General features: G+C 45.9%; 10 protein-coding genes, 1 long non-coding RNA gene and 1 pseudogene across 19 annotated transcripts; 4 read left to right on the top strand and 8 right to left on the bottom strand.

Moving 5' to 3' along the window:
* Nucleotides 1-24,860: 24,860 nt before the first annotated feature.
* On the bottom strand, nucleotides 24,861-44,835 carry Faah (fatty acid amide hydrolase). Its single transcript, XM_085686454.2, has 15 exons — nucleotides 44,494-44,835; nucleotides 35,318-35,431; nucleotides 33,315-33,449; nucleotides 32,987-33,120; nucleotides 32,699-32,905; nucleotides 32,445-32,485; nucleotides 32,097-32,221; nucleotides 30,753-30,878; nucleotides 30,240-30,337; nucleotides 28,886-28,985; nucleotides 28,575-28,615; nucleotides 27,107-27,146; nucleotides 26,566-26,674; nucleotides 25,637-25,782; nucleotides 24,861-25,437 (listed from the first exon to the last, which is right to left on the bottom strand). Exons 1-15 carry the CDS (start codon nucleotides 44,686-44,688, stop codon nucleotides 25,309-25,311), a joined length of 1,740 nt encoding a protein of 579 aa, XP_085542580.2. The 5' UTR covers nucleotides 44,689-44,835; the 3' UTR covers nucleotides 24,861-25,308.
* Nucleotides 44,836-65,178: 20,343 nt separating this feature from the next.
* Nucleotides 65,179-89,485, bottom strand: Nsun4 (NOP2/Sun RNA methyltransferase 4). 2 transcript variants are annotated; one of them, XM_048443917.3, is made up of 6 exons: nucleotides 89,328-89,485; nucleotides 83,957-84,291; nucleotides 76,384-76,538; nucleotides 74,388-74,548; nucleotides 69,488-69,612; nucleotides 65,179-67,992 (listed from the first exon to the last, which is right to left on the bottom strand). In XM_048443917.3, the coding sequence occupies exons 1-6, from the start codon at nucleotides 89,418-89,420 to the stop codon at nucleotides 67,716-67,718; spliced, it is 1,146 nt and encodes a 381-aa protein (XP_048299874.3). In that variant the 5' UTR covers nucleotides 89,421-89,485; the 3' UTR covers nucleotides 65,179-67,715. The 2 variants fall into 2 exon arrangements, with proteins under 2 accessions (XP_048299874.3, XP_048299876.2); XM_048443919.3 differs by lacking the exon at nucleotides 89,328-89,485 and adding an exon at nucleotides 86,181-86,315.
* Nucleotides 86,493-89,078, bottom strand: LOC146895154 (sperm head and tail associated protein-like). The gene has a single exon (XM_085686455.2). It carries the CDS (start codon nucleotides 88,992-88,994, stop codon nucleotides 86,493-86,495), a length of 2,502 nt encoding a protein of 833 aa, XP_085542581.2. The 5' UTR covers nucleotides 88,995-89,078.
* A 12,663-nt stretch (nucleotides 89,486-102,148) lies between the features above and the next one.
* Nucleotides 102,149-111,882, bottom strand: Uqcrh (ubiquinol-cytochrome c reductase hinge protein). Its single transcript, XM_048443927.2, has 4 exons — nucleotides 111,722-111,882; nucleotides 105,398-105,421; nucleotides 104,342-104,503; nucleotides 102,149-102,357 (listed from the first exon to the last, which is right to left on the bottom strand). The coding sequence occupies exons 1-4, from the start codon at nucleotides 111,773-111,775 to the stop codon at nucleotides 102,325-102,327; spliced, it is 273 nt and encodes a 90-aa protein (XP_048299884.1). The 5' UTR covers nucleotides 111,776-111,882; the 3' UTR covers nucleotides 102,149-102,324.
* Nucleotides 111,883-112,203: 321 nt separating this feature from the next.
* Lrrc41 (leucine rich repeat containing 41) lies at nucleotides 112,204-136,847 on the top strand. 2 transcript variants are annotated; one of them, XM_048443920.2, is made up of 10 exons: nucleotides 112,204-112,417; nucleotides 116,998-117,084; nucleotides 118,449-118,519; nucleotides 128,572-129,706; nucleotides 133,064-133,324; nucleotides 134,529-134,693; nucleotides 134,785-134,883; nucleotides 135,601-135,723; nucleotides 135,957-136,032; nucleotides 136,126-136,847. In XM_048443920.2, the coding sequence occupies exons 1-10, from the start codon at nucleotides 112,219-112,221 to the stop codon at nucleotides 136,343-136,345; spliced, it is 2,436 nt and encodes an 811-aa protein (XP_048299877.1). In that variant the 5' UTR covers nucleotides 112,204-112,218; the 3' UTR covers nucleotides 136,346-136,847. The 2 variants fall into 2 exon arrangements, with proteins under 2 accessions (XP_048299877.1, XP_085542582.1); XM_085686456.2 differs by lacking the exon at nucleotides 112,204-112,417 and adding an exon at nucleotides 113,052-113,106.
* On the bottom strand, nucleotides 136,828-162,310 carry Rad54l (RAD54 like). 5 transcript variants are annotated; one of them, XM_087904710.1, is made up of 19 exons: nucleotides 162,082-162,310; nucleotides 161,664-162,006; nucleotides 161,496-161,582; nucleotides 158,639-158,749; nucleotides 148,405-148,465; nucleotides 147,384-147,519; nucleotides 146,913-146,982; nucleotides 146,548-146,836; nucleotides 146,215-146,339; nucleotides 143,792-143,942; nucleotides 142,669-142,795; nucleotides 140,874-140,948; nucleotides 140,602-140,732; nucleotides 139,977-140,087; nucleotides 139,688-139,811; nucleotides 139,253-139,331; nucleotides 138,841-139,020; nucleotides 137,266-137,429; nucleotides 136,828-137,173 (listed from the first exon to the last, which is right to left on the bottom strand). In XM_087904710.1, exons 2-19 carry the CDS (start codon nucleotides 161,664-161,666, stop codon nucleotides 136,963-136,965), a joined length of 2,235 nt encoding a protein of 744 aa, XP_087760836.1. In that variant the 5' UTR covers nucleotides 161,667-162,006; nucleotides 162,082-162,310; the 3' UTR covers nucleotides 136,828-136,962. The 5 variants fall into 5 exon arrangements, with proteins under 5 accessions (XP_087760836.1, XP_048299879.2, XP_087760837.1 ...); XM_048443922.3 differs by having other exon boundaries at nucleotides 161,664-161,917; XM_087904711.1 differs by having other exon boundaries at nucleotides 162,103-162,310.
* Nucleotides 162,311-172,680: 10,370 nt separating this feature from the next.
* On the bottom strand, nucleotides 172,681-185,229 carry Lurap1 (leucine rich adaptor protein 1). Its single transcript, XM_048443928.3, has 2 exons — nucleotides 184,856-185,229; nucleotides 172,681-177,574 (listed from the first exon to the last, which is right to left on the bottom strand). Exons 1-2 carry the CDS (start codon nucleotides 185,051-185,053, stop codon nucleotides 177,059-177,061), a joined length of 714 nt encoding a protein of 237 aa, XP_048299885.3. The 5' UTR covers nucleotides 185,054-185,229; the 3' UTR covers nucleotides 172,681-177,058.
* A 5,835-nt stretch (nucleotides 185,230-191,064) lies between these two features.
* Nucleotides 191,065-201,935, top strand: Pomgnt1 (protein O-linked mannose N-acetylglucosaminyltransferase 1 (beta 1,2-)). Of its 3 annotated transcripts, none has more exons than XM_085686457.2 (22): nucleotides 191,065-191,168; nucleotides 191,620-191,789; nucleotides 192,362-192,476; nucleotides 192,603-192,721; nucleotides 193,260-193,325; nucleotides 193,413-193,526; nucleotides 194,140-194,257; nucleotides 194,444-194,542; nucleotides 194,699-194,826; nucleotides 195,326-195,396; nucleotides 195,625-195,700; nucleotides 195,862-195,945; nucleotides 196,029-196,070; nucleotides 196,265-196,323; nucleotides 196,594-196,666; nucleotides 196,744-196,872; nucleotides 196,953-197,078; nucleotides 199,912-199,976; nucleotides 200,155-200,199; nucleotides 200,521-200,656; nucleotides 201,074-201,183; nucleotides 201,270-201,935. In XM_085686457.2, the coding sequence occupies exons 2-22, from the start codon at nucleotides 191,670-191,672 to the stop codon at nucleotides 201,355-201,357; spliced, it is 1,983 nt and encodes a 660-aa protein (XP_085542583.2). In that variant the 5' UTR covers nucleotides 191,065-191,168; nucleotides 191,620-191,669; the 3' UTR covers nucleotides 201,358-201,935. The 3 variants fall into 3 exon arrangements, with proteins under 3 accessions (XP_085542583.2, XP_085542584.2, XP_048299888.3); XM_085686458.2 differs by having other exon boundaries at nucleotides 191,085-191,182; XM_048443931.3 differs by lacking the exons at nucleotides 191,065-191,168; nucleotides 191,620-191,789 and adding an exon at nucleotides 191,983-192,172.
* Nucleotides 201,936-205,057: 3,122 nt separating this feature from the next.
* Tspan1 (tetraspanin 1) lies at nucleotides 205,058-210,544 on the bottom strand. The gene is made up of 8 exons (XM_087904709.1): nucleotides 210,401-210,544; nucleotides 209,913-209,977; nucleotides 206,890-207,096; nucleotides 206,625-206,699; nucleotides 206,411-206,509; nucleotides 206,174-206,329; nucleotides 205,818-205,901; nucleotides 205,058-205,556 (listed from the first exon to the last, which is right to left on the bottom strand). Exons 2-8 carry the CDS (start codon nucleotides 209,967-209,969, stop codon nucleotides 205,509-205,511), a joined length of 726 nt encoding a protein of 241 aa, XP_087760835.1. The 5' UTR covers nucleotides 209,970-209,977; nucleotides 210,401-210,544; the 3' UTR covers nucleotides 205,058-205,508.
* A 2,380-nt stretch (nucleotides 210,545-212,924) lies between these two features.
* On the bottom strand, nucleotides 212,925-219,543 carry LOC146895155 (uncharacterized). The gene is made up of 3 exons (XR_015737522.1): nucleotides 219,402-219,543; nucleotides 214,028-214,114; nucleotides 212,925-213,088 (listed from the first exon to the last, which is right to left on the bottom strand). It is a non-coding gene; the product is annotated as an uncharacterized LOC146895155 (long non-coding RNA).
* Nucleotides 215,141-215,971, top strand: LOC146895156 (large ribosomal subunit protein mL42-like; annotated as a pseudogene).
* P3r3urf (PIK3R3 upstream open reading frame) lies at nucleotides 216,929-217,983 on the top strand. The gene is made up of 2 exons (XM_048443935.2): nucleotides 216,929-217,197; nucleotides 217,855-217,983. The coding sequence occupies exons 1-2, from the start codon at nucleotides 216,963-216,965 to the stop codon at nucleotides 217,896-217,898; spliced, it is 279 nt and encodes a 92-aa protein (XP_048299892.1). The 5' UTR covers nucleotides 216,929-216,962; the 3' UTR covers nucleotides 217,899-217,983.
* Nucleotides 219,544-229,094: the final 9,551 nt, after the last annotated feature.

Here is a 229,094-nt window from a genome sequence, read left to right as displayed (position 1 = left end):
CCAGCAACTAATAGGCAAGCGGCCGCAGGAACCCCAGCATTGGCGCTTGCAGACACCCCCTCTGGCTGCCTGGTAATGGCATGGCAGGGCTGCAAACTCGTCAGCCTGGACGTCTGGCCCACGCAATAGCAGGAACAGGACTCCAGGGGCCACCGCGGGGAGACTGGAACTGCCCTGCTTTCCTGTGACACCACTCCCACTCCACCCCCCACCATGGGGGATCTGGACTCAGCTGACTAAAAAGACTTAGTGAGCTGTAGGTGTGTGGACCAAGGCCGGGAGGCTCTGGCGTCAGGCTGACTTCAAAACTTGATGCCGTCACGCTCCAATTCCAGCCTCTCTTGGAATAACGTCATCTGCAAATGGACTTAGAAATGTCCAGTCACTGTAAGAAGAGCAATAACCCAAGGCTGGGTGCTTGGCACCTTGAAAGCGTCAGTGAGTGGCAACTATTCTTGCTCCTGGGCAGGGTTGCCCCTGTTTAGGAAGGATGAGAACTACATAGCATTCTGCACGCATGCTCTATAAGAAACCTAAGACTCAGAAGCTAGAGGCCTGGCTACAGTCACACCCTGGAAAAGAAAGGCTATTTGTTGCCAAGCCTAGGACTCCTCCTGCCCCAGCATAAGTCTGTGGGAAGGTTCTGAGGGCTCCCTATCCAAGCTTGCTGAGGACTTCTAGGATTTTAGAGACCGTGAAGCGCTTAGGGCAAAGTCACTGGCGGTGATGGCCGCCCTTATGCTTGAGGCCCCAGGTCTCCTGACACCTGTCCCCCTCATCCCTGCTCCCTCTCCACAGAAAGGGCTGGCCTGTCCTCACCCCAGCAGGACACGAGCCCGAAGCCTTTCATCTGAAAGCACAGACCCGTTTGGGGTCTATGCATTCCGCTATCCTGGTCACAGGCCAAAGTCCCCTCTGGCGACTTCATTCCTTTCTTCCTGCCCGCGGCAGGCAAGTTTTCCTGAGCTCCCTTGGCAAACAGAATATTGGGCAAGATAGATAAGGCCCTGCCCCGATGGTGCCCATTGCCTGCTAGAGAAGTCAGGTGGAGATTAAGGAACAGGGTGGGGTGTGTGCTACAGCTGGGGAGGTACAGGAGAATGAATAGCAGGCAGGCAGAAAAGCATTTCCGGAGGAGGGTACCTGGAGTGAGTGAGGAGGTCAAGGAACGCCCTGAGCACAGTAGGCTTGGTTTGGCTATTTCTGGGCCACTGCAGATGGGCAGAACAGACACCACCTCCACTTCAGACTCCACCAACGCAGGGTCCCTGTTCCTTTCCGGGGTCACTCCTCCCTGGACAGTGCTGCAGCCTGCTCCCCACTTAACTACAAGGATGGAATGGCCTCTCCCCTCACCCTATCCCGGCCTGATCATCAGAACTGCCTCCAAGACCCTAGTCTAGGGATCACCCTTCCCAGGACTGGGTCCTGAAACAGATAGTCCCCAGGACCCTCCTTCAAACCCATTGCTTTGGAGAAAGTAGGGATCTGGGCTACTTTTCTCCTTTCCCCACCCTTATTCCTTACTCCTTATGGTTCCTCTGTCCATCTCTCTCTCCCTGTATAGTAGCTCTCTCCCCACTCCTGTCTCTGGACTTCTCTCCCGTCCTGCTCCCCCTCAGTTTCGGGCTCGGTGTCTTCAAACCCCCCTCCCAACCCAGGCTTCCTCCCTAGCCGGGCGGGGGAAATCGCTCCGTAAATAGGCGGATGGCCCGGGGCGCTCCGGGCGCAGACACTCGTTTTTAGAGCCGGTAATTGACTCCTTTCAGTTGATAATTCATGGCTTGCATATGCGCTTTAATGCGGGCGCCCGGGGAGGCGCGGCAGGCGGGGCGGCTCTGCGCCGGGCGAGCTGCAGCGCCGCGGGAGCGAGGCGGCCGGCCTGGCTGCGTCCTCACCACCCGACCCTCGGGTCCAGGTTCCCCGGAGGTGCGGACGCCCGCTCTGCCTGCCTGTCTGAGGAGCAGGCACTGGGTAACCGGAAAAGGTTGTAGGGGTGAGGCGGGACTGCACCGGTGGAATGCAAGGACAGAGCACACGGGCACCTTTTCCTCACGCAGTCAAAAGGGAAACTGAGGCTGGAACTGGAGCAATAGTTGTTAGCAGCATTCCACCGAACAGACAGAAAACCTGAACCTAACGTACTTCTCAAAGGGTGTGGGTAGGAGGCCCTGGACCCAGCGGCTGTAGACATCCCTTCACCCCAGGAACTTTTCTTGTTTCCGAATTAAAGTCTTCTCCGGTAATGGCCCGTCCTGTTGCTCTCTCACAGACTGTCACCGAGGGGTGAGCTCTTCCCCGAGAATCTGAAATCAGACACCTAGACAGGAGGCCTCCCACCGCACAGACTCTGAGCTGGGGGTGCCCAAGTTCCTCCCACCTGCCCCTCACCTTTTATGGTTTTGCAGCCTCCTGATTCCGTGGCACATGTGATCTTTAATGCCCTCTTAAAGATGTTTGAAGGAGCTGGGCTACCTGCCCAGTGTCACAGAGCAGAGTTAAACCTGTGCTTAGATCAAGCCCTCAATGAGTGCCGGAGTAGGAGTGGGAAGGGAGTAGATGTTCCAGAGGGTCCCTGTGCACCCCACACTGACTTCGGGGAAGGCCCTCACAGAGGATCTGGGGAAAACTGAAGAACCTGCCCATAGTCACACAGATCAGGGGTGATTTCAGATAAAAGCGGAGCTGCTATACAGTGGGTCAGAGATTAAAGTCAGGGATGAAGCTGGACTGGGAATAAGCCACAAGAGGCATTAGCTCAAAAGAGAAAGCCAATCCTGAAGATAGGTCGGTTCCCAGGACAGGACATCCTGTTTACTACGTCTCTCAAGCTGTATTTCCCGCTCACTTTCCTGTAACTAATTTCACCCCCAAAGAGAATTCTACTCCCTCTGTCTTAAAATCCAAGAATGTCAAACCGCCTAATTACTCCTGCGTCCCTCTCACCGTTCTTCCAAAGACCAATTCCCCCATCTGTACAACGGAGCTGGAGGATCAGAGGGGGAAGTTCGATTTCCAGTAGTTCTGCTAGCAGAAGGCTCCGGCTCGGCTGTGTGAAGCTCAATGCTGCCCTCTGCTGTCCACACTCTGTAACCAGCCTTGGAAGGCAGAGGCTGTAGACACTTGTCTGGAGAATCCCTCAGTCTTCTTACTAAACCTGTCTGAGTAAAAACCGCAAGACTATTTCTGTGCCAGGCTTTTTCTTTAAAGTCACCAAGCAGCTCCCAAATAATGACACAGAGGCTTATTATTAGTTTTGAGTGCTAGGCCTAGCTTAGGCACGTTTCTGGCTAGCTCTTTTAACTTAAATTAACCTTTTCTCTTTAGCTGCCTTTTGCCTTACTTCTGTATGTCTCACTTTCACTGCTTCTCTGTATCTGTCTGTCTGGCATCTGTCTGGCTTCTTGCCCCGGATGTGTCCCTCATTCTCTCCTCCTCGTTCTTCTCTTGTTCTTCTTCCTCTTCTCGTTCCTCTGGAGCCTAGATTTTTCCTCCTATTTAGTCTCTCTGCCTGCCACCTGTCCCCGTCCTGCCTAGACAGTGACCATTCAGCTCTTTATTAGACCAATCAGGTGCCTGCCTTAGGTAGGCAAGGTGAAGCGGATGCAACATATCTTTTCATAATTAATCATATATCTTGACATCATTAAACAAATGCAGCATAAACAAAAGTGACACATCTTTACACAGTTAAAGTATTATTCTGCAGCATAAACAAATGTAATCCATTTAAAATAATATATTTCTTCATCAGAGAGCTTGGACTCAAGTAGAGCTGAAGAGATGGGAATGTCTTAATGAGGTTAGCAATATCTCTGTCCAGCCTGCACCTGGACATCCTAAATGGTTCCCTTAGAACTGGTGTGATGCCTGGGGTCTTCATCTCTGCCAAAAGTCTTATTTGTTTGTTTGCATGACTGCTTTTGCCTGCATGTATGTATGTGCACCATATAAGTGCCTGGTGACATCAAAGGTCAGAAAGAAGGTACTAGATCCCCTGGGACTAGGGTTGCTATAGCCCTACTCAGGACAAAGACCACAAGGCCAACTGGCAAAAAAAAAAAAAAAAAAAAAAAAATGTACTGAGCCCCTCATCCTGTTGTCCATTTTGAACCAAGGTGGGGAGTCCATGAACAAAAGACCACACACAAAAAAAGCAACCTGGTGAAGTTGAGGGGAAAGGAGACAAGAGCCACTGTGGTATTCGTGAGAAGAAAGGGCATGGGACAGACCGAGTGGGAATGTAGGACTGTTTCCAGGAGAGGGGCTGCTACACAAATGCTCTGCCACTGAGTTCCATCCCTAGCCCTCATCCCCGCTCTTGACCAAGGTCTCCACCTCCTTCACGATCCAGAGACATAGCTCGTTTCCCTCAGCAAGGCGATGTAATGCACCACAAGTCTCACAGATGTTCATGACCTTCAGAGAGAAGATTCTCGAACACAGATCCTGCCTCCATGCTCACAGTCCCCTGGTTAGGTTGTCATTATTCCTGTGCTAATTGGTCTCTCTCTGTACCAGTTCCTAGCCTAAGTTTGACCTTTGTCTAAATGTCTTGTCCCCAGCAAGGTGGGATGTCCAAACTCTAGAATCCTAGTTTTCTCAGATCTCAGTGATTCATCTATAGTTTCCAGGGTTATCATGTAAAACGTAGTCCCTGTACAAATACTGACCATAATAACGACATATAAACATGAGAATCCCCCGGACAGCAAGGGAAACCCAGCCAACGGCAAATTCTTGGTCCAGATCCCGAGTCCTTTCCACAGAGAAAGGATTGTCTTGATACCAAACATAGATCCAGGAACATAAGGGCTGCGTCTCTCTGCCATGAAATTCGTACATTCATGTAGGAATTCAAACATGTTCTGTTGCTTTATAGATCAATAGTCCCTGGAGCCAGGTCATCTAGCTTCAGACCCTGGCTCCTCCACGTAAGCTGGATGTCTCACTTTGGTTCGGTCTCTGGATGGAGGCATGCTGTCTGTGCCTCAGTTTCCTCACTTGCAAAACCTCATAGGATGGCTATGGGATTTAATGAAGACACACACACACACACACAGAGAGAGAGAGAGAGACAGAGAGACAGAGAGACAGAGAGACAGAGAGACAGAGAGAGAGAGAGAGAGAGAGAGAGAGATCACATTTGAGCAGCCCCTTAGGAAAGAGAAGACTCAGCACACATCAGTGTCACTGTTGCTGTTGTCTCTGAATTCAAGTCTGCAGTTTTATGGTTGTAAAATAGTTATTGTTACTGTTATTAACCTGTGCTAAAATCAATTTCCAGAAAAAAGTAACTTCTGACCCAGAAACGTACCCATTCTTCCTCCCCACCTCTCTTTCTCTTTCTCTGGGTTATTTTAGACCCCGCACCTGAACCAGCTGGTGCTGTTTCCTCTTGCGAACAGCTCTGAATCAGTCCTAGAACTCATCGATCGTTTCCCACACAAGGACCCTGCTACTGCCTCAACCTTTTCCGTTTAACTTTCAGTACAACCCTTCAAGGTATATATTTTGAATCTCATTTTCCTGGTGAAGAAACTGAGATCCATAGATGTGTCCACAGATAGCAATGTCTGGTTCAGGTTCCCGGCAAACCCCTGACCAGCGACATTCACCTGGATCCACCCTCCTGCCTCTGTGATCTACTTTCCCTCCAAGTTCTGTTGTTTTCTCTCAGTTTTTAGTTAACTAATTGTGTGTGTGTGTGTGTTTGCATCCACAACATGTGTAGGAGTCAGAGGACAACTTACTTCTTTCAACCATGTGGGTGCCGGGGATCACACTTGAGCCATCAGGACTGGCACAAGCCTCTTTGCCAGTTTAGCCATCTTCTCAGACCTGGTTTTGTGGTTTCCTCCTGACAAGGGCAGGGCTGAGGCACAAATCAAATGGTATGTCTTCAGGGATGGAGTAAAGCTTTACCAGAAGAGATAAAGAGGAAGTAGTGGGAATGATCTCACACACACCACATACACACGCACGCACACACACACACACACACACACACACCACACACACCACACACGCACACACGCGCACACACACGCATATATGCACACACACACACACCACACACGCACACACGCGCACACACATGCATATATGCACACACACACACACACCCTGCCCCCTCCCACAGGCTCTAGCCAGGATTGAAGCAACCTTGGAGAGGTGTGGAGAAAACTGACCTCCTGGGAACTTTTGACAGTATCGTCCCAGTAACAGCCCTTGTAGAAGGGCAATTGCTCCTCACCTTTATCTATGGGAAAGTTTGGGATGTCCTGCAGGCTCAGGTAGGAGAAACTTTCTGCTCAAAGACACAGGAATACTCAGGAAATCAGAACAGAGAAGACTCAGGGACTGTGAGTGCCCCCTGCCGGTACTTTTCGGAATACAGGCCTTCCAGGTTTGGAACAGATGGCCCCAGATGTTTAGACCTGCCTAACCTCGGCTTTCTTTTGGTCTTCCAGGCGGGGTGGAGTTCAAATAAAGAATCGGGGGTGGGGTGGGGTGGCAGACAGGTGAAGTGAAGTTACACCTAAGGGTAGCAGAGGGTTTAGCCAGCGTCCTCCTGTGTACTGGAATCCAGGTGTGTGGGAGGGGGCAGGGGAGCTGCTGTGCAATCCTGCCTCAAAAAAATTTCCCTACATCAGTCCATCCCATGAAGGGAGAACCAGGGATGGACAGGCTGGAGACCATGGAGAGAGCTCCAGGATGTGTTCTTAAGGTCAGGGGATAAGTCCAGCCTGGGGTTAGAGTCGGGTTTCATCCTGCAAAGAGCAATATCTTTGACATCAGCATCATTGGATGTGGGGGCTCATGAATGCCCCAGGCACCGGCCTATCCAGACCTGTGCTTCAAGTTGTCTATGCAAAAGACAGCTTTTTGTTTTGTTTTGTTTTGTTTTGCTACAGGGCTTTTTTATGCAGCCTTGGCTGTACTGGAACTCACTGTGTAGACTGGGCTAACCTCGAATTCACAGAGATCCGACTGCCTCTGCCTCCCATGTGCTGGGATCAAAGGTGTGTGCCACCCCGTCAGAGGCCTGGCCTTGAGGTTTACCCTGCCCCCCTTTCCTGGTCTCTCTGCTGCCAGTGGTCATCTCAGAAGAGCAGTAGGTGGCAACTGACTTTGGGAGATCAGCCCACCAGAATGCAAGACATTGGTGGGTGACTCTCAGATAGGCAAGATCCTCAGCTCCAGAATGTCACTTTCTACTGCTGTGTCTTTGCATGTCTGCCTCTGCCATTTTTCTCTGCTATCTGGCATGGTGTGAATGAGTGTGGGGGAATCTCCACTGTCTTTATTGTAGTGTGATTATCTCATGGAAATATCCAGTTCTACCGGGCACTTTTACCTGTAGATTATCATGAAGATATTTCCTCTTAAGCCATACTGGGCTAACTGAAGCAAGGATTCTATACAATAATAGTGTTAGCTTAGATAGAATTTTGATGATTGAGGGTTTTTAATAAGTATAGTAAGGGATTGTGATAGAGGTTAGTTTAGTGGTAAAATTGATATAGGTAAAGGCAGGATATTGTGTTGCCCCTGCCCTTGATAAAGCAGGGGCGGCTGCAGAGGACAGAAAGCAAGAATAAGGAAGTGTCACGCAGCTGGGACTTAGGAGTTTCTCTTGAGGAGCCATATAGACTGCTGCTTAGGTGAATGATTAGGACAAACAATTGAGTCCCAGAAGCTAGCCTAACTCAAGTTCTCTTGATCTTAATGTGAGATGTGTGCATGGGTTTCAGTGTGCATCATCGTCAGAACAAAGCTTTAAATAATGACTTAATGTTCTTGTTAATGGCTTTGAGGTAGAAAATCTTGGGAAACAATTTAAAGTTTAGAAAGGCACAGAGTTGAGTGAGAGACTTGTTGAGGTCTAGAAACAAGAACAGAGACAGCCCGGTTATTATCAGCTGACGTGCCTTTCTTGCATGTCATGATTAATTCCTTGTACCATGTCTGCCCTCAGATTCCTGATAAGAGAAACTGTTGATGAGTGGGTGTGCACACAGGATTAAAATAGAGCCAACTGCTCTTCAGAAATAGAAGTTTAGATTTGTGATTCTTTTAAGATTTTTTTATAAGTTTGCCTTTTGAGATAAATAATGAAGCAATTGATCCTTTCTTTGTAACCATAAACTGCAGCCTGCCAGTAAAAGAACTGGCTGAGTCAAATACCTTGCCTGCTTATACTCTGTTCATCTATAACACGTTGCTTGGACATGAATGTATGTAAGTTCTTGAAGATAATTTTTCACCTGTAATATGTAAAACACTCAATCATGTTAGGGATATGGAAAACATGTTGTTTTTACTTGTTGTTGTTTTTCTTGGTTTTTCGAGACAAGGTTTCTCAGTAGCTATCGAGCCTGTCCTGGAACTTGCTCTGTACACCAGGCTGACCTCGAACTCACAGAGATCCTCCTGCCTCTGTCTCCCAAGTGCTGGGATTAAAGACATGCACCACCACCGCCCATTTTGTACTTATATTCATTGTAATCATTCACTTAAAAAAATAGAATGTAACCACAATGTGATTTTTAAATTGCTTGAAATATTCTGCTGGGGTCTATAAGCCATGAGGGAAAAAAATAAAGACATGGTGGAAGGAAAACACCAGGAAGGATGGAGACGGAAGACATCAGGAAGTAGTTAGAAGGAAGACATCAAGAGTTATACATCTGGATAGAGGTAAGAAATGAACAGAGAAGATGATAGAGAGACACTAAAGGTGTGTGTGTGTGTGTGTGTGTGTGTGTGTGTGTGTGTGTGTTCCCTTTTCTCTCCAGTCCTAGAGAGTTAAGTTTACGCCCTCAGATAGAAAAGTCAAACTAGTGATTAGCTTGACTCTGTGGATCCCCCATCCCTGAGCTGCTGAAGACTACTGCTCCAGGTAGCACGGCGCTGCTTTTGGACAGCTAATCAACACGAACAGACCGCCCTCTCCTCCTGCTGGGCCTTCCCACATGACATAGTGTGTTCCTTTGACTGTAAGCCAAGAGAACCCTTCTTTCCTGAAGTTGCTTTGGTCAAGTATTTGTCCTGAGGAGAAAAGTCACTAGCATATGATGGAAATACATATTCCATATATTCTAAAGATTTATCTTACATTTTTTTATCATGGAGCCAATAATCCAGTCAAAGTTAGTCAAGTTACTTTCAAATAGTGAACTTTGTTATATTTTCCTTTTTTATTTTTTTTTAAATAAATACTCCTCAGAGCAGGTAAGGCTTCCCTTTGGGAGTCAACAGAATCTGGCATTCCAAGTTGAGGCAGGACCAAACCCCTCTCCTCTGCATCAAGGCTGAGTAAGGTATCCTACCATAGGGATCAGGCTCCAAAGAGCCAGTTCATGTACCCTGGATAAACCTGGTCCCACTGACAGCCCCTGTCCCCCGAACAGATCAAGCCACATAACTGTTACACTCAGAAGGCCTAGTTTGGTCCCATGCAGGTTCCCCAGCTGTCAGTCCAGAGTCCGTGAGGCTCCCATTAGCTTGGGTCAGCTGTCTCTCTGGTTTTCCCCATCATGATCTTGACCCCTTCCCTTGCTCATGTGGTCCCTCCTCCCTCTCTTCAGCTGAAGTCCAGGAACTTGGCCCAGGGCTTGGCTGTGAATGACTTTTGCTATTTAGAAATTATAATTTCAAGTTAGGTGTGGTGGGGCATACTTTTAAGTCAAGTACTTGGCAGGTAGAGGCAGAAGGATCTCTATGAATGTTGACACCTACCTGGTCTACATAGCAAGGTCTAAGATAGCCAGTGCTACACAGAAAACCCTATGGGGCGGGAGAATATCTGTAGCACGAATTCTAATTGGTCTTAATAAATAAAAACCCAGAGTCAGATATTAGGGGGTAAAAGTTGAGAGATCAGAAAAACAGTACAGCCAGCCACTAGAGAGACCTTTTACCTCTGATTACTCCTCAGGTTGAAGGAGTAATCCTGTCTCTACGAATGCTCAGACTGCATGCTTTGACTGTATGCTCAGACTGCAAGCTCAGATTACAAGTTCAGACTGCATCCTCCTGTAAAGATTTGTCACTCATATTGGTTTAATAAAATGCTGATTGGCCAATAGCTAGACAGGAAGTATAGGCAGGGCAACTAGACTAAGAGAATTTTGGGAAGAGGAAAGTCAGAGATGTAATCAACACCCAGACATAGAGAAAGCAAGATGAGAATGCCTCACTGAGAAAAAGTACCAAGCCACATAGCTAAACAAAGACAAGAATTATGGGTTAATTTAAGTTGTAAGAGCTAGTTAATAACAAGCCTGAGCTAATAGGACAAACAGTTTACAATTAATATAAGCCTCTGTGTGTTTTCCTAGGACTGGACTACAGACAGAAACTTTCGTTTACAAACTGCAGCCAAGGACCATGTCTGGGTCCATGGCCCTAAAGTAGCCAGGGTCTGTGTTGATGTCCATGGCTTCAGTAACTGCTGAAGGCTGTGTGGATGCCCAGGGTCTGGTCAGCCACCTGAGTCCATGTTGGTATCTGAGAGCCATGCTGCTGCTGGGGCCATGCTGATCTGAGTGACCTGTGCGCTGCTACTTGGGGCCATGGTGATGTCTAGGCCTGAGTTACTACCTAGGGCCATGTCTAGGTCTATGACCCTATAGTAGCCAGGGTCTAAGTTGATATCTATGGCTCCTGTTACCACCAAGGGCTATGAAGATGCCTGGGGTCTAGTGAGCCACCTGAGACCATGTTGGTGTTCATGGCCTTGCTTCCACCAGGGCCATACTAATCTGGATGGTCTGCACTGCCCCTGGGGCCATGGTAACATCTGAGCCAAGCTGTTGCCAAGGGCCATGTCTGGGTCTGTGATCCTGCTGCAACTGAGGTCTGTGTTGATTATCCATGGCCTGTGTTACATGTGTCCAATGGGGCCATTGGAACCATGCATATTGAGGGCTGTGCTGAGACAGCCTCACCCTTCCCTGGTCCTGGGATAGCCTAGGCCTGTCCCTCCCTAAACACTGAGATGGCAAGGACATAGAAGAGTTGGCTTTGCCCCTTGCCTAAGGGGGTGGGGTTCCAGCAGTCCAGATTGACCAACCCAGGCCTTGGGCTGGCCCACCCTAACATCTACCCAATCTATGACCTGCTGGAGCTCATGAAGGAACTGATCCTATGACTCAGGGTAATGGCAGGTTATCTGCAAGAAGTTTTGGTGAGTGTCCAGTGATGATGGTGTGCCAGAGGCCAAAGACTGTGAACCAGACCAATGATTCATTGCAATGAACATGTGTGGGTCTTGCTGATTGAACAAGAGGGTATAGTGCATGAGACACCGCAGCTTCCGGTATCACCAAGACAAATAAAGAGGTAGGTGTTGGAGAGGCAGGAAAGATGGAGGGAGTGAAGTGGTTTTTTGTTTGTTTTGTTTTGTCTTGTTCTTAATTAATTGGGGGGGGGGTTGTAGAGTAAAATGACCATCTAAATAAACACACCCTGACCTTGCAACCAGAACAATTCACTGGCCCTGAAACCAGAGCCAAAATGTTAAAAGGGGCCATTGAAAGAAACACACCCTGGCCCTAAAAACAAATCCAAAGAAACACACTTTGGCTCTGAAACTAGAGTCAAAGAAACACCGTCTATCCCTGATCAACCAATCCCTGAGCACAAAATCAGCCAATCCCTGAATATGAGGTCAACCAATCCCTAAATATGAAATCCAGCTAATCTCTGAGCTTGTTCATGCTCAGGGATCAAAATCCAGCCAATTCCCACCTGAAAATCTTTGCCCTGGAAAAACTCTGCCCCTAAAAGTTCAGAGTACCTGTTCAGTTAGATGCTGCCCTTTTCTGCCCTGGCAGAGGCAGCCACTCTCCTGATTCCTCTCTCCCAATAAATCTCTTGAGTGAGGTTTGGGTGAGGACTTTCTTTCACGGGAGGGGAGTAAGGCAGAGAAGTAACAACTTTCTCCAGAGCAGAGAGGAACCGCATCTCTGCAGGGGTGTGGGAGCCCATATGTGACTCGGTTTCCATCTGGAATCAATTCTGACTTAAAGAAGTCATTTGGGTTCAAGTTTGCCTACTCTGCCTGCATCCTTTGCATCCTCGAGGGCTGTGAGAAAGTTCTGATCAAGCCCATGGGAAAGAACGTTTTGCACATAAGAACACATCATCTGTTAAGAACAGGCTAGTGGATGCCAGCCGAAGGCACATCAGATAGAAAAAAGAAGCTGCTTGCTGCTAGCAGAATTCACAGGAGCGATATGAACCTGCTTCTGCTTTCTCCCACGAACAGCGCAGGGAGGCAGTTAGCTGACTGTACTGCTCTTTGGTCTGCCTTCTACCATTGATCTGTATAAAAGCAAGTTCTGAAATAAACTCTGGGCTGTCTGCATGTTTTGACAGGACCAAACAGAATCTCCTGAATCTACCCTGTGTTTTCTGTCTCATTTTCTTTCATTTGACATTTCCTTATTTCATCTTAAAGTTCCCCCAATCCAGGAACCCTGGATGACTTTGCTGGGGGGGGGGGGGGACTTAGGGGAGGACTCCCTCAGCAGAGCAGAGCTGTAACATTACAGATATTGCCTGGTTTCTCATGGCCAGGATCCCTTTTCCTCCAGAGCTGTAACTATATTTAGCTTTTTTGTTTGTTTTGGTTTGTTTTGTTTTATTCTTTAAGGGTCTGTCACCCAGCTCCCAAATAAATACATGGAGACTTATTCTTACTTATGAATGCCCGGCCATAGCTTGGCTTGTTTCTAGCCAGCTTTTCTAACTTAAATTGTCCAGTTTCTTTTTAACTACATTTTGCCTCTGGGCCTTTTACCTTTCCTGTTTCTATATGTCTTTCTTTCCTTCTTACTCCATGGCTGACTGTGTGGTTAGGTGGCTGGCCCCTGGCATCCTCCTCTCTTTTTCTCAGTCCTAGCTTTTCTCTCAAGCCTAGATTTCTTCTCCTATTTATTCTCTCTGCCTGGCAGCCCTGACTATCCCTCTCCTTCCTTGCTATTGGACATTCAGCTCTTTATTAGACCAATCAGGTGTTTTAGACAGGCAAAGTAACACAGCTTTACAGAGTTAAACAAGTGCAACACAAAAGAGTGAACACATCTTTGCATCACTAAACAAATATTCCACAGCATAAACAAATGTAACACATCTTAAACTAATATTCTACAACATGTAACACAGGTATTTCCTGGCTTCCAATGGCAAGGATACCATCCCTCCAGAGCTGTAACACTTACAGGGAGAGATGCTGCAGGTGTGAGGGGCAGATATGGAGAGTTGGGAGGTGAGTGGGATTGGGTACATGATGTGAAATTCTTCAAAGAATCAATAAAGAATGAAGTTATAAAGTTCTTATTACACTTATTTATTTCTGTGGGTGGGAATACACATGCCACCAACACTTGTGGAAGCCTTGTTAGAATCAGTTGTCTCTACCATGTCAGGATCAAACCCAGTTTGTTTGGCTTAATAGTAAGTTCTTTACCTACTTAGCAATAATAGAGGTTAAAATAAAGCCACATAAAGATGGAAAATGCACAGAGAATCTTCATACTGTATGCTATTATGCTCTCTTTAAATTGTTTGATTGTTGAGGAAGGAGCAACAACTGCTAAAAGACTTTTGTTTATAAATGCTGCTGAACTAACCCAAGATAGAAATTTTGAAAATACCTTGGCTTCAAAACTGAAGTCAAAAGGTATGTTACTTTGGAGAAGAGATTTTGCTTTTGTTTCCACAGAAAACGAGAGTCTCTGGATTTATTCAGAGTTAAGAATAATCACCTTTGACCAAGGGAGGCCACCTGAAAAATCTCTGATAGGAACAGATGGCCCAGATGACAGAGGTCTACATCCAGAACTGATCCAAGACTGCTGCCTGAGATGATCGAGACTCACAGGATACTCCAGTCATGACTTGATTATAACTCTAAATTTTCTTTAGGTCCCCTTAAGACTATCAGCGCCCCCAACCAGCAGGAAGTAGCCTGAAATACTACGCCCACATTCCCAACAAATGGATTATGGGTATTTTCCTTTGTTTAAAAAAAAAAAGAGAGGGAAATGGTGCGGGAGAATTATCTGTATTCTGTCAATCATATTTTAATAAAACGCTGATTGGCCAGGCAGGCAGTATAGGCAGGAAAGCCAGACAGGAAGTAGAGGTGGAGCAAAGAGACTGGGAGTATTCTGGAAGCAGAAGCTCTCTCTCAGCCATTCCTGTACAGACCACCGAAGAGGCAGCATGTAACTTGCCCAGCAGAGAAAGGTACAGAGCCATTATGGCTAACATAGATGAGAATAATGGGTTAATATAAGTTATAAGAGTTAACAAGAAGCCTGACCTAATGAGCCAATTAGTTTATAACCTTATGGAGTCTTGTGTGTGATTTCTCTTTGGGGCATGCCGGCTGAGGGGTACCGGGCGGGACAGATACCCCAACAAGCCAGCCCCCATGTTACAAGCAATCTTGTCAGCAATCATGTAGATTTTCATAACAAAGGTAGAATGTAGACAAGAACTTTGCCAGAATGTAAAATAATTTCTAGTCCAAGCCTCAGTAAAATGCTGTTTCCTTCTGAAGCCACATATTATTCTCCACATTTCTACCAGAAATACGGCCTTCAACATTCCAACCAGGAATGTCCCACAGGACTCTCCTCTCCACTTATAGCATCCTCAGGGCTTGCCTAGCCTATAGCCCCAGATTCTTCTACATCCTGCAAACCAATCCCAAAAGCTTAGAACCAAATGGTCGCACCAACAACCCTACTTCACAGCACCAACTTCCTTTATGGATTTTCTTTCCCTGTGATAAAATATACCTGAAAGAAACATAAAGACTTTTGAAAGATGATAGAAGGATTTATTTGGATCGTGGTTTCTGAGGGTCTGGTACATCATGGCAAGAAGACATGGTATCAGGGGCAGCTCGGGGCAGCTGCAGTGGAGTGGCTGGTTACACTGCACCAGAAGTCAGACAGCAGAGTGAAAATTCAGGCCAGGACCAGGGATGGGTTAAACCATACAGCTGCTCTCCATTCACCCAACTCCAGCAGCAAATCCCTACCTCATGAAAGTTCTACAACCTCCCCAAACAGGCACCTCTAGCTGGGAACCAAGTTGTTCAAATAGAGGAGCCTATGGGAGGCTTTTCAAACCCAAACCAGCACACTTGGTGCACCCCCTACAGTGGTTCCCCCTCTCACATTTCCTACCTCTCCTTCCCTTGCTCTCGTCTGCAATGTCCGTCTCTGGTTCTGCTAACCTCCTCCCTGACTGCGCCAATGGCTAAACTACTTTTGAGTCATTTGGCTCTTCCTAGACCCCACCACCACTCCACCTAGCCTAGGCCCTCTTCTAGGACTCCACCCTCTCCTCCTTGGGCAATTCTCCTGCTTCAGTTCCTCCAGGGTGCTGGGATTACAGGTGGACATTGCCACCTATTCTCTGGCTTCTCGGGGCTTCAGCTGTAGGCCCCTCATTCTTGGGTTTGGAGCTTTAAGTGTCTATTCTGTCTTGGGCACTTAAGAAGGAGCTTCTCTTTGCCTACTCACAGGGGTTGATTCTCCTGTCCAAGGAGGGTCACAAAGATGTAGAAGCCCAGGGCATTTGTGCCTTAACTGCTACCCTCTACAGTTCTTGGGGAAGCCTTTTTTTGGTGAAGCCCTTGCTAGATGCCAGTCACTGCAATGGGCTCTTCTCCACCCTGGCCATCTATCTCTGGGAATTTTTCCTTTAAAAGGCTCTCTGTTCACCTGCTCATTGCTCTACTTGCCAATCCTCTGCTTAGAGATCCACAACCTATGTTTTCCAAGAATCTCATCAGACCCAGATAAGGATCCCTGTGAGCCATCCCTATAAGCCAGGCTACCATTCCACTAGAATATACCTCCAGAGTTGTGCCAATGGCTAAAATATGGCTCCTCATAGTTCATTGGGTAAAGAGCTAAACCCAGAATGGTTTACATATTCTAGAAACCCTCTAGGCACAGCCCTTGAATCCTTAAGGGACTGTCAAGGGCTAGTCTGTACCCATCCCCACCATGCTCCCCAGGCTATGAGGCCCTAGCAAGCTCTAGTTCACAGCTTCACCACCAACACCAACACCATTGCCCCTCATGCTTACTAGTTCCTGTTCCCACAGAAGTACCAAGGTCAAGTACCCACTGTTGTGGGACGTTTGATCACATTGTGTGATGATATGTGTCTGTTTTACGTTACCTGCCTAAGGCACATTCTGATTGGTTTAATAAAGAGTTGAGCAGCCAATAGCTAGGCAGGATAAGATAGGTGGGACTGCCAGGGAAAGAGAGGAACTGGGGGGAGGGTGCGGGAATCTGAGAGGCAGAGATTTGCCAGATGTGTAGGAAGTCAGATGTACGGTACTGAGGAGAGGCAATGGCCACCTGGCAGAACATAAATTAATATAAACAGGTTAATTTAAGTTTTACAAGCTGGTTGGGAACAAGCACAAGCTAAGGCCAAGCTTTCATAATTAATACAAAGTCTCTGGGTCATTGCTTGGGAGCTGGCAGTCCAAAGTAAGGCCCGTTTTATATATATATATAAATATATATGTATATATATTTATATATATATATGGTGTGTGTGTGTGTGTGTGTGTGTGTGTGTGTGTGCGTGTGTGTGTGTTGGTCTGGATCCCTTGTACAAGGCTCCCCTAGAGTCCTTGTATGGTAGCCTCTGAGGCCACGGGCTCTAAGGGAGCAATGGTAAGGTAGAAGGAGTCTCATGGGGCTACTACAGGAGCCTGGTGAAACTGCGCGTCAGCTAAGCAGGGCAGACGTTCCAGTAAAAGGGAGGCCAACAAAGCTTTGTCGACAAGATTCCTGAATAAAGCTGTGAGGCTCATTCCAGATCTAGGTATGGGGGCATATGCCTATGATCTTAGCACTTGGGATGGGGAGGAGGATTTGGAGTTCAGAGTTGTCTTTACCTACTTAGTGAGATCAAGTACAGCCTGGGCTACATGAGATTCTCTCAAAACAAAACAAAATAACCACAATGAAATCCCTCACCACTTATACCCACTGGTCATGGACATTGGCTTTCTGTTTAAAATGAGAATTATCACTCTGCAGGAATTGGGTACACTGTTAACATCTGTAAATTTATGTAAATACTGTAACGAGGGGCTCCAGGGGTTAAGAGAACTTGTTGCTCTTACAGAGGACCCAGTTTGATTCCCAGCACCATCATGGTGGTTCATAACTGTCCAGTTCCAGGAGAGCTGATGCCCTCTTGTGACCTCTGCAGGCACCAGGCACACATGTGGTGCATAGATATACACGCAAGCAAAACACTCATACACATAAAATAAAATTCAGAATGCTGTAACGAACACCTCACCCCAATCTAGAGATGAGCAAATCAAAGTACAGAGGAATTCTTGAAACTGTTAGTGTCTAAATCAGGATTCTGGTGCAGGGAGACAGAGTTATAGAGGCCACATTGCCACTTTATACAATGCTGTTTCTTATCACTTGCTACCAAAGCTGTTTAGACTTAGCTGGCAACAGAGATGTCTGATTGTACAAGTGCTAAGTGCACAGAAAGGGCTAGAAACCTGTGAGTATAATAGCTACTGGCCCGGCGAAAGCAAAGACGATTCATGCCCAGGGAAAAGATCACTGATGTCAAGGAGAAAGATTCAAGCCAGACATGACGGTGTGTCGCTGAGGTCCCAGTAAGGGACTTGAGAAGGCAAAAGAATTGTTTGAACCAAGACAAAAGGGTTTGAGGCCAGCCTGGTGGAGAGAGCAGGTTTCCCACTGCTGGCCTAGGAAGAACTCTAGTTCTTCATCTGGCCACCCAAGTCTCCCTTAATCTGGTCTCATCTGCATCTCCGCTTCTCCAGTGCACACTCAACACACCCGCCAATGCCAAACTCACCCTGGCCTTTGGGCACAATGCCCCTTCTCCCTGGAATGTTCTCATTTCTTTCTTTTTTAAAAATAATTTGTTTGTATTTTATGATTCTGGAACTCTCCTGTCTCTCCCTCTTCCACTTTGCCACAGGAGCATCGGGATTATATAATAAACTATCACATGCAGCTTTACATGGGTTCTGGGGATTCAAGCTCAGGTCTCTATACTTGCGTGGCCAGTGTTTCGCCCTCTTTCATCTTTATAATGAGAATGGGGTCCAGAACAAAGAAAGACCCGAGAGGTTTCCCACGTAGATGGATCAGAATCCTGTGAAAGTTTGTAACAGTGAGCTGGACTGAGTTTGTTTGAGGTTTTGACCTTCCTCCTCTCCTGGGACATAAAGTTGCATGCCTAAGATCTTAAGGGCATTCCTGATAGAGAGTGACAAGACTGGGAAGCCATCAGGGTAGGCCTGGATGGTTTTGTTGTGGCAAGAACAAGGTGCTGAGAGTCAAGAAGCTTGCAGCAGCCAGGCAGTGGTGGCGCATGTCTTTAATCCCAGCATTCAGGAAGCAGAGGCAGGCAGATTGCTGTGAGTTTGAGGCCAGCCTGGTCTACAAGAGCTAGTTCAGGACAGACTTCAAAACTACAGAGAAACCCTGTCTCGAAAAACTAAACAAACAAGCAAACAAACAAGAGGAAGAGGAAGAGGAAGAAGAAGAGGAGGAGGAGGAGGAGGAGGAGGAGGAGGAGGAGGAGGAGGAGGAGGAGGAGGAGGAGAAGAAGAAGAAGAAGAAGAAGAAGAAGAAGAAGAAGAAGAAGAAGAAGAAGAAGAAGAAGAAGAAGAAGAAGAAGCTTTCAGCCATAAGACTACGGATAGATGATCTCTCCCAAACCCCTCCCAGTGGGTGCCCAGCTGGTAGCTGCATACCCCAATGCCTACATGCACATCAACCAGGTGTCAAATCTCACATGGAATCAGCTGTTCTCAATTATCAGACATTTTACATGTTTGGCAAACATTCAGACCAACCTCAGTTATATATGTCAGCCATACATGTACAAACTTCAGACAATAACACAGAACATACTGTTGTGTTATGAGACTTTTCCTGGCTAGATACAACTCATACACATCTGCTCACCCCAAAAGAGAACACACAGAAAACTCGAGTAACAATTTCACTGGAGTCCAACTTTGTGAACCAAGGGGCTTTTATTGGGGTTACTACAGGAGTGTAGGTGAAGGGTCACTTAAAAAGTAGGGATGACTCAAAGGCAGCTGCGTCCCCGAGCAGCCCACTCCAATACGTGTGACGACCCACAAAAGCTTTACTGGTCTGAGAGGACTCTGGGCAGCACATGGCTCAGTTCCCTCTCCTGTAACTCTGGAGAGGGGCCTTCATGAATCTTCCAAGTCACAGCTTGTCCTGATGTGAATGTCGTTCACCTCCCAAGTTTCATGAGCCCCTTTTCTCCCTTCTGAAGGGAGCATTTCACTCGGAGGAAACTGCTATACAGTACATTGACAGGTGCTGGGTACACACACAAGCAGCATGCAGTCACACACACACACACACACACACACACACACACACACACACACACACACACACTCCCAACCACAGCCCAGAAACTCCAGCAGGAGACATGGGCGGCATTCACAGTCATGGTTCCTAGGCCACCACTGCCCACAGATGGGGCCTCGGCAGCCCAGGAATCCTCTCCATCATGCAGATTTGCCACAGCGACCCCATTAGCCCAGACTTCTTCCTCATCAGTCGGGGAGGGATTGCTGCTCTCTGGGGGTGGATTGATTTATCCAACTAATTAGTCTCAATTAATATTAATACACATTCTCAGCAACTGCGGCAGCTCAGGCAGAGAAGCTGCCCACTGGGACCATCAATCACCAAGCAGGGGACAGCAGAGGACACTCGAATCTTCAGCACACAGGACCCCACAACTCTGACACCATCCCCAACTCTACATCTCAGGCTTCCTTCCAGAGGGAGTGTGCTACCAAAATCGGGAACTCCAAATCGGGGAACCCAAAGTCCAGAGAGGGGCTGTCACATGCTCCAGGCCACACAGCAGACCCAAGGCTATGCCTCTATGCTTCTTTCCCTACGCTTCTCTCCACCCTCTGAGGGTCTGTGATACACCCAGTGCCCAAGTACTTCATCTGCCAATCCCAACCAGCCAGATGCAATGGCTGTCTGAAGGCTTCGGGGTTTCTAGCAGGTGCTCAGCAAACATTTTTGGAATGGAACGAGGTGGAAACAGTCAGATTTGTTGGCTAGGTTCTTGTCTCAGTGGAGATGGAAGACAGGATCGCCTAGAAGAGGGACAGATTCCTCAAGTCTATTCCACAACTCCCTAGGAGAGATGGCCCAAGAAAGTGAGGACTGAGGCAGGAAGCTAGGATCCTGGGGATAGGTCTCCCTATCTGCTGGGTCTCCCATGGGTGAGGATGGGAAGAGAGAAGCAGGGAAGGCTATCAGAGTTGGAAGCAGGACAGAGGGGGCTTGCGTTAGGAACCCTACTGTTCTTGATACTTCAATACAGTCTGTTCCAGGGAGAGGCATGGCCATCCATAAGCTGGTCAGTGAGGCCACTGGTCACTATGGCCAAGGGAATGGTGACCACTCTCAACACCAGAAGTCAGGAGAAGCAGCAGTCAAGTTTATGGATGACACCATTATGTCGGAGCCCTCAAGTCACCCCAAAACAGATGCCAAATCATCTTCAAGGCACCTCCAGAGCTCTGTGCTCCATTCTTCTGCCTTTTTATCTTAACCCTTTTCCACTTTAAGTGCCATCTGCTGATGCCCTCAGGTCCCTCTTCAAGACCATTTGACAGCCGCATCATACCCCAGGACGCCTGGGCCTGTTACTTCATCTTTCCTTGGGCTGAGAGCCCCGTGACCGTGCCAAACTTTATTTATTCACACTTACCAACAGAAATTGTTTTATTTATGTACTTATTAGCATGTACCCTCCCTAGAAAATGGCTTCCTTAGAAGTCAGGACCTTGTCAGCCTTTTGCAAAGTATCTGACACACAGTAGGCACTCAACAATAATTCAGTGATGGCGGGTGGAGTTCGCCATCCCTACCCTTGCCTGTCCTCATCCTGTCACATCAGCGGCATCTAAGTTGACTCCACCATTTCTCAAACACGCATTCCCTGGCTCCCATGACAGTGCACTTTTCAGCTTAGATGTCAATTCACACAGGAAGTACTCCCTGGAACACCTACTCACACACACGTCACAGGCCAGGTAGCTAGAGCTTTATGTCATCATACCCAGAACTGCTCTACTGGGGACACACTGTGTAGTTACACAGTTGCTGGTGGCATGAAAACACCATTCAAGCAGGGGCTGCTTCCGTTTGATTACCCTGTGGGAGGAACCAAATGTGTTTATGGTATGAACAGGAGTGCAGGGACTGAGGGTTGGGGGAAGTTCATACATGCAGCTCTCTAGACCAAAAGAAAGCTCTAGGTTGAACATGGACAAGGAAGTATTTGTCCTTGTGGTCATGAATCAAAGTGAAGAAAGTACGCAAGACAAAGGTGAAAGGTCAGGGACAAACTGGGAAATTCCCTATTATGAATGAGAGAAGTAACCAAGATTCCCTCGTAACAAGTGTGCCATTCCTCCAACTGACCATTCACTGAGCTCCAGGCACCATGGCGAGGGCTGAGCAAACAAGGATAAACCTTACAAAGCTCTCACCAAAAGTGGTCCCATTCACCTAAGGTATTCTACATCACCAGTCCAACCTATGTGTAGGAGACTTCAGAAACCTGGCCAAGACTGGCAAGCTAACAAAACACAGACTGGAGACAGATCTGGCTGAGATGCTCATGGCTTGACTACATGGCTATCTCTAGAGGGGTTCCCTGGCAGATATCCAGAGTGACATGCCCCTCCCTCCCTTGGTCTGGTGTTCAGATTTGTGGATGTTATGGGAATTGTGTTTAAGTTGTGGTCTGTTGTTTAATCGGATAGAGCATTTGGTTTGAGAAGTGGCCCCCGGAGAAGAGGTTGTGCAGCCCTTCTGGAGCCGGGAGGCAAACAGTGGCAGGTGTGTTGCGGCCATGGTGACTGTCTCATGTTGTTATATTTGTCCCCGAGTTTTATAACAGCAACAAAAATTGCATCATGTAGATGCACAGCAGAAGATGGTTTGCAGAGGGAAATGTCACAGATGACCCTAAAAGATGACCCATTTGTATGTAAAGATGTGTTGCTGTTTTACCTTGCCTGCCTAAGGCACCTGATTGGTCTAATAAAAAGCTGAACAGTCAATAATGAGGGAGAAGGTATAGGTGGGACTTCTGGGCAGGGAGAGTAAGGAGGAGGAAGAGGAATTTAGGGACAGGGGAAGAAGAAAAGAAACATCATGGAGACACTGGGAGGGTGAGTGGGGGAGGGTGAGTGGGGGAGGGTGTAGCCAGCCAGCCACAGAGGAAGCAGGAAAGTAGGACATACAGAATGAAAGAAAGGTTAAAAAGTCCAGAGGCAAAAACGTAGATGAACAGCAACAGTTTAAATGAAGTTACGAAAACCAGTAGGTCAAGCCTAAGCAAAGGCCAAGGAGTCATAATAAGTTTCTGTGTCTCTACTTGGGAGCTAGTTGGCATCCCAAAGAAAATTCCAGCTGCATCCATTAGGCCCAGCGGTGGTGCACACTTTCAATCTCAGCACTAGGGAGGCTGGGGCAGTGGCTCTGTGAGTCGAAAGTCAGCAGAATGAGATCCTGGACAGCCAGGACTACATAGAGAGATTCTGTTTCCAGGACAAACAATGTCCCCTTACTGGGACACATGGAAGGCCCTCTAGTTGTATCCTGAGCTCCATATCACAAACCTGCAGGATAGAGAATGGAGGTGGGAGGGGGTCAAAGGAAATGATCAAAGCTCCTGTAGACAGACAGCAACAGAGAAGCAAATATTTGGATGATGCTTCTGTCTTCAGAGATTGTGTCACGGAACACAGAGGCTGGTACCCAGAGCAGTTTAATGCTTGTAATTGTGGTCGCAAAACGAGGAAAGCACATGAGGTTTAGAGTGGGGCATGTGGGTCTCAGGTCTCCTCTGGACTTCCCGCTCGGCCCTGGATGAATCTGTAACCTTCTCTACACTTCAGTTTCTGCGTATGAGATACGGGCTCTCGCCTCCAGAGCCTAATAGATTATATTGTCAGATGTAACTTCTGCTTCGGGGAATATACGGAAACACAATCAGCCTTTTTCCCCAGTCTGGTAAAGCTGAGTGAGGGACAATCACCTCCCCCAAGATGGGAAGGTACTCTTTGGGTAGAGAGCAGAGGAGGAACATTCCAGGCACAGCAAAATCAGTGAGCCAAGGGCACGAAGGTGGAACACACAAAGTGTGCTCAGAACTGTCCACAGGCCAAGTCTCCAGGACATGACATTTGAGAAGTGGAAGAGGCTGAAGGAGCCAAGACTATCACCCACTTCTGGCTTGGGGGGACCCAGAGCAAGGTACATACACTATCTTTCTGCAGAATGAGGGCCAAGACGAATGATAAGGTGAAGAGGGGAATTAAATGGCATGAGTCTGAACGTCCAGAAGGAGGCAGCTCACAGGAGCTGCTCAGGTTCCATACACAGGATCAAGAGTCACCTGCTTACTCCACACAGTAAACATTCGGGGATCTGCATCCGCCTACCTGCCTGCCTCCCTGTCTATAACCTAAGTTCTGTGAGGCCGGGAGCCGGGACTCCAGCACCTGTTACTATAGCCTCAGCACAGCACGGTGTCTGCCCCGCAACACTGCTGACCTTCACCACTCCAACCATCACACACAAGCAGCGTGGTTGCTTCAGCAGGGAAGACAAAGGCCTGGGTTTCACATGGTGAACTCTGATAGCAACAAGTCGCAGCGACCAGGACACGAAGGAGTGCTTCCAGCAGAAGGGACTGATAACGTACAAGGTCCCAGATAAGTCACATCCTTCTCTTTGTCTAGGCTTTGACCCTCAATCTGCCCTCCTTCATGAACCTTTATAACCTCCAAAGACCCCTGCACCTCTGAGAAAGAACCCAAGTTCCTCACCTGGCCATCCAAGACTACCTTAATCTGGTTTCATCTGCATCTCTGCTTCTCCTGTACACACTCAACACACCCACCATTGCCAAACTCACCCTGGCCTTTGGGCATCCTACCCCTTCTCCCTGGGATGCTCTTATTTCTTTGTTTTTTTAAAAAATAATATATTTATTTGTATTTTATGTGTGTTGGTGTTTCGCCTGCATGTATGCCTGTGTAAGGGTGTCAGATCCCCTGGAGATGGTGTTATAAACAGTTGTGAGCTGGCACATGGGTTTTGGGAATTGAACCGGGGTCCTCTGGAAGAACAGCCAGTGCTCTTAACCACTGAGCCATCTCTCCAGTCTCCATGTTCTCATCTCTTAACTCAGCCTCTGAGAACTTTCTAGGCGCAGTACACCTCCTCCTCCTTCAGCAAGACTTCCTTCCAGGCCTTAGTCAGCAGTGGCAGCAACTCCGGCAGGCTGCCTTGTTTTATTCCTTCCAGGCAGGTGGCTCTTCTTCCCAACAATGCCAGCTCAGGGCCAGGTGTGCCCACCTGGCTCCCTGCAGCCCAACCCAGCTGCTTTCTCTGTTGCCCTGTTCTGTCTCTAATAGGAGAAATGGAGTCCCCACCGTTGAGGAGAGCTAGTATCCTTAGGGAAGACTACCCACCACAGATGTCCGCTCCACCAACAGGACAGACTGGGAAGAAAGATCCCGCACCCTCTGTGGCCCAGAGGAAGGACAGGTTTCCTGGGACAAAAAAGGGGACATGTGTGCTGGGCTTCAAAGTACCGAGGGGAGAGGTAAAAACGGCGGCACATCGGCAGAGATGGAGGGAGCGGAGGAAGACCTGGGGCAGTGTCAATCAAAGCTGGGCCGAATCCAAACAAAAAAGGAAGGGACAGAGTCAAGTGCCGAGAACATGCCTGTTTGCCCATCTTGTGGGTGATGACATCAGGGAGGTTTGGAAGCAGGAGAATGACAAGATCGCAGCTGGCTCTAGAGGTTCAGGCCAGACCTCTCACCAGGCTCTGGTTCCCAGAACCCTAACAGAAACACCCAGAAAATACATAATGCATTGCTTCTTCACTGTTGGTGACCCTTGGCTCAGGCCATTCCTGCTGGCTGCCACATGAAGTAGGGGATCAGGATGGAAAGAGGACCAGAGAAGGGAGCAAGGTCCAAATTTGATTTGGGGGGAGAGATTCCTGTGCTTCTGCAGGGGTCCAGGGGAGGGCAGGTGAATGCTTCTTCCCTGTGCCCGGCATTTCCTCACAGGTGGTAGTATCCTGAATAGCTAGGGCTACAAAGTTCGTAGGCCTCAGGTCCTCCAGAGCTGGGCAGGTCAAGGACCCTCAGGACGGCCGCTTTCCAGGGGTCATCAGCTGTTCTACCTCCCTCATGAAGCGCAGGCACATCTCTTCCTGCCAGGGCAGGGCCACACATTGCACGGCCACCGGCAGGCCTACACTCTTCTTCATGCCCTACAGGGGATACAGACATCAGAATAGGAGAAATGGGATCACGCCCCAGGTCCAGGAAACACGTACTCTGCAGGGAGGGCAAGTGGCAGGCATGGGGGCTTATTCTGAGGAAGGCTGGCCAAGCCTGCAAGTGCTAGGCCTCTGTCCTCTACAGCAGGGAGTCTGGGCAGCAGTGAGCTAGGGGCTGGGCAAGCTTTACCTTCTTCAGTGTAGTGTCCCAGATATCCCCAAAGTAGCCTCTGTAGTGTTCCATCTGGGCATCATCCTCAGCGGTCACAGTGGTGACAGGCACCACCCCCGCAGGGAAGTCTAGGCAGTTGTAGAGCATAGTGTAGCTGATAGCCCCTAGAACACAAGATGCTGGCTGTAGCAGTCCCTGCCACCTGTAGGGCCAAGTGTCCTCTCTGGGCCTAAGTGACCCATCCTCATCCTGCACATAAAATGGTACTATGATTCTACAGTTACACAAAACCCCCTCTCCCAGGCCTGAGGTCTGTGGCAAAGCACAGAAGCCAGCAAGACTCCCTGACACTTGCCCTGCGCCTTTTCCCATGCAGCCTCCTTGATTCCCTGACCTGGAACGCTGGTCCTATATTCTTGGTTTAAAAAACCCCTAGATTCAAACACCACCTCCTCAAACTGCAGGCTCTTCAAGGAGACCTCCTACACGAATAGTGTTCAGAACAGACAACTCGTCCACTCCCAGCATTCTCTCTCTCTCTCTCTCTCTCTCTCTCTCTCTCTCTCTCTCTCTCTCCCCCTCCCTCCCTCCCTCTCCCTCCCTCCCCCACCCTCTCTCTGGCTTTTCAAGACAGGGTTTCTCTGTAGCTTTGGAGCCTGTCCTGGAACTAGCTCTTATAGACCAGGCTGGCCTCGAACTCCCAGAGATCCACCTGCCTCTGCCTCCCGAGTGCTGGGATTAAAGGCGTGTGCTACCACTGCTCAGCCATCTTCCATCTTTTTAGCCACCAAGCTAGTGAGGTCCAAGTGAGGAGAAAGATGCTCTTCCATGGAAGGGGTGTTCCCCCAGAACTCTTCCTTTTCTACCCACAGCACCACAGCACACAGGGCTGACCTCAGAGGGGAGGGAGAAATGAGAGTATTGAGGGAAGGGCAGTAGGGCCTCACCTGTGGCTCTGCCTGGTGCATTCAAATCCAAAGCAGGGCCCAGCATTGGGGTCAGCAGCACATCCAAGTTCATAGCTTTCCACTGAGCAATCACAGAATTCCGGTACATCTGAAGGGATATGAACACGCTGAGGGAGGCACTCAGAGACATCCAAGGTACCCCAGGATGTCTGATGGACACTGGGATGGCTCTGGCCCTAACATCTGGATCTGAACTGAACCACCATGAGACCAGAAGAGCTACCCCTTGGTGGTATAAACAATACCACGGGCAAAATCCTTTCTGCCAAAGTATTTTGGCACTTACCAACATGGATAGTCTGAGAAGAACAAAGAGGGGCTCAGGACAGTGACCCTATGACCCAGACTCCTGGGCAGGCAATGGGCAAATGAACATCACAGAAGGGCCCAAGCCACAGTCTCTTGAGAGGAAGGAGTGGCAGGCCACCCCGGGGCCCCAGTGACAATAGCTGCTGGAGATGCCCGCTGGTAGATGCTCTGAGCAATTACACCCTCCTACTCCCCAGGACTCAGACCTTACCTCAATCTCATGCTGCAGTTCCCACAGCTTTTCAGCCGACCTGGACAGACAGAGTAAGGTCACCAGCCAACACAGTCACAGCCATCAGCATCAACATCATATCAGCATCAGCATCAGCATCACATCATATCAGCATCAGCATCAACATCATATCAGCATCAACATCATATCAGCATCAGCACCAACATCATATCAGCATCAACATCATATCAGCATCAACATATCAGCATCAGCATCACATCATATCAGCATCATATCAGCATCAGCATCATATCAGCATCAGCATCAACATCATATCAGCATCAACATCATATCAGCATCAGCACCAACATCACATCATATCAGCAGCAGCATCAACATCATATCAGCATCACATTATATTAGCAGCAGCATCAACATCATATCAGCATCAGCACCAACATCATATCAGATTCAGCACCAACATCATATCAGCATCAGCATCAACATCATATCAGCATCGGCATCAACATCATATCAGCATCAGCACCAACATCATATCAGCATCGGCATCAACATCATATCAGCATCGGCATCAACATCATATCAGCATCGGCATCAACATCATATCAGCATCGGCATCAACATCATATCAGCAGCAGCATCAACATCATATCAGCATCAGCATCATATCAGCATCAATATCATATCAGCATCAACATCATATATCAGCAGCAGCATCAACATCATATATCAGCAGCAGCATCAACATCATATCAGCAGCAGCATCAATATCATATCAGCATCAGCATCATATCAGCATCAGCATCAATATCATACGCCCTGCTCTCGCCCCTTCTAGATCTCACTCAACCCCAGGGGATCTCTGAGAGGGGAAATCAAGGCCCTGCTGTCTAGAAAGAAAAATCCAGGATCTCAAGGGCTACAGCTGGATGGTTTAATGACTTCACAGCCAAGCTAGCACTAGACCAGACCTGATTCCTCATGACCCTTGGCCTACAAGAGAGGGTAGGGCTGCCAAAGGTCCTCAATACCTAGAGGTGAGAGGAGTAAGTCCACGGATGTCATACTGGAAACGAGCTGGCTCATGTCCTGATTTTGAAGACCCAGCAACCAAGGAGCGGGCAGGACCAGGTCCAGGCCAGTTCAGTTCAGATTCCTAAAAGCCTTTCCCCTTTTCTCCTGGTACCCACAATCCCCAGACCACCCCAGCTCAGGCTAACTCCTTTCTGGTCTGTTTCCCTATACCTCCTTCTATCTAGCCTGTCCTGCTCTGTACACAGGCCCTTGTCCTCCAGGGGATCCAGGACCCTCCTAAGACAGGATCAGACCCCCCGCCCCGATGGTCCCAAGTTGAGCTCTCTGCCTGGACACCTCAACATTAGGACTTATTTCCCCCAGAGACTTTTCCATCAAAACCACCTGGATGCAGACAAGACCAACTGGGGAAACATAGGGACAGGCATCAGGGTAAAGGAAAAGTTCTCACCGAGGCTGCATGCTCTTGAGAAAGGTTGCCAGTCGAGGAAACTGTACCAGAACAGACACAGGGTCAGTGACTGGTCCCTATGCCATCTCTTCCATGTAGGCCCACCTCCCAGGTCCAGGTCACACCCCTTTTGATAAACAAGTTTGCTAAAGACTGAGGGATCGACCAGGGAAGAGAACAGTCAAGGGAGAGATGAGGAGGCCATGCCTGTCCACACCTAGAGGCCAGGGGAGGAAGGCAGAGCTAGAGACCACGAACGATCATAGGATAGGGGCCCAGAGGCTGCGTCCTTGTATGCCTGGAGCTCTCACCAGAGGCTTCAGCAGGAAGCTCAGCAGTGTTTTCAACCACTGGGGTATCTTCAGAATTAGGATCAGGTCCCCCAAGCAGGGATCCACAAAGTCGCTTTTGCTGGAAGACAAAAGGCCTAGGTGAGGTGCTCCGCTCTCCCCCTCCCCTCCCTGATGACTGCAGTCCTGTGGACTCAGTGGCCCTGCCCACCTCCTTCCTCACCCAGCTCCTGTGGTATCTAGTTGCTTACTTGGCCTCTCTCCAATGCACACTGTTTCTGTTGCTCACTGGGATACCCACCCCTAGTAGAGACCGGGAGGCAGTCCTAGGGTCAGCAAGGACTGAAGGAAATATCTCCCTAGGCATTTTCCGTTTAGCACCGATGCCAGCCTACATTTAGAAATGGTGCTACATGACAGGCTGCCCAGGAAGCTTGTTCCTCATCTGGTTCAAAAGCTTGGAGAAGCCTTCTAGGAACGTCTCGTTCTCAGGGCTGGATGGAGAGGTAGTACCTTCTACTGGTGCCTAGGCAATACTCAGCTGCTAGGAAATTGCTGGGGGGAAGGTGAGCTGGCATCGTAACATATGACAGGCTGAGCAGTTGACTTAGAAAAGCTGCAGAGTCCAAGCTGAGCTACAGTGAGACCAAGGAGCAGGTTTGTTTCCTGGGCCAGCTCAGTAATAATGTCTCCAGGAGGCACCTTCTCAGGCCTCTGCAAACAGCTGGGAGGAACCGCTCCTTGGCAAGCCTCTTAAGTGAGTCTGTTCCACACACCCAACTCAGAAAAAGGGAAATTGAGGGTTGAAAAGAAAGAATTGGCTCAGGAAAGGTTGGTGCCCATACTCAACCCCTTTCTTAACAAACGGCAGGGAAGTCCCCGCCCACCTCACCGGGAGCTTGGCTCAGAGGGGCTATGGCATCACCATCCAGCCTCCCATTATTTACACTGTTACCTTTCCATAGTCTCTAGTGAGTTATCTCCAGGCTCAACTTGCACAGCTGGAAGGACAGCAAGGTCCCTGCCCAGCCCAGGTCTTCCACCTGTGCAGCAAAGGCCTGTCCTGGGGATGGTCAACAGGGCCCAGCCGCTTGCCCTGGTCTACACGTCTTTAATTTATTGTATTATTTTATGCGCCTAAGTGTTTGCTTGCACGTGTATCTATACACTGTGTGTGTCTGGTGCCTGCAGAGGCCAGGAAAGGGCACCAGATGCCCTGGAACTGGAGTTACAGACAGTAGTGAGACGCCATGTGAGTGCAGGGAACTGAATCTGGATCATCTGGAAGAACGGCCCGTGCTCCTAACCACTGAGCCCAGACCCTCTGCACATTTTTCTGATTCCACCCTACATCCTGAAGCCCAACAGCACTCACAAGTTCTGGAGGAAAGTGTGGCCACCGTCACTGAACAGCCCACCTGCGGACAGGACCTCCAGAGCGTAGGGTATGTTGTTTGGCAAGAAGGGAACCAGCTGCAGGGATTGAAGGGTACATTACAGCCTTCGGTTCCCGTAACTCATATGCTGCCCCAGGGGCCATGTGGGTGATCTGTACCACATGGTCACAAAGTCAGCCTTACTGACCCATGACATCAGGAGAGGTCTGGAGCCACACATGAAGCTGTCTCAGTATAATCAACCAAAACCCACTGGCCACAGTCCCAGGTCCCTGGGACTCTTTAGGGAGCGGTACGTCATGGCTCAGACATGGCCCAGCACAGGCTAAGTCCTCCATCCACTACTCGCCCCGGTCCCCCCACCTCGGTCATCTCTGCACTGGTCTCAGAGAGCCAAAACTTTCATCCCAGAGGGCTAAGCAGGGAATGAAGGGGCCTGGGAGGTCCATGGGTATTAGGAAGACTCCCCTGAAGGGGAGGAGATGCCATACCGTGTGGCCCGCAGCCTCGAGACTCCGCTTGGTCTCCAGCACGGCCCTCCTCATGGCTGGGCTAGGCATGGTATAGTTGTCAGTTTCATAGTAGCCCACCCGCAGGGGTCTAGAGCTTGTGTAGATCTAGAAGCAAACATTAGAGACAGGGCTGAGTGAAGAGAATGGTCCACGCAAGATGCTTAGAGACAGAGGCCCTCTCAGTCAACCACAGTTATGACGTTACAAGCTGAATCCTTCTAACATGTTTTCCCCTTCAGTACCACCAAACCCCTTCACCTCTAACCCTTTCACAAAATGCCTTCATGGTGATTCAGAGAGAGCAGGAATGAGGGTTCCCAGAGTCCTAAGAGGGAACTAGGGCTACCCAAAGACTGAAGCCCATGCATCTTGTCTTCTGAGCTGAAGTTCTGTTAGCTGCCCTCGCTCCTGTGAGAACTAGTCCAGACCTCCAGACAGGGGCCTCCCACCTCTCCCCTCTCAGAAGGAGTTCAGGCACTGCCCTTCCCACCGTCCTAACTCCTAAAAGTACCGACAGCACTCTTCTGCCTGGGGACCCCAGCCTCTTCAAGGCAGCTTCACAGAGACAGTGGAGAGGCCAGCATGGGAGAAAGAAAGGCCGGACTGCTGGGAAGTGGAGCTTGCGTCCCATAGTAGACATGACACACTGCTTGCGTCTGCATGCCTCCACTGTGACTACCCCCCAAAAGCTCTGTACATAAATACAGACAACCTCCATGGTTCTCCTGCTTCCCTGCCTCTCCCCAGCTCACCAAGACTCTGGGTCCTCCTCCCCCGGGCCCCATCTCTAACCGTTACATCTAGCCCAACTCCAGATTGAAAGATCCACCTAGGCAGGCCCCATCCTTCCCATCCCTCTCAGGCACTAAGAAGCGGGCTCCCCAGCTTCAGGGAGTAAAGCTGTTCAGTCCCTTCCGACCAATGGCCTATATTGGCCATATTTGGGAAGACGACACTTCACGGCTCTCAGCTCATTCAGCCTACTTGCCACAGAGCAATTTTCACTGTTTACTGGGGATATGGGCAGGAATACTGTAAGAAACGTTGCTATTTCCTAAGAGCAAATCCAACCCAGGTTCAGTTTCTTTCTGAGGAGTCTCTGAACCCAACTAATGGTCCTCAGCCACACAGGCTAAAATCCCAGAGGTTCCAAACGCAGGCACGGGCACCACCTGGTGGTCAACTGTGGAGTATCACCTGCCTCAGGCCTACCCTTGCCACAGAAGAGGGTTTTCCAGTCAAACCTTCGTGCACCACCTGGGTTCTAGAGTTCACTTCTCTTGCCCATCTCCCACCTCCACCCTCCTGCCCGCCCCCACTCACCTCCTCTCTGAAGGGCAAGGGGGGAACGGTGGGGTCCAAGCGGAACAGGTCCTCACACAGTAGGGCTCTCAGGCATAATGCCAGGCTCTCCACATCCCGGGCCATGGGGCCAACAGAAAGTTGCACTGTAGGGAAGGGAAGGGAAGGGAAGGAAGAGGCGTCACTTGGCCCCTAATGAGCTCTGAGTCTGAGTAAGGACTGGCCTATGGCTCCAGAGTAAAGAGCAAGAAGGGGTAGTGGGAATTAGCCTGACAATCAGATATTGCCCACAGGCAAAACAGGGGTGAAGGCAGATCAAGATGAGCCCCCACCCTCCAGGGCACCAAGAGTGTCCCAGGCCCCACTCACCTGCTGTCTGTCCATAGACACAGCCCTTCAGGCCGCTCTTGCTGGTCAGAAACACAAAATGTTGGAAACAGGCAGCAGCCACTCTATCCTCACCCAAGCCCATGCCCCAGCTCTGAAGCCCCAGCACTGGCAGAGAAACCATGCACAGCCGGTGATATTTACCCCCTCCCGCGCCCTTACAAATACTGGCTACTAAATCACTCCTGGGCCATGCATGCATCAGGGAGTTGGAAAGGTCCCTGTGCCCACCCTACCTGAGGCGATTCCCGGTAGGCTTGAGGCCACAGATGCCACAGAAGGAAGAAGGGAAACGGATGCTGCCACCGATATCAGTGCCTAAGCCCAGAGGGGAGCCCCCAGATCCGATGAGAGCCCCCTCGCCCCCCGAGGAACCACCTGGGCTCTTGGAGGACTTCCATGGGTTCAGTGTCTGGCCAAAGAGCGGGTTACTGCAGTCAAAGCTGGAAGAAGCAGAAAAGAGTTAGCTCAGTCGACAACCGTCCTCCGCCTGCTCCCACCCCACCCAGCTCCTCAGGACCAACCTTAACATGGACTGGGGGACGTTGGTGTGCACGAAGGGCACAGCGCCCTGCAGCTTCAGCACCTGCACCACCACGCTGTCACATTCCGATGGCACCCCCTCATTCAAACTCAAGCCCAGCGTGGAGTCTTGGCCCTTCGGGGAGAGATGGGTATAAAGAAGACACCATGGTCGAGACAGGATCCTTCAGCAGCTCAGGGACGCTCCCACCATCAGCACACTGGCCAGCCCAAGCCTCCGAGGTCTCTGGACCTGAGGCATCCTTTAAGCCCCCAGAGCGGGATACAGAGCAGAGGAAGTATGGAAGGCTGACCCCAGGGAGGGCGTACCTTATAGCTGAAGCATTCCTTGAGGCTCACAGGGATGCCATAGAGCAGGCCCTGTCGTGGGGCCTGGGATAGCTGAGTCTCACAGTCAGTCAGATAGGAGGTCACGCAGTTGGTCCCCTTGTTCACTTCCCAGGCCTAGGGAAAGGGAAATGGACACAAAGCAGAGGGAAGGCAGTTCCTCTCTTTAACATTTCCCCCTTTCTACACTTCCTACAAGCGAAAGGGTAACCAGAAACACGGCTCAGAGGCAGCAGCACAGAGGATGACCTCCGGCCCAGAACCCATCCTGCTTCACCCAGGCTCTCTTAGAGAACAAGACTCGGGGCCAGGCCAGGCTAGGGAGCCGGATGCTGTCCTCAGAGGCACTCAGCAGAGGATGAGCTAGAAGACCAGTGGCCGCTGCTCCCACAATTCCAAGTTCTATCTCTGCCCAGGGAGACAGACAGGAGGCAGACAGGAGCAGGCCTCCACATCAGGTCATGCTGGGAGTCAGCCAAGCTAGACTAGACCCTGGCACTCCATCCTCTGCCCTGTGACAGGCTCACACTGAGCCAAGTCGAGCTTCCCTTTTCCCCTGGGACTCTTGAGTCCCACAGATGACTGACCTCAGTAAAGAAATAAGGGTTAGACCCAAAATAATGATAAATTGACAGTAGACATCTAGACCTTCAAATTACAGGCCTAGGGTCCCAGAGGTACAGAAGGGGACACAGAAGCTGAACCTAGTGACACACTCAAAACCACAGCAGACATCAGTCACCGGGCCACACAAGGCAGGAAGGGAGGAGCCTACGCGCAACTAAAATGTTCAGTTGTAAACTGGAAGTGCGAGGGTCTAAGAGGGCTTGGTAAGGCAGAGTGACCGCCTTGGCTGAGGCCTCTGTCAGTGACACTGGCCTACTTTCTCCCGCCCACTTGGATGCCGTCCCTTCAAACACTATCATCACACACCTCAGCCCTGACACTGATACTCACCTACTCAGGGTCACGCTCACAGACACAACACACTCAGAATGCATCACGATGTATAGTCTGTCTTCCTCTTTTTCTCTTACATATATTCCCTGAGCACTTCTTACGGGAAAGAGAATGCATGTGGCACTAAGGCTTTACCAGCAAATAAAACACTTTCTGTCAGGGCTGGAGAGGTGGCTTCGTGGAAGAGAACTTGCTCTTCTTCCAGAGGACTCTAGCTTAGGTTCCAGCACTCACGCCAGAAGGCTCACAGCCTGTAATTCACATTCCATGCCACCCGATGCCCTCTTTGGCCTCCAAGAGCATCTGTACACATGCACATACCCCCTCCTCACACACAAGAATACACATACTTTAAAGTTTTTAAAGAATTAAAGAACAATTCCTATCCACAGGGATTACCCATGGAGAGCCTGGGGAGGGGAAAGTCAAGCCCTGCCTGTGAGTAGACAGGGAGAGGGAGCACCCAGCAGGGCAAGGGCCTGGGAGGGCTTGCTGGGCAGCATGGAATCAATGACCTGGGAGGTGCAAACCGAGAGGGGAAATCCCAAGAAAAGGGAACGGGTGCAAAACGAGGCAGACCCTGAGCTCATTGTCTCCAGCCTCCCATGGCCTGTGCTGTTGGGAATGGAGGTCTGGACCCCAAGGCTGCTGCTGCTGCTGCTGCTGCTGCTGCTGCTGCTGCTATTGCTGCTGCTCACAAAGGGAAGGAGAGCAGTCAACAGCAAGGTGGCTAAGGGGGAGGGTGGAGAGAGACAGAAAGGAACAGAACAGACTTGGTAGCCAATGAGGTGGAGGCGGGAGAGAGGGAAATCTGGGCTGGAAGCCAGGTTTCAAGCTAAGACAACATGCTCAGTGTCCACACACACACACACACACACACACACACACACACACACACACGCTAGCTCCTTCCCTCCCTGGTAGCTCCTGGCACTGAGATTCTACCATGATCCAGAGCAGGACAACCCAGGCCAGGTTTTTCTCACAGCCTGTGCAAAGAAGGCAGGGGCTAGCCTAGGGCTTACCTTTCCCAGGTAGGTGAAGAGCACAGCCTCCGGAGACAGCTCCCCACTGCGTAACTTCTGTCCTAGTTGGGGCAGGGGCAAGGCCAGCAGTGCCTCTGAGTCCAAGTCAGGGTTCTGTGGGGAACATATTCCATCAGTCTTGCACAGGTGACCTTTGCCACTCAGTCCTCAGGAAACAAGCTGATACTGTCCCTTGCTAATATCCCTATAGAAGGTACCACCTGCAGCTCTGACACCAGAAACCAACCTAGGTGGGCTCTTGGTGTCCCAGACCAGTGCAAATGCAAGCTCCAGAAGTCTGCTGGATAGGAAATGATGAGGGACAGGTTATGGCGCCATTAAGACTAGCATCCCACACACCTGCCTATGCCTGCCATGCACAGCGCTGAGTGTTTTATTTGCTTGGTTCCTCACCCCCACTCACGAGGTTATTTATTTTTTATTTTATTTTCTTCTATTTCTGACAGTTTCTTACTATTATACAATGCATCGTGATCATATCCCATTACCTTCTCTTATTCACCCCCACACACACCTGTTGACCTTTCCAACTAGGCCTGTCCCCACTTTCTTCATGGTGTTTCTGTTTGTTGTTGTTGTGTGTGTCCAAATCATGTCCTCATTGTAACAGCCATGTCATACATATCCAGAAGATAATGTTCTATAGTGTCCCTCCCCATCCTTTGGGTATACTTTGTTTTGTCTGAGATAGGTTCTCACTATGTAGACCAGGATAGCCTCAAATTCAGAGATCTGCCTGCCCCTCTCAAGTGCTAGGATTAAAGATTTACTCCACCACACCTGGTTGTATTTGTTTTTTAAGAGGTCTCTGTTATTCTGACCAGGTTAGCCTTGAACTTTCAAGATCTTCCTCCCCTGGCTGCAGCCCCAAGGAGATGGGATCACAAGCTTTTGTTTGGTTTTGGCTTTTGACTTTCAAGACAGGGTTTCTCTATGTAGCCCTGGCTGTCTTAGAACTTGCTTTGTAGACCAGGCTGGCCTAGAATGCAGCGATCCACCTGCCTCTGCCTCTTGAGTGCTGAGATTAAAGGCGTGTGCCACCACCACCACTGGCTAGATTATAGGCTTTTCCACACCAAGCCTATGACCCTCCATGCCTTCATTAACTCTGACTACCATTTCCAATGTTCAGATTTAGAGACTAAAGCTAAGGGAAAAGAAGCGCTTTGTTTAGAATCACAAAGGTAAGGAGTGGGCCTGGAGAGATGGCTCACTGGTGAAGAGTATTTGCCTTTGTGGAGGACCTGGGATTGGCTTACTTGATGGCTCACAACCATCTGTAACTCTAGTTCTAGGAGATCTGATGCCCTCTTTTGACCTCTGTAGGTACCAGGTATGCATGTGGTGCACATACACACCTGTAAGCAAAAACACTCATAGACACAAAATGAAATAAGTCTGGAAGGAAGGAAGGAAGGGAGGGAGGGAGGGAGGGAGGGAGGGAGGGAGGGAGGGAGGAAGAAAGAGAGTGAGGGAGTGAGTGAGGGAGGGAGGGAAGGAGGAAGGAAGGAAGGAAGAAAGGCAGGAAGGCAGGAAGGCAGGAAGGAAGGAATACTCTACCAGCCCCTTCTCCCAGCACAGCCATCCACAGCACACAAGCCCTGGCAGGGAAGTGAAGTGAATCAACAAAAGTCACATTAAAATGCTACATTAGTGGCTGAAGACCACATCCAAAGGGGAATGACTGACACATTTACTTTCAGACAGGTATGAAGTGCCTGCTCTGAACCTGGCCCCACAAGCTCATGAGACGAGGATGAAGCAAGAACGAATAGGTAACTGTGTGGCTTAGCTCTCTGTCAAGCTGCCACAAGCTGAAGCCACCTAAGAAGAGGGGGCCTCAGCGGAGGAATTACCTCCATCGGATTAGCCTGTGGGCATGCCTGTGGGGCATTTTGTTAATTAATGATTGTAGGCAGTGCCACCCCTGGACCGTGGCCCTCAGAAAGCCAGCTGAGCAAGCCATGGAACGCAAACTATAACACCGTGTCCCCCATGGTCTCTGCTTCAGTTCTTGCCTGGAACTCCTGCCTTGGTTTCCCTCAATGACGGACTATCACCTGGAAGGCAGAATAAAACCTCCAACTTACTTTTGGTCGCACCGCTTATCACCGCAACAGAAAGCAAGCTATTACATCACCAGATATGAACTGTAGATAGTGAGGGACTGAAAGAATAAAACAGGGCGTGGTAGAGAGTGGCACCTGGGCCGAGCGGGAAAGAATGGCTCTCTGAGGGAGGAGGGCTCGAAGGCACACCCACCTGCCAGACCTCCAAGGCTTCAGGTCCCTGGGGTCAGCTCTGCCTGCAAACACCCTCCTGGGCCCTCCTCAGAATCAGACCAATTAGTGAACACTGAACCACCACCCACCCCACTGCTCAACACATCCTCTATTCCCGCTAAGGTCACCAGAGAATCGCTTGTTACCAGATCCAAATACTTTACTGCATCTTCCTTCATGCCTCACGAGGGTCTTCAGAGGTATCAGGCCACATGCCACTCTCTTCAGAGTCTCTTGGATAGAAACACCAGACCCAAGGGTCCCCCCCCCGCCCCAGCTACCATCATCTGCTGTTCCCAGTGCTATTCAGTCAGTCAGCCAGCAAACGGGTGCAAAGGACCACGTGAGAGGCCATGCATACGGAAATAAACAAGAACGCAAGGTTCCTGCATTCAAGAAATCAACATCTAGACAAGCAAACAAGACATTGATAGACAGCTTGTGGTAAGGCAAGATGGCAGAGATACAGTCTTGGTGGAAATGAGGATGCTGCTGTAGATAGATGGACAGTCTACCTGTTGAGGTGACCTTTTAGCCATGACCTGAAGGGTGATTCCTCCAGGTTCCTCTGGTAGTTGTCTTCAACCTTCTGGCTTACACTCTCTGAGCTCCCATGCCTCCTGATCCTCCACCAAGCTCCACCTAAGGCAACTGCACAGCTGAGCACGCAGTGAGTCCTGTCCTTCCTCCCGCGATCACTGTCTCCCCCACGTTTGATATGGCTCCACCTCAGTGTGCCCCAGGACCCTCAGACAGGCAAGTCCTTTCCAGCTTCATCCTTTCCTCCCCAGACTACTAAGCTCTTGCCCCTGTGACCCGTCCTTCCTGCTAGATCTATACAAGGGCAAAGTCCAACCTGGCCTTTCCTTTATTTTTTTTTAATATTTATTTATTTATTATGTATACAATATTCTGTCTATGCGTATGCCTGGAGGCCAGCAGAGGGCACCAGACCTCATTACAGATGTGGTTGCCGGGAATTGAACTCAGGTCCTCTGGAAGAGCAAGCAATACTCTTAACCACTGAGCCATCTCTCCAGCCCTGGCCTTTCCTTTAAAATGTCTCCCGAGCAGCATTTCAGAGTCAGCATGAGCTCCTGAAGGTGCTTCCAGCCACGATCTTATCAGACAACCTTTGGATCAACACTACCTCACACTTCCTGGTTCACCCACACACAGCTCCGCCCAACACCTGCCCTAACCTGGAAACCTTACATTCTTAATGCCAAGGAGCACTTCCCCAAATCTGTTAAATAATGTAACACTTACTTGAGGTTTCTATTCTTTTAATATAACAAGCTACAGAAGAAAAACACAGATTCATGATCTCTTCCCAATACATAACCCTAGTTGAATATATATATATGTATATATGTATATATGTATGTATGTATATATATTAAAACATCTTGAAAATATCTAGGAGGGTGAAGAGGTAACTCAGAGGTTAAGAACATATACTGCTCTTACAGAGGACCTGAGTTTGACTCCCAGCATCCATTGGCCTCTGTGGGTACTGCACTCATATGCATATACACACACATAATTAAAAATAGTGGTAGGAAGGTGGAGACAGGAAGATCCCTGAATCTCACTAGCCAGCTAATCTTGCTGAATTGGTGATCTCTAGGTTCAAGAAGAGACTCTGTCTCAAAAAATAATGTGGAGAGGAGAAAAAATATCTGACATCCGGCCTCCACACATAGGAACACACATGTATACCACACAGATACACCAATGTATATAAAAAAAATGAGCGTTCACCCACTCTTCCCAGACCCTGTTCTGAAAAGGGGAAGGAAAAGCCCGCACTACACTATCCATGGTCATTCTCTTCTTTCCCACAAAGCAGTGACGCTGTATGAAGCCCTGCTCTTGCCTCTTCCTTCCCACAATGAACACAAACTGCTTCATATTTTTTCCAAGCATGGAGGCTTATGCTTGTAATCCCAGCACTTGGGAGATGGAGGCAGGAGGACTGCCATGAATCTGAGTCCAGCCTGGTCTACATAGTGAGCTACAGGCCAGCCAGAACTATAAAACAATTCTGTCTCAAAGACACAAAACAAGGGGCCGGAGTGATGGCTCAGCAGTTAAGAGCCCTGACTGTCCTTCCAGAGGACCTGGATTTAATTCCTAGCACCCACATGCAGCTCACAGTTGTCTGTGACTCCAGTTCCAGGGGATCTGGCACCCTCACACAGACACACATGCATGCAAAACACCAATGCACATAGAAAGTAAATAAATCTTTTTTTAAAAAAAACTGTAAAATAAGGGCCTAAGAATATAGCTGTGTTGGTAAAATGTTTTTCTAATGTTCACAAAGTACTGAGTTTGATACCCAGCATAACATAAAAACAGGTATGGTGTGGTGGCACATGCCTTTAATCCCAACACTTAAGAGACAGAGGGATCTTTGAGTTTGAGGCAAACCTCAAACTCAAACAAAACCTTGAACAAAGCAAGTTCAAGGACGGGCGGGGCTACACAAAGAAACGCTCCCCCCTCCCAAAACAAAAGCAAAAACAAAAACAAAAAAACAAAAAACCCGGACATGGTGGAGGTCAGAAGATCAGAAGTTTAAGGTCATCTTTAATATATATAGCAAGTTCAAAGTCAGCCTGGAACACAAGACCCTGTAATACAGTATGTATTCACTGTTTTGTTTGAGGCAATTATTTCCGGCAGCTAGGCCACCATCTCCTCCCTCCTTGCTAAAGAAGCCTGCAAAAAATCCCTGCAAATGTCATCTAGAACAATCTTTATGGTGGTCTGAATAGGAATGGCTCCCATAGATTCATAGATTTGAATCCTTGGTTGCCAGGAAGTGGCACTTGTTAGGTGTGGCCTTGTTAGGACAGGTGTGGCTTTGTTGGAGGAAATAGGTCACTGCGGGTGGGCTTTGAGGTTTCAGGTGCTCAAGCCAGGCCCAGTGTCTTTCTCTTCCTGCTGCCTGCCGGCCCAGATATAGAACTCTCTGCTCCTTCTCTAGCACCACTGTATTCCTACGCGCCATGCTTCCCACCATGCTGACAATGAACTAAACCTCTGAACCTGCAAGCCAGGCCCAATTAAATGTTTCCTTTATAAGAGTTGCTGTGGCCATAGCGTCTCCTTACAGAAACAGAACATTGACTAAGACAACCCCCATTCTCACGCACATTTCAATTCTTCCCAATGTCTCCACTGTTGACAGTTGATGACACAGTTGCTAACAACTATGTTTAAGTCTTCAGCTAGCGTTAGGCAGTTGAGACATCCTCCTTCCCCCAAATCACTAAAGTCTGCACCCCAAAGCGGCCAGAGGGCCAGGAAATAATCTCAAGATAGCTATATGGCCACCCAGTGTAGAGACATTTTTCTTTTTCTTTTTTCTTTTTTTTTTCTTTTCAGTTTTTGGAGACAGGGTTTCTCTGTGTAGCCCTGGATGTCCTGAAACTTGCTCTGTAAATCACGCTGGCTTCGAACTCACAGAGATCCACCTGAAAGGCGTGCACCGCTACTGCCAAGTGAGACGTTTTTCAAGAGGGAGCTACTGTGCCTCCTGTAAGCACCACTCCTCTTCTGGCTGCTTCTTTCTCTCCTGAACCATCTATCGTCTTAATTTCCGACTCTTGGGCTGTCTCCTTTTCGCTCATAGATTTTTATCTCTGTTCTATTTCAAGCTCTCTCCTCTATTGGCTCACAAAGACGGCCAAGACATTCTCAATGGTCTAACTGTGCTTTCAATTTATCAGTGGAATCATTTCAAAGAAGAGTGCAAAGGAGGCTTGGAAAGGACGGGAGACACGATCACAATGGATCCGACTGAAGGGCGAGCATCTGTAGGACCAATGAGCTTTACCAAGAGCACGCATGAGACAGTACATCCAAACACACATGCAAAGACCCTAAGGCAGGAATCACGCCCTTTGAGAATGCATCCAGCCTCAACAGTCTACTGGGGCTGGTTCCTGTCTGCAGCATAGAAACAGTGCAGGAGAGGGGCTGGAGACATGGCTCAACAGCTGTCTTCTCTTCCAGAGAACCTGCATTCAGGTCCCAGTGCCCCACATGGTGTCTTACGACCATCTATAATTATATTTCCAGGGGGGTCTAATACCCTCTCTGGCCTCTGTAGGCACAAGACAAGCATATGGTGCACAAACATACATGTAGGCAAAACATTCATACACATAAAACTTTTATTTTTGAGACAAGGTTTCTCTTTGTAACAGTCCTGACTGTCCTGGAACTTGCTTTGTAGACCAGGGTGGCCTCAAATTCACAGAGATCCACCTGTCTCTGCTCCCCAACTGCTGGAGATTAAAGGTGTGCACTACCACTACCTGGCATAATTTCTTTTTTTAAAGTTTTTAAAAACTTACTCAGGGGCAGTTGAGAGAAATAGGGGAAACACTGATGCTGATAAGCTTCCATCAATCAACAGTAACCAGACATACACCTCTCCCTAGAGTTGCTCCAGAGTCTGGAAAAGTGAACCATTGTGTGAACCTCGGTGACTCAGAGGTGCTCATGCCCTCCTTGCCATCTTGTGTCTACCTTGGCACAAAGTTAACTTTGTGTAGTATCTACCAGAGGGGCTGAACTACTTTGGCCCTTCCAGTACACTTGGTCCTACCTTCCCAGGTGCCCCTTGCTACTCTACCTTCCCAGGTGCCCCTTACTATTCAAGGTCAGGCTGAGAAAACACTAGAAGGTGTCACCTCTCATTACTCAAGAAAGCCAGCGCCCAGTAGGAGGGTTCTGTGGGGTGAAGAAGGGAAAGGGTGGATCCCAGGGCTGGGCTGATTTTACAACAAGCTCCTACCTCCTAACCACTCCATGAGGTCAAGAAAATCTATTGTCATCAAGAACCCTTAGGTAAGTATGGCAGCCCACACCCGAAGCCCCCGATTTTCGAATGGCTGAAATGGGAGAGTCTCTTGAGCTGGTCTCTAACTCAACTAGGACAGCGAGACAGAAAGAGAGGTATGGGGGACACGGACGATGTTAGGAATATGAACGTCTTTTCTGTCTGCTAAAAAAGCACATGGGAACAAGAGTGTAGTGGTACGGCCTGTACTTGCCAGCACTTGGGAGGCTCAGGCAGGAGAATCAGGAGTTCAAAGCCAGTCTGGGAAGCATGAGACCCTGCCTAAAACACAAAGAAGACAGCAAGCAAACAAACACAGAGGCTCCAGCCCCTGAAACCCCAAGACCAGTTTTCCTTCCCGAAAAAGTTAAGTTTGGTGTTTGAGGCTAGGTGTTGGCTCCAGGAAGATATGCAAACCACATTTTGTATTTCAGAGCCAAAACTTCTGCCCTCAAACATTCTTTGGCAAAACAGATTCTTCAGTTCTTGAAGAAACTGAAGGACAATTACTTTATAAGAAATGAGGGAAATACAAGAAGACCCAGCCTTTTCCCAGCCCTCAACCCCCAGCGCTCCCAGGCAAATGGATTCCTTATGGCTAAGAGTACTCCTTCCTGTAGGCAGAACTGTGGGCAGATTCCTGTGCCTGCTCCCCAAGCTGTGCTGAAAGATGGCAGAACTCAGCTGGCTGAGCAGAAGGACATGGAGGAGCAGCCAAGGCTCCCCAGGCCTAGCCCAGGATCATCACCAGTATCCCTGAGGTCACGGGCAGAGAAAAAAGGGGGAGCTAGCAGAGAATCTGTGCTCAAGTAGAGGAGGTGGCCAGTGTGGGATCTGAACCTCCCAACCTGGAATGAGACAGTTCTAAACTCTGACTGATGGTAAGCTTTTCAGGCAGAACCAGAGACACTTTTATCTCAATAAATATATACAATATACCCCGGGCTTGGTGATGATGGGGAGTAAATTCAGACTATTACAGTCATCCAAAGTTTTGTCCACATTCAGGCCCACAGCTGGGTTTCCAAAACCCACTACCAGTCCACCACCCCCCCACCCCTCACCAATTCCTCTCCACTGCTGTGAGCTAGAGCTCCACAAAGCACTTCGTTGCTGTTCTGGCTCAAAAATCACTCGCTGCAACTGAGACCCGCAAAACGCAATTTTCACTGATACTGGTCCAGAAACACTTTCCTGACTCCTACTGTCCCCATCGCCTGGGAGCTCTCCAACCTGTCAATCCCACAAATACCCACAGCAACTCTTCGATCCTTCAGCACATAGGCACACCTAGAGTTCTACATCTGGGCTTCTAGCTGGGGCCAGTGTTTCATACAACAGGAGAACAAGGCACCCTCTTGCAGACACCTTCTCTAACCTTTCCCCAAACTCTTTTCTCACACCTCCAAACGGACACACTGAAATGTCCAAGGCAGGAGAAGCCGCTAGAAAGATGCTTGCAGAAAGGTTTGTGAGGTGATGAATATGAAAGACCGGGCGGGAGAAGCCGGGAAGGACTTAGATTCTAGAGTGGCTTCGCCACTAACTCCCTGTGCACCTAGGCGTCTATTTTTTTTAACTCCTCTCTTAAGAGCCTCATGCACAAATTAACAAACATGAACTTTAAGCTATCTGGGCCATCATCACTCCATGATTCCAAAGTCCTGAACACTAGTTTACCTACTCATTCTTAGGCTAGTGGTTTCTGTTTTTGTTTTTAGCGTGTTGATAGTCAGTAATCGAGATCCTCTGGCGCGGGGTAAAGCTCCTCTTTAAACCAGTACAGCGTCCAGACTCCATGACCTGTCCTGTCCCTTTCTTTTCCGCTTCTCCTCGCGCTGCACCTGGCGCAGAAAGTGTACGGAATGCGATAGCTGTTCTGTTCTGTTCCCGAGCTCGCTCACACCTGCGCTGCCCGCCAGTCGGCCTTCTGGCGTCCAGGCGGCTGCAAGTGCTGCCTCGTCCACGCCGTCCTCCCCACGCCCTCCCACCCCAGCCCCGGAGCCCGCCGTCACCTGCAGCCGGAAGCGCTGCACCGCCTTATCCATGGTCTCCAGGCCAGCTCGCTGTCTCCGCCGCGCCCTGGCCGCCGCTCCCCGGGCCGTCCGGCGCCCGGTCCATCGCAGGACCACTGCCGCCGACAACAAGCAGCAGGCTAGGGCAACCCCGGAGACTCCGGACAGCGCGGTCCAGACTTGGCGCAGCACCATGATCTCCCGTAGCCCGCTGCTACCGGAGAGGAATCAGCACGCGCAACCCAACAGCTCCGCTGCAAAACCCGGCCTGGATCACCCGCGATTCCGCCTGAGGGAGGGGCGGGATCAACCGCGGGCCCGCGGGGAGCGGGGAGCGCGCCGTTGCCGGGCAGCCAGAGCAAAGCTGGCAGCGCCAACGGTCAAGGTCAAGCCTGGCGGTACGCTGGGCTCGTTCCCCCGCGTCCTGGCGTTTTAAGGGAGGCGGAGCAGCTGAGCTCCGCGTGGGCGCCCTCGGAAGCACCAGGGCGGCCGGGTTTCCTGGACCAGGCCCCTGGCGGCGTCTCCGCCCTGCGCACCCCACAGTTCCAACTCCCTCCCAGAAAACGCGACCACGCCAGAGCCCCCAGAACAGGCCCGCCTAAGCAGACCCCGTGCTGCGGAGCTTAATAATAACCCCTAACGTCTCAGCATCTTTCCTGGAGAGCCAAGCGTCATGGGGTTGTGCCTAGCTGGTCGTCCATCTCTCCTGGGCTCAGGGCTAGCCCTCTGGGTGCGAGAAGTTCTGAGGCGCCCACCAGGTGGCCTCTCCTTCTCTAAGGCCCCAGACCTTGAGTCTTTTACCCTGGGAACCCTATCCCAGTCTCTTTGACCCTGGGCGTCCTCATCCACTTCACAAAGATGATTCTCATATGTTATCCTCTCCCAGACCAAGACCCTCTGAGATTTCACACCTAGGAAACAACAGTAACTTTATCTGAACCAGAGCCCTCTCTGGGGGCCTAGTGCCCATCACTGGGGACCATAAATTAGGGCCACACACATCTTAATTCTGGTTAGATTGCTTTCACAGAATTTTATGTGATTCATCCTGTGAGAAAGGCATTTCTATTTTCACTTTTCTAGTGAGGTAACTTGAGGACAAGAGGGGTTAAATAACTTTTTTGAGTCACACAGAGTGAAGATGCAGATGACAGTCTTATTCAAAGTGGTGCTTTACCCTTTAAGCAGTACTACCCCTGCTACCTCTGGAAGTGAGGCACTGGGGTAGGGTTATCTCAACACTCTGAATGGAAACTCTGAGTCCCTGGGTGTCTTTACCTCTGAATCTGATAGGGGTGGTAATTATGTGTACCTTAGAGGACTGTTAAGAATCTGTGAGGTTCTCATTAAAGTCCCCATCCCCCATCCCACTTTAAGCCTCCATCTTTTCTTTTTTAAACTCACTATGTAGACCAGGCTGGCCTCAAACTCAGAGATACACCTGTCTTTGCCTCACTTCTGTGTGCTGGGATTAAAGTTGTGAGCAACCACACCTGGCCTTTGTTTCTTATATGTGTGTATGTGTGTGTGTGTGTGTGTGTGTGTGTGTGTGTGTGTGTTCTGGAAGAACAGTCAGTGCTCTTAACCGCTGAGCCATCTAGCCTGTTTCTTTTCTTTTTAAGGAGAAACTAAATTATTACTCTTCTTATTTTTCAGAGTAATTTAGTTGAGTGTGGTGTTGCATGCCTGCAATTCCAACAAGAATGTGCACCGCAAGACTGGTCATTCCTGAGGCCTAGTGGCCAAGTTTGTTGTCCTGCTGCCTTAGGGACTCCATTTACAAAGCATTCTTTTGTGTGTGCTGTAATCATGGCCTTCCTAAGCAGTAAACTCCCTGGGGACATATTAAATTGGATTTACTTTTCAAAAGGATGGGGGTGGGGTAAGAGTAGATTTGGAACCTAAACCTCAAGCTCTGGGCTGATTAGGTCTCACGCAGAGGATCTGGTGTGTGGCCTGTGTGAGAGGACCCCCCCTCCCTTCCTGGTGCTCACACTTCACTCTCTCAGATCCCGTGAATCAGTCTTCTACCGACCCCTGCTACCAAATGATGGTCCGTTGCTGAGAGACTGGGAAATAACCAATAACAAACCTGATAAAGAGCCTTGGAAAGCAGGACAGGATGTGGTGGTGCAGCCCTGTAACCCCAGCACTCACAGCCTAGAGGGTTTCAAACTCAAGTTAAGCTTGAGATGTACAGCAGGATCCTGTCTTCAAACCCCCCAAACCAAACCAAACACACCCAATTAAGAGATCATGCTACATCAATCCAAAGAGACCTGGATTCTGAGCCTTGGGCTAGAAAGCCAGGAATTCAGCACACAGCACTCTGGAGTGAGACTGCCTAGTTATCCGGATCTCCTTGTGTGATTTTCTGAGCCTGTTTCCTTAATTGTAAAATGAAGATAGCAATACCTCTCAACACTCTAGGACTTGTGTAAGAAATTAGTGGCTGTAGCAGAGCCAGGACAGCCTAGCATCAGCCACTCATGCACGTTAGCCATCATTAGTATTGTTGCTATTAGAAAAATAGAGACCCACAGACAGGGATTTTCTGGTCTGAGAGGCTCAGGAACCAGACTGCCTGGATTCAAACCCTAATTCTACTGCTTACCATGACTCAAATCACATGAACCTCTTCGGCCTCTGTTTCCTTAACCTTGAAATGGGGATTAGTATGTGCTCACAGTTTTATATTACACTAGTTAGTTCAAGGAAGGAGATTGCAACAGCATTTTACCGGTGGTAGGGTCTGATAAATGCTATCTCTTTTCTCTCAGCAGCATTGTGATGCAATCCGAGCGTTCGGGAGAAGGCAGTGTGGAGGAGGATTGCTCCGTGCAAACTGGAGCGTGAAGCCTAGAAGAGCAAATTCATGTGAAGCCCACTGGGGAGAGGTTCCAGGGCTCTACCGTGTTATCAGGCAGGTAGCTGCAAGGTGGGAACCAGAACGGCATGTCCCTGCACCCCCTTCCTTCCAGGGAGAACTGAGCTTCACACAACACTGTAGATTCTGGTGGCTTCTCCGGAACAGGATCAGAGTCCTTCTCTAATTAGCTGGTGACCTTGAGTCAAGTCAGTGAGCCACAAGTGAGGAAATATAGCCTTCAACTGAGGAGACAGGTAATAGTTTCCTAAACTCCCTTGGAGGTAGGGAGAGGCCCGTCTGCCCCGTGACAGGAAAGTCCTCAAAAGGAGGTCAGAGGTGTGTTTCCCAAAGGGTTTTGAAATCTTGTTCTGGGAGTTGGGAGCGCTCTTAACTGCTCTTGTCTCCTTCATTTCTGTGAGCTTTTCCAGGGACTACAGAGGGAAAACAGAAAGAGAGAGAGAGAAACAGCAGGTCTTGCTGCAAGGAAGAGCTGGGGTTTGTTGATTATGTGTGTGTGTGAGTGTGTGTGTGTGTGTGTGTATGTGTATATGTCTATAAAGAGAGAGAATTAAATCATTTCCCTCTTTTCTTTTTCCCCTCCAAACTCTCCTATAGATCCCCCTTGCTCTCTTTCAAGCCCATGGCCTTTTTTCCCTTTAATTGTTACATACATACATACATACATACATATATATGTTACCTACATATATACACGCACACATACATAAATACTAAATACATAAATACAACTTCTCCATCTACCTAACATTATGCTTTATGTATGTATGCTTTATGTATGTTTTCAGGGCTAATCATTTGATATGCTGTCCTCTGGAGAAGACAAATTCCTTAGTTGCATATAGTCCTTTATCTAGAGTTGAGGCACTCTCCTTAGCAAGTCTACTGAGTCAACTTTGTGGCTGTGGTTTAATGTATGCTACTTCAAAAGTGATATTCTGAAACCTCATTAACAAGATATTAGAAGTTGGGCCTTTTCAGGGAAGTGCTGGGTCACGAGGACTCTGTTTTCATGCATACTTATATTTTAAAAGATATTTTAGGGCTGGAGAGATGGCTCAGCGGTTAAGAGCACTGACTGCTCTTCCAGAGGACCCGGGTTCAATTCCCAGCACCCACATGGCAGCTCACAACTGTCTGAAAATCCAGTTCCAGGACATCTGACACCTTCACACTAAGGTACATAAAATAAAGTTAAATAAACCATGAAAAATATTTTTTAAAAAAAGATATTTTAATGTTTTTTATTATCTGTGTGAGTAACTATCATGTGTGTGTGGGTACCGGTAGGGGCCAAAAGTGGTTGCAAGATCCTTTGGATCTGGAATCCCAGAAGGTTGCAAGCCACCGGGTATGGGTGGGTACTGGGAACCAAACTTGGTAAGCACTCTTAACTGCTGGGCCATCTGTCCAGCCCCATCTATACTAATAACCTTATATTAAAAAAAAGCCAAGATAAAAGAAGGAGCTAATAAACAAAGAGGTGTGAGGGCTATGGTGTAACTCTAGCAGAGGGCCTACCTGGCACACATAGGAAAGAAAGCTGCCATCTTTGCCCGTGCACTCTTCTTCCAAGCAGGAACAGCATCTGCCTCCTCCACCATCTGAGGAGGCAGCAACAAAATGCCACCTACAGAGCAAAGCAAATCCCTCCTGAAGGCCAAATCCAAGGATGCCTTGGCCCAGACTTCCCACATTCCAGAACTGTAAGAATATGCAATTTCTTCTTTGTTAACGACCCAGCCGTAGGCGTTTTGTTAGGGTAGCACAAATCCTAACACTGGAACTTCCAGTCCCGCATGTAAAGTAGGACACATGCAGAACCACTGTCATGTGGGTTCCTTGCAATTCACAAGACACTGTTGGGTCTTTGAACACGGTTGTCTGGGCCCTCCTACCACCCTTCTGAGTTTGGAGTTTGACTTCTGTGCTACAGCGACTGTGAAAATGACTCCAGTAAAGCTGGGAGTGGTGGCTGCAATCTCAGCACCTGGGAGGGGGAGGCAAGAGGCCAAAATCATCCTGAACTACACAGTGATGGGCTATCTTATATAGCCCAGGCTGGTCTTAAACTAGTGATCCCCCTGTCTATGCCTCCCAAGTGGTAAGAGTACCCTGGTACTGCCATAAGAACAAGCTCAATCTAGTCTGCCAGGGAGTGAGAGGGTTCAGCAGAGCCAGAGCCCAGTTATACCTGCTCAGGCTCTGACACAGACAAACCAGCCAAACAGAACCACAGACACATGGGTGAGTCTTACCAAGCCCAAATGAGCTAGCTAACCCACAGATGCAGATGATAAAAATGTTTGTTGCAAAACACTAGCTTAAGTGGACATAGCGATCCACACCTGTACTCACAGTGATGCTCACCAGGCAGAGAGTAGAGGACCACAAGATCAAGAACAGCTTGGGCTACATAGGAAGTTCAAGGCCAGGCTGAGCTACACAATGAGGAAGGAAAAGGGAGGGTGGGGAGGCAGACTACTCAGCCCACTGCTCAGATGAGTAATCGAGGAGCATAGATAACCAGTGACTTCAAACTTCCCCATGAGAAGGCCCAACGGTGAACCAAGCCTGCTTCTTCAAAACTCCGTCCTGTCTCTGTGTCTGCAACAGACACGGACAAGACTTCGCAACTGTTATTAAAAAGTTCCTAGCCGTGAGTGTGGGAAGCTAGCGGTCACACCTAAACTTAATCTGTTTTCCTCACCCTGTTTTTTATGCTGTGCTAACCATAACCTGAATCCTAACTGGGCCACCTTTGCCCATACAGCAAATGGCTTTGGTGTTTACTGTCGTTTTAAGAAAGGGTCTCACCCTGAACTAGAACTTGACTCAGCCTCAGCCTCCCAAGTGGTTGGTTGAATTATGGGCAAGCCATCATGCCCAACTTACATAAAATGTTACAGTTGGGCATCTAACCTTGAGGCCAAGCGGTGGCCTGAGTCTTTAATCCCAGCACGCAGGAGGCAGAATAGACTGACTTGGTCTACACCAACAGTTCCAGGACAGCCAGGACGACAGAGAGAGACCTTGTCTCAAAAAAGCAAACAAAAGTTATGTTTGTTCTTTCCCGTAACTGGACTGAAATTGTGAGGTCAGTCTTTTAGCCGTTTGATACTTGGCTTCCTCAACTGTAAAAGCGAACGATTTTGCCATTTTAAAATTAAAGTCCTTAGAACCAACCTTACCTGGCATGTGTAATTAAATAACACAAACTAGTGTGTGTGAAAATGAGCCACAGCAATGGACTATAGAAATAGTTTGATCTTGAAGCATCATGGTTTCCACTGTGTTCTGGACATACCAGTGTGCTGAGTCAGCTCGCATGCCTTTCCATCAGCCAAGATGGAGTGGGAGATAGCTTGTGGGTGGCAAACCAGATATGAAACCCAGATATGCAAAACAGCACATGCCTTAGTTCTTGAGAAGCCCTAATGGAATATTATTACACATTTATGTTGTATTCCATAGAGAACATATTCATGGTAGATTGTATGTAAATCAATGTTATATGAAGAACTCACCTGGGGAAATATTCTTTACAGATCAAGCCTGGCATGGTGGCTTGTACTTGTAATCCTAGCAGTCAGCTGAAACAGAGAAGAGGGAGAGAAGAAGGGACAGAGAGAAAGAATACATATACTTATGTGGTGGTTTGAATGAGAATGGTCCCCATAGACTCACATATTTGAATACTTGATTGCAGCTGGTGAAATTGTTTAGGAAGGGTTAGGGAGGTGTGGCCTTGCTGGAGGAGGTGTGGCCGTGCTGGAGGAGGTGTGGCCGTGCTGGAGGAGGTGTGGCCGTGCTGGAGGAGGTGTGGCCGTGCTGGAGGAGGTGTGGCCTTGCTGGAGGAGTTGTGTTACTGGGGATGAGTTTTGGGTTCAAAAGACTCTTGCCATTGCCAGTTAGCTCACTCTGCCTTGTGAATCAAGACATGTACTTCCAGCTGCTTCTCTAGCTGCTGTCAGTCATTTCTTTGTTCTGTTATCATAGACTCTAACCTTGTAAGCCAAATGAAAGTCTTAATACCTTGATCACAGTATTTTATCACAGCAATCAAAAAGGGACAACATATTGGTAAGGGAAATTTTTTTTAAAGATTTATTTATTTATTTATTTATTTTTATTATAGAGTGTTCTGCCTGCATGTATGCCTGCAGGCCAGTAGAGGCACCAGATCTTGTTACAGATGGTTGTGAGCCACCATGTGGTTGCTGGGAATTGAACTCAGGACCTCTGGAAGAGCAGCCAGTGCTCTTAATCGCTGGGCCATCTCTTCAGCCCTCAGTAAGAGAAATTTAAAAACTAAATTCTTTTGTTAAAAATATAAAAACTCAGCCAGGGGGCTGGAGAGATGGCTCAGTGGTTAAGAGCCTGCTATTCCAGAGGTCCTGAGTTCAATTCCCAGCAACCACCTGGTGGCTTACAACCATCTGTAATGAGGTCTGGTGCCCTCTTCTGACCTGTAGGCATATACACAGACAGAATATTGTATACATAATAAATTAATAATAATAATAATAATTTTAAAAACTCAGCCAGGTGGTGGTGGTACACGCCTTTAATCCCAGCACTCGGTAGACAGAGGCAGGCAGATCTCTGTGAGTTTGAGGCCAGCCTGGTCTACAGTAACTAGTTCCAGGACAGGCTCCAAAGCTACAGAAAAACCCTGTCTCGAAAAACAAAAACAAAATAATAATAATATAAAAACTCAAGCTCTAGCTGGACAATGGTGGTGGCTCACACCTTTAATCCCAGCACTTGGGACACAAAGGCAGATGGATCTCTGTGAGTTTGAGGCCAGCCTGGTCTACAAGAGCTAGTTCTAGAACAAGCTCCAAAGCTACAGAGAAACCCTGTCTCTAAAAACCAAAACAACAAAAACAAACAAACAAAGAAAAAACCCTCAAATGCTTACTTAGATGTTTTGGGGTTTGGGGTTTGTTTTGTTTTTAACATGTATTTGCTTACTTTGCGTGTGTCAGGGGTGTCCGCATTTGTATGTGGAGCTCAGAGCACAACTTGGTGGAGTCAGTTCTCTCCTTCCCAGGGACCAAACTCACATCAACAGGCTTGGCAGCAAACACCATTACCTAGTGATCCACATCACCAGGCCTCTTTGATACATTTTTAAGAAAAACAGACATTGGGGAAGATGAACTTCAGTAAAACCTTTTCTTTTGAAATTGGTGAGTGGGATTTCAATGGCAATCTTGGTTCCTAAGTATGGCCCCATGCACACATCTACTACTTGGATTCTTATATCTTTGTTAGTTTTCTCAAGCAGCTAAAACCATCACAAGTTCCAAGTACTGGGAGAAGAAAACTCCTTCAATTTAAGGTTTGACCTTGGATGTATAAATTGACGTATAAAAGAGTAAATTGAGTTTAAATTTAAAGAAGCATGTTCTTTCATTTTACTTTCAAGGTAAAATTTTTAAAAGGGAGAATGGTGGGGGGGACTGGAAAAATGGCCCAGTGGTTAAGGCTGCTCTTCCAGAGGCCCTAAGTTCAAGTCCCAGCACTCAAAAGGTAGCTCACAATCATCTATAATGCGATCCAATGCCCTCTTCTGTCATGCAGGCCATACATGCAAGTAGAGCAGTCACATTCATAAAAAAAAAAATAAATCAGGCTGGAGAGATGACTCAGAGGTTAAGAGCACTGGCTGCTCTTCCTGAGGTCCTGAGTTCAATTCCCAGCAACCACGTGGTGGCTCACAACCATCTGTAATGGGATCTGGTGCCCTCTTCTGTCCTGCAGACATACAGACAGAATATTGTATACATAATAAATAAAATATTTTAAATAAATAAATAAATAAATCTTTTAAAAAGAGGGAGAATGAAAGGAGAGGAGGGAGGGAGGGAGGGAAGGAAAGGGAGGGAGGGAAAGAGGTTAGTGGTCTTTAGACATTCAAAATGCTATCTAGGGATGCACTGTTTGTCTGATTACTGTAAATCTCTCCTATCCAAGCCTCTCAGGGAATCTGGCTGCTTTCCCACAGTTCCAGGACCGGCTGCCACCGAACTTCAGTGTGATGCAGTGTCCCAGGAGCTTTTCCTGCTCTCAGGAGGCTCCTTGCCTTGGTTTCGTCAGCGTGGGACCAGACCTCTCCTTTAGAAACAGGGTTTGGAGGAGCATCCCCAGTGACCGTGCTGCTATTACACCATTGGCTGGATCCTGTGCTGCTGGGCCTTCAGGACACTTACTGTCTCCATTAAAACAGCAAAATCTGTGGAATAGTCCTTTACAATGTGTGACCATATGTCACTGTGATTGGTTTAACAAAGAAGCTGACTGGCCAATAGCTGGTCAGGAAGAGATTGGGCACAAGAGTCGGACTAGGAGGATATTTGGAAAAAGAAGGGCGGGGTCTGAGGAGTTGAAAGCAGATGCAGAGAAAAGCAAGATGGGCACGTCACATTGAGAAAAGATACCAAGCCTCATGGCAAAGCATAAATAAGGAATATGGGTTAATATAAAATGTTAGAGTTAGCTAGTAGCAAGCCTGACATATTGACGGAGCATTTGTAATTAATATTAAGTCTCCGTGTCAGTTATTTGGAAACTGAATGAGACAGAAAGGGGGGAGGGCAGGGCAGAGGAAAGCTGTGAGAGTCCCTGCCTACCCGTATTCTTCTAGGTTCCCTTCTTCACCTGAATAGCCAGGCCATGTAGAAGAAAGGTCTCCTGGTGGCCACTCAGTCCAGGACGGAAGGCACAGCTTCTTGTACATTGCTAGCCGTGGTTTATCCTTCCAGCCCATACTGTCCCTCTCAGGTGCAGAGCTGAGTGCATAACACACCTCAGTTCCCAGGACACCAGTGATGGAACCGTCCAAGCCTTTCTTTGTTTCGTCTCTTTCCCTCTTCATGCATAAGCAACTCTTATTTGTTTAATACCTGTCTATTTTTTTTTTAATTTTCCTTTTAACCTCACCAAGTAACCCTGGCTGTCCCAGAACTCGCTATGTAAAGCAGGTTGGCCTCAATTCTTAGAGATCCACTTGCCTCTGCCCCACAAGTGCTGGAATTAAAGAGCAGAGGGTGACTGGGAGTCAGTTCCCTCCTTCCACTATGTGGGTTTCAGAGTCGAGCTCACATCATCTGGCTTAGCAACAAACATCTTTATCTGCCAAATGTATGTGGGTTTTTGTTTTGCTTTGGCTTTTGGTTTCTTGAGACAGGGTTTCTCTGTAGCTTTGGAGCCTGTCCTGGAACTAGCTGTTGTAGACCAGGCCGGCCTTGAACTCATAGAGACCCACCTACCTTTGCCTCCTGGGTGCTGGGATTCAAGGCATGCACCACCATCGCCCGGCAAACCAAATGTGTGTTCTTATAAAATATGTTGTTATAACGCAAATCAATAAACATAACTCAAAACTGAATATGGCTGGCCTTCTTTGTTCGTCAAAGCACCTAGGAGACTGAGGCAGGGGATCAGAAACGCAAGGTCCTCCTTAGCTAAATAAGACCCTGTTTCATAAATAAGTCAATAAATAATAAAAATTAAAAACAGGCATGGTGGCACACACCTTTAATCTCAGCACTTGGAGGCAAAGGCAAGGGGACCTCTGTAAGTCTGAAGCTAGCCTGGTCTACATAGTGAGTTCTAGAACAGACAGGGATACATAGAAGAGACAGCTGTGTCTCAAAAAAAAAAAAAAAACCAAACAAACAACAACAACAAAAATCAAAGCTGGTGGTGGCAGCACATGCTTTTAATCCCAGCACTTGGGAGGCAGAGGCAGGTGGCTCTCTGTGAGTTCAAGGCCAATCTGGTCTACAGAGCAAGTTCCAGGACTGGGTCTATATATAGCTACTGAGAAATCTTGTCTTGAAAAACCAAAAAAAAAGTAACAAAACAGACAAAAATATTTAAATAGGTTATTTGAAGTTATAACAATAACCATCAATAGCAGTTAAAACAGAAATCCAAACAAAATGAGAGCTATAAATGCAGTTGGGACCCATAGTGTTCAATTATTGCAGTCTGTGTGTATGTGTGCATATGTATGGCTTCCCTTATAATGTTCTAGGTTTACTTCATAATTTCCTAGTCTGCCTTGGAGCCACTCCTTTCTCTTCCCAAAGCTCCCAGTGCCTACCTACTATTTACTGTCTGGACTCTTCTAGGATCTATGCCTTATGCCACCATATTATCCTTAGTACCATGTACATAGCTGGGCATTGTTCGATGGATTATGCGTAATTATATTATAGACTCTACTGCATCGGTGACTCCTTGGTTCACAGCCCAGTGCCTTCTAAAGATAGGATTTATTTTGGCTCACAGTTCTGGACATTTCAGTCTGTGCCTGCACCACTTATAGAGGTGCCTGGTTTTCTCCAACTAGGCCCATATTTAGCTATGTACTCATCAATAGAAAAATATATTGATAAAGCTGAAACTCACTCTCAATAATGCCACAGCTGAGACCAAACCATTACCATGTGAGCCTTTTGGTGGGGGACACTTCCTACCCAAACTATAACAGGATGTATATTAAATTGGTGGCTTCCAGCCCTTAACATGTCTAATGATAAACTACGGGTGCTTGCTTGCACCATGGAGCTGGTAAAGTAAAACAAAAAATTTAGACTTACTTTATGTGTATGAAAGTTCTGCCTGTGTGTATGTATGTACAATGTATGTGCCTGGTGCCCTAAGAGGTCAGAAGAGGGCACTGGAGTAACAGATGATTGTGAGCCACTGTGTGGGCACTGGGAATCAAACAGGAGTCCTCTGCAAAAGTAACAAATGCTCTTAAATGTTTAGGCATCTCTCCAGCCTTACCCATAAATTTGTTTTCTTTCTTTTAAAGTTTTTTTTTTTTTTAGACAGAGTTTCTCTGTGAAATAGCTTTGGCTGTCCTGAAACTTGCTTTGCACACCAGGCTGGCCTCGAACTCACAGAGATCCACCTGCCTCTGCTTCCTGAGTGCTGGGATTAAAGGAATGTGCCACTATCACCCAGTCACCAGGATTTTTTTTTTAATTTAATTTTTTCACATCTGTGGTACAGTGGAGGTCACAGGACAATCCGGGCAGTTCTCTCCTTCCACCACATGGGTCCTGGGGGTTGAACTCATGTTGTTGGACCTCACAGTGCCATCATCTTGCTAGCCCCAAGTTGGTATACTTCGAGAACCCACTCTTTTCTATTAAGCACTAACAGCGCACAAACAATTAGAGCAAAAGCAGAGTACCTGAGGCAGGCATACGTCCTTCTTCAAAAAGAGAATGGACAGTCAGACCAAGCCTCCCCTCCTGGCTTTATGCACAGAACCCTCTTGTGTCCTGGCAAGCTTCAGACCCAGACACTCATGCCCGCGAAAGCGAGATTCCACTGAAAACCCTGCCTGCCTTAGAGAAAGAAGAGGGAGGGGCAGAAGCAGAAAGGACAAAACAGAAAGGACACCAATGAGAGGAGCTTGGGCTCTGTCAGCTCTCAAGAGACTTCAGGGGTCAGTTAGCCAGTCTTCAGGAGGACACAAATCCCATCAGTGACAGCCTCATCTCAGAAAGGGGGGGGCGCTAATTCGTGTATCTGTGTGTGAATGCCGGCTTGTTTGTATGCATGTTGTAAATAGGAGTGGCGGGTCGCTTCCCACTGCCTGGCTAGCTTTACCCGAAATAATTACACAGAAACTGTATTCATTTAAACACTGCCTGGCCCATTATTTCTAGCCTCATATTCGCTTACTCTCACATCTTAATTAACCCATTTCTAATAATCTGTATGTCACCACGAGGTCGTGGCTTACCAGGAAGATTCTAACCTATGTCCATCTTGGGCCAGAGCTTCATGGAGTCTGCCTGACTCTGCTTTCTTCCTCCCAGCATCCTGTTCTGTCTACTCCTCCCACCTAAGGGCTGGCCTATCAAAAGGCCAAGGCAGCTTCTTTATTTAACCATTGAAAGTAACACACAGACAGAAGACCCCCCTACATCATATGTGCAACACTTATAGACAGTATCTGTGCCAGAAGGGGAAGTAGGATTGCCTAGAATTAGAGTTACAGATATTTGTGAGTTGCCATGGGGAGATAGAAACCAAACTTGGGTCCTCTGCAAGAACAGTTAATGCTCTTAACAGCTGAGCCATCAGGCCTTGATTCTCAATTTTTAACAGCTTCCACATCATGGAAAGAAACTTTAAAATGTTCTCATCTAGCCAGGCGGTGGTGGCACATGCCTTTAATCCCAGCACTCAGGAGGCAGAGATAGACAGATCTCTGTGAGTTCGAGCCCAGCCTGGTCTACAAGAGCTAGTTTCAGGACAGTTAGGGCTCTTAGACATAGAAACCCTGTCTCGGAAAACAAACAAAAACAACAACAACAAAGATGTACATATCTAGAATCAGTGAAGGGTTCACTCATTGGTTAGAGGTGTTTGTCACCAAACCTGCAGACCTGTGAATTCAATCTCTGCAACCCATACAGTGCAGAGGACCCACTCTGGTAGGTTATCCTCCGACCTCTACACATGCACTGTGGCACACATACACACAAACACTTATTATTAGATTTTTGTTACATTATAAAAAATTTAAACCACCTGTGTTTCTAAAGCTGGGCATCATAATGCATGCCATTAATCCCAGCACTTGGGAGGCAAAAGTAGGTAGATCTCTATGAGTTCCAGGCCAGCCTGGTCTACAGAGTGAGTTCCAGGCCAGCCAAGGCTACATAGTGAGACCTGCCTCCAAACCAACAACAAAAAAAGCAAACATATTTCTAAAGAAAACCTGTATCAATTAAAGTGGGACTGAGTTAGTCATTTCTTTTCTTGTTGTTTTTGTTTTTGGAGACAGGGTTTCTCTGTAGCTTTGGAGCCTGCCCTGGAACTCACTCTGTAGACCAGACTGGCCTTGAACTCACAGAGATCCGCCTACCTCTACCTGCCATGCTGGGATTAAAGGCATGCACCACCACCAAGGTAGTCATTTTAAAAAATTATTTGTGTGTATGGGTGATTTGTCTGTGTGCCTGTGTCAATGTGTGCCTGGTACCCGAGAAGACCAGAGGGTATCAGTTTCCCTGGAACTGGAGTTACTCAGTTGGAACAATTATCTGGGTGCTGGGAACGGAATCTTTGTTCTCTGGAAGAACAGTCAGTGTTCTTAACAACTGAGCCATCTCCCCAGCCCCAGCAGTAATATTTTAAACAGTCACTTGTGGTGATTCTGTTCTCCACACTTTCAAGAACACCGAGTTCTGGGTCTTCAGTTAATACTTCTGTTAATCAGTTTACTTTCAGTTGAAAAAAAAAAGGCATCTTAAATTAGCTGAAGAGAAGAGGCCCAGCATCAGGGTGAGCTATAGCACTCGTTAGGGTACTGGCCAATTCTCAGCCATCTGCGATTTTGCCTGTCTCCGCGTGTGTCAGCTTCACCATCAGACATTTCAAGACAGCTGCCAATGGTGTTTCCTGATTTCTCATCCTAGCCAGGTAGAAACTGTTTCAATAGAATTGAGGACCCATAAATAAAACCAGACAGCCAAAGCCACTGATTATCTACTTATGCTGATTTTGAAACAGGATTTCACTAGGTAATCCTGGCTGTCCTGAAACTTGCTGTAATGGATTACTAAAAATTTTTGCAGGATCCCCGGTGGCGGCGGGCAGCAGAAACGATGCAGGGATGCAGGTCCCAAAGAAGTAGCAGGCAGGAGGCAGCGGGTCCCGAGAGCAGCCAGTCCCAGGCAGGGACGGCGCACAAAACCATGTGCGGGTCTCTGAAGGTGGCTGGTCCCCGGTGGCAAGCCATGTGGTGGAGGTGGGGTGAGAGACAGACGTATAGGTATGCCATGCAGAGTGAGGCTAGATATTTATTAAGTGGGTTATGGAAGGATGGAAGAGAAGGGGGAGCAGAAAGAGGAGGAGGAGGAGGAGGAAGAGGGCAGAGAGAGAGAGAGAGAGAGAGAGAGAGAGAGAGAGAGAGTGTAACATGAGGGCCGGCTTGTTGGGGTTTCCGTCCTGCCCGGTGCCCCAACAAGCCAGCAAGCCCCAAGGAAAATCAACCACACAGAGATCTCTGTAAGGTTATAAACTGATTGGCCCATTAGGTCAGGCTACTTATTAGCTCTTATAACTTATGTTACCCCATTATCTTTATCTATGTTAGCCACATGGGCTCAGTACCTTTTCCAGTGGGGCAGCTTACATGTTGCCTCTTCAGTGGTCTGCACAGGAATGGCGAGGGAGCTTTCTCCTCCCTAGCCTTATCCTATTCTCATTGCTCCGCCTCTACTTCCTGTCTGGTTGACCCACCTATACTTCCTGCCTGGCCAATCAGCGTTTTATTAAAATATGATTGACAGAATACAGATAATTCTCCCACACCATTTCCCTCTTTTTTTTTTTAAACAAAGGAAAATACCCATAGTCCATTTGTTGGGAATGTGGGCGTAGTATTTCAGGCTACTTCCTGCTGGTTGGGGGCGCTGATAATCTTATGGGGACCTAAAGAAAATTTAGAGTTATAATCAAGTCCTGACTGGAGTATCCTGTGAGACTTGATCATCTCAGGCAGCGCCTTGAATCTGTTCTGTATGTAGAACTCAGACATCTGGGCCATCTGTTCCTACCGAAGATTGCTCAGGTGGTCTCCCTTGGCCAAAGATGATTTTTCTTAACTCTGAATAAATCCAGAGCCTCTCATTTTCTGTGGAAACAAAAGCAAAATCTCTTCTCCAAAGTAACATACCTTTTGACTTCAGTTTTGAAGCCAAGGTATTTTCAAAATACCTATCTTGGGTTAGTTCAGCAGCATTTATAAACAAAAGTCTTTTAGCAGCTGTTGCTCCTTCCTCAGCATTCAAACAATCCAAAGAGAGCATAATAACACACAGTATCAAGATTCTCTGTGTATTTTCCATCTTTATGTGGCTTTACTTTAACCTCTATTTCTTTTATTTTTACTTTTACTTTTTGAGACAGGTTCTCTGTATATCGTTGTCCTGGAATAACTCTGTAGACCAGGCTGTCCTTGAATTCACAGAGATCTGCCCGTCTCTACCTCCCCAGTGCTGGGATTAAAGGTGTTTGCTACCACACCTTGAAGTCACAGAGGTCAATCTACCTCTGTCCCTTGAAGTCACAGAGGTCAATATGCCTCTGCCTCCCAGGCATTGGGATTTAAGGTGTGTACCACCACACCGAACTCTTTCTTCCTTTTTTTACATTAAGAACTTTAACTTTTAGCCTGCATATATTTTTAACACACTGTAAAATATTTAGAGGTTTTCTTCTTCTTTGAATCTCTCTTTACTGTATATCTCTCTTTTTCTGACCATATGAACCTTTAATTTACTAAACAGTATGGAGAGCAGTGGCTTTGATGGCTAGATCCAGCCCACTCCCCAGCTCTCCAGTCTCATGGCTGAGATACCAGCCAGAACTGTGTTCACTGCCACAACTCTATGGCATTTCAAGGTCCTTGCCAGCAAGAAAACTGCAGCATTCTGCTCACAGACCACACTCAGTCAGACTGCTTGCCTGAAAGAGTCAGAGTTTGCCCTGGCAGGACAGCCCAGAAAGCTGGCATTTTAAAACAGTGCAGCTTTTTTCCTGCTACGACTGAAAATCGAAAAGCATGCATTCAATTTTCATCAACACCGTTTAAGTGCTTTGCGGCAAGACCTCTTAAAAGAGCTGCAAGGTTTTGCAGCTCAAGCTGAGTCAGGAAGCCTCTCTTAGATGAGAGCACTTGCTTGCCTCTAGCAAGCAGAGCAGACGTGAGAAATTGCTGCTACCAAGAAACAACGCACAATGCTGTCATTTTGTTCTAGAATTACTTCCCAAGCTGTCTCAGGCTTTATGTGGATACAGTTGTCCACACGTTGGCGCCATATGTAGCCTGAGGGCTGGCTTGTTGGGGTTTCTGTCCCTCCCAGTACCCCAACAGCCGGCAAGCAACAAAGAAAATCACACACAAGACTCCATAAGGTTATAAACTGATTGGCCCATTAGGTCAGGCTACTTATTAGCTCTTATAATTATATTATATATATATAATTATACTTATATATATAATATATATTATATATATTATATATATATTATATATATATAATATATATATAATTATATATATATTATACTTATTAGCTCTTATAATTAGCTCTTATGTTACCCCATTATCTTTATCTATGTTAGCCACATGGGCTCAGTACCTTTTCCAGTGGGGCAGCTTACATGTTGCCTCTTCAGTGGTCTGCACAGGAATGGCGAGGGAGCTTTCTCCTCCCTAGCCTTATTCTATTCTCATTGCCCCGCCTCTACTTCCTGTCTGGTTGACCCACCTATACTTCCTGCCTGGCCAATCAGCGTTTTATTAAAATATGTTTGACAGAATACAGATAATTCTCCCACACCGAGAGAGAGAGAGAGAGAAGAGAGAGAGAGAGAAGAAGGGAGAGGAGAGAGAAGAAGGGAGAGACTTAAGCTGCCTATCCGAGCTGGAGCCAGAAAAGAGAGAGAACTCAGGCTGGAAACTGAAGATCAGCCTGTCTCAGTAGATGGGGAGGGAGTGGGCATGGCTTGTCTCTTAAGGAGACAGCAATCTCTGTTGTTATGTAGAATAGGCTGCAAACTCACAAAGATCTACCTGTCTCCACCTGATGAATGATGGGATTAAAGGCATTAGCCACTATGCCTGTCTGACATAGCTTCCTAATTTTTGATAAAGACTATTAAAAATATTTTGGATTTTTTTTGTACACTGTGTAAAGATGTGTCTCTGTTTAACCTCACCTACCTAAGGTATCTTCTGGTTGGTTTAATAAAGAGCTGAATGGCCAATAGCTAGGCGGGAGAGGATAGGAAGGACTTTCTAGGAGATAGGAACTCAGGAAAAGAATCTGAGGTGGGGGAGATTCACTGGTCAGATGCAATGGAAGTTGGATGTATGGTACTGAGGAAAGGTAATGATTAATATAAAGGTGTTACAAGGAGCAGGGGCCCCTTGTTAATCCCTGCTGTCCGGCTAGCTTAGCCTCTGAAATAACCACGCAGAAACTGTATTAATTAAATCACTGCCTGGCCCATTATCTCTAGCCTCTTATTGGCTAACTCTTACATATTAGTTTAACTCATCTCCATTAATCTGTGGATCACCACGTGACAGTGGCTTACTGGTAAAGATTCAGCATGTCTGATTCTGGCAGCTCCATGGCGGTTCTCTGACTCCGCTTTCTTCCTCCCAGAATTCAGTTCTATCTTCTCTGCCTACCTAAGTTCTGCCCTATCAGGCCAAGCAGTTTCTTTATTGATTAGCCAATGAAAGCAACACATAAACAGAAAGACCTCCTACACCATAAACAAGTTAATTTAAATTTGAAGAGCTAGGTGGGAATAAGCCAAAGCTAAGACCAAGCTTTCATACTTAGCAAGAAGTCTCCATGTCATTATTTAGGAGCTTGTAGTCCAGAGAAAGACCTGTTACAAAAATACACATTACATAAAAGAAGACATACTCAAAAAATGGTGCTGGAAAAATAAATATCCATATATAGGAGAATGAAACCAGATCCCTCTCTCATTCTGGTTTTCTTTTGGCTTGCTTTTTTGTTTTGTTGTTGTTTTTGTTTTGAGACAGGGCTTCTCTGTGTAGCTTTGGCGCCTGTCCTGAAACTCACTTTGTAGACCAAGCTAGCCTCAAACTCACAGAGATCTGCCTGCCTCTGCCTCTCGAGTGCTGGAATTAAAAGCATGTGCCACCACCACCCGGCTTTCTGTCTCTCATTCTGTACACAAATTAACTCAGAAAGGATCAAAGATCTTGATGTAGGAGGTGAAACTGAAAGTGTGAGGAGAAACATGAAAATACAGACACAGAGTCAGGCATAGCATGTACACCTGTAACCTCAGCATCAGAGAGTCGGAAGCTCAAGGGCATCCTCAGCTACGTAGCTAATCCCAAAGCAGCCTGGGCTGGAACAACAGTTCAGTGGTTAATAGTACTGACTGCTTTTCCAGAGGACCTGGGTTCTATTCTCAGCAGTTATGAGTGGAAGCTCACAACGGTCTGTAACTCCAGTTCCAGGAGATCTGATGTTTGGTTTTCTGTTTGTTTGTTTTTTTGGTGGTGGTGGTGGTAGTGGTAAAATAGGATCTCACTATGTAAACCAGGCTGGCCTTGAACTTCTGCCTGCCTCCGCCTTTTGAGTAGTGGCATTAAAGGCATGTACCACCATGAACTGCTTAATGTAGTTTGTTTTTCCTTTATTTTTAAAATTATATATACATATACATATATATATACACATATATCACTTAATATGGTTTTAATTATCATTTCTCTTGGCTAATGATACTGAACATTTAAAAATACATTATTAATCATTTATATTGCTTATTTTGATTTGCCCATTTATTGACTGGAAGATTTGTTTTGTTTTGATTTTTGAAACAAGGTTTCTCAGTGTAGCCCTGGCTGTCCTAGAACTAGCTCTGCAGACCAGGCTGGCCTCAAATTCACAAAGATCCACCTGCCTCTGCCTCCTAAGTACTGGGATAGAGGCGTGAGCCACCACTGTTGGGTTCTAGCCCTATTATTTTAGTTTGGTTTGGGGTTCTCTGAGACAATATCTCATGTAGTCCCAACAGGACTGGAATTTACTAAGTTAAGGATAACCTTGAACTCTTGACATTCCTGCCTCTACTTACCAAGTGCTAGGATTACAGGTATGCACCACACTTTGTCAAGAATTTTTTTTTCATATTAAGATTTTTTTGTTTGTTTCTGTTTTTTTTTTTTTCCCCGAGACAGGCTTTCTTTGTAGCTTTGGAACCTGTCGTGGAACTAGTTCTTGTTGACCAGGCTGGCCTCAAACTCAGAGATCCTCCTGCCTCTGCCTCCCAAGTGCTGGGATTAAGGGCGTGCACCACTACTACTGGGTTTTTTGTTTGTTTGTTTTTTGAGCTCTACATTTTTCTCTGCTCCCCTCCCTGCCTGTCAAGAATTTTTGATGTGGTACAATCCTGGTTTTGGGAAAGTTAAAATCACAAGTTCCCAGGAGGGTTTTAAAATAGCCTGACCTTGTAATTAAACCAAAGGCACCTAACCAGTTAGACCAGCTGCAAACCCACAGTAAAGATCCTGGGGTCACTGGGGGGATCTTTAGACTTTTAAATAGTCCTAATGCCTTTGTTCAAAAGTAACTTGATAGAAGGCAGATTAGGAGGTTTCTGAGACTAGAAACAAAAGAAGTGATCAACAGCCAAGACCAGAAGGTAATTTTTCTTTTTTTCCTTATTTATTTATTTTTTGTTTTTCCAAACAGGGTTTCTCTGGGTATCCCTGACTGTCCTGGAACTCACTTTGTAGACCAGGCTGGCCTAGAATGCAGATGGGTATCCCTGACTGTCCTGGAACTCACTTTGTAGACCAGGCTGGCCTAGAATGCAGAGATCCACCTGCCTCTGCCTCCCAAGTGCTGGGACTAACAATGTGCACCACCACCACCGCCCAGACATAAGGGTAAATTTTAAGGATAAGAATTATTTTCAGCCGGGCAGTGGTGGTGCATGCCTTTAATCCCAGCATTCAGGAGGCAGAGGTATGCTGATCTCTGTGAGTTTGAGGCCAGCCTGGGCTATAAGAGCTAGTTCCAGGACATGCTCAAAAGCTACAGAGAAACCCTGTCTCGAAAAACAAAAAAATAAAAAAAAAAAGAATTATTTTCAATATCACTCGGTGATTGTGGCTATATTATTAAATACTCATTAAATAGCACACTGGCGGATTGCAAGGTGATATAAATAAGATCATACATCATGTGTTCCATTGTGTGAATATCCAGTTTATTCACCCTTTTCTTTCTCAGAGACACGTGGACTATGTCAAGGCTCTTGCTTGTGAAACGGACTGCTATGAACATCCTTTGAAGGGGCACGGGCCATAAGAGTTTCTCTTGAACTGATCCTGAGCAATGTAGTAACTGAGTTAGAGGGCAGTATATATTCAATTACAGGAGACAAACTGTTTGCCAAAGTAGTTGTGATAGTGGGTCTGAGGTCTCAACATGACCAGATTAAGAGATGCCTTGGACTGGGGAAATAAAGCTGTATGTCTACAGGAATGCTTCCAGAGAGGACTGGCCCATGGAACAGTGACGAATACAGGTGGGACCCTCAAAAGAGCAAACTGCCCAGATGATGAAGGTAAGTAGGGAGAAGGCAACCCTCCAGCCGGCAAGTCTTTTTCTGCTCCAGTGATACCACCTACTGCTACTGCTGCCCACTGGCATCAGACTGATTCCTCAGCTCCTTAACACTGACTCAACAGCAGCAACTTTCCAGGAAGCTTCCCAACTGCAGTGTCGGACTGAGACTGCTCAGGCGTCCTTGGGAACCTAGTTCTCTGCCTCTTCAGTGCACATATGGCTATTGGTAGACTATCCAGCCTCTATCCAATCCAATAAATCCCCTTTATAACATATACACATACATGCATACATATGTGTGTCTACATACACATGCACACACGCATGCATATATATGTATGTCTACATACACATGCTATTGGTTCTGTTCCTTTATAAAATCCTGCCTAATACAGCAGTTTTTCTTACCTAATCTGTCTGTCCTCAATTAGACTGTGATCCCAGGGCCAGCAGACCCTTTTCTCCTCAATGTTTACTGCTTAGCCTTCGATTAGCAGCAGACAGACATCCAAGAGCCAATGGGCAGAAACCCAGGCACAAAGGTCTCTCAGCTTCAGCAATGTAAGTTGAGAGTAAACAGCAGGCAGAGACAATATGTCATGAGCAGAAGCTGGTACAGGTCCCACTCAGAGTATGAATCGAGTTCTTTGGAATTCCACCTTACTAGCTTTACTTGGTTTAAAATCTGGAAGGTCTTCCAGGGTCCTCAGTTATAATACAAATCTCAAGAAAGGAGATGTTAACCTTTGCTAATGTCCTTCTCAATGGACACTTCTAATACCAAATACGGATTAGCAGGGAAAGCATGAAAGACAAAAAGAACGGCAACAAAGGAGGGATAAAGAAAGTGGGAAGACAGCTAGTAAATAAAGTTGGAAGATAGGTAATAAATCTAAAAGAATTTTTTAAAAAAGGAAATAGCTTAAAATATTAAGAGTTTCAAAGCTGGGTGGTAGTGGCACAAGCCTTTAGTTCCAGCACTTGGGAGGCAGAGGCAGGTAGATCTCTGAGTTTGAGGCCAGTCTGGTCTACAAAGAGAGTTCCAGGACAGCCAGGGCTACAGAGTGAAACCATGTTACAGGAAAAAAAAAAAAATTGAAAAAAAAAGTAGGAAGAGCCAAGCAATATTCATACATACATACCTGTGTGTGCATGGGTGACCATAAGCAATGTTTACTATTCCTTAGCACTAAAGGGTACCTTCTTTTAATAAATGTTACAAAATACCTAGCATGCTAGTATGTAAGTCGATATGTTATGTAATGTCACTCCAAAACACTGTTTGTGATCCAAAACCCTGTTATACTAGAAGGATTTGGAGATGGGGAGCTGGCAAAGATTAGAAATAAAACAAGATATTTGAAATAAAATATCAGGAGTTTCCTAGGTACTTGAAAAGTAAAAGGAAGTAGATGGCCACTTTAAGATGAGGAAACCCAGCCATTCCCATAGTCCCAACCATACCCCTAACAGTGCCATAGCTGTCATACAAGTACTCAGAGAACACTTGCCGTCATGTGAAGATGTAAAAGAAGAAACATACAAAAACACAGTATGTACCAGAAGCAGCCTTTGCAGTGGCATCTGAAGGAAAGGCCAGAAGCCTTCAGCTTAGGAAACCTTTCTCATTTTAAGAGGATTACCAGTCAGGGGCTCAACAGTTTTAGTTACTTATTCCTTAAATTAGATCATGTGTCATATGGAGGCACCGGGGAGGCTGGTGGGCCTGTGGGCTGACTAAATGGGACTCACCAGTGGGAGAGGGCTGTATGCAGGGGCTGGGCACTCTGGGGAGCGTGCTCAGCAGCTTTGGCTGACACCCAGAGAATCATGATGGAACTGAGACTGACATGAAGGCCCCAACTACAGGCCCGGCTCTAGAGCACTTCAACAACTTTATTGGCTAAATGTTTCTTCCCAAGTTTACAGTTTAAACTACAGGCTTATTCACTGATTCTGTCTAAGTCCCTAATGGAATAGGGGCCTGAGTGCAGGTTACAGGATAGAAGTGAAGTCTGAGTCAGAAACCTGCTGATCATCCACAGCTGGGCCGCGGTCCTACTTCCTACTGTCCACAGGAGGGAGGCAGGCCTTGGAGTGCACCTCTGCCACTCCACTGTTCCGGTGCCCCCAACAGAGTCGACAGGGCGACACTATGGCAGCCGATGCATTTTGCAGAAGTACATAGGCCCAAAATTAGCCATGAGGTTTGGTATTACCAGCTCCCCAACCTGGCAGGATGGGAAGAAACAGAATGTGTCCATGAAAAGCTTTCGGAAGTGAGACAGGTCTTCCACTTGAACCTGGATGCTGTACTGATTGGCCAGAAGCTCAATGGCCCCTTGCACCACATACTCATTCTGTAAGTGTGACAGTGAGCAAGTGGAGTAGACAACGTGGCCTCCCGGTTTGGTGGCAAGGAGTCCAGCCCTGAAACCAAGAAAACAAAACAATAACTGGTATTCTTCCCAGAAGCGTGAGAGCAACACAGGGCTAGGAACATGGGCTGGGCAGTCTACTGCCTGATGGAGTAGTACCACCATACCCAGCTCCAGGAAGTCTCCATAGAAGAATCCTTCGAAGGCTGGAGAGATGGCTTGGCAGTTGAGAGCACATACAGCTCTTGTGAAGGACCCGAGTTCAGTATCCAGCACCCATGTCACAATTTTCTGTAACTCTCAAGTCCAAGGGATCCAAGATCTTTGACCTGTATGGGCATCTATACTTATGTGCACATACCTACATGAAGATATACATGCATATACATAACTAAAAATAATAAAAAGAAACCTAAAAAAAAAAAAGAGTCTGAGCGGTGGTGGCGCACACCTTTAATCCCAGCACCTGGGAGGCAGAGGCAGGTGGATCCCTCTGAGTTCGAAGCCAGCTGGTCTATAAGAGCTAGTTCCAGGACAGCTAGGACTATTACACAGGGAAACCCTGTCTCAAAAAACAAAAAACAAACAAACAAAATGTGGTGCATGCATTTACTTTAATCCCAGCACTCAGGAGGCAGAGGCGGGCAGATCTCTGTGAGTTCTAAGTCAACCAAAGCTACACAGTGAGACCTCAAAAAAAAAAAATAGAGAAAGGGAGAGGAAAAAAGAGGAGAGGAGAGGAAGGGGGTGGTGGGCTAGGGGCTAGGAGTCTATGTGACTGAGGAGAGAATTCAACTGATGGCCAGCATCAGAGTTTGGTTCATAACCAGAATCAGGCTTCAAAGGATCATTTTTTTTTTCCGAGACAGGGTTTCTCTGTGTAGCTCTAGCTATCCTGGAATTTGCTCTGTAGCCCAAGCTGGCCTTGAACTCACAGAGATTTGCCCGCCTCTGCCTCTTGAGTGCTGGGATTAAAAGCATGCGCCACCAGCCAGCACTTCTCTCTTTAAAAAAAAATGTAATAGTTCTTTTCTTTAAAAAAATCCTTATTACTTATTTTATGTATATGCATGTGCCTGAATGTGTGGATATGTACTACATATGTGCAGGAGCCCATAAAGGTCAGAACAGGCATGGATTCCCTGGTAGTGGAGTTACAGATGGTTGTGAGCAGCCATGTGGGTGCTGGAAGCCAAATCTGGGTCCTCTGCAAGAGCAGACAGTGCTCCTAACTCCAGTCTCTTTCTTTCTCTGAGATAGGGCTTTACTACATGGCCCAGGTTAGCACCTAGGATGATCCTTCTGCCTCAGCTTCCCCAATAGCCAGGAATACAGGTATATACCAGTATACCTGACAGAACCTGCTTTTCAAAAATGTGCAAGTCACTGGTGCCAAGGACAAAATGGTAAGGGTGTGGTTAATATTCAAGAAACAATAATCTCATGAAGTTTACCACCTCCAGGCAAATCTCCAGCCAAAAAATCCTTCTATGTAACGGTCTTGGCATGCTTCCTGTAAAGTCTGAGAATCTATAACTATCACTCACGCGAGAAGCTGCGCCTGCAGCATGGGCAGCATCTGTCGCTCCTTCTTCCTTGAGCGCTGGAAGATGTTGTTCTCCTCCTCATGAAGGGAGTGGCGGTCTGTGGTACATGGCACATCTACCAACACCTGCCAGAGTGTTAAAACAGAAAGCATTAAAGCTCCTTCTAGATTCTTCTAACTGAAGTCAGAGCAGCTTAGGCCCTGAGCCAACGAAGTTCAGTGGAAATGCTAGCTCTACCCACACCTCCATTGCAGAATAGCAGACAAGGATGCCTATTTTAACCTGACAGACGACTGTGAAATACTAAGTAGGAAAATAGTATATTTTGCAATATTCATGGTTAATCAAAAAGCCAAACCAAGCCAGGCAAGATGGTACATGTCTGTAATTCTAGCCCTTGAGAGCACTGCTACAAGGTTGAAGGTAACTTGGTCTCTACAGTTTTCCAGGCCAGAGTAAGACCCTTCTCAAAAAGTAAAACAAAATGAAATGAAAATCTATACTTGATAGTTCAAACTTATTCCAGCACTTCAGAGGCAAAGGCAGGACAGTTAGGAGTCATAGCCAGCCTCAGCTTACACGATGAGTCTGAAGCCAGCCTAGGCTCCATAAGACCATGCTTCAAAAAAGGATGCATATAAATGTAATTGTAATTAAACAACTGATATCAAGCTAGGAAAAAAGTTTAGTATTTCAAGGTTCTGTCTCTGGCTCTTTACTAAAAACATCCAATTTATATATGATACAGTACTTAATTTAATGATATTACACAATCAAACAGAATCAGAATTCAAAATTGTCTTTTAAAAATATACATTATATATATGTGTGTGTGTGTGTGTGTGTGTGTGTGTGTGTGTGTGTGTGCTCTATCTGCATGTACACCTTTATGCCAGAAGAGAGCATCAGATCCCACTACAGATGGTTGTGAGCCATCATGTGGTTGCTGGGAATTGAACTCAGGACCTTGGGAAGAACAGCCAGTGCTCTTAACCTCTGAGCCATGTCTCCAAGTCCCCAAATTATCTTAAAACAATGTCAGATGTGTAAGTCCCTAGGCTCAATCCCCAGTACTGTTTTAAAAAGAAAAAAGGAAAGGGGGAGGAGGGGCTGGAGAGTTGATTCAGCGTTAAGAGTACGTGCTGCTGAGTTCACATCCTATCAGAAGGTTCACAATCACTTGTAACTCCAGTTCTGGAGGGATCTGAAGCTATGGCCAATTTCTCTCTCTCTCTCTCTCTCTCTCTCTCTCTCTCTCTCTCTCTCTCATACACACACACACACACACACACAGAACTAATAAAATTACTGTAAAAAGGTAGATCCAATATGGACGGTAGTTTGGTTTAATATGGTTTTATTTGAAACAGGGCAAGCCTGAAACTCCCTACAAAGCAAAGGCTGATCTTAAACTCACAGTTCTCAGCTTCCCAAAAGACTACAGTATGCACTCTTTCCTTATTTTAAAGTGAGAAATACAAAATTACTCATTAATTTACTAGCAGTCTCTCCTATACTAGATACTTGAGACAGACAAAAATGTTTTAAATATTCATATTTGTATGTCTGAAAAGGTAAAATCATCTTTGAAAAGATTTTTTTTTGGCAAAGAATAAACAATAAGTAAATTAAAAATAATCCAGTTTTCAACCAGGCATTGGTGGTGAACACCTTTAATCCCAGCATTGGGGAGGCAGAGGCAGGAGGATGGGAAGCTCAGTCACCCTTTCCTACATAAGCTAGTTTCAGGGCAGCCTAGACATCATGAAACCCTGTCTGAATCCTGACTTAAAAAAGGGGGGGCAGGGGGAGGAGAGGAAGTGGTGAAAATTCTTACCATCTCTCAAAGGTGGCTGGACTAGAGGTGCATTTGTGGATGCTGGGTCCTGAGCCCTCATCACGTGAACAACAGGGCTATGTGATTTCAATAAGACTAAAAAATCAGCAGCAAATATATCTTTATTCTGATACCAAATTATCCTGGATATTGCTTATTAGTGTCAACTGTGAAAGCAGTTGGCCTCATCCAGTCAAAGGGACAAAGGGACAGAAGCTGCACAGGTGCACTGCCTTTAGGAAACATCTGGAAAGGACAAAATAGTCAACATCAGATATGGCGTAGGCGTCTCCACATCAGACAAGGTGCAGTGTGTGGTTACGAGTCATACGCCAGGATGGTAAGCTAGCTGAACTCAGCCTCCAATGTGCTTATGATTTCCCCATGAAAAATATGTTCAAACAAACATTGTTTTATTTGGAAAAAACTTTCTTAGTAAGAGAAAGAGGGAGGGGCGGAAGGAGGAAGGGGAAACCTGTGAGTGCAAGGGAAGGGTGGCTGTCCTGCTATGACATGCAGGGTGCTGGACTCTCTTCAGTGGATGCGTGGACACAAAATGAGGAAGAACGAAGTTACCAAGAGTCTGCTGAGCCCTGAGACTCTTCTTCGAATCTAAAGTATCTACCACTTCCCTGGCGCAGCAAACTGCATACTACTATTTCTTCAGCAAAGAAATCAATGAAGATATCGCCAAGCACCAAGGCTGTTTCAAATGCCCCAAGCACTGTCAAGGAAAAGGGGAGGGAATTCATTCTATCCTGCTCCACAAGGCACAGCTAGGATCAGTGAACAGACAATGACGAGGGTGTGACAATGATAATAATGTTAACACTGCTACACTCAGACACTCAGCAAAGGCATTCTCAGCCGCCTATGGGACGGGCATTACAATAAGCCACAATGAAGAAGGTAAAGCACAAACGAACGTTTAAATAACTCACAAGCAGCTTCTAGCGGGCAAGTCATGAAGACGGGACTCCAATCTAAGGAGCCTGATTCCAGAATGCTAACCTTTACCTGTATGCCATGAAAGCTATAGACTTTTGTTGCTGTTTTTTAAGACAAGTTTTGTCTCTGTAGCCCTGGCTATCCTGGAATTCACTCTGTAGACCAGGCTGGCCTCAAACTCAGAGACTCACCTCCCTCCGTCTCCTGAGTACTGGGATTAAAGGTGTGCACCATCACTGCTTGGCTATATTCTTTGTCCATTTTCTACATGTGTACAATATATGGGGGTCATAAACCACATGTTAAGTAAGTGATTTTAGAGTATGCTTATTAAGAGAAAATAACTTGGGGCTCAGTAGTTAAGAGCACTTGTTGCCTTTGTAGACAATCCAGGTTCATTCCCAGCACCCATAAGGAGATTCACTACTGCCTGTAACTCCAGTTCCAGAGAATCTGACTCCCTCTTATGACCTCTGAGAGCAACACAGACACACATGTGGTGCACACATACATGAAGGCTAAACACACATACACATAAAAATAAATCTGAAAGATCTTTTTTTTCCCCCGAGACAGGGTTTCTTTGTGTAGTCCCGAATGTCCTGGAACTCACTCAGCAGACCAGGCTGGCCTCGAACTCACAAAGACCCTGCCTGCCTCTGCCTCCCAAGTGCTGGGAACACCAAGCCCTAAAAGAATTTAAAAAAAAAAAAAAACTTTAAAATATTAAGAGTTTCAGCCGGGTGGTGGTGGTGCACACCTTTAACCCCAGCACTTGGGAGGCAGAAGCAGGCAGATCTCTGTGAGTTCAAGGCCAGCCTGGACTACAAGAGCTAGTTCCAGGATAGACTCCAAAACTGCAGAGAAACCCTCTCTTGAAAAACCAAAAAAAAAAAAAAAAAAGAGTTTTAAAGCTGGAGGTAGTGCTGGCGCACGCCTTTATTCCCAACACTTGGCAGAGGCAGAGGCAGAGGCAAAGGCAGAGGCAGAGGCAGAGGCAGAGGCAGAGGCAGAGGCAGACAGATCTCTGTGAGCTTGAGGCCAGCCTGGACTACAGAGCAAGTTACAGAACAGCCAAAGCTACACAGAGAAACCCTGTCTCAAAAAACAAGAAGGGGGTGGGTTTCAATAATATACACAACAGGAGAATGTGAGAGATTCTGTAAATCTGAGAAAAATAGTTGGACAGCAGCAATACTGACGGATACAGAAAACCTGCTCACTGCCAGTGGAAGCAAGATTGGCAGAACCCTGGAGAAATTCCCAAACTTTGTCAAATCTTAGCTGATGGAAACCATCAACCAGCAATCATACTTCAAAAGCACAAAACTAAAAAGGACTAAACTTGAGGATATTTCAATAATTAAAAAGTCATAAATGTCAGAATGAAAACAACACATTGACATTTCCATTTTTTTAAAAGATCACCATTTTTTAAAAACTTTATTTAACTTTATTTCATGCGCATTTGTATAACGATGTCAGATTCTCTGGAACTGGAGTTACAGCAGCTGCGAGCTGCCATGTGGGTGCTGGGAATTGAACCCAGGTCCTCTGGAGGAGCAATCAGTGCTCTTAACCACTGAGCCATCTCACCAGCCCCGCCATTTCCATTTTTAAGAAACTTACAAATTTCTATAAAGGCTACAGAAAGCGAAAACAATAGTCTGCAGGAAGAGGAAGTAGATGACTTCGTACAGGTCTAAAAAGAAAGCTTATTTTTCACCTGATAGCTCCTGAATATATATTTATATATTATATTATATTACATTATATTATATAGCACTATATAATATTCAGAAATAAATAACATGTTCTCATTCATACTCATCTTTGTGAGGGCTTCCAAGCAACCAAGTGACTTCAGGAATAAAATATGCCTAATAACTTCTTCCACACTCAGTTAGGTTCACATTCTTTTTGCTGCCAACTATCGCTAATGAAAATAGTAGCAAGTCATCCAAGCTGAACTGAGAATTCTCCAAATAGCTCTTTTTCCAAGTCACTCATGGAGAACTGTCTAGGTTCGAAAAGAGCCCTGCACATTCAAAACACAGGGGTTGGGTCCTACCCCTGGAACCTGAAGCCAGGACTCAGAGGTCAGAAATCACTTACCCGGTCATAGGTGTCCCCCTCCAGTTCTCCCCACTTCCTGCCATCCCATGAGGTGACTCGAACTAGATTCCCGTCCCTGATGTCTTGAGGCACATAACTGTGCAGGACTTTCTGTAGTCTGCCTGTTCGGGAAGTGGAGAGATCGTTGGCAGCGAGATTGCCTGTGGGGAAATAAGAGTCTTCAGAGGCTGCAACTCAACAGCATATCACACCAACAGAAGGAGCTGATAGGAAATGAAACCAATTCTCAGGCATAAATAATCAACCAGACCCCAGAGACAGGGAGATTTATTACATATGTGCACCAAATCAGTCACTCTGGAGTGGCGGTCATGAGGACAAATATGTAGCAAAAGGAAAAGTAAATAGACAAAGCAGGTCAAGAAAGAGTATTTCTAAAGAAATATGGTCTCTCCCACTACCCACCCCTTTACTCTGCGACAGGGTCTTGTTCTGTAGCCTAGACTGGCCGTGAACCTGTGGTCACCCTGCCTCAATGCTAGGTTTACAGCGTACTAGTCATGCCGATTTTACCATTCACTGTGGACATGGGTTAGTGCTATGGTGCCTAGACTGTTCTCAGACTTCTCAAGCAAATCTATCTCAGCATCCTGAGTAGCTGGAACTACATATATAACTGCTTTGGACCTATAGCAGGGAAGAACTTAGCTAGGGGGGAAAACTAAACTGAATACTGGGAGAAAGAGGCAGAGTCAGAGAGATGCCATGTAGCCCTGCTGGAGACAGACAGTGGAACTTTTAGCCAGTAAGCCACAGCCACATAGCCATACACAGATTAATAGATATGGGTTAAATTAATATGTAAGAGTTAGCCAATATGAAGCTAGAGCTAATGGGCCAAGCAGTGATTTAATTAATACAGTTTCTGTGTGATTATTTCAAGACTAAGCAGCCAGGAACCAACAAGCAGCTCTCTCCTTCTACAACTCACTTGTTAAACCTGTGCCAACCAATATTCTTCCTTTCCTATCTTTTCTATTTGAACTTCCAGAAGGCTGAAAGCAAATCACTCATGGGCCTGCCAAGAGGCTAGAGGCTAACTCAAACATGCAAGCCAGCTTCAGAGTAATAAGGACAGAAGGTTCACATCTAATAGAAAGGTCCAAGCACATGGCAGGAGGGGCCTGGCTAAGCTCTGGGTCAGAGGTGAAAATCACACGCCTTTGTGGCTGTATCTTAAGCCTCAGGGAAAAGGTAACTCCTACTTTACATCAGGATGTTGACCAGTGGCTGGTTAAAGTGAGCCAGGGTCACCTACGACATGGAGACACATAAAGCTTCAGCCTGTTCCCAAGGAATTCATAATTTTGTTTTGTTTTTCGAGACAGGGTTTGTGTAGCTCTGGCTATCCAGGAACTTGCTCTGTAGACCAGACTGGCCTCAAACTCACAGATTCAGCTGGCTCTGCCTCCTAAGTGCTGGGATTAAAGGAGTGCACCACCACACCCAGCACAGAATTCATAACCTTGAGGAGGGAGAAGATACATATCTGAGGAAAGGCTACTAATATTAATGTGCTGACGTGATGCTCCTGGCGTGGGTGCACAAGAAAGGGAATCAGCCTGAACAAGCCAGCAGCAGCTAGGAGAGAAGACTTCCTAGGGGAGCACACTTGAACCAAGGCTTGAAAGTCCAAAGGATTTAGAAACCACAGCTGGGGTGGGGTGGAAGAATTCTAGAGAATGTAACATGAGTACAGGCAGCAGAGTATGCTGGAAGGAGCACAAAGAAATAAGACTTTAATCAGCAAATGCCAAAAGGTAAGAGGGTCATATGGTGACACATTTATCAGAGCCCTGATTTAATCTGCCTGAAGGAGCCTTGATGAGCCATTTTCTTAACCAAGTGAAGACAACCTTAGCAGATATTATTACCTCTCTGGCCCTGGGACCAGAAAGCTTATCACATTCAGTGTGCCCCGACTGGGCGAAGTGGGGGATCCCTGCCTGCGTGAGAAACCATCCCACTGACTTACGGCAACAGCCGGTCTGAAGTAATGCCAGTGTTTTCCCCCCAGGAGCTGCACACAGGTCAAGCACGGTGTCTCCAGGCTGCAGACCAAGAGCCAGGACTGGTAGCAAGGAGGCAGCATCCATTAGATAGTAATCCAGAAGACCCAGGCTGCCAGGTCTGGAAGAGAGAAGATTGTCTCACACATCTCGTGGGAGCCAAGGTGAGCGAGTCCATGCCCTTTAGTGTCAGTGAACTCCACTCAGCAAAATTATTTCTTAGACATTCATTCATTCTATACAGTATCTATTACTCATGCATTCATCCATAGAGTATCTACTACTCACTCATTCATCTATACAGTATCTACTACTCATACATTCATTCATCTATACAGTATCAACTACTCATTAACTTACCTATACAGAATTCACAGTACTCATTCATTCCTCTATATAATATCCACAGTGAAATATATATACATATATGAGACAAACAAGATCAAGGACTGGAGAAGTGGCTCAGAGGTTAAGAGCACTGGCTGTTCTTCCAGAGGTCCTGAGTTCAATTCCCAGAACCCATATGGTGGCTCACATGAGATCTGGCGCCCTCTTCTGGCCTTCATGCATACATGCAGGTAGGCCACTATGCATAATAAATACATCTTTTAAAAAAAAAGGAAAGAAAGAAACAAGATCAAGGTCTCATGTGTCCCAAGCTGGTCTCAACCTTGCTATGAACCTGAGAATGACATTGAACTTCGGATCCCCTGGCTCCACTGATGAACTGTGGAATTACAGGTTTGTGCAACCACACCTGGCTTACACAATGTGGATGAAATTCAGGGTTCTATGCGTGCATTCTACCACTAAGCTACACTCCCATTCCTGAGTGATTCTTTTGAAAACAGATCAATTTACTCCCAAACTAGTCTCACTAGCCACCTTGCTATTCCTTCAGCGAGCCATCTGTTATTCTATCTCCGGCCTTTCAATTGCTTTACACATCTCTGCTACTTCTATCAGGCATTGCCTCCAAGTGACCAGTGGGAAAACCACTGGTATTCCCGAACTTCTAGCTCCAGTTGCACTACTTTTCTTTAAAGCACTTGTTCCTCACTTGAAAGGTACAAATATATGTATGATACATGTGTGTGTGTGTTTTCCCATATTAGAATGTAGCTCTGAGAGGGCAGATTTTGCCTGCTTTGTTCCCTGTACCATTCCTAAGACCTGAAACGGTGCCTGGCCCATAGTATGAACTCAATTTTACTGGGTTACACATCAAGATACAAAGTACTTCACTGGTTCAGAAATAAGGGCTATCTACTATATGTACTGGAGCAACCTGAGGTAGGTCTGATGAAAAACCAGAGGCCTTTATTTAAGATTTAGTAGGGGAAATGTACAGCTCAGTTAAAAACAAAAAAATAAAATAAAATAAAAAAAGATTTTGTGAGAAAGACTGGAAAGATGGCTCAGCAAACAAAGGGCACTGGCTTCTCTCCCAGGGAACCCAAGTTCGACTCCTAGCACCCACATGGTGGCTCACAACCTTCTTCAATTCCAGGGGATCTGACACCCACTTCTGCTCTGCAGGATCCTGCACCCAATGGGCACATATATTCACACATAAAAATAAAAGATAAAGCCAAGTGGTGGTGACACACGCCTTTAATCCCAGCACTTGGGAGGCAGAGGCAGGCAGATCTCTGTGAGTTCGAGGCCAGCCTGGACTACAAGAGCTAGTTCCAGGATAGACTCCAAAACTGCAGAGAAACCCTCTCTTGAAAAAATAAAATAAAATAAAAGATAAATAAAATATGTATAAGCATAATGGAGGCATGTCGACATTCTCAGTGGTAGAATGCCTGTCTAGTATGGATGAAGCCTTAGCTTTAATCCTTAGAGGAAGAAGAAGAGGGGGAAAATCCCCAGAGGGGGGTTGAAAAGCAAGACAAACACAAAAATTCTTAAACCCTGTATTAAGAATTTTGGACTATAACCTACAGGAACTTTTCAAAAGTTTTTAAGGAAAGCAATATACAGCAAGCCGACAGCTAACATCAAACTGAATGGAGAGAAACTCAAAGCCTTTCCACTAAAATCAGGAACGCGACAAGGCTGTCCACTCTCTCCATACCTCTTCAATATAGTACTTGAAGTTCTAGCAATAGCAATAAGACAACATAAGGAGATCAAGGGGATTCGTATTGGAAAGGATGAAGTTAAACTTTCGTTATTTGCTGACGATATGATAGTTTACATAAGTGACCCCAAAGACTCTACCAAAGAACTCCTACAGCTGATAAACACCTTTAGTAACGTGGCAGGATACAAGATCAACTCCAAAAAATCAGTGGCCCTCCTATACACAAAGGATAAAGAAGCAGAGAGCGAAATCAGAGAAGCATCACCTTTCATGATAGCCACAAATAGCATAAAATATCTTGGGGTTACTCTAACCAAGGAAGTGAAAGACCTATTTGACAAAAACTTTAAGTCTTTGAAGAAAGAAATTGAGGAGGATACCAGAAAATGGAAAGACCTCCCCTGCTCTTGGATTGGGAGAATCAACATAGTAAAAATGGCAATTCTACCAAAAGCAATCTATAGATTCAATGCAATCCCCATCAAAATCCCATCAAACTTCTTCACAGACCTTGAGAGAACAATAATCAAATTTATATGGCAAAACAAAAAACCCAGGATAGCCAAAACAATCTTATACAATAAAAGAACTTCTGGAGGCATTACCATCCCTGACTTCAAACTCTATTATAGAGCTACAGTATTGAAAACAGCTTGGTATTGGCACAAGAACAGAGAAGTCGACCTATGGAATCGAATAGAAGACCCAGATATTAACCCACAAACTTATGAACACCTAATTTTCGACAAGGGAGCTAAAGGTATACAATGGAAGAAGGAAAGCATCTTTAACAAATGGTGCTGGCATAACTGGATGTCAACCTGTAAAAAAATGAAAGTAGATCCATATCTATCACCATGCACAAAAATCAAGTCCAAATGGATTAAAGACATCAACATTAATCCGTCCACTTTGAACCTGATAGAAGAGAAAGTGGGAAGTAGTCTACAAGATTTAGGCACAGGAGGCCTCTTCCTAAGTAGGACCCCAGCAGCACAGACAATAAGAGAAACAATGAATAAATGGGATCTACTGAAACTGGGAAGCTTCTGTAAAGCAAAGGACACTGTCAGTAGGACAAAAAGGCTGCCTTCTGACTGGGAGAAGATCTTCACCAACCCCTCATCAGACAAAGGTCTGATCTCCAAAATATACAAAGAACTCAAGAAACTAGGCACTAAAACTCTAATTAACCCAATTAAAAAATGGGGTACTGAACTTAACAGAGAATTCACAACAGATGAACTTCGAATGGCCAGAAGACACTTAAGGTCATGCTCAACCTCCTTAGCGATCAGGGAAATGCAAATCAAAACCACTTTGAGATACCATCTTACACCTGTCAGAATAGCTAAAGTCAAAACCACCAACGATAGCCTATGCTGGAAAGGATGTGGGGTGAGGGGAACACTCATCCATTGTTGGTGGGAATGCAAACTCGTGCAGCCACTGTGGAAATCAGTGTGGCGGTTTCTCAGGAAACTGGGAGTCAACCTCCCTCAGGACCCAGCAATACCACTCTTGGGAATATACCCTAAAGATTCCCTAACATACTACGAAAGCATTTGTTCTATTATGTTCATAGCAGCACTATTTGTAATAGCCAGAACCTGGAAACAGCCTAGGTGCCCCTCAATAGAAGAATGGTTAAAAAAGGTGTGGAACATATACACATTAGAGTTTTACTCAGCGGTAAAAAACAATGACATCTTGAATTTTGCATGCAAATGGATGGAAATAGAAAACGCTTTACTGAGTGAGGTAAGCCAGACCCAAAAAGAGGAACACGGTATGTATTCACTCATAAGTGGATTCTAACCATAATTAAAGGTCTTTGAGCCTATTATTCGTGATCCTAGAGAAGCTAAATAAGAAGATGAACCTGATGAAGATTATTTAGCTATCCACCAGGAGGTAGGAAATAGACAAGAGTCCCAGATCCTTCATCTGGCGAAGGACGGCGATACAGTCGGAGACCCACATTGGAGCACCGGACTGAGCCCCCCGAGGTCCAAATGAGGAGCAGAAGGAGGAAGAACATGAAAAACGAAATCAGTACTGCGAGGGATGCTATCACCCACTGATACAAGGGAACAGATCTGATGAGAGTTTACCAAGGCCAGTTGGACTGGGACTGAACGAGGACGTGATCTAACCAGATTCTTGGAATTTGGCCGGATTCTCTGACTGTGGCTGGCCCGAAGTCTTTCTGAAAAGCCATTGACTATGACACTGGGACCTGTTTCCTCTACATATACTGGATTTTGGGGATCCAGTCTGTTTGGACACTCACCTTCCTGGTCCTGGAGGGAGGGGGAAGGAACTGGAACTTCCCACAGGGCAGGAAACCCTGACTGCCCTGGGGGACGAAGAGGGAGGAGGAGGGGGAATGGGGGGAGGGGGAGGGTGTTGGGAGGGGGGGCCGAAATGGAAACTTTTATAATTTAATAAAATTTACTTAAAAAAAAAAGTTTTTAAGGAAATCACCTGCTAGCTAGTTTTGGGTTTCAGAAAGCTGGGCAGGCAGTGATGGCATGGGTGAAAAGGGTGGGATGGTCTAGCACAGCCATAGGCCTGTCACCATGAGAACAGCTAGTTGGTAGTGGGCAGCCATTCCCCTTCCTAAGACGGAGCTCAGCATGGGAAGCCTTGGAACAGACTCAAATGTAGGTACACAGGTTCCCCATTTTTCCCGAGGTGCTATGCAGGGCTGTTCTGCTTCCTGGTTCCACTGCATCAGCTTGAGGGTGTGGCATAGAACTGCCCTCTCCTGTTATGTTAATATCACCTATGGCCCAAGGGTGTAGCTCAGAGAGAACTCTTCTGTCATGGTAATTCCACCTGCAAGCAAGGTTCTCGCCCGCAGGCAAGGTTCCTGGGTCAGCTTTTCTCTGAGCCTGAGCACGCCCACCTGGCTTCCTCTTTTCTCGGTTCAGCTGCTCTCTGACCTTGGGTGCGGCCCCCTGACTTTTCTCTTTCCTTGATCCTGATGGGGGGCTGGTGTCCTTTTGCCCCACAGTATATATACCCGACTTATGCTTAATAAAGCTGCCATTTGCCACTTGCTCTTTGGCAGATGAGCCGGTCTCTTTGTGTGTGTGTCGTCTGTTCAAACCCCTAGGACATGCGTCCGTTCTCGTGGGCTCGAGTCAGGAAAAGCGCGCGCCTGTTTCGAGGTTCGGGTGTCCACAGAAAAGTGCGGAAGCTTACACTCAAAGACACAGAAAACCTAACAAGACAATGACCTTGGGAGAAGAGTGTAATGAGATGTGGCACAATACCAACACAACAGCCACGATAGTACCCAGACCCCAGGCTACAGCACCCCCAAGTCCTCATGAAGAAGCTCGGGCTTCCACAGGATAGTTTCAAAGTCAAACCACACTTGGGCTTTCTGTACCTCATGTCTCACAAAGAGAACGTAACAAGAGGGTCGAGAAATGTGGGAAAGGCACAGAACTGCAAACACGGGAGCTCGGCTCATAAAAGTCACCGTCATCAAGTGCCCCCCTCCCTCCTCAAACTGGTTCAGTTTGGGGAATCTGCTAAAAACTACAATTCTAGTGAAAAAAAAAAGGACACAAAATTGCTGTGGAATAATCCTTTTGTTCACCGTGAATGTGTATTACTCTCGTTGGTTAAGAAAGAGCTGACTGGCGATGGCCAGGCAGGATTTTGGGGCAGAGAGAATGCTGGGAAGAAGGGCAGAGGCCATGCCATGAGATGCAGTGTGAACAGGATGGGCTTGTGTGGATGAGGTAAACGAGCCTCAGGGCAGCACACAGATTAACATGGATGAATTTAAGTTATAAGAGCTAGGCAAAACCACGCCTACGCTGTCTGCCAAACGTTTATAATAATATTAAGTCTCTGTGAGGTTATTCAAAAACTGGCTGATGGTCAGAAAAGCCTGTCTACACAAAATGTCACAGATATTATCAGGCTTTCCTAAATTGAGAGAAGCTCCCTGGACTGCTGAGAGAATAAGACCCCTCTGATTTCATAGGCAGCCCAGTGGGGTGAGGAGTTCATAGGAAGCCCAGTGGGGTGAGGGGTTCATAGGAAGCCAATGGGGTAAGGGGTTGGTAAGAGACTGTGGCGAAAGGCCAAGCCATCTCTGTAATCTGCCACACTGCTCACTTTTCTCCCTCCTCTCTCTAAGAACCCCTGTAACAGGTCAAGTGTCTCAGACAACTCAGATCACAAAGTTTTCAGGACATGACTCTGCCAACAGCTAATGTCTCAGGACTGATTGTTGATCCTCAGCCAATCTATCCTGATACATGCAGTAACTAAACTGACCTTAAGTGAAACAGATGAAAATACAGAGAGGGTCTTTTTCCTTCTTTTTTCTTTTTTTTTTTTTTTTTTTTTTTGATTTTCTTGAGGCTGGCTCACACATAGTCCAGGCTGGCCTTGAACTCCACATGCAGCTAAGCAAGCTCTTGATCTCCTGATCATCTTGCCTCTTCCAAGTGCTGTGATCACAGGTGTATCACCTGGCTGTGAGAGGTGTCACTGACGAACGCTGTACTCTAGGCTCTGCTAGATGCTTCAGTATGCCAAATTTCACTTCCTCCTTGTCGCAATCCTAGAGGACAGCTAAGTCTATACTCCTCAACCAGGCTTTCTGGGCCTCAAACTTCTTAGTTGTGTGACTTTCAGCAAATTACTCTCTGTACCCAGGTTTTTCCCTCTGAAATAAGTAGAATGCTTGCCATGTATGTCAGACTCTGGATTCTAATACTCAGGAAAAAAAATGCATCTGCTATTTATGTATCAAACTCCTGAACTTCCTGCCCTACAGTTTTTTTTTTTTTGTTGTGTTGTTTGTTTTTCTGAGGCTGGGTCTCGCTGTGTAGCCCTAGCTAGCCTCTACCCCACTGTCCTCACACTTTAAGACAACAAGTGATGGTATTGCAGGATTGTCGGACCATGCCCAGCTTCCTAGTCTCCAGGACTAAAGCCCAGTTTAGCCCTTGAGTGTGCCGTCTTTTCTCATGGAATTCCGTACACACTTTCCTACCAAAGTCCATTTCCTCTTGCCTTACTTCTACAGGTGCCTGGCGGGGCAAACATTTTCATTTTCACTAGAAAGGATGCAGCGAGTTGCTCTTGGGAAAGACAGGTGTTTTCTACAGAAGGCAGTATGTCAGAACAGGTTCCAAGCTCAGGTTTTGGGGTTCAGACTGCCTGGGTCTAAGAACCAGCCACACCACTTACTCTCTGATGGATCGGAAGCCAATAAACTCCTTAACTTCATTACACCTCAAATATAAAAGAGGGCAGATATTATTTTCATAAGGGTCTTAACAGAACAAAAAGAGATGGCGCGGGTACAGCACTTAGACAAACACCTAGTCTATATAAGCACACCAGAAAAACTGACAGTTCTGATTTGTATTACAGCGGGGACTCAGGATGATCCTCATGGTTCCAGATCCTACCTGGCAGGAGGGAAACGGCTGACATCCCCTCTGGAGAAAGTAAAGCATCGAAGGTTTGGACTGCAGTCTGGGGATGGAGTTGGAGCGAGGCCACTCTCAGGCTCTGGTTCCTGGCGAGAGATGGCTTCATTCACAAAGTCCTTGGCACTCAGCTGCTCCAGCTTAGCACTCACGTTATCACAAGCAGCAAAATTATTGACCAATGCGCCATACTTCTGCTCTGAGAGAAGACTAACACGAATCGAAGGCCAAAGATCCCCAAATTGTACACTGTAGGTCATGTCAAAATTCTGCAGAGCAAGCCGAGTGGCAGGGAATCCTGGCTCTGTGGTAGCCTAAAAGAGAAAAGGCAAGCTTATTAATCTTCCCGGTCTTGACTCTATCTCTTGTCAATTGACTTTACTGTTTTAGCTAGGGTTTCTGGTGCTATGAGGAAACACCATGACCAAGGCAACTCGAGGAGGAAAGGGTTTATTTCAGCTTTTACTTCCAGGTGACATTTCATCACTGAGGGAAGTGAAGGCAGGAACTCAAACAGGGCAGGAACTGCAGGAACCAATGCAGAAGCCACAGAGGAGTGCTATTTACTTGCTGGCTTACTAATGGCTTGTTCAGCCAACTTTCTTATAGAACCCAGGGCCCCCAGCTCAGGGGAGCCACCATCCACAATAGGCTGGGTCCTCCACTATTAATCACTAATTAAGAAAATGCCTTACAGCCGGATCTTAGAGAGGCATGCCCAACTGAGAGTCCCTCCTTTTGCATAACTCCAGCTTGTGTCAAGTTGGCATAAAACTAGTCAACATATCTACCAATACCTCAGACCCCCAAGGTAAACTCAAATCCATCCAGCACTCTCTCCTACCTTTGCAGCCTGCCTCTGCCTACCAAAGGAGGAGAAATTGGGGGCTGGGAGAGTGAAGAGCTAGCTTCATATCACAGGACTAGAAGGAACACAATACCTCTCCTAGTAACTGTGAAGGGGTCTTCAAGCAAGAGAGCGAGCCAATACTAGGCATCGTGGTGCACACTTGTAATCCCAGCATTCAGCAGGCTGAGGCAGGAGGATCCAGAGTTCAAAGTGAGCCTTGGGGCTACAAAAGCAAACTTCAGATCAGACTGGGTTACACATCAGGAGTCTCTGAGCAAGTTGGCTGAATGGGGAAAGGTTCTTGCCACTTGGTGTGACTACCTGAGCTTGATCCCGGGGACCCACAAGGTAGAACTGATTCCCCCAAGTTGTCGGACCTCCTCAGGTATACCATATGGCATACATGCACACACCATACCTATACCAATACCAATAAATAAGTAAATGTCATTATTAAAAGTCTCCTGTTGGGCTGGAGAGATGGGTCAGAGGTTAAGAGCATTGCCTGCTCTTCCAAAGGCCCTGAGTTCAATTCCTAGCAACCACATGGTGGCTCACAACCATCTGTAATGAGGTCTCGTGCCCTCTTCTGGCCTGCAGACATACACACAGATAGAATATTGTATCCATTATGAATAAATAAATAAATAAATATTTAAAAAAAATAAAAATAAAAGTCTCCTGTCATTCTACCACTCAGGTAGTAGAGGGGGGAGTCATCCTTGGTTACACAGAGTACAAGACAAATTGGGATTCAAGAGACTCTATCTCAAATACACACACAGAGAGACGAGAGGGAGAGAGAGAGAGAGAGGGAGAGGGAGAGAGAGAGAGAGAGAAACATAAAAAAGTCTCAAAAACATGAAAGGGGGAGTGATTGAGGGCTTGAGCTGGGATGCACCTCAGTGTGTGCTCAATGTGAGACAGTGTTTGCCTAGCACATGCAATGCCTAGATTTGATACTAAGCACACTGAAATGGAAGAAGGGGACTTATGAAACAGCTCAAGGGAAAACTCTTGAAGAAACTGTTTCCTCAAGCCCTGGGAAAGCTTGAGGCTTAAAGCTTTTTTTCAAGACAAGGTTTCTCTGTGTAACAGCCCTGACTGCTCTGGAACTGTCTCTGTAGACCAGGCTGGCCTTGAACTCACAATCCACCTGCCTCTGACTCCCAGTTCTGGGATTAAAGGCCTATGCCACCATGCCCATTCAGACACTTTTATTCTTTATAATCCTGTTTTCAAAAACTTGTTCATGTCTACTAGCTTATGAGCGCTCTACAGCAGCAGTGCTCAATAGGATACAAAAGTAACACCACCACCTTCCACAGCTGAGGAGCAGAGAGAGTCACTCACCTAAGATGGCCCAGTGAATGGGCAACAGAACGCACAGGATCACAGAGCTGAGTTGTTTTGGAAGATTTTCCAGACCCCAGGAAGGCAGAATAAAGACAGTTCACAAACTCTTAAGGTACGAATTAAAGCAGAAACTTCTAGGGTGACTGTTAGGGGGCTGGCAGTGAAAAACGTGAGTCATATTAAAAAAGAAATAAAGACTTCCAATGTGGAGGCCCCAACCTGGTCCAGGGTTGCAACACTGAGATGCTATTGCTGACAGTCTTGTTACTGCAACTTCTGCTCTAATCTGGGTCTTTGTTCTGGTGGTCATCATTTCTTCTTATTGTGTGGACTCTTGCTCCGACCATGACTTTTCCTACGGTGAGGACTCTTGCTCTGGCTCTTACTTTTATCACCTCGAGGGCTCTTGCTCTTCCTCCGACTTCTGCTATGGTGATATTTCTCAGTCTGGCTCTCAGTGATGCTAAAGTGGCTACTGTCATCATGGACCTGAGTATTGCCTTGGGGAGGACTACTGCTCCGACTTCTGCTCCGACTTCTCCGCAAAGATCTCCTGCGTGGGGGACTCTTGGTTTGATGAGGAGGGGCACTCTTGTTCTGGCTCTGGCTTTTGCTTTGAACACTCTGGCTCTCACAACTACGGCATTCATTAATGATAATGGTTGAACTACAGCTGGCAGGAGCGCTACAGGTGGAGCTCTTAGAGGAAGGCAAAGAGCAGCTGTAGGGGATCTGGGGAGGATCTCTGAGTGGGCCTGGAGGGCACACAGCATAGGTATGAAGACCACAGGGAATAGTATTGGGGCAAAGCCGAGCTCGAGGAACAACAGGTAAACACCGGGGGTCAAAGGGTGTCCTCAGAGGGATAAAAGAATAAATGTGGGTAGAACAAGGAGGTACCACAGGCTTACTATTGGGTGGTGGTGGACCCCTGGGAGCAGCAGAAGTGCCACAGGGAACCACAGGCTGGTTATGACACTGAGGGAGACGTGTAGAGCGATTCAGGGGACTAGAGAGTGGGGACGAATGGGAGGTGGGAGGAACCACAGAATACATGTGAGTATTGCAGGGGGATACAGGAGGTGGTCCGTGGGGACTGCTCTTGGGATATCTACTGGGCAAGAGAGGATTATAAGGCAGGCACTGGGGACAGGAAGTCGGGGCAACAGTTTTAAGGGCTCCTGTGTCCACAGTAGTCTCCGGGGGAAGGTCTTTTGGTAAGGAATTTGAAGTAGTTGTTATGGCTGGCTCCATAAGAGGATTGGAGAAGCCAAAGGACTGGGAGGGAGGCTGAGGAGAGGTGTTGGTCTTCTGGGACTTAGGATGATCAAGAAGGGTGTGGTGGGGTGTGCTGACCAGGGAGCGACACCTGTAGGGAGCGCGGCGTGAATCTGAGAATTTGGGGGACTTCACTTGAGGAACTGGGGTAGGGAGAGGGGGCTCGTTATAACTTCGGGGTGTCTGATGAGGAGCTAAAAGCTGGTTGCCCAGGGAAGGCGGGAAATACAGGGAAGGATAAGGACACTGAGGAGGAGGTGGTTCTGTGGGGCAGGGAGGACCAGAAACTATACTACCTGGGGTTAGCAAGAGGTAAGAGTTCCCCCCATTCTGCCAAGATAGCAAGGACTCTAAGCAAGTCTTTTGGGGAGATGGAGGCTCGGATGAGTTAGGAGAACCAGAACTCTCAGGTGGTAGGATACAGTAAGGACTCCTAGGGGCACAGAACTGAGATTCTGAGCAAAGATGGGAATAATGAAAAGTGCCTACTTGGGGTAAGACAGAACAGGAAGACATGCCTGCCTGAGAAGAAAGTTGAGGGCCACAACCATTTTCCCCAAGAGATCCATCAGGCTGCGGTTTAGGCTCACAAGAGTCTGGAGTCTTAGGGTGGTCATGGTATAGGCTGCCAGTGGGTGGGGTTGAGGCTGAGGTAAGAGGAGGGTCACTGTAACATCTCCCAGAGGACCAGTGGGTGATCATGGGCCCAGTTTCCAAAACTCTGTGAGAAACAGCTCCGGCGACTAGAGGACTAGTTTCCAGAGGTCTGTGAACAAGAGGAGGAGAAATTGTAAGGCCAGTTCTCAGGGGCCTATGGGTAAGAAGAGGTGAAACTATGGAGTAATTTCCCTGGGACCCAGGCATACGGGGAGTCGAAATCACGGAGCCAGTCTCCAAGGATATATGAGTGAGTTGAGGGGAGGTTACTGGGCTGGTTCTGGGGGGCTGATGAATGAGAGGTGGAGAAGTCACCGGGCTATAGTAACAAAACCACGGGCTTGGAGGACACGGACGCTGAGATCTTGGGGAACCAATACAGTTGTAATAAGGGTTCTGCGGACAAGGAGAGGGTGACCCTTGAAAGCTGAATCGGTCAAAACAAGGGCTCGGAGGGGATGAACCAGCCGGCTTTTGGCTGTACAGCCTTTCTAGGAGTGGAGAAAAGGGTTCAAAAGAACCTCTCCCCTGTGGGGGTGGGCAGGAGGGTAGCGGGGGCTGAGGGGATGGGGAGGGAATCCGTCGAGGTAAGCAAGGCGATGTAACGGTGAGGCAAGAGAAAGGTTCTCTGGAGTAAGGGGGGTTGGTGAGCCTTTTGCCTGGATTTGGAGAAAGGCCAGTAGTACAAACAAGATTGTCACTGAACTCTTTCCTGGGCGCTAAAGGCACCCCAAGAGCGAGGACAGGGCTAAATCCTTTACTGCAGGACGACGGAGACCCAGGAGGGTAGGGGTAGTTGTCATTATGTTTTGCTAGGGGTGAAGTTGCAGGGGCTGAAAATTCAAGGAGGAAAGGAGAAGAAGAGGTCGAGGTCATGGGACTGGAGGGAGAGGGTAAAGGAAAGAGGGAGAAAGGGGGAAAGAAGGGGTGAAGAGGGCAAGGGAAAGGTGAGCAAGAAAAAGGAACATGAGGCGATGTGACGTCAGCGAAAGAATGATAGCGCAGTGATGACTTAACATAGAGGGGCGGGGTCAGGAGTCTGCTTATGCAACAGCAAGAGGAGACTTGCTAATAAAAGGGCAGACAGCGAGGTGACCACAGCTTCAAGAAGTTTACTGTCCATGGGCCCCTGGGATGAATGCAACTATGAACGACGGAAAACACAAGGACTGGATAAGTTTCCCTCTAACGTCCCGCGCAAGACCTTACCCATTTCTTCTTATATCGGTGTCTCCGCGGGACCGACGTGAAGTCCACGAGCTTCAGCAGCTTCCGAACACTCCTTACTACTGGCGCAGCCATGTCAGCTGGCAACGTCAAGAAACTCCGACCGGAACCGCAGCTGCGTACTCTCGGGTTCCGGGGAGGGCGGCGCGTTACTTAGGATAATTGCGACAAAAGGGGAGGGAGCCAGGCTTGCGGCTCTCCCAGGGATCCGCCTGCCTCCTCTTTCCTCGAGCTAACGCAGTTTGCCGGAGACCACTGGGAGCTTCGCAGTGCGGCTGTGCTAAAAAAATCTAAAGCGGCTCCCCGGGGGTCGTGGTTGGGGGAGAGGGGGCAGGAAAGGCCTTCTGGGCTCAGACTGCACGGAGAAAGATCCCGAAGTAGAGCGAAATTAGACCAGATTTGTTGGCAAAGCGGGATTGCAGGGAAGGCGTAGAAGCTTCAGTTTCAAGGTCTGTCTTTTATACGGTATTTGGTACCTAGTTTTGTGTTGTGAGAGACCCCAATTGTGTAAGCTTTAGGTCCAACCACACTTGATTCCACTATTCAGGATCCAAGGGAGAGGAAGAAATGATAACTATTTTTTAGAAATGATCGTCTATCAGGGCATAATGGCGTATATCTTTTAATCTCTGAATTTGGAAGGCAGAAGCAGGCAGACCTCTGAGTTCGAAGCCAGCATGGTCTACACAGTGAGCTCCAGGGCAGTCAGATCTACATAGTGAGACACTGTCTCGGAAAAGAGAGAAAGAATCGTCTGACTACAGTAAACGATCTAAAGTAGAAGTAAGAAAAGGAAGATGAGAGAGATGATGATGGTTTGGATTAGTGTACTGTGAAAACAGAGGAGGGCACTTCAGAATTGTAGGCCGGATCGGCTCTACTAAAGCAACGTAAGGCAAAAAGTGAGGCAGTGTGTGCTTATATGTGAAACCCTGGGTTCTGTCCCCAGAAGCCCCAAGTTTTTGTTTTGTATTCTTTTCTTTTTTCCTTTTTAATATACTACTGGGTATGGATGGTGGAAAATACCTGTAATCCTAGCAGTTGATAAGTAGAAGTAAGAGTTGAATGCCAGTCTGGACCACAGGAGACTTAGTCTCAGAAAAATAAGAGACAAATTAATGCTTACTATATCTCAAGTTTTAACTATCCTGTAACCTTACTTTTATTCTTATAATATATCGCCACCCAGTGTATATTATCTTATAGTCAGCTAAATTATAATTTTTAAGATGTTAAAATATATCAAGGAGATCTCTGGAACTTGTGGGCCAGCCACCCTTATGGAGTTGGTGAGCTCCAGACTGAATGAGACTGTCTCAAAAATATATGGCTACAAATATACACCACACATTTTTTTTTCTTTTCCTTTTTGTTTTTTTTGAAACAGGATTTCTCTGTTAGCTTTGGCTGTCCCAGAACTCACTTTGTAGACCAGGCTGGCCTCGAACTCAGAGATCCGCCAGCCTCTGCCTCCCGAGTGCTGGGATTAAAGGTGTGTGCCCAAAATGTAACTCATACAAGTATAAAATAAACACATGCCAGAAATTGTGTTCATCATCATGTCTGTCATTACACATTAAACAGTGAGGGTACTGAAAATAAAGACTTGCTTAAGTGAGAATTTGAGTTTCAAAATTTTAACTAGCCAAATGAAGCATAATGACATGTCTTTAATCCCAGCACTCTGGAGTCTGAGGCAGGTGGACTTCTTCAAGTTAGAGAGCAGCCTGGTCTGCATAGAGTTCAAGATCAGCCAGGGCTGTCTGAATGTCTTTTCTTTTACTATAATCAGAGGGATGCTGAAATGACTTCGCTAGTCGCAGAAATCTGAATATCCTGAGTATTAAAGTGTAGTGTATAGCCCAGTACAATGCTTGCCTAGCATGCATGCATTGAAGCCCTAGATCCAATCCCTAATACTTATAAAGCTAACAACAACAACAAAAAACCCTATAATGTTTGGAATGGCCTTTTCTACTATATGGATATCATCTTTACAGAGCAGAATTCATTAGCATTACCATGGATAAGTATAATTATATTGCCATCAGCTTTGTACAAGTTCACTTCAGTTATTATAAAGGCATAAGATAGGGGCTAGAGAGATGGCTCAGAGGTTAAGAGCACTGGCTGCTCTTCCAGTTCAGTTCTCAGAACCCTCATGGTGGCTCACAGCCATCTATAATGAGATCTGGTGCCCTCTTCTGGCATACAGGCATACATGCAGGCAGTGCACTGTATACATAATTAAAAAATAAAATCTTATTTTTAAAAAAAGACGTAAGGTATGGGCTGGAGAGATGATTCAGTGATTAAGAGCACTTGCTCTTGCGGAAGACCTGGGTTCAGTTCCCAGGCTCACAACTATCTGTAATTCCAATTCTAGGAGATATGATGCCTTCTGACATCTGCAGGTACCAGACACTCACGTGGCATACAATCATACATACAAGGAAAACACTCATCCATGTTGTGAAATATTTTAAGATGTGTTACATTTATTTATGCTGTGGAACATTTGTTTAATGATGCAAAGATGTGTTGCATTCTTCTATGTTACATTTGTTTAACTCTGTGAAGCTGTGATACTTTGCCTGTCTAAAACCTGATGGTCTAATAAAAAGCTGAACAACTAATAGCGAGGCAGGAGAAAGGACAGGTGGGGCTGGCAGGCAGAGAGAATAAATAGAAGGTAAAATCGGGGATCCAAGGAGAGAGAAATCAAGTAGTGAGAAGAGAAAGGGTCAGCCACACAACCACCCAGCCAGTTGTGGAGTAAGAGGGAAAGCAAGATTACAGAAGTAAGAAGAGGAAAAAGCCCAGAGGCTAAAGGTAGATGAGATCGTTTAAGAAAAGCTGGCTAGAAACAAGTCAAGCTAAGATGGGATGTTTATAAGTAATAATAAGCCTCCATGTGTATTTATTTGGGAGCTGGGTTGTGGCCCCCCCCCCCAAAAGAGTAAAGAGTAAAAACAGCTAACAACAACACATACACTTAAATCTTTTGAAAGAATAAAAAGACATAAGATAGCCTAGTCAATATAAAATAGAGGTGTACCCTGGCAGCACAATGAACAAATTCCTAACGAGATCTTCCTCTTCTTTTTTTTTTTTTTTTAAATATTTATTTATTATGTATACAATATTCTGTCTGTGTGTATGTCTGCAGGCCAGAAGAGGGCACCAAACCTCATTACAGATGGTTGTGAGCCACCATGTGGTTGCTGGGAATTGAACTCGGCCTTTGGAAGAGCAGGCAATGCTCTTAACCACTGAGCCATCTCTCCAGCCCCCTTCCTCTTCTTTTTTTATGAGCTCTGGATAATTTTCCTGGCACATCTTACCTCAATAGAATGTTGACAATTACTATCTTACAACAGGGTTTAACTGTGTAACTCAGGCTGGGTTAAAACTCACTATGCAGACAGGCTGGCCTCCAAATGTCTTCCTGTTTCAGCTCCTGAGCACTCAGAGTGAGGATCCAGGCCTTGTGAAATGTCTCAGTGTGATTACACCAACACTCTGAGTGTAGTCCCCAGGACCCACATGGTGGGAGAAAACCAAATTCCAAGCTGTGCCTGACTGCCACAGGAATGCCACAGCATGTGTTCTCCTCCCAACCCTTTGCATATTTTTAAAATTTTAAAAATGAAATGGGAGGCTTGAACTGCTTCAACCATTCCATTGGTTTCAGTGCTGGGGGTACACTCTAAGGCCTTGTACTCTATTGCTGAGCTATAGTCAATCCCCTTCATATGCTTGAACTATTAAAAACCTCCCAAAAGCTTGTCTACTAAAATGTGATGGATTAGAAGTTGAAAACATTTTTCATTGTATCATTCATTCACTCACTTATTTGGTTTTTTGAGACAGGATTTCTCTGTGTAGCTTTGAAGCTTGTCCTGGAACTCTCTCTATAGACCAGGCTGTCCTTGAACTCACAGAGATCTGTCTGCCTCTGTCTTGAGTGCTGAGATTAAAGGCTGTGCCACCACTGCCCAGTCCCAGCTTTTGTTTAATGTTTTATTTTATTGAGACCCAGTCTCACTTGGGCTTGGGGAGATGGCTCAGTTAGTAAAGTACTATGCAACCCTGAAACCTGATTGGAATACTGATAACTGATTGGAATTACTGATTGGTTATTGATATGTTAGAAGCTTCAAAATTTCATAGAAACATCATGTTAATAGTAAGACTTAAGGAAAAAATTTTCCATTACCTGGCAACAAGCTAAGGGAATTAGAAAAAAAAAACTGTCCTACTTGTTCTTTATGTAATCAAGTTCCTTTACCTGCAAGAACTAATCCTAAAGGTACACAAAGAAATGAAATTTGGCAAATAAATGTATTTCATTTATCAGAGTTTGGAAAATTAAAATTTATTCATCGTACCATTAATACATACTCTAAATTTCAGTGGGCGTCTGCCTCAAGCTCTGAAAGGGCAGATTCTGTAATTACACATTTATTAAAAATGATGGCTGTTAATGGGCATACCAATACAAATTCAAACCGATAATGCCCCAGTTTCCATTTCCATTAAAATGAAACAGTTTTGCATATTACAACATAAAACACCTTGCAGGGATACCATATAATCCTACAGGACAAGCAATTGTTGGAAGATCTAATTGCACTCTAAAAGAAATGCTTATAAAACAGGAGGGGGAAGCTGGGACGCGATGGCATGTGCCTTTAATCCCAGCAGAGGCAGGGGGATCTCTGAGTTAAAGGTCAGCCTGGTTTACAAGAGCTAGTTCCAGGAAGCTAGGGTTGTTACACAGAGAAACCCTGTCTCAAAAAGCTAAAATAAACAAATAAATAAAATAAAAGCCCAGAAGAGTACTATGAGGACCCCCCAGAGAGAGACTGCATGATGCCTTACTAAGTTTACATTTCTTAAATGCCAATGAGACAGGAACAACAGCTGCTGAAAGACATTGGATTGTGGAGGAAAGGGCTGAGTTGAGTCAGCCTGTGTATTGATAAATGCTTTAACATCAAAATAAAAACTAGAAAAAAAATGTCATGTTAGGGCCAAGGGTATGCTTATGTTTCTACAGGAGACAAGAAGTTATGGAAACCAACAAAATTGCTAAAAGTCCAGCATGAGCAAAAGAAGTCTCTCAGGCACTCCGGCTGCTGAGATGAACAACATAACTATGAGAAAGAAAAAAAAGAGATGCAAATGGCAGACAGCTGATCTTCCCGCCTGGGGACAGCAGAAGAATCTGTGTGACGAAGGGGAGGCGATAATTTGAATTACTCAGAAACTGTCCCTTGCTACCCTGTGCTAACTCTACAGGTAACAAGGGCCAACTCTACATATTGGGCCTATGTTCCTAATCCTACAATTAACATAGGAGTAAACTGGGAAAATACTTCTATCTTACAATACTTGTGGTGGTTAGTGAATCTTCTTGGCTACTTGGTCCTTAGGACAACTGAGATCCTGCTCAGCCAATGGAGGAGGATAAAGAGATTAAAAATTATACTATGGAAGTATAAGGAATTCCCATTTGTATTCAATGGGAAATGGAATTCACTGTCTAAATATAGTCTTTCAAGTGTGACTATATTTAACTAACCAGGATTACCATAATCTTATATGCCTCTTGCATCTGGCTTTAAAGACAGATTAGTCCTACTAGTTCCATAAATCTGCTCTATGACATGTGGGTTACCAACAAGGAATCTGGGTACACTGGAAACCTCGAGTGCTAACTAATATCTCCCACAGAGACATCATCTATAGCTCCCTCAAAGAAAACATTCTCACTTAGAATTAAGATGGCACACATATTCTTCAAATGGGACAGCAGAGATTAGTGCTACTGTTAATGGACCTATTTAATGGCATGGAGTTGGACTGTCTAGTCCTCTCCTTCAATTTGGCGATTTAATTCAGACTAAATTGTATAGACGGAGGCTGCCTGTTTGTTTACCAACTGTTCAGACCCAAATAATCACATAGAAACTGTACTAATTACAAAACTGTTTGGCCAATAGCTTAGGCATATTTCTTGCTAACTCTTACATCTTAAATTAACTCATTTCTATTTAACTGTGTTTCACCATGAAGCTGTCGGTAAGGCTCTGGCTGGTGGCTCATGTCTTTCTCCTTCAGCAGCTACGTGGCGTCTGTCTGATTGATTCCGCCTGCTTTTTCTCTATATTTCTGTTCAGATTTCCAACCTGACTTTACGCTACTAAGCCATTGGCCAAAACAGTTTCTTTAATAACCAATGGTAATAAAATATGTCCATAGCATACAGAGGGGAATCCCATATCAAACTTGGAAATTATCAAGTGCCTTTCACCCTCTTATAGCATGGGAAGGAAAGTTAAACATTAAGGATAAGTATACTTTGTCTTTTAGACTAAATCAAAACCATCCTTGTATAGCATGTTTACCTTAACCTTATTGCTACTGAAGGGGCCTGTACATTGGCACCCTAGTAATTATAACATCACTTTTGAATGTTTTACCCTTCATACCTGTGTTAATTCTAGTATGTCTTTAAATATAACCTCTAAAAGTTTATACATTCTTTTTCTGGAGGGGGAGTTCAAGACAGGGTTCTGTAGCTTTGGAGTTTATCCTGGAACTCGCTTTGTAGACCAGACTAGCCCCAAACTCATAGATTCACCTGTCGCTGCCTCCTGAGTGCTGGGATTGAAGGCGTGTGCCACCACAACCCGGCAAGTTTATACATTCTTAGAGCAAGGCCAGCAATCTGGATACTGGTAAAGTTGCTGAGGCCATGGCAAGACTCACCTCTGATGATTCTAGTATAGAAGCTCACTAAAAGAATATTAAGAACACATCAAATGCTTGGACCAATTATTACAGTAATTTGGGGGATTATTGCATTGATTGCTATGGCTGTAACTGGCACTTTATAAAAAAATTCAAACTTCTGAGTTTGTTAGAGACTGGCATAGCCCAGGCATTCTACGGAACTAAGAAAATAAAATAGATATTTTTAGAAACTAACAAAATAAAATAGATAGTGAGATAGTTAATGAAATAGCCGAGTTAAGAATATGGGAGGAACAGATAAAATTAAAATGTGATTGGAATGTTACATCCTCTTGTATTACACCTGTAAAATTCAATAATAACCAGTGTGACTGGAAAAGGTTAAGATGCATTTGATGGGTCACCATAATTCTCAAATGATTTATAATTTATAGCAAGAAATAAGGAAACTGTTACAGAAAAGTTACCTGATAAGACAGAATGGATGTTTGGAAAGCTTTGCAGCTAGAATAACCTCATCCAACCCTATAAGTCACTTTAATCAATGGCTTATTTCAGCAAGTATTGCTCTTGTTCTGGCAGTAGTAACCCTATTGGCTTTAAAATGTACTTTGGCTTAATTACATAAGACTGTAAACCAAACCATAGAGCCAAGGCTGCATTTGCTGTTAAGCTGCATAACTTTAGTTTTAGCACCTGGCTTTGATCTGCCTTTTGTGACCGCTACCTCTTGTGTCCTGTACCTTCTCTTGAAGTCTATGCAAAACTTGGTTATGGGAGGACTCAGCAAACTGAGATGTCCTGTGACTGGGAATTGCTTTGGCATCTGTCTCTTTGGGAGCTTCAGGTAAGAGGTTTTGGTGTGCAGAAATTGACTTGCTAAAAGGTGTAAACTGTGTAACAATAAAAAAGCCACTGGCAAAGCTACACCAGAGGCTGACTGCCCTGCAGTCGAGAAGGCTAAAATTCATCCTAGAGTGGCCCTGTTTCTTCCATAGACCCACATGAACCAAACACCCGACACAACAGTGAAATTTAACCGTATGTAAAGTTGTGTTAATTTGTTTATGCTGCATTTGTTTAATTATGTAAAGATGTGTTGCTGTTTTACCTTGCCTGCCTAAGCTACCTGAATGGTCTAATAAAAAGTTAAATGGCCAATAGCTAAGCAGTAGAGGGATAGGCAGGGGTGGCAGGTAGATAAGTAGGAGGCAAATCTAGGTTGGGGTAGAGAAGAGAGATAGAAGGAGAAAGAGCGGAAGATGCCTGGGTTCAGTCAGTCAGGCAAGATGCCCGAGAGACAGACATGGAGTAGGACATATAAAAAGAAAAGTAAAAACACTGAGGAAAAACATAGATGAAGCGAAACAGGTTAATTTAAGTTAATTTAAGTTATAAGAGCTGATGAGACAAGCATAAGCAAAGGCCAAGCTTTCGTAACTAATAGTAAATCTCCATGTCATGATTTGGGGGCTGGATTTTGGGGCCCAAATAAAGTTTATTACAAATATAAAGAGTAGTATTTTTTTTTACAAGTCTTTTGCTAAAACGGTTGGAGAAATGCCTCATCAATTAAGAGTGCTATTAGCCCCCAACACCCACATAGGGTGGCTTACAACCACCTGTAACTCTTGCTCCAGGGATGAGACCCTCTCATCTGGCCTCTATGGGCACTGGACTTTATGCCCCTATACACACATTTAAAAATAAAATAGAACTTAAAAAAAAAAACTAAACACATTTTCTGGTAAATTAATAAAGGACAGAGTATCAGCCAGGCATTGGTAGCACACACCTTTAATCCCAGCACTCGGGAGGCAGAGGTGGACAGACCTCTGTGAGTTTGAGGCCAGCCTGGTCTACAAGAGCTAGTTCCAGGACAGGCTCCAAAGTTACAGAGAAACCCTGCCTCGAAAAACCAATCAATCAATCAATCAATGACAGAGTATCACATTTGCTTCTTCAATATGTTGAGATGCCAATAACTAAATATTCTTTGATTTTTCATCCAAACTCGCTAAGTAACCATTCCCTTGATAAGTATCAATAAAGGTTAGTGAGTGTTAGAAGATTCTGGATCATATCAAGAAGTTTCTAAAGTTACAGACTAAAACTCACTGACTTAGCCTGTACTTGGAATGCATCGTTTGGCTGTACAATGGTTATTTGTAAAGCTCACACTTGGTGAGCTGATGAGCCTAGTTGGGTTGCTTTCAGGAGCATGAACAAAGGGCTACCAACAGGATCAAGACTAAATTAAGGGCCATTCACATTGGATTAGTATTCTTATTTCTTGTGTGTGTGGTGTATGTACCCAAAGGCTGGAAGAGGTTTTATAGAGCAGAATCTCATGTAGGTCAGGTTGGCCTCAAATGTACTATGAAACTCAGCATGATCTGAACTTCTGATCTGTCTACCTTCACCTTCCAAGGGCTGGAATTATAAGCATGAGTCACCACCATGTCTGGCTCCTTGGATCAGTCTTGACCATTTGAGTCTTTAAAATAACTGGTGAGAACCACCAGGTAGATAGGTAGAAATCTCTATGGGTTTCAGATGCTATGTGATAACGTTCTCAGTTTTTGGTCTGGTGGAAGTTAGTGGTATGTGAAGACCCCCCCCCCAAAAAAAAAGGTTTTACATATAGTCAGATGAGTGGTCAAGTATAGAAGTGGGCAGTGAGTGACCACTAAGGAGACTAAAGATGACCCAAGATAATCTGTCTCTGGATGGCAGCATTACACCTCTTCACAATCAGTCCTAATCAGTCTATGAACCTTGGAAGGGGTATAAAACTTTAAGACAATTCTGAAGCCATTTCTGACAATTTTGAGCCCTCTCAGTCTCAGCAGTAATGCCCCCCCTTCTCCCCTGGGAACCAAGGACCTAACAGCTAAACATGCATGTATGTTCTCCAGAAATTGGGGCAAGATAACCTTTAAGATGTTGGCTCAGTTCCTGAACAATTACCCACACACATATGTTTTGACTCTGCCCCTGGGAAACGGGGTCAAAGTGACCTCTTACCTCATCTGATCTGGCAACTGCTCACCCCCCCCCGCCCCATTTCTGTGGCTTTTTCCTTTAAAAGTAGCCTGTACCAGCTATTCTGGGTCTTTCTGGCTTCCCGAATGCTGGAAGACCCTGTCATGACAGAATTAATAAAATTCATGCGTTTACATCAGCTGTGGTGTGAGAGATGGTCTCTTGGGGCGACTCCTCGGTGATTGGACTCCAGGGTCCAACAGGGGCACGTGTCCTGTCCCCCTGCCCCCCGCCTCTGGAACTTTAAATCATAGCATAAAGTTCAACAAGAGCTCACAAGACTCGGGTACAACTCAAATATCCCCAGTCCTGTTAAGTGTAGGAACTGTTCAGTTTGCAGTTACCCAATAGTTTTTGCCTAGCCTCAAGAACCTTACCTTATTTATTTGTAATTTAGAATTCAGCAAGACTCAAGCATCCTCTAAGCAAAATTCTGGGTAATTCCCTCCTTAGCAAACACAGTATAGTAGTTTAATAGTACTAAAATCTAGGTGACGGTACAGTGAAGTGCACTATCAAGTTTCAGCTTTGCTGTACATATGAAAGTTTAGTAAGGTGTTGAGAAAAATAGTTTTTTCTTTTCTTTGAAATGGCGTCTATGTAGTCCTGGCTGACCTAGAGCTTGCTAGCTATACCAGGCTGGCCTCACACTCACTGCATCTGCCTCCCAGATGCTGGAATTAAAGGCGTGACCACAGCGAAGTTCTTCGTCATATGTTTATGTGATGTTCTCCCAGCCTCACCAGCTGCACTGAAATATTAGTCTACCAATTTAAGGACAGGCACTAATTTTCATTCACTTCCTCTCTCTGTTATTCTCTTTCTTTCTTTAGTATCTTAAAAAAATGTTCTTTTGGGGCTGGAGAAATGGCTCCAAGGTTAAGAGCATCATTGACTGCTTTTTCCATAGGTCCTGAGTTCAATTCCCAGCAACCACATGGTGGCTCACAACTATCTGTATTGAGATCTGATGCTCTCTTCTGGTGTACAGGCAAATATGTTGTATATATAACAAATAAATAAATCTTTTTTTTTTAAAAAAAAAGTTCTTTTAGAGATGTTTATGTTACCAGCCGCTGTTAAATTCCTTGGCTCAAATGATCCTCATTCCTTAATCTCCCAAATAGCTGAGATAATCCTAGTGAAGGAGTGAAGGCAGGAGAACGGAAATTGGAATTGGGACTACAGGAATATGCCACCACGCTCAATTTCACTCCACCTTCCTTCCTTTTAAAGAAACATGTGTGTGTGGGGAGGTACATGCACATGTCACAGCATGTGTGTAGAGGCAGAGGATTACTTTTGGGAGTCAGTTTTCTTCTACCAGTGGGCCCCAGAGGTCAGACTCGGGTTGTCAGGCATGGAGGCAAGTCCCTTACCCACAAAGCTACCCTGACAGCTTCTTTTAAAAAATGTTTCGTTAGCCGGGTGGTGGTGGCACACGCCTTTAATCCCAGCACTCAGGAGGCAGAGGCAGGTGGATCTTTCTGAGTTCGGGGCCAGCCTGGTCTACAAAAGCTAGTTCTAGGACAGGCTCCAAAGCTACAGAGAAACCCTGTACCGAAAAACCAAAAAAAAAAAAAAAAGTTGTTTGTTTGTGTGAGCACTCATGGTGGCTAGAAGCCCATGTCAAGTGACTTCAGGCTTCTGAGGGTACCAGGTACACATGTGGTACACTTACATACATTAGAACAGAACACTTACACACATTAAATAAAATAAATCTTTACTCAGGCATAGTAACGCATGCCTTTAATCCCAGCCATTGGGAGGCAGAAATAGGTGGACCTCTGAGAGTTAGAGGCCAGCCTGCTCTAACAGAGTGAGTTCCAAGACAACCAGAACTATATAGTAAGATCCTGCCTCAAAAAAAAAAAAAAAAAAAAAAACAAGAACAAGTGCCGGATGGTGGTGGCACAGGCCTTTAATCCTAGTACTCGGGAGGCAGAGAATTCACAGTAGAGAGATCTCTGTGAATTTGAGGTCAGCCTGGTCTACAGAGTGAGTTCCAGGACAGCCAAGGCTATACAGAGAAACCCTGTCTCAAAAAACAAAACAAACAAACAAAAAAAAGAAAAATAAACAAAAAAAAGTAAAAAATCTTTAAGCCGGGAACATGCTTTTGATCCTAGCACCCAGGAGACATTGACAAGGAGATATCTGTGGATGTGGCTAGTCTAATCTACAAAGCAAGTTCCAGGCCAGCCAGAACTACATAATGGAACCCTGTCTCAAAACATAAAAACAAAATACTACACAAACAAACTTGTTGGATACTAAGACAAAACAAAACAAAAAAAACCCGACCAACCAAAAAAAAAAAAAAGACAAAAAATACTTTTGAGATGAGAAACTTGGAATTAAAGAAACGTGAATTAAATTACTTTTATCTTTATGTGTGATAATTACACACACACACCCTATCACTTGAGATTAATTAGTTGCTAGGTAACAGGAGTTCGTTATATCCTATCTTTATATATGTTTTAAAAAGAACATTTTTCTGGGGGCCTGAGGTTGGGTCCCTTCATGTAGCTTAGGTTGGCTTTGAACTCCTGCTCCAGCCTCCCTCCCTACTGCTAAGATTGTGGGTATGCATAACCACACCCTGCACAAAATTTCAAATTAAATAACATTCTGAAGTAGGGACTGGGAAAACAGGATGGTGGTAGAGTTTTGTCTAGCATGCATGAGACCCTGGGTTCAATTCTTGCCCTACACAAAATGGAGGAAAGAAATCTCACAGGAACTAAGTTTGTGTCACCTGCCTATAATCTGATACTCAAGAAGCTGAGGCAGGAGGGTTAAAAATCTGAGAGTCAACAAATGCAATTTAGCAAGACTTACAATACCTAGCATGCACAAGACTTGGAATTGGGACTACAGGAATATGCCACCACACTCAATTTCACTGGGGAAAAAAAAAACAAAAAACAAATCAAAACAAAAAAAACCTAAAATGATAAAGTAAGGGGTGGCAAGGAAGGACAAACAGCAAGTCTGCAGATCAGTTTATTAAGATGGAATCACTGCTAATTACAAGGAGAAGCTACTTGCCATAATCAATGATGTTCTCAAGAACTTACGATACACATTAGAAACAAATGGTTCACAACCACAAGGAACTTTTCCTGATGCCCTGAGACAAGGCTGAGGTGATGAACCTGCGCAGTTACTTCAAGCTGCTGAAGAGTTTGTGGGCCACCTAGATAAGAAAAAGAAAGCATCATTTGGCTTTAATGTCATGGCTCACAGGTCCTCAACACCTAGAACAGTGCTGCTTCTTTCTGGACTCACTTTTAAGCATCCCTATCCATTCTTGGGCCCCAGTACTCGCTTCAGTTACCTGACTTTTCTGTATGCAACTCTGAATTTTTTTACCTACTACTTTTTTAGAAATTATTTTATGTGCATTGATGTTTTGCCTGCATGTGTGTCAGTGTAAGGATGTTAGATCCACTGGAACTGGAGTTACAGACAGCTGTAAGCTGCCATGTGGGTTCCGGGAATTAAACACAGGTCCTTTGGAAGAATGGCATTTGGAACAACAGCAGTGCTCTTAACTGCTGAGCCATCTCTCCAGCCCCATCATCATCTTTTTGAAGTTGCATGTAATATCCTGAAGCGTCCACTAAATAATCAGCACACAAATCTGTTTTGGGGATTCTCTTGGCAGGAATGTGCCACCGCCCTACTAGAAATCTCAAACTTTTTTTTTTTCATTTTTCGAGACAAGGTTTCTCCGTAACAGACCTGGCTATACTGGAACTCACTCTGTAGACCAGGTTAGCCTCAAACTCACCGAGATCTTCCTGCTTCTCCCAAGTGCTTGGATTAAAGGTGTGAGCTACCACTGCCCAGCTGAAATCTAAAACTTTTTATATTTCTCTCGGATATATATGTAGGAATGGAATTGCTGCTCAGTGTTATCTGTGGCCATAGGCTAGATCTATGCTTAACTATTAACACTAAAAAGAAAGAATCTGTCTGTTTAGATCAGGCTGGCTTCAAACACCTGGGCTCCAGTGATCTTCTTGCCTCACTCATGAGTAGCTAGGACGGCAGCTGGCTCTGGGCTTGCCTGTCTAAGGAACTGCCAAGATATTGTACATACTGGCTATGCCACTTTGAATTCTATCATTAGAATGAAATTTCTACTTTCCCCACATTTCTCTGACATGTAACATACCCTCCCGCCCCTACTGGTAGTCAACCCAGGACTCACTAGACAAGTGTTCTATTACCTACACTCAGTAAAGTGGCTAGCCAATTAGTTGTCCTTTTTTATTTTAAAGGCAGGATCTTATTCTATAGACCAGACTGGACTGAAACTCAGTATGGAGCCCAGGCTGGCCTCACACTTATGGCAATCATCATGCCCCAGCATTCCAAATAGGGATGGGCCAACACATCTATCTGGCTTACCTAATCAGTTTAAGAGAATTAATCTTATCGAATTCTGCATGTGTGTAATATGTGTAAAATACTGTTATATGAAAGAGTGAAGTACAAACTATAAAAAGAAAAACTGTACAACTAACTAGGTGTGAGACATATGGAAGGAACACACACAGAAAGAGTAGACTATTGCAGTCTACTATCTGGGGCTGGAGAGATGATGCTCAGTGGTTAACAACACTAGCTGCTTTTTTAGAGGTGTAGAGGACCTGGGTTCAGTTTCCAGCACCCACACAGTGAGTCAGAACTAACAATAAATCCAGTTACAGAAGATCTGATGTCTTCTTCTAACTTTCTTGGACACCAAGCACATACACGGAACAAAGATCCACACCCATAAAATTAATGAAAAAAATAATAATAAAAAAATGTTTTTAAAATACAAAATCCAGGGCTGGGGGTTCAGTGGTTAGAACGTTTGCCTAGCATATATAAGGTCTTGTTTTATCTCCAGGACTAAAATAAACATATATATAGAAATCCAGCTTCTATACTATTTAACATATTTAACAGTGCATGTCAGGATTTTTTTCCCCGTCAGAATCTGTTCCAATATGTACAATGTTGACAGTGATACCTACCTCCAACATATATGGTAAGGACTCGGGACATCTATGTATGTAAAATGTCACAAAACCTGACATACAGGGCCCATATGGATATGGATGGGTCAACTTGGAGCATGAAAACCACTGTACAGCTTTGCCTCTCCTGTCTTCAGAGTGACTTACACAGTGGTCCCGTGCATGCAAGAAGTCAAAGAGCTCCTCTGTACAGTCCTCTTCTGTCTGTGATCGGGAAGACACACGCTGATCACAAAGTTCTAGCCGCTCCCGGGCCTTTACACACTTCTCCAGCTGCTCACACTGCTCTCTCACTGTTGTCAGGGGGTCCTGACAAACAAGCAGAAAAAAAATAAATATTTAATAAGAAAAAAAAAGCTTCAGAAAACATCCACCAAATAAATGAGGGTTGATCAGTAAATCACCAAATCAAGGTGCTACACTAACTTTCCATTCAGGCCAGCTGGCAGAATCATATTGTAGCCAAAAATGGCAGGACAGGGACGCCTATTTAATTTTTTGATGCTAAGTACTAGGGAAGTTTCAAATTTCTGCCTTCCAAGGTTGCCAGTATGCACTAAAAGGCTCAGTACTATCTGGGAAACAAGGTACTAAAGGAAATTGTTCAAATAGGAAGTAGATCTACTGGAGACATCACTTGTTAACACAACATTTAAGATTCAATTTCCCTTGTATAAGAATCAGGCTTAGGGGGCTGGAGAGATGGCTCAGCGGTTAAGAGCATCACCTGCTCTTCCAAAGGTCCTGAGTTCAATTCCCAGCAACCACATGGTGGCTCACAACCATCTGAAATGAGATCTGATGCCCTCTTCTGGCCTGCAGGCAGACACACAGACAAGAATATTGTATACATAATAAATAAAAAAAAAAAAAAAAAAAGAATCAGGCTTAGCTCCCTACTTGCAAAGTCAGAAAATGCAAACATGGAAAACTATCTAAAAAATTTCCTTCAGAGTTCCTTATTAAACCACAAGCAGCAGATGAGTGACCAGTCCTTGAAAATTCTGATTCCAGGTATGACCAAAGAAGCCCAAACCTAGGAAAGACAGCTTTCTAGGCTCACATCCCAGACCCTCCACTGCACAGAAGGTACAAAGGCTTAGTCCATCATTTCCCCAAGTTGTCACAGTCCTTAAAATGCCCTAGAGTTTCATGAAGTTCCTACTTCTAGTAAGATAGTTCAAAACTGGAAGCAGCACTTACCACTAATTCTTCCTCCTCCTCTTCCTACAAAAGGAAAAGAAAATTAGTGTCAGCAGCAATTTTATAACATACATTTCCACAATCATACTCATACTAAAATTATGGAGAAAAGACTGTATTAATCATTATTTTATGATGATGTTTTGACACCCTAAAATCCTTGCTAATTTCAGTGCTAAACCCTGCCTCCCCAGAATTAGCTAATTTTTAGAGAGAAATGCAGCTTACCTGGGAACACACCCTTCATGCAGCAGTCAATCTAAAAGCCATATAACAGTCACTTCCTTAGGCAACTCTCACACACTTTGTATTGCCCCACTCCAGAAGCAAAAGTCAACAAGGGAGCAGCACCACAGCTCAGAGCTCACTGAAATTGTTCATACTACCCAATCCTTAATTTGATCAAGCTTGTTTCCTTTGCCTCCATCATTCCTTCCCACAGAAACCAAGGCTCTGAGCCTTGTTTTCCCGGTGACTCCTTGTTTGACCTGGTACGGTCTCGCTCTAGCCCAGACTGGCCTCATGTTTGTGGCAGTCCTCCTACCTCACCTTCCCAGCACTGGAATTATAGACGTGCGTCACCATACTCCGTTCCCTTCCCAACGTCATAAAGATACTTGTGTGGATGTAGCACATGTGTGTGCATTACTGTGCATGGAGGCCACCGGGGGGCATCAGGTATCCTCCCGAATCACGCTAGGGAGGCAGCCAGCAAGCCCTAGTGACCTTCCTATCTCTAGCCTCTCAGTGTGTAATGCCTAGCTTTTACCTGCATACCTGCAGTACCTGCATGCTATGGTCCATTCTCTAGCCCTCAGGCTTGGGCAGCAAGTGCTCTTAAAGACTGAACCATTACTCCAGCCCTAACTTGTTTGTTTTTTAAGACAGGGTCTCACTAAGTAGTCAGCCCAGTCTTGAACTTGCAGCAGTCCTCCAGCTTCAGCCTTAATGCCTGGATTACAGGCATGTGCTACTACCATGCCCAGCTCCTCTAGTTCCTTTCGCTGACTCTTCCCGCATTGCCCTGCATTATGTGGCATGCCTCAAGAATTATAAGCAATAGATTCTCCTGCCATTGTTTCTTCTCCTCCATGCTTTTATTTTTAATTACATTTAATTGTGTATGTCTGCAGAACTGCCATAGCAAACAAATAGAAGTCAGTGGACAACTTGTGAAAATCAGTTTTCTTCTTCCTCCATGTAGACCCTGGAGGTTGAACTCAGGTTGTCAGGTGTGGGAACAGGCATTTTTACTATCTCAATGGTCATTTATTTATGATGATGTGAGCCACAAGTACTATACAGTAAAAGAACAGTTGACAGACCACTAGACAGATTTACGGAATTATACACTCTAAGGAGCAACCTACTTTGCAAAGCTTTGGGAACTCTTGTCTTTTGGATAGTCAATTCTGTAGAAATCTTGTGAAACCCTGACATTTCTCCCTTTCATAATAGGATTCATCCCAAAATCCCTCAGCAGTGTATAAATCATTCTTTAAACCTGACTTTCCCGTATTGGCAACTGAACACCATTCCCCACACTATGGGGCCCTGGTGTGAAAGCATTCACTCAACCAAACCTACATAATCTATGTAAAGCTAGACCATGACAATTATCCTTATTGACAGGACTCACTGACAAGAAAGGAGCCCTGAGCAGGAGAGACAGTGTGTCTGCTCTCACTGATAAACAGATCTGTCTGGGTGGCTCTAAATTCTCTAGCAGCAGACTCTGGAAGGTGTAATCTACTGGTCTTTGCTCTGCCCTAACAAACTATTAATATTCTGTACTTGCCTTCACCTTTCATTTGCCACAGGTCTTAGTCTAGGAAATTAACTGTTTGCACCTTACCCAGAAAATATATAGGAAAAAACCTTGGGTTGCTAAGCCAAACCCCAGAGAAAGAAATTTCTTCTCACCTGGATGCCAGCGGATACAGCACAAGGATGCTTGGCTTGGGAGGGTTGGGATGGTAGGGGACCCTCTATCCTAATTCTTCCTGTATTTGCTGAGGAGCTTCACAGCCACACCCCTTCTGAGACATAAGGTACCTACCTTGTCAGTCTTTTGTCCATCCTGTTAGCCCTAAAAAAATGCATGCTTGTTAACTATGTCTGTGGGTATATGAACTAAAAACTTTGGAGGATGGGCAGAACAGGGAAAGAACAGCAAAGAACAACGGGGGCTGGGCGGTAGTGGCACACGTCTTTAATCCCAGCACGCAGGAGGCAGAGACAGGCAGATCTCTGTGAGTTAGAGGCCAACCTGGTCTACAGAAGGAGGTCCAAGGCAGTCAGAGCTGTTACACAGAGAAACCCTGCCTCGAAAAACCAAAACAAACAAAAAACAAGGAATAGCGAGGAGGAACATCAAAAGGGAAACATCAAAAGAGCATTAGAGAGAGCATAGAAAGAAAAAATGGGACATGATAAAAGACTTATGTGAGCTAATTTATTCTATTTACCCTCAGATATCTTTAGCTAGTAGCAGTCCTTCTGAATCCTGAGAGGTTTAGTGGGGCTTACCCACAATGTAAACCTTGATATTTATTTATTTTGGTTTTTTGAGTCAAGGTTTCTCTGTGTAGCTTTGGAGCTTGTACTGGAACTTGCTAGGTAGACCAGGCTGGCCTTGAACTCCCTGCCTCTCGTGCTGAGATTAAAGGTGTATGCCAGTCATTCACCCCCCCCCCCCACCAGCCTTTTATTTTCAAGATAGAGTCCTGCTGACCTTGAACTTTTTTTCATTGCCTCAACCTCTCAAGTGCTAGGGTCACCCGTATAAGCCACTGTGCCCAGCCCATAAATTCTTTCAGAGGTAGCTGTCTCCATGTACATCACCTCACCACATTTTATTATTTTAAGACAGACACCACCTCACTTGCATCAGTGAGATCTATGTGTGCAGGACAGTCTACAGTTTATGAAGTACATATAGCCTTTAGGATATGATTAGTCAGCTCTTAAGGAAGTAATCCCAGTTTAGAAACAATAGCAGTGATTATTAACCATTTCCTGGTAACAGACTCAAGTCATCGGCTAATCCAGTGGGATCTAAAACTTAAAAGTATTTTGATAGCTAAGGATGTAGCTCAATGATAGAGTGCATTCCTAACACTGCAAAGTCCTTGGTTCAATTCCCACACTGAAAGGGAAAACAAAATATCACACACGCACCAACCTACAAAACAAAACTACTCTGCTTTGGCTTAAATAGGTAAGGTGTAATCCCAGCACCTAAAAGATAGAGAATCAGGAGTTCAAGTTTGAGTCCAGCCTGGACTACATAAGACCCTGTCTCAAAATAGTAACTAAAGTATCTGGTAAATATTGCTAGACATCAGACCCCTTGGAACCAAAGTTACAGGCGACTGCAAGTCACCTGATCTAAGTCCTCGGAACTTAACTCAGACTCTCTGCAGGAGTTGTAGTCACTACACCATCTCTCCAGCTCTTTTTCTAGCCTCTTAACCTGAAGATGGAATATAAAAATGGCCAAACCTAAATCCCTTTCTTTAGCCAACTTAAGTTATAATCACTGCCCTCTGGCTTGCAGATCAATGAATTACAAAAGTCAATACAACTTCACCCAAGACCTCCCAGTGTATATCTTAAAATTTCCTTTCTTTGCCTAATTATAAAAATTATCTATAGGAACATCAGCACAGGTCCTAAATCTGGTGTATGACAGTTATCTACCTGTCTATAACAAGGGATTCACATTTGGGAGAAGAGGAAGTAAAGGCACATAGGGAGATAAAGAGATGAGCAACAATCATGTTCCCAAACCCCAACAAGACAGTACCCTGGAAGGGAGGAAGGGGGTTCAACTGTAACCTCAGCTCTCTTCTCTAGTGATTGGCAAGGTTTCTCCTAAGTGTGAAGTTGTTACTTAGGATATAAACTCTAGTTTTTCATCAAATCCTTTAAATGATTTATTAGCAGGCTGGAGAAATGGCTCAGTGGCTAAGAGAACTCAACTTGCTGCTCTTGCAAAAGAACCATGTTTGATTCCCAACACCCTCTTCTGATATCCCTGAGCACCAGATACACATGTGATGCACAGACATACATGTAAGCAAAACAGTCACATGCATAAAAATAAAAAGGTTTTAAGGGCTGGAGAGATGGCAGCAGTTAAGAGCACTGGTTACTCTTCCAGAGGTCCTGAGTTCAATTTCCAGCAACCACATGGTGGCTCATAACCATCTGTAATGAGATCTGGTGCCCTCTTTTGGCCTGCAGGCATACATGCAGGCAGAATACCATGTGTGTGTGTGTGTGTGTGTGTGTGTGTGTGTGTGTGTGTGAGAGAGAGAGAGAGAGAGAGAGAGAGATGCAGGCAGAATACCGTGTGTGTGTATAAATTAAAAAAAAAAAGTTGAAAAAAAACCCCTACCCCAACCCCCAAAAAAACCCAAAAACCTGACATCAGAGCTCAGTGGTAAAGCACAATCTCAGACTACTAAGGCCCTGGGTTCAAGGTCTAGTTTAAGAATAAAAAAGTCCAAAAACTGTCTGGTAAAATTGCTTGCTGCCAATAACCTGAGTTTGGTCCCAAAAACACATGTGAAAAGATCTATAGATACACCAACTTCTACAAAATGCACACAAAAGATAGCTCAGCGGTAAGGGCACTTGTCCATCTTCCAAAAACTCCAGGTTCTTCCTAGCACCTACATAGTGGCCCACAGACATTTCTAACTCCAGTTTCAGCAGATTCAATGGCTTCTTATGGCATCTGAAGTACACAGGCATGCAAGTGGTACACAGATAGATAAACACGGGAACAAAACACAAATACATGCTTACAGAAAAAAATAAAAATTGTGGGGAAAAAAACCCTTGAAATTAGTGTTCTAGACTATTGTGTCAATTCCCAATTAACAATGTTAAAGCATTAGTAATTAAGTAAAAAATACCATGTCAAACAAATCGAAATAGAGGTCTAATTATGGATCATATTTCCACCAATGAGAAAAAACCAAAGTCACATTGAATAAAAGAACTTAATCTCCAAATCTCCAATAATTACAGCTCTTTCACAAAATTAATTCAACTTTCTTCAATTTATTACATATTGATTTGTTGATTTTTTTGTGTTTGTTTGTTTGCTTTGGACACAGGTCTCTATAGTTCTGGCAGTCCTGGAGCTCGATGTGAAGACCAAGATAGCCTTGAACTCAGAGATCCTTTCAGCCTTAGCCTCCTGAGTGCTGCGATTAAAGGCATGGTCCACCACGCCCAATTTTCTTAATTTTAAAAACTTATCTGATGGCATTGTAGTTTTTGGCACCCTGCTGAACTTTCTGAGCCTGGCTTTAACACTTTCTGAAAATTGCTAAGACTAGAAAAAATTAAGGGATAAACGATTTCCCAAATAATTCCAAGTCCATAAAGCCCCGATGGTTTGTCCTGAAGCAGACCGAGGACAAATACATAGGAATGGAAGCAAAGCAAGTCGCTTTTGTAAAGTACTGGTCTAGCTCTGTCTCTAATGCTGTGACGATTGGACTCTATTCCCAGCAGCACTGTCTGGCTAGCGGTGTGCCTTTAGAAAAGACAATAAACTTCCTTGCTTGCTGCTTCATCTATAAAATGACCAAAACTAATGTGCTTTATATTTACCTCATGGGAAAACTTTCAGTTAAATGTTTAGTACACGGAAAGCACTCAGAAGAGCGAGAAGTCAGTATTCGCCGCACTGGTACCCAAGCTGGGAAAGAGCTCCCTCTTTCACCACAATTACACTGCACATTCTCAAAACTCAAGTCCTCGGTCATCTCCATCTCAAAAGATAAAGAACCACTTTTTGTTTGCGGGGCTGGGGAGTGAACACAGGCCTTCTTAATGGTAGGCTAACGTTTTACTGCGAAACTACACCCCAATTCCTGAACCACTTTTCACAGAAAATGGTATGAGGCTCGGGTCCCCGGAACCTCCACAAATAGTGATTGCCATTCTAAGCTAGGTTAAAGACAAACGTCGGTTTGTTCGCTTCACACACTTGTCAAATCAGACTCTAAATAAACAACCGACCGACCGACAACACAGGCTTCTTTCTTCTTAACACAAGTTTTAATCGGTACAGCATTATAACTACAATTAAACCTTCACATTCGTGGGTTCGGAAGACTACCCATTAATTTGCCCAAGGTCACTTAACGAATTCTGAAGATGAGCAACGGAAACCACCTCCCTCCACCCCGCCAACCCTAGAAGGTTAAACCCGGACTAAGAGAACCCGGGAAAGTGCTCTGATGCGCTAGGTCCCGGGCCTCAAGGCACTGGGGAGAGTAAGAGCCGACCTCCTAGCCTTACCTCTTTGGGGTCTCCGGAACCGGTAAGCATCTTTCGTTCGTCCTCTAGTCCCATGTCAGAACGCTGCTAGGGATTCAACACCAGCAGAAACAACGGTACCTACTCCACTTCAGGATCAAGAAGGACTTGTAAGGGTCACTTGACGGATATCCGGCGACCTGGCCGGAAGTGCGGCATACTCATCGTAGGCTCGAACACATGCACAGATTGGCCTGTACTACTCGCTAGCTGCAGGAGGTAGGGGGAACTGCTGTATATGCCTGCGAAGGATTTGCTAAGAAACATCGTTTTGGTCACTGCCGGCACAAACTTATTGATCTACAGTATTTATTCAAATGGTACTTCTTAATATGCTTGAAATATTTGCAAATTCAGTTGGCATTCTTTTACCGTAAATCATGTTCTTACCTATATCACATATGGACCGGTCCTAAGAGCTGACCTCTTCAAGATGGCGGTCTGCGTGTGCCACTCTCGGGCTCGCGCACCTCCCCAAGATGGCGGCGCCCGAGGCCTGGCGCGCCCGGAGTTGCTGGTTCTGTGAGGTAGCGGCGGCAACGACCATGGAGGCCACGTCCCGGGAGGCGGCGCCAGCGAAGAGCTCGGCCTCGGGCCCCAGCGCTCCCCCCGCCCTGTTCGAGCTGTGCGGGCGGGCAGTGAGCGCCCATATGGGGGTTCTGGAGAGCGGGGTGTGGGGTAAGTGGCGGAGTGAGGGGCTACCTCCGGCAGCGAGCGGGGGCGGCCCAGCGGCTAGGGGGCGCGGGGGGCGAGGCCGAGAGGCCCGGGGCAAGGCCCAGCCCGGGACACTGGAAGTCAGATTCTTGAGTCGGAGCGTGAATTTTCCGACTGACAGGGCTGGTCCGAGTGAAGACGGGGACCAGACGAGCAAGTGGACCCGAACTGCGGCTTGCCACGGGGGGCGCGGGGGGCGAGGCCAGAAGGCCCGGTGTGGGGCAAAGCTGGCAGGGCCCTAGCGACAGGGGCCGGACTGGCAGGCCGGAGCCGCAGGCTCGGAACTGACACTGGGCTGGGCAGGACTGGACCGAGGAGTCTCGGATGTCGAACCGACGGGCAGGGATGGCCCGGCTGCCGGGGGTCAGGGGCCGAAATTGGCAGGCCCGGCCTGGGGCAAGGAGGCCAGGCCCGGAGCCACCTAAACTGACGGCCCAGGGCCTCCGCCGTCTGCCGGGTCCCCCCGGGGTAGCCAGACTCCCGAAGCCCAGCGGATGGGCGGGGTGAGGCAGCCGAGTGGAGAGCAAGGGTTGGGGGAGAGGCCGAAAGGCTGGGGGCGCCGTGGCCTGTTTGACGGCCCAAGAGCTGAAGGGAGCGCACCGACGCCCTAGACCTCACTGCTAAACGGAGCTGCTGATCCGCCTGCAGAGCAGGTAGCGCGGAGGCCCCGTGCATGGGCCGGGGCGGCGAAGAAGGGTGGAAAGTGAGTGGAGGGGCCCGGGGCAGGTTCAGCAAGCAGGGCCAGGCTCGAACGACCGGTCTGCGGGAAGGGCCCAGGAGGCCTCAGGCGGGGCAAGGGCCGGGGTATCCCGGGCAGACGAGTCCGAATGGGATAGGACGCGTCATGGGGAAGAAGCCGTGGTCCGAATGGGAGGGAACCGAGGCCTCAGGCCCGAGAGAGTGCCCAGAACCAAAGGGCTGGACCCTGTCGAGGCGGGCCACACTGAAGAGCTAAGGCCAGCGGCCTGAAGCGCCCCGACCAGATGGTCTCAAGAAGGCCCTGTTGCAGGACTATACCGCGGGCCGGAGGCCTGGCAACTTAGGAGGAGAAAGGGTCGACGATGTGAAAAGTGCTAGTAGAGAGTTAAAGAGAAAGTTAGGGCCCTGAATCAGGCCTGGCTTCAGAGACGGAGGCCATGGGCCTGACAGAATGGTGGTGGAGTAGGGTCGGGTTGAAGTTGGATGAAAGCACAGGTCGGGCCAAATGGAAGATAGGGGAGGAGAGAGGTAACTCCTGGCCTTGGAATATGTAGGGGTTGCTACGCCAGGAGGCCCCAGGGGTGGTGGTGACATCTTGGCCAGAAGGTAGACCCTGGTCAGTTAAGAATTGAAGTTGAGGTTTTGGTAAACCATGAGGAGGCTTATTTGAAGGGTTGAGGCTCCAGAGTACTTTCTAAGGCCTTACCACGGAGTGGTCAGGCAGGTCCTTTTGTGCTTGGAGTAGGCTACCAGTGCAGAGCAGGCCCAAGTGCCTTCCCTTAGGTGGGGGTGAGGGAGAAGAGAGGAGTAAGAAGTCCTCGGGCCCTGTGTGAGTGTAGGAGATTGTGGAGGCCCTGTGCCAAACTGAACAGAAAAGGTCAGGCTGACCCCATGGTGAATGGGAGAAAGGCCTCAGTGGAGCTGAGCAAGGCTCCAAGAAGTCCTGGGAATGTGGAAGCCGGCATTAGCCTGGAGGGTCTGAGATGCTAATCTTGGCTAGAAGAGATGAGTGGTTTGGAGGCCCCGACTTGCAGAAAGGAAGCAATTGAGAAAAAAAAAAAAAAAAGTAGTAGGGGGCTGGAGAGATGGCTCAGTGATTAAGAGCACTGGCTATTCTTCCAGAAGACATGGGCTCAATTCCCAGCACCCACATGGCAGCTCACAACTGTCTGTGACTCCAGGATGCAGCACCCTCACACAGACATACATGCAGGCAAAACACCAATGCACATAAAAATTTAAAAAGAAGTAATTTTAAATTTAAAAAAAGTATAAGCTAGAAGGAAGCAAAGAATTCTTAATAGAGCTAGAAGTCAGGCGGTGGTGGCGCACGCCTTTAATCCCAGCACTTGGGAGGCAGAGTCACGTGGATCTCTGTGAGCTCCAGGCCAGCCTGGTCTACAGAGTGAGTGCCAGGGCAGGCTCCAAAAATACACACAGAAACCCTGTCTCGAAAAAAACAAACAAACAAAAAAAAACTTAAAACAACAACAACAACAAAAAAAACTAGGTGATGGCAGATGCCTTTAATTCCAGCACTTGGGAGGCAGAGGCCTGTGAATCTCTATGAATTGGAGGCCAGCCTGGTCTAGAGCAGGTTCCCGGACAGCCAGAGCTACACAGAGAATTCTTATCTTGAAAAACAAAACAAACAAGTAGAGAAAGAAATAGTAGAGTTTGTAGATAGAAAAGATGAGAATTCCCGTGGATGTGAGAGGGGATAACTAAACAGGGGAGGAAAGGGGGAAAGCTCTGGAGACTGTCTGAGACTGGCCTGTCACTACTTCATTGTTCCTGGTTGAGAGGAGACAAGAGAGCCGCTAGTGGGCTAGATATGTCAATAGCCACCCAGCAAGTTCTTGACTCCAGTGAAAAACTTTTAGAGGGGCCAAGGAAGAGGCCTGTTGAACAGTGCCATTTTGGAAGGAAGTTTTTAGAAAGGGCAAGCTGGAAAACAGGAAAGGCTTCTTGAAGGTGGTAGACTAGCATTGCAGAGAGGGGGAAGGAAATAGAGGCAACACAAGCATGCAGTGAACAAAAACTTAAAGACAAACAGAACAGGCCAGTGAGGTAATTCGGCAGGTAAGACATTTGCTGTAAGCCTGACAACCTAAGGGTTCCTGCAGACTGTCCTCTGACCTCATTCCCTGCTGTGGCACCCTTTCTCAAGAGTACAGTGAGAAAAGTTCACTAGAATAAGGGGTACTACCTTAAGTATCAGGATTGAGGTCTGAACTCAATGAACTCTTGAATGGAATAAAGAGCTTTTAGTTTGACAGAGTAATGTCATCAGGAAGAGCAAGATTCAGAGAGAATAGAGACAGAGGTCAAAGAAAGCATTGCAGATGACAGGCCTACATTAGTGTAATAACAGGGAAATAATGCTCTCACTCAACAGGTATAGTGGGTATCATTGAATATACCTAGTAGATACAAAAATAGTACACTAGATTCTTGAATCTCAAGATTCAGTTATTCCACAAGTAAAGAAAAAAAATACACTGAAGAAGAGCTCTGTGTGCTGGCTCACACCTATAATCCCAACACTCAAGAGGATGAGACAGAAGGATTGCTTCAAGTTACAAGCCAGCCAGGAATGAGACCCTGCCTTTAAAAGGGGGTGGCAGGGGTGCTGGCCAGTCAGTGGTGGTGTACTTCTTTAATCTCAGCACTCGGAAGGCAGAGACAGGTGGATCTATTTGAGTTCTATTCTAGCCCGGTCTACAGAGTGAGTTCCATGACAGCCAGGACTGTTGTTACACAAGAAAACCGTCTCAAAAAAGGGGGTGGTGGTGGTGATAGAGTACCTCTTTTACACAGGAGTTTAGTTCTTAGCACCCGTGTCAGATCAAAACTGCCTGTAATTCCAACTCCAGAGGATCCAACATCTTTTGGCCTCTGCAGGCACCTGTACTTACCCCCATATAGACATATACATATAATTTTAGAACAAAATATTTTTTTAAAGTAGATCATGTAATGGAAGTTTTGGTATACTACAAGATCTTAAGCTTAATAGAATAGAGATGCCATTGACAGAATAAACATAATAATAGCCAATATTCACTGATCTTATTATGTACAGGTATTGTGTTAAATAAATTTACAAGCATGATCTTTAATGTCATGAGGTAGTCATTTCTGTCTATTTCCTCTTCACACAACCCCCTCAATACACATACCCCTATTTAGATTTTTTGAATCAGAGTTTTGCTATGTGGACCTTGGCAGATTTGGTACTCATTAGGTATAGTTCAGGCAAGCTTGAACTTGTAATAACCCTCCTGCCTCAGCTTCCCAAATGTTAGAATAATATTTTGATTCAAATAAAACAAATATCACTTCTTCCCAAGTTCTGCAGTTCTAAGACGGAGTATAATAAACTAAAGAACTTTAGAGAGTTGAACAAATTCTGATTCATACAGTTAATTGTATATTGGGCAAATTATTTAATCTTTCCATTTCTTTTTTTTTCCTTCTTCTTAAGATTAGCACTGCTTTTTTTGTAATGAGGACAAGGGGGAAGAATAAGTAAAGGCAACCAAAGACTGTAATAGGGAAACTTTCATGGTCAGGGTTAGCCTTGAACTCCTGATCCTTCTGCTTCCACTTCCAGAATACAGAGAAAAACTTGTTTTTGTTTTTTAAGGTATAATGGGTTTAGAGATCAAAAGTTATCTTTAGTTTTCATAGGAAGGTACTAAATCAGAATATACTGAGGGCCCAGTGCTTCTTGGGTAGAAGTGTACTGACCTCAGTGAGCAGGTCAGTGTATTTAACTTACCCTTTCCCCTGAATTTCCAGCTGCCTTAAGATAGTACACTTTGTGTTTTGTTTTTCTGTAGCCCTCCCAGGTCCAATACTTCAAAGCATCTTACCTCTGCTCAATATATATTACTTGGAGAGGATTGAGGAAACTGCCCTCAAAAAAGGTAAGTGTCTTTCTTACTCTTTCTCAGTCAGTGGTTGTGAACAAGGCACCACAATGTACTTCAGGTAACTTTTACACCTGATACCCAGTTAGAACTTCATGCTTTTCAAAAAAGTGCCTTAGCCAGGTGTAGTAGCAAGCACCTTTAATCCCAGCAGTTGGGAGGCAGAAGCAGGCCAGACCCCTATGAGTTTGAGACCAGCCTGGTCTACAGAGTGAGTTCTAGGCCAACCAAGGCTACATAGTGAGACCTGTCTCAAAGAACAAAAATCAAAAAAGCACCTTCATATGACTGGAGAGATGGCTCAGTGGTTTAAGACTATTTACTGCTCTTGGAAAGAACCCGGACTTGGGACTCAATACCCACATGGCAGTTCCCAACTATCTATAACTCCAGTTCCAGGGATCTAGCATCCTCTTCTGGCTCCTGTGGGCATCAGACATGTAGTATACAATATATACACCTGGTAAAACACATACCAAGTGAAAAAAATAGATCTTTTTAAAAGTACACCTTCTCACCCACTGATACAAGGAGACTGATCTAATGAGAGTTCACCAAGGCCAGCTGGACTGGAACTGAATGAGCACGTGATCTAACCAGATTCTCTGAATGTGGCCAGATTCCCTGGATGTGGCGGGCCCGGAGTCTTTCTGAAAAGCCATTGACAATGACACTGGGACTTGTTTCCTCTGCATATACTGGATTTTTGGGATCCAGTCTGTTTGGATACTCACCTTCCTGGACCTGGAGGGAGGGGGGAGGAACTTGAACTTCCCACAGGGCAGGAAACCCTGACTACTCTTAGGGATGGAGAGGGAGGAGGAGAGGGAGTGGGGGAAGTGGGAGGGTGTTAGGAGGAGGGGCGGAAATGGAAACTTTTATAATTTAATAAACTTTAAAAAAAAAAGTACACCTTCATATCTATTTTCTTATTTCCTACACTGTCCTATAACACACATATATCATCCCTGTTACTCTAAGACACAAACAAGCTGTAACTAGAACTTTTGAACATTAGTTTTTCTATTTTACCAAACTGCTGTTCTTCGTTGGATCAATTAACATCTGATATTTATATAACCTTGATGGGCCAAGCAGTCCTAGGTACTTTACCCAGAGAAATTCATCTAGTCACTTAATCCTTTTTAATAGCCCTATGGAACAGATATTAGCTTGCCGTGACTGTATAGCTTTAGAGTAGTTTATTGATATTGACATCTAGATGGTCTGTTCTTAGAGTCAGTGCTCTTAACTCTTCAGCTAGTTGCAGTGCTCTCTGAAGCCAGAGGACAACATGAAAGGCTGATGCACTATATTCATGGTGGGCAGCAGGCAGCCAACTGTGATGCTTCTTCCTACAGGTCTCTCCACTCAGGCCATCTGGCGCCGACTCTGGGATGAGCTGATGAAAACAAGGCCTTCCAGTTTGGAGGTAAGTTAAGGTACCAGGAAGAACTCTAGACTAATCTTGACTAGTAAAAGCAAGTAGAACATACAGACACAAACTGGGAACTATTGTAATACAGAGGTTGAATTTGAGAGCTGAGCACAGGTGATATTTCACAAGGTTTTGGCTCATTTGGCATTTAGCATTGATTTGTTTACCATGATTACTGGGTACACAGGAAAGGGTGGTCACAATGGAATGCAGACCCAAGATTTCTTGAGTTTTGGCAGAGTTGGTACTGTGGTCAAACTAGCAAAAAAAAAGAAAAAAAAAACCAGAAGAAACCAGCTCATCTTTGCTAAGTACAAAAGTTCAGTTTGAAAGGCCGTGGTACATTCATCTGGCTTAGGAGAAGCTGTATTAATTGGGGTGGGGAGTCTAGAGAGATAGCCTAACAATAAAGAGCATGGCCGTTTTGCAGAGAACCCAGATTCAGTTCCCATCACCTACCTGGCACCTCACAGCTGTCTGTAATTCAAGTTCCAGGAGATCTAACACCCTCTTCTGGCCTCATTGAGCATGAGGCATGCACATGGTGCATAGATATACATGTAGGAAAAACACCCATACACATAAACATGGAAATGATTAAGGGCTAGTCAACAGTGGTTGAAACTACTCACTGTGTGCCCTGTTTTATGAGTGAATAGGACAAGGGAGAGGATAGATAGTCCTGCTTGGTTCTGCAGTAGTCAGGCTGTTTTCCCTGGGATATGGAAGAAAAAAGTCAAAGCCACACTTTTTGAGTCACCTTTGAAGTATGAGAAATATGAGATTTTATTTCTACAGATTAGTAGACTTGACTCTAAAAAAAGAATGTTTTTGCTAATCTAAAGGTGAAGCTTTAAGATCATTAGTGATAAAGCAAGCTAATTTCAGAAGTAATAATTATTCCATTACTAAGTATTCAAATAGTCTGGCTAACAACTTGATACAAGGATGTTAAGGGCACACAGGGAACTCAAAATCATATGAGAAGGGTTGGATAGAGATTTTAGTAAGACTTCTTTTGCCCCAAAATTCTGTTCACTAATTCAGATAGAAATCATGGGAGCTCTTAAACAGAGATAGAGAAACATACTTTCTCCCAGTATTTCACTGTCAGTATGGCTGATCAGCAAGTGACACAACGTTCTTTATCCAACACCTCAAGCTTCTAGAGGTTTATTGTTCAGTTTTATTGGCTCAGATCATTTCAGAAGATAGGGAGGCTTAGGCTGGGTGATATGTTACTTAGGCAGAAGTTCTGATTTGGTACATACCTATTCCAGATGTCTTTTTCTGATTCCTACTTTAGCACAAAAATAGCCTTCATTTTACCTATAATTTAAGATATCTGGTGAGGATTTGGAAGTATAGCTCAGTGGTAAGAGTTTGCCTAGCACAAATGAGACACCAGTTTTAATCTGCAGCACTGCCAAAAACAACAACAACAAAGAAGACAAAAAAAAATCACTGCCAAAAGCCACTTATGGACTCCTGCTTAGTTCTAGCCATTATGGTAGATCCAAAGGACAATGCTCATAAAACAAGAGTACTTAAAACTATGTAGTACTGTTCTATTGGATCTGTATGATGCAATAGATATTTTGAAAACAAAAGTAGTGGGGAAATGAAGGATCAACCAATTAGCCATCTGGAAAAATTAGTATGTTTACATTACGTTATATGTTTAGATAATAACTATGTAAACTAAAGATGAAATTTTAACAAACAGAATAATAAAACAACTAAAAAGCGTGACATGTAGTCTCAGAATAGAATGCCATTTATTAAACAGAAAATAGGGGCCTGGGCATATAGGCCAGTAAATATTTGCCTAGCAAGCAAGACTCCGTAATCCAGACAGGGAGAGAGATTTGCTTAATCACATGAAATAACATGTTTTAAAGTTGTTCTGGTTGTTTTTTAAGATTCATTTTTATCTTGTATGTGTGTGCCAGTACCTGTAGAAGCCAGAAGAGGGCTTTGGATCTTCTGGAACTAGAGTTGCAGACAAATGTGAGATGCCATGAATGCTGGAACTTTACCTAGGTCCTCTGGAAGAGCAGCCAGTGCTTACCCACTGAACCATCTCTCCAGACCCAAGATTTTTATTTATAATTATTATCTTTCTAGCCTCCATAAATAAATTTTAAATGATTAACTGGAAAGCAGCATTTGAAGCACTGTTTGCAAAACAAAAATATAAAGAGCTGCAGAGATGGTTCAGCAGTTAATAGCATTTGCTGCTCTTCAGGGACCCACTGAAGCTCCAAAGAATCTGATGCCCTCTTCTGGCCTCCATGGAGAGATGGCTCAGTAATTAAGAATACTGACTGCTCTTCCAGAGGTTCTGAGTTTAATTCCCAGCAACCACATGGTGGCTCACAACCACCCATGAGATCTAGTGCCCTCTTTGGGCATGTAGGCCTACATGCACAGAGCACCCATACCTAAAAAATAATACGTAAATAAAAATTTTTTTTTAAAAACTTAAAAAATTAAAACAAATTTTTAAAAATTTAAGAGAATAAGGAAATTATGAACGGCCTAATAAAATAAAATGAGCAGAGAGTTGGACAAATTACAGAAATACAGACGGCACAAATAGGGAATGAGAATAAAGTTTAGTTGCTATAGTATATGCCTGGCATATTCAAAGTCCTGGGTTGTTCAGTCTCCAGCATGGTGGTGCATATAACTGTTATTCCATCTCTAGGACTGTGGAGGCAGGAAGATCAGAAAATCAAAGTTATCCTTAGCTACACATCACGTTTCAAGGCCAACCTTCACTATATGAGACTGAGACCCTATTTTCAAAAAAAAACACTTCACTGAGCTAGGTTGTAGTGGTGCACGCCTTTAACCCCAGCACTTGGGAAACAGAGGAAGATGGATCTCTGTGAGTTTGAGGCCAGCCGGTCTACAGAGTGAGTCCCAGGACAGCCAAGGATACACAAAGAAATCCTGTCTTGAAAAAGCAAAACAGAAGAAAAAAAAAGAACCAACCCACTACTCTAGTGAAATAAAAAACATAAATGGGAAAAATATCATTCTTAGGATCAGCCAGAGATGCCTGAAACTTGTGCTTTAATGTTTTATTGGTGTTTTTTAAAAAAAACTATCACATTTATTATTCATTCAGTCATTTTTTAATTAATTAATTTATTTATTATGTATACAATATTCTGTCTGTGTGTATGACTGCAGGCCAGAAGAGGGCACCAGACCCCATTACAGATGGTTGTGAGCCACCATGTGGTTGCTGGGAATTGAACTCAGGACCTTTGGAAGAGCAGGCAATGCTCTTAACCTCTGAGCCATCTCTCCAGCCCCTCATTCAGCCATTTAAGACCAAGTTTCTCTGTGTAGCTTTCCTGGCTGTCATGGAACTTGCTTTATAGACTAAGCTGGCCTTGAACTCAAAGATCTACCTGCTTCTGCCTCCTGAGTGCTGGAATTTTTTTTCTTTTCTTTTTTTGGGACAGGGTTTTTCTGTCGCTTTGGAAACTGTCCTGGAACACACTGTGTAGCCCAGGCTGGCCTCAAACTCACCTGTCTCTGCCTCCCAGGTGCTGGGATTAAATGTGTGCACTACCATTGCCCGGCCTGAGTGCTGGAATTAAAGGCGTGTGCCACCGCCACCTGGCCATTTATTTACTGAGGCAGAATCTTCTGTCCCTGGATGGCAAGGAACTTGCTATGTAGACCAGGCTGGCTCTATTAAACTCACAGAGATTATCCTGTTTCTGCCTACCAGGTGCTGGGATTAAAGGTTTGTCCCAACATATACCTAGCCCTATTATATAACTCTTTAGTGGAAATCAGGTTTAAGTCAAGAGCCTTTGAAATATTCAAGTTCTTTGACTAGAAATTTTACTTCTTGTGCTTATTTCAGCAACAAGTATGCCAAAATTAGAGTAGTACAGATTAGTATGGATCCTTCATAGACATAAAGTCATGAAGCACTGTGAGACGAGGTCTCATTGTGTAGGCCAGACTGGCCTCAAACTCACAGAGCTCCACAGACCTTTGTCCCCTAAGAGCTACTAGCTCTAGCCTCTGGTGTTCTGTTTGTAATTCTGCCTCTTAGAATTCATAGCATGGAAAAGTTGACATAACCATGAAGATTTATTCCAAGATTTTCAGTTTAATATCAAAAACACTAGAAACAATTAGTCTTACTAGAAAGTAAGACTAAAGGTTAGACTTAGTAGAGCCCTTTCCTAGCATATGCACGGTCCAGGGTTCCAGCTCTAGAACAAGAAAATAGTCAATTAGAGAGGAATTGTCACATCTGTATCTTCAAACAATAAAATCATTCTAAAAATACATTGTTGGGTATGGTGGTGTAAGGCTGCATCATGAAAGAATAAAAACATTTAAATGTATAATGCTCAGAATTGTCTCAATGTCATAAAAATAAATATAAAACATTACACATGTACTCCAGAGTTGGCCTACACCTGATTTTTGGTTCCAAATTAGTTTTTTGCCATCAGAAAAACTGCCCTTTTTCCTCTTCCAAGGATATGAAATAGTCTAGCATTTAACATATTGTTGTACAACTTCTAACAAAATTAGATCATCTTGAACGCCTAGAGATTGTTTACAAAGTAAGGGGGGAGCATGTTATGTGCCCAGGCTGACTGCATGGTATTCATGCCGTGAATGAATAAAGCCCTTTATGAGATTGTCCAAAATAAAAATATACCAACAGGACCAGCCGATGGTAGTTCCAGGTGTGCTAAATGTGTTCATGACAGGATCAGGTGTGCTTTGCTTATTGAGCAAAAAGTCATTGTGAGAGTGAACACACAACAGTAGAAGAGCCAAATTAAAATAGGACTTTGAGGGGTGGAGAAATGCTCCAGTGGTTGAGAGTACTGGCCTTTCTTCCAGAAGACCCAGGTTCAGTTCGTGTGTCTTAAAACTGTAACTCTAGTCCCAGGGATCTGATACCCTCTTTTTACTTCCTCAGGCACTGTGCAAAGAAACATAAATGTAGGCACAACACGGGGGTGGGAGGAGAGATAATGGGGGTGGTGATGAAAGCATGCCTATAATGCCTACATTTAAAGAGGTGGAGGTAGGAAGATAATAAAAAGTCATTCACATCTGGTGATCTTGAGGCCAGTCTTGGTAACAAAACTATAAACCCTTTCTCTTTTCTTGAAGACAGGCTTGCTTTCTCTTTGTTGCCCTGGCTGTCCTAGAATTCAGTTTATAGACCAGGCTGGCCTCGAACTCACAGAGATCCACCTTCCTCTGCCTCAAGTGTTGGAATTAAAGGTGTATGCTACACCTGGCTATAAACCCTTTCTCGATGGCAGCAGAACAAAAATGGGCAATATCTTTGAACGTCTATTGATGATAACAAGGACATATTTAGCCCTCCCTTTTTTGTACACCATTTCCACCTCTATTGGTGCCTAGCTGCCAGGTCATGGAAGACAGGCTAGGGTAAGAAAATGTCACTTTATTAGCATTGAGTCATTTCCACTACCCCATGCAAGATGTTTAATTCAGTTTGTATTGTGCTGTAGCCTGCATAAGGAGTTATCAGATATTTTTCAGCATTGATTTTTCTTGCACATATTCTAAAAGGTAGCAATAGAATAGCTTCTACTTGTGTAAGAATTCATGAGAAGTTGTTGAGAGTCATAACTTTACAATGACTTCTGGTTTATGATGATGGAATAGGTAGATCAAGGTCCCCCCAAAGGAAGTTAGTAACTATAGTTAGTAAATGATTGACCTAGCTTGAAGCAGTGTGGCTCTGGAGTACTTGTTTCTCTTAGTTGTCTCATGAAGGTATCACATTTGAGGTTACACTTTCATCAACAGGTCTGAAAAAGTCCAGCCTTTAATTATCTCACCTACATGTTCCTCATGCAGAAACAGCCACAATAGCTTAGATCACAATCCTGTACAGATTCCTCATAGCCTTATAATTTACCTGTAAAGTTGTAAGCTTCTCGAGTTTGCTTGTAAATTATTCTTTTGAGACAAGGTCTTGTATAGCTCTGGCTAGCCAGAAACCCAAGAGATTTGCCTATCTCTGCCTAGTGCTGGGATTAAAGCCATATGCCTCCATACCCAGCTTTCCATGACTGTGTACTTTAAACTATCTTATCTTAGTACATGCCTATAATCCCAGGATTCTGAGGCAGAATTGAGGTAAGCTTGAGCTACATGGCAAGATCTTGTCATGTGGACCAGCAAATATATAAAGTGCCAGTGAGATCCTGAAGGACTCAAGAACATCATCTGCTACTGCTCAAAACTAAGTAGAGGGTGAAGAAATGGTCAGTGTTCAAGTGTTGTCTAAGAACACTCGTTGACTTCTCAGAGGACACAAGTTCAGCTCCTAGCAGCCATATGGTGCCTCTTCGTGACTCTTCACACTAGGCAAGTGTGAGGTGTACTGATAGACACACAAGCAAAATACTCATACACAATGTGTTGTCTAATAGGCGCAAGGCCTTAGGTCCAGTGCTTAGCATTCCAAAGTAGGGGAAGAAAGGTTTGATTACTAGCTAAGTTTTCCTGCTTCCCCAATGTCCTAATGAAGGTGAGTAAGGCATGTAGGTTGTTGACTCAAGCATGAAATCAGACAGAAACCAGGACAAAAGGGCCAGACTTTGCCTAAGGATACTAGGGGCCTATGTTTTGATTTGACTTGAGAGTGTTGCTCTGGTAGGGAAGATTTGAGGTGGGTAGGTTAAGGATCAAAGAGAAGCGTTTGGTTGTAGTGTTCATCTTGTGGCAGGAACACTGTCTTTTAAAGTATCTATCTGATTTGATTCATCTAACAGTCTTCGCCATAAAGCAGGTGATAGATTCTCTACACCTTAGAGAAGAGCTCAGGTATGCAAATGAGAACTGGGGCCTGCACCGAAGCCAACAGACCAATTAATACACTTTAGGAAAGGATTGTAGGGCCTTGAGCTAGGTGTGACGGCACATACCTGTAGTTCAGCTAAGACAGGCAGTAGGATCATACAAGATCATGAGACCCTATCTACAAAACAGAAACTTTCCAGGGCTTCCAAAATTCTTCAGAGTAAAGTTACTTTCCTCTGACACCCTGACTGAGTGCTCCAGAGCCTACATAAAGTTTAAAGTCACTCGACTAAGGTTGTCCTCTGACCTCCACACACACCCAGAGCACATGAACCTCCCCTCCCCACAACAAAAGAAAGAAAACAAACTCTGAGGCTTGCTTGGTGTCTTTCAGAGGGTGGTAGCCCTTCCTAACTGCTGGTGAATATTAGAATCATTTGGTGGAACAGTTTTAAAAATAAAGATGTTTCAGATGTCACATGTAAAATCACCAAGCCTGAGATGTTGACATGCATTCTGAATTGGTGGTGGAAGAAAACTAGGAAATTCTGATGTGCACCATATTGAAAATATGTTCCCTTCCATTTTTAATATACTAAAAAGTCCTACTTGGTTCATCAAATAGTCAGCCTTAGAAAAAACCTGAGAATTGATTCCTATACCCAGGAAATTTCTGATCTTATTGACAAGTGCACAAACAGAAAGTAAATACCATGGGGTATGCCAGCCATCTTAAGGCTTGATAGTTGGTGCATCCCGGACATACAGCAGCCTCGGGGAATATTAGTAGATCTTTTAGGAGATTGAGATACCACTGTAGAACATTCCTGACAGATGTTTTAAAGGACATGTGTAAGAAAGGCTTTGGTGAGGGAGATGGATTTAGCTAGAGTAAAATAATTCATGTTAAGAAAGCTTCAGGTTAGCAGAGCTCTTGTAGAATAGCTTTGCTTGCTGGGCGGTGGTGGCAGGTAGATCTCTGAGATCAAGACTAGCCTGGTCTACAGAGCAAATTCCAGGATAGCCAGGACTGTTTCACAGAGAAACCCTGTCCTGAAACACTGCCCCCCCCCACCACAAAAAAGAGCTTTTCTGTCAGCTTGGAGAACTTCAAATTCTATGTAGTAGGAAAACATTGATTAATCACCCTGCATAGTAATTTGGAAAATGAGCCATCAAAAAGTTAAGTAAGTGGTTAGGCATGAGATGATACAGGGCTGAACAAAGCGGGTGTGCTAAGGAATAAATTGAGGTGAAACTCTAGAATCAAGTGTTTAAGAATTTAAAGGAGTATGACTTAGTTGTGAGACACTATAGAAAAAGGAGATAGCTTCGCAGGTCCAAGTCCTTGATGCACAAGTGTTCAGGAATGGAGTTGGATTCCCCAGTGCCTATGTAGATGCTGGATGGGCATGGCATCTGCCTATACTCCCACTCCAGAAGCAGGGTTCCCAAACTAAGCTTGCCAAACTAGTCAAATCAGCTCTGGGTTCAAGTGAGACCTTACCTTAACAAGGCGAAGGAAGACATCAAAGATGTCCAATACCAACCTTTGACAGCCACAGGAACATGCATAAATACATGTGAACACACACACACACACACAGAGAGAGAGAGAGAGAGATTGTTCCTTCGAACCAGATTTCTTGGGTCCAAGTGTTGATTACCACTTACCTACACAGTAACCAGTGACTTCTGTACTTCTCTCCAGGTTTAGGTTATTATTTCACCTGGGGTCAGTAATACAGCAATTGATTGCCATATGTAGGTCCCTAGGCTTGATTTCCAGCACTCACAGAATTGTGATTTTAACTGGGTCCACTGGCCCAACATTACCTCCTAATAAAGGTACAGCCACCTGCAGCTCCAACTCCAGGTGATCCAATATGCTCTTTGGGCCTTTCCACTCAAACCTACATGTATATATACACTTAATAGAAATGTCCTAAAGCATGTTTCAGAAATCCTCAGTTAATATGCATGCAACCAAAAAAAAAAAAAAAAAGAACCTGTTAGGATTGTGGAATAGCTCAATCAGTAAAGTGCCTTGCAAAGCACAAGTCTGACTACCCAGAAGCCCCTTAAACGGGTGCTGGCTCAGTGAGTAATGTGCTCACTGGGTAAGCCCAATGACCTCTTTGGATCCCCAGAACCCATGTAAAAGCCAGACAACATAGTTGTTTGTAATCCCAGTACACCTTCCACCACCACTGGAAGATTTGAGATTGCTAGTTCACAGGACTTGCACTTACCCCAAATATCAAGTCATTTGGCCTCAATATACCGGAACATACAAAAGCTAGGTATAGTGGTGCTCTTTAAAGTTAGCGAAAGGGGCAGGGGAAGTGACTTATTTGCACATGATATGAGTCAGGGACATTAGATCCCCTGAAACAGAAGTTTACAGATTGTTGTGAGCCATCATGTGGATGCTGGGAACGAAAACTGGGTCCTCTGCCAAGAGCAGCTACGTACTCCCAACCACTAAGCCATCCCTACAACCCCCCACAACTTTTTTTTTTCTTGTTGGCTATCCTGTAGTCATGTAGACCAGATCTGGTTCTGCCTCACAAGTGCTGGGATTAAAGGCATTCACCACCAGTTCCATCAGTGCATACTTTTAATCACAGTGCTGGGGAGGAAGATCCCTTGAGGTTGATGGCCAGGCAGCCTAACCTACTTAGCAAGCCTCAAACCAGTGAGAGCATCTTACCAGAAAAGGTGGACAGCACCTGAGGAGCAATGCTGAAGTACAACTTCTGCCCTCTCCAAACCTGTACATACAGGCTTACACAAAAATTACCATTTTCAGGGGGCTGGAGAGATGGCTCAGCGGTTAAGAGCATTGCCTGCTCTTCCAAAGGTCCTGAGTTCAATTCTCAGCAATCACATGATGGCTCACAACCATCTGTAATGAGGCCTGGTGCTCTCTTCTGGCCTGCAGACAAAATACTGTATACATAATAAATAAATATTTAAAAAATTACCATTTTCAGACAAGGAACACTATACATTTGCCCTACAGAAAGAACTAAAATACGTTCCTTCATCTGTTTGTGACCCTTGCTTATTTGTAAAAAGAGGCAACCAGTATGAATTTGTAATTTGTTTAGACTGATGCCTAACTCAGTGAGCACTCAGAAATGTATGCTACTAGAAGGAAACCAAGAGGGCACTTGACAAATGTCTGCTGTTTTCTTTGCTTTCAGAGTGTGACTTGTTGGCGAGCCAAGTTTATGGAAGCTTTTTTTTCCCATGTTCTGCGTGGAACCATTGATGTGTCTTCTGATAAGCGCCTCTGTGACCAGCGCTTCTCACCTCTCCTGCACAGCTCCCGCCATGTTCGACAGCTCACCATCTGCAACATGCTGCAGGGAGCAACTGAGCTAGTGGCTGAGCCAAACCGCAGGGTTCTAGAGACCCTGGCAAGTTCCCTGCATACTCTCAAGTTCCGCCACCTGCTGTTCTCTGATGTGGCTGCTCAGCAGTCACTGCGACAGCTGTTGCACCAGCTCATTCACCATGGAGCTGTTAGCCAAGTGTCGCTGTACTCATGGCCTGTGCCTGAGTCTGCCCTTTTCATCCTTATCCTCACCATGAGTGCTGGCTTTTGGCAGCCAGGCCCTGGCAGCTTGCCTTGCCGCCTCTGTGGTGAAGCCTCCCGAGGCCGGGCCCCATCCCGAGATGAAGGGTCCTTGTTGCTAGGCTCTCGCCGGCCTCGGCGGGATGCAGCAGAGCGATGTGCTGCAGCACTGATGGCCACCCGGCGAAAGAGTGAAGTCAAGCAGATGCCCAGGGCTGTACCTACCACTCGTGTCACACGCCGCAGCACACAAGAAAGCCTGGCAGTAGGCGGGACAGACTCTAAGAGGGAGTTGAACCCTCCAGCCACCTCTTATGAGGCTTCTGGCACCAAGCAGCCATCCTCTGGTCCAGCTGCCACCTCCTCTGCCTCCTCTTCTACATCATCCAAACGGGCTCCAGCAAGCTCAGCCTCTCAGCCTAAGCCCTTAAAGCGTTTCAAACGAGCTGCAGGGAAGAAGGGTGGCCGCACCCGTCAGGGGTCTGGTGCAGAGTCTGAAGACCTATATGACTTTGTTTTTATTGTGGCTGGTGAGAAGGAAGATGGTGAAGAGATGGAGATTGGGGAAGTAGCCTGTGGAGCTCTGGATGGATCAGATCCCAGCTGTTTGGGGCTCCCAGCACTGGAGACATCCCAGCGATTCCGCAGCATTTCCACCTTGGAGCTGTTCACTGTTCCTCTCTCCACAGAGGCAGCTCTGACACTGTGCCACCTGCTGAGCTCCTGGGTATCACTGGAGAGCCTTACACTTTCCTACAATGGTGAGCACCTGAAGGGACAGGTCTGGGCTTGGATCTCTCAGCAGCAATGTGCCTAATCCAGGGTGGGCAGTATAATCAGGGAAGTGGAGATGTGTTCCTTTGTGTCTCACAGAGGCAAGAGGTAAACACAAAAAAACATTGGCATACTGTTAATGTTAGAAGAGAAAAATGAGGTAGGTCTCATAATATGAATTTACAATTGGAAAAAAGGCTTCTTGAGAGGCTAAGACATCAGCTAGATACAGGAGGCAGTGTAGACCCTGTTTATATCATACTAGTCATATCAGAGCAACAACTACCCAGGTTTTAAAAGGGGAAAAAACAACAGCAACCTACAAGACAGTCTTCTGCCCTTACTTAATCATACACTGTCAGCAAAATGTACAATCTGGCCGAAACTACCTGCATTGCTAAGCACTACTACAGAAACCATAGACGTACCATTCACGGCCATCAGCCTCCTAATACCCTTCATTATCTGCCAGTTCTAAACTCTCCTTTACTAAACAATCTCACAAAGAAATGTCATGCATGAACTCCCTCAACTAGCCTAATTCTGAGTTCACACTTTTCTTCTTCACCTCAAAATACACAGCCTTATCTGAAGCTAACTCACCATACTCTAAATCTAAATTTCTTCCTTTTCTAGGGAGGCTTTTTTCTCAGATGCTCTAGTTTTCATATACTTAGTCTATATCTGCCTTTCAGTATTCTCAAAATATTATTTTGTTTTTTTTTAAGATTGTATACAATGTTCCTCCTGCATGTACACCTCTATGCCAGAAGAGGGCACCAGACCCCATTACAGATGGTTGTGAGCCATCATGTGCTTGCTGGGAATTGAACTCAGGACCTTTGGAAGATCAGCCAGCGTTCTTAACCTCTGAGCCCCTGTTTTGTTTTTCTGGACAGGGTTTCTCTAGCAGCCCTGACTATCCTGGAACTAGCTCTTGTAGACCAGTCTGGCCTCAAGCTCATAGAAATTCTCCTGTCTCTGCTTCCTGAGTGCTGGTATTAAAGGTGTGCGCCACCACTGCCTGACTCAAATACTAATTTTTAATATCAACCTATAACAATTGACTTGCCCAGGATAACCCTGCTTAGGGAACTGTAGAGCCAGTATTCAAGCCCAGATAACTTGACTTCAAAATTCCAATCTTCTAAATCACTCGACTGCTTCTTACTACTGCCTCTCCCACCGCCTAAACATTAAATCAGGTCTCTACCAACATTCCATTTCCCTCTCTTCCCAAGATGGGTCACTCTCTACTATCCCTACTCAGGCCTCACTTACACCTTCAGCAGTGCACAGAAGAGAGTGCAGGCCATCGAGGTCCTTGCTACATTTCACATGCACTTTTCTAGTCCTCATCTTACATTTATTCCTTCCTAAGCCAAGTGTGGTGCACACATTTAAACCCAACACGTGGGAGATTGAGCTGGAGATCGATCTCTGAATTTGAGGCCAGTCTTGTCTATGTGGTGAATTCCATGATAACCAGGGCTATATAGACAAACCCTGTTTAAAAAAAGAAAAGGAAAACAAACAAACAAAAAACATTTTTTCTTCTGAAATACTCCCAATATCTCAATCAGTTTCTCAGAACGCTCCCACTTGATCACCTTTTCTGGACAATTCCATCTACTGCTGTAGCTTCAATGGCTATTGATGCTAATATCACCCCTTCCCTTGGCTTGAGACATCAGCTCAATCTTTTTCTTGAATATCCAGATCCACTTATTTGGCTTACTTTTAAGTGTCACCCTTCCAACTCATTTCCAGCCTGGCTATACTACCACTGTACCACTGATGATCCTCCCCCTCTTAAAGGCATCACAACTGGCTCAGTTGCCCAAAGAAACCAAAATTCTGTCTCTTTCCATATATTTAGCCACTAGGCCCTACTTTTACATATTCCAAATTCATTTATTCATATCTATATCCATAATTCAGGTTATTACTACTCCTTGCTTGACTTAATTTCAGCAGTCCTTCCTTTATAGAATCCATTGTTTACACTACATAAGTATTCTTTTAAACATGTGGTTTGACCCTTTTGTTCATTCAAAGACAGGCTAAGCATGGTGGTACTCAGAAAGTGGAGGCAGGAAGATCTGGAGTTTAAGGCCAGCATTGTCAAAATATTTAGTTTGAAAAAATGTGACGCACACACGGCCTTCCTGCATAACCTAAGCTGCCCTCAAAATCACAGCCCTCCTGCCTCAGTCTCCCATGTGGAATTACTGGCATGCACCACCATACCTCCCAATTTTATAGAATTATTCAGTTCATGTTCACTCCTGCTTGCCCCTTCATGCTTTACACACCTTGTATTCCAACTTAGAACCTGAGCTCAATCTTCAAGCCTCTGAATGTTGTTTTGCTAGGCAGCAGTGGTACATGACTTTAATCCTAGCACTTAGAGGTAAAGGCAGGTGAGTTTGAGGCCAGTCCAGTCTATAGCTAATTCCAGGACAGCCAGGACTACACAGAGAAACCCTGTCTCAGAAAGAAAAAAAAAATTTAGTTGGATGAATAAATCAATAGCAGCTTACACAATCCAGTAAGAACTTGGTTCCTAGGAGTTACTTAAGATTCCCAAGTAAGGTACGATACCTTTTTAGATTCTTTATATTAGTTTTGTGGAAAATGGTTTATTTGTTGTCTAGAATACCAAACCCAAGGACTCAGGCACATTAGGCACATGCCCTACCACTGACCTAATATGCATGCAGTCCACATTTTTTCCTCTGTCATTTCTACCTACAATATACTGGGTTGGGCCATCATTACTTCTCAGTGCACTTCATGACCTGTGAGATCAAGCTCTCTACAGCTTCACAATGCCCAAGAGACCCTTTCCACCCAGGAGTTGATATCTCCTAGAGAAGACCCAGTTACCCAAAATTCCCTCCCTTCAAGGCCATGCAGCTTTAGGAAACTACTTAGAACCTATATCTGGATACCTGTGCAGCTCTGAGTCTACAGTATAACTACTAGCACAACCACATCCTATCCTATTTTGAGATTCCCCTGATGACTCTAGAGTACAAAGCCCTTAGAGCAGATAGCAATTTGCTAGTTACGTGAGGAAAAGGAGAAACTAGATGAGTAATTGATACAAATTTCAAAAATATACAATCCACAATCAGGGATGGTGGTACACATCCATGACCCCCAACCCTGGAGAAACAGTGGCAGAAATCTAAGTCTGAAGCCTTATCTCAAAACTAAAACTCTGATAATTTGATCCAAAACTCAAGATTTGGTAGTAATCAATAGAAAATACAAAGCTTTCACTGAATATTACTGCTGTATAAATTTCCCACATCTGTAACTTAACCTCTTTGCCATAGGCCTGGGCTCTAATATCTTCCGCCTGCTAGACAGCCTGCGGGCTCTGTCAGGCCAGGCTGGATGCCGCCTCCGTGCCCTGCATCTCAGTGACCTGTTCTCACCACTGCCCATCCTGGAGTTGACACGTGCCATTGTGCGAGCTCTTCCTCTGCTGCGGGTCCTGTCTATTCGTGTTGACCACCCAAGCCAGAGGGACAACCCTGCTGTACCAGAGAATGCCGGGCCCCCTAGCCACATAATTGGGGATGAGGAAATACCAGGTAAAGCAGTGTGTACGCACATATACATATCTTCAGGGATATGTACAGTTGTGTTTGGTTGGGTAGAGGAAGGGAACCCTGCTGTCACTGTCATGTTAGTCCTTTATAAGTTGCCATTCTTTAAAATAACCTCAGGTTAGACAGATCTGGGGACTGCTGTGAGCAGGGAATCTAACTAGATTCAGTGGCCCTGCTTTACGTTTCTATCTCCTGTTATATCCCTTCTTGTAGCACTATGCATTTGCTCTGTATGTGTGTTTGTGTGAACGTGCATGTGTGTGTACACGTGTACCTATGTATGTAGAGGCCACAGGTTGACACTGGATGTCTTCCTCTATCCCTTCTCAACCTATTAAGAATTTTGTTGTTACTTTGTGTATGCGTGCATGCATGTATTATTGTGGAAATTGGGACAGCTTGTGTGTTTGCGTGTAGAAATCACAGAACAACCGAAAATAAAAGTTTAAAAAGCCAGATGGTGCTAGCACATGCCTTTAATTCCAACACTGGAGACACAGGCAGGTGGATCTCTATGAGTTCAAGACCAGCCTGGTCCACATAGTGAGTTCTAGAACAGCTAGTCTTCACCTCTCCAGTGGTGAAATTTTGGGTGTGGCCACCACAGACCTATCATTTATATAGGTTCTGGTGATCCAAACTCAGGTTTTCACACAGAGCCAACATTTAACCCTTGAGCCATCTACCCCTGCATACTTTTATTTGCTCAAGTACAAAGACAAGATTTCATATTTAATGGTCTACTTCTATAACTTAGCAAAGTCTGACACATAGTAGGCGGATAAGTCGATAAACAAACCATTTCCTAATGAGTCTACTGTACGTAGAGGAAGAGGGCCAGTGAGATGACTCAGCATGGAAAACACTTGCTGTCAGACTTGAAACTTCGTGGGATCCCTGGAAACCACATGGTAGAATTAACTACTGCAAGTCTTTTCCTGACCCCCAAGTAGTGGTACACATATAAAATACATATTTTTGTTTATTTTGAGACAGAGTTTCTCTGTGTAGCCCTGAGTGTCCTGACACTTTCTCTGTTGACTAGGCCTTGGACCCAGAGGTCCACCGCCTCTGCCTCTGCCTCCCAAGTACTCAATTAAAGGCACGCACCACCACTACTACCAGTCTACATTGTATTAAGTGAAGTCCAGATGGCTCATTGCAATTTCCTCTTCCTATCGTACAGAAAACTGCCTAGAGCAATTGGAGATGGGATTTCCAAGAGGGGCTCAGCCAGCCCCACTGCTCTGCTCTGTTCTCAAGGCCTCAGGTTCTCTACAGCAGCTGTCACTGGACAGTGCCACCTTTGCCTCTCCCCAGGATTTTGGGCTTGTGTTGCAAACACTCAAAGGTAGGAATGGTAAAGGAGGGTAGGTAGGGACCTACCATTGTTCCCTAGGAAAACTAAGCCCTACTGCCCATGGCTTCTGTCTCCTATCCAGAATACAACCTGTCTCTGAAGAGGCTGAGCTTCCATGATATGAATCTTGCAGACTGTCAGAGTGAGGTGCTCTTTTTGTTACAGAATCTGACCCTTCAAGGTAAGATCCTAATCTAGGACCTGGCATTCCTTTGACCTCACTGTAGCTCTGCCACTTTCTCTGTGTGCAAACCACTGTTCTTCCCTAGTCGTTATATCTTTCTTGATGATAAGGATATAGAGCCTGTATGACCTTCCTTTTAGTTTGTTTTGTTTTGTAAGGGGCTGGCAGAAATGATGGTAGCACCCTGGGTGTGTTCAATTTAAAAAAAAAATAAAATGAGATAGTGGAGAGAGGGTGAGGCAGTGGTGGTGCACACCTTTAATCCCAGCAGTTGGGAGGCAGAGGCAGAATCTCTGTGGGTTCGAGGCCAGCATGGTCTAAAGAGTGAGTTCCAGGACAGCCAAAGCTACAACAAGAGAAACTCTGTCTCAAAAACCAAAAAAAAAAAACCAAAGAATTGATGGGGAGAAATGTGTTACTGGGGCACATTCCCTTCAGGTACTCACCTCTAACTGATCCCCATCCCTGCAGAGGGATCAGTGGCTACAGAGAGGGAGGAAGTAGATTTAAAAATTGCCCATACAGAGAAGTTCCTCCCAGCAGATAGGCTCAATATCTTATTTGATTGAGTTTCAACATTGCTTGGGACTTCACAGATTATTCTTCTTTTCAGGTATGTCTAAAAATGTTCACACACCTTGCTAGAACCACGTGGGGCAGGAGGGTCTGCACCAGCCCTACTTCTCATCCAAATATTGTACTTTCTCTTGACAGAGATTACCTTCTCCTTCTGCCGTCTGTTTGAGAAGCGCCCAGCCCAATTTCTTCCTGAGATGGTTGCTGCTATGAAGGGCAACTCTACACTGAAGGGCCTTCGACTCCCAGGGAACCGCTTGGGTGGGAACCAGACCCTGGAGAGGGAGGGAGGAAGGAACCAGCCTTTGACCATAGACTTTGGGGTAAAGGTATTGACTACTCCACTGAGAAGGATGTAATTGCAATGTAGGTATATGAGTACTAGGTCTTCGGAACTGCTAGGACTAGGGTTTTCCCAAGATGGAACTGGGATAGGATACCCTTGTTTCCCTCCTCTGGGTAGAGGTAATAAGTATACCCTTCCCTCTCTCCAGGAAATGCTGGCTTGTTGGCCCTAGCAGATGTTTTCTCAGAGGATTCTTCCTCTTCTCTCTGTCAGTTGGATATCAGGTATGCTAGAGATTGGAGAGAAAGGATGGGAGGAAGGGATATAGACAAAAGTCTAATTGCTTCCTGGTATCTAATCCTTCTCATCCCTACCAGCTCCAACTGCATCAAGCCAGATGGGCTTCTGGAATTTGCCAAGCGACTGGAGCGCTGGGGCCGTGGGGCCTTTGGTCACCTACGCCTCTTCCAGAACTGGCTGGACCAGGATGCAGTCACAGCAAGGGAAGCAATCCGGCGGCTCCGAGCTACCTGCCATGTGGTTAGCGACTCGTGGGACTCATCCCAGGCCTTTGCAGATTATGTCAGCACCATGTGATGGGGCCCATACCTCACAGGCCCATCCTCAGTACCATCAGCTTGCAGGGGCTGAGGCATGGGCTGCCCAGAATCCCCAACCACTGATTCTGTCATTCTCCTTCTGCCACTTTGTCTAGTTTTTTGTTCGTTTGTTTGATTTTGTTTTTTCCCCATCTTCCCTTGCACTGAGGTCCTGGAGGCCCTGATGAGGTCCAGCAAAGGCATTCCCACAGCTGAGGTCAAAGGCTTTGGGCCACTTACTCAGTACCCTGGGAACCGCAGGCCAGGAGGTCATTATCTTCACTGAGGAAAGCCTCTTACCCTGGGGCTACCTGCCTCCTTCCTCAAGCAGGCACCCAGGCTTTAGAGAGGCATAGGAATGCCCACCACCAGGCCTCTTCCCTTCTGGGCTTCCCAGTCTGTTCCCAGGCCTCAGTCCCTTTCATGCCTTTATTCCTTTCTTTTTTTTTTTTTAAACCAAAAAAAGTTTTTCTTATAAAATAAATTTTGGGCAAACATCATGCAGCCCTTCTTGATTATTTTCTCCCAGAGAACAAAACTGAGAACAGCCTCATGAGACATAGAACCCCTTTACCAGTATCCTTCCTCTAACCACTACTCCAGACCAGCTGGTTATTAGTGGAGACCCCGCTGCTCCTCATGAGAACGCTGGTGGAAGACGAAGGTGATGGCTGTAGATGAAGCATCCCAGGCAGCCTGGAGTACCTCATCCTGGAGCCCCCGTTTATCTGTGCTATGGTTCCACTGAGCCAGATCTGAAGTGCAGTCAGAGCCATCAGGGGGTGGCCAGACCTGGCGGCTGTTTACACAGCGGCGACAATGCAGCCTGGGGTCAGAGGACAGAGTTGTGGTCACTACAGATCTTATTTCTGTGCTGCTTAGGTAGCTCAGAGATAATGACAAGGGCACTCCGCCTACCTGTCATGTGTGTCACTGAGGCTGGCTTCATCCAGGGTAAACAGCTCTTTCAGCTCACCAAGCGAGAAATGTCTCTCTACATCCTGCTCTTCATCAACCACACAGCTGCTCAGTGCCTTCTTGTGGCTCTGTCGCTGAAAGATCTTCTCCTCTATGGTTCCAGTCTAGAAGTAGGATGAAATGTAGGGCTCAGTCATCCTGTAGATGCCCAGGGAGCAGGAAAACCAGGAGTGAAAGACATATTGAGGGGCTGGAGAGATGGCTCAGTGGGTAAGAGCACTGGTTGTTCTTCCAGAGGTCCCTAGTTCAATTCCCAGCAACTACATGATGGCTCACAACCATCTGTAATGAGACCTGGTGCCTTCCTTGCCAGCAGTACATTGTATGCTTAATAAATAAATAAATCTTAAAAAAAAAAAACTTGAAAGGAACAATGAACACAAACTACAAATCCTAGGCTATCTCTCTCAGCTGAGATCCATTTCCCTAGTTTCTCTAGAGTCAAGAATTATGCTGTTTTGCCCATTTTCTGTACCAGTGGAGGGTGCCAGGGATAGGGCTAAATTCATTTAGGGTAAAACAGGTTATCTGTAGCAAAGCTCCCTCACACCAATCCCAACTCTCATTTATTCAATATCATGAGTATTTTTTTCAGGTCATATACTAGTAATAGGATGCAAGGAGGAATGAAGTATGATCCATCCTTTAGGTCACTGACCACTTCGATAGACAGACTTACAAACAAATTTGTACGTGATACCCAGGGTCCTGCAGAAGGAATGGTAGAGAAGTTCAGAAAATATTGAAAGTAGATTATATTTGAGCTAACTCAAAAAAAAAATTACAAGTCAAGAGCAGAGAGAAAGCTGGGCATAATGGGGTTTGAAAAACAAGAGCTTCAATTAGTTGTTCAGGAGGCTGAGGCTGGAAGATTTCTTAGAAATGGTAAAGAATGTGAGTATAAGTTAGAAAGCCAGGCAGTGGTGGCACATGCCTTTAATGCCAACACTTGAGAGGCAGAGGCAGGTGGATCTCAGCATGCTCTACAGAGAAGTTCCAGGATAGTCAGGACTACACAGAGAAACTGTTTCAATCCCCCAACCCACCCCCAAAAAAGCTAGAAAGGATGGAAGAGTAATAAGATGATCTCTAGTAAAGCTTTGAAAACAAATGACTAACAACATACTAGAGCCTTAAGAATAATTAGATGAGGAACTAAGATCATTAGAGATAAAGTCAAGCATGGTACTCACAGGATAGATACTAGATTTGGGAAGGAAATGAAGACAGCTTGTATATGAAATCATCAGTAAGCAAGAGATATAGACAACAGTTTGCGTGATCTATAGTGGATAAGTAACATTTACCACTTCTTATGCTTTGGTACACGGAGCATGAGACAATTTTAAAGTGAATGACATGTTATAAAAGCAAACAGTGCCCTATAAAAAGTATCTTAAGTAAGCATCTCAAGGGCACAGCAAGAAAAGCATCTGGAGGAGAGCAAAGAGGAGGGAGTTAAGAGGGTCTTGATTCATGACCCACCCCCACTCTGATCAACATCACCATCCTTACAGATAGCAGTCGGTAAATATAGCAGGTCTTCTTTTGACCATCACGCCAGACTCGGGCCATAGCTTGTTCATCATTGGCTGGGTTCCAGTCAGGATCAAACATGACCAGACGGTTAGCACCAATGAGATTAAGACCACAGCCCCCAGCTTTGCTGCTCAGCATGAAGACAAAATCAGGACTCTGGGAAGAAAAGAAGGAGGGGGTGGAGTGCACACACTTCTCAGCTCAACTACATGTCTCCTCTCATTCTTGTATACTCTCACAGAGGACAAGTTGATGTGCCTACCATTCAGTTTCCCAACCCACAAAGTCAGATTCATATTATCAGACCCACCAGAACACAAAAACAAAGAAATACAGCTCCTTACAGCTAGCTTCTCAACACTTAATTCTTACGCATTGGTGTACTTACCGATGGACTATTGAAGCGCTCCACAACCTTGGCTCTCTTCTTAATGGACATTGTGCCATCCAAACGAACATACAGGTACCTGGAGGGATATCCAAAGATCAAGACCCAAGAAGGATGAATTTCTTGAAGTTATGGCTACCAATAAGACTAGATTAACTATTTTGAGGCTGCCTGTGCATAGTCTGAGGTCTCCCAATGAGAAGGACAGAGATGTAAGAGCAGGAATTAAGATCTGTGGAGTACTCGAGGGACCAGGATATAAACTTGAGCAGAGATGGAATTAGTGCCATTACAGCCATTAGGGAAGAGAACTCAGGAAAGTCACTCATATAGTCACATCTTGATAAACATCCAATAACCAGAAAAACCTAGTCCTCCTAGAGTACCAGTGAGGGAGATATATCTCTTGGCTAGCCTGGTTAGACTCTTCCCTACCTTCGAGCTCGACACAGCTTTTCAAAGAGATCCAACGTCTGAGTATAATTAGACACCAGCACAACTTTGTCACTGCTGCGGCTTCGCGTCATGGCCAGAATGTAATCAAGGACCAGCATCTTACCTGGGAAGAGTGACTACGATCAGTCCTCACAGTTGGTCTTCCCAATGGCCCAAGATTATTACATTTGATATCCTGCTTTCAGGCAGGATAGCTTCAGCAGCGAGATGATTTCCTACCCTTCTATCATTCCTCCAAGGAGGCCATCTACTGATGGGTAGGGCTCACCTGACAGCTGTGGCTCCACAGCTTTAGAGGTATAACCAGGTGGGAAGATATCCAAAGCACCCTCAAAGCCATCTTCCTCTGTCACACACTTGTCATAGATTAAAGCTGGATCTGGAGGAAAAAATGCTAGTGACTTTGCTTTTCTAAAGCTTCCACTTCAGTGCTCACCCTTTGGATATCTGGCACCTAAGGAAAGGCTTCACTTACAACTAGACTGTCTTGGGGATCCACCTTCCCAAGTTCCCATAGGGTGTAGCCAGTACCATCTGGAAGCCTGGATGGACAGTATCACTCACTACTATGTTCTCCCAAAAGGAGAGAATCAACATGAGAGGCATTATTTGTTATTTCTCCTCCTGTCTAATGTTGTACAAGAGGACGTGTACATACAAGCATGCACATACACCTCAAGCACAAAGATGTAGTTTCTCAAATAAAGGTATAGTTCACGGAGAAGAGTCCACAAGCAGGAGTCATGTCTTATGGAAATTTATGACATGACTTATGGAAAGTTAGACTACATGTGGCCTCCGTGAGGTCTCTAGTGAAGGTCACCAGTCTTTCCACAGGAAATACCTCTCCCTTGCTCACCCACACAGAAGATACTGGGCTTGGGCACACTCACGGTTACAAAGCTTCTTTAGAGAGGTGATAGAAGACAGGGAAGACACACTCATCTTGCCTTCACGCAATTCTTCTTCGGGTTTAGCCTGTCTCAGAAATCTCTTATATAACTCAGTTTGAAGGGGTGTCAGCCTAAAAATAAAGAGGCAGGTGGCTAACCAGAAAAAGCTGGACCACACACACTGCTACCCTAAGAACATCTTGAGATTCAGCCATGCTTAAGAAGCTAAGCTTTTACCCACTCACTGCATGCCTTTGAGTTGATTTCAGTACCTACAACAAACCACCTGCTCAATCTTCACTGGCAGATATTTAGAGAGGATATCTGATGTTCTCCGTATCAGGCACCTAGGGAAAATGAGAAAAAGCAACAGGCTAGTGAAAGTGATGTGCTGTATATTAGAATAAGAGCTCCTACCTAAAGGACCAAGACTCACTCTATTTTATATGTCAGACCTATCATTTCTATGACATATATCAAAGACTCATTATTCCATATATAAGATTTATTTGCTTGTTTCAGTGTTTTAATCATGGGAACAAAGGCCTTCAAAAATTATCTAGCTTAGACTGACAACGTCTTTTCTTTCCTTCAGCTTCTTGGTTGTTTTTTTTTAAAATATTTATTTATTTATTATGTATACAATATTTTGTCTGCATGTATACCTACAGGCCAGAAGAGGGCACCAGACCTTATTACAGATGGTTGTGAGCCACCATGTGGTTGCCGGGAATTGAACTCAGGACCTCTGGAAGAGCAGCGCTGAGCCATCTCTCGAGCCCTTGGTTGGTCTTTAAAAGAAAGCTAAGATCTTGCATTTAGTCTGCAGCTCTGTCTGGAAAAATGGGTCACAAACTTCGGGACTTTTTTTTTTTTAATTTTATGTGTATGAGTGTTTTCCTTGCATGTATGCCTATATGCCATGTTTATCCCAGTGCCCTCAGAGGTCAAAAGAAGGCACTAGACCCCTGGAATTGGAATTAAGTACACTACCACGGAGGTGTCAGGAATCCTCTGCAAGAATAAATAACATGTGGGCTGAAGAGATGGCTCAGTGTTTAAGAGCACTGACTGCTCTTCCTGAAGACCCGGTTTCAATTCCTAGCACCCACATGACAGTTACAGCTGTCTGTAACGCCAGTTTCAGGGGACCTGACATTCATGGTAAAAACACCAATACACATTAAAATAAATTAATTAAAAAAAAAAAAGAACAACATGTGCTCTTAACCACTAAGCCAACTCTCCATGTCCTAAACTGTAAGTCTTTACTGGGAGGATTCTATCTTCATTTGCAGATAACAGCTGTTATATAACTCCCAGAGTTTTTAAGCTCTCATCATTAAACCCTCATCTCCTGGGTAGACCAGGATGAATAGAGGGGCATCTTCTGAGTAGCTACCTAGTCAGGCATGATAGCAGATGCCTGAATCCCAGCATCTGGGAGGTAGCCTGGGATACATGAGATACTATCTCAAAAAAAGAGGAAAAAACAAAAACTCAGCAGCTTCATGGGACACAGTAAGTCTGCCATCTAAAATTGGTAGGAAGAGGTAAACCATGCAGTTGGGAAGAACAGGACATTCACAGTGTAAATCATCAAGGGCGCATACCAACAATAGGAATCCAGAATGTGCTTGCCCCTAGTTCATTTGAAACCCACAAAAAGAAATAGGCCCTCTTGGGCTGGAAGCCATACAGAGATTCTTAAGCTTTCCCCAGAACTAGAGTCTGCACACAGAAAGCCAGATGCTTTAGGCTAAACCAACTGTCAGGAAGGTTCTGAAGTGCTAGCAAGGATGTCTTGTTCAGGAGGCTAACTGCACCAACAGAAGTGCTTCTTCACCAGGCTGATAAGAACAAAACCAGGCCAAAGGGCTCCCCAGAAGTAGATCTTACCCTGGAAGACTTTGTTATTTATTCAGTGACAATTCATGGCACAAATCCCACTCCTCCTAAATACCAGTCCTGAAAGGCTCCAGACAGATCAAGCCCACAGGTCGGGGCAGTTCCCAAATAGCTTGGAAGATCTCAAATCATTTGGCTGACCAGAGTTGAGACTATTACCTGTTCACGATACTGATGAGCTCCCGCAGACGTTCTTCCCCTAGCTGTCTGTCTGCCTCACTGGCAGCTGCATCTCGACTCTTCAAAATTGGCAACTCAAAATGCTTCTTAAACTCCTGGGCAGTTCCTAAACTCAGGAGAGAATTAAGAATATTAAAGAATGTAAGGGTGGAATGATTTTTCTTGCTGCCAATAATGACAAACCATCTTGTCACCAATGACCCTCCCTGCTGAGAATAAAGCTGAAAAAATACAAGCAATTTTATTTAATGAATCAGACAGCAAAATAGTTAAGAAGATTTGAGTCCCTAATAAAGTGTAGATAGAACTACTCTGATTAAAAAAAAAAAACTTATAAAATGCTGATTGGCCAGTAGCCAACCAGGAAGTATAGGTGGGGCAACCAGAATAGGAGAATTCTGGGGAGAGGAAAGGCTGAGTCTTCAGTCATCAGCCAGACACAGAGGAAACAAGATGAGAATGGGTCATTGATAAAGGTACCAAGCCACATATCTAACACAGATAAGAATTATGGGTTAATGTAAGATGTAAAAATTAGTTAATAAGAAAGCCTGAGCTAACAGGCTTTATAATTAATGTAGGCCTTTGTGTGTTTCTTTGGGACAGGCTGCAGAACCAAGCATGACAGAAACCTCTGTCAACAAAGCACTGGCACCCACATGCACATACATATTAACATATATCACACATAATTTTAATGCACAGGGATTATTTCCAGCTCCAGTTGTTAGGCACACAATCCCTACATAGCTAACACTGCCTCTGCAGAAGATAAATGGTCCATGTTGGTCTTCCTGAGTTGCTCCACAGTCAAAGCCACCTGACAGTTTTGCCTCCCCACCCCTTTTCCTCTTTTGAGGAAAGGTCTAATGTAGCCCAGATTGACTTCAAACTCCCTATGTACAAAAAGGATTCTGAACCCCTGATCCTCCTGCCTCCCATCTCCCAGGTGCTGAGCTTACAGGTATCAGCTTGGCTACTCTCTGATAAGAGAAGCCTTCCAACAAGTTTCTACTCATCCACACCTAATTGGCAATGTCTCCTTGCTCTCCTCAGCTGGAGTTACACTCTAAGGACAAAGCAGGAAGGCAGGGCTCCTTACCCAAAATGCCTGAATTAACGAAATGCACCAAGCTGAAATATTCAAGCAAGTCATTTTGGATGGGGGTCCCGGAGATGAGCACCCGCCGGCTGGTATTCAAGCTGTCCAGGGCCTGGTAAGTCTGATTCTCAGAGTTTTTAAGCCTGTGTCCCTGCAAGATAATTAATTCTCATTTACAACAATAAATGATAAAATTAAATGATAGCAAAGTCTGTAGGGAGAAAAGAGTCAAACATTACAGACCCTAAAGTTCCAGGAACTAGTCAGGCCGGCATAGGCTTCTTTGCCTACTGCCTCAGAGAAAAGTATTAGGCTCACAAGGTAGCACCAATGCTACACCTAAAAAGCAAGGATTCCCTCTGTTTCCTCCCATTCTTCCATTTTCAAACTTCCAGAACTTTACTACTCACCAATTTTACAGTCAACGTGCCCATGATATAGACCCATGCTTTCAGGGAGTCCTCCCCATCCCTGCCAGTCCAACCAACCCAGAGCTTTCAGAGTCAGGTGCCTCAGTGTCTTGTTTGAGTCATGATGCTAAACATGGAAGGTGGAGACCTCAGCTGTACTCACCTTCAGGCAGTCATTCAGCTGCTATATCCAAAGAGCTTCCCTTGAGAGCTCTTCCCTAACCTGTCCTCCCTGCGGTCATCATTAATGTCCCTTGAAGCCATTTATTCTTAAGACAGAAAAGGACGCTTTTCTTGAGAACCAGGTAGCTGAGACAGTCAAATGACCTTCTTTCCTTTTTTTTTTTTTCCCCCCTCTTTTTCCTTTTGTCTGTATTAACTACTTTGGCTGTCCTGGAACTTGATTTGTAGACCAGGCTGTCCTCAAACTCACAGAGATCTGCCTGCCTCTGTCTCCCAAGTGCTGGGATTAAAGGTCTGCACCACCACTGCCTGGCTTTTTTAAAAATAATTTATCTTTATTTTATGTGTGTTGGTGCTTGCCTGCATGTATATCTGTATGAGGGTATCAAAACTGTAGCTGCAGATAGTTGTGAGCTGTCATGTGGATGCTAGGAATTTAACCCAGGTCCTCTGGAAGGGCAGCCAGTCCTCTTAACTGCTGAGACAGTTCTCCAGCCCCTGAATGCTTTTTAAATGTTTTTTTTATTAACATGTACATGTGTCTGCATGAGTTTATTTGTACATGTATGCAAGTGTCTGCAGAAGCCAAAAAGTGCTAGATACTATAGAACTGGAATTATATGTATGGTTAGGAGCCATCTCATGTGGGTGCTGAGAACCAAACCCATGACATCTTTAAGACCAATGTCTTAGTCACTATTCTATTGTTGTGTAAAGACACCAAGACCAAATTAACTCTTATAAAGAAAGCATTTAACTAGTATCTTGCTTACAGTTTCAAAGGGTTAGTTCATTATCGTCATGGAGGCACTGGAGCAGTAGCTGAGAACTACATCCTGATCTGTAGGCAGAGAGACTGGGCCTGGCATGCATGGGCATTTGAAACTTCAAAGCCCACCCCCAGTGACACACTTCCTCCAACAAGATCACACTTCCTAATCCTTCTAAATCCTTTCAAACAATTCTACTCCCTGGTGACTAAGCATTCAAATATATGAGCCTCGAGGAGGGGGTCACTCTTATACCAAGCCAATTGGCAAGCAGTCTCAGTTGCTGAGCCATCACTTCAGTCCTGACCCTCTCCTCAGCCTTTTGAGTTTCTAGAATTATAGGCTTGGGCCACCATCCCTATATAACACATTAGACTTTCTTATCTCTGTGCTTCTAATCATTCAAAGATCCCTAACCTAGAATAAAAACCATCTTTAACAAGGCTCAGGAGATATCAGACACTGAGATAAGAGCTTCCCCAATCAACTCACTGAGTCCCCACAATAACCAGACAAGGCAGGTATATATGATCACTCTTTTTCCAGATGCAGAAACACAAGCCCACATGGTTAAGTCACTTAAGAGTAAGGTCACACTACTGTTAGGTGGCTGAGCCAGGATCTAAATAAAGCTCTCTATAGCCTATCCCCTTAAACACTGCTATGTCTCACTACACAGTAAAATCCCCCCAATCTTCAAAGTCCTTCTTTGGTCTAAGATTGCTATTTAGAGGGGAAAAATATCAATTGGCCCACAGTACCCAAACCCTCCTCAGAGTTTCGTTTGAGATAGCGTCTCATCCTGTAGTCTTGGCTGGCCTAGAACTCTATAGGAGACCAAGCCACAAACTCAAACATCCACCTGACTCTGCCTCCCGAGTGCAGCTCTCCTCAACTGTATGCACTGTTTCATCCCTCTATGGCAAACCAGTGCTATGGGTTCTTCCACTCACTTGTGTCCTCCAGTGTGGCATCTCTATTCCTGACATTCCCCACTGCTAGTAATGTTTAGCGAAGACTCTGACATCTTTCTACCATCTAGACTACAAGTGTTAAGTACCTCATCACATATGACCAGTCCAACATTTCCTTTTTTAAGGACTCCAACATGAAGGCGGAAAGTCTCATAGGAAATGATGAGAATGGGAGAAGGCACTCGAGCTCCACGCTGGTTCATAAATCCTTCTACAACAGAACGGTGTCAGGACAAATCAGCAGATCTTAAAGAAAAACAGTCTGATAGTTGTTTAACATAGCCTCGAAAAAATTGTGCTGTTTTTCAATGGCAATTTTCCCACTTGTCCCCACACTGCCATCACCACTGGCCACAAGTGAACACACAAGTAAAAAGCCTAGGTGGAAGAGTATAGCCTTGTTTGTTAAAGCTCCATACCCAGTTTTCGGTCTATCTCGTCCTTAGAGCCTCCGTCGATGGCTAGAGGTTGGATCCTCCCTCCAAGCCATTTCCCAACCTCATTGTACCAGTTCTTCACCAAGCTGGAAGGTGACACTACCACTGCTTTCTCAATTTCGGGCTTGCACTCTGGGCTCTGGCGTAAAAGCGTCCACATTAACGTGATGCACTGTAGTGTCTTTCCCAGGCCCATCTCATCAGCCATGATGCAGCCATGGCTTCCCGGGATTCGACGACTGGTGACACACTCCCATAGGAACTTCACTCCCTGAGGAATAACACCGTTTAGTCCATTTGACACCTGCTTAGCCCCAGCCACACACCCTTCCCTGATCCTCATTTACCTCTCTCTGATGAGGCCGCAACACCTTACTGAGAATAGGATCAACAACCACATGGACAGGGAGTTTTTCCCTGCGAAAACATAGCAGGAAAAAAAATAAATCGTGATCAGATTCAGGCAAGGTCAATCCTCAGGAAGTGGTATCTGCAGGCCCAGAAGGTTGATTACACCTTCGCCCTCAAAGAATAAACCAGTGGGGTTCTGCATTAGGAGTCAAAAACATCAGAAAGGTTGACACTCCTGTCCTCACCCCATCACCTGCCCCTCCAAATGAGCAAGGCAAAAGGCAGTGAGGAACCCCCACTGCCTGAATACAACCACACAGTCTCCCACAATCTCCTTCCCAGCCACTAGCTCTGGCAGCCTATGACAATTCCAAAGGAGGAAAAAGAAATCACAAACCCCCTCCCACCCTTCTAGGCACGTACACTTGTAGTGGACTAGAACTATTCAGAAACACCAGTGTGCATACTTGTCAAGCTTCAGCCGGTCATGGGCGCTTAGTGGGGGGGGCTCATACAGCACCAAGGCACCTTCTTCCAGAGGATCATGGAGGGCGCGGCGAACACCAGCCCTTTTCAGGCCCAATGCTCGAGAGCCCAGAGGACCTAGAAATCAGCAATCCATCTGTGAGCTAACCTGCTATAATCAGGCACACCAGCAAGCCCAATTGAAATGCCCATCTTTCATGTACCTTTCTAAATCCCCACGGCCTTCTTTCCCGGAACTCCTTCAAACCACTTGTGCATCTATTTGACCATTATCTTGTCAGTTCTCAAGCGTTTTTCCTAATTTATTTCTCCCATTCAACTACAAACTTCTGGAGGGCTTTATCAAGCTCATCTCAAGTCAACTGTAGCAAGGTGTAAAACTCAATGGAGGCCTTTCCTATGTGAGAACTTGAAAGCCGGCTGCTTCCCTCCCCAGTCCCCGTTCAGGCACAATGCAATGTCCTACACAAGACAAAGGAAAACTGTGGAAATTACACCTCCCACAGTCAACCTTAGAAAAGAATTAGCACTGAACATGCTTAAACTCAATGAAGGCCAGAGTCATTAGCCACTGCCCCTCGAAGATGAAGGACAATTAGTCTTGGCAATGCAGTGTAGCCTTCGTACAAGCCTCAGGAGGATCACGTCAAACACATCCACCCACGGACAGACAATAACTGTACCAATAACTCCGGCTTCTGAGATCCAACACCTCTGACCTTCTCAGATGGCCAAATGAACACACGTGCACATACACACGCACGTGTACACACACACACGATTAAAAATAAAAAACTACAGGCATAGTAGCACAGCATTTAGGAGGCAGAGGCAGGCAGACCTCTGTAAACTCAAGGCCTATTAGCCTAGTCTACAAAGCAAATTCCAGGCCACCCAGGATTACACAGTCAGACCCTGACTCAACCAAAACACAAAATAAATCCAAAAAAAAAAAAAAAACAAAAAACAACCAAACAAGAAAACTAATAGTCTCCATTTTACCTTGATAATTTGGAATGGGGACCTTGAAAGGCTTTGACAAAATGCTTCGAATAAATGCTTCCTAAAAAGAAAAACAAAAATTCAGGAGATGTTATAGATCAATAAATAGTCTAACACATTCCACTTCTGGTATTTTTAATTAATTCGTTCATTTTATTTTATGTATATGGGTGTTTTGTCCTCTACCTACCACAAAGCTAACCTCCCAACCACAAATAAATTTGTTGCTGCATTAGTTTTGCCAACTACTTAATTTTCATAAATCCCTATCAGTTTTCTTGAAAATTAAACAGCCCGCCAGGCAGTGGTGGCGCATGCCTTTAATCCCAGGAACGTCTTTAATCCCAGAGGCAGGCTGATCTCTGTGAATTCAAGGACAGCCTCGTCTACAAAGCGAGTTCTAGGACAGCTAGGACTGTTACACAAAGAAATCCTGTCTCAAAAAAACAAAAAAAAATTAAACAGCCCAAAGATTAGAAGTAATATAGGCAGTAGCCATCAGTAGAATATAAGCAGAAAAATGACAAAGATGCTAATAAGAGCTAAGACTCTCTTAGGAGTTACAATTAGGAGGCAAGGCTAAGACAGTCCATGTACCCTAGCCAGGCTAGCCTCAAACTTTCAATTCTCCTGCCTCAGCTTCCTGAGTACTGAGATTACAGGCATGTACCACCACATCTAGCTTCCTCCTATCACGATTTCGTCCTCACTAACAGCCCTATGAGGCCTATGAATTGCTGTTATTCAAGGCAAGCACAAAGATATAAAGCTATAATCCTAGGATTTAGGACAATGAGCAAGGGCAATACTGAGATTGAAGCCAGCCCAGGTAAAATCTTGTCCCAACACTGGGACTTGCTTCCTCTGCATATACTGGATTTTGGCGCTCCAGTCTGTTTGGACTCTCACCTTTCCTGGACCTGGAGGGAGGGGGGAGGAACTTGAACTTCCCACAGGGCAGGAAACCCTGACTGCTCTAGGGGATGGAGAGGGAGGAGGAGAGGGAGTGGGGGGAGTGGGAGGGTGTTGGGAGGAGGGGCTGAAATGGAAACTTTTATAATTTAATAAAAAAAAATAAAGTTAAAAAAAAAAAATCTTGTCCCAAAAGAAAATTAAGCCAGGTGTGGTAGCTCATACCTGTTACCTAGAATTTGAGAGGCAGAGTCAGGAAGATCAAAAGCTCAAAATTATCTTTAGCTACACAGTGGGCTTTGAGGCCAGCCTGGGCTACATGAGACCCTGTTTCATAAAGGTGGGAAAGACGCCTAGAGAAAAAGCTCAACAGTTAAGAGTACTTTCTGCTTTTCCAGAACTCAAGTTCATTTTGAAAGACTTACAACTACCTGTAACTAACTCCAGCTCCATGGGATCTAGCGCCCTTGTCCGACCTATCCCTGCACCCTATACACATGGCATACATTCACATTCCTACATTCTCTCTGTGTGTCTGTCTGTCTCTCAGAAAGGAAAAAAAGAGAAGGAAAGAAGGAAAGAAAGAAAAAGGTGCTTACAGTCACGCCCAGCAAACAGTTGGCTCCCAGAATCCACAAGCTGTCCTCTGACTTCCCTGAGAGCCACAGCACGTGCACACCTCCACTCACACAGTACATAGAGCATGTGTAAGTGTGTACAGTGTGTACAGCCAGGACAGCTGGAGAGCTTAACCCTTCACTCATGGCCGTGAACATCAGCCCAAAGCCAGGAAGTGCTTCCTGCCACAGGAAGGTCCAAGGCAGGGAACAACGGGAAAAGGACATACAGAGAGAATAAGCTCAAGTCAGTTGTGGCAGAGGCAGGTGGATCTCTGTGAGTTCAAGGCCAGCATGGTCTACAAAGTGAGTTCCAGGACAGCCAGGGATATACAGAGAAACCCTATCTCAAAAGAAACCAAGATAAAAGAAACGCATCAACAGAAAAAGAAGCCAAAAGGTTGAAGAAAGCAGATACACGCAGGCACTAGAAAGGATGAGCCAGTGTGGGCTACCCAGAAATCAAGACTCTCTGAGACAAAGCTGAGGGAAGGAGGGGGAGAGGAGAGAGGGAGCAATAGGAAGGAGACAGAATTAATGGTGAACTGAATGGTAGTAAAGTTTGATCTTTATCTGTAAACACCTGAATTATTTGGGAAATTATATTGCTTGTGAACCCTGGCAATATCACAGCTAGGACCAAAGGGAACAAGGAGAAATCAAGAGCAAGCACCCTAAAGTTTTGTTTCTCTGTGTGCTATGGAGGGTGACAGAAGTGGGTTCTCTCCTTCCACCAGGTGGGTCCTGGTGATCAAACCGAGGTCCATCAGGCTCGGTGGCAGGTTCCTTTCCCTGCTGAACCATCTTGCCGGCCCATGTCATGTTTAGTTTTCTGAGACAGATCTCACTCTGCAGCCCAGGCTGCCTGAAACTCACAGCACTCCTGCTGCTGACACCTCCCGAGCATCAGCATTACAGGCATAACCCATCACATTTGGCTCCTAATGGGACTAGATTATAGGAAAAAGCAGTAATAAAAAAAAAACTCCTTTCCGCCAAAGGCAAGCATGTCTTGCCATGAAACTTTTACCTTTATATTCTAATGCATTTCCTTACATGTACAGATGATAAATTTCTAGAAATTAAATGTTTTTTTTCCACAAAAAAACCCTTATTTTTGTGATCTACTGAAATAAAGAATGGGCAAATGAACATCACCATCACTAAGTAATGTGACAAAATACTAAATTCTGCTTATCTGCATCTAAAGAAAGCTTTTGTTTTTTCAAATAGTGTCATTACGTTGAGGCTAGCCTAGCAACTCACATATAATTCAGTTTGAACTTGAACTCACAATTCTCCTGCATCAAGCTTGCCTGGCTCTGACTAAATTTGTGATTTAGCATGAATACTATAGTTATGAACAGCAAATATAATCATTAAGAAAAAACACTAACAAAAAAAAAAATCTGCCAGGTCCTACAAGCAATGGTGGTGGACGCCCTTAACATTCCAGCACTCGGGAGGCAGAGGCATGATACAGGTATACTGTGGTATCTTTTGAGAGCCATTTCAAAGCCTTTCTCAGCTCTTAGCTTGGCTTGAGGGACTAGTATCCCAGAAAGCTTGGCAACCAACAAGCCACCCAGAGACAGTACTTTTCATGTTGTCTTAAAAGATTCAAACAATTAAATCCAGGACTGGAGAGATGGGCTGCTCTTCTTCCAGAGGTCCTGAGTTCAATTCCCAGCAACCACATGGCAGCTCACACCCATCTGTAATGAGATCTAGTGCCCTCTTCTGCATACATACAAGCAGAACACTGTATATGTAATAAAAAATATTTTTTAAAAATTAAATCCTCGGGGCTGGAGAGATGGCTCAGAGGTTAAGAGCACTGACCCCTCTTCCAGAGGTCCTGAGTTCAACTCCCAGCAACCACATGGTGGCTCACAGTCATCTGTAATGAGATCTGGTGCCCTCTTCTGGCCAGCAAGCATACAGACAGAACACTGTATACATAATAAATAAATAAATCTTTAAAAAAAAAAATTAAATCCTCAGATACAGAGGGTAGGTTGGTTTTTTAGATTTATTTTTATATGTGAGGAGTATTTTGCCTGAATGTATTTAAGTGCACTGTGTGCATGCCTGGTGCACAAGGAGGCCAGAAAGGGGTGCTAGGTCACCAAATTTGGAATTAAAAATGTCAGAGGTGCCTCATGGATCTGAGAACCAAACTCAGGTCAATAGCAGACCGTTCTTAACTGCTGAGTCATCTCTTCTGTCCCAGAGGGTGAGTTTCAGATGGAAATTTAGTATAAATTTATGGGGGTGGGGGAGCTTAAGAAGGATGAAAGAGGGGGAGGGGGAAAAGGATAGCAGGAATGAGCAGAGCTCCAATACAGCAGGGAGAGTCCCAGGATATAGGGTACCACTGAAGCAGCTAGTCTGGGAGCATTTTAAAGAATTTATGGTGGGAAAGGGACAGGGGCTGAACTGGTCAGTCCAGATGAATTCTTCCCAGGTCAGTCAGAGTCATCTACAGCTCTAGGCAGATGTGCAGGAGAGGACAGAAAGTAGGAGCCAGGATTTCTGGTCTCCAGCAGGGAATGGAACTGCTACTTTGGGGTCCCTTCCCTACCTGACTCACTTCTATCTCCTGTCATCATTAACAAGTCCAGAGCAGAAGTTCACACCTGTTAACCTAGAAAGACGTTAACAAGAACTACCTTTAGGCAGAAGCGGGCAAATCTCTGTGAATCTGAGACCAGTCTGATCTAGTGAGTTCCAACAAAGGCTACAAAGACCTGTTTCAAACTAAAGCTCAGAGTGCTTGTTGCACGCGCCTTTAATCCTAGCATTCAGGAGGCAGAGGAAGGGGAAATCTCTGAGTTTAAGGTCAAACTGGTTCAAGATGGGGCTACAAAAGAGAAACCCCGTCTCTAAAAACAACAACAAAAAGAGTACCAGGAGAGGCTCCAAAGCTACAGAGAAATCCTGTCTCGAAAAACAAAACAAAACAACAACAAAAAAAGTACTTGGTTGTTCTTGCATAAAACCAAGTTCAAGTCCCAGCACCACATGGTGGCTCACCACCATCCTTAACTACAGTTCCAGGGGATCCTTTGCCTTTTTCTGACCTCTGCGGGCATTAGACATGCAAGTGATGCACAGACATACATGCAGGTAAAACAGCCACACACATAAAATAAAATAGTAACTCTTAAAAAAAAATTTAAGCTAGGCAGTGGTGGTGCATACCTTTAATGGGGTGGGGGCAGATATATGAGTTCAAGGCCAGTCTTGAACAGACAGACAGGGCTACACAGAGAAGCCGTCTCAAAAACAAACAAAACAAAACAAAAACCTCTAAATCAAATCATAGAAAAAGAACTTCATTAGAATTTGATATCAATTCTATGGCTGAGAGGTTAAGAGCACTGGCTGCTCTTCCAAGGGTCCTGAATTCAATTCCCAGCAACCACATGGTGGCTCACAACCATCTATAATGGGATCTGATGCCCTCTTCAGGCATGCAGGGACATGCAGACAGAGTAGTCATCCCTAAAAAGAATACATAAATAAGAAAAAAAAAAAAGAATGTGATATCAATTCCAAAACTAAAAAAATTACTTTCAAGATTATTTGGTAGCACATACCTGTAATTTAAATAAGTACATAAATTAGGACAAGAGGCTAGATTTAGACCAAGTATATTCCAAATTTTAGGATAAGAGGCTAGATTTTGACCAAGTATATTCAAAATTTTAAAAAGATTCCCAATAGAACTCAGAAGCCATAGGATCTATCTGTAGGACAAAGTACAGGCTATGTTACTGTAGGGGTGTTCACATTTATTAAGACTCCTAGTCAAACACACCAGCCAGGAAAGCGGCAGCAGGACTTGGCATGACTAGCCCCTGAGGACATGCTCTAACAGTGCCAAACTGTGGTGCAAGCATGCCCTCATTCACTTATTCCACGAGGTACTGATAATTCATACCATATATTTTGAGAACTCCTTTCCTGGGAAACAATGTCTACCCCCTCCCCCTAACAACCAACCAAATTCCACTAATGTTTGCCCTAGAAAACCAAGGAGTGTATCTGGCTACTTACAGGGCACAGAAGACGGGTTGCTGGCTGGAGGGTGGGTGACCGCAAAGCAACAACACTGAAAAGTCCTCAGCCAGCATGGATGATTGCTTCCCAGCAGCCATGGAGCCTTCTTCATTCACTCTTTCCCAATCTAGACACTAGGGCCTCCCCAAACCAGATTAAAGAAGAATAATTGCCTAACAAATGATTGGGAGTGGCTGGAATCCCAGATGAGGGTCCAGTGACTGTCCCTATCGCCCTCCTTAAAGAGAAGGTCACCAGTCCCCAAGCCCTATCTATTGTAAGCTTATCTAATGAAGAGGATGGCTTTCTTGCTTGGAGAACAGCATTCTACAGTGATCTTTCCTTCTGAAGGAGAAGGAGGGAACATTCTACACAACCAACAGTTTATTTCAGCAGGCTCAAGGGACAGCTATTCCCAATCTTTCCACCTCAACTGCTCCATCCCTGCTAGTTCTTCCTCACCAGTCTGATTTCATCTTTTACCCCCCTTTCCACAGGCAAACTTTTAGAAAGAATTAAAGTCTGCCTTACTATCTCCCACTCCAATCTGCCTCCACTCCTCAGAAGTGGCTCTGCACAAGGCCATGGCCTGCATGCTTCTAATTCCAAACGACAAGTTTCCATTCTTATCTTAACAAAGCTAACCATTCTTTCTTCTCAACGACGCTGCCCTGACCACTCTCCCACTACTGCACTTCTCTGGAATCTCATGCTCAGCCCAAAGAGTGTTTCCACCTCTGCCTAAATCGCCTAAATGCCCTAAAAAGTCAGTGTTCCTCAGGGCTCACGACTTAAGCCCAAACTTCTTCCAACTATAGATTCACCCTGATAATCCAACACACTTTGAGATATCAAGTATCTCTTTGCCAAAGATCACCTAATCTATTCCCTTTTTAAAATTTTATTTATGTTTTATGTGCATTGGTGTTTTGCCTACGTGTATGTCTGTGTGAGGGTATCGTAACCCCTGGAACTAGAATTACACAGTCTTGATTCACCATTTGAGTGTTGGGAATTGAACCCTGGCACCCAAAAGGCAGAAGCAGGTAAATTGAGGTGAGTGTGGGCTACAAGTAAGACTCCATCTTAAAAAAAAAAAAAAAGTCTCAGGAATCAAATTTCTGAACTCTGTACCAGTGAGAAACAATCCAATAATCCCGTTAAAGTCTTCTGTACAAGGCCAGCATCATTCTTGTTTTCTCAAACACGTAAATTTCTTATTGGCAACAATTAAATGGTGTTTGTAGACACCATCCATGGAATTTTTTTGAAGCAGACATATATATATATATGTGTGTGTGTGTGTGTGTGTGTGTGTGTGTGTGTGTGTTATTTATTGCTGTGACTTCTGTTGTGTTTTTATAAGCTTTTTGTTAAATACACTGAGCTGGGCCAACAAGATAGCTAACAGGTAAAAGCTCTTGCCAAGTCTGATGACCTGAATTTTACCCTAGGAACTCATATGTGTACTCCCACAAGTTATCACCTGACCTCTGCATACATACTAGGCACACATGTACAAGGGTGACCATACACATAAATGCATGCACATGCACAAAAATATATAAATAAATGTTTAAAAAAGCACACTGAGCTACTTTTATTAAACCAATAGCTCTGTTATGTTTAAAGTCATCATATGTTCATATGCTTAAATCTGGATAGCAGAACTTAAGCAATTAATAAAGTATATAAATATCTTCTTAATATACTGATTAGAAAACATAAAAACAATAAAACCAATGATTAAAAAGAAACTGAAGCATTCTTTGGGCCCCTTAAGTATTATCACAGAACCTGTGGCTAAGATGCCTATTTATGTCCCCCATCAAATCCCTTTCTTTTTTCTGCTTCCTAGCTCAGTAAATAGTATAATCTCCTTTGCCTCTGTCTGGAATCCCAACTTTATTTCAAGGGTCTCTCTCCTGACATGTAGTCAATCTAAAGTCTTTCTATACATCTTAATATATAGAAATATATTAAGTATATTAATACTTAATATTATCTTAATATATATTTGCTACTTTTTCCTATTTCCACTCTCCTAACATACAAGTCCTTTGTTGTCTTGCAACTTCCATCTTTTTTTTTTTGTTTTGTTTATTGTTGTTGTTTTTGAGACAGGGTTTCTCTGTGCAGCACTGGCTGTTCTAGAACTTGCTTTGTATACCAAACTGGCCTCGAACTCAGAGATCCCCCTATATCTGCCTCCCAAGTGCAGGGACTAAAGGCGTGTGCCACCACACCTAGCACTACTTTCACCTTCTCAGTGCCTTTTCCATCTTCCTTTCTCACTCAAATGGAATTTCTGCACCACTGTAAACCTCCTACTCCTACTTAAAAGACTTCAAAGAAGAAGAGACAGAGATCACTCAGTGGTTAAGAGCACTCGCTGCTGCTCCAGCAAAGCAGAGTTCGATTCCCAACACTCACATCAGGCGGCACAAGGCTGCCTGTAACTCTAGCTCCAAGGATGTGATGCTCTCTTCTGGCTTTGATGGGCATACACATACATGTGAATATGCGCCACAAACATATATACAAATTAAAAACAAAACAAGTTCAAAAGTCCTCAGTAGCCTTAGACTAAAGTCCTGACTCTCAAACCATGACTTACAAAAGAGGCCTTCTGCTCCAGGACTCTCCACAGCTGTCCGCTCCACCTGCCATCTCTCTCCACCTGCCAACTTCCCACACCTCCACCTGACCAAATCAGCAAACGCTTTTCAGGAGCTGCCTCGATCTGCAGCCAGGCTTTCCTCAGGCTGTTCTACTAAAATCTGTCTGACTCCTTTCACCAGGACAACCTTTCAGAATAATCAGAAGTTAATCTAACATGCCCTTCAAATTTCAGCCATTCTCAGTCTCTAAACTGTGAAGCCATTTAAGGTGCTCATGGGACAGCTTGAGCAAAGCACAATGAAAACTATTCTAGAGGATTAAAGATCGCCTAACAGGATTCTTTTGGGAAAAAATAAACACAAACACACACACACACACACACACACACACACACACACACACACAAAGCAAGAGGTGGGTTCTGGAGAGACGGCTCAGCAGTTAAGAGCACTTGCTCTTGCAGAGGACCCAGGTTCTATTTCCAGCACCCCCAATTACACAGAAGTACTTTTAAATGTCTGCTGAATACACAAATAACTAAATGCAGTTATATATTCCCAGAAAGTCTGATGAAAAAAACGTGGGCTGGTCAGCACATGCCACTAAACTTGGCAACCTAAATTTAGTTCCTGAAATCCGCATGGTAAAATGAGAAAAACCAGCTCTCAGGAGTTATCCTCTGACCGCCACACATGTATGGCAAGCATGCTCATACATATATACACATATACATGGAAAGAAACAGTCAAAAACAATTTAATGTGTAACAACTAAAAAAAAAAAGCCAGGTGTGGTAGAGCACACCTTTAATCCCACCACTCAGAAGGCAAAGGCATCTAAATCTGAGTTCAGTTTCAACATGGTCTATATAGAATGATCCAGACCAGACAAGCCAAGGCTCCTGTGAGATCTTGTCTTAAAAGAGAGAGAGAGAGAGAGAGAGAGAGAGAGAGAGAAAAGAAAAAAGCCAGGTGGTGGCCGCCTATGTCTTTAATCCCAGCACTTAGGAGTCAGAGACAGGAAGATATCTGTGAGTTCTAGGACAGTCGAGACTACACAAAGAAACCCTGTCTTGAAAAAAACCAAAAGAAGAAAGTTGTGCAAGATAATGTAAGATCCTGGCATGATGAGAAGTTGATTACTAGAGGAAGCAATGAAAGCTATGAAACTCTAGTAGTTTCTAAGGCATGAAAAAGCCAAGTTTATTGGCACACACTTATAATTCAGCATCCAGGAGGTAGAGGAAGGAGAATTAAAAGTTTATGGCTGGGGCTAGATCACTGGCTGTTCTTCCAGAGGACCAGGGTTCAATTCCCAGCACCCACATTAGGCAGGTCACAAATGTCTGTAAACTACCATTGCAGGAGATCTGACACCCTCTTCTGGCTTCTACAGGCATACATGAAGGCAAAATACCCATACATATATAACTAAATAAAAGGGTTTTGGTTTTTTTTATTTTTTCGAGATAGAGTTTCTCTATGAAACAGTCCTGGCTCTCCTGGAACTCACTCTGTACACCAGACTGGCTTGGAACTCACAGAGACCCACCTACCTCTGCTTCTCAAGTGCTGGGATTAAAGGCAAGCATCACCACTGCCCAGCTTAATAAAAGTTTTGACAGAGATCAAGGCCACCCTGGAACTATCTATCTATTTTGAGATAGTGAAACAACTATCTCAAAAAAAAAAGAAAGAAAGAAAGAGAGAGAGAGAGAGAGAGAGAGAGGAAGGAAGGAGGGAAGGAGAAAGAAAGAAAAGAAAGGAAGAAACCAAAACAAAAAAGCCACACACAGTATCTAAACAGTGCTGCAACCTTCCTTTTTGACTCGTTTATTTAGGAATCTAAGCCACTTTTTAGCTGGTACCCACAGAGTTATAAACAAGGAAAGATTCAAGCAAACCTCCCAGCAGATCACACAGAAGCTAGGGATAAGATGATCACTCTGCTGTGAAGAAATCCAAGGCAAAAGAACTAAGCACACACAGAGAACCAGGCCAGTTGTTCTTATGACTTACATGTTGACTGCTATCCAAACAGGGTGGTCGGTTGATCAACTGAGTCAAAGGTTTCCGAAAAGGAGACAGGAAACACTGGGTCTCATTGCTGGACTTCCGTTTCTTAGGAGTCTAGGAGAGAGATGGGAAAGCGACGTTGCAACACCCAGACAACCCAGAGACCACCCTACTGGCGATCAGCCCCTGAGTACTTAGAGCCAGGAGTGGTGCTGAGCATGTGTTGTCCCAGCTACTTGAGAGGTTGAGGCAAGCTAGCAATATTGCTCAGTTATTGAGCTTTTGTCTAGCAAATATAAAAGCCAGTATTAGGGGACACCGCAAAAAACGTGCCAGCAAGATATGGTGGCACACACCTGTAATCCAAGCATCTGGGAAATGGATGCAGGAGGATCAGGAATTCAGGTCCATCCTTTGCTCATAGCCAGCCTGGGCTACATGAGACTCAGCCTCAACAAAAACAAAATTACTTATTGTTAGACACCACAGTAAACCTTTTTTAAATTCGTTTATTTTTATTTTATGTGCATTGCTGTTTTGCCTGTGTGTGTCTGTGTGAGGGTGTCAGAACCCTAGAACTCGAGTTACAGACAGTCTTGTGCTGCCATGTGGGTGCTGGGAACTGAACCTTGAGTCCTCTGGAAAAGTAGCCAGTGTTCTTAACCACTGAGCCATCTCTCCAGCCCTCACACTAACTCTTATGACTATCACAACAACCCTAAGATATTATATTTACAGGCTGGAGAGATGGCGTGGTGGTTTAGAGCATGTGCTGTACTGCCAGAGGACCTGAGTTCAATTCCCAGCGCCCACATAGGAAGTCTGCAACTGCCCCTAACTCCAGCTCCAAGGGGATTCTGATACTGTTGACCTACACAAGCACCTGAACACACACATATACATAAATTAAAAATAAACCTTTAAAAAAAATATTATGTTTACTAGCCTCATCAGTTTACTTGCGCCCAGCAAGTTTTCAGGAAAGTTTCCTGAAAACTTGCCGGGCGCACACCTTTAATTCCAGCACTCAGGAGGCGGAGGCAGGTGGATCTCTGTGAGTTCAAGGCCAGCCTGATCTACAAGAGCTAGGTCCAGAACAGGCACCAAAACTACAGAGAAACCTTGTCTCGAAAAAAAAAAAAAAAAAAAAAGAAAAGAAAAGAAAATTGAAACTTGCTGGGCACTGTGGTACACGCCTTTAATCCCAGCATATGGGAGGACAAGGCACATGGATCTCTGTGAGTCTGAGAACAGGCTGGCCTAGGAAGTTCAACACTGTCTCAAAACAAACCAACAAACAAAAAAACAACCAGTACCTTTAGAAGTAACAACCAAATACAGCTTCATTCATTACTCACCTGCAGAGGATGCTCAACTCTGAGAGTTTTGTAAAAGGTAAGAGGGAGCCATTGTTCCTCTCTCACAGTAGCAAAGCAGCAATGCTAATGAGCCCCAGGTGGTTTACTCGAAGGTGAAAGCTCGCTCTCGCTTTTTAAAGTCACTGTGAGCTATATCACTGTGAGTTTGAGGCCAGGCTGAGCTTTATGAGAGACCCTGTCCCAAAAGGGTGGGGGAGAGGGGAGTGTCTTGAAACAGCTGAGCAGTATGGACACTTGCCACCAAACCTGAAGACCTGAGTTCAATACCTAAACCCACATAGTGGAAGGAGATAACTGACTCTTGCCTTAAATGTCAAAGCATATACACTCTCCCGAAAACAAGTTTAAAAAAAGAAGTTAAAAAAGCCATCAGCACACTTGCACCAGCTCATCGAGCTGTCAACGGTGATGATTCTACTAGGCACATCTGAAGCAGTCGCCAGTCCCTCTTCTCTTCACGTACCTTTACTCACACACTGACCCTAACAAAAACAAGTGCCTTCCAGGACAGGTATGGTGGCCCACGCTATTAATCCCAGAACTCAGTAGGCAGTGGCCCCAGAACTCAGTAGGCAGTGGCAGGTGGATCTGAGTCCAAAGCCAGCCTAGTCAACACATAATGAGTTCAAGGTCAGCCAGAAAGCTACATAATAGAGAACTCCTGTCTCAAAAAGACAAAAAAAAAAAAAAGAAAAAAAAAAGAAAAAAAAAAGAAATGCCAGTCAGACATAGTGGCACAAGCCTTTAATCCCTGCACTTGGGAAGCAGCAGACAGACAGATTTCTAAATCAAGAGGCTAGACTGGTCCTCAGAGCAAGTTCCAGGGGCAGCCAGGGCTACCAGAGAAACTCTATCTTGAAAACACAAAACAAAACCAAAAAAAGTGCATCTAGTCTTTTCTTAAGGGATCCTTTCCTTACAAGCTCCCATGTGGCAAAATTCCTTTTAAAAAAAAAGAAAGAAAGAAAAGAAAGGTTTTATGTATCCCAGGCTTGGGTAGATACACTATATATGCTATAGTCTAGGGAAGCACAGAATATAGGTGTGCACCACCACCCCCCACTTTATTCTGGGACCCAACATAACTTATTCCTTGCTTTTAATATACTCCTCCCATGAAGAAAACAGAGGTTGTATTAGTTTCTAGAGAACCTACCCGAAGGACAATTTTATTAATCTTATTCAATGCCTGATACATTGTAAGTTTTCACTGATAAGTGCCATGAGTGTTGGTGCATGCCTGTGACCACAAGCGGTCTGAGGAGGTGACCACAGACCACAGTCTGGGCTACCTGGTGATACTGTCTCAAAAAGAAAAAGAAAAAAAGAAAAAGAAAAAAAGAAAAGAAAAGGGAAAAGGCTACTAAATGGATGAGAGATACTTTCTGAAGATGACTTTGGACCACAGAAACCAACTCCAGACTCTTTTTCTGTCCAAACAGCCCTGTATCCCCATTTTCCACATTCCATAGAACACTCACTACTGTCTCAGGCTGCCAGTCTTCATCATCAGATGATCTGCCCTCTGGTTTCCTCCTGGCCAGCTGGCTGGGGGCTAAGCTCCTCCTCTGGAAGGGAGAACAGAAAGTGAGTGCCTGCAGAGATCCTGCGGCAAAGGTCCCGTTAAGTCTGCTTAAAGTCACACTTACCATCCTGGACCCAGAAGCATCAGATGTCAAGTACCCATCAGCTAAATTAAAAGCACTCAGCAACAGAGAGGGCAGGACCAGGGCATGCTTTTGAAGGGAGCTGCTATATCATTGAAAAGAAAGTCTAAAGAGTTGTCATGGGAGAAGACGCAATCAGTGGCTGGAACTTGGGTTCCAAACCGGGAACGTAGATCGCCAGTTACTCAAGACTCAAGTAATCCAGAGTGCAAGTCCAGGCGGAGCTGGGTATAAATCTAGGATGGAAGAGAAGACCGATGAAGTTGCAGGTGAAAGTGGAGTCGGAATACCGTCTCTCGCTGGGCTGCTTCCCTGAGGGTGATCACTAGCCAAGAGAAAAGTAGAGATTAAAGTGCGAAGGCGGGCGCCTGAATCCTTAAGAGGGGGGATGGGAATTTACCAGAGCTGGACGATGCCAAACCTCAATCTGAGAGAGCTCAAGTAGGGACCCAGGAAAAGACTCGAGGGATGTTAAACAGGAACTCGGGAAGGGCAGTAAAAGGTCCAGGTTGGGAGGAGGAGAATCTGAAAAGATGCTGAAGAGAGGCAAAGAGCGTCTCCGGTATCTTGCCCTCAACCTTCCACTTCCCGAAGCGCGCGTTAACAGCCTCCAGGCAGTGTCAATCGAACCTCCCGCCACTCTGCCGCCGCATTCCCCTATTGGCTGCGTTCAGCGATCAAGACGCTCGACGTTCCGGCCTGAAGGAAGGGGCGGGCCTAGGGCTGAAGCTGCTAAGGGTCTTGTATTTCCGCCTGGAGACCGACCTCTAGGGGGCGTGGCTTAGCCCGGCTAGGGCGACTGGCAGGTGGGCTCCTGTTTATAGGTTTGTTAGCCTTCCTGGCTGCTGAATTTGGCTCACGCAAGTGAACCAAATGAATGGTTTGCGCCAGAGGAGTCGCTGCCCGAACTAGATTAGGAAAGGCGGCACATTTGTTATAATTTGGTTCGGCCTCTTAGAGCCGTGAGTATCTTTCCTGTACTAGACCTGGAGCAGAAATAGGAGCTGAAGGTAGTCAAGGCCAGTGGCCGATCGAAAGATGAGCGGAGGCGTTGGTGCTGGGCTGCCAATTGGTCTGAGATGTTTTGAAATTAGCCGCCTTTTTCTGGGACAGAGTTGTGATTTTCAAATTAGACATAACCACCCATTCTCTCAAAATCAGTTTGCTTTTATCTAAGTAATATTACAGTACCTCCCCAACGGCGTTATTCTCAGACGTGAATTAAAGTGTGCAAAGTAGCGGAGCCTGGTGGTGCACGCCATTAATACTAGCACTCACGAAGCAGAAGCCGGCGGATCTCTATGAGGCTAGACTGGTCTACAGAGTGAGTTTCAGGACAGTGAGAGTTCTATAAGAACCCTGTCTCAAAAATAAAAGGGTACAAAGTACTTAACACAGTCCCATGCATCTCCTAACCGCTCACTAATCTTGAAAGCATACTCATGACAATGACATTTACCACTATTTACTTGAAAGAACCTTTTTAGCATAGTAATTCATTTATTGTCCTCAGCTATAAGGTAGATTAATTGTCCCCATTTTGTTTTGTTGTGCGGGTTTGTTTATTGGGGGGAGGGGTGCTTGGTACTGTATAGCTCAGTGGTAGAGCACTCACTTAGCAAGTATGAGGCCATAGACTCAATCCCTATCACTGCTAGCATTTTTTTGTTGATTTAGACAAGGTTTTGCTGTGTAACTCGGTTAGCCTTAAACTTACGATCCTTGGTCACCAGCCTGCCTGGCAGGAATGAGGATACAGTAAAGAGATACGGGTGTCCTTCCTTTGGCTTTTAGACGTGGAAACAATGAACCCAATGTTGTTCTTCCCGGGTTTCAGCACCAAATGTTGTTCTTTCTGCGGAATACGAAATAGACCACGAGGTACAAACAAACCCACGTGTAGCTTTATTATAGGAAAGGGGCGTGAGGGCGGTGCATGCTAGAAGCAGGAAGGGGGAAAAAAGAGGAGGGGGTACCGCGGTTCTGCCTTTTTAAAGACCAATCCAGGGTACAGGTGCGTCCCTGTTGGATTGTGGGTGCTAGTGATTTTTGGGAAATGAAGCCTTTTGAGTCAGGCGGACCACGCTTCACTCTGCACCTGCGCATAGGGGCCTCCTGGGGAATGCGGTTCCCCAGGAGAATAACATCCAAGAAATTTGAATTTCCGTAGGAATCTCTTGTTGGGAGCAGAAAAGGCTGTGAGCAGCTAAAAGAAGCAAAAACACATACATAAAAAGAAAATAACTTCATTGCCATGAAGATGACCCCCTGGTGTGGGATCATTCCCAGGAGAAGGTCCAACAATGTGTGGGTTAACAATGGCAATATCTTTTCACAGGGATATTTTGGAGGTTTGGGGTTTATTTGCTGTTGTTTTGGTTTAGGTTGAGTTTTGGTTTTGTTTTGAGATGTGTAGACATCTTACTGTGTAGCCTAGTCTGATTTAGAACTTACTGAGATCCTCCTGCCTCTGCCTCCTCTATGCTATGATTATAGACCTTCGACATCATGCCCAGAGCTATGGAAGAGGCAGAGTATAAAGACAGGAAAATTATGGAAACATGAGAAAGGAAAAGAGCCCCATATCCTGGAATCTGGTTGAATCTTCTCACCAACTAAGATTTAAAAAAAAAAATCCAGTTAGAGGACTGGAGAGAGATTAAGAGCACTGGCTTTCCAGGCAGTGATGGCCTTTAATTTTGGCATTTGGGAGGCAGAGGCAGGTGGATCTCTGTAAATTCGAGGTCAGCCTGGTCTACAGAGCAAGTTCCAGGACAGGCTCTAAAGCTACAGAGAAACCCTGTCTCAAGAAAACAAAACAACAAAAGAGCACTGGCTGCTTTTCCCGAGGACCACATTCAATTCCCAGCACCACATGGTGGCTCATAACCATCTGTAACTCCAGTTCTGTGGGATTCAGTACCTTCTTTTGGTCTCCGTAAGCACCGGGCACATATGTGGCACATAGACATACATGGAGACAAAACAAACTTAAAATCATTTGTTTTTAATTTTAAAAAGAAGCCAGACTGTGGTGGTACATGCCTTTAATCCCAGCACCCAGGAGTGTTAGTTTCTGCTGCAGTCACAGCCTGCCTCTGCCGCCAAAGCAGTTTCATCATCAAAAGGTACCACCAGGTACTTTTCTTTTTTATTTATTTATTTATTTATTATGTATACAATATTCTGTCTGTGTGTCTGCCTGCAGGCCAGAAGAGGGCATCAGATCTCATTTCAGATGGTTGTGAGCCACCATGTGGTTGCTGGGAATTGAACTCAGGACCTTGGGAAGAGCAGGCAATGCTCTTAACCGCTGAGCCATCTCTCCAGCCCCCCACCAGGTACTTTTCCACCATCAGCTGTGTGACATGTCCACACCGTAAAGTGCCTCTCTTCTTCCTCTTGTCTGCCTGCCTCTCTCATGCCCCCATGACCTTTCGCTCTTCCATTCTTCTCTGATCTAAGGTTTCAGAGACCCTCTGCTGCAGTTTTTTCTGAGTTCTGCATCCAGAACGGCATCAAGGCTACTGGCTTGAATACTCCAGTCAGGACTTGACCATAATCCTAAATTTTCGTTGGGTCCCCATAGACTATCAGCACCCCCAAACAGCAGGAAGTAGCCTAGAAAACTAGGCCAACTTCCCCCCAAAAAACTGTATTGTGGGGACTGGAGAGATGTCTCAGTGGTTAAGAGCTCTGCCTGCTCTTCCAAAGGTCCTGAGTTCAATTCCCATCAACCACGTGGTAGCTCACAACCATCTGTAATGAGATCTGGTGCTCTCTTCTGTCCTGCAGGGATACATGCAGGCAGAACACTGTATAATAAATAAATAAATAAATAAATAAAAGCACTTGATGTGTGTGGAAGGGCGACAAATGTTTTTTAAAAAATGTATTGTGGATGTTTGTCTTTGTTTAGCATGTTGGTTACAAGTTGTTATAGATAATGGTCAGGAATAAAGTTAAACAAAGGAGATTAGATTCCAGGTTCTTGTTTTGAAAAAAAAGGGGGAAATTCTGTGGGATTATGCTCTGTACACTGCAAAGACTTGTCACTCGTATTAGTTTAATAAAATGCTGATTGGCTAGTACCTAGGCAGGAAGTATAGGCAGAGCAAACAGGCTAAGAGAATTCTGGGAAGAGAACAGGCAGAGAGTCAGTCACCACCCAGACACAGAGGAAGCAAGATGAGAATGCCTCACTGAGAAAAGGTACCAAACCATGTGACTAAACATAGATAAGAATTATGGATTAAGTTGTAAGAGCTAGTTAATAATAAGCCTGAGCTAACAGGCCAAACAGTTTATAATTAACATAAGCCTCTGTGTGTTTCTTTGGGACTGAATGGCCATGGGCAGGTGAAAGAGACTCCTTCAGTTACACTCGTTCCTCCCCCTCCCCAATAAACTTCTTTCACTGACTTTATTGCTCATGGTATACTTGCTTTGTGGTATACCTTGACTGGACCCCACTGAAAGGAACCCACTTCACTTTTTTTATTTTTTTATCCTTACAGGGAGGCAGAAGCAGGTAAATCTCTCAGATTGAGATTAGCTTCATCTACTGAGCGAGTTGCAGGACAATCAAGGCTACACAAAGAAACGTTGGCTCAAAAAGCAAAAATAAAACAAAAAGTTGAAAAGAATTCCAGCTAGCTTGTAAAGTTTGCTGCACACAAATGAGGACCTGGTGTTAGAAACATAGCTCACTGACTAAGTGTGCTTCCTGCTATTTGAGGAGACCTCAGTTCAGTTCTCACTATGAACCTCAGGCTGGCCTGGAATTCAAGAGAACTGCCTGACTCTGCCTCCCATGCTGGGATTAAAGAGGTACACCACTAGATAAGAAAGGCTTTTATTTGGTGTGGGAGAATATGCACAAACAAAGGGCACACAGAAAAAGACGTCTTGCAAGCAGAGGGGAAAGGACTCTGTACAAAGGAGCCCTGTCTCTCCTTGAAGGTTAGGGGTTTTAAGGGTCTTTGGAGGGGTCTCCCCCAATTTCAGACTGGTCAGTTTTAACAAATATAAGAAGGCAGCTAGGATAGGTCTACAACAGTGGAGTAAACACATCCTGGTCTGGCCTTGAATTTGCTGAACTGATCCACAAACTGGACTACCTACAGTCAGAGAAAAAGCCTGCCAGGCCTTTGTTTTAAGCTACCAGGTTTTTATCTTAGGTCAGGAGAATGAAAAAACAATCAACCATCTTGAAAAGTCATCATCTTTATTATCTAGTCTATGTTACTCCTAGTCCCTCACCGAAATTAAAGGTGGCTTTCAGCCCCAAGAGGAAACTGACCCTTCCTCTCTTAGCAGCCATCAACTCTCAATAGCTCTCTCTTATAAGAATGTGATGGTCCATCTGGAGGAACGGCTCAGCGGTTAAGAGCATGTACAGCTCTTCCAGAGGAGTCTGGCTCCCAGCACCCATGTTGGAAGGCTCACAGCTGCTCTAACTCTACCAGAACCTCCAGGGAACCTGATGCCTCTAGCCTTCCCCAGCACCCGCATTCACATGCAGACATATGCATACAGACATACAGATAGACCCATAATGTAAAATTAAACAAATCACAAGCCTGGAGAGATGGCTTGTGTCAAGAGCACTTGTTTATCTTGCAGAGGACTCAGGTTCAGTTTCCAGAACCCACAGGGTGGCACTCAGCAGGCATACACGTAGGCAAAACACTCAACAGACATAAATAATCCTTAAAAATATATCTTTTCAAAAAAGAAGTAGAATGTTAGAATCTAGCCTCTCCTCAGATCTCCTCACAGATACTGACAGGCTCCCTACTGGGACATTGTCTGTAAGGCCCAAACTAGTAGACTTTCTATGAACTCACTTCTTTTTTTTTTTAAAGTCTTATTTATTTATTTATTATGTATACAATATTCTGTCTGTGTGTATGTCTATTTATTTATTATGTATGCAGTGTTCTGTCTGCATGTATCCCTGCAGGCCAGAAGAGGACACCAGATCCCATTATAGATGTTTGTGAGCCACCATGTGTTTGCTGGGAATTGAACTCGGGACCTGTGAAAGAGCAGCCAGTGCTCGTAACCTCTGAGTCATCTCTCCATCCCTGAACTCACTTCTAGGGGATGTCATATCCTGTTCCCCACCCTCTTTCTTGCTTCCTGGCTCTAGCCTGGGAATCTGACATCCTGGCTGTAGGCTCCTACGCTGAGCCTCCCTCTCAGACTGTATAAGAGGATGATCTCCAGGCCCTGGAGAGATGGTTCAGTGCACTTGTTAAGAGCACTTGTTGCTGTTGCAGAGGAACCAGGTTCAGATCCCAGCACCCACATGGTATCTCAAAACCATCTGTAACCCTAGCTATAGGGGCACCAGGTGCTCACATGGTACACAGATATACATACAGACAAGCAATCATATACATAAAAATAAAATCTTAAAAAAAAAAGAGGCTCCCTCCTCAGTGATGTTGCTCTGATTTTGTTCAGAGATTGCACCACGTCTCCAATGCTGAGGCCTGAACTTCTTCCACCATGCTATTGTCCCTCTGTCTGTCTGTTGTGTTGTTAATCCCAGTGATTCGAGGAGAAAGACCACTGACCCAAATCATCATGGCCAAATTAATAAAAGCAAGCAATTAATTAATCTAAGTTTCTTTCTTTCTTTTTTTTTTCATGTACTCTCTTCCTAAAAGTAAAATTCAAGAGATCAGCCTTGGGGGCTAGAGAGATGGCTCAGAGGTTAAGAGCATTGCCTGCTCTTCCAAAGGTCCTGAGTTCAATTCCCGGCAACCACATGGTGGCTCACAACCATCTGTAATGAGGTCTGGTGCCCTCTTCTGGCCTGTAGACATACACACAGACAGAATATTGTATACATAATAAATAAATAAATAAATATTTTTAAAAAAAAAGAGATCAGCCTTGGGTGTGAGAAAGAGAAGGTTTTTATCACTCAGGGGAAGTGGATTTCCAAGTGGGAGATTTGACTGGCAGAACAGATGGGGTGACATAAGCATGACAAGTTAGTCATAATGACCTCCTGAAACAAAGACATGATTGCAAGGTGGTCGTAACAAGGCAGTCATAATGAACAGTCATAACAAGCTTGTGAAACAAAGGTAGGGTTACAAATGACTATAATAACTTTTTGAAATAAAGACGTGGTTGCCATTTCCTAGAACAGGCAGTACAGAGTCATTTGTAGTTAAGGTTACAGGTGGGGCATAGCCCAATCCTTGAGAAACAGAGGTTTAATCATAAACATGAATGATCCTAGTTTGTCTTTACTATAAGATGGCTTTTAAGCCTATGATGAAGGCATGTTAGTTCACCAATGCTAATAACTCTCCTAATAAATTCCTTAGGGGCTGGAGAGATGGCTCAGCACTGAAAAGCACTGGCTGCTCTTCCAGAGGTCCAGGGTTTGATTCCTAGCACCCACCCACATGGGAATGGACAACTATCTGTAACTACAGTCCCAAGGGATCTGAACTCTTCCAGTTTCCCCAGGGACCAGGCATACACATAGTACATAGTCATGCATATATGCAGGAAAAACACACATAAAGTAATTTCTAAAAATAAAAATAGGGCTGGAGAGATGGCTCAGAGGTTAACAGCATTGCCTGCTTGGTGCGGGAGAATTATTTGTATTCTGTCAATCATATTTTAATAAAACACTGATTGGCCAGGCAGGCAGTATAGGCAGGAAAGCCAGACAGGAAGTAGAGGTGGAGCAAAGAGACTGGGAGTATTCTAGGAAGCTCCTTCTGGCTGTTCTGCCCAGACCACTGGAGAGGAAACATGTAAGCTGCCCAGCTGGAAAAGGTACTGAGCCATTACGACTAACATAGATAATGATAATGGATTAATATAAGTTACAAGGACTAATAAGAAGCCTGACCTAATGGGCCAATCAGTTTATAATCTTATGGAGTCTTGTGTGTGATTTCTCTTTGGGATTTGCCGGTTGTGGGGTACCAGGCGGGACGGAAACCCCAACAAGCCGGCCCTCATGTTACACCTGCTCTTCCAAAGGTCCTGAGTTCAATTCCTAGCAACCACATGGTGGCTCACAACCATCTGTAATGAGGTCTAGTGCCCTCTTCTGGCCTGCAGACATACACACAGACAGAATATTGTATACATAATAAATAAATATTAAAAAAAAATAAACTCCCTAGTCTCTGGTAAACTGTCTGGTGTCTCTCTGAGTCCCATCCTCTCCTTCCTTCCATCCCCACCACATTCAAAAACGCCTTTCATTATGTGGGTCCTGGGGATTGAACTTGGGCTTAGCAGCAAGTCCCTTTACCTGCCTGTTATCTGTTGTCCTGGATTGTTTCTTTTTCAGCATTGAGTTTTGGATGTTCTTGTGTTGGGGGGTGCGCTTATATGTGTAGGTGTGTAGGCAGATTGTGTACAGGTGTCTGGAAGGCAGAAGACAATACTGGGCTGTCGAAGGCTTTGTTCTGGGCCACCAACCAGCTCCCAAACCGTGACACAGAGACTTCTTATTAGTGAGAATGCTTGGCCTTGGCTTATGCTCGTTTCTGGCTAACTTTTTTCCTTTAACTTAAATTAACCTGTTTCTCTTCATCCACATTTTGCATTTTGCCTCAGGACTTTTTACCTTTCTTTCATTCTGTATGTCTTACTCCATGTCTGGCTGTCTGGCAGCTGCCTGGCTGGCTGGTCCAGGGCATATCTCCCTCTCTTCCTCCCTTTCTTTCTCCCTCGTTCTCTCATTCTCTTCTTTCTAGAGCCCAGACTCCTTCTATTTATTCTCTGCCTGCCAGACTGCCTATCCCTCTTCTGCCTAGCTATTAGCCATCCAGCTTTTTATTAGATCAATCAGGTGCCTTAGGCAGACAAGGTAAAACAGCAACACACATTCACATAGCTAAACATATGCAACATATCACACACCTTTGCATAGTTAAAGGAATATTCTGTAACTTTAAAGGAATGTTCTGCAACACTGGGTATTGTTCATCATGCACTGCCCCTGTTTTGTCTTGAGATAGGGTTTCTCATTGGCTTGGAACTCACCAGATTTGCTAGTGAAACTAGCCCATGAGTCGGAGGCTTGCTGGCCACCACACCTAGCTTTTTTATGTGGATTCTAAAAATTAAACCCAGGTCCTCATGGACAAATGAGATGATTCAGTGGGTAAAGGCACTTGCTGTTAACCCTGACTATTTGAGTTCCATTCCCAGGACCATTCCCAGTTCCATTCCCAGTGAAAGGAAAAAACCCAACTCATACATGCTGGTCTCTGACCTACACGCATGCACGATGGCACATGCATCCCTACTGATAAATAAATGAAATAAGGTCTTCAAAAAAGAAAAAAGAAATTGATTGTTAGGTGTATAAGAATTCATTAGTCTTATTTTCTCTACTTTTTCTTGGTTATTTTACTTCTGGAGACAGTCTCATGTAGCCCAGGCTGGCCTCAAACTTACTATATAGCCAAGAATGATCTGGGCATCTGATCTTCCTGCCTCTATCTCCCAAAAGCTGTGTTTACAGAGAACATCACCATACCATGCTTTATTGTACTGTTCTGGCCTCGGGCATGCTAGGCATGCCCTCTCCCTCACACCTGAACTACATTCCCAGCCCCAATTGGATATTTTTTTTAAGATTTATTATTTTAGTACTGGAAAGATGACTCAGTGATGAAGAGCACTTACTGCCTTTTCAGAGGACCAGGGACCAGTTCCCAGCACCCACACAGGACAGCTCACAACCACCTGTATCTCCAGTTCCAGGAGATCTAATTTCTTCCTCTTGCCACCATGGCCACCTGCATATACATGTTACACATGCATACAGTCACACAGTGCACACATGCATGCACATAAAATAACTTTTTAAAAAATTTACTTTTGCCAGACAGTGGTGGCACATGCCTTTAATCCCAGCACTTGGGAGGCAGAAGCACGCAGATCTCTGAGTTCACAGCCAGCCTGGTCTACCGAGAACCCTGTTTAAAAAAACAAAACAAAACACCTTTTTTTAACTTTCATTCTTTTTACTTATACTTTCATTCATTTCACTTATGTGTAGGTGTGTGTGCTTGTATGTGGGTCTGTGCATGTACGTGCACATGACGGCAGTGATCTGACCCCCTGGAGCTGGACTTACAGATGATTATGAGCTGCTGCATGTGCTAAGAGCCAACCTTGAGTCCTCTGGAAGGGCAGCCAGTGCTCTTAGCCACTGAGCCATCTCTTCAGTTCCCCCAGGCTTTATATTTTATATGTTAAAAAAAACTGCAAATAATTGAAAACAGCTACAAGTACAGATCCATACCGGTAAATTTAAAAGAGAGAATAGGGGCTGAAGAGATGAGTCAGAGGTTAAGAGCACTGGCTGCTCTTCCAGAGGACCCGGGTTCAGTTCCCAGCACCCACATGGCAGCTCACAACCATCTGTAGCTCCAGTTCCAGGGGATCTGGCACCATCACACAGATATACATGCAGGCAAAATACCAATACACACAAATAAATAAATTTTAAAGAGAGAGAGAGATTAGCCAGGAGGTGGTAACGCACGCCTTCAATCCCAGCACTCAGGAATCAGAGGCAGGTGAATCTCTGTGAGTTTGAGACTAGCCCGGTCTACAGTGCAAGTTTCAGGAAATCCAGGGCTATATAGAGAAACCCTGTCTCAAAAAAACAAAAGAAAGAGAGAGAATAAGCCAAAACAATTAAAGGAACACCATTACTACTTCAAAAATGACATGGAAAAAGGCATGGTAGTACACGCATGAACTCCTAGTGTCAGGAGTCAGTGAGACCCTGTTTGGGCATTGTTTAGTTTTGTAACACCAGGTATCGTGGTGCAGGCCTATAAGCCCAGTACTTGGAAGAAGAAAGCAAGATCAGGAGTTGAGGATCAGCCTTAGCTACATAGTGAGCTGAAGGCCAGTTTTGGCTATGTGAGACTCTCTCAGGAAAAGAAGGGGGTCGGGATGGGGAATGGAAGACACACAAACCTCTGTCTTATCATTCTGGTATGAACTTTATTTCAGGGTAGCTAAATGGCCCTGAGCTATGAAGTTTTTCCTGTACAGAATTAGAGCTAATAAATAAAGATATACTAATAGTGTCAGGAAATGATAGTTTTGTAATCCCAGTGAAATAAAAGGATCATCAGTGGATGGCAAAACACCTTGGTTTAAAAGTTGGTGGGAAAGTTTATGGTGCAGGAGTCAGACTATCACCATCTGAAACTGGACGGAGTGTGGGGTCTGACATGGGCAGGGAGGAGGAGAGCTTCCAACTAGGAATATCCGTACTCTGTGGAATTACTGACAAATAAGTCTTAGATTGTGTTAAGTCACGGAAATATGGGAGCAAGTCATTAGAGAAGTTCATTTACTAGCAAAGTATACTATATATACATATTAAAACATGTAAAAGCCCAGAATCATATTATACACATACACATATATATTTAAAGATACATTTCCAAACATATATTGACACATTTGAGTGTATGCCTATGTCCAAGAGAAGATTGAGAGTAGGGATCAAGAACTGAAAAAAAAAAAAGAAAAAAACGGATCTAGAATCAACGATAATTAACCTCTAAGGAATAAAAAAACATTTAAAAAGGAGACATGTGTGAGCCCCGGGGAGAGCCTGGCTTAGTCTGTTGGGAATGTAATTACCTCTGTCTGGAGGAGCAGGAGCCACAGTGGTCCTGGAAAGGAGAGACTGCCAGGGACCCAGCCTGCACAAGCCCTCCTTCGACATGCTTTGAAAAGCCTGAGGATTTTCACCCAAGTCTGATTCCTTTTCTAAGACTGGCCTCAAACTTGCAACCTGCCTGCCCCAGCCCCCTGAGAGCTAGGACTGCCAGCATGTGTCAGCATGCCCAGCCTACCTGGTCGTTAAGCCACTAGAGTTTGTGGTAATCCATTACATCAGCAACAGCCAACCAAGACACTGCTGGAGAGTAAGAAAAGAGTGGCTGAGGGGGCTCAGTGGGGAGCCATGGATTTCACAGAAGACCTTACAATCACACTGACTTTCATCTGTACCATTACTTATTTGCTACCGATCTGAAATTAGCAAATTTCTATTCAACAATATGTTGGTAACAGGGGCTGTTTATAGGATTAAGAAACAATGTTTTGAAGTGCTTAATGTATAAACCAGGTTAATTTTCTTTTTATGCGTTACATTTCCTTGTGGGCGCACACACATTCATTATTCTTTGAATGGGTGCAATTGAATACTCAGCATGTACCTGGCACCATAACCACAATGTGCTTGTGCTCACTGTAACCCCAAATATTTCTAACTGAAACTGTCACTCAGTTTCCATTCAACCTAAGGTTTAGCCTAACCACCCCCAGCTCCTTTGAAATACAACACCTGACCTCTCCCATGGTCTCGGGTCCCCTGGACAGGTTCTGTTTCCCCAGCTACCATCTTGGCATTAATGACTTTGGAGATCAGACTTTCACCCTGTTTCCTTCTCATTCTTGTGTCTCTGCATCTCTCACTTCTCTGGGCTCCCAAACAGCTCCTATCTATACCATAAAAGTCCATGCTGATAGGACAACAAAGCCTCATCCAGGCAGCCTAGAGGCATGCAGGAAGGAACAGGGATACATTTTCTGTGATTCTTGGATTCATCAGATGATGAACTAGAGTCTAAAGGTATTAAGACAGGATAGGATACCCAAACCCAAGTGTGGCAGCTCACACTTCTAATTACAGCACTCAGGAAGCTGAGGCAGAAGGACTGCCCACATATTTCAGGCTAGATATGTCGCTGAATATGACTTTGAACCCCTAATCTGTATCCACCTGTCAAGTGCTGGGATTACAGGTCAGGTGTGTGCCACCATACCCAGGTAGGTCTCAGATCTTACAATGAGGAAAACAGTTTTCAGTTCCTTTGGGCATTAGGGTGGTTGACTAGGCAGTGTGACTACAGATGGAGCTGTGGGTTTGCAGACTGGGCAGTGTGACTACAGATGGAGCTGTGGGTTTGCAGACCGGGCAGTGTGACTACAGATGGAGGCAGTTTGTAGGCCGGCAGTAGGTTCTCTATCATGACCATTGCTACAGTTTCACAACAGGCAGAACTGGGCAAATCTATGCCACCTCTCGAAAGGCTAGATCGAATTCCATTTAAACTTGATTTCATCCAGCAACTCCAGCAATGTTGCATAATGGCCACAAGGAGGCAGGCAACCTCTTCAGCTCCTAAATTTATAGCTGATGAAATGTAACTCAGAAAAGGAATACAGTATCTTCAATGAGGAAAGGTGGTTGGTTGTCCGAGGAACACTATAGATGGCTCAGAGTGTGGACTGGGACAGAGCATCTGAAATTCCAGTCTGAGGAAAAGAAAGCAGGAGTCCCAGAACTATGGGCCACAGAGAGGAAGTCCAGCTACAGCAGAAAAGAAGCTATGGTCGCTGTAGAAATAACAATCACTTTGAGGGCACGTGAGGAGAGGTCTAGAGGAAAGCCAGAGACCGAATTGCTGTAGGATTTGGTGGCTACAAAACTATTGAGGTGTTGGGGCTGGGGAGGCAGGAGAGTAGACACAATCAACATGGTTACTTTCCCTTCTCTAAAATGAAATTTCTGGAAAGCAGAAAAAGACTGTTTTAGGGAAGATTCCTCCAACTCAGGAGGGTCCCCTGAACAAAGATTGCCCTTTCCCCTCCAGTAATCCAATTTCAGGGCCCTGGAAAGACAGGGCAGCTACCTGGGACTCAAAGGGCTAATCTCCAAGAAGTCACTCTGGTTTCTTTGTTTTTGTTTTATTGGTTTGGGTTTTAGTTTTTGGAGACAGTGGTTTTTGTGTGTGTGTGTGTGTGTGTGTGTAGTTCTGGCTGCCCTGGAACTCTCTCTGTAGACCAGGCTAGCCACAAACTCAGAGAGATCTGCCTCCAAAGTGCTGGGATTAAAGGTGTGAGTCACCACCAGCCAGCTCTGATTGTTTTTTGAGACTAGGTCTAACTATGTACATAGCTTTGGCTGGCTTGGAACTCATAGAGATCCACCTGCCTCTGTTTTCTGAGTGCCCGGCTTTATTTAGGTATAAATCACAGCATTTGCCACCCCTTTCTCTGGACCTGCCCTTTCCTTGAGCCCCCAAATGGCGATTTCCCTGAATTTCTTCACCAGTGTAATTAGCTAGGGCCTTGGGATCCAGCCCCAGAGCCAGCCCCAATTACCCCTCAAGTCCAGGAGTCATAGGCTTGCCCTAAAGTTCTTTCTGGTCTATTCCCCCCAATGAGGCCCAGGAACCACAGGGCCTCTGTCTTTTCCTGCCACACTCCCACACCGTAGCTCAAACAAGGGGATTCCTTGTGTCTCAACTCCAGAAAGGCATCCTTATGATTAAATGGTGGAAGTTGGCCAGGATGAGGGAAGAGTGAGCAGAGTCAGAGATGACAAGATCATCCCGCCATCTGCGAGTGTCCCCAGAACCTTGAGAATTCACTCTCCTTATTTCCAAGCAACAATGGGACGAGAGGCACATAAAAATGCAGAGGCCGAAAGAGGAAACTGAGATGTGAAGACGCTCAAGCTAAACTCCTGGCAGATAGATCTGGAGGTAAGAAACAGGGCCAGGGCCAGACAGGGTCTCCAGTAAAGTGAGCTAAGCAGATTTGAGAGCTGAGGTGGAGGCCTTTGAGTTTCTCACCACCTGGTAAGAATATCATTACAGCACCAAACAGGGATGAAAACACCATGTTTGAAAAGAACCTGATAAAAGCAGCACAGACATCGGCAGGAAGAGCAATGTGTTTCCTCTCACAGGAGGCAATGGCAGGACAACAGGGACTCAGAAACCCTCGATACAGGCCTATCACACACCAACCAGGACTGCTATAGAGGAAACACTCTTCCCTGTATCATGGAAGGAAATGACATCACTCAGCAGGCAGCAAAGGGTTCCTCTTCCAACTCCAAAGGCATGTAGGAGGGCCAATCCATGGAGATTTGGTCCTGAACGCCCCTCCCCAGTTCTCCATCTTTTATAAGAGGCATCCCAGCCTCCTAGGCTCTGGATGAGGAGATTATTTCCCCCATCTCTTCTTCAGTGATGTCCTAGAGGCCCTAAATTTTCATAAACCTTCCCCTCACTGGGGAAGGGTGTGGGATACCCTTACATCAGGAGCCACAGGCTAGTTCTCTAGAGTGAATATCTCTATGGAAATAGCTCCAGGGACCCAGTAATTGAGAGATAAATGCCAAGGCTCCCCAGGGACCAGAGAGAGAAGCCAGGCTTCTGTGGTAAGTGATTTCAGTACAGCTTCTGTCTCGTCGGAGGTTGAGGGAAAATTGAGAGAGACTTGGGCCAAACGTTGAAAGAGTCACAAAGCACAAATAGGTAGGAAAGTTTTTACAAGAAGGTCACATCATCCTGGCACTGTCCCCAGTACCAGTGAGCCTCAAAGCCCTGCTTGACATTGTCATCCTCCGATAGCTCAGGTGGTCCACCTTGAAGCTCGTCTCCTGGGAGCTGCCAAGGAGCTGTTAAGCTCCCTAGCTTGGTGGATGTTATGTCCACCTCAGTCCTGGCTTCACCGGGTATAACCTTTGCCCAGTCAATCTCAGGACAGGAAGGCCCAGGGGGTCCTTGTTCATCCAGCTCTCTGGGGGCCACAGTGTCCAAGAAACTGCCAATAGAGACACTGTCCAGCCGGTCAGTTGAACTGGTATCTGGCAGGCTGTCCCAACTGCCCCGCCTTGAGCGGCCTGGGCTTCCACCTGTCAGGCTATACTGGCTGCTGGTGAGACTACTGCAATGGCTGGTCAGGGTTCCCCGCTCCTCCAGCAGCCAACGAACTGCCTCAATGCCCTCATTCAGGGTCACCAGCTGCTGCAGGATCTTCACATCGATAGCTCGAAGGTAAGCCTGAAGAAGCGAGAAAAGAAATTAGTTCCTGGTTCCATGCTGTGAGTTTCCCAGGTGCTTCCCTAACCTTGCAGTCCAGTCAGCTATGCGTCACTCACTTTTAGAAAACCTGGACAGCCAGTCAGGTGCAGGTGGTACATGCCTTTAATCCCATCACTTGGGAGGCAGAGACAGACGAATCTCTGTGAGTTCGAGACCAGCCTAGTCTACAGTGTGAGTTCTAGGACAGCCAAACCAGGGTTACACAGAGAAACCCTGTATCAAAAACAAAACAAAACAAAACAACAACAACAAAAAACCCCACCAAAAAAACAATAAATAAATCAATAAGCAAGCCATCACCCACTTCACAGCCTGGGAGCAAGGGTTACTAAAATGCTGTCAGGCATGTACTTAAACATTAAAATATGAGGCTCAGGGGCTGCAAATACGGCTCCGTGGGGAGAACACTTGCGTGGCAGGCACTAAGCTCTGGGTTCCTTAGCACCCAGTAAAATAGGTATGGTGATGTAGTTTTGTAATCCAGGCACTCAGGAGATGGAAGCAGGAGGATCAGAGGTTCTAGGTCATTCTCAGCTATATCAGCAGTTCAAGACCAGCCTGGGCTTCGTGAGACCTGTTTTAAAATTAATAAAGTAAAACAAAACTGTTGTGGTGGTTTATGTCTATAGCTCTAGCACCTAAGAGGCTGAGCAAACACTTGGAAGGCAGAAGCAGGCAGCCTGGCTCCAGGACAGCCAGGGCTACACAATGAAACGCTGTCTCAAGAAACCAAAAAAAAAAAAAAAAAAAGACAAAAAAGCAGACAAAATAAGGAGGCTGAGGTAGGAGGAACAAGAGTTTGAGGCCAGAGGCCAGAGAGATGACTCACTGCTAAGCCTTGCAGAGGGCTGGAGTTTGGTTCCATAGGAGCTGGCTCACAGCCTCTTCTAAACTACAGCTCCAAAAAATCCAGTCCCCTCTTCTGACCTTGACACACACAAACATGTATAAACACATAAATCAAAATAAATATTCTTAAAACTTTAAAGGTGTTTAAGGCTAGTGCAAGAACTAGTAAATCACTGTCTCTCTCCTTTCTCTTCTCCCAGCATCTCTCTGCCTCTCTGTCTCTCTGTCTCTCTGTCTCTCTCTCTCCCATTCTCTCTTCCTTCCCCCATTCCCTTTATCTCTGTAAAACACTTCACTGAAGAAAAACAAAACAAACACAAAACTAACAAATCCAGAGTTAGGGTTAATGCAGAGTACCTGCTTAGCCCGTCCAGTCTCCAACACAACATACACACGTGTACACACACACACGAATCCAAAATCCACTCTACTGGGCTTCAAACTTTCTATTCAAGGTAAGCTGCTGGGGTATATTCCATCATACTGTGAACCCTGAATTTGCATTTGTGCTTATTAAATAAAATTAGCCTTGGGTCAGGAGACTGAGTGAGTATCTAGAAAGTAATCATAGAGCATCAGAGGGCATCCAGGAGAGATAGAGAGACACAGGAAGTAGTAGGGAGGGATTTGGAGTGGCCCAGTTTTTTATGGTTTGGCAGAGTGGAAGCATGGGTTTTTCGGAGACACCAGTAAAAAAAGAAGGTTAGGTAGTTGTGACCCAGTCTCTCTGAGTTAACAGGTTTTCACCCCAGTCTTGAGTTTTATTTATAAAGAAAATGATAAAGGTTACCTTTAGCGGTAGCCACAGAGCCTGGTGGGACACCAGGCTGTCACCTGAGCAGCAGGCCGCTGCTACAAAAGCAGGCCAGTAACTGTGGAGTTGCAATTGCTGGCTGAAGTAGCAGTAGGTTAAGACACAGCCACTGTGCCAAAGCTAAACAACAGTAAACTATTCCACCAATCTAGATTCACCAGTGTCACTTAGAAACCAAAGACTAGCTCTCCTAAGGTGTCCGCTGGGAAACAGTTTGGGCCAAAAGAAGATGGATGCTAACTTGGTTCCCTTGGTGACAAGGCCCAAAGGGGAGAAGGGCTAAACAGAGCTCAGGGTCAGAATGCTGGGGATTTGGGGCCTTTAGTTTTCCTTTAGTCTTCCGGAAGTAAGTGTGAATTACAGTAAAACCTCCAGGGGTCCCTCCCACCTCAAGTGTACTGAGTTAACCTTTCTCAAGCACAAGTCTGAACCTGCCCCTAAGCTTTGCAGTGTTCAGAGAGAATAAACATATCAGTAGATGCCTGTTATATTATGACCCTTTTCCATCTCTCTAGCTTCAAGTCTAGATACGTCTTTGTAAATCAAGATCTTGCCACAACATTTGTTCTTTTTGTTTTTGTTTTTAAAGATTTTATTTATCTATTATGTGTACAGAATTCTTAGTATTCTGTCTGCATGTATGCCTGCAGGCCAGAAGAGGGCACCAGATCTCATTACAGATGGGTGTGAGACATCATGTGGTTGCTGGGAATTGAACTCAGGACCTTTGGAAGAGCAGGTAGTGCTCTTAATCGCTGAGTGGTATCTCCAGCCCCTGTTTTGTTTTTGAAACAGGTCTCACTATGTACCTGGCTGGCCTGGAACTCACTATGTATGCAAGGCTGGCCTCACAGGGATTTGTTTGCCCCTGCCTCCTGAGTCCTGGGATTAAAGAAGTGTGCCACCATCCTGGTATATTATTGCTTGCAAGTTTAGATTTATTTAGTTTAACATTTTTTAAACATTTATTTTGTTCTGTCTGCATGTATGTCTACATGCCAGACCAGAAGAGGGCACCAGATCTCATTACAGATGGGTGTGAGCCACCATGTGGTCATTGAACACAGGACCTCTGGAAGAGCAGCCAGTACTCTTAACTGTTGAGCCATCTCTTTCACCCTTATTTAGTTTAACTTTTAACCAAATTAATACATTCATATAGAAATAGGCCTGGTGGCACAAATTTGTAACCCCAGCTAACGAAGAAGTGAAAGCAGGATTGCAAATTCAAGAACATCCCAGATAACTGTTTTGTCTCATAATAAAAAGATATTTTAGTCAGCTGGTGGTGGCTCACACCTTTAATAACAGCTCTTGGGAGGCATAGACAGGTGGATCTCAGTGAGTTTGAGGTCAGCCTGGTCTACAAAGCGAGTTTCAGGACAGCCAGGACTGTCACACAGAAACACCCTATCTCAGCCTCTGCACCCCCAGTGCTGGGGTTAAAGGCGTGTGCCACCACCATCCAGCGATGCTTAAAAAAAAAAGATATTTTTAAAAAGGACTTGGAGAGTCAGCAAGATGACTTAGCAGGGCACCTGCCTCTGCCTCCCCAGTGCTAGGATTAAAGGCGTGTGCCACAATGCATGGTTTCACTTCTTGAAGACCAGGGTTCGGTTCCCAGCACCCACGTGGTAAGCTAAGGACAATCCTTAACTCCAGTTTCAGGGAATATGAAGCCCTCTTCTGACCTCTGCAGGCATCAGTCACGCGTGTGGTCCACACATACACATAAACACTGAAAACACTCAAACATAGAAGAAAAGTAATAACGCTATATATTTTTCATTCCATGAGGCAAATGGTAGAGAAAACAACGCTTCAGAGACTTGTGAGTCTCTGGAGGGCCCTAACCCAACCTAGATGAGAGACATGAACTTGAGAGACATGGACTTAACCAGTGGGGAGAAGCATTCCAGCCAGAGGATGTACTGTCCTCTGATTCTAAATGGAGGACACCTGACACCGCATCACTCCAGGTCAGCTCTTCTGGGAGGCAGGCCCGGCATTTTTTTTCTTGAACTTTTGATCCTGCTGCCTCACCTCTAGTATGCTAGGATTACAGCCATGCCAGCCACACCCAGTTTTGTGTCGTTCTAAGGATTCAACGCAGGGCTTTCTGCATACAAGGCAAGCAAGCACTCTCCATCTGAGCCCATGCCTAGCTCCCCACAGCATTTCTCTTCCTGCACAAGCCCCAGTCTGTCTCCTCCTTCCCCATCCCAGGTCATCAGCTCTCTGAGATTAGTTCCCGCCCAACTCATTGCAGGTTTTCTGCCTAAGGTTGCACCGAGCACCTTCTATTCAGCTCTGTGATTCTGAAAGAGACTGAGTTTCAGTCTCTTAGGAAACCAACGGGAGCACCAGACTCTTTAATCCTGCGACAGTGGGATTCCCTGACTGTGACAACATCATCCCCCCAGAATAGAAGTAAAAGGCCTTCTCACCAGAAAAAGAAACACTCATTTCATGCCATCTCTTTGGAAACAGAGCAGAAGATAAATAGAGGCCACCCAATGCTTTCCCCTGGAGGCTCCCTTCTCCTCCCCCTATGTAGATCAGATTCTGCCCAGCCCAGGTGTCCTGGGCAGGGCTCCCTCTTTACTCAAACCCAAATTAGGTCTCAGGTTAAAAGCCTGAAGACCTATTTCTAGATCCCTGGTAACTGACTGTTGGGATTAACTATTGTCACTAAAATAAAAATCCTTAACAGTTGCCTAGTTCCAAAATTACTCCCTTATTTCCTCTGTCAAAGGACAAAAAACCATAAGGACAAGGAAGAGACAGGACCCTCCTTAAGACCACACAATACATCAGAAGTGGAGACAAGGGGGGACTGGAGAGATGGCTCAGTGGTTAAGAGCATTGCCTGCTCTTCCAAAGGTCCTGAGTTCAATTCCCAGCAACCACATGGTGGTTCACAACCATCTGTAATGAGATCTGGTGCCCTCTCTGACCTGTAGGCATACATGTAGGCAGATATTGTATGCATAATAAATGAATAAATATTTAAAAAAAAAGAAGTGGAGACAAGGTTTGAACTTGTGCCTTTCCCCCATCCTTGACTAATCCTTTCTCACCAACTGCACCGTTGCCATTGCTTGCCATTCCCACACATCTCAGACTGGCTCTTCCCTCACTCAGCTTCAGACTAGGAAACAAGGCGAGAGTAGAAAGCTAAAAGTAGCACTGACCTTGGCCTGAAGGTCAAGCCTCTGCTCCTACTGAGGGGAGCAGAGAGACAGGGACAACTGAAGGACAGACCTTAGATGGCTTTGGTCAGTTCGGCCTTCCTGACCTCAGATCTCCTGCCCCGCCCTGTGCTTCAGTAAACGAGTGGTTAGAACTGAATACAGGAAGAAATCAATGCTCTCCTGGCCTGAGGAGGGAGAGAGGAACCTGACATGGATCTTTTCCCTCTTCCGGTCTCCAAAACACTGTTCATGGGAAGCCTCAGACCCTAGATCAGTTAGACCAAAAGTTAAAACCAGAAGTTAAGGAGCTGGAGAAATGGCTCAGAGGTTGCTTTTCCAGTGGTCCTGAGTTCAATTCCCAGCAACCACATGGTGACTCACAACTGTCTATAATGAGATCTGGTGCCCTCTCAGGCAAACATGCAGACAGAACACTGTGTCAATAATAAATAAATAAATATTAGAGAAAAAAAACAAATATACTTCCCTAGAGTTTATAAAGAATGAGAGTCAGAGGTTAGGCCTGCCTCCAGATTTCCCGTATGAGAAGCAAGCCCATGGACATTTGAAACTCTTCTCATTTCAGTGACGTGAAATGTGCTTAAAGTGCCAGCACAAAACAGGTTTTTCATGATCAATGTGATCAAATGATCTGGGCTCAAATCTTGGCTTTACTTTTTGAGTGGCCGTGGGCAACTGCTTCGGTTCATATATAAAATATCGAGCTGAGCATGAAGGACTAGCGTGGAGGAAGAGTGGTACAGCTCAGCTGAAGAGCACTCGCCCTGTAGGCGCAAAACCCTAGATTCAGCACCTCAAAGGGGGGAAATGGCACTGGAGAGACAGCTTAGCAGTCAGGAGCGCTTATTCTTGCAGAGGATCCAGGTTAGGTTCCCAGCACCCACACAGTGGCTCAGAACCATCCATAACTTCAATTCAAGGTATTTGATGCTCTCTAACCTCCATGGGCAACAGGCATGCACATGCTACACACACATTCACACAGGCAAATATTCCTACACATAATTTTTCTTAAACTTCTTTAAAAAGAAAATAAACATGTATTATGCTGGGCACTGATACATGGCTTATATTCCCAGTATAATTTAATTTCTAGCTGGGTATGGTGGCCCACGCTCATAATCCCGGCACTCAAGAGACTGAGTGAGACAAGAGGAATATGTGTTTGGGGGCCAGCCTGACAAAACATAGACTCAAAACACCGAAACAAAACAACTTAGTTTTCAAAGGACAAAGTAGGTAGGCTTTCTCTATGCCTTGAACAGTTTGCACAATGTACCAGGCCTCTTTCAGAGGTAAGTACAGTCAGCCCTCTGGAGAGAATTTGGCATTCAACTACAACCTTCAAGACCAAGCACACACTTGACCTTCATATCCTGCCCCCTGGGAACCTCTCTGATCCTCATCCCAGGAGGCTCTCTTAGCATAGAATGAGAGCCCTGGGCTGGCCTTAGAAGTTGACTATGTCTCTCCTTCCACCCTTCCAGATCTGCTTGACATAAGGTTGGGCACACAGTGGGGCCCCAGGAAGACCTATTAACTGGCACAGTCACGGCTTCTGGTTCTGAGCCCAGGAGTAGCTGGCAATTCCTCAGTTCTCCAGAACTGGCTGCAGAGTGGCGGCAGGTGTAATCCATCTGTTTCACCGGAACCAGGGCCCTGGGGGAGCCCGCTGGGGCCCAGTTGCCCTTTTGGCTCAGAATTTGAACCAACAGCTCCAGGGAAGGCGGGATGCTGCTGTTTCCTCCCCTCTCCCCAAGAGTCTGAAAGGAGACTGAATCCCAGGTGAAGGACCAACTCGAACTGTGTGTTGCTACTCTGTTGCTGTCTCTATTAAGGTCTTTGAATGTTTAATACCGTGCTGGTGCGATGCTTAGGAAAAAGACGTGTTTTTAGTGTGTCCCTAATGCAGGCAGTTTCAAAACACCCTGGGGCCTTAGGAATGAAACCTTTCTCCAGTTTGCCAGAGGAGTGGGTAGAAAACGGTTGCCTTATAATGGGGTATTAGGAAATTGACGGCCCCGGATGCTAATGGAAAGAATTTGCGCTGAACTAAGTTTTTTGTACTACTTAGCCCTGGCCTCCCTCCTACCGATTATTGGGCAGGGAAAAGTTCCAAGAGCTGTGCCTCCTACACCAGTTCCCAGGCTCTCTCAACCCTTCACTCACCCTTGGGAGTGAGAGGTCATGCAATGAGACGTCATTTCTCTCCACTTTCAACCGAGGGTATATGGATTGATCTAGGAGGGACCCTCCTCCCTCCTCTGCAGCCTAACTCTGGGAACCTGAGCCTATCCTTACAAATGGCCTTATGCTGAGGACCCTGTCCCTGTCCCCGTGGCCTATAGCACCCACACTCACCAGCTCCATCCTCAGCGCCATGATCTTGTCCCCCAGGCTGTGGCCGGTGCTGGATGCCCTAGGGAGCAGCAGGTCCCCAGAGGTTCCCAGCTCCCACTCGCCTCGAAGCCCGCGGAGTAGCCCTTCCGGGGTCTTCCTGCCCACCTTGCCCTCCACGTCCCGCAAGTCAGGCGTCTGGGACTCTGCAGTCCCCTCCATGTGGGCCCAAGCCAAAATAAGGCTGGGCGACCAGACGCGGAGGTCCAGTTCCCTAGGGTCCTCCCTTCTCCGCCGTGAACGCGGAGCGAAACCGGTGGGTCCCCGCCTGCGCCGCGCTGGGGGCAGGAGGAGGGCGCCGTAACGCTCAGAAAAGCCGCGCAGTCGGGCAGAGAAAAATACCGAGTGTTGCGCACACAACTTCTAGCCGTGGATGGCATGCGACTGGATTTGGAACTGAAGACCTCAAAGGGAGCTCAGTGCTTTCTCTTTACGTTGACGCCCGCTAAATGCACAGCAGACAGCTAAAAAAATGTTTGCTGAATGAAAAGTAGATAGCCTCAGTCAGAATTAACACGGCTGCAGAGGGTTTGAAGTCTTTCTGCTAATAGCTGTGTCGGTTACAGGAGTTAGAATATAGCTGCCCAGCTCACAGACACCTCCCAGCGCCCCGAAATCAGACTGAAGGAGTAATAGAAGGCCAATTCCCCTGGCCATTGAGAAGGAACCATTATTAAAATTTAAGGGATCCCCCACGGTCTTGCTCTTGAGTTTACAGGGTTTTCCAAACAAAGAGGTGCTTTCTAAACCTGACTAAATATGTTTTGATTTTTTTTTTCGAGACAGGGTTTCTCTGTGTAGCTTTGGTGCCTGTCCTGGAACGAGGTCTTGTAGACCAGAGCTGGCCTCGAACTCACAGAGATCCGCCCGCCTCTGCCTCCCAAGTGCTGGGATTAAAGGCCATGCGCCACCACCACCTGGCTAACCTGACTAAACATGGATCATCTGAAAACCTCGTGAAGTTAGGGCCTGAGATACTGCATTGCCCTTTTTTGAGGGGAGTGAGGGGACAGAGAGGGTCTTACTGGTTCTGTCTGGCCTGGAACTTGCTATGTAAATTAGGCAACCTTGAAACTCACTGAGATCCACTTAACCACTGCCTCAACAGTACAGGAATTAAAGTCCTTTTCAAAGATTTTCTATTTTATTTACATGTACATGTTCACGTAAGTTGAGGGCATGTGCACATGAGTACAGCAGGGCATCAGATCCCTGGAAATTGGATTTAGCAGTTGTGAGCTGTGCAAAACGGGTGCTGGGAACTGAACCCAGGTCCTCTCTAAGAGATGCCGAGTCATCTTCAGCCCCAAGAGCCTGCATTTCTAAGACTACAGGGGATGGCCATGCTCCTGCTCTGAGGACTACACTGAGTAACAAGGGTACATTTCTAAGCTGTTTGGACTTAATTCTACAGGTAAGGAGTGGCCATGAAAAACTGTTTTGTCCCAGCATTATGGGAAGATTTATAATGGAATGTGCTTCTTCCCTCTGCTCTTTCAGACCTCAGGGCCCACTTCCCAAACTCTCAGTTTGTTGTTGTTTGTAGTGTGTGTGTGTGCTTAACTACGCATAATTCTAGATTTTATTTATTAATTTACTACACGTATGTGTCTTTGTGTGAAAATATACACATGAGTACAGATTCCCCCTGAGGTCAGAAGAGGGCCCTGGAGTTGGAGTTACTGTCAATAGTGAGCCATCCAATGCAGGTGCTGGTAACTGAATTCAGATCCTACTCTAAGAGCAGTCTGTACTCTTAACTGCTAAGCCATCTCTCCAGATCATCCATCCATAATTCTAAACTATCTTCTACCACTCATTCCAAATGTATTTATTATTAGTATTATTTTGGTTTTAGTTTTCCAAGACTGGGTTTCTCTGTGTATCACTGGCTGTCCTGCAACTCACTCTGTAGACCAGGCTGGCCTCAAACTCAGAAATCTGCCTGTCTCTGTCCCCCAAGTGCTGGGATCAAAGGTGTGCAACCCCATTTGGCTATATTTAAGTATTATATACTGACTTCCAATGAATATATGGATTTCTTTTTGAGGCAGGGTCTCTTGACAGGCCTTGAACTCAATGATCCATCTGCTTATACGACTAAACCAGGCTCAAATATATGGGCTTGTTTTCTTTGTTTTTCTTTGAGACACAGTCTCATATGGGCCAGGTTGTGTAGCTGAGTAGGACCTTGAACTTGAGCCTGCCTGTCACTCCCAAGTGTCAGGAATCACAGGTATGTACCATCATAACTCACCTCTCCTTAGCATTACTTGACCTATAGTTTTTGTGGTGGCTTAAATAAGAATGATCCCCATAGATTCATATATTTGAAATATTGGTTCTCAATTAGTGGAAGGATTTGGGAAGGATTAAGAGGTTGGCCTTGGAGGAGGTGTGTCATTGGGGGGGTCAGCCTTAGAGTTTCAAAATGGCCAAGTCATTCTCAGTTAGTTCTCTCTGCTTTGTGCTTTTATATGGAGATAATAGTTGAGCTCTCAGGGTTTCTCTTTGTGTGACCTTGGCTCTCCTGGATTTCACTCTGTAAACCAGACTGGCCTTAAACTCAGAGACCTGCCAGCCTGTACCTCCCAAATTCTGGGATTAAAGGCATGCATGCACAGCCACTGCCCCATCTTACTCTGGACTTTTCAAGAAAAACTGGAGGAGTAAAACTCTGCGTCAAGGAAACTAGCTAGAGACCAAAAAAAAAAAAAAAAAAAACAAAACAAAACCCAAAACAAACAAATAAACAAAAAAACTGAAAGTACCTGAATTTGATCATAACAGGTGCAAGTGAAAGAACTGGGTAACTGAATAATTCATTCATTTCAAATGGCATTTAATATCGTTAAAAAAACAAATTATTTCAACTATCATGAAAGTTGATTTCAACTAACATCACTGGAAAAAGACAAGGTGAGTCCCAGCTATATGGCCTGATGCAATTTACCAAACAAGGGAACGTAGAAGAATCTGAGAACAAGTGGATATGATGCCCGTATAGTAGCTATGGAACTGTGGGTTCTATGGAGAGATGCAGCAGGCAGGTAGACATGGGAGCCTAAAGCTCAGGAGAGAAATGAGGACTGCACTTGTGAGTTTGAGACGTCAGACAATGCACGTGGAATTTCTTGTTGGGACCACCAGCACCCAAATAACCACACAGAGACTTATTAATTACAAAAGCTTGGCCAATAGCTCAGGCTTGTCCCACTAGCTCCTATAGCTTAAACTAATCCATTTTAAAAATTATTTTCTGCCTCATGTCTTTATTATTTTTATTCTGCCCATATTGCTTTCCTGCTTCCTCCGTTTCTGTCTGGCAACTCCTGAGACTCCGCCTTTATTCCCAGTATCCTCTTAATTTGACTCACTCGCCTAACCTCTTCCTACCGAGCTATTGATCAGTCAACCTTTTATTAAACCAACCAGAAGGCATCTTGGTAAAGACACATCTTCACAGTGTACAAAAAGATTATTTCATAACAGGACAATCATAGAGATCATGAGTAGATGAGATCGCCTATGAAGAACAAATGAGAACAGAAAAGGGTCAGAAACTGGTGTGAGAACTTCTACTTACTTGTTTTTTTTTAATTTTTATGATTTATTTATCTTTTTTTATTTTATGTGCATTGGTGCGAAGGTGTCAGGTCCCCTGGAACTGAATTTTCAGACAGTTGTGAGCTGCCATGTGGGTGCTGGGAATTGAACCTGGGTCCTCTGGAAGAGCAGTCAGTGCTCTTAACCGCTGAGCCATTTCTCCAGCCCCCTACTTACTTGTTTTTAAATATAAAAAAAAAAACTCCACCAAACTTATTTTGTTTCTGAGAACAGGTTTCACTTTATAATCTTGGCTGTCCTGGAACTCACTTTGTAGACCAAGTTGACCTGGAATCTACAGCAATTCTCCTACCTCAGCCTCCTGAATGCTGGAAGTGCAGAAGTGAATTACTATGGGGAGATCTTAGCATCTTGCTATGAAAACCGACTTGACTCAAACTGAAGATTCTTCTTCCCTCCCCTCTGTAGGAGTGAAGGTACAACACCATACCAACCTGACAAACACTGTTAGCATGTTGAAAGATACCATCCCTCCATGCAGGAAGCAGATGGAATTTGGAGAGTCAAAAAAAAAAAATGTGTTACTGGGCAAGTTGGTGCAGTCCTTTAATCCAGTACTTGAGAGGCAGAGGCAGGTGTCTTTCTCTGTCCCGCCAGCCAGTTCCCAAATATAACACAGAGGCTTATCATTTTGAAAACTCTGCCTTAGCTTAGGCTTATTCCTAACGACTTCTTATTAACCCATATTTTTTTATAATTTATTTTTATTTAATGTTAATTGGTTTCTGCCTGCATGCACATCTGAAGCCCTGGAACTGGAGTTACCGACAGGTATGGACTGCCATGTAGGTGCTGAGAATTGAATCTGGGTCCTCTGGAAGAGCAGTCAATACTCTTAACATTGGGTGCCAATTGTTGTAATTAGGAGTGGCGGGCCACTTCCTGCCACCCAGCTAGCTTTTCCTAAAATAATTACATGAAAACTGTATTCATTTAAACACTGCCTGGCCCATTAGTTCTAGCCTCTTACTGGCTAACTCTCACATCTTGATTAACCCATTTTTAATAATCTGTGTAATACCACGAGATTGTGGTTTACCAGCAAGATTCTAACCTATGTCCATCTCGGGCTGGAGAATCATGGTGTCTGCCTGACTCTGCTTCTTTCTTCCAGCCTTCCGTTTGGTCTACTCCACCTATCTAAATTCTGCCCTATCAAAAAGCCAAGGCAGTTTCTTTATTAACCAATGAAAGCAACAGATAGATAGAAGACCCTCCTATGTCACAACAGAGCCATCTCTCCAGCCCTAAACCCATATTTTTTAATCTATGTTCTTTACCTTTACACTGAACTGCCCATCCTGCTTTCTCCACATTTGGCCGGTGACTCTGCCTTTCTTTCTCTCTGAGTCCTCCCTGTCATCAGAAGTCCTGCCTAGGCCTGGCAGTGGTGGCACATGCCTTTAATCCCAGCACTCGGGAGGCAGAGGAAGGCAGATCTCTGTGAGTTCGAGGCCAGCCTGGTCTACAAGAGCTAGTTCCAGGACAGGCTCCAAAGCTACAGAGAAACCCTATCTCGAAAAAAAAAAAAAAAAAGTCCTGCCTAACCTCTTCCTGCCTAGCTAATGGCCATTCAGCTCTTTATTAGACCAACCACAATGACATATCTTCCCACAGTGTAAAGAAATGTTCTGTAACACAGATGGACCTCTGTGAGATCAAGTCCAACCTGGTCTACACAAAGGGAGTTCCAGGGCAATATGGAAAGACTCTGTTTCAACCTCCTGCTCCCTCATCAGAAAAGGACTACTCAGGGGTTGGAGATGGCGCCATGGTTAAGCACAGCTGCGGCTCTTCCAGAGGCAGTTAGACTCACAGCACTATGACAGGCAACCTCACAACTTTCTTTAACTCCTGCTCCAGGGCTATCAGATAGTAGTAGCTCTGGTCTCTACAAGGAGCACACACATTCACATAATTAAAAATAATTTTTAGGGTTTTTTTTTGTTTGCTTTTTAAAGAATCAGACGGTAGCGGCGCAACTCTTTAATCCCAGACTTCAGAAGGCAGAGGCAGGAGAATCTCTTGTCAATGGAGTGAGTTCCAGGGACAGCAAGGGAAACACAAAGAACCCCTGTCTCGAAAAACAAAAAACAAACAAACAAAAGCAAAAACTAAAAAACAAACAAAAATAACCAAAATATTGGGATAATCACAGCGCCTATCATTCATGGTTTATGGAACCGAGGTAACATAAGCGCACAGAACAGTAGTGGAGCAGGTTTTTAGTCCTCTCCTCCTCCTCAGCCTGGAAGCATCCTTGCAGGGCTGGGCCATGCAGGCCTCATGTTGTAGCCCTCTAATCCCGAAGCGCCCAGGGAACTGGCCCGAAGCCCCGGGAAGCCGCTCGCTCACGACTCCGCGGCGCGGGGATCTGCTCTCGCCCGAGACCCACTGGCGCCGGGCTGCTACCCTGCTGGAGAGGCTGTACAAGTGGGAACTCCTCGCACGCCGCAGACGCCGGCCGTGGCCGCCGCCCTAAGCGCCGCCCGACGCCCTCTCACCCCGCGGCGGCGGCGGCGGAAGCGGCGGGGCGGGCCGGCTGGGCCGGGGCGGGGCGCGAGCGGCATGGAGGAGGCGGAGGCCGCGGAGGCCGCGGCGCGCGGGGCCGAGCTGTGCGGGCCCGAGTGGGGCCCGGGGCCCCTGAGCCGTGAGTGCCTCTTGGTGCGGGTCCCAGAGGGCTGGCGCGGGCTGGGTGGGTTTTCCGAACCTTCCGGCGTCCCTGAACCCTGGGAGGAGAGGAGCTGAGCCAGATGGGATGGGGCGAGGGTGGAGGATTAGGGTGCGGGAGGTCGCTGGAAAGAACTGGGATTTGCTCCTTGTAAGGACTGACTGGTGAATCCGGAGAGTTGAGTTTCTGGCCTGCCCCTCTGAGGCAGCCTTAGCCTGTACTTAGTTCCTCCAGCCCCAGGGAATTTTCAGGTGATCCAATTCCTCTAAAAGATTTTCTGGTCAGACCCAAAGAAATTGAGCCACGTTGCCTAGGTCACACAGCCCAGCAGTTTGCTGAAAGAAGTGTTGCCAAGAACTCCTCATCCCTCCAGAAGGCGTTAGGCTTTGGGAGAAGCTTCTTACTCCATGTGACTCTACGGTCCCCCCAGATTCCTGAAGTCATGGACTGGCCGGGACAGGGGTGACTCCCTAATCCAGTATGGATGACTGGAAGCCTAGTCCCCTCATCAAGCCCTTTGGGGCTAGGAAGAAACGGAGCTGGTATCTTACCTGGAAGTATAAACTGACAAACCACCGGGCCCTGCGGAGATTCTGTCAGGTAAATGAGGTCCCACATGTTAAGAAAGCTGGCCTCCTAACTTGACCCTAGCAATAGACTGTGAACTACTACCTTGGCCATCAGGAAGAGGCAGCAGATTCCGAGAGGGGAAACCTCTGTATGTCACATCCTTCTCAGGCAGTGATTAAGACCCAGGATTCTGGAATCAGAACCCAAGTCTGACCTCCTAGGTATCCAACAGAAACAACAAGTCTGTCAGGAAGGCTTTGCCCCTGACACACAACCATCAGGCAGTGTGGCCCAGGTTCGGTATCTTCTGATTCTCCACTGTGGTTCTCGGGTCCTAAATCCATCTCTCAGAACTAGTTATGGAGGGAAGCAAGGAAGACAAGGACTCAAATGGAAAATTACAAGAGCTCTGGGTAAGAGGGCCCTGATGGGAAAGTTCTTCAGGAGATGGCCCCAAACCTGTGTCCTGATTGAGAACCAGGAAGAAGAGAGATGGGTCCCAGATTCTTTATCCCTGTGTCCTCTACACCCAGAGTCAAACTTTCAGAAAACCTCTATGATCTGGATGGGGTGTGCTTCAGTCACCCCATCTTTCCACTCAGACAGGGGCTGTGCTTTTCCTGCTGGTGACTGTCATTGTCAACATCAAGTTGATCCTGGACACTCGGAGAGCGATCAGCGAAGCCAATGAAGACCCGGAACCAGAGCAAGACTATGGTGGGGGTCGGCTGTGGATGGGGCGGGGGTCCTGGGGTCTCACGGCAGAGGGGCGTGTGCAGATCCTACAGGGTGTGACTGCTAGTGAGACGTTACCCATGCCTGTTACGCCAACTCCCTCTCCAGATGAGGCCTTAGGACACTTAGAGTCCCCTCGGCGCAGAGGCAGCAGTCCCCGGCGTGTCCTGGATGTGGAAGTGTACTCAAGTAGAAGCAAAGTCTATGTGGCTGTGGATGGCACCACGGTGAGTGGACCAGCATCTTCAGTCCGCTGCGAACTGGGCCCTGAAGCCCTGTCTGGCTGATGGTTTCTACTTGTTAGGATTAAGTGAAAGGTGTATGGAATGCCTGTGTGGCAGAGTCTCATAAGTGACCAGGAGCCTTAGCAGGTCACTCACTAACTCCCCAGTTTACTTATTATGTAACCGCTTCCTAGTCTCTTTGGCTTCCGCCTTGCCCCAGGTACTTGGAGCCCTAGAGGTAATGGGGAGTTGCTCTTCCTAGAGAGCCTTACTGGTAGAGGATTATGGGATCTTCAGAGTTAAACAGAGACAGTCCAGGACTCTGGGTGCCATGGAAGTGTTAAAAGGTAGATTGTAGAGAGACATGATCTTTTCTGATGAGGGTACCATGGGGGCTTTCTGGGAGAGGCGCCTGGCCTTCAGTCTGAGGTAGAACTGTAAACAGTGACAGTATAGGCAGGCTGGAATGTTTCATGCTTTGAGACAGAGTCAGCATGAATGCCAGGGTGACTAGCTGGATTTTGTTTCCATTGCTGTATAGGTGCTAGAGGATGAGGCCCGAGAGCAGGGCCGAGGCATCCATGTCATTGTCCTCAACCAGGCCACGGTGAGCTTGGGATGGGAAACCCAGAGGGATGAAGCTGGACTCTTCCTTACTGGTAACACTATTTCATAAGAGGTTTGCTCCCGCCAGGGTCATGTGATGGCAAAGCGTGTATTTGACACGTACTCTCCTCATGAGGATGAGGCCATGGTGCTGTTCCTCAACATGGTGGCGCCCGGCCGTGTGTTGATCTGCACTGTTAAGGTCAGTGAGTCTCCCTGGCTCTGTTCTCCATGCTCCTAGCTTTGACTTTGCTCAAGAGAATGGGAAGAAGTTCTGGAGAAGGTAGTTCAGGTTCTAGTCTGAGCCTTGGTTGGGTCATTATTATTATTTTTTTTTTGGAGGGGGAGTGTTGTTTGTTTTTTCATCAGTTCAGCAGTTACTGAGCCCTTGCAGTATGCCAGGTACTACGCTGGTTGCTGAAGATACAGTAGGAAGCAGATAGAATTCCTGCCTCCCTGGAGCTCACATCCCAGTGGTAGCCATAGAATAGTCAACCCAGCTGATAGTGTCAGGAAAGGTCAAGAGAAGAAAATGAAAAGGCAGAATGTCATGGCTGCATTTTAGGAAGGGAACATAGTATGTGAGCAGAGGACTGGAGGGAGAGAGGAGTGAGCCTGGTGGTTGTCTGGAGGCAAAACATCCTTGGTAGAAACTTTTGGAATGACAGTAATTAAAGAGTATTGTGGGAGTCACTCAATGAGCCAACTTAAGGAAAAGGCTTTCTATGCAGTGCATGAAACAGAGCCAGTACTATATAAGGCCGGATCTCTGGGACCCACACGAGTCATGGTGGCTGTCTCTTTTGGTCCTCCAGGATGAGGGCTCCTTCCACCTCAAAGATACAGCGAAGGCTCTGCTGCGGAGCCTGGGAAGCCAGGCAGGCCCTGCCCTTGGCTGGAGGGACACTTGGGCCTTCGTGGGACGAAAAGGAGGTTTGGGCACTAAAGACTATCCACCCTGTAGTATCAAGGGAGGAGTAGAATGCTAAGAGGTGGGCTGGTGCAGGATGGGGCAAATAGGTGTCAGGAGTAATACATCGGGGAAAGTGGGCAAAATTGGGAAGAAGCCCCGTGCTCCCGTCTGGGCCTTCATTTTTCCTCATTCCTGCCTTCGGTCAGGTCCTGTACTTGGCGAGAAACATTCTAAATCTCCCGCCCTCTCCTCTTGGGGTGACCCGGTCCTGCTGAAGACAGATGTGCCACTGAGCTCGGCTGAAGGTGGGGTCATTGGGGGCCAGGCTCTGGGGCAAGGCTTGAGCAGAGAATGGGCATTTGGAGCCTCTGTGAGGCTGTTTTTCCTTGACTGTGTGCCTGGGGCTTCCCTAACCTATCTGGCCTGCTGCCTTCATCCCTTCGATTTCCTCCCTCCCTCAGAGGCCGAGTGTCACTGGTCAGACACAGAGTTGAATCGCCGCCGCAGGCGCTTCTGCAGCAAAGTGGAGGGCTATGGGAGTGTGTGCAGCTGCAAGGACCCAACACCTATTGAGTTCAGCCCTGACCCGGTAAGTGGGGCCAAAGCCGTCAACTCCTTCACAGCTTAGCAAAGGGCCTTAGGAACGATTCAGAGCATAGGTCTGTCTACCTTGACCTGGTAGGAGCTCAGAATGTATGGATGCCGAATTCTGAAGACAGGTTGGGGGTGGGACAGGCCATGTTATCAGGGCTGAGTTGGATTGTATGTGTGTAAAGACAAGAACAAGGAACTGGGTGGTGGTGGCACATGCCTTTAATTCCAGTACTTAGGAGGCAGAGGCAGGCGGATCTATGTGAGTTCTAGACCAGCCTGGTATACAGAGCAAGTTCCAGGACAGGCTCCAAAGCTATAGAGAAACCCTATCTCAAAAAACCAAAAAAAAAAAAAGGAAGAAAAGGAACAAGGAAGACCCTTGGTCCTTCCCTGTCTGCTCCCGAGGACTTTCACCACACCTGAGAAGTCATCTCTAAATGGAGATCCCAGTTGGAAAGGGGAGTAAGGGAAGCTAAAAGCTGTTTCTCACACAGCTTCCAGACAATAAGGTCCTCAATGTGCCTGTGGCTGTCATTGCAGGGAACCGGCCCAATTACCTGTACAGGTGAGCCTGGAAGTGGACTGTATCCAGCACTGAACGGGGATGCTCAGGAAGTGGGTGGGTGCTTAGCTTGCCTTCCTGTACAGGGAACTCTTACAGGAGGCAGAAAAGCGGCAGATGCTAGGCCTGTTGGATATGGGTAGACATGAGACATAGGAGCCTGTTTTTGAACGTGGGAGTGGTCAGTTGAGAGGACAAAGAAGCACTAATCTACTTTTCCGGGCTCCCCAGAATGCTGCGGTCTCTGCTCTCAGCCCAAGGGGTATCTCCGCAGATGATAACAGTCTTCATTGACGGCTACTATGAGGTGAGTGGGGCTGGGGGCAGAGCAGGACACAGAATGATGGGTACTGAGCAGCCACGATCACTGAGGGTTGGCAAGGGCAGGGAAGTATGAGAGGCTCAACCTGTCGGGACCTGTAGAGGTGTAGAGGTCATGCACATGATGACCGGTGTCCCCATTTCCAGGAGCCCATGGATGTGGTGGCGCTGTTTGGCCTGAGGGGCATCCAGCACACTCCTATTAGCATCAAGAACGCCCGTGTGTCTCAGGTATTCCTCGGCAAGGGTGTAAAGGGCAGAAACCTGGTCCCATCCTCTGCCTCAAATCTTAATATGCCCAATTCCCCACCCAGCACTACAAGGCCAGCCTCACTGCCACTTTCAACCTGTTTCCGGTGAGTACCACAGATACCTTGGGTCTGTGGAGAGAAATTGTGTTACGGAGAAAACTCTTCCCTTAGCTGACCTTGCACTTCTGATCTGAAAAATGGGGGAGCAGAGCAATTCCTGAGCATGAGGGTTGGGGAAAGAAAGCCAAGGGATGAGAGCAACCTCCTTAGAACCATGATGTTCCCTGCTATCTCTGTAGGAGGCCAAGTTTGCCGTGGTTCTGGAAGAGGACCTGGACATCGCTGTAGATTTCTTCAGGTGACAGGGGTAGCCCACCATTGAGGTGCTTATGAGCCACATGGGACTTCCGTACTTGACTGGGGTCTTCAGGGAAGGATGTAGTGAGGTGCCTTGGACAGCTTTAAGTGAGTTCAAAAGTTGGGGGAGAGCTTGCATGGCTAGGACGCATGTGCTGGGCTTACACAGAAAGTCGAAGAGGTAGAGACAGTGGGACTATCAGCTCTGCCCTCCCAGCATCACGGTGGATCTGGGTCGCCACTCTCTGAGCTCTTGAACTTTGGCTCTCAGTTTCCTGAGCCAGTCCATCCACCTGCTGGAGGAAGATGACAGCCTGTACTGCATCTCTGCTTGGAATGACCAGGTAGGCTGGGTGGCCAGGGACTTCGTCAGCATGGGAGTCTGTCAAAGTTTGGAGCTACTGACACCCCCTGTCCATAGGGGTATGAACACACAGCTGAGGATCCAGCACTACTGTACCGGGTGGAGACCATGCCTGGCTTGGGATGGGTGCTTCGGAAATCTTTATACAAGGAGGAGCTTGAGCCCAAGTGGCCCACACCAGAAAAGGTACCCAGCAGGATAGGATGAGTGGGCTGGAATCCCTTCAACTCCAAACCTCCAGCCTTCATAACATTCTGTGACCCCAGCTCTGGGACTGGGACATGTGGATGCGGATGCCAGAGCAGCGCCGGGGCCGAGAGTGCATCATCCCAGATGTTTCCCGATCCTATCACTTTGGCATCGTGGGCCTCAACATGAACGGCTACTTCCACGTGAGTTGGGTACTGTATGACTCCATGGTCAAGGACATAGGTTCTGGAGCTTAGTCCCGGCACTCACTCACCGTGTCAGTTACTGTTCTGTGTTTGCCAGTTTCTCTATCTGGAAGATGAAGATAAAAAATGCTACCTCTGTGGGGCTAGAGAGATGTCTCAGTGGTTAAGATCACTGACTGCTCTTCTGAAGGACCTGGGCTCAATTCCCAGCACTCTCATGGTGGCTCACAACCATCTGTAACTCCAGTCCTAGAGGATCAGACACCCTCCTGTGGGCACTGCACACACGTGGTGGTGCATAGTCATAAAGGCAGGCAAAATATCCATACACATAAATAAATAAATATATTTAAAAAATGCTACCTCCCAAAGGCCAAACATAGATCACGAGCCTTGTGATCCCAGCACTTGAGAGACTGAGGCAGGAAGGACATTAATTTGAGGCCTTTTGGACTACATAATGAAGATCCTCAGAAAATAAAAGCAGTAACAAGACTACTGGCTGGGCCTAATCCCAGTACTTAGGACTCTGAGTCAGTGAACTTCTCATGAGTTTGAGGCTACAGTGTAATACCTGTATTCCTCTCCCCACAAAGAAAGATAAACAGACAAAAACCCAGAAAAAACCTACTTCTCTTGTTATGAGGCTTGACCTGAATTTAAAAAAAGTTAGTCTGTTGATGGTGGTGGTGCATGCTGCATGCCTTTAATCCCAGCATTCTTGAGGCAGAGGCAGGTGGATCTCAGAGTTTGAGATAAGCCTGGTCTATAGTGTGGACAAGCAAGGTTACACAGAAAACCCTGTCTTGAAAAACCCAAATAAAAAATAAGTAATATAGATTTATTTATTTTATATGTCTTCAGTGTTTTGCGTATGTGTAGTAAGTGCACTGTGTGTGCCTGGTGCCTGAGAAAATCAGAAGGCAGTAATGGATTCCCTGGAACTGGATGGTTGTGAACCACCATGTTGGTGCTAGGTGCTTCTTGGGTCCTTTGCAGAAGCAGAAGTATGAAGTGCTCTCTTTGTTTGTTTTCTTTTTCTTTTCTTTTCTTTCCTTTTTTTTTTTTTTTGGTTTTTCAACACAGAGTTTTTCTGTAGCTTTGGAGCCTGTTCTGGAACTAATTCTTGTAGACCAGGCTTGCCTCAAACTCACGGAGATCCGCCTGCATCTGCCTCCCAAGTGCTGAGATTAAAGGTATGCGTCATCACCTCCCAGCTGTTTTTGTTTTTGACACAACTTTTTAGCTTTGGAGCCTGTCCTGGAACTTGCTCTGTAGACAAAGCTGGCCTCGAATTTACAGAGATCTGTCTGCTTCTGCCTCCCGAGTGCTGGGATTAAAGGCATATGCCATCACCGCACATATCAAGTGCTCTTAACCACTGAGTCTTCTCCAGCCCCTGAATTTAAAAAAATATCATTTTCTGCATATGAGTGTTTTGCCTGCTGTATGTATATGTATCATGTTCTTGCCTGATAGCTGAGGTATCTAGAAGAGGGTTCTAGATCTCCTGGGACTGGAGTTATAGATGATTGTAAACCACCATCTGGGTACTGAGAACCCAGGGACCTCTATAAGAGAACAGCAAGTCTCTTAACCACTGAGCCATCTCTCCAGCCTCATTATGAAGTTTAAATGAGTTCATATTTGTAAAATGCATATGTTAAAAACTGTAACTTTGCTGGGTGGTGGTGGCTCACGCCTTTAATCCCAGCACTTGGGAGGCAGAGGCAGGCGGATCTCTGTGAGTTTGAGGCCAGCCTGGTCTACAAGAACTAGTTCCAGGACAGGCTCCAAAGCTACAGAGAAATCCTGTCTCAAAAAACCAAAACCAAAACCAAAACAAACAAACAAAAAGACCTGCAAGCTTTATATTAGTGTAGCTGGTACTATATGTTACTACTGTTCTTACCACTGGACTTGGGTGCAGAAACATGTCTGTTCTAAGCACTGGGCCTTCTCCTGTCCGTGCAAGCATTGCACACGTTTCAGCCTGAGGTTAGCAGGATGTCGCTAGTCCCCTCTGTTCCACTCTCCTGTTAGAATAAGAGTGCCTTTGAAACAGTCCAGTTAAAAGGGGTGTTTTTAGTTTGGAACCTCCTAGATGACAGCAAGACCCCCAGAGGAAGCTAATAAAAGAGCCTTACTTCCCAAGGAAGTGCAAGTGCTTCCTCAGGTCGTTCATAGTAGAACCTGAAGCAGCAGTTTCCTTCCTTCTATACTATCTCAGCTATTGGCTGCATCCGACAGAAAGCTCTGTGTGTGTCTCCACCACCCACTCTTGTTTTTTTAATAAATCATTTTTAAGTTTTTTGAAGATTTTGTATATACATATAATACTCTGTTTGCATGTTTACCTGCACGCCAGAAGATGGCATCAGATCTCATTACAGATGTTGCTGGGTATTGAACTCAGGACCTCTGGAAGAGCATTCAGTGCTCTCAACTTCTGAGCCATCTCTCTAGCCCTGTTTTGGTTTTTTTTAGGTAGGATCTGTTGTATTCCAGGCTGTCTTCAAACTGAGACTGGTCTTGACCCTCCTTCCTCCATCTTTCTTCTTTATTTCTAAGACTCTGTAGTAAGCCTGGGAAAAACTTGTGGGAACAGGACTAGTTCAGTGGGTCAGTAGCATAAGCCAAGAGACCAGCCAAAATTAAAGTTAGTAAGAGCTTGTCAAAGATGGTGCAAAGAAAACGGAGAGACTAGGGGAAATCAGAGAGCCCTTTCCAGGCCCAGAACTTCATTTTTGGGGTCTTGTAGGCCTGTAGTGGGTCACTGAGCAAGTGTGGCAGACTAAGAAAGACTTGACTTCTCTCCTTTGCGTTTCAGGAGGCCTACTTCAAGAAGCACAAGTTCAACACAGTTCCAGGTGTCCAGCTCAGGAATGTAGACAGGTAGAGACTGGCAGCATGTCAAGGGGTGGATGTCTGAAGGCTCGAAGACCAGTCTTTGCTAGTTCTTTCCTGTCGGCCCTGCTGTGCCGTTTCCCCACGTGACCCTTTGCCCTGCCCATTCCTTTCCATGAACCTGAGGGCCTTGCCGTCACTTGATTAATTTTTCCCTCCCCTTCAGTCTGAAGAAAGAAGCTTATGAAGTGGAAATTCACAGGCTGCTCAGGTATGGCTTGGGGAAACTGGATGCCTGGCAGGGAGTAAGGAATCAGATACAGGCTTTCTTAGTACCACGATTATTGGTACTATAGAAAATAAAAACCCGAGTTCTCTAGTACAAACATTATAAAGAATTTCAAGATGTCTGGGTGGTAGTTAGTTGGAGCCAGAGGCAGGTGGATCTCTGAGGCCAAACTGGTGCAAGCTTCAGGACAGCCAGGGCTACACAGAGAAACCCTGTCTTGAAAAACCAGAGAGAGACAGAGACATAGGGCCCTGTGCTCTGTGCCATTCCTGTCTTGGCCTTACTTTTCTACCCCCAATGCAGTGAAGCCGAGGTTTTGGACCACAGCAAGGACCCTTGTGAAGACTCTTTCCTGCCAGACACAGAGGGCCATACCTATGTGGCCTTTATCCAAATGGAGAAAGATGATGACTTCACTACCTGGACTCAGCTTGCCAAGGTGCCCCAGGGCCTCACTACTTCAGGAGTACCCTACCCAACATGCATTGCCCCGACTAGCAGAGAGACTTTGCTGTAGAGTTTTCAGCCTCAGACCTTTTCATGTTCTCAAGAACCCCACTTCCTGGCCAGTTGTGGTTGTGTGGTGATGCACGCCTTTAATACAAGCACTCAGGGAGGCAGAGGCAGGCGAATCTCTTAGGTTTAAGGTCAGCCTGCTCTACAGAACAAGTTCGTGGATTATCAGGGCTACACAGAGAAACCCTGTTTCAAAAAACAAAGAACCTCTCTTCTAACCCTTTGCTCAAATCCATACTCCAAAGCATGCTTGCTCTTGATTGAGGCAGCTGCTAGACCTTCAGTGATCCATCTCCAGAGCTTCCTGACCCATCTCCTTCCCCTACTCTATCCCTGTCAGTGCCTCCATATTTGGGACCTGGATGTTCGTGGCAACCACCAGGGCCTGTGGAGATTATTTCGGAAGAAGAACCACTTTTTGGTGGTGGGGGTCCCAGCCTCCCCTTACTCGTGAGTCTCCTCTTGTGTCCTGGGAAATGTCCTACTGGGGTTGAAGCATGTCCTCTTCTCTGTCTCATTCTTCTGTTAAATTTCAGAGTGAAGAAGCCGCCATCAGTCACCCCTATTTTCCTGGAGCCACCCCCAAAGGAAGAAGGAGCCCCAGGGGCCGCTGAGCAAACGTGAAGTCTCCTCCAGGACCCTGCAGGGCTGGGTACTGTGTACCCCCAGGCAGGCTAGCCCGTCGCCCTCTCCTGTAGAATTTTGTAGATGCTGGTAGGGGTTAGGGCTGGTTTGTTTTTAACATGAGATTTAATTACTAACTCTGAGGGGAAGGATCCCCTGCTCCAACACCCCGTTCCTGAGGTTAAGGTCTATTTATTACTTCCTTGTTGGAGAAGGGCAGGAGAGTACCCAGGACCTCTTTGGGATCCCTGGGCAGCTGATTCTGCCCTTTTTCACCCCATCTTCCCAGGCCTGGCTCAGAATCTAACCTATTTATTGACAGTCCTGAAGGCCTTGGGAATAGGCGCAACCTGGGGCCTTTAGTCCTCTCTGGACCAGGACGCTGCCCTGAGGGTGGGACTGGCTCATACTCAGGAAACTGCTGTGCCCAACTGATGACAGGCCCAGTTGGGTCCATGTGCTGGCAGACTCACTCAGAGACCCTTAGACACTGAACCAGGCCTCCTCTCAGCCTTCTCTTTGTCCAGATTTCCAAAGCTGGATAAAGGTGGTCATTGATTAAAAAAGGAGAAAACCTTTGGGGGTGTGTTTTGTGGTAGTTTTGTGGGGAGAACATCGTGGTGGTGAGGGAATCATCTGGACGGATGGTGATGTGTTTTGGTTGTTTTACTGTCTGTCATAGTTTTATCTTACTGTGGAAGCCATTTGGCCACCAGGGGATGCCCAAGTCTCAAGCTTCAAGTCTGTGGTTTTTATTTGTTTTAAGCAGGCTCCACCCTAGGACCAGCTGACATCATCCTTCCCGGTTGGGGCCTTATGTCCTAGCAGCCCTCTCACACCCCTTCCTCACTGTTTACCATCGGGCTAGTCCCTTGTCTGTCTGGGCCCAGCACCTGTGCCCATTAGTGCAGTAGCTAGGAGAGACCACAGGGGTGGATGAGGGAATGGGAGAACAGGTAAACAGTGGAGACGGGAAGTGACCAGGCCAAAAGCAGTGGCGGCACCAGGCAGGGGTGGAGAGATGATTTTATAGAGTACTGGGCAAGCGATATAGGAGCAAGGGTTTCTGTGGCCTTTGGGATTGGTTGTGTGCAGAATTCCATGTCGGGGTGTTTCTCTGGAGGAAAGGGCCACGGTTTTCATCTGATTCTCAAGAGGCTAGGAACTCAGAGGAGCATAGGAAAGTCTGAGTTAGTCATCAGAAAGGGGACACTATGGTCCATTGGGAATCAGATAGCCCAAGGCAGGGGAACATAACCTTTAAAATTAAGTCTCTGAAGGATTAAGATCAGGACCTGAGTAGATTGCATTGTAAGAAAGGGTATAGATCTTTGCCAAGGAGTCAGGAACTTACTGGAATTCCTGCCCTTTATCTGTTCGTGGTCCTGGCCTCTTACTAGCACCTGGAGTTCACACAGCAATGGCATCTGTGCAGTGGCTTTGACATTGCTCACCACCCTGACCCCTTCAGTGTTTGCTGCAGCTAGAGATAATGTTTCAGGTGGCAAAGCAGGCACGGGAGAAGCAATTAATCCATGATGAAGTGGCAGCCCTCCTTGGGCAAACAAATCCCCTTCACCACTGCTTCCCGGAATAGAGTGGTGGTGTGTGAGGCAGATGCCGCAGAGGGTTGAGGCCAGCTAATTCCTCTCCCTACCTAGAACTCTAGAAGATGCTCAGTCAGGCTTCACCAACAGAAGCTGTGTGGCTCTGGCCAAATCTCTGCTCCTTTTTGGGCCCAGCAAGTGGGCGATAACTGTGGGCTGCTCTGGAAAAGCCCATAGAGACAGATGGGGGTTAGGGGATTGTCGAAGAGAAGGGAGGAACGGAAGCCAGTTAATCAAGTGGTTTTGCATGGTGGCAGCCACTGTCCTGCGGCAACAGCCTTCTTAGTGCTTCCACTAAGTTCAGAGACATTCAGTTTTGTTTGAGACAGGGTTTCACTGTATAGGCCTGGCTATTCTGGAACTTGCTCTGTAGACCAGACTGCCCTTGAACTCAGAGATCTGCTTGTCCTGCCTCCCCCCATGTACTGGGATTAAAGGCATGTAACACTGCCATCTGGCATATATATATAGACATTCAGATTTTTGTCAGGGATATTCTGCTCAGGTTCGGGTTCCTATTTATTTATTTAAAAAAACAATATTATGTATATAGTGTTTTATCTGCACGTATGCCTGCAGGCCAGATCTCATTACAGATGGTTGTAAGCCACCATGTGGTTATTGGAAATTGAACTGGAAGAACAGCCAGTGCTCTTAACCTCTGAGTCATCTCTCCAGCCCCAGGTTCAGGTTCTTTAGGTTGGACTGTATCTGTACCAAATAAGGTCTACCCAGTTACCAGTTACAAGAGTGAGTCAGGTCAAAGTCTCGGCCTCATGTGGGACTTTGGCAATTAAAAACTAAGTAAAGACTAGGGATGTACCTCAAGCGTTAGTGTGCTTGCTGAGCACACATGAAACTGGGTGTAGTCCCAAATAAAACCAGATGTTGTGACTCCTACCTCTAAACTCAGCACTTAGGAGATAGGGGCAGGAATTCAGTGTCATTCCCAGCAATATAGAAAGTCCAAAGCCAGTCAGGGTTACATGAGACCCCACCCCCCATCTCAAACAAAAAACAAAACAAGGCAAAATAAAAAAAAAGTGAAATCTTGGCAAGGTGTAATGGTGTACAACTTTAGTCCCAGCATTCAGGAGGCAGAGGCATGCAGATCTCTGAGTTGCGGTCAACCTGATCTACAGAGCAAGCTCTAGGACAACCAGAACTACATAGATCTTGTTTCAAAAGAAAAAATAAAAAAGCAAGATGCCTGGCAGTGGTGGCGCATGCCTTTAATCCCAGCACTCAGGAGGCAGAGACAGGAGAATCTCTGTCAATTCGAGGCCAGCCTGGTCTACAGAGGAGTTCCAGGACAGGTTTCAAAGCTACAGAGAAACCCTGTCTCGATAAACAAAATTAATTAATAATAATCAACAAGAAAAGAATGCATGGGTGAAGGAGCTTAGTGTTGCTGGTGGTGTCCATCGCTGCGGGTAGCCTTGCTGTAATTACACTTTCAGGCAGTACTCTGAAGTATACCACCATGACCAACCAGGCCACACCCTACAAATACCCAGTTCCTGTTCAAGATGATGGTCACATAACCAGTGTGCCCAGGCACCCTCAGGGTACAAGACTGGATTCTCTAAAAGGCTGGGCAGTGGTGGCGCACACCTTTAATCCCAGCACTTGGGAGGCAGAGGCAGGCTGATCTTAAGAGCCTAAGCTCAAGGCTAGCCTGGGCTACACAGAGAAACCTTGTCTCAAAAAACCAAAAGATTCTCCAAAGTAGGGCACTTAGAGCTGCTTCTCAGGGTTCCAGGAGGGCTTCTTGGAGCCCAAAGAGCGACTCCATTGCCATAGCCCTGACAATAATTCTGTTCTCTCCTTGACTTGGCACAAGCTCATTAGTTTCATAGCTTTCCAGTCCAGTGCCCTTCACCAGGCAGGAGAACTTTCAGGACAAAGTCCTCTCATAATACATAAAGGCAGACCAACCTGGCTCCCACTTCCTCAGTGCCCTCTTGGCCATTCCCTTACTCTCCCTCCCAGACCTGGAGCCTAAATACCTATCTCACTTCCACCCTGCTGAGTCTCCAGCCTCACAAAAAGCAGTGCAATTTAGGCAAGCAGAACCCATCTCTCCAAGTATACACCGTCCAAATAGAAGTATTTTTATTGGTTTATAGGTTCCAGAATGCCTTCTATACATCCATTCTATGTCTTTGCTGGACTTGAATATGCCCAGGTTGTAAGTGCCTTCATCCACCAGTGGAGTGTTGGGATCATCCAACTTTTATACCACTTTTATACCAAGGAAGTGTGAAGGGTTGAAGAAAAGACTCAGGAGATGAGCAGAAGTGGCTGCTGCAGACTCTGGAGCAGATGTTGCCCCCCAACCCCACCAACAGAAGAACAAGGCAAACACACAGCCCGAAGGAGGTGGTCCCTATTTAGCCCACAGTCCAGAACAGCAGAGGCAGGTCCACTCCAGCCCAAATGGTGTTAGATTTTGTCTCCACCCGGATCCCTACTGCTTAGCTATGCCAAGTGTCTCTTCCTGGCTTCCGTGTGGCAGCAGCAAGTGGGGAGGAAGAAACTGTCTTATTTCAGGTTGCAGTATAGATACATGGATACAATCATGGCAGCCAGCTGGTGGGGAGGAACGGGGAGACACGAAAGGACATGATCAAGGACTGTTTCCTGAACAGACAACGTGAAGCACTGCTTTCTAGCATCACGTTTCTTGATGCTAGAGGACACATTTAGCCACCTTAGGCCTCTGGGTTCAGCCCTCAGCTCCAGAATGAAAACACAAGAAATCCAGCTCCTCTAGAGAAGCCGCAGAGATGGGCTACTCTGTGCAGGTCTAGTAGAGACTGATACTCAGATCCAGTCTCCTCACTGACTTACCTCCAGGGCCGCAATTCCAGCTGCCACACCACCCACAGTGACGGCATTGGTTCTGATCTCATGCAGAAGCTGTTCGAAACAACCCTTGGGGGGAAGGAAGAAAGCATTTATAGCTGGCAGTGCCCTACCTCTGATCTATTTACTACTTACTGTAAGACCATTAAAACAATCCCACCCATGCCAGGCATGTGCACACCTTTAACCCCAGTACTCAGAAGATGGAGGCAAGTGGATCTCTTGAGTTTGAGGCCAGCCTGGTCTACAGAGGGAGTTCCAGGATAGCCAGGGCCACCCAGAGAAACCCTGTCTTGAAAAGAAAAAAAAAAGTAATGCCACCCTTCCATGTCAGCCCATACCGGCACGTTTGTTTCTTTGGCTTCATTCTCGGTGCACGATTGCGTAGCTGTGTCATTGGTAGCTCCGCGACAACAGTAAGGAGGAAAGAGTTTACTCTCTTCAACGAAACGTGAGGTGTTAAAATCTGTATAGTTGTTGAAACCACAGCACTTCAGCTGCAGACAAAACGGGATTGGTGGATGATGGGGCCTTGCTTTTTTTCCTCCCCACTCCCAAATCCTCCCAGCCCACCTTACCTCTTTCATGGTAGTGTTCCACACTTGGGTGAACTCAGTCTGGTAACCATAGTCTTTTCTGATGGCAGGTACTATTGCCAATGTCAGGAAGTTTTCTGCCTGGATGGGTCAGGTCAGTATTAAGAGAGAGGTAGTGAAAGTAGCCATTCATAGGCCACCATCCACTTCTCGGGCTTTAGCCCGTTTTTCTCCCTTGCCCCATCCCCGTGCTCACCATTGTGGTATACACCAAAGCAACCACAGCAGCCGCAATCTCAGCAATGAAGATGATGAGGAGGATGGTAAAGAACTGAGTGGGAAACAAGGAAGTACGTTTTAGGGAGACCCGCCTTCCTTACCCTATCCACTCCCATAAAAGTGGCAGGGTGTCCCCATGGTGACGCTCCCAGAATCCAAAGTAGCTTTTTGGGATCCCCAGAGGAAGATGTCAGGGATGAAGGGACCCTTGGTTGTGGCCTGGGGTGATGGGTCTGACATACCATCAAGAGCACACACTTGTTCTCAGAGTGAGCACCGTAGCAGCCCAGGAAACCGAGAACAAAGAGCACAACACCAGCTGCAATGAGGAAGTAGCCCACGTTGACAAACTGCATGGCACTGGATGACATTGGCCCAAAGATCTTCAGGAAGGATGTCCCATCGACGGATACCCAGATTCCCACAGCCAACAAGGCCGCACCACACAGCTGCGGACAGAAGTCAGGCTTTGAAGCAGTGCTAGCAAACGGTTCCCTTTCACACCATGAAGTCTGGACTTTCCCTTCCCTTAACGAGGGACTCTAACAACCTGTTGTGCTCGGAGGGGACCTTAACTAGTACCAGAAAGGTGGGAACTGGGACGTGTAACAAATTCACCCATCTGTTCACCTAGGAAGACAAAAATGAGATCAGGGATTCTAGAAAGATCCACAGACTGGGAGGAGGCACAAAACTTTCCTTTATCTATAACCAGGGTCTTGCCACATAGGTAGGAGTGAACACAGGTCCAGCCTCTCATTCTTGGGCTGCAGATGCCTAGAATAGCTCTGTTCTCTGATACACGGAAGGAGGCGGGTGGTAGGGTGGTAGGGTTGAGCTGGCTCAACAGTCACTATAGTAACAGCAGGGTGAGGCTTCCACCTGCTTGCAACCTTGAAAGGGGGTGGAGGTTGAAAAGTTCATTCGCCCAAAGGCCCCATTTGATTTCCCTCCAGGATGGATTGAGCTGCCACGCTTACTCCTTTTTCACCCAGACAATAGAAACTGAGAAAACGGGTTGAACACAACTACAGCTTCTCGTCAAGACACTGAGTTAACCTCAGTTTTCAGAGGTAATCTTGAGGCTCCGAGAGGGTTCAGTGGAGGCCCTGGTCCCGCAGTTCCTAGCCAAGGGCTTCAGTGGATCAGCAGTGGGCACTGACTTGTGCCCAGCTCCCACTTTCCAGCTTTTGAGTCTGGGATGGAGGTAAAGAGATATACATATTGTGGCTGTTTCCCAGGATGTTTGCTTAAGGACAAGATTGCTGGGCTTCAAGCCTACAGGGTCAAATTTCAAGGAGCCTGGCTTCCCTACCTTGTTCTGCCTAGTCTAGCAAGGCATGGGCAACAGAGGACAGAAACCAAACTGGATTTGCTTTAACCCTCTCAGGCTTCCTGGCTCTCCCAATTGTCGAAATCTTAGAACTTCCTTCAGTTACATTAATAAAACCTAATTCATGGCAGACAAAGGGAGTCCAAGGTACAGATCACATTGGAATCAAAGAGACTGCCTACTCTGCCCAATTTCTCTCTCTCTTCCTCCTTTTTTTTTTTTTTTCTTTTTAGTTTTTTGAGACATGGTTCCTCTGTAGCTCTGGCTGTACTGGAACTCATTCTGTAGACCAGGCTGGCCTTGAACTCATAGAAACCTGCCTGCCTTTGCCTCTCGAGGACTGGAATTAAAGGCATGTGCCACCACCGCCAGGCTCCTCTGCCCAGTTTCTTTAAACTGGTCACACTTCCTGTCTCTACTGACTCCTCTTCCACTCCTTCTTCTCTGGGGGCCCCAGCCCCTGACCACGCTTTCTCGTACTTCTTGTACTCCTTTCCTTCCTGCCGTTCCATGTCCCCTGCACGGTGGCTATTTTCCTGCTCATCTCTAATGCTTCCAGTTTCCCAGAACTGACTTTAAGATCAGGAGTTCTAGCCCGGCGGTGGTGGCGCACATCTTTCATCCCAGTACTTGGAAGGCAGAGGCAGGCAGATCTGTGAGTTTGAGGCCAGAGCTACAAAAGCTAGTTCCAGGACAGGCTCCAAAGCTACAGAGAAACCCTGTCTCAAAAAACCAAAACCAAAACAAAACAAAAAAATCAGGGGTTCTCAAATATTCATGGGTTTGGGGAGGGGGTGAAAGATAGACTTTCCCTAATTGTTGCCAGGGCTCCACCCTACCCCTAAAACTCTGTTGGCTGCCCACCGGCTTATGACTTTCAATAGCACCTCTACTGAGTACACATGAGCCAGGGGATGACCCCTTCCTTTTCCCTGCATTGCTCAAGTCATTTCTAAGGCCTCTCTTTTGTCTGTTCTACCACCCCTCAGCATCGAACCCCTTTGTTTACTGTTCCCCTTTCTTCTTATCTCTGTCACTGTCTCCAGGGCTTGGGCCTCCTGGTTCAGCTTCTCAAACAAGTCCTACGTAATCTGTTCCTGGTTTTCTAAACAATATCAAATTTCATTACTCCTGGGCCTTCCTACTCCACCCAATGCAAATGTCCAGGTTCAGCTACTTCCTCCAGGAAGTATTTTCCTACTAGGCTAGATTCAATCCCCTCCAGGGACTCCCTTAGCCTTGGTGGCAAATCTGAAAGGACCACTGTGCAATTACCAGTGTATATAGCAATTATCAGCCTATTTGACAGTTTACTGGTCCTGAGATGTCAAGGGCAGTAAATGGCCTTGCTTTCCTTCTACCCTAGCTGGTAGCTTAGAGTGTTAGGCCATGAATATGCTTTCCTTTTTCTTTGTGGCCTCATGCGTGCTTAGCAAATACTCTATCACTGAGCAACAATCTCCTTCCCTTAAATGTCAGCTCAGTTGATGAATGTTTATTGAATGCATAAGGGTTGCTAGAGTCAACTCTAAGAGGCAGGGACTCGCTCCCCTTTCAACTTTTCCAAGTATGGTAGTCACTTTTGCACTACCATAAACTTAAGCCGACCCTCTTTCATCTCTGAACCTTGACTGCCCATCAAAAAGGGGGAATCACTCCTGCTAACCTGTCCCTACCTACACTCATCCTTCCTGGAAGGGAGGCGAGAGCCTAAGGCTTCTCCATCCCTAACCTCCCCATCTTCACCCAGTATGTGGCAGGCAGTCAGTGAGGTCAGGAATCTGCACTGGGAAGACCCTCCACTTCCTATCCATAAAGGGGAATTAGCAGGGCAGAGTCTGGGTACAGTTTCCCGTTCCCCAGCTTGAACTCTGTTCCGATTGTGACCTGCTTTTGTAGGGAACCCCCAAAACCCACAACCTCCATACTTACAAAGATGAGTAGATTGAAGAGGATCATCATGACCTTAATAAATTTGAAGCACTGCATGGTGGGTCCTGGGAGACAGACACATCCAAGTTAGGGCTTTACGTCCCAGCTACCCTGAGCTGGCCCTGCTTTTTGGACCCTGGCATACCAGAGTCCCACATCCTGTGACCGCTCACATTTCTCACTCTATGTCTGCACTCTGATATCTCAGAACTTTTCCCAGTTCCCATCCTGACACTATATACCTGACACTATATTACCCAGATTACCAGAATTTAATTCTCTGATCCTAACATCCCCAGATTCTCTCACACAGGTGTTACAAGCCCAACTCCCACGCTGCAGGACACTCGATGCCCTTTCCTGTTTCTCTTCCTGGACCAATCTTAGACTCTTCCAGTACCCTCTCATTGGCTTTTTCCAGCACCCACCCCACACCTGTTTCCAGACTGGTATCCTTTCATAGGTTAATCTCTGCCCTGTACCATTACCTGTTCAGGGCTCTTTCCAGTAGGTTCTGAACAGGATACACTGCACTCTTGAAGGAACAGAACAGCTCCAGGAAGCTGCCACTTAGTGTGCTGGCCGAAAGATGAGGGATCTCCCAGTCCTCACGCGCATGCGACACTGCTCACCTACAGGTGGGGCAGGTGTTTTAAAGCCTCCTGTTGCCCGCCCGCCTGCCCGCCCGCTGGCCCCACCCATGGCTGAACAGCCTCCTTTGCCCCTGCTGCCCTCTACTGCCTGGAGATAGGTTCTCAATCCCAAAAGCTATAAGCGGATCTCCACCTGGAAATGTCACCTATAGGCTCCAGGGCTCCTCGTCTCAGGAAAGGGGTTTAGGGGGCAGCAAAAGAGTCAGGAGTAGGACAAGTGCCTTCCAGAACTTCTGTGTGCCCTGCTCCCTCGAATCTGTGTGTTCACCGGCACCACATCTGTTCAGGCTGCCATCCATATGTTTACACACATGGACACACACACATACACTAATGAACACACACGCACAGACACATTTAATGGAGCACACATACATGCACACACCCATACACATATGCACATTCATAAACATACATTCTCTCTCTCTCAAACACACACCCACTTTCAAGGAAATGGTTATGGTCTAGCAACCTCTGCTCTCTTCTCAGAACAGGAAATGGTTATTTGTTCTCATCCATAAAACCTCAAGCTCCCCATCCTTCTCCTCCCTTTTTTTTTTTTTTAAAATAACCTTTTGCTTGCATATCCCTGATACATGAGCCTGGTTATCTTGGAGGTCAGTGGAGGACATCAGATCCCCCTGGAACTGGAGTTATAGGAGGCTTTGAACCCCCATGTGGGCTGGAAATCAAACCAGGGTTCTTTGCAACCTCTTAACCTCTAAGCCATCTTTCCAACCCCCTGCCTTCATCTTTTTGCCCCTCACCTTTTTTTCTTCTTTTCCCCCTCTCCGTGTTCTGGGCCTCTGTGCACAGCCCGGGCCCTTCTGCCAGCAGGTGGCACTGTGTGCCTACAAAGGAGACATTCCCATTCCAAGGTTCGGTAACCCTTTCTTTCTGGGGCTCCCTCTCTGATTTTCCACGCCACTATTTCTGATTGAGAGGGTCTTCACAAGTTCTTGCTCTCCAGTTATTCAGACTAGGGGCTCAGATTCTGGTCCTGTCATTTCTTAGCTATATGGTTATGGGCTCTGGGAATATTTTATTATTTGTTTGTATTTGTTTTTTTTGTTGAGACATGATCTCATTTAGCTGACTGTCCTGGAACTATGTAGACCAGACTAACCTCAAACTCACAAAGGTCTTCCTGCCTCTGTCTCCCAAGTGCTGGGATTAAAGATGTATGTCACTTTGTCTATTTTATTTATTTATTTTTGGTTTATTGAGAGAGGGTTTTTCTCTGGGTTTCTCTGGGTGTTCTGGAACTAACTATAGACCAGGCTATCCTTGAACTCAGAGATCCACCTGCATCTGCTCCCCAAGTGCTGAGATTAAAGGCATGTGCCACAACTGCCCAGCTTATTTACTTATTTACTTTTTAGTTTAAATTTTATTTAATTTTCTTGAGTGTTTTGTGAGCATGTACATCTGTGTACTATGTGCAGAGGCTAGAAAAGGGCTTCAGATCCCCTAGAACTGGAGTTACAGACAGTTATGACTCTCCATGTGAGTGCTGGAAGTCAAACCTGCATCCTCTGGAAGAGTAGCCAGTGCTCTTAATCGCTGAGCCATCTCTCCAGCCCCTATTGATTTATTTTTCAATTTTTGTGACAGGGTCTATTTAACCCTGGCTGTCCTGAAGCTCCTGGTGTGGACCAGGCTGGTTTTGAACTCAGAAACCTGCCTGCTTTTGCCTACAGGTGTGAGTCACCAAATCTGGACTTATTTTGAGAAGATATCTAACTCTATAAACCAGACTGGCCTCAAACTTGAGGCAATCCTCCTGCCTCAGTCTTCCAAGTGCTAGGATTGCAGGTGTGAACCACCACACCCAGCTAACTTGAGTTCTTGGTCTTCCTGACTCAGAATCCCTAGCGCGAGGGTTACAGGCGTGCACACCCATCCTGCTGTTTGGTCATTTCTGAGATTTGTTTTTCGGTCATTGTTTCCTAGTCTGTATAAGAGAATAGTTATAAGGAATACAGTAAGTTTTTCTCCCTGCTCTGGGGCACAGAGCAATGAGCACCAAAAGGTCAGAACAAAGAACACTGCTAGAGTGTTTGTGGGATGGATTTAGGTGACAGACGGTGGTGGTGGTAAAGTGTGTGTGTGTGTTGATGGGGACTGGGCCCAGGGCTTTGCACACGCTAGACAAATGCTTCACCACTTGAGCTACATCCCCTGACGTGTGTTCTTGAGAAAGGGTGTCATTGTGTAACCCTGGCTTGCGTAGGACACACTCTGTAGCCCCAGCTGTGATCCTCCATCTACCTCCGCCTCCCATATTGGGGGGATTTCTATCTTCTACAAAAGCCAAGGAGGTGTGCATGCGTATGTGTTCACGTGTGTGGTGCCTGCAAAGGTTCCCTGGAGCTGGAGTTACCGATGGTTGGATCTAAGCACTGTGGATGCTGGGAATTAAGGGGTCTTCTGCAAGAGTAGTAAGTATTCTTAGCTGCCAAGTCATCTCTCCATCCTGCAAGAGGATTTTTTAGTTTGCTGTGTTTGTGAGGAAGGAGACAGCTGTAGAGACAGAGAGGAGGCGATAATAGCATTGCAGATAATAAGCCAGGGGGCCATACTTATATTCCCAGCTACTCTGGAGGCTAAGACAAGAGGATCTCTTGATCCTACAAGTTAAAAACCCTTCTGGGAAAAAGATAGTGAGATTCTATCTCAAAATTTAAACAAATGGACTGAGCTTGGTGTTTCTTGCCTGTTATTCCAGCTCTCAGGAGGCAAAGGCGTGTAGATTTCTATGAGTTTCAGGCCAGCCAGAGCTATACCAGACTATACTAATAAAACATGCCTTAAATGTGCTATATTATTTTTTTCTGCACAACAGTCCTATGAAGCAAACTTTCTTTTTTGATTGTTTGTTCTAGGTTACTTTGTCTGTTTATTTGGTTGGTTTGGGTTTTTTGTTGTTGCACATTCAAAGTAGCCCAGCCTGGCAACTCTCTGTAAAGCTAAAGATGACCTTGAACTCCTGACCTTCCTAACCTCTACCTCCCACCTGCTAAGATTACAGGTCTAGGCTGTCATACCCATTTTAGACTTTCTTTTTAAATCCCTATTTTAAATATGGGGGAAACAAGAAGCCCAAAAATCTTAAGCACTTGTTAGGCTCACATAACTTGTGAGAGGCAGAACTCAGCCTGTCAGCCTTTCTTAAACTTTAATGGAGTCTCTTAAGGAGGCAGGCAGGCAGGAGGCTGTGACCCAGAGTCTGAATAAGGGCCGAGGGCTCATAGGTACAGAGGTTAAAAGTAAGGAGAGCAAAGTGGGGGATGGTGAGGCCCCACAATATGGGATCTGAAGTTCCTGAAGGACTAGAGGACCGGGATTAAGGTTTGGAGAAATGGGCAAATCCGAAGTTCCCCTTAGCGCAAGGCCTGGAAGACCTAACTTTCCTGTCTGCTTCCTACAAGAACAGGTGAAACCAGGGTTAACATCTCTTACCCCTCTTTACACAGGGCTTTCTTTTCCATCTCAGGAAGAGCTCTGGGAGTTCACATTCTTCCATGTCCCTGGTTGTTATAGAATATCCTGAATAAACACATAAACGAGCATAGGATAGCAGAAGGTGAGTGCCCTGGGCTCCGGATCTGGCATCTAGCGGATCTGCACCCCCAATGACTATACCTCACCAAGGTGGTTTCCGTCTACGGCCAATCTTCATCATTCAAATTCCATATCTGTGAAGTCACCTAGTCACTGCATCCAGTTGAGACCACAAGACCAGGTCTTATGTCGCTTTTGCAATTATTCACATAGGATGTACACAGAGGTAAGAGTCCTGAGTGTCTGACACATGTTTCCAGCAGAGGCGTGTTGAATAGGAGGGATCCTCTGCCCCCAGAAACATAACATGCTTCAACTCTTATAAACCAATGTTTGCCCAGCAGTCTAATTACTACCAATATTTTTTATTTAAATGTTTTAGTATCTTTTCTTTCTTTCTTTCTTATTTATTTATTTATTTATTTTCTGGATGATTATTATGTCATTAATGATACTGCTGGCCCAAGTGGCCCTAGTGGTGCTGAGCTACTATTATCTAGTATTCCTATGCACAAAAAAGCTGAGATAAACTTTAGAGGATATGCATTTGCTAGATGTGTTAGTTACCTGCCCTACCTGACCTCCCAGGATGAAAGGCTTGTACTACTGGTTCAGCTTTGTTAGCTAACCTCGATTCAGACAGTTACATTGCTATTGCTTGTGAGTTGAGTGTTGAAGACTCAACACTACATATTACATAAAATGACTCATGGGAGGATAATGGTTCATTACTTCTAGCTCTTGGGAGGCTAAGGCAAGAGGATTGCTGTAGTAGGTTCTGAGCCAGTCTAAGGCTACAAAGCAAGACCTTTTTTAAAAAAAAAAAAAAAGCAACAATAGCCAGGTGGTTGTGGCACACACTTTTAATCCTAGCACTCCAGAGGCAGAGGCAGGTGGATCTCTGTAAATTCAAGGCCAGCCTGATCTATAGAGTGAGTTCCAGGAGAGCCAGGGGTACACAGAGAAACCCTGTCTTGAAAAATCAAAACAAAGCAAAAAAGAAAACAAAGACATCAACAAAAAACAACAACAAAAAGGAACAAATAAATAGCCTCTACACATAAAAACAGATGACACACTGATAGTCTGGCAAAAATATTATGACTAGGAGCCACAGGGACCTGTGTGTCTCTTAGAAGTATTGAGTGGGATTGAAGCAAGATGGCGGGCCTGTGGAATGAAAGCCTGTGTGCCTAGAGACAGACTTGAGAAGTGATTTCTCCTCACATTATCTTTTTTCATGTCACCTTATAAAGATCATGGTTGCAGTAGTAAAATGTGTGGCACCAAGCAGAACTGTCTGGAAACATTTATTTCCAATCCAAAATGGAGCCTTATCTAGTGTTTGTCCTAAATCTTCCCACTCTTCTCTTCCACATGACTCCAACTACAAGGTAGAGCTCGCTTTGACATCCGATGGTGGACAATAGTGTGCTCCCGCCCTTCTGTGGACATCCCATACAAACACACAAAACCTATCCTTCACCCAGACATTTTGCATAATAATGAAGAAACACGTGAACAAATGCTGAAAACCAAATTAGAAGTAAAAAGCAAATGGCTTGAGCAAAGCCCCATGATAGAACAACTCAGCAAGGTGTTCTTCACCACGAAGTACCGCTGGTTCCTGCACAAATAGTATCACAATCGTCATAAGAAACCAAATCCTCGGGCTGGAGGGATGGCTCAGTGGTTAAGAGCATTGCCTGCTCTTCCAAAGGTCCTGAGTTCAATTCCCGGCAACCACATGGTGGCTCACAACCATCTATAATGAGGTCTGGTGCCCTCTTCTTGCCTGCAGACATACACACAGAATATTGTATACATAACAAATAAATAAATATTTAAAAAAAAAAAGAAACCAAATCCTCCCAGAGACAGGTGATTGCTCTTGACTTCCCAAGCACAAGGAAGTTTTGCTGCGTGTCTTATTTGCCAGCTGAGAAAATACACATGTACTCATTAAGATGTTATGTAAGAAAATAATAAAAGTACCCCTTCATATTAAAAAAAAAAAGAAGTAATGAGTGATTCAGTATTATTGTTTATTTGAGGCAGGGTCTCACTATATAGTCATAGGCTGACCTGGAACTCTGTCTGTGGTTCTCCATCTTCCTGATGCTGGAACCCTTTACTACAGTTCCCCGTGTTGTGGTGACCTAGCCGTAAACTTATTTTCATTGCTGTTTCATAACTGTAATTTTGCTACTGTTATGAATCTAATGTAAATATCTGATATACAGGAGATCTGATATTCGACCCCCAAAGGGGTCTCGACTCACAGGTTGAGAACTGCTGCTCTGTGTAGACCAGCCTGGCCTTAGACTCTCAGAGATCCTCCTGCCTCTGCTTCCCAAGTGCTGGGATCAAAGGCCTGTACTAGAACACCCAGCTTCAGTATTTGTTAATTCAGTGTTTACAACGACTTTCTAAACCTCTAACTACTGGGAAGAATGAGAATTAACTTCTATAAATAAGATTATTGATAGAGTCTCCTCACAAGACTGTGGTGGAGTCAATGAAATCAAGTTTGTGAAATCCTAAGCTTAGTATCTGGCACACAGTAGATGCTCAATACATGCTTAGTATTATTAATGTGGATGAAGGAAAATAACCGAGTGATTTCCCCCACCCCCATCAGAGTACTTTTCCCTAAGGGATCAAACTGTGATTGTCTGGCTCTTGGGCTACTCTCCATGAGGAAGTCTGAGCTATGTCTGGGTGGGGGGTGGGGCAAACCTGTGACAAAGAGCATCATCCTTAGGCAGGCTCCATATGTCATAGAGACCTCAGTTGCCTGGTCAACAGAACCCCTCAGAAGCTCTTTGCAGTCATGGGGCCCTCTCAGCTTGTCCGTGCCCCTCGGCCTCGGGGCATGAGTTCTCCATACCGAAGGCCAGGTATGGGTGGGTCCCGGCGCAAGTGTTCCAGGATGTTCAAGTATAGCCGCAGAACCTACCGGCAGAAACCCCGAGGCCCAGCTACCACCGATCTTGCCACTATGGCCACAAACATCAATGAGACCAACAACACTACTACCACCAGTGTGTGGATCCTCTCACCGCAAGGTTAGTGGGGGAGTCTGGACTGGGGATCAGAAGTATCTGTTCTGCTTACGGGCTCTAAAGGGCAACTGTGAAATTCCATCCGAGGCAGCAAGGCAAGTCTTGAAGGCACACCTCACCACATGCTGAGAGCCTTAATGAGAAACAACAGAGAGCTCGAGGGAGGTGGGGGAGCTACGGGGTTCTCACACGTGCCTGTTTTCTTTGTGTGTGTACATGTACACACGTGTGCACGAGTGTATGCCTGCATGTATAGGCCAAAGAACAACTTTGGCTCCTATGCACCTTTTTAGGAGACAAGGCCTATCGGCAGCCTGGAATGTGTCAAGTAGGCCAGGCTGGCTGACCATCCAACAGCAGGAATCTATGTGTCTCAACCTCCCCAAGGCTGGGATTATAAGCATATACCACCCTGCTCAGTTTTTGCCTGGATTCTGGGATTGACTTCAGGTCCTTAGAAAACTAGGCCTTCACTGAGTTATCTCCCCAAGCCTGCACTGCACAACGGCCTTTCTTTCTTTCTTTCTTTCTTTCTTTCTTTCTTTCTTTCTTTCTTTCTTTCTTTCTTTCTTTCTTTCTCTTCCTTCCTTCCTTCCTTCCTTCCTTCCTTCCTTCCTTTCTTTTTTTTTGAATATTCGTCCTTCTCTTTTCTCTCTCCAGTACTCAGACACCTCTGTCAACCTGGGGGCTTTCTGGTCCTCTAGAAATGCCCGGAAGCTTGGCTTGCCCCGGACCCGCTCTTCCAGAGGGCTGTTGGTGGTGAACAGCAAATACAACCGTTCTGCTTAAGCTGCCTTTCTCCATTCTGAAGCGTTCCAACTATGCAGGGCAGGAGGGCAGGGTCGGGGCTGCAGACGCTTAGGCACGAGCTTCTGAGCCAGCGTGCGTGGACCACAGTTAGACAGTGAAAGGACAGGACAAGGTCAGCCAGACAAACCCATCTTTGTCCTCAGCATTTTGATCTGCCCTGGGAGGTAAGGGGCTGTCCTGCCTTACACTCCCAGGGGCACAAGGCGTCTTGGAAAGAACAAGAAGGCACAGATAAGAGAGAGACCGGATGAAAGACAGAACTCACAAGTGCATGAGGTATGCTGGTGCTGGTCAGTGTGTGTGTGTGTGTGTCTGCTCCTGTGTGTGGCAAGGGAATGGGAACACTAAGGCACATGTGACTAGATATGCCTTTGTGACTGAACGTGCCTCTGCTGTCTGCTGCAAGAGTCAAGGAGCGGCTGTGAGGGCCGAGGCAAACCAAAGCAGTGTTGGCTCAGCTGAGAATGAAGGTCAGAAGGGGGAGGGGGCAGCCTGCAGGAGGGAGGGGGTACAGAATGGTTAGTGTAGGAGGACATGTCACCTTCAGCCCCCAGCCATCCTCTGAGGTCAGCGTTTTCCAGGACTGCCCGCTGAGCTGGGGCACTTGGGGGCGGAGCAAGACTGAGTTTGAGCCCAGGAACAGGGGAGGGTGTTGCACTCTGTCTGGCCTGGGGATTTTCCATTTGGATTTCTGAGTGTGTGCCCATGTATCATAGGGTTTAACTAGGTTTCTGTGGGTTGTGTTTCTGTGGGGTTGTGTAGTAGCATTGTGAGTGTCTTTGTCTCTAATGAGTGGATTTGTGCATGGGCTAGCATGAAGATTGGAGGGTGTGAGGATGGAAGAGAATGAGGACTGGGCAGCAGGAGTAATCCCTAAGACTTTTGGTGGCCTGTCCTCTGGGCTTTAAGAAGTCTGGCTAATATCATTTTCCTCTCATAAGAGGAATGAATTATGTACATCTACTATAAGCCTGCCAGAGCATGAGATCCTGAGGGGAGGGCTAGGGCAGATAATTTACAGTTATACTGGGTCCAGAGAGTGCTGGGCTACTTGGTGTGGACATTAATTGCACCTAAAAAAGGACTGGACTGGTGTCCAAGGCCCATAATGGGTCTGCACATAACAAACACTTGACAAACAAATGGAGTCATGTAAATATAAGTGGACTCAGGTATATACAACATAATTAGCAAATGAATGCCTGTATTCAGGCACATGCTATAAACAGAAATCAGCACTGATAAGAATGCAATAGGTACCAACCCACCCCCTTGCAGGAGGCATGCCCTTACACAGACATAAACATACATGCACCCAGACACAAGAACACAAGCATATAAACATAGACACATGCTATCATACTCAGGCAAACTCAGATACACATAGACACACTCACCAAACTTCCCTATCCTTGCAGCTCTGAGGCCCAAATGCCTCCCTCCACACTATCACTGTGTGCAGTGTGTGCATATGTGCCTTTGCTTATGTCTCTGTGTAACTGTGTCTTTGAGTGTGTGCATGTATTTCTATGTCTGTGTATGAGGGGGGTGATAAGCAGAGGAAACTCGATGACATCATCCCTTCAAGCTATTTTTAGCTCCATCCGCAATGACTACTCCTCCGTTACCCCTCCTCCTCCAGGTTCCCAATTCTCCTCCCTCTGGGCTCTCAGAGAAAGCAACAGCCAGAGAGAGGTACCCACTCCTTCAGTTTAGGTGGCCCCCTGGACGATTGGGTGCAGCTCACTCTTTCGCCCCTCTGGAGTTCTTTGGAGGCCGAGAACACAGAGATGATTCCCAGACTAGAGGAAGGGGCTTGAGCTATGGGGCAACCTGGAGCAGGGGCCTGGCTTGGGGAGATTGACCTGGCCGGGCTGCAACTGCTCAGCCTGCAGCTCTGACTCAGTAGCACTTGCTGGGTTTAAGGGAGGTGCTAGTTCTGGAGATGAGGTGGGTGAAGACAATGAGAGGTCTTCCTCCATGGGAGGCAGGACTCTGGGAACCTGGCAAGTTCAAGGCTTCTCTTCCATCTCCCACAGGTTAGCTAACATAAGGAAACCAGGGGAAGCACCCTTCACTCCAGCAATTCCACCTAGAGATTTCCACAAGTAATGCTTCCTGCTCATACCCTCGCTATGGTGTTCCCAACCTCACACCCACCCACCCTCCAAGCAAACGCGGGGCCCTCTGCTAGGCACATCCTTTTTCGGACCCCTCCCCCTGAGCTGCTATGTGGGAAGGCCGCTGTTCTCCTTCTGGAGATGGGAAGACCGAAGCCCGGAATGGGGGTAGCACTGGCCCACACCTTGTGGTGCTGGGGAAGGGAAGCAGCCCAAGGGAGATGGTAAGCAGGTGGAGGAGGAAGTGGTGGCACACTGGGACAGCTGGCACAGGTGCAGAAGGCACAGCCCAGGCAGGGAATCAGGTGAGGGGGAGGAGAATGGTAGCCTGAGGGGTACATGCCAGGAGGAGGGCTTCCTGCTTTAGCCAGCCTTGGGCAGCCACCGGAAAATCGGGTTTGGCAGCTTCAGCCCCGTGCTGAACTGCTCTGCCGGAAGGGCTGAGGGGGGTGGTGTCCAGATTGCTCCTGGGAAGTGGCCCTGGGGCACGCCATCCTCTTCAGAAACAATGACGTTCAGGGAACATTTTGAGATCTTTCGGAGTGTAGGAATAGTCCTGGGTTGCAAGCACCCCTGTTTTGCCCTAACCCCTAGTGTGATGCTTTACCAGTCCTGGTTCCCTTCTTTCTTGGCCAGAGAGCCCCCACAGGAAGGGGCTTTTTGAGATCAGGTTCCGTAAGTTTTTCTGGGAGTCTGACTCAGTCAAAGGATAAGGTCTGACTGAACCAGACAATCCCTGGGGCACGAGGCTGGAGTTCCCTTGTCACTAGCGGGTCAATCACCGGAAACCCAGTTCCAAGCCCACAATACAATACTGGTCACCCCACCCTTAAGTGCCCTTACCCACACCCCCACTTCCGGTCTCTGTTCCTTCCTCATCTCTGGGGAAGGCTATAGAGCTCCCTAGGGAATCTCTGCATTCCCTTCCCTGGATCCTTGCCTGGCTTAACCCTCCCTCCCCTGTTACCCATTCAGCAACATCAGTCAGTTCCCCTACTAAACTCTTCCACTGGACTCTGGCACAGGCCAGGGAGATTGTTTCTTCTCAGGCTCCGGAGCTTAGATAAAGGGCTTGAGGGAGATAGGGTGGGTGAACACAGTGCCGGGTTTTGCGGTGGATTGCCCTGTGGCTCCAGGAAGAATGGAAATTTCCCCCTCTTTTTCTAATCATCTCCTTCTTTTGCCTTTAGTGGAAGGCACAGAAGAAACCCCAGAGTTGAGCCGCAACTTAGAGAAAACAAACACAAAACCCCAGGCCAAGGGACACTGGCTGCTGTTACCATGTCTACCACAAAATTCATTAAACACACATTAAAAAAAGGTTTGAAACTCTGGCTTCATAGGGTCCACAGTCATAGGATCTTGACATCAAAGAGTTTTACTATAACATTTTAGAAGTTGAGGAATCTAGAATGCCCCCCCCCAACCCCACAAAGTTAGAATGTGTTTAAATTAGAAGTCTGAGGTGTCAGTGAAGTCCCACATTCAGGTGGATGCCTAAGCCAGATTTTCTGCTGCAGATCTCAAAGCAGCTCAAGCATGTGCTCATTGGGGAGACAGGCTGGGGTCCGTGAGGTTAGACTGAAATAATAACCCTGACGTAAACCAGATGGACACAGACTTTGTCCATGAAGCAGAGTTCCTGAGCACAGGTGGAGATGGAGTGGAGCTATAAAAACAATGGAACAGCCTACAGAAAGAGTCATGGTCAGGAGTGGTGGCGCACAGCTGTAGTCCCAGGACTTAAGGCTTGAGGGGAAAGTCCCTTGAATTCAAGAGTCTAACACCAGCCTGAGCAATATAGCAATTCCTTCATCAAAGGAAACAAGAGAAAGAAACAGGACTGTGTGTGTGTGTTGTTGGGGGTGGTGGTGTTTCAACAAGAAGCTTACCATACAGGCCCAGTTCTAGTAGCTCCAGCTTCTCTGATTGGGGTTAAGCACAGCCAAAGACATTTGTGAAGGTTAGCATGAGTTCAAGGCTAGCCTCAGCTATGTAGTGAATGTGAGGATAGCTTGAGCTATATAAGACCTTGTCTCAAAAAGCAAAAAACAAGCCTGGTGTGTTGGCACACTCCTCCAGTCCCAGCACTCAAGGGGCAGAGTTTGAGGCCAGCCTGGTCTATAAAACAAGTAACAAGATCTAAGCCTGCCAGGACTAAGTAGTGAGACCCTGTCTGAAAAATGAAACAAATCTACCAAAACAGAATTTAAAACATTTCATAAGGTTACTGGGGACTTCTTACTTCATTGCAGGTCAACAACCCATGTCAGATTATTTTCTTTGGGAAGATACTAAACAACACACATCAGGCTTCTCTCAGGGTCTTTGGGAGAAGCAAGCTTTATTCAAAGATGCTGATCCTTGATTTACGTGCATGCCACATGTACCCCAGGTAGCAGGATTCAGAGTCCACACAGCAAGGTCCCAAGAGAGAACCTTGTTGAGGGCATCTATCTGAGGTGCCACTTACAGGAGCTGGGCATCTAAAGAAGGAGGGCACCAACCTGAGGCTTGGAACATGTATATCACAAGTAGCTCACTGTTTGACCCTCAGAACCACAAAAACAATCAAACTGATGTTAAACAAGAAAGGAGACTTCTTCCGGGTGGTGGTGGCACTTGCCTTTAATCCTAGCACCCGGAGGCAGAGGCAGGCGAATCTCTCTGAGTCTGAGGAAGCTTGGTCTCCAGGGCAGGTTCCAGGACAGGCAACAAAGCTACAGAGAAACCCTGTCTCAACCCCCACCCAAAAAAAAGGGGGAGACTTTTATCTGTTCGATTGCTTTTTGAGACAAGTTCTCACTATGTATAGCCCTTATTGGCCTGGAACTTGCTGTGTAGACCAAACTGACCTCAGACTCACAGAGATCGGCCTTCTGCTTCCCAAGTGCTGGGTTAAAGGCGTGTGCTACCACCACCTGGCTCACACCTAGCTAATCTTGAGGGGAAAGTGTGTGGAGACCCTTGCCGAGCTCTGGGGCTGATTGATTATTGGTCAAAAACAGACAAATTTACCTCGTGTTTCTGGGAACCCAGGAGGAACAGTTCCAAAGACAGGCAGATGCCAGGCCTTGCTAGGCCTGGGAAATGAGGCAATGTCAGTGGAAGGGCCTCTTGCTCAGCTGCCTGTCTGTGGATCCAGCTCGGTATCGGTATCTCTACTCTGACCTGACACTTTCACTTCACACCCTGCCCTTGGTTACCTGCCACTCTACAAACAGCTGCTGTGTGACCTTTGGCAAAGCCTGTCACTTCTTCTTGGTGCTTTTGGAAGTCTATTTGGGTACTTAGGGTATCGTTTATCATTATTATTACTATTTTTTTTCTAGACATGGTTTCACTATGTAGCCCTGGCTGTCCCAGAACTCACTATGTAGACCAGGCTGGCCTCAAACTCAGAGAGATCCTCCTGCCTCTGCCTCCCAAGTGCCAGAATTAAAGGTGTGCACTACCATGCCCAGCTGCATTCATTAATATTATTTATTCCTAGTTTTGTTTGGAGAAATTCTGCCTCAGATATCTCTGTATCTACCTTTCAAAGAATATATTAAGCAGCTTCCTGGGAGAATAAAGGCAATAGAAATAATGTGTACATTTGATATTCTTTTTTTTTTAAAAAATATTCATTTATTTATTATGTATACAATATTTATTTATTTATTATGTATACAATATTCTGCAGGCCAGAAGAAGGCACCTCATTACAGATGGTTGTGAGCCACCATGTGGTTGCTGGGAATTGAACTCAGGACCTTTGGAAGAGCAGGCAATGCTCTTAACCACTGAGCCATCTCTCCAGCCCTACATTTGATATTCTTACATTGATGTGTGTTTCATAAATCTTATAGAACGTCCACACTGTCACTCTGGTGTTTTGTTTGGTTTTGTTCTACAGACTGAACCCAGGGCCTCTTGAACATGCTAAGTAAGCACTTTACAGGGAGCTGCCCCTCCCCGCTCAAGTCCTCCTTGCTCTGTTAATAGGTTAATGGGCTGAAGCTCAAGGAGAGTAAATAGCTCGTCCAAGATTACCCGCCTAGGGTGTAACAGAACTGGAATTGCAAGTCGGATTCTATCTGAGTCTGAAGACTTTGGCTTTAGACTAGCACTAAGTCCAGGAGGCTTCAGTGAGTAATGAGAGCCATGGATGGGCAGCGCAGAGAGCGGTGGCCCAAGGGTCCGGCGGGAAAGGTGGAGAGTCTCATTCTGTGATAGGTACTCAGGTCCTTGTGTTGGGTCTCATTCTGTGATAGGTACTCAGGTCCTTGTGTTGGGGAAGGAATGAGCTGTTTATGGGGAGATGGCTGCAGGCTGGAGTAGAAAGCGTGGGGGCCCTGCAGCTGTCCTTCGGTGTTCACAAGACAGTGTGAACTTGTGGAAAAGGGACCGTGAAGGAGGATTTGAGGCTTTCTGAGCAGGCGTGATTCTCAGTAGCCTGGGGCAGTGGCACTGTCCCACTGGGGTAGTGTCATGTTGCCCTGGTGCTGCCAGATCTGTCACTTGAAGGTTCCAGGCAACTGGGAACTGTTGCCTTCTTAGCTAATTCGAATGAGGTGGGAAGATTTCAGATGACTCCTGATGCCTGCCCAAGGTTGGGTCATCAAAGAGGCTGAGAATTCAAGCCATCACTAGTTATACAGGGTTGGGACTGGAGGCAGCCCTGGGGGTCATCTCACCCAGTGAGGGAGGAGTCCAAGGTCTACAGAGGACTAGGACTTGTTACAAGTCACACCGTTATCTCCATTACCTGCCAGGCACTCCACAGGGGTGGATTCTGGTCTTGATTCTGGTCTTTTACTTTTTATTTTTTCCCCTTTGAGACATGTCTCACTATGTAGCCATAACTGGCCTGGAATTTGCTACAGAGCCCAGTTTGGTCTTGAATGCAAATCCTCCTACCTCGCTCTCCTAAGGGCTAGGATTACAGGTGTGTGCCACCAAGCCCAGCGCGAAGCCTGCTTTTAGGGTGGACTTAAAGACCTGGCAAGCATTTAGCTGATGCAGCATGGGAAAACTTTTTTTTTTTTTTTTTTTTTTTTTTTTTTTTGAGACAGGGTTTCTCCTAGAACTAGATCTTGTAGACCAGACTGGCCTCGAACTCACAGAGATTCACCTGCCTCTGCCTCCCAACTGCTGGGATTAAAGGCCTGTGCGCAAAGAGAGCCAAGGCTGAGACTAGAGTCTGAACTGTCAGTGCTTCATGAGCACAGGAGTGGTTACTAAGATTCAGGCACCCCCAGAATGGGAGGACTCTAGACCCAGTAGTTGCAAGGGGAACTTGAGGAGACCACATAGCTAAATGATTCTTAATTGTGATGTGGAGAGTGCAAACACACACACACACACACACACACACACACACACACACACACGCTTCTTTCTATCTCCTCCCCTGGCTCAAAACAGGCAGAGGTGACTAGTGACCACCACAACCCAAGTTTCAGGACCAGTATCTCATTTCTGCCTTCCCCTTCCCCCGTCCCCCAGCTCTGGGGTTGGGGTTGGGGAGAGATGGAGGCACCCTCAGCTCAACTTCGGAGCTTTGTGAGATCCGGGAGCCCTTCCCTTGTTGCAGTGATGCAAATCCGTTCCGGAATTATTAAAGGCATTCTTTCCGCGAAGCAGGCGAACAGGCGTCAGTGCCTGGCTGGGAGTACTTCTCTCCCTGCCCTGACCTAAGGGTGGCCGGGCCTGAGATGGGAGTTCCCTCCCGGTTAGGAATCCCGCAGGGGTTTGGGAAGTTTCTCATCTGAAGGGTTTCTCTTTTGAGAAGGTGGGAATTCCTTGGCAGGATAATTAATGTGGATGCGCCAGGAGAAGAAAACTGATGTCTAGCAAACTTTTCGGACTCAGCCAAATAGGAGTGACAGGCACAATGAGCAGGCAGGACCCTGGTTTAGAGGTCTGTGACAGTTTTTTAGTAGAGAAATTTGAAAGTTTGAGGTTGGTGAGCAAGTTTAGGGTTGATTGGGTGGCAGATTCTGGAATGTGAGGAGCTGCTCCAAACACAGGCTTAGCGTCCAAGGACTAATTCCACTCATCCCTGGCCTTGAGGACTTCCTCATCTTTCACAGTGTGTCTGCTGGGAGCAGGTAGAAGGGAATGCAGGAGCTCCAATTTTAGGAAGCAGAACTACCAGAACTGTATAACAGTCTGTGAAGAGGAGTGCTTATGTGTAGAGGCACTGAGACACATGTATTGTTGACAGCAAGCCAGGCCGAGCTTTGTAACCAAGGACAAGTCAGGTGACCAGTGGTGGCCACCCCGTACTCACAGCTTATTCTGGAGGCTGAGGCTGAAGACACATATTTGAGCCCAGGAGTTTAAAGACCAGCCTGGGCAACATAGTGAAACTCATTGGCAAGTAAAGACGAGAAAAGAAAGATAGGGCTAGAGAGATGGCTTAGCAATTAAGAGCCCTGGCTGCTCTCCCAGAGGAGCCAGGTTCAATTCCCAGTACCCACACGGCAGCTCACAGCCACCTGTAATTTTAGTTGCAGGAGGTCCAGTACCCTCTTCTGACCTTGGTCTGGTACACAGACATACATACAAGCAGACTACTCATACACGGAAAATAAAACAATACAGTTCCTTTATTAACAAAAATTTAAATTTAATAAATTAACAAAAAATTTTAATTTTTTAAATTAACAAAAATTAAATCAACTTGGCTTTCAACTTTTCTCTAGTCACTAGTATTGTTTAGCCTTGGATATTTTCCCAACTTTGACAAACCTCATTTTTCTTTTCATAAAATAAAAATAATGAAAATAGGTAAGCACAAGTTTTGTAGCAAGGGAGAAAGGAGTTTAGAAACAGTATTTGGCCAGGTGGTGGTGATGGCAGCAGGCTACAACGCCTTTAATTCCAGAAGAGGCAGGAGATCTTTGTGAGTTTGAAGCCAGCCTGGTCTACAGAGCACGTTCCAGGACAGCCAGGGATACACAGAGAAACCCTGTTTTGAACCTCCATCCTCCCAAAAGTGGGGATGACAATAAATGGATAGACCTGAGAGAGAGGAGTGAAGAGGCGAGAATCGGATCTTGCGATGCATGGACGGATGACTGGAGAGTAAGGATGGCAGTCAGCTTTCTGTCACCGTGACAACATCCTGGGCCATAGACTTCAGAGGAGGAAAGACCTGGTTCACAGTTTTAAAGTTTCCAGTAGGACTGGAGAGATGGCTCAGTGGTTGAGAGCTTTGCCTGCTCTTTCAAAGGTCCTGAGCTCAATTCCGGCAACCACATGGTGGCTCACAACCATCTGTAATGGGGTCTAGTGCCCTCTTCAGGCCTTCAGACATACACACAGACAGACTATTGTATACATAATAAATAAATAAGTATATATAAAGTTTCCAGTACATGGTGCTTGGTCCTTTTGTTTTGTATTTATGGTGGTTCAGTGTATCACGGAGGGCTATTTACCTAAAGCCGCCAGAAGCAAGTGAAAGAAAGGAAATCAGGGCTCGAGGTCCTAATGCCACCTTTAAAACCCTGCCTCCAGTGATGCAACAGCTCCACCATTCCCAATGGTGCCACAGACTGGGGACCAAGCCTTCAGCACATGGACCTTTGGGGACCTTCATGATCCAAAGTCTAGCGGGAAAGCGTGAGAATATTGTACTTATTCCCAGTTTGGTCATCAGTGGCACTAATTTCTGAAATAGGAAGTGGGAGGGGTAACACACTTGGTGGGAAGCTGAACTAGGTCTTGACGTATGTGGCCATACCAGTGGACAGATCCTTAATAATCAGGGTCTTTTCATCCTACCTGGCAATTACTGAACCCAGGGAGGGGTTGGAGTGTCATTAGCTATTGCTGATTGGTTGTTTCCTGGTTTTACCTGATTGGAAGTTTTTGGCTGAAAGGGGATGCTGATGTCACCATGGGGCAAAGCCAGATAGGTGTGTCTCCACGTATTGTTTTGGAGCGCCAGGCTGTTTCTCTGGCTGCAATCATATTGCAGCTCAGGGACTGGGCTGCCAGGAGAGGGTGACAATACTCGATACACCTGATAGTTGAGAAAGCTGAGACCCAGACTTCAGTACACAGCGGAGATAAAGGTCTGTGTGTAATGTGTTCTCACAGGATTAGCTGGCATTTGCTCTAAGAAGACAGGGAAAGTCTAAGTCCAGGTCCAAGCTTCTTAGGTAGAGCAATGTGGTCTGGAGGATCAGTGACAACCAGAGAAGGAAGCAGAGAAAGCTTCTTGGAGGTGACGCCATTTGTATAACCGTAGAAGCATAATCTCGTTCTTGGACTCCTGGTCAGCAGTGTTTGGCAAACAGCCCCTGCCTGCATCTAAGGGGCCTGTAGAGAGAATGTGCCCACAGAGCCTGCACGAGGGCAAGCTGGGCTTTCCCCAGACAGGCCTCAGGCCACAGTTTTGGGCATTGGTCATCTCAGGATTTGCTTGCATTGTTGCAACCCTGGTAGTTGAAAGCTAGTACCTGATCATTTTCATATCAGGGTTCAGCACAAGATTACATTCATTTCCTAGGTTTAATTTTACTTTGAAGCAGGGAAGATGGTGGTGGTAGTGTCTGTCACGTGACAAGGTGACTCGGCAGGTAAGGACACTTGGCAGTCTGGGAAAAGAGAATCAAGCTCCTGTTAAGTTTACCTCTGACCTCTGTATGTGTACCTTATCATTTGAGCAATCCCTCCTCCATAAATCTCCTCCATAGATAGATAGATAGATAGATAGATAGATAGATAGATAGATAGATGGATAGAAAGATATTGAAAATAAAAGCATTGTGTGATAAAGTGACAGAGTGTCTAAGAAAGACTGGCACTCTGGACTTGTTGGTGCACACCATTAATCCCAACACTTGGAGGCAGAGGTAGCTGGATCTCTGCTCAGGGCCAGTCTGAGCTGGTTCCAGGCCAGACTTAGTGAGAATCTGTCTAAAACAACCAGGGAAGGGCTGTGCAAGCCTATGCGCATGTACCTGGGCTTGT

Source organism: Myodes glareolus, chromosome 3 (assembly GCF_982192425.1).
Source record: "Myodes glareolus chromosome 3, mMyoGla1.1, whole genome shotgun sequence".
In the NCBI taxonomy this organism is placed as follows: Eukaryota; Metazoa; Chordata; class Mammalia; order Rodentia; family Cricetidae; genus Myodes; species Myodes glareolus.
The sequence above is the reverse complement of the archived record's forward strand: the minus strand, read 5'-3'. Positions and strand labels throughout refer to the sequence as shown.

What these genes read in the sequence shown, in the direction of transcription:
- Faah (XM_085686454.2), bottom strand. Translation starts at nt 44,688, where the DNA reads ATGGTGCTGCGCCAAGTCTGGACCGCGCTGTCCGGAGTCTCCGGGGTT. An exon ending in GTCCCCCAGTCCATGTTAAG is followed by an intron (nt 32,906 to 32,986) that starts GTTGGTCCTGAG and finishes TGCTTCTTCCAG; the next exon opens with CTTTGACTGCAGTAACCCGC. An exon ending in TGTCTATGGACAGACAGCAG is followed by an intron (nt 32,222 to 32,444) that starts GTGAGTGGGGCC and finishes CCTTCCCTACAG; the next exon opens with TGCAACTTTCTGTTGGCCCC.
- LOC146895154 (XM_085686455.2), bottom strand. Translation starts at nt 88,994, where the DNA reads ATGACCTCGACCTCTTCTTCTCCTTTCCTCCTTGAATTTTCAGCCCCT.
- Nsun4 (XM_048443917.3), bottom strand. Translation starts at nt 89,420, where the DNA reads ATGGCTGCGCCAGTAGTAAGGAGTGTTCGGAAGCTGCTGAAGCTCGTG. An exon ending in AGCCGTTTCCCTCCTGCCAG is followed by an intron (nt 76,539 to 83,956) that starts GTAGGATCTGGA and finishes TCTCTCTTCCAG; the next exon opens with ACCTGGCAGCCTGGGTCTTC. An exon ending in AGGGGGACACCTATGACCGG is followed by an intron (nt 69,613 to 74,387) that starts GTAAGTGATTTC and finishes ACACTCTGGCAG; the next exon opens with GTGTTGGTAGATGTGCCATG.
- Uqcrh (XM_048443927.2), bottom strand. Translation starts at nt 111,775, where the DNA reads ATGGGACTAGAGGACGAACGAAAGATGCTTACCGGTTCCGGAGACCCC. An exon ending in AGGAGGAGGAAGAATTAGTG is followed by an intron (nt 104,504 to 105,397) that starts GTAAGTGCTGCT and finishes CTTGTTTGTCAG; the next exon opens with GACCCCCTGACAACAGTGAG. An exon ending in TGCATGCACGGGACCACTGT is followed by an intron (nt 102,358 to 104,341) that starts GTAAGTCACTCT and finishes TTTCTTATCTAG; the next exon opens with GTGGCCCACAAACTCTTCAG.
- Lrrc41 (XM_048443920.2), top strand. Translation starts at nt 112,219, where the DNA reads ATGGCGGCGCCCGAGGCCTGGCGCGCCCGGAGTTGCTGGTTCTGTGAG. An exon ending in TCTGGAGAGCGGGGTGTGGG is followed by an intron (nt 112,418 to 116,997) that starts GTAAGTGGCGGA and finishes GTTTTTCTGTAG; the next exon opens with CCCTCCCAGGTCCAATACTT. An exon ending in CCTTACACTTTCCTACAATG is followed by an intron (nt 129,707 to 133,063) that starts GTGAGCACCTGA and finishes TCTTTGCCATAG; the next exon opens with GCCTGGGCTCTAATATCTTC.
- Rad54l (XM_087904710.1), bottom strand. An exon ending in ACTGGCAGCCTGAGACAGTA is followed by an intron (nt 158,750 to 161,495) that starts GTGAGTGTTCTA and finishes TCTCTCTCCTAG; the next exon opens with ACTCCTAAGAAACGGAAGTC. An exon ending in TCTAAAGAAGCTTTGTAACC is followed by an intron (nt 140,088 to 140,601) that starts GTGAGTGTGCCC and finishes TTTTTCCTCCAG; the next exon opens with ATCCAGCTTTAATCTATGAC.
- Lurap1 (XM_048443928.3), bottom strand. Translation starts at nt 185,053, where the DNA reads ATGGAGGGGACTGCAGAGTCCCAGACGCCTGACTTGCGGGACGTGGAG. An exon ending in TGGCGCTGAGGATGGAGCTG is followed by an intron (nt 177,575 to 184,855) that starts GTGAGTGTGGGT and finishes TCGCTTCTTCAG; the next exon opens with GCTTACCTTCGAGCTATCGA.
- Pomgnt1 (XM_085686457.2), top strand. Translation starts at nt 191,670, where the DNA reads ATGGATGACTGGAAGCCTAGTCCCCTCATCAAGCCCTTTGGGGCTAGG. An exon ending in ACATGAACGGCTACTTCCAC is followed by an intron (nt 197,079 to 199,911) that starts GTGAGTTGGGTA and finishes TTTGCGTTTCAG; the next exon opens with GAGGCCTACTTCAAGAAGCA. An exon ending in CCTGGACTCAGCTTGCCAAG is followed by an intron (nt 200,657 to 201,073) that starts GTGCCCCAGGGC and finishes TATCCCTGTCAG; the next exon opens with TGCCTCCATATTTGGGACCT.
- Tspan1 (XM_087904709.1), bottom strand. Translation starts at nt 209,969, where the DNA reads ATGCAGTGCTTCAAATTTATTAAGGTCATGATGATCCTCTTCAATCTA. An exon ending in TCTTCAATCTACTCATCTTT is followed by an intron (nt 207,097 to 209,912) that starts GTAAGTATGGAG and finishes TTCTGTCCGCAG; the next exon opens with CTGTGTGGTGCGGCCTTGTT. An exon ending in GGAACACTACCATGAAAGAG is followed by an intron (nt 206,330 to 206,410) that starts GTAAGGTGGGCT and finishes TTTTGTCTGCAG; the next exon opens with CTGAAGTGCTGTGGTTTCAA.
- P3r3urf (XM_048443935.2), top strand. Translation starts at nt 216,963, where the DNA reads ATGGGGCCCTCTCAGCTTGTCCGTGCCCCTCGGCCTCGGGGCATGAGT. An exon ending in GTGGATCCTCTCACCGCAAG is followed by an intron (nt 217,198 to 217,854) that starts GTTAGTGGGGGA and finishes TTCTCTCTCCAG; the next exon opens with TACTCAGACACCTCTGTCAA.